A 238,663-nucleotide genomic window follows, 5' to 3' on the forward strand; every position below is an offset into this window, starting at 1 on the left:
AAATAAGTTTGTAGCTACCATCTAAAGGTGTTCTTCATAAAGTACTTTCCTGAGTGCGTATATATATACATATAAAAGACCACATTTTAACCCTGAGTTCATTTGGTTGCCTATTGCCTTGCTATGCAAAGTAGGGTCTAGGGGTCATCAGCATCCGTATAACTTGGGAGAGCATTAAAAATGCAGAACCTCTGGCTCCACCCCAGACCTACTGAGCCCGAAACTCCAGAAAGAGGGTAACAAGATTCTCCAAGTGATTCTCATGCACATTAAAGTTTAAGAAGCACTGCTCTAAGGGGTCTGCTAAGAGATTAAAGAATAAGACTAAATGTCTTGTTGTCACCTTCTTTTATAAAAAGTGCAGTTTCCACTCTAGGTTGATGGTTTGAAAATATAAACAAGATTCTATCATTTTTTAAAAATCCCCAAGAATATTTTTTTCAGAAGATGATCCTTATATTTTTATAACTCTATATCTATCTATCTAATTTATTCTATCTATCTATCTAATTTATAGATATAGATACTGACACATGGAATGCTGGAGTGGGAACAAATCTTGGAAATGATTAGTCTGACCTCCCACTCAAATGCACAGTCCCTTCTACAACATTCCTTTGTGACTCCAGCAATATTTCCAGGAGAGACAGCTCACTGTATCACAATGCACAATGACATCTCAATCGTTCCTTGCCAATTCCTGCCACTCAGTGTCTTAGTCTAGTTCTGACTATCTGTCACCACCAGGACCATTGCAACAGCATCCCAAACTTCTGTCTAAATCTTTCTGATTATCCTAGAAACAAAACTATCTTCCTAAAGTCATATACCAACATGTGTAGTGCTTGAAAAATGATGACTTCCTCATCAATTCACTACTCTCTGCTCTATACCTTCTGTTTTCTCTGGTATAATCAGGCTGCTAATTATCTTGAGAAAGACTTGAGTGACCCTGCCTTCCTAATTTTGCACAAGTCCAACTCCCTACTTTAATCCTGCTATCCTACCTCCAGCCTTGGCTGTGAAAATTCCATTGACTGCATCCCCCTATCCCTCTCACCTACCAGGTATTCACTGATTGTTGTTGTTGTTAGGTGCTGTCAAGTCAGTTTCAAAATCACAGCAACCCTATGCGTAACAGAAGGAAACGTTGCCTGGCCCTGTGCCATGTCACAATAGTAGATATGTTTGAGCCTGTTGTTGCGGTCACTGTGTCAACCCATCTTGTTGAGGGTCTTCTTCTTTTTCACTGACCCTTTACTTAACCAAGTGTGATGTCCTTCTCCAGAGGCTGGTCCCTTCTGATGACATGTGCAAAGTACATGAGACAAAGTACATTAGAAGTCTCGCCATCCTCGCTTTTAAGGAGCATTCTGGTTGTACTTCTTCCAAGGCAGATTGGTTCATTCTTCTGGCAGGCCATGCTATATTCAATACTTTTGTTTTTTTCTATGTTGAGGTGTAATCCATACTGAAGGCTAGTCTTTGATCTTTTTCAGTAAGTGCTTCAAGTCCTTTTCACTTTCAGCAACCAAGGTTGTGTCATCTGCGTATCGCAATTTGTTAATGAGTATTCCTCCAACCTTGATGCCTTGTTCTTCTTCAGCTTCTCAGATTATTTGCTCAGCATACATGTTGAATAAGTATGGTGAAAAGACAGCCCCTTGATGCACACCTTTTCAGATTTTAAACTAGTATCTCCTTTGTTATGGATTGAATTGTGGCCCCCAAAAATATGTGTATCAATTTGGTTAAACCATAATTTCCAGTATTGTATGATTGTCCACCATTTTGTCATCTGCTGTGATTTTCCTATGTGCTGTAAATCCTACCTCTATGATGTTAAAGAGGTAGGATAGGTGGCAGTTATGTTAATGAGGCAGGACTAAATCTATAAGACAGGGTTGTGTCTCAATCCAATCGCTTTTGAGATATAAAAGAAAGAAGCAAACAGAGAGACAGGGGGACCTCATACCACCAAGAAAGCAGCATAGGGAGCAGAATGCATCCTTTCAGACAGGGGTTCCTGTATGGAGAAGCTCCTAGTCCAGGGAAAGATTGATGAAAAGGACTTTCCTCCAGAGCCAACAGACAGAGAAAGCCTTCCCCTGGAGCTAACTTTAATTAAATTTCATAAACATCTATGGAACTCCTGCCATATTCAAAATTATTTTGCTAGGTGCTGGTATGGATACGGAGATGAATATGATAAGGCAAGTTCCAGTGTGTATGCTGTAGTGGTGGGAAAAAACGAAAACAAAGAACCTATGTCTTGTTGACAGCATCACACTATTTTAAGAGAGGCAACATTGTCCCCAAAATTAGTTATCTGATTATATAGCATCTCTATCTATCTATCATCTCAGGAAGACAATTTTCAGTACAGTCAGTGAGAAAGAGGCATAATACGCTGACCATGCTATCTAATTTTGATCTGGATTTCTAGACTAACAGCTATGTTTTTCCTGGTGGTCAAAACCAGGATGTGAAACCGTATGTCCCAGGGGGTCTTAACCATCTGCACCCCTCAAAATACACATACTCAGGAAGAGTGCTGTCTTGGTGCTGTTGCCAACAAGATATTTTTGCAAGATAGACAAAATACATGTAAGCATCTTGTGACCATTATTTAAGCATTCTGTGAAATTATCTGTAATCACTAACTATACTATTAGTAACCAGTAACCAAGCAGAGTGTGATTAGTACAAATTCACTGATTTTTCTGTAATTGTCTTCCCTTATAGTTTGGTTCCTCTTTTTACCCCATAAGAATACTTGTGTAGTGGAACTGCCCCCAGGACTACCTGATTCCATTTTCAAAGGGCTGCATACTTTCCCAGTTGTTATTGTTTTAAATCCTTAATAAACCTCTCTGTTTTAACTTGAAACAGTGTTCAAGTTTTTCTCTACACTACCATTTATCTGTTTATGTGTGCGGCTCGTGCAGTCAAGTTTCCCAAACTCCTTATACGCAACGTTATTAAAACCATAAAGACCCTAAGGACGATTTTTACGTATTTCCTTCCTCATTAGACTGTGCGCTTCTTGAGGGCAGAATTTACGACTTATTTCCAGTAAGCACCGGACTTGGCATTTAGCAATGATGAATTAACCATGAAGAGTATTAAGGTAATACTTATTGGAGTAACACTGCCGCTTGTTCTGCGGCAGACCTCTTACAAAAGCTTCAATTATATCAAATTATTTAATATATTTGTTCAAGTGAATGAAAAAATACTCCTCTCTTCACCTCCGTTTGACCCCAAACCACCCTCAACTGCGCTCTGCGTTCTTCCCCGCAGCTCCCCCTCTCATTTTACAGCCCCAACCCCAACCCCAATCTCAGACGGCTAGCGCCCCGCCTACTCGCTCCGTGTTACAGGAGCGAGTCGCACTTCACAGACGTCACTAGTACGCGCCCCCTTGCCGATCCGATCTGCCTGTCTGGCTACTCCCGCGATTCTGGTTTTTCCCCCCGCCCGGAGTAGAGTCGCCGCAGTCGTTCAGGTCCGAAAGCTCGCGGCGTAACGGACTCTCCGAGATGTCAATGCTGGCTGAGCGTGAGTGTTTGAAGCCAAGGCCCGACTAGGGCACGAGGGTGAAGATTCCTGGGTGACGCGCTCGGCGGGAATGTGTGGCCGGGAGCGCAGTCGTCGGCGTTCAGTGGGGTAGAGGCGTCAGATGCCTGGAGTTGGAGGCCTGGGAAGCCCAGTTCTGCTCGCCCCGCCTCAGAGCTTTTCAGCTCCAGCCTTCCCCGAATGTTAGCTACCAATATGCTAGTGAAAAAAACACTGCGAATGTGCCCTTGGGACTCTGGATCCTCACACTAACCTAGGGACGCGAGCGGTGTGTTCGAATGTGAGTCGGGACACGGGGTGCTAGGGCTGGCTCAGATACCAAAGGTCGTGGTAACCCGGAGTGGTTCTTTGACTTCCCAGGGCCTCAGCTTTCTCAGATTAAAAAGAGGAGGTTGGGCCAAAACGAACACTTCAGGCAGTGAAATCCCGCTTTTGAAAATACATTGTACTCAAAGAAAGGAGGCCCTGCGTTGTGCAAATGATTAGCACACTCGGCCGAAAAAGAAATGCGAAGGGGTTAAAAACATCAAACAGGAAGTTAGCCTTTTGAGGGGGTGCAGGGCTAATGAGTAATTCTAAGTAAAGCTGTAGCTATTTTGACTTGGTTAGTTGAAATTATCAACACTCTTCCATGATAAGAGTGTTGGCCTCAACGCCTGATGCATTCTACCTCAGTTGCTTCTGACATTTACTCTCACTTTAGGTACGGTATTGAAGTTTATGAATTCCTTCTCTCTGGAGGCTACTTGTCTGAACGGTACCTGTAGCTGAGGTCTTTTGCCACCAGATGGCAGTCTTGAAAAGCCAACCCATAACTTTTTGGGAGACGTTGTATAGTCGTCAAGGATCCCTAGGGGCGCAGTAGTTAAGTGCTCGCCAGCTAACCGACCCCCCGCTCTACGGAGGAAGATGTGGCCCTTCTCTTCGGTAGAGATTTACAGCCTTAGAAACCCTATGGGGCAGCTCTCCTCTGCCCTGTAGGGTCGCTCTGAGTCCGAATTGATTGGACGCAGCGAAATTGGTTTTTGGTTTGATCACTGAGCGTAAACAGCTTGTTTAAAAGACCATCAGCAACTGCAGAGGGATTTTGGGAAACAAGTGCTGTCAACATTATACTATCCAAGGGATGAAAGGAGGAATAGGAGCACAAAACGAAAAGGGTCCCACTGGGCAGAAATTGAGATTCAGAGGAATGTATTTTGCCCAAAGTCATTCAGCTAGAAATTGGCAAAATTTACTTAGTTATACCAGTGTCTTTAATTTCTTTCTGGGTTCTAGTGGTTTTCTATTATTTTTAAATTGGAACTCATAGAAAGCAGTATGTTTTAGGTGGTGACCGTTTAGGCTCTATTTCTTGATCCGTGAAAATGAGCAATCAAGACAAAAGCATAACTCCCACAGATCTCTTCTGGTTTTAATATTATTTTTTGTAAGCTCAGTTCAACATGCACTTGGGAACATTGGCCCTGGCTCTGCTATTCATTTTGGTTTGTTTCCATGATCAATTTCTGTGGAGTGTGTTAAAGACATCTCTTATTCTGTTCATTACTAGATTGCCGTAGAAGATAATCAACAAGGTGGTAAATGTGAAAATAGTTTTAAAGTATGAAATGATATACAGGTGTAAAACACTATTTGTAGACGTCAGTAGTGTAGATTGCATGATTTCAAGAGAGTATATTTTCACTTCTCCCTTTTTCACCATTAACTACAAATTTTGAAGGCTTTGTCGTGAAAATATGTAATATTATATGTTGTTTTTAAAGTAATTTTCTAAGTTATGTTTAAGGCATCCCCTGTGATTAGATATTTAGGGTTATTATTTTAGAGATAAGAAAATAGAAGCATAGAAAAGTCCCAGGAAGTGATCCTCAGTTTCACTGTTGTCAGTTGCTGTCTAGTCAGTTCCGACTAATGGCAACCCCACTACCCAGCAGTTATTCTTCTCTTAAAGTTCATAAAATTGGCATATTCTGTAGGTACAGTTTTGTGTCCTACTTTTTTTCCTATTTAACATCAGATAGTGAACATTTTCATATATTTTAAGTATGCTATTTCCTTTGTGTTCCCTTGCCATTTGGACTATACATAAATATATATGTAACCTTCACCACATGCACATATCCTATTTTTTAATCTACTAGTGGTTTTCTTTTTCTTTCTCAACAACATTCTTTATCCTGATTTCCCTCATTATCAAATGTTATTTTATTGAGTTTCCCCTATGTAAGACAAGAAATTTGGCTTGAAAAAGCCTCCCTGTGTAAGGCAAGAATTTTTTGTTTTTAAATAATTTTTATTGTGCTTTAAGTGAAAGTTTACAAATCAAGTCAGTCTCTCACACAAAAACCCATATACACCTTGCTACATACTCCCAGTTATTCTCCCCCTAATGAGACAACCTGCTCTCTCCCTCCACTCTGTTTTTTCGTGTCCATTTTGCCAGCATCTAACCCCCTCCACCCTCTCTCTCATCTCCTCACCAGCATCCCTCTCCAACCCATTGTCCAGTCCAATCCATGTCTGAAGAGTTGGCTTCGGGAATGGTTCCTGTCCTGGGCCAACAGAAGGTCTGGGGGCGTTGACCACCGGGGTCCTTCTAGTCTCAGGCAGACCATTAACTCTGGTCTTGTGAGAATTTGGGATCTGTATCCCACTGCTCTCCTGCTGCCTTAGGGGTTCTCTGTTGTGTTCCATGTCAGGGCAGTCATCGGTTGTAGCCGGGCACCATCTAGTTCTTCTGGTCGCAGGATGATGTAGTTGCTGGTTCATGTGGCCTTTTCTGTCTCTTGGGCTCGTAATTGTCTTGTGTCCTTGGTGTTCTTCATTCTCCTTTGATCCAGGTGAGTTGAGACTCATGGATGCATCTTAGATGGCTGCTTGCTAACGTTTAAGACCCCAGGGGCCACTCTTCAAAGTGGGATGCAGAATGTTTTCTTAATAGATTTTATTATGCCACATGATTTAGATGTCCCCTGAAACCATGGTCCCCAGACCGCTGCCCCGGCTATGCTGGCCTTCGAAGCATTCAGTTTATTCAGGAAACTTCTTTGCTTTTGGTTTAGTCCAATTGTGCTGCCCTCCCCTGTATTGTGTGCTGTCTTTCCCTTCACCTAAAGTAGTTCTTATCTACTGTCTAATTAGTGAATGCCCATCTCCCACCCTCCCTCCCTGCTCTCGTAACCACAAAAGAATGTTTTTTTCTTCTCAGTTTAAACTATTTCTCAAGTTCTTATAATAGTGGTCTTATACAATATTTGTCCTTTTGCAGCTGACTAATTTCACTCAGCATAATGCCTTCCAGGTTCCTCCATGTTATGAAATGTTTCACAGATTCCTCACTGTTCTTTATCGATGCGTAGTATTCCATTGTGTGAATATACCATAATTTATTTATCCATTCATCCGTTGATGGGCACCTTGGTTGCTTCCATCTTTTTGCTGTTATAAACAGTGCTGCAATAAACATGGGTGTGCATATATCTGTTCTCCTGAAGGCTCTTATCTCTCTAGGATATATTCCAAGGAGTGGGATTGCTAGATCGTGTGGTAGTTCTATTTCTAGCTTTTTAAGGAAGCGCCAAATTGATTTCCAAAGTGGTTGTACCATTTGGCATTCCCACCAGCAGTGTAGAAGTGTTCCAGTCTCTACACAGCCACTCCAACATTTGTTATTTTGTGTTTTTTGGATTAATGCCAGCCTTGTTGGAGTGAGATGAAATCTCATTGTAGTTTCGATCTGCATTTCTCTAATGGCTAATGATCGCGAACATTTCCTCATATATCTATCTGTTAGCTACCTGAATGTCTTTTTTAGTGAAGTGTCTATTCATATCTTTTGCCCATTTTCAATTGGGTTTATTGTCTTTTTGCAGTTGAGTTTTTGCAGTATCATGTAGATTTTAGAGATCAGGCGCTGATCAGAAATGTCATAGCTAAAAACTTTTTCCCAGTCTGTAGGTAGTCTTTTTACTCTTTTGGTGAACTCTTTGGATGAGCATAGGTGTTTGATTTTTAGGAGCTCCCAGTTATCTAGTTTTTCTTCTACATTCTTTATAATGTTTTGTATCCTGTTTAAGCCATGTATTACGGCTCCTAACGTTGTCCCTATATTTTCTTCCATGATCTTTACCGTTTTACACTTTATGTTTAGGTCTTTGATCCATTTTGAGTTCGTTTTTGTGCATGGAGTGAGGTATGGGTCTTGTTTCATTTTTTTGCAGGTGGATGTCCAGTTATGCCAGCACCACTTATTAAAAAGACTGTCTTTTCCCCATTTAACTGTTTTGGGGCCTTGTCAAATATCAAATGCTCATACGTGGATGGATTTATATCTGGATTCTCAATTCTGTCCCATTGGTCCATGTATCTGTTGCTGTACCAGTACCAGGGTGTTTTGACTGCTCAGGTAAAGTAAGGCCTCCCACTTTGTTCTTCTTTTTCAGTAATGCCTTATTTATCCGAGGCCTCTTTCACTTCCATATGAAGTTGGTGATTTGTTTCACCATCTCACTAAAGAATGTCGTTGGGATTTGGATCGAAATTGCATTAAATGTATAGATCTCTTTAGGTAGAATAGACATTTTTATAATGTTAAGTCTTCTTATCCATGAGCAAGGTATGTTCTTCCACTTATGTAAGTCTCTTTTGGTTTCTTGCAGAAGTGTACTGTAGTTTTCTTTGTATAAGTCTTTTACATCTCTGGTAAGATTTATTCCTGAGTATTTATCTTCTTGGGGGCTACTGTAAATGGCATTGGTTTGGTGATTTCCTCTTGGATGTTCTTTTTGTTGGTGTAGAGCAATGCAACTGATTTTTTTACATTTATCTTATATCCCGATACTCTGCTGAACTCTTCTATTAGTTTCACTAGTTTTCTGGAGGATTCCATAGGGTTTTCTGTATACAAGATCACCTCATCTGCAAATAGACATACTTTTACTTCTTTCTTGCCAATCTGGATGCCCTTTATTTCCTTATCTAGCCTAATTGCTCTGGCTAGGACTTCCAGCACAATGTTGAATGAGTGGTGATAAAGGGCATCCTTGTCTGGTTCCCGATCTCAGTGGGAATGTTTTCAGGCTCTCTCCATTTAGGGTGACGTTGGCTGTTGGCTTTGTATAAATGCCGTTTATTATGTTGAGGAATTTTCCTTCTATTCCTATTTTGCTGAGAGTTTTTATCATGAATGAGTGTTGAACTTTGTCACATGGTAAGGCAAGAGTTTTATCTATCATCCTCACTTTCCAATCTTTATATAAATTTGGAGTTTTAGACCAGGTTGTTATTAAGATATTAATTTTTTCTTAGAATCTTTACTTTTATAGACCAATTTTTGATACCTGAAATTATTACATTTTGTAACCAAATTACAACACTATAGTTAATGGATTTTAATGCTCACTGCATTAGTATTTTATACTACAGCTTCTTCAGTGTTGAATGTCTTGAATAATTTTTTAAAATTAGAATACATGGTTGTATATCTTGAGCTCTTGAATGTCTGAAAGTCTCTTTGAAGAAAAAAAGATAAACTCTGTCCCTGGCTCTTAGGACTCAATACACCCTGCAGAATTAGCTGACTCCTGGCATAAGCCATGTGGTATTACGCATGAAGTGACTGAAAAGTGAAGTCTGTCGTAGCTGCTGTCTGGAGGATAGTTTATTGGAGTTACCCTAGAAGGATCCTGACAGGAGAACCATTAACAGTTAGATCTCCAGTGGGGAGAGACATCCTGCTAGAGGATGGTTGAATGCATCATCCCAAGTAGAAATTGTGCAAATTCAGGGCACTCTACCCTGAGACCCAGCACTAGCCCTTACCCTGCTGTTCCAGGTTATGTTGGGGATCCCCAAGACCCCCCCCCCAAGTTTCAGCAATTCACTAGGAGGACCCACAGGACTCACGGCTAAGATATATAAAGTAAAAGAATGCAGAGCAAAATCAGTAAAGGGAAAAGGCTCATGGGGCAACGGGAAACCAAGTATAAGCTACAAGACTCCTTTTCCAGTGGAGTCAAGTGGATTCCAGCTTATAGTAACCCCATGTGTTACAGAGTCCATAGCAGTTACAGAACTGCTCCATAGGATTTTCGTTTCTGTAATCTTTATGGAAGCAAAGTGCCAGGTCTTTCTTCCACAGTGCTGCTGGATGGATTCAAACCACCAAACTTTAGGTTAGCAGTTGAATGCAAACCATTTATGTCACCCAGGGACCATAGTCACCCAAAACATGCTTCATTCTCCCAGCAGTGATCATGTAGGCAACCTCTGCTTAGCATATACCAAAATACCAGACTTCTAGAAGAAAAGCAGATGTTCAGCATAAACCATATTGTTTGTACAAACAGTCATAGTGAGCCACTCTTATTAGTCTGACAATAGTGAGAACCTCCCCAAAATCCAAGTTAACAGAGACCAGCCAAAAGCCAACCTTGTAAGCAGCCATTTGAAAGGCTGGCAGTCAGCCCTCCTATGTTAGCTGTTTTCTGGACAACATGACACCTGAGCACAGAACAGATGGTGGAATAAGAATAACAATGGACAGATAAAAGACGATCCAATCTGAACAGACCATAGACAGTCTGTTTTCCTTGACAGAATTTCCCAAATCTGGAAATTTCTATATATAGGTAGGAAATGTTCCAGGGAAAAGGGGCTATCTGTGGTCAAATAAGTTTGGGAAACACAGAATGCTTACCTCTACCCTCCTCTAATAAGATATACACATATCTAAGAAGATATTAACATTTGCATATTAAAGATTCTGGGAAATCCTTCCATATGGAACACTATTAAGTTTTGTTTAACCCAATGGTACTCTTTTATTTTAATGGGAGTCCTCCCTCCCCCTTTTTTTAACATCTTCATTTGAGAAAAATTGCTCTAGCCACATTGGTTGAGGATACCTGCCATTTTCCTGGGAAAGAACTGACCTTGGATATCCAATCTCTTGTGTAAGCATTATAGTCTATTGTAATCTGAACTGTATGAGGCTCTTATTGCAGAGGGTGTTTTAAGTCATTCTCAAAAATGTCTTCTTACATCATGCCTTAAATTAGCTGCCCATGGAATCATACTTAACCATTAGTGTGTTGAATATAAAGTGTGTTTATATTGAAAATATTGTTATTGTCATGGTTTTCATTCTACTTGGATCCACAATCAGTGCTCATGGACGTAGCAGTCAAATCAAACGACATATTGCATTGGGCAAATCTGCTGCAAAAGACATCTTTAAAGTGTTAAAAACCACTGGCAAGCACTACTATGTAGAGATGTAAACTCTGGGCACATACTGATAACCAGCCTCACATATAGAATACTAGCTAATAAGGTTTGATGTAGATCTTATGTATGTATATTTGTATATATTTCCAAATTTGAAGGATAAGTCGCCGATGAGTTACTTTTTTCATTTATAGGTCGGCAGAAGCAGAAGTGGACTGTGGATCCAAGAAACACTGCATGGAGTAATGATGGTTCCAAGTTTGGCCAGAAGATGTTAGAGAAAATGGGATGGTCTAAAGGAAAGGTATTTTGGAGAAAAGCGAAAGAAATCTTAGGAGTCTGGGAGAAGTTTATGTTTGGATCATCAATAAGTGATTTTGGAGAAATAACCAAATTGTAGTGAACTTGTGAGGATAAAATTAGAATTGTACATAAATGTCAACTCTTTATCATTTAATCTGCCATTGTTAGCTTGGTTTGTATATTGTTGTTGTTAGGTACTATCGAATTGGTTTTGAATCATAGTGACCCTGTTTACAACAGAATGAAATACCGCCTAGTCCTGTGCCTTCCTTGTCATCATTGTTATGTTTGAGCCAGTTGTTCCAGCCACTGTGTCATTCCATCTCATTGAGGGTCTTCCTTTTTTTTCACTGACTCTACCAAGGATGATGTCCTTCTCTAGGGACTGATCCCTCCTTATAACATGTCGAAAGTGTATGAGACCAAGTCTCGCCATTCTTGGCTTCTAAGGAGCATTCTGGCTATACTTCTTGCAAGACAGATTTGTTCATTCTTTTGGCACTCCATGGTATTTTCACCATACTTGAAAGGCGTCAATTCTTCCATCTTCCTTATTTATTGCCCAGCTTTTGCATGCATTTATGAGGTGATAGAAAACACCATGGCTTGGGTCAGGTGCACCTTAGCCCTTAAAGTGACATCTTTGCTTTTTAACGCTTTAAAGAGGTCTTCTGTGACAAATTTGCCCAATGCAGCACATCATTTGATTTCTTAAATGCTGTTTGTGGATCCAAGTAAAATGAAATCCTTGACAATTTCAATGTTTTCTCTGTTTATAGTGATGTTGCTTATTTGTCCAGTTGTGAGGATTTTTGTTTTCTTTATGTTGAGGTGTAATTCATATTGAAGGCTGTGATCTTTGATCTTCATCAGTTAGTGCTTCAAGTCCTCTTCACTTTCAGCAAGTAAGGTTGTATCATCTGCATAACAAGTTGTTAACGAGTCTTCCTCCAATCCCGATGCCCCGTTCTTCTTCATATAGTCCAGGTTTTCGGATTATTCACTCAGCATACAGATTGAGTAAGTATGGTGAAAAGATACAACCCTGACACACACCTTTCTGGACTTTAAACTGTCTGTTATCTCCTTGTTTGGTTCAAACGATTGCCTCTTGATCTATGTACAGGTTCCTCATGAACCCAATTAAGTGTTGTGAAATTCCCATTCTTCAAAATGTTATCTGTAATTTGTTAGGATCCACACAGTCAAATGCCTTTGTGTTGTCAGTAAAACACAGGTACATGTCTTTCTGGTATTCTCTGCTTTCAGTCATGATCCATCTGACATCAGCAATGATATCCCTCATTCCACATCCTCTTCTGAATCCAGCTTGAATTTTTGGCAGTTCCCTGTCAATGTATTGCTGCAGCCACTTTTGAGAGATCTTCAGCAAAATTTTACTTGTGTGTGATACTAATGGTATTGTTCAATAATTTCCACATTTGGTTAGATTACCTTTCTTTGGAATAATCATAAATATGGATCTCTTTCAGTTGACTGGTCAGATAACTGTCTTGCAAATTTCTTGGCATAGATAAGTGAGCATTTCCAGTGCTGCATCCATTTGTTGAAATATTTCAACTAGTATTCTGTTAATTCCTGGAGCCTTGTTTTTTGCCAATGTCTTCAGTGCATCTTGAAGTTCTTCCTTTATTATCATTTGTTCTTGATCATATGCTACCTCCTGACATGATTGAATGTCCACCAATTTTTTTTGGTACAGTAACTCTGTATCACTTCCATCTTCTTTTGATGCTTCCTTCGTTGTTCAGAATTTTGCCCATAGAATCCTTCATGAGGATTGAGGCTTGAATTTTTTCTTAAGTTAGTTGCCCACGGAATCATAGTTAACCATCAGTGTGTTTAATATAAAGTGTGTTTATATTGAATTTTTTTTTTTCAGTTCTTTCAGCTTGAGAAATGCTGAGCATGTTCTTCCCTTTTGGTTTTCTGACTCCAGATGTTTGCACATTTCATTATAATACTTTGTCTCCTGGAGTCGGCCTTTGAAGTCTTCTCTTCACTCCATCATTTCTTCTGTTCACTTTAGCAACTTTGAGAGTCTCTTCTGACATCCGTTTTGGTCTTTTCTTTTTTTCCTGTCTTTTTAGTGACCTCTTTCTTCATGTATGATGTCCTTGATGTCATTCCACAACTTGTCTGACCTTTGGTCATTAGTGTTCAATGCATCAAATCTATCCTTGAGGTGGTCTCAGGGCTCCTTCTAAAGTTCAGGTGGGATATACTCAAGGTCGTACTTTGGCTCTTGTGAACTTGTTCTGATTTTCTTCAGCTTCAGCTTGAACTTACATATGAGCAATTGATGGTCTGATCCGAAGTCAGTCCCATGCCTTGTTCTGACTGATGATATTGAGCTTTTCCCTTGCCTCTTTCCACAGATATGATTGATTTGATTCCTGTGTATTCCATCTAGTGAGGTCCACATGTATAGTCGCCATTTATGTTGTTGAAAAAACGTATTTGCAAAGAAGAAGTCTTTGGTCTTGTAAAATTCTATCATGTGATCTTTGGCTTCATTTCTATCACCAAGGGCATATTTTCCAACTACCACTCCTTCTCTGTTTCCAACTTTTGCATTCCAATCACCAGTAATTATCAATGCATCCTGATTGCATGTCTGATCAATTTCAGACTGCAGAAGTTGGTAAAAATCTTCAATTTCTTCATATTCGGCCTTAGAGGTTGGTGTGTAAATTTAAATAATAGTTGTATTAACTGGTTGTCCTTGTAGGGATATGGATATTGTCCTGTCACTGACAGCATTGTACTTCAGGATAGATCTTGAAATGTTCTCGGTTCATGTACAGTGCCTTAAATTAGTTGCCCATGGAATCATACTTAACCATCAGTGTGTTTAATATAAAGTGCGTTTATATGGAAAACATTGAAGTTGTCAAGGATTTCGTTTTACTTGGATCCACAATCAACACCCATGGAAGCAGCAGTCAAGAAATAAAAAGATGTCTTGCATTGGGCAAATCTACTGCAAATTGTGAAAAGCATAAATGTCTCTTTGAGGACTAAGGTATGCTCCACCCAAGCCATGGTATTTTCATTCACTTCATATGCATGTGAAAGCTGGACAACAAATAAGGAAGACTGAAGAAGAATTGATGCCCTTGAATTATGCTGTTGGTGAAAATACTGAATGTACCATGGACTGCCAGAAGAACAAACAAATCTGCCTTGGAAGAAGTACAGCCAGAATGCTCCTTAGAAGCGAGGATGGTGAGACTTTGTCTCGTGTACTTTGGACATGTTATCATGTCCCTGCAGAAGGACATCATCCTTGGTAAAGTAGAGGGCCAGTGAAAAAGAGGAAGGCCCTTGATATGATGGATTGATAACAGTGAGCTCAAACATAACAACAATTGTGAGGATGGTGCAGGACTGGGTAGTGTTTCGTTCTGTTGTACATAGGGTCACTGTGAGCTGGAGCCGACTCCATGGCACCTAACAACAACAACATATTCCTAAGAGTAATATTTTATTCCTCTTTATAGCTTGGCTACACGTTTTCTCCTTTTTCCTCACCTTCCATTATTCCTGACTCTAGCAGGGCCTCTGTTTATATCTCTACACTTAAATACCTCTTTTCAAGGTCTTTAGTGATCTCATTGCCAAATCTAATGGACCCTTTTTTGTTTTCACGTTACTTCACCCCTTAGATGTATTGGACAAAATTTATTTCTCCTTCCTTGAAATTCTTCTGTCTTGGCTTCTATAATGCTACCCCATCTCCTGCATTTTCCTTGTACCTCACCAGGCTGCTCAGAAATTTGCTGCCAGCTCTTCCCCTTGCAAATTTTAGAGCTTTGGAGCTCCTCAGGGTTCAATCTCAGCACTTGTTCTAATTTCTGTTCAGGTGATTTCAGTCATTCCCACACCATGGCTTTGAATTATCATCTAAAGTCTGAGAACTGTTAGTTTTCTGTATCTAGCCTCTGAGCTTCAAACTTGTAAATTCATCAGCCTACTTGACATTTTCATTTGAGTAAGCATCTCAAGTTTGGGTTTTATTATAAAACTCTGGACCCTTCCAACTGTTTTCCTTTCCAAGTTTTCCCCATTTTAAGCAGATGGCAACCTATCTACACAGTTACTCAAGCCTGAAACTTGAGGGTTGTGCTTAGTTCTTCTGCTTCTCTTATTTCCCACATCCTGCCATTATTCCTCTCTATTTTTTATTCAGGTATAGCCACTGTCATCACTTGCCATGATCACTGCAGTAACCTCTCAACTGCTTTCCAGCTTTGTTTGCTTCTTTTCCTCCTTTGATCACTCTCTTCCTTAGGTCACTTGCCATACAACAGCCAGAATGATATTTTAAAATATGAAAATTAGATCATATATTCCCTTAAAAGTTCACTGGTTTCCCATTGTTTTTCAAATAAAATCTAATTCCTACCATAACTTCCAGACCCTGTGAGGCCTAGTCCCGTTCATATCTTATTTCACTTCATTCACTCTGTTGCAGTCACCCTGGCTGCCTTTAGATTCTCCAGTACACCAAGCTCTTTCCCACCTTAGCGTGTTTGCACTTGCTGTTCCCTTTACCTGGAACATCTTATAATGGGTGCTAATTGATGCAGGTGACTTAGAGTCACCCTTCTGCTTTCCCCTCCCCTAGGGTTGCTTTGTAAAATTATTTCATGGAGAGAGCCATAGAATCTTAATACCTGTGGTGGGCTTCTAATACGTTTGTGGCAGTCCTCTTTGCTTCTGAGCATCTTAAAGAGGCATTTTTTACTCAGTGTTTACATAGGCTTTAAATTTGGTCTCTAATTGAAGAGTAGCAATTCACTATTAGAAGTGAATCCTTGGTATTATAGAAGATATTCTCTTGTAAGAATTCATTAGTTTGTATCCTGATTAATTGAATAGCTAATAAAGAAAGAAATAAGTAATCTCTTGTTTGTCCATGATAAGAATGCTAACTCTATTTGTGTCTGATATTCACAGGGTTTAGGAGCTCAAGAGCAAGGAGCCACAGAACATATTAAAGTTCAAGTTAAAAATAACCACCTGGGGCTTGGAGCTACAATCAATAATGAAGTGAGCAACAGTGTGTCTGCTGGATATTTTTATTGCATAATTGATTTGAATTTTGTAAATATCAAAATTATTATTAAGTCAAATTGATAAATTTTTAATTGTTCAAGCATGTATTATCCATGCTTTAGAAAACAAGAGAGTCCTTAACTAAGCTGGTTCTTCATCATGTAACATGTCTTCACCTTGTCTTATTGTCCATATGGGATCCTTTATTTGCTGATACCTAAGAAATCAAAACTTGTTTTATTGCTAAACTTTGGCCCCCCCAAAATAAAATACACACACACACACACACACACACACACACACACACACACATATATGTTTCTATAGAAATATTGGGATAGAAAAGAATCTTTACCTGTGTTCTAGTCAGTGTTCTAGTATTAGCATATATTATTAAGAGTTGGTGTCATTTAGTTTCAGATATACTTCACGAAAATAGTATCCCATTCCTTGTTTCTAACTGTTGGTATATAGCAGTTGAATTTATTCATATTTCTTCTTAAACATTTACACTTTGGAAATATGATGCTTTATTCTTGGATCAAGTAGACATATGAGACTGTGTAGGCATCGCCTGTCTGGAGGGGAAATGAGAGGGCAGAGGGGGCCAGAAGCTGCCCGAATGGACATGAGAAGAGATTGTCAGGGAAGGACTGTGCTATCTTATTAGGGGGAGAGCAATTAGGAGTATGTGGCAAGATGTATGTAAATTTTTGTATGAGAGAGAGACTGACCTGATTTGTAAACTTTCACTTAAAGCACAATAAAAATTAATTTTAAAAAGATACTGTAATTAAAAATTAGTGGCCTACTATACTTATCATTTTCAGCATCTTTGATTTAGAAAGTGTCTGAGCGGAAAGCTTTGTTCTTAAATTTTTATAGCCAACGGAATCTGGTAACGAATCTGGATAAATACCTTAGGTAAACCGAATTACTTTGATTAGTTCAATAGCTCTGTGTAGTGGACTGGGGCAGCTAAAATTTTCTGGACTAACAGCAAAAATTTTAAGTCATTAAAGAAAGAGTTTATATAAAGTTGATTTTGAATGTAGGTATAGGAGATAGATACACAGATTTACTTACTTTCTGAGGAGAAACGTTACCCAGTAACCTCATCACTATACCTTAACCTCGAGCATTCTTGGAAAAGTGCATAAGGCAAATTCTGACATTGAAATCCTGGTTCTCGCAGCTTTGTATTGTTTTGGAGATACTCATTATAAAGCCAGATTCTCTGTTATGATGAACCTATTAGCTAACCACTTTACAAACGGGTACTGATTGATATACCTTTCTCCCCTTCTGTAGAATTGTTTTATAAAATTGGGGTCATTGCAAGCAAATACAATTAGGCAAAATATGTTAAGCTCTAATGAGCAAAGAAAGATCCATAAACCAAGCCCGTTGCAGTGAAGTCGATTCTGACTCAGCAACCCAAAAGTCCCCCATTGCTTTTGTCCTTTGAACTACATAATTTCCCTTAGGGAAAAAAAAAAATACTAATTTTAAATATTAATTTAATATTTAGTGTGCAGGTTACTTGCTGGTTATTTGACTATAAGTTGACTATTGATAGGTTATTCACATTTGCAGTCAAGACTTAAGCTTCTGAGAAGCCCCTTTTTAATATTAATATGGGTAAACTACATTTCAAGTTTATATTAGTTCTTTTCCATTCAAATTTATAAAATAATATTTTTGATGAAACATTAAAATTTAACATTAGTTACTATATTTTCCTTGATTCCAAAATAGATCTTACTTCAGTCAAGATAGGTAAACTACAAGATTGCCTCTAATTCAGTTTTGGTATTTTTAGGACAACTGGATTGCTCATCAAGATGATTTTAACCAGCTTTTGGCTGAACTGAACACTTGCCATGGCCAGGAAGCAACAGGTAGGCAAAATTTTTGCTTTGTTACCCATTAGGTTTCAGTGGGTGGGTGGGTAGGTTTTTAGAAGACATAACATTTCAATATAAAATATTTTTATCAACTGTATTTACTATAAGCATTGTATATTTGAAAGTCAATTGGTTGAAACTATTACAAATATTAATTTCTGGTTACATTTTAATGGTACTTGCACTGAATGAACCTTTAGTCATAAAAGCTAACACTTTTCCCATAACAAGTTTTGGTTATGCAAGAAAAATGCGTTCAGCTCACACCTCACATAATAAAGTGATCTTTCTAGGAACGCTTGAGTTTAACTAAAATTATATTTTAAAAATACAAAGCAAGAAATATCAAGTGAGACCGTAAACTAGCAGACAGTGAAGGATTAATAGAAAAAAAACCTTTTCTGTGTTGATTCTCCCCAGTGAAATCTCTTACCTTTTCATTCGTGTTTCAGAGTATAAATTTTTCAGATATAGTAAAACTTGTCGCAAGGGGCTCAGTACTACAAATTTTATTCCCAACCTTAAGGAATGAAACAACTGAACCTTGGGCCTTTTATAGTAAATTAACAGAAAGGTGGTAGTGTTTGAGGAGGTTAAGGGCATGGATGGTATAACCATTTCTCCTCAAACCTGTGGGCCTTGAGTATGATTTTAGAGCTTAAGGATGTTTTTTCTCAGTTGCCTGTATAGAAGTCAAGGGTGTCATTTCAGTTAATTCTGGCTGGATATTCATAGTCTAGAGCCATTATTTTTTTTTTGCAAACGTTTTTATAAGTGTTTTTTTAATCCCCTGGGCACAGTTTTTGGCATGTAGTAAACAGTCAAAAGGTGTTTGTTAAACTGAAATAGAAAGAACTTTGTGAAATGAAATTAAAAGAGACTTGAATTAGGCAAACATTTATTGAGCTGTGTGCTGGGTACCAAGTTGGACTTGAGGATATGAAGATGTATAATACCCAATTCCTGCTTGGGAGGTAGCTAGCAGGATATGCTAGTAATTGGTAAAAATCACAGTGCATATCTAACTTTAGGAAGCTGTATTGCAGTGCTCTGTATAGAAGTGAGCCTTTCTTGTATTTTCCCTATTCAGCCTGGAGTTCTTGGTGGAATGCATAACTTGGGCAGTTTTCTTTATCCATGGGACACCTATTAGAAATATCCTAACAGTTCTATGTGTGGTCCTAAAACTGTTAGGGTATTTCTAATTGGTGTTGTATGGGTAAAGAAAACTGCTCAAGTTATAAATCCCACTAAGAATAGTGGAAGAGTAATAGGATAGTAATTTGTTAGCGAAGAAAAACATAAATGAAAGCATTGACTGGAGTAATAATAGAAAATGCAGGATATGTGCAGTAATAGAATTCAAGGCCGTCATTCCTTACCCATTATAAACAAAAGCCATCTTTATATTCATGACCACAGTTGAATTCAATAGAAATGCATGTATGAATGTAAACATGACCATATAAGACTTATAGTTTTTGGTTTAAGAAGTAATATAGTGGTTTTCAGATGGACACCTAGACTGCCTGGATTTGAATCCTGATTCTGACAATTACTACTCATATGACCTTGGGTAAATTACTGAAGCTCTCTGTACGTTGGTTTTCTTATTGATAAAAAAAGAAAATAGTACCATCAAGGTTTTTGTGAGAATTAGATAAGTTAATACATCTAAAGTACTATGAACACTGCTTAACCCATAAACCAAACCAAGCCAACTCATGATGACCCCATGTGTAGAGCTGTTCTCCATAAGGCTTTCAATGGCTGTGACCTTTGGGCACCAAGACACCTCTGGGTGAATTTGGGGCGCCAACCTTTCAGTTAATAGCCCTAGTGCTTAACCATTTGTGCCACCCAGGGACTCACTTAGCACATAGTAAATGTTTAATAAGCACTGACCGCTGTCAGTATTATTGTTATTATTCGCAAATATAGATCTCCAAAATATATTGTTACTTTTAGTAATTAGGACCCGCTGCCACCCAGCAAGGAGCGATACTTAGATGGATGAACTTGTGCGTTATGTGTAGGCTATTCCTAGGTATCATTAATGAAATCAGAGAAAAATAGTGTGTTTTCTCCCCCAAATAAGTCTATTTCCAAAAACATAGAGTGCTCTTCAGATAACCAATATCCTAAATAAATATACTTAATGACCGCAAGATATAAATAAATTTGAAATCTCTGTCCTACTGATGGATAATTTCCAATATTAAAAGTTTAAAAAGGAAGATGAAAAACTCTATGGCATGCATTTATAGAAGAAAAACTAGGGAAGAAATACACACGTGTGCTTGGCTTTGCATCTACTTCAGTGGTTCTCAGCTGGGAATGATTTTGCACTTTGGCAATGTCTGGAGACATTTTTGGTTGTCACACTTTGAGGTGAAAAACGGTTTGCTACTGGAATCTATTACTGGCATCTAATGGATAGAGGCCAGGGTTACTGCTTAAGATCCTACAAGGCATAGAACAGCCCCCCACAACAAAAGATTATCTATCCTAAATATCAATAGTGCAAGGTTGATGTATAAATTGAGTATCTATGGAATATCTGCACTAAATGTATTCTCTATACATAGACTATTTCTAGAGAAATGCTTAAGAAACTGGTAACAGTGATTACCTACAAGAAGAGGAGCTGGGTAATTGGGGAATAGAAATGAGAGGAAACTTACCTTTTTCTGTATTCTCTTTGTACCATTTAAATTTTGTACCATGTGTATTCTTATGTCTTAAATAAAATCGTTTAAAAGTGGATTTTAACCCATTGTCTTGATCCCATATGTACCATTTGCCACCTTCTGACATTTCTGCTCTCATTTGCTGCAAAACTTGAGTTTTTCTTACTCACTGATTTCAATTCTTACTTTCTCTTTAAAAATAAACGAACAGCTTTTAACTTTCCTTGAGTTTCAGAAGGCTGCTTAGTTTCTCAGCCTTTCCGATGCCTCTTTTCTAGTTGATAGACACGCAAAAGGAAAAACAGACTCAAATGTCTGCTTCCCCTTCTCCTTAATCATAGCTCTGCAGTTCTTCACTAGCTCCTCAATGCCTTTCAGCAGTTTTTTTTTTTCCCCCATAACAACAATTTGTTCAGGTTTTTTTTTTTCATTTTCTCAGCAAGAGAGATGGTCCAAATTAGCAGGTCTGCCATTACTGGAAGAAGAACTCTGCCTGGATTCTTCTTCTTCTTTTTTTCCCCATGCATTTTTTTTTTTTTTTTTTAAGTGAAAGTTTACAATTCACGTCAGTTTCTCATACAAAAACTTACCATAACTGGAAGAAGAACTCTGCCTGGATTCTTCTTCTTTTTTTCCCCATGCATTTTTTTTTTTTTTTAAGTGAAAGTTTACAATTCAAGTCAGTTTCTCGTACAAAAACTTATACACATTGTTATGTGACCCTAGTTGCTCTCCCTATAATGTGACAGCATACTCCTTCTTTCTACCCTGTATTTCCCGTGTCCATTCAACCAGCTCCTGTCCCCCTCTGCCTTCTCATCTTGCCTCCAGACAGGAGCTGCCCACATAGTCCCATGTGTCTATTTGAGCTAAGAAGCACACTCCTCACCAGTATCATTTTATGTCTTATGTCAAGCCTAATCTTTGTCTGAAGAGTTGGCTTCTGGAATGGTTTTAGTTTTGGGCTATCAGAGAGTCCGGGGGTCATGTACTCTGGGGTCCCTCCAGTCTCAGTCAGACCATTAAGTCTGGTCTTTTTACTAAAATTTAAGGTCTGCATCTCACTTTTCTCCTGCTCCATCAGGGATTCTCTGTTGTGTTCCCTGTCAGGGCAGTCATTGGTGGTAGCCGGGCACCATCTAGTTCTTCTGATCCCAGGCTGATGGAATCTCTGGCTTATGTGGCCCTTTCTATCTCTTGGGCTCATAATTACCTTGTGTCTTTGGTGTTCTTCATTCTCCTTTGCTCCAGGTGGGTTGAGGCCAATTGATGCATCTTAGATGGCTGCTTAAGACCCCAGATGCCAGTAACCAAAGTGGTCTGCAGAACATTTTCTTAATATACTTTGTTATGCCAACTGACCTAGATATCCCATGAAACCGTGGTCGCCAGACCCCTGCCTCTGCTACTTTGTCCCTCGAAGCATTTGGTTGTATTCAGGAGACTTCTTAGCTTTTGGTTTAGTCCAGTGGTGCTGACTTCCCCTGTATTCTGTGTTGCCCTTCCCTTCACCGAAAAAAAATCTTGTCTACTATCTAAATTGTGAATACCCCTCTCTCTCCCTCCCTACCCTCATAACCATCAAAGAATATTTTCTTCTGTGTTTAAACTTTTTCCTGAGTTCTTATAACAGTGGTCTCATACAATATTTGTCCTTTTGCAACTAATTTCACTCAGCATAATACCTTCCAGATTCCTCCATGTTATGAGGTGTTTCACAAATTCATTTTTTTTTATTGTTGCATAGTATTCCATTATATGAATATACTGTAATTTATTTATCCATTCATCCGTTGATGGGCATCTTGGTTGCTTCCGTCTTTTTGCTGTTGTAAACAGTGCTGCACTGTACATGGGTGTGCATATATCTGTTCTCCTGAAGGCTCTTATTTCTCTAGGATATATTCCAAGGAGTGGAATTACTGGATCATATGCTTTTTTTTTTTTTATGCTAGTTCTAGTTCTAGCTTTTAAAGGAAGCGCCAAATTGATTTTCAAAGTGGTTGTACCATTTTACATTCCTACCAGGAGTGTACAAGTGTTCCATTCTCTCCATGACCTCTCCAGCATTTATTATTTTGTGTTTTTTGGATTAATGACAGCCTTGTTGGGGTGAGAACCTTTCTCATTGTAGTCTTGATTTGCATTTCTCTAATGGCTAATGATTCTGAGCACTTCCTCATGTATCTGTTAGCCACGTAAATGTCTTCTTTGGTGAAGTACCTGTTCATATCCTTTGCTTATTTTTTAATTGGGTTATTTGTCTTTTTGTTGTTGACTTTTTGCAGTACCATGTAGATTTTAGAGATCAGAGGCTGATCAGAATTGTAGCCAAAAACTTTTTCAGTCTGTAGGTAATCTTTTTACTCTTTTGGTGAAGCCTTTGGATGAGCATAGGTGTTTGATTTTTTAGGAGCTCCCAGTTATCTAGTTTCTCTTCTGGTGTTGGTGTGTTGTTAGGATTGTTTTGTGTACTGTTTATGCCATGTATTAGGGCTCTTAGCCTTGTCCCTATTTTTTTCTTCCATGATTTTTACCGTTTTCGATTTCACATTTAGGTCTTTGATCCATTTTGAGTTACTTTTTGTGCATGGTGTAAGGGATGGATCTTGTTTCATTTTTTTGCAGATGAATATCCAGTTATGCCAGCAGTATTTGTTAAAGACACTGTCTTTTCCCCATTTAATGGATTTTGAGTTGTTGTCGAATATTGGCTGCTCACAGGTGGACGAATTTATGCCTGGATCCTCAATTCTGTTCCATTGGTCTATGTACCAGGGTGTTTTGACTGCTGTGGTGGTACAATTGGTTCTAAAATGAGGTAGTGTGAGACTTCCCACTTTGTTCTTCTTTTTCAGTAATGCTTTACTTATCTGGGGTCTCTTTGCTTTCCATGTGAAGTTGGTGATTTCTTTCTCCATCTCATTAAAAAATGCCATTGGAATTTGGATCAGGATTGCACTGGATCTGTAGATCGCTTTGGGTAGACTAGACATTTCAACAATGTTGAGTCTTCTGATCCATGAGCAGGGTATGTTTGTGCACTTAAATAGGTCTCTTTTGGTTTCTTGCAATAGTGTCTTGTAGTTTTCTTTGTATAGGTCCTTTATGTCTCTGATTAGATTTATTCCTGAGTATTTTATCTTCTTGGGGGCTATTGTAAATGGTATTGATTTGGCGATTTCCTCTTCGACGTTCTCTTCGTTGGTGTAGAGGAATCCAACTAATTTTTATGTGTTTATCTTGTATCCTGATACTTTGCTGAGCTCTGCTATTAGTTCCAGTAGTTTTCTTGTGGATTCTTGAGGGTTTTCTGTGTGTAAGATCATATCATCTGCAAATAGAGATACTTTCACTTCTTCATTACCAATCTGGATGCTCTTCCTTTCTTTATCTAGCCTAACTGCTCTGGGTGGAACCTCCAGCACAGTGTTGAATAAGAGTGATGATAAAGGATATCCTTGCTGTTTCTTGATGTCAAGGAGAATGCTTTTAGGCTCTCTCCATTTAGGATGATGTTGGCTGTTGGCTTTGTATAAATGCCCTTTATTATGTTGGGGAATTTTCCTTCTATTCCTGTTTTGCTGAGATTTTTAATCATGAATGGATGTTGGACTTTGTCCCTTTCTTCATCAGTTGGTGAGATCATGTGGTTCTTGTGTTTTATTTATGTGATGGATTACACTGGTTGTTTTTCTAATGTTGAACCACCCCTGAATACCTGGTATGAATCCTACTTGGTCACGGTGAATTACTTTTTTGATATGTTGTTGAATTCTGTTGGCTAGAATTTTGTTGAGGATGTTTGTGCCTAAGTTTGTGAGGGATATAGGTCTGTAATTTTCTTTTTTTGTGGTGTCTTTATCTGGTTTTTATCAGGGTTATGCTGGCTTCATAGAATGAGTTTAGGACTATTCCATCCTCTTCTATGCTCTGAAATGACATCATTAGTTGTAGTGGTGTTAACTCTTCTCTGAAAGTTTGGTAGAATTCTCCAGTGAAGCTGTCAGAGTCAGGGCTTTTGTTTTTTTGGACTTTTTAAAATTACCTTTCAATCTCTTCTTTTGTTTTAGGTTTATTTAGTTGTTCTATCTCTGTTTGTGTTAGTTTAGGTAGGTAATGTGTTTCTAGAAATTTGTCCATTTCCTCTAGGTTTTCAAATTTGTTGGATTACAGTTTTTCATAGTATTCTGTTAATTTCAGTTTGGCCTGTTGTGATATTGCCCATCTCATTTCTTATTTGGGGTATTTGCTTCCTCTCCTCTTTTTCTTTTGTAAGTTTGGCCAATGGTTTATCGATTTTGTTGATCTTTTCAAAGAACCAGCTTTTGGTCTTGTTAATCTTTCAATTGTTTTTCTGTTCTCTATTTCATTTAATTCTGCTGTAGTTTTTATTATTAGCCTTCTTCTGGTGCCCAAGGGCTTCTTTCACTGCTGTCTTTCTGTTTGATCAAGTTATAGAGATAATACTTTGATTTTGGCCCTTCTTTTTGGATGTGTGCATTTATTACTGTAAATTGACCTCTGAGCACTGCTTTTCCTGTGCCCTAAAAGTTCTGGTAGGAAGTGTTTTCACTGTCATTTGATTCTATGAATTTCTTTATTCTTTCCTTAATTTTTTTCTATAACCCAGTAGTTTTTGAGCAAGATGTACACTTTCCATGTGTTTGATTTTTTTTTCCTTCATTTTTCTGTTATTGATTTCTACTTTTATGGCATTATGGTCAGCAAAGATGCTTTTGTAGTAATTTGATGTTTTGGATTCTATTAAGGGTTGCTTTATGACCTAATATGTGGTATATTCTGGAGAATGTTCCATGTAAGTTGGAAAAGAAAGTATACTTGGCTGCTGTTGGGTGGAGTGTTCTGTGTATGTCTATGAGTTCAAGTTGCCTGATTGTGGCATTTAGATCTTCTGTGTCTTTACTGAGCGACTTTCTGAATGTCCTATCCTTCACCGAAAGTGTGTGTTGAAGTCTCCTACTATTATTGTGGAGCTGTCTATGTCTCATTCCAGTGCTGTTAGAGTTTGTTTTATGTATTTTGGAGCCCTGTTGTTGAGTGTGTAAATATTTATTATGATTATCTACTCCTGGTACATTGACCTGTTAATCATTATTTAGTGTCCTTCCTTATCCTTGTTGGCAGATTTTAAAGTCTGTTTTATCAGAAATTAATATTGCCATGGCTGTTTTTTTTGATTGTTGTTTGCTTGTTGGATTTTTTTCATCCTTTGAGTTTTAGTTTGTGTCTTTAAGTCTAGGATATGTCTCTTCTAGACAGAGTATAGATGGATCATGTTTTTTTAACCATTCTGCCGCTCTCTGTCTCTTTACTGGTGCATTTAGTCCATTTATATTCAGGATAATTATCGAAAGGTATGATTTTAGTGCTGACAGTTTGATTTTGTGTGTGTGTGTTGTTGACAGTTTCCTTTTTCCACTTCTGTGTTTGAGTAATTTTTCTTTAAAAATTGTCTTCTCTTTTTCATTGTTGTTGATTTTGTATTTGCTGAGTCTTTATATTTTTCGTGTTTTTTTATTTTGATGTATAGGATTGTCAGTTTCCTTTTTGGTTACCTTAATATTTATCCCTATTCTAAGTTTAACCCAAACTTTTATTTCTTTATATCGCCTTGACTTCCTCTCTATATGAAAGATCTACAACTATATTTTTTAGTCCCTTTTTTTTTGAGTTAACATTGTAATTTTTTACATAATGATGTCTCTGTTTCCCTGTTGTCAGCGTTTTAGCTTTGATTTATTTTTGTGATTTCTGTATGTAGGTTGATATCTGGTTGCTCTGTCCTGTGTTCTAGTCTTGGGTTGTTGTCTGATGTCATTGATTTTCTAATTGGAAGACTCCCTTTAGTATTTCTTGTAATTTTGGTTTGGTTTTTGCAAATTTCCTAAACATCTCTTGATCTGGATATGTCCTAATTTTGCCTTCATATTTGAGAGACAGTTTTGCTGGATATTTAATTCTTGGCTGGCAATTTTTTTCTTTCCAGGCTTTATATATGTCATCCCATTGCCTGTTTGCCTGCATGGTTTCTGCTGAGTGGTCCGAGCTTAGTGTTTTTGACTCTCCTTTGTAGGTGACTTTTCATTTATCCCTAGCCACTCTTTAAAATTCCCTCTTTACCTTTGGTTTTGGCAGGCTTGATTATCATATGTCTTGGTGACTTTCTTTTGGGATCTACCTTGTATGGGGTTCAATGAGCATCTTGGATAGATATCTTCTCATCTTCAATGATATCAGAGAGGTTTTCTGCCAACACATCTTCAACAATTCTCTGAATTTTCTGTTATCCCCCCCATTCTGGTATTCCAGTTACAGGTAGGTTATTTTTCTCTTGATAGAGTCCCACATAATTCTTAGGATTTCTTTATTTTTTTTTTAATTCTATTATCTGATTTTTCCTCAAATATGTTTGTGTCAAGTGCTTTATCTTCAATCTCACTAATTCTGACTTCCCATTCCTCAATTCTGCTCCTATGACTTCCTGTCGAGTTGTCTAATTCTGAAATTTTATTGTTAATCTTCTGAATTTCTGTTTGCTGTCTCTCTGTGGATTCTTGCAGCCTATTAAATTTGTCTTTATGCACTTCTCTAATCTTATTAAGTTCCTCTAATGCTATGTCTCTTTGTTGCTTGGCTTGTTCTATATTTTGCATGACCTCCTTCCTGATCTCTTGAAGAGTTCTGTATATTAATCTTTTGTACTGTACTTCTGGTAGTTCCAGGAAAGTCTCTTCCTTCAGAAGATTTCTTGGTTCTTTGTTTTGGTAGCTTGCTGAAGCCATCATGGTCTGCCTGTTTATGTTATTTGATATTGACTGTTGTCTTCGAGCCATCAGTAAGTTATTCTACTTATCTTATGTTTGCTTACTGTGTCCTAGCTTCTTGTTTTGTTTTGTATGCTCTAATAGGCTGCCCAAGTGAACTAGTTTGATTATTGGTGCCTTTATAGCTCTAATGTCTTGTCACCAGGTAGTTAGAGCTGTTACTAGGTTTGTGAGCCCAGGAGTCCATTTACATTTTTTGTATGGATTCAGCTTGGGTGTCTGGGTAGTCGGTCACCAACTGTGTGGTGCAGGCTCTCACCTATAGCCTTAGATGATCAGGGGTGATTGGTGTAGGCACGCGTATCAGGCTGCATTAGGGAGTCACATGCTGAGCGAGGCAGGGAACTGACAACTGCCCCTGAGTGTCTGTGGGGAAAGTGTGTCCCTGTTCCCTAGAGTGCCTAGGTGGGTGGGTTTTGCATCTGGACTATGGGGACCCAGTGCTGTTGGCTGTAAGGGCTGGGAGGCACCACTTATCCTTGGACCCCTGTCGAGGGTGGCTAGGTGGTGTGGTGGAGCCACCAGTCCTCAGGCCCCTGATGTGGGTAGGCAAGGACCCTGCTTAATAGGCAGAGCAGTGTCAGACATCATGAACCTGCCTATCCGCCCTATAGCTAAAACTGTTGAAGTTAGACTTCAGGTATGTACCCTGTTGTAGTGTGCTAATGAGGGCCTACGCTGTTGAAATGGGCCCACACGGATCTATGCAGGGGTGAAAGGCATTCAGAATCTGTGGACTGCTTATGCCTGTGCCTTGGCAAAGGACCTGTTTCTGCCCTGAGTTTCCAGCTTAGGGGAGCCAGCAGATTATTTTCTTCCCCTGTTTGTTAATTTGTTCCTTCCCCAAGGCCAGGATGATGGCTCAGGGCACGTGACAGGTCTTAATTCTAGCCTAGGGAAAGTAGCTATCACTGATACTGGCTCAGGACCCAGTGTAAATGTGAGAGAGTTTTTTTCAAATGGGTATTTTTTGGTCTGTGCGGTAAATTAGACGCAAGTACGTATCTTATGCCAAGAGTGCCTCTTTTCACTAATTCTGGAGGCATGAGTGAACTCTCCGCTGCTCGGTCTCTCCCGATGTGGAAAACGCATCCTGAACGCCACTGCTTGTCTCACTGTGCTCACACCAGTGGATCTGGCCTGCAGGGTGCCAGTTCCCGCCAGACCACTCCTCGCTGCTTCTGAACCATCTCTCCCTCCCCCTGCTGCTCAGTCCGATTCCTAGATTGTCATGTATAATCGATTCACTTGTTTTTTGGGGTCTTTGTTGTGAGAGGGACCCCTGGAAGCATCTGACTACTCTGCCATCTTGGCCCCATCCTCTTCTTTTTTTTTTTTAAACAAAGTTTCTTGAGGTATAATTTATATACAGTACAATGTACCTATTTTGAGTCTACAGCTTGATGAGGTTTTGACAAATGTATAAACCTTTGTAACAAGAACAGTCATGATAAAGAATTTTTCATCACTTCAGAATTTCCTTTGACTCAACTTCCCAGTCAGCTTCCCTTCCCCCAGTTACCTGGCCCCAGAGAACAACTGATTTATCACTATAGATTAAATATGTATTTTCTATAGTTTCAAGAAATGGAAGCACACAATATATATTTTTTTGTATCTGGCTTCTTTTTCTCAGCATAGTTTTGAGATTTACCTATGTTCCTGTATTTATCAGAGTTAATTTCTTTTTATTGCTCAATATGTTCCACTGGAAACACTGGTGGCATAGTGGTTAAGTGCTACGGCTGTTAACCAAGAGGTCGGCAGTTCGAATCTGCGAGGCGCTCTTTGGAAACTATTGGGCAGTTCTACTCTGTCCTATGGGGTCACTATGAGTCGGAATCGACTCTAAGGCAGTAGGTTTATGTTCCATTGTATGAATATACCACAATTTGCTTATGCATTTACCTGTTGATGAACATTGGATTGTTTTCAGTTTTTTACTGTTGTGAGTAAAGCTGCTGTGAATGTTTACATATAAGTCTGTGTGTGCATAACGTTTTTATTTCTGTTAGGTAAATACTTAGGAGCAGAATTGCTGGGTTTTATGATAATTGTATATTTTACTTATAAGAAACTATCAGTTTTCCAAAGTGGTTGTATCACACAGCAAGGTATGAGAGTTCCAGGTACTCTACATTCTAACTAATTCTTGGTATTTATTGTCTTTTAATTTTAGCCATTCTAATAAGTATGTAGTGTTACCTCATTGTGATTTTAATTTACATTTCTCCAAAAGCTAATGACATTGAACATCTTTCCATGTGCTTATTGGCTTCCTATATCTTCTTCTGTTATCTTGCACACTTTTTAAATTGGATTTGTTTCTTACTGAGTTGTATGATTTTTTAAATATATTCTTGATACAAATCCTTTGTCAGATACACATATTGTGAATATTTCCTTCCAGTCTTTGACATACCTTTTCATTTTTTTTTATTAGTGCCATTTTGAAATCCATTTTATAATTATTTTTCTTTTATGGTTCACACTTTTGGTGTCCTAGCTAATGAATTTTTGCCTAGCCCAAGATTACATCATTTTCCCCTATATTTTCTTTTAGAGGTTTTATAGTTTTAGAATTTACATTTAAGCTTATGGTATGAGGTAAGGGGGTTGAATTTAAACTTTTTTTCCACATGGATACCTGTCTTCTCTAGAGAAACAAAACCAGTAAAGCATACTAATACATACAGAGAGAAAGATTTATATCAAGGAAATAGCTCATGCAGTTGTAGAGACTGGAATGCCCCAAGTCCGTGGATCAAGCTTCTCCTGATGCGTGTAGCCACAGGGGCTGGCAAACCCAAGATTGGCAAGTTAGAGAGCCGGGGTCTTGCTCAGAGGCTGTGAAGATCGACAAATCCCAAAGATGGCAGACAAGATCACAGGTAAGCTGCTAGCTCAAGTTGCAAGAACTGAACTGAAGATCAGATGAACAGGAACCAGTTGCAGGATCCAGAACATGCAAAAGCCCCAAGCCATGCCAGAATATCCACTTATATTCAATGCAGGCCACACGCCCAAGGGAACTCCCTTTTAACTGATGGGCTACTCATAGCAGACCCCATCATGGAGGTATACCACATAATATCAGATCGCATCATAGAAGTGATTACACCATCATGCAACTATCAGATCACTGAGGATCATGACCCAGCCAACTTGACACACAGCCTTAACCATTACAATATCCAGTTGTAGGAAGGATCTTCCTTTTTCAATTACTTTAGCACATTACAAAAAAAATCAATTCACTTTTAAAAAAAATGTTTAAAAAACTCGTTGACCATATACATGTGTGTTTCTGTATTCTGTTCTCTTATCCATCATTGTGCCAATACCAAACTATCTTGATTACTGTAGCTTTACAGTAAGTCTTGAAATGAGTTAGAGTGGGTCCTGCAGCTTTGTTCTGTTTATTTTTTAAAGATAGGTTTGGCTATTCTAGTAGGCCCTTTACATTTCCATAGAAATTTATACATTTTTGAATCAATTTGCCAGTTCTAGTCTTTAGACCAGTCTTTTTCAATCTAGGTTTTGTGAGAGGAACATTTCATAATGATAAGAAACATTTTTTTATATTTTATTATTGAATTAACCCCTTTATCGTTATGTCATTCTTTATCCTGTTAATACCCCCGTTGTAAAGTCTACTTTTTCTTGTATTATAGTATTTACAAGTCATATTTTTACATCCTTTCACTTTTCACCTATCTGCATTTTTGTACTTAAAGTGAATTTCTCATAGGCTGATCTTGCTTTTTTTTTTTTTTTTTTTAAATCCAGGCTGACAATCTCTGCCTTTTAATTAGAAATCAAATGTCCATTTTTTTCCTATTGGATATTTTGTCCTTTTCCCATGGATTTTTAAAAAGTTCTTTACAAACTAAGGATGTTCTCTCTTTATCTGTTATGTATGTTGTAGTTTGTCATTTATTGTTTTATTTTATCATGTTTTTTGCCATGTAAAAAGTTTTCGTTTTTTATGAAGTCAAATTATCAATGTTTTCTTTTGTTGCCTCTGGATTTTGAGTCACAGAAAGACTTTCCTTATACTGTGTTAAAAGAGAAATTTACACGTTTTCTTCTAATGTTTTGAATGGTTTTCATTTTTTACACTAAGAAACATGATCCATTTGGAAATTATTCTTTTGTATGGCATGAGATTGCAGCTAAATTTATGTTTTTCCATTTGGCTACTCAGTTGTCCTAGCAGCATTTGTCAAAACCCCATCTTTCTTCTTTCCAAAGAGAACAATATGGAAGGGGAGAAAAAGAGTAACTTTACAGTAGAAAAACTGACAACTACTACTTCAGCCAGAGGATCAGACTTAACAGAGTCATGTTGATAGTATATATCCTTGATGTGTTGTGATAGGAATGACACTTTACCTCTGTGTTTTTCCTCCTCAAACCCCATAACCTTAGTCTAATCATGAGAAGAACATGAGACAAAAGATCCTACGATATACCTGACCAATACTCTTCAAAACTGTCAAGGTCATCAAAAACAAGGAAAGTATGAGGAATTGTTAGCTATAATAGTAAATCCATAAAGTAAAAAAATATGTTGCTTAGAAAAGTCTTTTTCCCATGAGTCCTTATAACAAGCACACTAATATAGAGTAGAATCTATATTTTAAAAATCCCATTGTCCACAATATCATCTATATACTGTATACTCTATACTATTCCAAATATGCCCAATCAAAGAAAAGTCATCTTTGCCCCAGTGATTTGATATAACACCTTTATCATATACAAAGTTGCTATGTGTACTTGGGTCTCCTTCTGAATTTTCTGTTCCATTCCACTGGTCTGGTTGTCTGTTTATGTGCCAGTACCAAATTTTTTTTAATTATAGAGGCTTTATAGTTTATTAAATGCCCAGTAGGGTTAGTCTCCCCTCAAAGCTTTTCTTTTTTAGTGTTTCCTGTTTTCTCTTGCATGTTTCTTTTTCTTTATGAATGTTAGTATCACCTCTTCTTGGACTATAAAAAAGCTTGTTCATGTTTTATTGGAATTGCATTAGATTTATTAATTAATTTAGGGAAAACTGACATCTTTATGATGTCAAGTTATTCGTCTCTATAATCCTGAATAGCCATTTGGAAAAAAGATAAAATTAGATCCAACCTCACACAATACACAAAATATAAACTCTAAATGAATCAGGGATCTTAGTGTAAAAAATGAAACCATACAAAATCCTAGAAAAAAAAAGTATGAATTTCTCTTTTATCTCATTACAGGGAAGGTCTTTCTATGACTCAGAATCCAGAGGCAGTAAAAGAAAATATTGTTAAAGTCTCTTATTATTACTGTGTATTACATCTCTTTGCATCTCCTCTGTTTTTTGCTTCAGTAGAAGTGATTGCTATGTTATTTGATGCATAGCTATTCAGAATTGTCATATCTTCGTTGTGAATGTGGCTTTAACCATTGAAAAGCACCCTTCTTTGTTAACGTTCAGTATTTTTTGGCTTAAATTCTACTTTGTGTCAGGTGCTACCACAACTTTCTTATTGTTTCCATTTGCCTGATACCTCTTTACCTATTCTTTGATCTTAGGCCTTTTAGAATCATTTTGTTTTAGGTGTGTCTCTTGTATGTAGCATGTAACTGAGTCTTTTGTGATCCAAATTGATTTTTTTTTCTTTTAATAGGTGATTTAAGCCCTATGTGAGTTTTGGGAATTGCTTGCTTTACAGTTACCCTGTAATCATTGTTTCCTCAGCAATTGTCCTTTGCCTGACCAACCTTGTAGAGTTTCACCCTACACATACACTGCTGGTATTCTGCCAAACATGTGCAGCTTTCTGAAGCTCCTTGTCTATATACCTGTCCCCTCTCTGGTACTTTGCTCGGCAAATTATGGACACCTTAGCCTTCCCAAAATCTGCTGTCTGTTTACTCAACTCAGTGAAACTGCCAAGCTCTGTTTGAGCTCCCTTCCCTGTGTCATGGTCCAGAAATTGCCTCTCAATAGAAAGCTGGGGTCATAGGACTTATGTCATTTGTGTCCCGTCGCTCAGGGATCACAGTCCTGTGCTGCCTATTGTGCACTGGAGCATAATAGTTCTTTATATGTTTTGTTTTCTTATTTATGGTGGAAGGGTACGTTCATGGCAGTTACTCTTTCACAGGCAGAAACAGAATCCTCCCCCATGCTCTTTTTAAACCCCTTTCTGACAGGTTTTCACCTTTACCACATTACAGCAACTGCTCCTACCAAGGTCGCCAGTGGTGCCCACATTGCTGAATCTAGTGGTCATTTTTTAATCCTTACCTTACTTGATTTGTCAGTAGCATATGAAACAGATGTTCACTCCTTCTTGAATCACTTTTTTCACCTGCTTCCTGGACACCTCAATCTCCTGGTTTCTTTCCTGCCTTGCTGTCTACTCCTTCTCAGTCTCCGTGGTTGATTCCCCTCATTCCAAGCCTTGTAATGTCAGGGGCCTTGGAGTTCAGTCCTTGGCCCTCAATCTGTCATCTACACTAAGTCTTTTATTGATATCATCCAGCCTCATGGCTGGATGTACAGTGACAACTTCCGAATTTATATGTCCTGCTTCACCCCCTCTTGTAAACTCCAGACTTGTGTGAAACTGCCTACTCAGTATCTTCATAGGATGTGTCAAAACATTCTTACACTTAACATGTCTAAACTGAACTCTCTGCCTATTCTCCCTCAGCCTCCACCCTATAAGCTGTTTTACCCACACTCTTCACAACCTGTTTAATCGAATGTCTTCCCCTTATAAAAACAAAAACCCACTGCTTTTCCCCTTATAGATGATGTCAATTCAAGCCTTTCAATTGTTCAAGCAAAAAACCTGTGTCCACTAGAAATTTTGTTGGTTCTACCTTAAAAATACATCCAGACTCTTGACTTCTTCTTGTCACTTGCACTCTTATCATAATGATCTGAGCCATAATTATTTATTGTCTGGATTACCTTGATAACCTCTAAACCAGGGTCTCTCAGCCTTGGCATTACTGACAGTTTGGGCTGGATACTTCTTTGTTGTGTGGCGATGTCCCGTGCATTTCAGGATGATTAGCAACATCTCTAACCCCTACTCACTATATGCCACTATGGACCCTTTCCTCTGAGTTGTGACAGCCCAAAATATCTCCAGACATTGTTAAATATCTCCTGAGCAGAATCTCACCTGGCTATGAACCATGCTATATACACTGATGTTTCTCTATCTGTCTACAGGCTTCTTCAGTATGTTCTTAGTGTAATAGCCAGGGTGCTTCTTTTAAAATTGAAGTTAGTCTGTGCTGCTCATCTGTTCAGAATCCTCCACTGGTTCTTCTTTTCACTCATAATAAAAGCCAAAATCTCTTCAGTGGACTTGAGGCCTTATATAATATGGATACTCTTTACCTTTTTGACTTCATCTCCTGCGTCTCTCCTTGCCCATTCTGTTTTAACCGCAATGACCCCTTTGCTGTTTCTTGACTACATCAGGCATGCTCCTGCCTTGGGGTTTTTATACTAGCTTCTCTCTCTGTGGAACACTCTTCCCCAGATATTTTCAGTTTACCTTCTGAATAAAGTCCACACTTCTCCCAATTTAAAATTGCATCCTATTCCTCAATTCCATTTTCGGAAGTCAATCTAAAATTGATAAATTAAGAAATAGTAGCATAAGTGTATTATTTAGAAATATGGAAGTAGAACTTAGAGGAACTAGCTTCCCTAGAAGAGTCTAGGGAAGGATGGAGCAGGGGCATGCTATATATATTTTTTAACAGCTTTATTGAGATATAATTCACATACCATACAATTTACCCATTTATAGCGTATAATTCAGTGGTTCTTTATATATTCAGGAGTTGTCACCACTATCGATTTTAGAATGTTTTCATCACCCCTAGAAAATCCCCATGCCCATTAGCAGTCATCCCTCATAACCCCCCAAACCTTCTAGATCCTAAGCAACCACTAATCCATTTTCTGTCTCTAAAGATGTGCCAGTTCTAAGACAGAAAGTTCATCAATATGATTAATGGCATTTATGAAAAACCAACAGCTAACATTATACTCAGTGGAAGAAGTTTGAGGATGAGAACCAAACAAGGATGCCTGCTCTCACCTCTCCTATTCAATGTTGTACTAGCCGAAGCAGTAAGGCAAGAAAAGAAAAGATAACCAAATTGGAGAAGAAGTATAATTATCTTCATTCAAAAATGACATGATCCTATATATAGAAAATTCCAGAGAATACACAAGAAAGCTTCTAGAGCTAATAGAGGAATTTAGCAAAGTTGCAGTGTACAAAGGTCAGCATACAAAAATCAGTTGGATTTCTATACACCAGCAATGAAAAATCTGAAAAGGAAATTAAGAAAACATTTCCATCTATAATAACATCTTAAGGAATAAAATACCTAAGAATAAATTTAACCAGGGGTGTGAAAGACTTATGCAATGACAACTGTGAAACACTGCTGAAAGAGATAAACCCTCAACCTCAGTGCTGTCGAGTTGAAAGAGATAAAAGGAGACCTAAACAAATGAAAATAACATACCATGTTTACCAGTTGAGTGAGTTAATATTGTTAAGATGTCAGTACTACCCAAAATGGTCTATGGATTCAACACAATCCCAACCAAAATTCCAACAGCTTTCTTTACAGAAGTGGAAAAAAAACAATCCTCAGTTTTATATGGAATGACAAACCAAAAACCGGACCCATTGCTGTGGAATCGATTCCCACTTATGGTCACCCCTTGTGTTACAGAGTAGAACTTCTCCAGAGGGTTTTCTTGGCTGTAATCTTTATGGAAGCAGATAGCCAGGCCTTTCTTCTGTTGTGCTACTGGGTGGGTTTGAACTGCCAAACTTTAGGTTAGTAGTTGAACACAAACTTTAGCTCTAAACCGGTTGCCATCCAGTTGATTGTGACTCACAGTGACTGTACAGGACAGAGTAGAACTGCCCATAGTTTCCAAGGCTATAATCTTTACAGAAGCAGGTTTCCACATTTTTTCGAACCACAGACCTTTTGGTTAGCAGCTGAGCACTTAACTGCTGTGCCACCAGGGCTCCTTTCTCTTTCTCTAGTCCAGTTCAAGCCAGTCCTTTTAAACTGCCAATGCCAGTACTGAAAAGACTTTACAATATTCCCTTTAAGTGAAAACCTGTTCCAAAGAATGGACCTGGAGAGCTAATAGATTACTTTTCTGTCATGTCATCTTTGTAAATATAGGATCTTCGTCCAGGTGAATTTTTGGTCACAGTCACACGCAGTTACACATTCAATACATTACTTGTATTAAAGCTGAAACATAGATGACACAATAATCTTGTGACATATTTTCCTACCATAATAATATTTTTAATTCCTTAAGATGGCTTACCAAACTTGCACAGTTCACCTTTTAACTAATCAGAGATTCATGCTGTCCCCGTTATAGTATTGTGCAAAGATTCTAGAAATAACCTTTATACCATTGTGCGACACAAACATTAATTTTGAAAAATGACCCTATCTCAGCCAGTTACTTGCTATCAGATTTAACTTAGCTTTTTTATGGATTTATTGCTTTAGGAAACGCTTGTTCTACCAGGTATTATATCACTCATGATTTTAAATATTTTTGGAATTAAATTGAGTTGCTGGTAACCTGTTATCCACAAAGTGTGGCTTAGGGCTTGGATCTTTAAACTCCCATGCTAACATATCTCCTAAGAGAATTTTGAAAAACATTTGGTACCCTGTCTCACATATATGTATTGACATCTGTAATTTTCTTGATTGTAGGTTTAAGTAGTTGCAAAGAGTGTAATTTCTTGTCTATCTGAAAATAGTGATATTTAAAAAATGAAACCATCATACCACTCTTAAATGTGTCCAGTGAACAATAAGTGGCATTTGAAAATAAAGTCATTATATCAGTCCTAAATGTGTCCAATGAGCAGTCCATACCGTAACGGTTTTAATACCCATTGTCATCTATTTGAAAATACATGAACAAGTCCTTCTCTAATATTGAGAAATATATTTCATTCTTCCTTTTGTCTTTGGGAATAGTATTTCCATTTCACATAATCTGTATAATTTTATGTTAATATATTTTTATGCTGAAAAGTTTTTTTTTAATTGGTCACGCTGTTATAAATTTTGATATTTAATTATTAAACAAAACAGTGAAATCTTTTTGAAAACGTATTTCTTAATAAGATAGAATGGGCTGGTTTAGATGCTTTGATTAAAGGATGCTTCCCTGGTGCCAGTATTTTGGCTTGTCCTTGATGATCCATGGCAAGAGGAGAGTTGTCTTTCTTTTGTAAAGTGGGAGGAGGACATTTGTGGAAGAAGAACCAGATTGAGGCATCCACTCAAACTCATTGGTTTTAGGGAAGAATGCTTATGGAAATGTAGATAGAAATTGATTCCCTTAGGAATTATCCATGTTGGATAGCCCTTGGAGGTCGTGTACTCCCACGCCAGAGAAGCTGCCCAGGTGATTCTTACATACTCTCAAGTTTAGGAGCAACTCTGCTGGGGACTCAGTGTAGTAGATAAGAATTGAATCATGTCTGCCTGGGTTTGGATGCCATCGTAGCCACCTACTCGATGTGCCTTTATTTAATCCCTCTGTGCTTCAATGTCCTTATCTGTAGTAATAATAATAATAGCAGCTACCTTATAGAATAGTTTTAAGAATTAAATAAGATTGTGCATATAAAGTTCTTAATCTGCTGCTTAGCACTTAATAAACCTTCAATTGATAACAACTACTTTTAAGCTGATAACTTCCTAGATGATTCGTGTTTGGAACATCAAAATTGAGAATGTTATGTGCCATACAAAGTATTTGACCACAAAAAGAGAAGAAAAATTTATTATTGGGATGTCTTGGAAAAAAATTCCAAGCTACTCCTGGGAAGTGGCTGCAGAGGTGGCTGTTTCAGATTGTTGATATAATTAAGCCATGGTAGACATTTTCTGAAAGCTTGGAACAGCTATCTTTGTATTGTTCAGTGCCTTATTATATAAGTCACACATTTTTTGTTTTTGAAATAAGTAACTAATGCCTAGAAGGGATTGTAGTTAATTTGACTCAGTGACACCTAACAGCAACATGTTGCACAATGGACATTTGCTCGTTTTGCTCTAGTACTAAAGGGAAATTTTCCTTTTTTTCATTTCTCTAATCTTTTATCTAAATTTCCTTATAACATAAGTATAGGAAAATTCAGTCTTTTTCTACTTTTCTACCTATTAGTTCAGTTTCTGTGGTACCGTGCTATCTAAACTTGAAAAATAAATGTGAGGGAAGAACACGGAGCTGATTGATATCCTATAATTAGCGCTAACCCAGGATCTACTTGTTCTGGTGTTTCAGACAAGTAAATACTTTCTGGCTCATGTTTTCCTCTTTTGTCAAAGGGATACCCACATGAATATATCCGTCTGTGATTTCATTTTGCTATTGTTTTTTCTGACCTTTATAAGTAAGCCTCTCATGAAAGCCGGTGTTTGCAGCATTGCTCAGTGCCAGCTCTGCTCCTGCATACTTTACCTGATGATCATCTCTAATCTGTTTTTTGTTTATTATTTAACCTGTCTATGAGTCAGAATCGACTCAACGGCAACAGGTTTTTTTTTTTTTAAAACCTTTATTTACTTTCTTAAAAAAACTTTTTGTTTTGAAACAATTACAAAGAGTCCTAAGTGTCTGTGATGGTTAAGATTGTGTGTCAACTTGGCTAAGCCATGATTTTCAGTGGTTTGGCAGTTATATAGTGATGTAATTTGGAAGTTATGTAATAATGTAGTCATCCTCCATGATGTGATCTGATGTGATCAGCCGATCATTGGTAAGGGGTGTTTCTTTGGGAGTGTGGCTTGCATCCGATATGCGTATGGACGTTCTGGCAAAGCTTACTTGCTTGCTCTGGATCCTTCATCCGACTTGTCATCCTCTGACCTCTGTTTCATGGGACGTGAGCCAGCAGCCTTCCTCCTGACCTGCAGATCTTGGGATTGATTGGTTTCTGTAGTCCTGTGAGCCAGCAGTCTGCCATCTGACTGCTGATTCTGGGATTCATCAGCTTCTGTAGCCCCGTGGGCCAACAGCCTGTCATCTGACCTGCCAATCTTGGGTTCATCATCCCCTGCAACACACATGAATCAAGAGAAGCCTTCAGCCTGATGCTTTACCCACAGATTTGAATCTTGCCAGCCTCCACAGCCACGTGAGGCATTTTCTTGAGATAAACCTCTCTATATATATTTATGTATACACTTCACTGGTTTTGCTTCTCTAGAGAACCCAGCCTAAGGTAGTGCCGTTCACTCAGCTTCCCTCAATGGTGACATCTTACATAATATCAAAACCAAGAAATTGACATTGGTATGTTAGTGTTAGCTTTAGAGGAAGTACACAGAATGCTCCTTAGAAGCGAGGATGGTGAGACTTTATCTTGCTTAGTTTGGACAAGTCATCAGGAAAGATCAATTGCTAGCAAAGGACGTCATGGTTGGTAAAGTTAGAGACTCAGTGAAAGCAAGGGAAATCCTCCGTGAGGTGGATTGACATAATAGCTGTAACAATGGGCTCAAATATTCCAGCAGTTTTGGGGATGGCACAGGACTAGGCAACATTTCATTCTGTTATACATAAGGTTGCCATGAGTTGGCACCGACTCAGTGGCAACTAACAACAACAGTATGTTACTGTTAACTAGATTACAGACCATATTCACTATTTTTTAAATCTTCATTCATTTGTGTGCATACATCTATTATTCTATGCAGTGTTTATCACATGTGTAGATTCATGTAATCACCACCATCATCAAGCTACAGAATTGTTCCGTCACCACAAAAGAATTGCCTCATACTACCCCTTTGTATTCATACCCACCTTATACCCCCCTGGAGCCCTGGTGGCACAGTGGTTAAGAGCTTGGCTGCTAACCAAAAGGTCAGCAGTTTGAATCCACTAGCTGCTCCTTGAAAACTCTTTGGGGCAGTTCTGTTCTGTCCTGTAGGGTCGCTATGAGTCATAATTGACTTGACGGCAACAGGTTTCGTTTTTTTGGCTTTTACGATTCTCTGCCTCCCAATACCACACGCTTGTCCTTGTCCCCTAGAATCCATTAATCTGTTCTCCATCTGTCTTAGTCACCTAGTGTTGCTATAGCAGAAATACCACAAGTAGATGGCTTTAACAAAGAGAAGTTTACCCTCTCATAGTCCAGTAAGCTAGAAGTTTGAATTCAGGGTGCTGACTCCAGGGGAAGGCTTCCTGTCTCTGTTGGCTGTGGTGGAAGGTCCTTGTCATCAGTCTTGCCTTGGTCTAGGAGCATCTCAGCACAGAAACCTCAGGTCCAAAGGATGCACTCTGCTCCCTGCACTGCTGTCTTGGTGGTATGAGGTTCCCAACTCTTTGCTTGCTTCCCTTTCCTTTGATCTCTTTTAAGATTAAAAGTGGTACAGGCCATACCCCAGGGAAACTCCCTTTACATTGGATCAGGGATGTGACCTTTGTAAAGGTGCTAAAATTCCACTCTAATCTTCTTTGACATAAAATTGTAATCACAAAATGGAGGACAACCACGCAGTACTGGGAATGATGGCCCAGCCAAGTTGATACACACATTTTTTGGAGGACATAATTCAATCTATGACACCATCACTGTTTTTGTCATTTTGAGACTGTTAGGTAAGTGGACTTATATAGTATATAACCTTTTCAGATTGACTTTTTTTTCCCCACTAAACATAATGCCTTTGAGGTCCCTCAAGGTTGTATGTGTCAATGTATCAATACTACATCCCTTTTTATTGCAGAGCAGTATTCCATTGTATAGGTATACCAGAGTTTGTTCAACCCTTTGTCCATTGAAGGACAGTTGGGCTGTTTCTCCTGTTTTGCTATCAAGAATAAAGCTGCTATGAACGTTTGTGTACAGATTTTTGTGTGAACACAAGTTTTTATTACTCTTTCTCAAGGGTTTTATACATTTCTGGAGAATATCTTTGTCTGATCTGTAGTACACATTTTAAGAAAAATATTCCTAATCATTTTGATTAGAGGTTAGTAAGTGATAAGTCTCCTAAAATTTTTATTTGATTAAGACTGTGTCACTATAAGAGAATAATAGAGAATGGGTTTACATAGATTTTAATGTAATACTTTTCATCATTTTTTAGACTTCTCGGACAACAAAGAGAAGAAATCTTTTAACCTTGAAGAAAAGTCCAAAATTTCAAAAAACCGTGTTCATTATATGAAATTTACAAAAGGTAGGATATAGCATTTCTTTAATGGTTGTTGAAATATATATGTTCATACTGAGTTTCTGAAAGCATTTTTAGCTGTGAATTCTCATTTTATGCGCAAAGCGGGGTAAGGATGCACATCCTGACTGGATTGACCTAAAAAGCTGTGCTGAATGTCTAAAATGTACTGTGAATCACCTGGGGATCTTGTTAAAATGCAGATTCAGATTCAGCAGAGCTGAGGTGGAGCCCATGATTAGGTTTTACAAAGCTGAAAATGGAAGTCAACTTGCTGTTTTGATGACGAAAGGGACTTTATGTAGATAGATAGGAAAATAAAGAAAAAAATTGCTCAACATTTTTATTTACATTCCCGTTACTCGTAGCTTAATATTGATGTTGAATAGGTCCTCATCTACCAATTTAGAGAACTATACTCTACGTTAAGGTCTCCAATATGATAGTTATCACTACTGAGTTGGCCCTTGTATTATTATCCCACACAATTTCTCCTTTTCATGGAGTATTAACTTAGGTTTTCCGTGGTTATTGCCAAGATAGTGTTAGAAAACATGTTTGAGAAATGGTAAATTCAATGTTTATTTTCCCCAATACTGGAAACCCTGGTGGCGTAGTTGTTAAGAGTTTGACTGCTAACCAAAAGGTTGGCAGTTCGAATCCACCAGGCGCTCTTTGGAAACCCTATGGTCTTGTAGGGTCGCTGTGAGTGGGGATCCGCTCCACAGCAATGGGTTTCAGTGTGGTTTTCTTCCCAATATAGTTATTTGTGAGTGCAGTTGTTCTCTCTGACCGCTAGGTGGTGGTCTTGCATTGGTAAGGAAGAAACAACTAAACAGCAATTCCTGAAATGTTTTCTGTAGAACAGCATAGTGAATTAAGTGTACTTTCCATCCACAAAAGCCTGTTTATTATATAATATATTTAAAGTGTAGTATTATGATAAGTGTGCTATGATACCTAATCATCATTTGATGTTTCTTCTATGGGAGATTAGATATACATTTTTATCTCAATATTCCAGGAAAACACATCTCTTAACATATCTTGTTAACATGATTGAGGATTCCCTGACTCCTAGTACCCACTTAAATAGTAGTGGGAGCTGGACCTCTTGTTGCTCTAAATATTGATAGTGGTTCTCATGATTTTGGACCAGGACTCCAACAAGATAGGTCTGGGTTTGGTTTAAGTGAGAGGCCATGGCAGAACTGAATGGATTCAGAAGCTTCTGGAATGTGTGCAAGGAGAGATTGGTATTTTCCCCTTTACCTTTCTCAACACCTGTGTTTTATATGGCTCTTTCATGTCATCCTCTTCTTTCTCTTAGGTTGGAACCTTGTATTATGTTATATGGCTTATGACCAGGGTTTCTCTCCAGCCCAGCCTGCTGCAGAACAGAAAACAGTCCTTGTTAGCCCCTCAGTCTAACAAGTCCTCCATTTTGAGGAGATGGTAGTCACTTCACACCCATTGCTTTAAACATCCCTCCTTTTTTTTGTTAGACCCTATTTATAGAAAAAAATAGAGATAAGTGGGGGTGGGAAGGAGGAAGCAAATTAATGAAATTAAGAGTAGCCTGTAACTTTTGGTAAGGCAGCCTTTTATACTTTCACTTTTGTAAGTAGAATCTTCAATTTTCCTTCAGTATCTAACTCCAAGCATGATTTCATCTGAAGCATTTGATCTAATAGATAGCTGGAGTATCTGCTTTCTATTTCTAGTTAAGCCATTCCTTGTTGAGTGACCCTGTCAAACTGCTTGGTGTATTGTGCCTTCATTTTCTCTCCTTTCCAGTTAGGTTTGCTTATTTATTAGCCTTCCTTGGGGAAGAAGGGGGGAGATGTGGAGAAGACAGTGTAAAGATATATTGTCTGAAATTGAAAATAAGTAGAAAAAATGAAAGACAAAAAATCCAGGTAATGAGGAAAATATTTACCTTCCAACTTTATAATCTACAGTAAATATTTATTTTACTTAAAATTCTTTTATTACTAAAAGTAATATTTTAGAGGAGATACTTTTTTTTTTTTTATGTCATTGGGTATGAATGACAAACTAAGTTTCCTCTAAGATGGACTATAGATCATGGGAAACTTGATCTCTGGTCATTATTCTCATTAACAGCTATTGACTTCAGACAAATCATTTATTAGTCATGTAACTTCTTTCAGACTCAGTTTCCTCTTTTGTAAAATGAGGAAAAAATAAGTCCCTACTTCCTTCTAAAACAGGTACTATTTTGTGATTGATCAGAAATGACCCTTTCATGGAACTTTTAACTTTCAACATTATGGATAATAAGGATTTTAGCCCGTGGGTAGACTCATAACATGAGATTAACTAATTCACTTAGTTCATGAGAATGATTCATATTTTAACTCTGTATATGATTCAGGAAACTAAAGCACAGAAAGATGGCATTTTATAGAACTTGGTGATGAGTGAAGATAAAAATATTTTACTTTAGTGAGATTACAGTAGCAAATATACAGCGAGACATTGGCAAGAGATTATTGTTTTTTTTCCCACTGGTGCAATGGATAGGTGAAAAGTTGCATAAGCTGTAGTTGTGCAACTTCATCGTGGTAATTTACCCGGACTTCTTATCCCTGTGACAATTTATAATACTTTGCTTCTTAAATAAAGAAACTACATGCAAAACGCATTTTTCACATAGTTGGCTTGCTAGTCTAGAAATACAGAATTGTAGTATTCATAGTTAGATTCTGGTGGTGGATGTTAGAGGAGCATTAAGTTTCCTCTTCTGATTCTTCTGGCATTTACCCATTGCCATTGTGTTGATTCTGACTGATGCCAACCCCATGTGTATCAGAGTAGAACTACACTCCATAGGGTTTTCATGGTTATGACCTTTTGGAAGCAGACCACCACTCCTTTTTTCCAAGGCACCTCTGGGTGAGTTCAAACTGCCAACCTTTCAGCTAGTACTTGAGCACTTAACCATTTATGCCACCCAGGGACTCCTCTTTTAGCATTTAAGTGTAAAGAGGTACCATCACAGCCTTTTTGAAAATTTACATTGTCTTGTTACTTGTGACTAGGATGGCACAGTGGTTAAACTGCTCAGCTACTAACCAAAAGGCCGGCAGTTTGAGCCCACCAGCGGTCGTTCCACAGGAAAAAGATGTGGCAGTCTGCTTCTGTAAATATTTACAGCCTTCAAAACCCTATGGGGCAGTTCTACTCAGTGCTGTGGAGTTGCTATGAGTTGGAATCAACTTGATGGCAACAGGTTTAGGGTGTCACTTATTTAGTATCACACTCTGATTTTTTTTCAGTTTTTCTAACATTATCATTTTAATGAATTTTTCATTATCTCTGTGCTAGGCTTATTATCAGTCCCATTTGTTCCCCCCCCCCAAAAAAGAATATTGTTATATTTATCCTTCTTGATTGAGAAATGCAGACTAATTTTCTAGGCAATTGAAGCTACCTACATAAACCTTAAACATTTTTAAAAATTTTTATTGTGCTTTAAGTGAAAGTTTACAAATCAAGTCAGTCTCTCATGTAAAAATTTATATACACCTTGCTATACACTCCTAATTGCTCTCCCCCTAATGAGACAGCACACTCCTTCCCTCCACTCTCTCTTTTCGTGTCCATTCAGCCAGCTTCTGACCCCCTCTACCCTCTCATCTCCCCTTGAGACAAGAGATGCCAACATAGTCTCATCCGTCTACTTGATCCAAGAAGCCCATTCTTCACCGGTATCATCATCCATCCCATAGTCCAGTTCAATCCTGTCTGAAGAGTTAGCGTTAGGAATGGTTCCTGTCTTGGGCTAACAGAAGGTCTGTGGACCATGACCTCTGGGGCCATTCTAGTCTCAATCAGACCATTAAGTCTTTTTATGAGAATTTGGAGTCTAGTCTGTGTCCCACTGCTCTCCTGCTCCCTCAGGGGTTCTCTGTTGTGTTCCCTGTCAGGGCAGTCATGGGTTGTAGCTGGGCACCATCTGATTCTTCTGGTCTCAGGCTAACATAGGCTCTGCTTTATGTAGCTCTTTCTGCTTCTTGGGCTCATAATTACCTTCTGTCTTTGGTGTTCTTCATTCTCCTTTGCTCCAGGTGGGTTGAGACCAATTTATGCATCGTAGACGGTTGCTTGCTAGCGTTTAAGACCCCAGATGCCACGCTCCAAAGTGGGATGCAGCATGTTTTCTTAATAGATTTTATTATGCCAATTGACTTAGATGTCCCCTGAAAGCATGGTCCCCAAGCCTCTGCACCTGCTACTCTGGCCTTTGAAGCATTCAGTTTATTCAGGAAAGTTCTTTGCTTTTGGTTTAGTCCAGTTGTGCTGACCTCTCCTGTATTGTGTGTTGTATTTCCCTTCACCTAAAATAGTTATCTACTATCTAATTAGTTGAAAACCCCTCTCCTTCCCCACTCTTGAAACCATCAAAGAATCTTCTCTTCTCTGTTTAAACTATTTCTCGGGTTCTTATAACAGTGGTCTTATACAATATTTGTCCTTTTGCAATTGACTTATTTCACTCAGCATAATGCCTTCCAGATTCCTCCATGTTATAAAATGTTTCACAGATTCATTGATGCGTAGTATTCCATTGTGTGAATATACCGTAATTTATTTATCCATTCGTCTGTTGATGGGCACGTTGGTTGCTTCCATCTTTTTGCAATTCTAAGCAGTGATGCTACGAACGTGGGTGTGCATATATCTGTTCGTATAAAGGCACTTATTTCTCGAGGATATATTCCAAGGAGTGGGATTGCTGGATCCTATGGTAGTTCTATTTCTAGTTTTTTAAGGGAGCACCAAATCGGTTTCCAAAGTGTTTGTACCATTTTACATCACCACCAGCAGTGTATAAGTGTTCCAGTCTCTCCACACCCTCTCCAACATTTATTATTTTGCATTTTTTGTATTAATGCCAGCCTTGTTAGAGTGAGATGGAATCTCATTGTATCCTTTTGATTTGCATTTCTCTAATGGCTAATGATCGTGAGCATTTCCTCATGTATCTGGTAGCTACCTGAATGTCTTTTTTAGTGAAGTGCCTGTTCATATCCTTTGCCCATTTTTCAATTGGGTTATTTGTCTCTTTATAGTTGAGTTTTTGCAGTATCATGTAGATTTTAGAGATTAGACACTGATTGGAAATGTCATAGCTAAAAACTTTTTCTCAGTCTGAAGGTAATGCTTTTACTCTTTTGGTGAAATCTTTGGATGAGCATAAGTGTTTGATTTTTAGGAGCTCCTAGTTCTCTGGTTTCTCTTCTGCATTGTTAGTAATGTTTTGTATACTGTTTATGCTATGTATTAGGGCTCCTAACGTTGTCCCTATTTTTCCTTCAATAATTTTTATTGTTTTAGATTTTATGTTTAGGTCTTTAATCCATTTTGAATTTGTTTTTTTGCATGGTGAGAGGTATGGATCTTGTTTCATTTTTTTGCAGATGGGTATCCAGTTATGCCAGCACCATTTGTTAAACAGATTATCTTTTCCCTGTTTAACAGACTTGGGGCCTTTGTCAAATATCCGCTGCTCATATGTAGATGGATTTATGCCTGGATTCTAAACTCTGTTCCATTGGTCTATGTATCTGTTGTTGTACCGGTACTAGGCTATTTTGACTACTGTGGCTGTATAAAAAGGTTCTAAAATCAGGTAGAGCGAGTCTTCCCACTTTGTTCTTCTTTTTCAGTAATGCTTTACTTCTCTGGGGCCTCTTTCACTTCCGTATGAAGTTGGTGATTTGTTTCTCCATCTCATTAAAAAAATGTGGCTGGAATTTGGATCGGGATTACATTGTATCTATGAATCGCTTTTGGTAGAATAGACATTTTTACAATGTTAAGTCTTCCTATCAATGAGCAAGGTATATTTTTCCACTTGTGTAGGTCTCTCTTGGTTTCTTGCAGTAGTATCTTGTAGTTTTCTATGTATAGGTCTTTTACATTTCTGGTAAGATTTATTCCTAAGTATTTTATCTTCTTGGGGGCTATTGTAAGGGGTACTGATTTGGTGATTTCCTCTTGGATGTTCTTTTTGTTGGTGTAGAGGAATCCAACTGATTTTTGTATGTTTATCTTGTATCCTGATACTCTGCTGAATTCTTCTGTTAGTTTCAGTAGGTGTCTTGAGGATTCTTTAGGGTTTTCTGGGTATAAGATCTTGTCATCTGCAAATAGAGATATTTTACTTCTTCTTTACCAATCTGGATGCCCTTTATTTCTTTATCTAGCCTAATTGCTCTGAGTAGGACCTCCAGCACAATGTTGAATAAGAGTGGTGAAAAAGGGCATCCTTGTCTGCTTCCTTATCTCAGGGGGAATGCTTTTAGACTCTCTCCATTTAGAGAGATGTTGGCTGTTGGCTTTGTATAAATGCCCTTTATTATGTTGAGGAATTTTCCTTCTATCCCTATTTTGCTGAGAGTTTTTATCATGAATGAGTGTTGAACTTTGTCAAATGCCTTTTCTGCATCAATTAATAAAATCCTGTGATTCTTGTCTTTTGTTTTATTTATATGATGGATAACATTGATAGTTTTTCTAATGGTGAAGCATCCCTGCATACCTGGTATGAATCCCACTTGGTCATGCTTGAATTATTTTTTTGATATGTTGTTGAATTCTATTGGCCAGCCTTTTTTTTTTTTTTGTAATTTTTATTGTCCTTTAAGTGAAAGTTTACAAATCAAGTCAATCTCTCAGATAAAAACTTATATACACCTTGCTACATACTCCCAATTACTCTCCTGCTAATTAGACAGCCCGCTCCCTCCCTCCACTCTCTCTTTGTGTGTCCATTTTGTCAGCCTCTAACCCCCTCTACCTTCTCATCTCCCCCCCAGGCAGGAGATACCAACATAGTCTCAAGTGTCCACCTGAACCAAGAAGCTCACTCCTCACCAGCATCCCTCTCCAACCCATTGTCCAGTCCAATCCATGTCTGACAAGTTGGCTTCGGGAATGGTTCCTGTCCTGGGCCAACAGAAGGTCTGGGGCCATGACCACTGGGGTCCTTCTAGCCTCAGTCAGATGATTAAATCTGGTCTTTTTATGAGAATTTGGGGTTTGCATCCCACTGTTCTCCTGCTCCCTCAGGGGTCCTCTGTTGTGTTCCCTGTCAGGGCAGTCATCAGTTGTGGCCGGGCACCATCTAGTTCTTCTGGTCTCAGTATGATGTAGTCTCTGGTTCATGTGGCATTTTCTGTCTCTTGGGCTCGTAATTACCTTGTGTCCTTGGTGTTCTTCATTCTCCTTTGATCCAGGTGGGTTGAGACTCACGGATGCATCTTAGATGGCTGCTTGCTAGCGTTTAAGACCCCAGACGCCACTCTTCAAAGTGGGATGCAGAATGTTTTCTTAATAGATTTTATTATGCCAATTGACTTAGATGTCCCCTGAAATCATGGTCCCCAGACCCCTGTATTGGCTAGACTTTTGTTGAGAATTTTTACATCTAAGTTCATGAGGGATATAGGTCTTTACTTTTCTTTTTTTGTGGAGTCTTTACCTGGTTTTGATATCAGGGATGTAGGTGCTGGCTTCATACAATGAGTTTGGGGGTAGTCTGTCCTTTTATATTCTCTGAAATATCTTTAGTAGTAGTGGTTTTAACTCTTCTCTAAAAGTTTAGTAGAACTCTGCCGTGTAGCCGTGCAAGCCAGAGCTTTTTTGTTGTTGTCATTGGGAGTTTTTTGATCACCTTTTCAATGTCTTTTTTTGTTATGGGTCTATTTAGTTGTTCTACCTCTGTTTGTGTTAGTTTAGGTAGGTAGTGTGTTTCTAGGGATTCATCCATTTCTTCTAGGTTTTCAAATTTGTTAGAGTACAGTTTTTCATAGTAATCTGATATGATCCTTTGATTTCAGTTCCGTCTGTTGTAGTATCACCCATCTCATTTCTTATTTGGGTTATTTGCTTCCTCTCCTGTTTTTTTTGTCAGTTTGGCCGATGGGTTATCAATTTTGTTAATTTTTTTCAAAGAATTAGCTTTTGGTCTTGTTAACTCAATTGTTCTTCTGTTTTCTATTTCCTTAAGTTCTCCCCTAATTATTATTATTTGCTTTCTTCTGGTGCCCGAGGGTTTCTTTTGTTGCTCTCTTTCTATTTGTTCAAATTGTAGGGATAATTTGATTTTGGCCCTTTCTTCTTTTTGTATGTGTGCGTTTATTGATATAAATTGACCTCTGAGCGCTGCTTTCGCTGTGTGCCAAAGGTTCTGATAGGAAGTGTTTTCATTCTCATTGGATACTATGAATTTTTTTATTCCATCCTTAATGTCTTCTGCAACCCAGTGTTTTTTGAGCAGGGTATTGTTCAGTTTCCTAGTGTTTGATTTCTTTTCCTTGCTTTTTCTGTTATTGATTTCTATTTTTATGGCCTTATGGTCCAAGAGGATGCTTTGTAATATTTTGATGTTTTGGATTATGCCAAGGCTTGCTTTATGACCTAATATGTGGTGTATTCTAGAGAATGTTCCGTGTGTACTAGAAAAGAAAGTAAACTTGGCTGCTGTTGGGTGGAGTGTTCTTTATATATCTATGAGGCCGAGTTGGTTGATTGTGGCATTTAGATCTTCCATGTCTTTACTGAGCTCCTTTCTGGATGTCTCGTCCTTTACCGAAAGTGGTATGTTGAAGTCTCCTACTATAATTGTGGAGCTGCCTATCTCCGTTTCCAGTGTTGTTAGAGTTTGTTTTATGTATCTTGCAGCCCTGTCATTGGGTGTATAAATATTTCATGTAGTTATATTCTCCTGGTCTATTGTCCCTTTTATCATTATACAGTGTCCTTCCTTATCCTTTGTGGTGGATTTAAGTTTAAATTCTGTTTTCTCAGAAATTAATATTACCACTCCTGCTCTTTTTTGATTGTTGTTTGCTTGATATGTTTTTTCCATCCTTTGAGTTTTAGTTTGTTTGTGGCTCTAAGTCTAAGGTGTATCTCTTGTAGGCAGTATGTAGACGGATCGTGTTTTTTTAATCCATTCTGCCGCTGTCTCTTTATCGGTGCATTTAGTCCATTAACATTCAGCCTAATTGTGGATAGGTTTCATGAATTTAGTGCTTTTATTTTAATGTCTTTTTTTGTGTGTTGTTGACAGTTTCTTTTTCCCACTTAATTTTTTTTTCTAAGTAGTTTATGTTTATATATTGTCTTTTCCTCTTTGTTGTTGTTGATTTTGTTTCTGCTGAGTCTCTATTTTTTTCTCGTATTCTGTTTTGATGAGTAGGATAGTTAGTCTCCTTTGTGGTTGCCTTAATATTTACCCCTACTTTTCTAAGCTTAGACCTAAGTTTTATTTCTTTATATCGCCCTGTCTTCCTCTGCATATGAAAGATCTATGACTACATTTTCTAGTCCCTCATTATTTTAATGTGGTCTTCTTGTACATGATGACATCGCTGTTTCCCTGTTGTGAGCGTTTTTTATCTTGATTTATTTTTGTGATTTCCATGTCTGGGTTGACATCTGATTGCTTTGTCCAGTGCTCTAGTCTTGGGTTGATACCTGATATTATTGATTTTCTAACCAAAGAACGCCCTGTAGAATTTCTTGTATTTTTGGTTTGGTTTTTACAAAATGCCTAAACTTCTGTTTATCTGGAAATATCCTAATTTCACCTTTATATTTGAGAAACCGTTATACTGGATATATGAGTCTTGGGTGGCAATTTTTTTCCTTCAATGCTTTATTTAAGTCATCCCATTGCCTTCCTGCCTGCATAATTTCTGCTGAGTAGTCGAAGCTTATTTTTATTGACTCTCCTTTGTAGGTGACTTTTCGTTTATCTCTAGCTGCCATTAAAATTCGCTCTTTATCTTTCTTTTTGGCAAATTTGATTATAATATGTCTTGGTGACTTTCTTTTAAAATCTACCTTATGTGGAGTTCGATGAGCATCTTGGCTTGATATCTTCTCATCTTCCACGATATCAGGGAAGTTTTCTGCCATCAAATCTTCAACAATTCTCTGTGTGTTTTCTGTTATCCCTCCCTGTTCTGGTACTTCAGTCACTCATAGGTTATTTCTCTTGATAGAGTCCCACATGATTCTTAAAGTGTCTTCATTTTTTTAAATTCTTTTATCTGATATTTCTTCAAATATATCGGTGCCAAGTGCTTTATCTTCAAGGTCACCAATTCTGCCTTCCACTTGCTCAATTCTGCTCCTCTGACTTTCTGTTGAGTTGTCCAATTCTGTAATTTTATCGTTTATCTTCTGAATTTCTGATTGCTGTTTCTCTGTGGATTCTTGCAAGTTAAATTTTTCATTATGTTCTTGAAGAATCTTTTTAATTTCTTCAGCTGTTTTATCTGTGTGTTCCTTTGCTTGTTCTGTGTATTGCCTGATTTCCTTCCTGAAGTCTTGAAGAGTTCTGTAAATTAATCTTTTGAAATCTGCATCTGGTAATTCCAGGAATGCACCTTCATCCAGAAGATCCCTTGATTCTCTGTTTTGAGAGCTTGTTGAAGCGATTATGGTCTGTTTCTTTATGTGGTTTGATATCGTGTGTTGTCACGGTGCCATTTATAAGTTATTATATTAGTTTATTTTGTGTTTGCTTACTGTATGCTAGTTTCTTGCTTTATTTTGTTTCGATATGCCAAAATGAGTTGCTTGAGTGAGCTAGCTTGATTATTTTCATCTTTGGAGCTCTGATGTCCTGTCACCAGATGGCTAGAGCAATTATCAGGTATGTGAGTCCATTCACTTTTCTTGTGTAGATTCAGCTCAGGTGTCCAGGTAGGTGGTCATCAAGTGTATGGGCACAGCCTCTGTCCTATAGTCTTATAGGGGCATGAGTGTTTGGTGTAGGTACTGGTATCTGGTTGCAGCAGGGGGTCACGCTCTGAACAAGGCAGGCAGCTAAGAACCATCCCCCGAGTGTTTCTGAGGAAATCGCATCCCTGTTCCCTAAAGCGTACAGGTGGGTGGGTTCTGCAGATGGACCACAGGCACCCAGTGCTTTCGGTTGTAAGGACTGGGAGGTACCAGTTATCCTTGGACCACTGTCGCCAGTGGCTGGGTGATCTGAGTGGAGCCACCAGTCTTTAGCCCCCTGATGTGGGTAGGTGAGGACCCTGTTTAATAGGCAAAACAATGTCAAATATCAAACACGCACCATACAGGTGAAGTAGTTGCAGTCTGCCAGCAAGGACCTATTCTCCTGAAATAGGCCCGCACAAGTCCATACAGGGAAAGGTATTGAAAGTCCACGGACCATTTATGCCTGGACAGGAACCGCTTCTGTCCTGAGCTCCCCAGGTTAGTGGAGCTGCCAATTATCTCTTCCCCCTGTTGTGAATTTATTCCTTCTCCAGTTCTGGGAGCATGGCTCAGGGTACTCAAATGGGCTTATCTCCGGCCCAGGGAAATCAATAGCCACTGAGTTTGGCTTGGGAGCGGGGGCGGGGGAGGGGGCGGGGGAAAATATACGCAAGTAATTAACTTTTGCTGAGAGCACCGTTCTCTGGTTCCGGAGATGTGAGTAGGCTGTGCAGCTGGCTGGTTTTTCTGAGAAAACTGTGGCCAAATGCTACCAACAGCTTACTGCAACCACTTCCAGGAATGGTGCCTGAGAGATCCCAGCGATTCCGGTCTGGCAACTCCTTTCCGCTTCTGAAGGGTGTCTCTCTCCCCCCGCCGCTCAGTCTGTTTTCTGACTTTGCCGTTGATGTTCAGGGCTCCTAGCTTGTTATAAATATAATCGTTTCACTTGATTTTTCGGATCTTTGTTGTAAGAGGGATCACTGGAAGCTTCTGGCTATTTCACCATCTTGGCCCTGCCTTGAACCATTTTATTTTTACAAATATATTTCTAAAGCCTATATTTTTTTGCCCTTCCTCCTTTAATCTGAGTAGATAAACTATAATTTCCACAGGTTTTGTGTGTGTATGAGCCTCAGTTATAATACAGTTTTCTCCTTAGAACTTGTTAGGTGATATATGGTTTTTTGTCCTTAAATTAAGTGGCTCTAAGTCACCATGATTCTTAAGTTCTTGCGCCTATTTTTATAGTTTTGGTTGCTTCTGTTTTGGACTTCTTTGTGTTGTGTGTCTGACTATAGCAATAACATTCTTCCCTTTCAATTTTCTACTCTAGTAGACTGGAAAACCTGATAATCATGATGATTAGAAGGAAAAAAGCCAAACCCCTTGCCGTCGAGCCGATTTCTACTCATAGCCACCCTATGGGACAGGGTAAAACTGCCCCATAGGGCTCCCAAGGGTGTAATCTTTCCGGAAGCAGACTTCCACATCTTTCTCTGGTGAACCAGTGGGTAGGTTTAAATCACTGACCATTTGGTTAGCAGCCAAGAGATTAACCACTGTGCCACCAGGGTGCCATCACAATTAGAAAAACATCTAAAATAATTATAAATAAAGGACTCTTACATGAAAATACCTGTTCCTCCTCTCATGGACCTTGTTATATGAATCTGGGCACGGGGAGCCTTTTTTCTTGGTTCTTAAAAATGCTCTGGCCAATTAAGACTAATAGATAAGTCAAATCCATATTGACAACATGTCTTTCCTGTCCTTTTTATTTATTGTCAGTTTATCAGCAGTATTTGTTCAGATTTGATCATAATTCAGAACTGAAACCAATAATCTTCTAAACTCATTTTGAATATATATATTTTATTTAGAAGTGAGCATAACTTTATAATATTCATAAATTATTAGGCCAGGGCAGTTAACAAATAAGTATTTCCAAATTGCTTCTATCTTCACATTTTGATCTACCTTTAAGCTCCTGTCCATTGGTCTCTGACTCTTTTTTCTTCTCTGTGTTCTTGTGTTCCAGATCAAGTCCAGTGTAAGACCTGTAGCAATGCTAGTTTCTACATTTGCTTAAGGGAACTTTGCTAAAGCATAAAAATTTCTGATACAAGAACCCATCACCAAAACTTTAGAAACATTTGCACCTTCATTGGTACATCTTCCTGTCTCTACCAGCTTTGCATTTTCCCTTTGATTTTTAGATTTGTTTTTTATCTCAGTGTGTTTGCATTTTGACTCCTGTTTTAGAATAGTGACCTCCCATGTATTCTCCCTTCCTTAATCCCTCCAGCAGTCCTTTTAGTTGACTTGCTGTAAAATATGTCTGTATTTGCATTTCTTTTAGGGTATTTCTTCCATTCCAGAATCTTGGTTAGGGGTAAATGGCCAATACATATTTTGAACTAAGCACAACTCCTTTTTATGAAATAGGAACAGCCATCCTTAACATGCCCTGCAGTGGAAAATGAATTATGTTGATGATAAAGCTGTTGATGACTCTAGACCTCCTAAGTGTTGGTCCATTTCTCCCCACCATGATAAATTTTATTCCCACTTTTCTGGTTCATTTTCTGAGTTCCTGTCTATAATAGGCTTCATTTTGTGCTTTTGTTGGGGGAGGGGGGTCTTTTTTTAATGGGTTCTACTTAATAATAAGATAAAAAGAAAAAAACCCAGTGCCGTTCAGTCGATTCCATTCCAGTAAAGGCTTGGTTTCTACCTGAGGTAAAAAAAAAAAAAAAGAGAGAGCAGCCTATAGTGCCCCAAAGGAGCACTCCCTTCCTGAAAGGAACAGGTCATACTGAGTGGATCATTTAATCTGGTACTGTGCCTATGAAACTCGTTTTGACAATTGGTTTAGAAATAAATCAAAGGATGTTTTGTTTTTTAATTTCATGGACACTGAGCAGTACCATATTTGAATGCCCCAGTGATAGTCAGTGAACTAGCACCTTCAGGGTCATGATATTACTTTGCCAAGTCAGTTTGCTATAGGAAGCCAAGAAGACAAGTGAGTCAGTGGCAGGTGGAACTTGGGCTACCAACTCAAATCAAAAGTGCCTGTGTCTAACCTCGTGCCTCACTTCCCCAGACACTAAGTTTTTATTTCTAATAGTTATGTTTTAAAGACATTTTACACTGAAGCTGACTAATGGGAATAGAGTTGGCTAACTGCTTACAGAGTGTAATAGGTAGAAGTGGATATTCCAAAGAAGTAATTTTAATTTAGTTGGTTTGTGGGTTTGAAATTAAGGTTAAAGAATTCAGGTTGTTTTTATCCTTTGGACATTATTTTTACCAGAAGCCATTTAATTTCCTGCTCTTATTGCATATTTTTTTGTTTTGTGATGATATAGCTATAATAGCAAAGAACATTTTAAAAAGAAAAAGTTGAAATCCCTTCGCTCTTATACAGTAAATTTTATATGCATTTGTTATTTTTTTAATAATTTTTATTGTGCTTTAAGTGAAAGTTTACAAATCAAGTCAGTCTCACACAAAAACCCATATACACCTTGCTACACGCTCCCAAATACTCTCCCCCTAATGAGACAGCCCGCTCTCTCCCTCCACTCTCTCTTTTCATGTCCATTTCGCCAGCTTCTAACCCCCTCCACCCTCTCATCTCCCCTCCAGGCAGGAGATGCCAACATAGTCTCAAGTGTTCACCTGACCCAAGAAGCTCACTCCTCACCAGCATCCCTCTCCAACCCATTGTCCAGTCCAATACATGTCTGACGAGTTGGCTTCGGGAATGGTTCCTGTCCTGGGCTAACAGAAGGTCTAGGGGCCATGACCACCACAGTCCTTCTAGTCTCAGTCAGACCATTAAGTCTGGTCTTATGAGAATTTGGGGTCTGCATCCCACTGTTCTCCTGCTCCTTCAGGGGTTCTCTGTTGTGTTCCCTGTCAGGGCAGTCACCGGTTGTAGCTGGGCATCATCTAGTTCTTCTGGTCTCAGTATGATGTAGTCTCTGGTTCATGTGGCCCTTTCTGTCTCTTGGGCTCGTAATCGCCTTGAGTCCTTGGTGTTTGTCATTCTCCTTTGATCCAGGTGGTTTGAGACCAATTGATGCATCTTAGATGGCTGCTTGCTAGTGTTTACGACCCCAGATGCCATTCTTCAAAGTGGGGTGCAGAATGTTTTCTTAATAGATTTTATTATGCCAATTGACTTAGATGTCCCCTGAAACCATGGTCCCCAGACCCCTGCCCCTGCTATGCTGGCCTTCGAAGTATTCAGTTTATTCAGGAAACTTCTGTGCTTTTGGTTTAGTCCAATTGTGCTGCCCTCCCCTGTATTGTGTGCTGTCTTTCCCTTCACCTAAAATAGTTCTTATCTACTGTCTAATTAGTGAATGCCCGTCTCCCACCCTCCCTCTCTCCCCGCTCTCGTAACCACAAAAGAATGTTTTCTCAGTTTAAACTATTTCTCAAGTTCTTATAATAGTGGTCTTATGCAATATTTGTCCTTTTGCAGCTGACTAATTTCACTCAGCATAATGCCTTCCAGGTTCCTCCATGTTATGAAATGTTTCACAGATTCCTCACTGTTCTCTATCAATGCATAGTATTCCATTGTGTGAATATACCATAATTTATCCATTCATCCGTTGATGGGCACCTTGGTTGCTTCCATGTTTTTGCTATTGTAAACAGTGCTGCAATAAATGTGGGTGTGCATATATCTGTTCCTGTAAAGGCTCTTATTTCTCTAGCATATATTCCAAGGAGTGGGGTTGCTGGATCATATAGTAGTTCTAGTTCTAGCTTTTAAAGGAAGCGTGAAATCGATTTCCAAAGTGGTTGTACCATCTGACATTCGCACCAGCAGTGTAGAAGTGTTCCAATCTCTCCACAGCCTCTCCAACATTTATTATTTTGTGTTTTTTGGATTAATGCCAGCCTTGTTGGAGTGAGATGAAATCTCATTGTAGTTTTGATCTGCATTTCTCCAATGGCTAATGATTGTGAACATTTCCTCATGTATCTGTTAGCTACTTGAATGTCTTCTTTAATGAAGTGTCTATTCATATCTTTTGCCCATTTTTTAATTGGGCTATTTCTCTTTTTGTAGTTGAGTTTTTGCAGTATCGTGTAGATTTTAGAGTTCAGGCGCTGATCAGAAATGTCATAGGTAAAAACTTTTTCCCAGTCTGTAGTTAGTCTTTTTACTCTTTTGGTGACGTCTTTGGATGAGCTTAGGTGTTTGATTTTTAGGAGCTCCCAGTTATCTAGTTTTTCTTCTACATTCTTTATAATGTTTTGTATACTGTTTATGCCATGTACTAGGGCTCCTAACGTTGTCCCTATTTTTTCTTCCAAGATCTTTATCATTTTAGACTTTATATTTAGGTCTTTGATCCATTTTGAGTTAGTTTTTGTGCATGGAGTGAGGTATGGGTCTTGTTTCATTTTTTTGCAGATGGATATCCAGTTATGCCAGCACCATTTGTTAAAAAGACTGTCTGGAATTTCCCGTTTCACTGTTTTGGCGCCTTGTCAAATATCAACTGCTCATATGTGGATGGATTTATGTCTGGATTCTCAATTCTGTTACATTGGTCCATGTATCTGTTGTTGTACGAGTACCAGGCTGTTTTGACTACTGTGGCAGTATAATGGGTTCTAAACTGAGGTAAAGTAAGGCCTCCAACTTTGTTCTTCTTTTTCAGTAATGCCTTATTTATCCAGGGCCTCTTTCCCTTCCATATGAAATTGGCGATTTGTTTCTCCATCTCATTAAAGAATGTCCTTGGGATTTTGCTCGGAAGTTCATTAAATGTATAGATCGCTTTTAGTAGAATAGACATTTTTATAATGTTAAGTCTTCCTATCCACAAGCAAGATATGTTCTTCCACTTATGTAAGTCTCTTTTGGTTTCTTGCAGAAGTGTACTGTAGTTTTCTTTGTATAAGTCTTTTACATGAATAAATCTGGTAAGATTTATTTGTAAGTATTTTATCTTCTTGGGGGCTACTGTAAATGGCATTGATTTGGTGATTTCCTTTTAGATGTTCTTTTTGTTGGTGTAGAGGAATCCAACTGATTTTTGTATGTTTATCTTGTATCCTGATAATCTGCTGAGCTCTTGTATTAGTTTCAGTAGTTTTCTGGAGGATTGCTTAGGATTTTCTGTTTATAAGATCATGTCATCTGCAAATAGAGATACTTTTACTTCTTCCTTTCCAATCTGGATACCCTTTATTTCTTTATCTAGCCTAATTGCTCTGGCTAGGACTTCCAGCACAATGTTGAATAAGATAAAGGCCATCCTTGTCTGCTTCCTGATCTCAGTGGGAATGTTTTCAGGCTCTCTCCATTTAAGGTGATGTTGGCTGTTGGCTTTGTATAAATGCCCTTTATTATGTTGAAGAATTTTCCTTCTATTCCTATTTTGCTGAGAGTTTTTATCATGAATGGGTCTTGAACTTTGTCAAATGCCTTTTCTGCATCAATTGATAAAATCACGTGATTCTTGTCTTTTGTTTTATTTATGTGATGTATTACATTAATTGTTTTTCTAATGTTGAACCATCCCTGCATCCACTGCCGTCGAGTCGATTCCAACTCATAGCGACCCTATAGGACACAGTATAACTGCCCAATAGAATTTCCAAGGAGCGCCTGGCGGATTTGAACTGCTGACCTCTTGGTTAGCAGCCATAACACTTAACCACTGTGCCACCAGGGTCACTGTGAGTCAGAACCAACTCAAAGGCATTGGCCATCCCGGCATACCTGGTATGTATCCCACTTGGTCATGGTGAATTATTTTTTTGATATGTTGTTGAATTCTATTGGCTAGAATTTTGTTGAGGATTTTCGCATCTACATTCATGAGGAATATAGGTCTGTAATTTTCTTTTCTTGTGGTGTCTTTACCTGGTTTTGGTATCAGGGATATGGTGGCTTCATAGAATGAGTTTGGTAGTATTCCATCCTTTTCTATGCTCTGAAATACCTTCAGTAGTAGTGTTGTTAACTGTTCTCTGAAAGTTTGGTAGAACTCTGCAGTGAAGCTGTCCGGACCAGGGCTTTTTTTTGTTGGGAGTTTTTTGATTACCTTTTCAATCTCTTCTTTTGTTATGGGTCTATTTAGTTGTTCTATTTATGTATTTAGTTTAGGTAGGTAGTGTGTTTCTAGGAATTCATCCATTTCTTCTAGGTTTTCAAATTTGGGTATAGTTTTTCTTAGTAATCTGATATGATTCTTTTAATTTCAGTTAGGTCTGTTGTAATATCGCCCATCTCATTTCTTATTCGGGTTGTTTGCATCAGCTCCTGTTTTTCTTTTGTCAGCTTGACCAATGGTTTATCAATTTTGTTGATTTTTTTCAAAAAACCAGCTTTTGGTCTCGTTAATTCTTATCAGTTGTTTTTCTGTTTTCTATCTCATTTACTTCAGCTCTAATTTTTATTATTTGTTTTTTTCTGGTGCCTCTGGGTTTCTTTTGTTGCTCTCTTTCTTTTTGTTCAAGTGGCAGGGATAATTCTTTGATTTTGGCCCTGTGTTCTTTTTGGATGTGTGCATTTATTGATGTAAATTGGCCTCTGAGCACCGCTTTTGCTGTGTCCCAAAGGTTCTGATAGGAAGTGTTTTCATTCTTATTGGATTCTCTGAATTTCTATTCCATCCTTAATGTCGTCTGTACTCCAGTCTTTTTTGGGCTGCGTATTGTTCAGTTTCCAAGTGTTTGATTTCTTCTCCCTGCTTTTCCTGTTATTGATTTCCACTTTTATGGCCTTATGGTCAGAGAAGATGCTTTGTAATATTTCAGTGTTTTGGATTCTGCTAAGGCTTGCTTTATGACCTAATATGTGGTCTATTCCAGAGGATGTTCCATATGCACTAGAAAAGAAAGTATAGTTGGTTGCTGTTGGGTAGAGTGTTCTGTATATGTCTGCAAGGTCAAGTTGGTTGATTGTGACACTTAGATCTTCCCTGTCTTTATTGAGCTTTTTTTCTGGATATCCTGTCCTTCACTGAAAGTGGTGTGTTGAAGTCTCCTACTATTATTGTGGAGGTGTATATCTCACTTTTCAATGCTGATAGAGTTTGTTTTATGTATCTTGCAGCCCTGTCATTGGGTGCATAAATATTCAATATGGTTATATCTTCTTGGTGTATTGTCCCCTTAATCATTATATAGTGTCCTTCCTTATCCTTTCTGATGGATTTATCTCTGAAGTCTATTTTGTCAGAAATTAATTTTGCCACTCCTGCTCTTTTTTGATTATTGTTTGCTTGATATATTTTTTTCCATCCTTTGAGTTTTAGTTTGTGTTTCTAAGTCTAAGGTGTGTCTCTTTTAGGCAGCATATAGATGGATCTTGTTTTTTAATCCATTCTGCCACTATCTGTCTCTTTATTGGTGCATTTAGTCCATTAACGGTAATTATGGATAGGTATGAGTGTTTTTTTTTTTTATGTCTTTTTTTGTGTGTTGACAGTTTCTTTTTCCCACTTGATTTTATGTGCTGAGTAGATTTTCTTTATATATTGTCCTTTCCTCCTGTTTGTTGTTGTTGATTTCGTTTCTGCTGAGTCTGTATTTTTTCCTTCTATTTTATTTTGATGAGTAGGATAGTTTGTCTCCTTTGTGGTTACCTTATTATTTACCCCTATTTTTCTAAGTTTAAAACTAACTTTTATTTCTTTTTATCACCGTATCTTCCTCTCCAGATGGAAGGTGTATGATTACATTATTAGTCCCTCTTTATTATTTTAATGTTGTCTTCTTTTATATAATAACATTGCTGTTACCCTGTGTTGGGCTTTTTTTTTTTTTTTTTTAAATCTAGCTTTGTTTTTTTGGATTTTCCTGTCTGAGTTGACTTGTGGTTGCTCTGCCCAGTGTTCTAGTCTTGGGTCGATACCTGATATTATTGATTTTCTAGCGAAAGAACTCCCTTTAGTATTTCTTGTAGTTTTGGTTTGGTTTTTACGAATTCTCTCAAGTTGTGTTTATCTGGGAATGTCTTAATTTCACCTTCATATTTAAGAGACAGTTTTGATGGATATATGATTCTTGGCAGACAGTTTTTTTCCTTCAATTTTTTAAATATCTCGTCCCATTACCTTCTTGCCTGCATGGTTTCTGCAGAGTAGTCCGAGCTTATTCTTATTCTCTTTCCTTGTAGGTGACTTTTTGTTTATTCCTCGCTGCTCTTATAATTCTCTCTTTATCTTTGGTTTTGGCAAGCTTGATTATGTCTTGGTGACTTTCTTTTAAGATCTATGTTATGTGAAGTTCGATTAGCATCTTGGATAGATATCTTCTCATCTTTCACAATATCATTGAAGTTTTCTGCCAACAAATATTCAACAATTTTCTCTGTGTTTTCTGTTATCCCTCCCTGTTCTGGTACTCCAGTCACTCAGAGGTGATTTCTCTTGATAGAGCCCCACGTGGTTCTTAAGGCTTCTGCATTTTTAAAAAATTTTTTATCTGGTTTTTCTTCAAATATGTTAGTGCCAAGTGATTTATCTTCGAGTTCAGAAATTCTAGCTTCTACTTGCTCAATCCTGCTCCTCTGACTTTCTATTGAATTATCTAATTCTGTAATTTTATTGTTAATCTTCTGAATTTCTGATTGCTATCTGTCTATGGATTTTTCCAGCTTATTAAACTTTTCATTATGTTCCTGAATAATCTTTCTAATTTCTTCAGTTGCTTTATCTGTGTGTTCCTTGGCTTGTTCTGCATATTGCCTCATTTCCTTCCTGATGTCTTGAAGGGTTCTGTATATTAAACTTTTGTATTCTGCATCTGGTAATTCCAGGAATGCACTTTCATCTAGAAGATCCCTGGATTCTTTGTTTTGAGAGCCTGTTGAGATGATCATGGTCTGTTTCTTAATGTGACTTGATATTGACTGTTGTCTCCAAGCCATCTATAAGTTATTGTATTAGTTTATGCTTGCTTACTGTTGTAGGTGCTTGCTTTGTTTTGTTTTAGTATACCCCTATGGGTTGTTTGAGTGAGTTAGCTTGATTATTTTCGCCTTTGGAGCTCTGGTGTCCTATCCCCAGCTGGCTAGAGCTGTTATCAGGTACATCAGTCTAGGAGTCCATTCAGTTTTCTTATATGAATTCAGCTCAGTTGTCCAGGTAGCTGACCATCAAGTGTGTGGTACAGGCTCTGTCCTATAGTCTTAGAGGGGCAGGGGTGATTGACATATATACCAGTATCTGATTGCAGCAGGGGGTCATGCTCTGAACAAGGCAGGGAGCTGAGAACCAACCCCCAACTGTCTCTGATGAAAATGCGTCTCTGTGTCCTAGAGCGTGCTGGTGGGTAGGTTCTGAAGAGGGACCATGGGTACCCAATGTTTTTGGTTGTAAGGACTGGGAGGTACCAGTTATCTTTGGACCCCTGTCGTGGGTGGCTGGGTTACCTGAGTGGAGCTACCAGTCCTTAGGTCCCTGATGTGGATAGGTGAGGACCTTGTTTAATAGGGAACCCCAAAAAAACCAATGTCAAACGTCTAATACCTGCCTCTCCACAGCACAGGTGAAATGGTTGGAGTTTGCCAGGAAGGGCCTGTTCTTCAAAAATAGGCCCACACAGGTCCATGCAGAAGGGAAAGGTGCTCAAGGTCCACGGATGGTTTACGCCTAGATAGGAGTCGCTTCTGTCCTGAGCTCCCCTGGTTAATGGAGCTAGCAAATTATCTTTTCCCCCCAGTTGCAAATTTTTTCCTTCCCCGAGGCCGGGAGGATGGCTCTAGGTGCTCACCAGGGTCTATCTCAGGCCCAGGGATTCAGCCACTTGGGGGTTGGGGGGGGCACAGTAAAATATACAGAAGTACTTAGCTTTTGACGAGAGCGCGCCGTTCTCCTTAGGTTCCGGAGGTGTGAGTGGGCTGTGTGGCTGGCTGCTTCTCCCTGAGGAAACTGCGGCTGAAAGCTAGTACCAGCCTGCCACCTCCACTGCCACTGCTGCTCCGGGAATGGTGCCTGAGGGCTTCCCATGATTCAGGTCCGGTAACTCCTCTCCACTTCTGAATGGCCTCTTCTTCCCCCTGCCCGTTGGTTCATTGTCTAAGCTTGCCTTGGATGCTCAGGGCTCCCAGGTTGTCACAAATATACTCGTTTCACTTGTTTTTTTGGGTCTTTGTTGTAAAGAGGGCTCAACGGAAGCATCTGTCTATTCCGCCATCTTCTGCATTTGTTATTTTTGAATTTCCACTCATTCAGTTGATGAGCTCCTATTTTCAGATATGGTATGTTCTTTTTCATGTGCATATATGTGGGGTTTTGAAGCTACATATCTAGCAGCATTTATTTTATCCAATATTGTGTAATCTGAGTAAGTAGCCCATGTCTCTTGGAAGTAAATAAGATCCGGTTTATAAATGGGGAACCCAGAAAGCCAGAAGTCACAACCTGATGGCATACCAATAGTAGAGCTAGCTTTAGAACTTAGTTTTCCTCATGTTCTAGTTGTTTCTACAATTAAGAGAAAATGTCAAGGATCTTGATTCTAAAACACGTATTTGATTTTTAAATGATTTTAAATTCAATTTTATTTATTAATTAAAAATAACAGATAATTTATTTATTGAATGTACATCTGGTGGCACAAAAGCTTAAGTGCTTGGCTGCTAAACAAAATATTGGTTTGAACTCACCCAGCAGCTCCAAGGGAGAAAGACCTTGTGATCTGTTTCAGTGAAGATTACAGCCAAGAAAACCCTATGGAGCAGTTCTACTCTGTCACGTGGGGTTGCTATGAGTTGGAAATGACGGCAGCCACCACCATTAAGAAGAATCGGTGAAAGGGGGGCTGGCTGAAAGTCAATAATTTACAAGATTGTATCTTCTCCAAGAAACATATTCCTTTCAAGAGTTTCTTAATTTATATTTGTGTTCTTTATTTTTAAAAGAATGTTATTAATGAAAGGCATGATTTTTTTTTAGGGAAGGATCTATCTTCTCGGAGCAAAATGGATCTTGACTGCATTTTTGGGAAAAGGCAGAATAAGAAGACTCCTGAGGTATTAAGCCACATATATTTTGTTTTAACACAGTTTGATTTTCAACTGTGTATAGGACTGTTTATTACTAGTAGTACTTTTCAGACAAAGTCTACCCAAGAAATCTTTTAGAGGTTTCATACAAAGTGCAAATATGAACCTCATGATAACAATAGTTGGTAGATAATACATTTTATAATGAATCTAAAAAAGGATATGCATCATCTGTTGGTTTTTGTTTGTTTTCTGGTGTGAGAACCGAATTCAACTCAGGGAAGAATACCTATTGCTGATTTGTTCAAAGAGAAAATATTTATCTCATTACCATGAGGAGAGGGAGGTTGCTCGCAGTGTTTTTGTTTATTTTGCACAGACTGCATTAACAATTTGGAATATGAATTGAGGAGGAAGAATATCAGTTGCATAGCCCAGTACTAGTCTATTCCATTTTAAAAGCATTTTGAGGCTGTTGTATCAGTATTGAAAATCTGGACTACTACATTTAGTATTTCCTCCATGTTACAATATTGTTTGTTTCAAAACCAGAAGGTAAGAATAGGGTGACTAAACTCCACCTTAAATATGATGAATCCGTAATTCATAATTCCATTTATTTAATACTTCCCAAACATAAAATTGGGCTGTGTAACATGGCAAAGAATTTTTATGCCACTTCTAAGCATAAGAGGCAGTCCTAGATGTAGTTTGGATATCAAAATACTAGGATTTTTGAAATGTGGATTTTTGGAGATAATGGGATAAAATATTTAAAATTGCTATTATCTAGGAAAGTCTAGAATATATGGTTGCTGTAATGATTAATCAGCTAATCTGGTATGTCATACTTATGTTCCTTTATTAATTCTTAGCCAAGGTCCTAAGCAACCAGAACAAAAAAGAGGACCTATCTCACTTATTTCTGGCATTTCTCCAGACTGACAGAAATATTTTTCCAGGGGATACGTATTTGTTACTTAATATTAAACATTTTTAACCCATTGCTTTGTAGTTGATTCTGACTCATAGTGGCCCTGTAGGTCAGAGTAGAACTGCCTCATAGGGTTTCTAAGGAGTGGCTGGTGAATTTGAACTGTGACCTTTTGGTTAGCAGCTGAGCTCTTAACCACTGTACCACCAAAGCTCCTAAACATTTTTTTAGAGTTATTAGACGTTGTGATTAGTGATTTCCTTTGCAGATTGGGACTAAATCCTTAGGTCTTCTGCCCCTACAACCTTTAGTAATAGTGAGGATAGTTTAAGTGCTTGCTTACAGAGGAAAGAGGCACTGTAAAGGAAAATTGGATTCCAGTGTCTTGCTAAGGTGGGGTGCCCTGTAAAATCTATGCTGAGTCATGTTAAAGGCAGCCCGATCATTAGGCAGAAAGTTTTCTGACATCAGGCCACAGTGAATGTTTCATCCACAAGAAGGTATTGGAAAGAGCCCTGGTCATCAGGAAACCCGGTTTCTGATCATATCTCTACCACTCAGTGATTAATGTGTGACCTTGACTAGGCCACTCTCCCTTGTTCACCAAGAACTTGGCACCTGGTTTATCTCAGTCTTCTCTCTAATCCCTCTCCTTTGGTTATCCTCAGTAATTTCAGCATCCTCAGGAAGAGCCAGCCTCACAATCCCTTACCCTCTTGTGTTCTGTCACCTCTACTCTGCTGTAACAACTCACTCCCACACCTCTATCTTTGCATATCTCACCTGGTACCCCTGACTGGAACCTCCTATCAGTTCTAGCTCTCCCAGTCTTTTATTCCCGCTGCCCTGGCCTTTCCAAATCTTTGCATTGCCTGTTTATCTTATCCTTGCTGCCAACCCCTTGTACCTCCAACCCCATCTTTTCCAGCACCCTCTTTGAAATTTTATAGTTCAATAGATCAGGGAAAGAAATGTTATTTATGGGCTTTTGGTAGAACTTTAAAAGAATTTATGTAGTTAGTGCAGGAAAGCTTTAGTTATAGAAGATTAGAGGTTTCTAATCCTCTGGCAAACATCCATTTGAGGACTTATTAGTGTTAGGTTGCATGAGGTTTTTCAACACTGTTCTGTGTTACTTGACTTTTTGGTGTTATAGCCATTCATAATCACGTTAAAGCTAGCAATTCATCTGTATTTGAGGGGCTTCAGAAACAGTTTCTTAGAGCTAGCCCAGGGAAACTCTATTTTTTGGTGTAATTGGTATAGAGAAGAACAGTCTTGATATAATACTGTGTTTCATGAAAGATTTATATCCAGCCACATCTTAACCTCTCTTTTTCTAGTTTAATGTTTTCTCCTGATGATACATTTAACTGTTGGTGAGGCTGCTTTATATTAATTTTCTGCTCTCAGTCTGTAGCAGTGGTGCACTCCAGTCACCTAAGGATCTTTGAAAAAAATGGTAATGCCAGAGACCCACCCGACACCAATTAAATCCAAATCTTGGCATAGGGTCTAGACATCAGTATTTTAGAAAAGAGGGGGGGGAAAAAAGCCTACCCAAATGTTTCAGGTGATTCTAATGTGTGTAAGGAGTAAGGATTGAGACCCGCTGGTAGAAGCCCTGATAAATACCTAGTATGTGGTAGAGAGGAGCCCTGGTGGCACAGAAGTTAAAGCACTCAACTGCTAACTGAAAGATCAGCAGTTGGAACCCACTAGCCGCTCAGTGGGAGAAACATTTGGCAGTCTGCTTCCGTAAACATTTATAGCCTCAGAAACTCTATGGGGCGGTTCTACTCTCTGTCCCACAGGGTCACAATGAGTTAAAATTGACTCAACGGCAATAGGGATGCTGGTAGAGCTTCTGGATTTAGTGTCATGTGTGTTGCCTAGGACAGTGCTTCTCAAATTTTAATGTGCATATGAATTCTTCTGGGGATCTTGTCAAAGTGCAGATTCTCGTCAATGAGGTTGAGATTCCACATTTCCAACAAGCTCTCCAATGCTGCTGCTGGTCCGTACACCCTACTTTGAGTAATAAGGGCCTATGCAATATTTTATGTTAGACTTATGCCTCTGTGTGTGTGTGTGTGTGCGTACACACATATAATAGAATTTATTTCAATCTAATCACATTTTAAGGCACCAAATAAGAAACTTTCTAGAAAGCAGAGTCACTTACATACATGTGGATTTTTATATATTAAGTTTGCTTTTATTGAGGTACACTTGTACTGCCTTGAATAAACTGTTGCTAAGAAGCCTTACTGTGTTAGTTACAACAGCTCTTATAGCCAAGGGCAAGAGGTCTTTGATCAGATTTGTTTGAAAATACAACCTCTTTTAGCTCCTATTCTCAGCTGGAAGGAATATTGCTTTGCTTTTACTCCCTTGACCCCCAAGGCAACATTGGTCTGGATTTATAGTTTGTGTTGCCACGGCAAAGGTGCTGCTGGGGGTCAAATACCTTAACGTCTCAGAAACCGTGCTAGTATTGAATGTTAAAACAGGAATACCTCTCTGGGTAAGGTGCTGATATTGATCTTGTCTTCTGCGTCTAGATTTGAAAAACCTGGGGCATTGACCACATTTCTGGGTTGGGCAACAGACCTAAGCCAAGTCTATTAATTTCTACAACCCCTGACTATTATAATAACAGAAATTATAATTTTATTAACATCTATGTGCCAGATACTGTGCTAAGTATTTACAATATTGTCTCATTTAATCCTCATAATAACCCTATGAAGTAGGCATTATTATCTCCTTTTAGCAATGTGGAAATTGAGGCTCTCACACAACTGAGAGATTTGTCACAAAGCTCCATAGTGGTCAAGTGGGATTTAAATCCCTCCAGCTCCAAAGTCAGTGTTCTTTCCCATATACCACATTACTGCCAATGTTAATGCGCTTTTTTGGATTTTTTTTTTTTTACATCTGCGTTTAAGTGATTTTGTTATGCTTCAGTAGTTTTCTTTGAGATTTTGTCGAAGTCAACAGTAGTTAATACTATGTCATAACTTTGGGGGACAAATATTGGCTGTTATTCCCATTTTGTTGGGAAAAAAAAAAAAAAAGGTCTACCTTGCCTTCAGTCAAAGTTGAATTATTTTGGGTTTAGAAACATACTACCAGTTGCCTGGGCCAGCTTTGTGAACAATTTTACATCCTCATTGGAGCTATAGGCTGTATTAAGAGCTAGCCTGAGATTCTGGAGCACAGATGCTGTGCTACTTGTGTATTTTCTGGTCTCTCAAATGAGTTGAATTTATATCCAGAAAACATTGGCAGCTATTAATTATTGGTCCCAAGGCCTTGAGTTGGTTGTTTTTTTTTGAATAATTATAGATTCTCTGAAAGTTGCAAAGTTGGTACAGAGGGGACCTGTGTTTCCCCCAGTGGTTACATCTTATATAACTATAGTACAAGATCAAAAACCAAGAAATTGAGATTGGTACATTCTGTGTGTATAATTCTATGTCACTTTACCACATCTGTGGATTCTGTAACCATTACCTCATTTAAGATACAGAGCTATTCCATCACCCACTTATGCTACCTTATGCTACACGCACTTCTAGTCACACCCCACCACCATCACCATTCCTAACCCCTGGCAACCACTGCTACTAAAAGTATTGTCTCATTTGAAATAGAATATAGTATGTACAGACCTTTGGTCTCACAGTTTGATGCTACATCTTCTCATATTGGTAGTGGTCAATACTCAGCTTAAGGGCTGATTGTATTTTTTGTGACCTATCTCTTGTGCTTATCCATGTTAGATTTTATGTCTTCTGTCTTAAGGGTCTTTAGAGAACAGCTTGTAGAAATCAGATCATTTGATGTCTTTAAAGTCCAAGTCTATTAAGTTATTTACTTTAGTAACTTCAGAAATATATCTAACTGTAAAGTGATATATAAATACAAAGTGGTATCATTATTATGTGACAGTTTATCATCTGTGACGTGTTGGTATAGGAGACCTTGGGCAGTGCCTTAGGGTATATTCATTATAGTGATGTTGGTGAATGCCTTTTTATTGCATGCAAAATTTGTGTGTGCACATGCATGAATGTATGGATGTATATGAAGTCCAGAGCTTTCAAAGACTTTCATAGGGGTTCTTGATCCAGAAAGAAGCTTTTGATCCATTACTTATGCATAAAAAACTTCTTCCCCATCAAAAACAAAAAAATTGCTTAAAATGAAATTTTCTTTGGGTGAGTCTTGTATTGTGTCATAGAGTAAACCATGGCAAGACAAGAATCTAATTTGTTAATTATTTGGAACATAATATAAAGAAAAAAAATAAAATGAAAGAACATCAGAACGAAACAATAACAACAGTACATGCTAAACTCAAACATGTAGGGTATGTTTCTGAAACTGAAAATCATTCCCTCTTCTATCCTCTCTCTGACCTTTATATATCCAACAAAAGGAATTTAAATGTGGACCATTTCAATCTGTTGCATACACTAGAATACTTTGTAACTTTTCAAGTGGTAGGAATATCAAGGAATTTTCTGCTCTAAGATTCCACAAAGAAAGGAGTTACGAGATTTTTGCAGATATGGAAAAAAGAAAGAATTTGACTATGATAGCTAGGAAGTTACCTTTTCCAGTTTGATGGTATCATGATTACTGTTTTCTAACTCTGAGAAATGCCATTGTGCTAGTTATGAAAACTTAAAGAGGACTAACGTTGCTCTCATCCCTGCGTTCCCAGTATGTGATTGATTCAGTGTTTGGCACATGGTAGGGATCCAAAAAAATAAAATAAAATTTCATTGTTTAAGATGTTAACTCATCTAAAAATTGTGGTTTATATATCTTCAGGGTTGATATTTGAAGTATCTTTTCCTTATGAAATGTTTTGATCAATAAATATCTCTTCTATGAGTGTAGGAAATATGCATCCATCCATTTTATGTTTTTGAAAGTCAATCCAATTTGCTATAAATTGGCTTTCAGACATTGCATTTCACTCTAGAATAGTTTTTCATAGGTTTGACTGTTTTTCAGTGCTATAGAATTTAAAGCATCTGCATCTCTTGGCGGGGGCTGTACTCTGACTCTATTGGCACTTAGTATTTCCTCAACCACAGAGGCTATCTAGAGGCACTGTTTCCCTAACCCAATCTGGCTGTTCAGGAGTACTTGCTTAAACAACGAATGATTCTCACAAACTACTGCTTATTCAAAAAAGAAAATTTAATTAAACTGCTCTGTTTGGGGATGGCTTGTTGTACATATCTAAGTCCTTCCTTTCCTCACAATCTCTGTACTATTAGTGGAAGGCATTGACTCTGGATTGGAGTGCACCTAAGCTGTAGATGTATGCACTTTCTACAGAGACAAAGAAATGATCGAATATATTGAATCAAAATTACTAAGGCCTCTTGAGCCATACAGCAGGTATTTCTGCTGACCGGTGCCTGCCAGGAGTTGTATATGAGAGAGAGACAGAGACAGAGAGACAGAGGCAGAGAGAGTGTGTGTGTGTGTGTGTGTGTGGCTTTTCCCATTTAGTTTGCAAGTTGGAGACGCTAAAAAAAAAATTCCACTAGTTCCTATCTAGTTGAACTTCCTGATATTTCTTTTTTTTTCTCTCTCTCTCTCTCTTTTTCTCATTTTTTTCCCTCCTCCACCTTCCCAGTTTCCTTCCTGTATCCACTTTGTTTCCTGATTCAGGCTTATCACTAGAGAAAATACTCCTAAACCAAGTTAAGGGTTGAGAATGTATTACCAGCGTTCCCGCTTTGTTTCTCTAAACAACATGCTTCTGGCATAGGCTCCTGGCAAAATAATTATCAGTGTCTTCACCTCTTTAACTTGATTAAATTAGAAACCTGACAGTATTTTTTATAGTCTCCCAGGATACCCAATTAATGATCATTTTCCTTAATTTCTTCAGATAGCTTTTGTCTTTTTAACTAAAGTATGACTTCTTTGCAGTTTGTATCACTTTCTTATCATTCATCTTGAATCCCTTTTCTTTCCCATTTCTCACTGATAGTGAGCAGACTCCTCTTTGCTGTTATTGATCGAAACTTCATGGAATATTTTGGGCCATTCTTTCTTCTAGTTCTATAAAAAAAAAACAAAACCAAACCCACTGCCATCGAGTCAATTCTGACTCTATAGGACAGAGTAGAACTGCCCCATAGAATTTTCAAGGAGCACCTGGCGGATTCAGACTGCTGACCTCTTGGTTAGCAGCTGTAGCACTTGACCAGTATGCCACCAGGGTTTCCTCTAGTTCTATAGAATGCCCTGAGTACCTCATGGCCCTCTCACTCCAGTTGCTGTCGAGTCGATTCCAACTCATGGGGACCCTATGTGTATCAAATAGTGCTGTGCTACATGGGGTTTTCAATAGCTGATTTTTTGGGAAGTAGATTGCCAGGCCTTTCTTCCGAGATACCTCTGGGTGGACTCAAACTGCTAAACTTTTGGTTAGCAGCCGAGCCGTTAACTGTTTGCACCACCCAGGGACGGCATATGAAAGATGATTTAGAAACAAGAATCCTTAATTCTTTTTATGTATACTTGAAATATCTTTGAATGGAAGGCTGTTTCTCCTTTAGTTCTTAATTTTCATGCCAATAACCTATATTCATGAATTAGGTTGAAGTTTTTAAATGGTTTACAGGATATGGGCTCTTAATCAGGCTGCCCACCTCTCCTCACTTCAGGTCTGGGCATCAACATTTGAAAATGGAGAGGTGTTCCCAGCATGGAATTGCTAACCTTGTAATGAAGAACCTTTTAGTTAGAGATAAATTTTGTATTTTGCCATGAGTCAGAGTCAACTCAATGGTGAATTTTTTTTTTTTTTTTAATTTATACTAAGCTCATGAACAAGCCAAATAATACACTTGGGTTCTAGAATTTAATATTTTCCAGCAGTTATGACATCTGAAATTCTTGTCATCATTTTGACCATTGATAACAGAATCAAGATTCCAAATAATCTCTCAAAGCTGGAACATTTGACCAAAACTAAATAGGTGAAATTTTATAAAAGATACATATTAGCTGATTTAATTATGGGAAGATCTGACTTAGTAGCAGTTAAATGAAAATTAAATTAGAGGGCAGGGCATATTATCCGAACACAAGTTTAACCTAAGCCAACATACATAGTATTGCAATTGTCCTGAGTGCAGTCTTGGTCTGTACGAGATTTGTTGCGTCTTGGTGCTGAAAACAGCAGGCTTTTTGCTTGTAAACTGTTCTATTCAAGCCAGGGTGCCATATTTTAAAAGAATGTGTTCAGAGAACAACATTAGGGTGTAAAGGTATCTGAAAAGCATGCTATGCTCAGAAACATATGAAAGAATTGGGTGTGTTCAGCAGACTAGCAGAAAATTCTGACTACACAGAGATAGTGACTTTGAATATGTGAATGGTTTCAGTGGTCCTATAGAAAAGGTAACAGGTTTGGTGAGTTTCATTAGAAGAACTAATATTGATGGATGAAATTTAGTAGAAACTTTGACTCAGGAAAAAAAAAAAAAAAGGCAACATAGGCTGACAGAGCTGGCCAGCTATAGGATGTACCTCATGGTAGTTTTCTGTAGGAATTCTTATAATAAGTAAGGAGGAAAAAAAAAGTGTACTCGAGTGTATTCCAATTCATGGTGGCCCCATGTGTTGCAGAGTAGAACTGCATTCTGTAGGGTTTATAAGGATGTTACCTTTTGGAAGTAGATTGCCAGACCTTTCTTCTGAGGCACCTCTGGGTAAGTTTGAACCACCAACCTTATAATTGGTAGTTGAGTCTTAACCATTTGAGCCACCAAGGTAAGAACTGAACTAAATGTATATGGCCCCTTCCAATCCTAAGGTTCTCTGATCCTAAGTAAAGAGAACACATGAAATAAGCATGGTGCATTCGAGCTTTGGTATGTTCAAATAAGAAATCATACAATCTTGAGGTAACATAACAAGCTGTCTGTCTTAACAGATTCAAGACTTAAATTAGAAATGTCAAATGGTAAGTCAGAGTTAGCTATCTTAGATTTCCTATTTTATATATAAACTCAGTGAGCGTTGGATTATATGTTCTTGTAGTAGATTATATTTTCTAAAGATGACCTCAACAATATCTCCTATTTCACATGTTCTTCTGAATTGAACTGTGCCATTCCCTCACCAGGGAGTAAAGTCTAATTTAATTTCCCTCCCCTTCAATCTGGTGACTTGCTTGTGCCCAATATAATCTAGCAGTAAGGAAGCAGTGTGACTTCTGAGACCTTGTTAGCTGTGATACTGTTCTTGAAATCTTCAGTCTTTATATAAGCAGTAAACCTGCCCTGAAACCTCCCTGCCATGAGAAACTATCAGGTGGAGGGTGTCATGGATTGAATTGTGTCCCCCAAAATATCCATCAACTTGGTCAGGTCATGATTCCCTTGTATGATTGTATGATTATCTACCATTTTATCTTCTGATGTGATTTCCCTATGTGTTGTAAATCCTATCACTATGATATAATAAGATGGATTAGTGGCAATTATATTGAGAGGTCTATAGAATTAGGTATGTCTTAAGCCAATCTCTTTTGAGATCTAAAAGAGAGAAGCAAGCAGAGTGGCATGGGGACCTCATACCACCAAGAAAGCAGCAATTCAAATCCACCAGCCACTCCTTGGAAACCCTATGAGGCAGTTCTACTCTGTCCTATAGGGCTGCTATAAGCCAAAATTGACTCGATGGCAACAGGTACTGACTAAACTCACTTATTGCTGATAAATCCTTCCTTTCTCAAAGTCCTCTAGCAAAGCGGCTCTTGGTTGTCATTTTGTCATTTCAGCAACTATAGAGGACTTTATAGGATGTCAATTTTGTTTTAATTAATGAATAAGGCAATAATCTTCTAATATGATGCCGGGACAATCTTGGGTAGAATTATAGTTTGTTTAGAGGGCAGAGAACTTGTTGCTTAAAAAAATTGAAAGAAACTCTTTTTTTCTACAGTGTAGTTTCTCCACAGCAGCTAGGGAGATTTTTTAAAAGTGTAATTGAGATCGTGCAACTACTGTGTTGAAAACCCTCCCAAGTTTTCCTTTCACTCTGAGAGTAAAAGCCAAATCCTTCCAATGGTGAGATCCCTATCCTCACCTCCCAACCCCACACGCAAATAATCCCTTCTCTAACCTCATCTTCTACTTTTCCCTTGCTCACTCTGTTGTAGTCACACTGACTTTTTTGCTTTTCTTCCAAGAAATGCTCTGCCTCAAGTCTATGTGGAAGCCCTGGTGGCTTAGTGGTTAACAGCTACAGCTGCTAACCAAAAGGTTGGCAGTTTGAATCCACCAAGCGCTCCTTGGAAATCCTGTGGGGCAGTTCTACTCAGTCCTATATGGTCGCTATGAGTTGGAATTGACTGGATGGCAACAAGTTTTGTTTTGTTTTTCAAGTCTATGTAGTTCAAGTTTTTTCTTTGTGGAATGTCTTACTCACATGTCATTTCAATCGCTCTTCCTTTATTACCCTATTTATTATTAAAAAACAAAGCACTGTAGCACTCTTGTACCCTCTCCTTTGCTCTGTTTTTCTCCATAGTACTTACCACCACATGACATACTAAGTATCGTATTTGTATGCGCATAACACACGTGTTATACAGTGTTTGCAGACTGCGCCCTTCCCCTCATGAGGTTTTTTGTAAGCATGCTATACTGATTTTTTTCTACATGTTGCTATAAAGAAAAAAATTAGCATAGCACACTTACAAAAATACCTCATGTGGAGGAGAGCGTGATTGGCAAAAAACCTGTAACGTGCACTTTATTTGCGTAAAATATGGATAATTTGCTTGTTTATTGTCTGTCTCCCTCAATAGATTGGAACCTTCACGAGGGCAAGAATTTTTTAAATTAAAAAAAAAAAAAAAACTTTTTTTTTTTTTTGGCATTTAGAGCCATGCCTGGCATGTGGTAGTTTCTCAATAAATTTTCTTTGAGCTGAATTCAGTTGTTATAGTATGCTTTAAGCATTGTGGAAACACAGACAAAAAAATAGAAAAAAAAAAATTTTTTTTTTTCTTTTTTTTTGGAGCTGTTAATTCTTACCGGGGGGTGTCAGGGAAAACTACAGAGAATTAATAATTGAGCGAGTCTTGAAGGGCAGGAGTTCTCTGGGTAGGCAGGGCATAGAAAAAGCAGGACAACAAGAGCAACGACTTACCCCGGGTCTCAACCTCAAATGCCAGTGGGGCCCAGGCAGGTAACTGTAAATGTGTGAAGTAGTCTGATTTTAAGACAATGGAGAATGAAGGAAACACCATTGGACTAGAAAACACATGTCCTGTCTGAAGGCATTCAGAAGTTATAAAATAATAATAGTGGTGATGATGATGAATATTCTTTAGGACAAGTGAAACATGTTTCACTGACACACTCTGCTAGTTTGTAATCTTTAGCTTATTTGGAGGCAAGAAAGCAGGATAGTTTCATGTCTTAAAGTATGGGATTACATAGCAGCAAAGACGAGCTACTTAGCACCATCTTGTTGCATATGCTAGGCAGTATACTGCACATATTTAAGATCTGCCTCCAGCCTACTGAATTTGTGGATATTACATCTGTCCTCTGTAAGAACTTGTATTCCTCTGTTATTTGCACTTCTACTTTCTGTTTTAGTGCCTGTCAAAGACATAAGCGCAGAGAAGAAGCTTAGAGAACTTACAGAACAATGGCAGCTTTCTGCTTGGAGTGAAACTGGTGTGATAGTGCATGAGATTGGCTTACTCACTGGCCTTGTCTAATTCAGAGAGCTTTTGAAATCATTCCAAGTGAATAAGAAGCATTACAGAGCTAGATTTTCTACTGAGCACAGCTTTTGATAAAAGGAAGAGGAGCTAGTTATTGACTTTTTGTTGCCTATTCTATCAGTGGTCTGTTAATCAACAGAGGATAAACTATTGCTTTCAGAAACAGGAAAGGATACCTCTTGGCTTAAAGGCATTTGTGCCTTTCTTTCATTTGTTTTTTTTTTCCTTTTATTGGTAGAGGATCTCTCCTCCAGCCATTTGCTCCTTGGGGGTTTTGTTAAGGACTGAAGGGAAACTGAAGGGGGCTGTTTTGATTTATCTTCTATCCTTTCCTTTTGGTCACTCCACAGGGCTAAAATAGCCGAGTTGGCTTTAATAAGTTGCCATTAGAGAACAAACATTAGCTGAAATAAAGTGATGCCTCACAATGAAAAATGTCCTGTGATTGGCTAATTAATCAGTCAAAGGGGTATGACATGGCTCATGGCTTGAGGGACTCTGCTAGAGACAAACAGGCTGTTGATAAATGGTTTTCCAACAAATTCATATATCAGGGAAAGTTAGTCATTTTTTAACTACAGTTTGTGTGACTGCAGTTTTTTCCAACTTTTTCTTTTCTGCTGCTCTTGCTTTTTAGGCTGCATTTTTTTCTGATTAGTAGAAAACTATAAGATTTTAGATATGAGAAATTATGTGCTTTCTACCTAGTCGTGTCTGTTATGCTGATTGGTTTTCACTGTCTCCATTTATCAATAGGTGAAAATCAGATAGATTTTTCCAAATTGATTTATGAAATTATCTTTCCTTGGCTGCCGTCAAAGTGAAGACATCTAGATTCTGGTCTGTGCTACCTGAGTTCAAATTCTGGCTCCATTATCTGTGAGCAGTTTGATACTGGGAGTTTACTTCACCTTTCTGTACTTTCCTTAATGGAGACAATGGTAATAATAGGGTCACATAATAGGATTGTTGTGACAATTAGATAGGATCATCTGTGAAGCTTTTGGAATCATGACTAGCACATGGTAAATACTCATTAATGTTAGTGTTTTGTTTTGTTTTTTTCTAATTGTGCTTTAAGTGAAAGTTCACAATTCAAGTCAGCTTCTCATACAAAAACATACACAGGTTGTTATGTGACCCTAGTTGCCCTCACTGTAATGTGACAGCACACGCATCCTCTTCACCTTGTATTTCCCCTGTCCATTCAGCCAGCTCCTGTTCCCTTCTGCCCTCTCATCTCACCTCCAGTCAGGAGCTGCCCACTTAGTCTCATGTGTCTACTTGAGCTAAGAAGCACAGTCCTCACCAGTATCATTTTATGTCTTATGGTCCAGTCTAACCTTTGTCTGAAGAGTTGGCTTCAGGAATGGTTTTAGTTTTGGGCTAACAGAGTCCAGGGGCCATGTCCTCTGGGGTCCCTCCAGTCTCAGTCAGACCATTAAGTCTGGTCTTTTTATGAGAATTTGAGGTCTGCATCCCATTGCTCTCCAGCTCCCTCAGGGATTCTCTGTTTTGTTCCCTGTCAGGGCAGTCATCGGTTGTAGCCGGGCACCATCTAGTTCTTCTGGTCTCAGGCTGATGGAGTCTCTGGTTCATGTGGTCCTTTCTGTCTCTTGGGCTCATAATTTCCTTGTGTCTTTGGTATTCTTCATTCTTCTTTGCTCCAGCTGGGTTGGCATCAATTGGTGCATCTTAGATGGCCACTCGCTAGCTTTTAAGACCCCAAAAGCCACTCACCAAAGTGAGATGCGGAACATTTTCGTAATAAACTTTGTTATGCCAGTTGACCTACATGTCCCCTGAAACCAAGCCCCTGCTGCTGCTACTCTGTCCCTCAAAGTGTTTGGTTGTATTCAGGAAACTTCTTTGCTTTTGGTTTAGTCCAGTTGTGCTGACTTCCCCTGTATTCTGTGTTGTCCGTCTCTTCACCTAAAATAATTCTTGTCTACTAGCTACTTAGTGAATACCGCTCTTCCTCCCTTCCCATCCCCGTAGCCATCAAGAATGTTTTCTTCTGTGTTTAAACCTTTTCTTGAGTTCTTATAATAGTGGTCTCATATTTGTCCTTTTGTGACTAATTTCACTCAACATATTCCAGATTCCTCCATGTCATAAGATGTTTCACAGATTCATCTTTGTTCTTTATCATTGTGTAGTATTCCATTATGTGAATATACCATAATTTGTTTATCCATTTATCCGTTGGTGGGCACCTAGGTTGTTTCCACCTTTTTGCTGTTGTAAACAGTGTTACAATGAACATGTGTGTGCATATATCAATTTTTATGAGGGCTCATATTTCTGCAGGATATATTCCAAGGAGCAGGATTGCTGGATTGTACGGTAGTTCTCTTTCTAGCCTTTTAGGGAAGCGCCAAATTGATTTCCAAAGTGGTTGTACCTTTTTTCATTCCCACCAACAATATGTAAGTGTACCAGTCTTTCTTCAACCTCTCCAACATTTATTATTATTATTATTATTTTTAATTAATGCTAGCCTTGTTGGAGTGAGATGCTATCTCAGTGTAGTTTTGGTTTGCATTTCTCTAATGGCTAATGATGGTGAGCATTTCTTCATGTATCTGTTAGCTGCCTGAATGTCTTCTTTGGTGCAGTGCCTATTCATTTCCTTTGCCCATTTTTTCACTGGGTTGTTTCTCTTTTTGTTGCTGAGGTGTTGCAGTATCTTGTGGATTTTAGAGATTTGGTGCTGATTGGATTTGAGGTAGCCAAAAAATTTTCTCAGTCTGTAGGTTGTCTTTTTACTCTTTTGGTGAAGTCTTTTTTTTTTCCTTTTTTTGTACTCTAGATGAAGGTTTACAGAACAAACTAGTTTCTCATTAAACAATTAGTACACACATTGTTTTATGACATTTGTTAATAACCCCACGACATGTCAACACTCTCCCTTCTCAACCCTGGGTTCCCTATTACCAGGTTTCCTGTTCCCCTCTGCCGTCTAGTCCTTGCCACTGGGCTGGTGTGCCCCATTAGTCTCGTTTTAAGGGATTATCTGATCTTTGGCTGAAGGGTGAACCCCAGTAGTGACATCATTACTCAGCTGAAAGGGTATCTGGGTGCCATACTTTCAGGGTTTCTCCTGTCTTTGTCAGGCCAGCAAATCTAGTCTTTCTTTTTGAGTTAGAATTTTGTTCTACATTTTTTTCCAGCTAGGTCTAGGACCCTCTGTTGTGATCCCTGTCAGAGCAGTCAGTGGTGGTAGCTGGACACCGTCTAGTTGTACTGCACTCAGACTTGTGGAGGCCATGGTACATGCGGTCCATTAGTCCTTTGAACTAATCTGACCCTTGTATCTTTAGTTTTCTTCATTCTTTGGTGAAGTTTTTAGATGAGCATATGTGTTTGATTTTTAGGAGCTCCCAGTTATCTAGTTTCTCTTCTGGTGTTTGTGCATTGTTACTAATGTTTTGTATACTGTTTTTGCCATCTATTAGGGCTCCTAGCATTGTCCCTGTTTTTTCTTCCATGATCTTTATCATTTTAGATTTTATGTTTAGGTCTTTGATCCATTTTGAGTTAGTTTTTGTGCATGGTGTGAGCTATGGGTCTTTTTTTTTTTTTGCAGATGGATATCCAGAAAGAGACTGTCTTCCTCATTTGACAGACTTTTGAGCCTTTGTCAAATATCAGCTATTTATAACTGGATGAATTTACTTCTGAATTCTCAGTTCTTTTTCACTGGTCTATACATCTTTTGTTTTACCAGTACCAGGCTGTTTTGACTACCGTGGCCGTATAATAGGTTCTAAAATCAGGTAGTATGAGGCCTCTCATGTTGTTCTTCTTCAGTAATGCTTTACTTACTCAGGGCCTCTTCCCGTTCCACATGAAGTTGGTGATTTGTTTCTCCCCATGTTATTAAAAAATTCCATTGGAATTTGGATAGGGATTGCATTGTATCTATAGGTGGCTTCGGGTAGAATAGACATTTTTACAATGTTGAGTCTTCCTATCCATGAGCAAGGTATGTTTTTCCACTTACGTAGGTCTCTTTTGGTTTCTTGCAGTAGTGTCTTACAGTTTTCTTTGTATAGGTCTTTTTTTTTTTCTTGTGGATGTAATTCAGTATCTTTTTTCGTCTTTTCGTTTTTCTTTTTTAATTTTTATTGTGCTTTAAGTGAAAGTTTACAAATCAAGTCAGTTTCTCATACAAAAATTTATGTACACCTTGCTATATACTCCTAAATGCTCTCCCTGTAATAAACCAGCACACTCCTTCCCTGCACTCTCTCTTTGTGTCCATTCGGCCAGCTTCTGACTCCCTCTGCCCTCTCATCTCCCCTACAGACAGGAGATGCCAGCATAGTCTCAAGTGTCTACTTGATCCAAGAAGCTCATTGTTCACCAGCATCTTTTTCTATCCCATTGTACAGTTCAATCCTGTCTGAAGAGCTGGCTTTGGGAATGGTTCCTGTCTTGGGCTAAGAGAAGGTCTGGGGACCTTCTAGTCTCAGTCAGACCATTAAGTCTGAATTTGGGGTCTTACAAGAATTTGGGGTCTGTATCCTGCTGCTCTCCTGCTCCTTCAGGGGTTCTCTGTTGTGTTCCCTGTCAGGGCAGTCATCTGTTGTACCTGGGCACCATCTTGTTCTTCTGGTCTCAGGCTGATGTAGTCTCTGGTTTATGTGGCCCTTTCTGTCTCTCGGGCTCATAATTACCTTGTGTCTTTGGTGTTCTTCATTCTCCTTTGCTCCAGGTGGGTTGAGACCAATTGATGCATGTTACATGGCCACTTGCTAGCATTTAAGACCCCAGATGCCACTCCCCAAAATGGGATGCAGAATGATTTCTTAATAGATTTTATTATGCCAGTTGACTTAGATGTCCCCCAAAACCATGGTCCCCAAAGCCCTGCCCCTGCTACACTGGCCATTGAAGCGTTCAGTTTATTTGGGAAACTTATTTGCTATTGGTTTAGTCCAGTTGTGCTGACCTCTCCTGTACTGTGTGTTGTCTTTCCCTTCTCCTAAAATAGTTCTTATCTACTATCTAATTAGTGAATATCCCTCTCCCTCCTTCCCTCCCTCGCCCCTCTCATAACCATCAAAGAAGAGTTTCTTCTCTGTTTAAACTGTTTCTCAAGTTCTTATAATAGTGGTCTTATATGATATTTGTTCTTTTGCAGCTGACTAATTTCACTAAGCATATAATACCTTCCAGATTCCTCCACGTTATGAAATATTTCACAGATTCCTCACTGTTCTTTATCGATGCGTAGTATTCTGTTGTGCGAATATACCATAATTTATTTATCCATTCATCCGTTGTTGGGCACCTTGGTTGCTTCCGTCTTTTTCTGTTGTAAACAGTGCTGCAGTGAACGTGGCTGTGCATATATCTGTCTATATAAATGCTCTTATTTCTCTAGAATATATTCCAAGGAGTGGGATTGCTGGATCCTATGGTAGTCCTATCTCTAGCTTTTTAAGGAAGCACCAAATTGATTTCCAAAGTGGTTATACCATTTGATATTCCCACCAGCAGTGTATAAGTGTTCCAGTCTCTCCACAACTTCTCCAACATTTTTTTTGTGTGTGATTTTTGGATTAATGCCAGCCTTGTTGGATTGAGATAGAATTTCATTGTAGTTTTGATTTGCATTTCTCGAATGGCTGATGATCGTGACCATTTCCTCATGTATCTGTTAGCTACCTGAATGTCTTCTTTAGTGAAGTGTCTGTTCATATCTTTTGCCCATTTTTTAATTGGGCTATTTGTCTTTTTTATAGTTGAGTTTTTGCAGTATCATAGATTTTAGAGATCAGGCACTGATCGGAAATGTCATAGCTAAAAACTTTTTCCCAATCTGTAGGTAATCTTTTTTACTCTTTTGGTGAAATCTTTGGATGAGCATAGGTGTTTTGTTTTTAGGAGCTCCCAGTTATCTAGTTTTTCTTCTGCATTGTTAGTAATATTTTATATACTGTTTATACTGTGTATTAGGGCTCCTAACATTGTCCCTATTTTTTCTTCCATGGTCTTTATCATTTTAGATTTTATATTTAGGTCTTTGATCCATTTTGAGTTCGTTTTTGTGCATGGAGTGAGGTATGGGTCTTGTTTCATTTTTTTGCAGATGGATATCCAGTTATACCAGAACCATTTGTTAAAAAGACTATCTTTTCCCCATTTAACTGACTTTGAACCTTTGTCAAATATCAACTGCTCATATGTGCATGAATTTATGTCTGGATTCTCAATTCTGTTCCATTGGTCTATGTGCCCGTTGTTGTACCAGTACCAGGCTGTTTTGACTACTGTGGCTGTATAAATAGGTTGTAAAATCAGGTAGAGTGAGGCCTCCCACTTTGTTCTTCTTTTTCAGTAAAGCTTTATTTATCCGGGGCCTCTTTCCCTTCCATATGAAGTTGGTTATTTGTTTCTCCATCTCATTAAAAAGTGCTATTGGAATTTGGATCGGAATTGCATTCTATCTATAGATTGCTTTTGGTAGAATAGACATTTTTACAATGTTAAGTCTTCCTCTCCATGGGCAAGGTATGTTTTTCCACTTAGGTAGGTCTCTTTTGGTTTTTTGCGGTAGTGTTTTGTAGGTTTTTTTTTTGTGTAAGTCTTTTACATCTCTGGTAAGATTTATTCTTAAGTATTTTTTCTTCTCGGGGGCTACTGTAAATGGTATTGGTTTGTTGATTTCCTCTTTGATGTTCTTTTTGTTGGTGTAGAGGAATCCAACTGATTTTTGTATGTTTATCTTGTATCCTGATACTCTGCTGAACTCTTTTGTTAGTTTCAGTAGTTTTCTGGAGGATTCCTTAGGGTTTTCTGAGTATAAGATCATGTCATCTGCAAGTAGAGATACTTCTTCCTTACCAATCTGGATGCCCTTTATTTTTATCTAGCCGAATTGCTCTGGCTAGGACCTCCAGCACAATGTTGAATAAGAGTGGTGATAAAGGGCATCCTTGTCTGGTTCCTTATATTACAGGGAATGTTTTCAGACTCTCTCCATTTAGGGTGATGTTGGCTGTTGGGTTTGTGTAAGTGCCCTTTATTATGTTGAGGAATTTTCGCTGAGAGTTTTTATCATGAATGGGTGTTGAGCTTTGTCAAATGCCTTTTCTGCATCAATTGATAAAATCATGTGATTCTTGTCTTTTATTTTATTTACATGATGGATTATATTAATAGCTTTCCTAATGTTGAATCATCCCTGCATACCTGGTATGAATCCCACTTGGTCATGGTGGATCATTTTTTTGATATGTTGTTGAATTCTATTGGCTAGAAATTTGTTGAGGATTTTTGCATCTAAGTTCATGAGGGATATAGGTCTGTAATTTTCTTTTTTTGTGGTGCCTTTACCTGGTTTTGGTATTAGGGATCTGCTGGCTTCATAGAATAAGTTGGGGAGTATTCCATCCTTTGCTCTGCTCTGAAATACCTTTAGTAGTAGTGGTGTTAACTCTTCTCTGAACGTTTGGTAGAACTCTGCAGTGAAGCCATCTGGGCCAGAGCTTTTTTTTGTTGGGAGTTTTTTGATTACCTTTTCAGTCTCTTCTTTTGTTGCAGGTCTATTTAGTTGTTCTTTCCTACATGGTTTCTGTTGAGTAGTCCGAGCTTATTCTTATTGATTCTCCTTTGTAGGTGGCTTTTCATTTATCCCTAGCTGCCCTTAAAATTCTCTCTCTATCTTTGGTTTTGGCAAATTTGATTATAATATGTCTTGGTGACTTTCTTTTAAAATCTACCTTACGTGGAGTTTGTTGAGCATTGTGAATACACATCTTCTCATCTTTCATGATATCAGGGAAGTTTGCTACCAACAAATCTTCAACAATTCTCTCTTTATTTTCTGTTATCCCTCCCTGTTCTGGTACTCCAATCACCCACAGGTTATTTCTCTTGATAAAGTCCCACATGATTCTTAAGATTTCTTCACTAAAAAAAAAAAAATTTTTCTTATTTTTCTTTGAATATATTGGTGCCAAGTGCTTTATCTTCAAGTTCACAAATTCTGCCTTTGACTTGCTCATTCTTGCTCCTCTGACTTTCTACTGAGTTGTCTAATTCTGTAATTTTATTGTTAATCTTCTGAATTTTTGATTACTGTCTATGGATTTTTCCAGCTTATTATATTTTTCATTATGTTCCTGAATAACCTTTTTAATTTCTTCAGCTGGTTTGTCTGTGTGTTCCTTGGCTTGTTCTGCATGTTGCCTGATTTCCTTCCTGATATCTTGAAGGGTTCTGTATATTAATCTTTTTTATTCTGCATCTGGTCGTTCCAGGAAGGCACTTTCATCTAGCAGATCCCTTTATCCTTAGTTTTGAGAGCTTGTTGAGATGGTCATGATCTGTTTCTCTATGTAACTTGATATTGACTGTTGTCTCTGAGCCATGTATAAGTTACTGTATTAGTTTATGTTTGCTTACTGTATTGTAGCTTCTTGCTTTGTTTTGTTTTGATATGCCCAGATGGGTTGCTTGAGTGAGCTAGCTTGATTATTTTCACCTTTGGAGCTCTGACCTCCTGTTATCAGATGGCTAGAGCTGTTATCAGGTATATCAATCTAGGAGTCCATTCACTTTTCTTGTATGGATTCAGCTCAGGTGTCCAGGTAGCTGATCATCAAGTGTGTGGTACAGGCTCTGTCCTACAGTCTTAGAGAGGCAGATGTGATTGGTCTAGGTACCAGTATCTGGTTGCAGCAGGGGTTCACGCTCTGAACAAGCAGGGGGCTGAGAATCGTCCCCCAAGTGTCTCTGAGGAAAGCACGCCCGTCTTCCTAGAGCATACAGTTGGGTAGGTTGTGTAGATGGACCATGGGCACCCAAAAGTTTTGTTTATAAGGACCGGGTGGTATAAGTTATCCTTGGATCCCTGTCTCAGGTTGCTGTTGACCTGAGTGGAGCCACCAGTCCTTAGGCCCCTGATATGGGTAATTAAGGACCCTGTTCAATAGGCAAAGTAGTGTCAAACATCAAACACCTGGCTCTCCACCACACAGCTGGAACAGTTGTAGTCTGCCAACGAAGGCGTATTCTTCTGAAATAGGCCCACACAGGTCCATGCAGGGGGGAAAGGTACTCAAAGTCCACAGACTGTTTATGCCTGTACAGGAACCGCTTCTGCCCCGAGCTCCTGAGGTTACTGGAGCTGGCAAATTTTCTCTTCTCCCAACTGCGAATTTATTCCTTCTCCAAGGCCTTGAGGATGGCTCTAGGCCTCAACAGGGCCTATCTCAGATCCAGGGAAATCAACAGCCGCTGAAGCCGTCTTGGGGGCAGGGGGAGCTGTAAAATATATGCAAGTACTTAGCTTTTGCCAGAAGTGCCATTCCTCTCTCCTTCGGGAGGTGTGTGTAGGCTGTGTGGCTGGCTGTTTCTCCCTGAGGAAACTGTGGCTGAAGGCTCCCAGGAATGGTGCCTGAGAGCTCCTGGCAATTCAGATCTGTTAACTCCACCCCGCTTCTGAACAGTCTCTTTACCCTCAACACCCCCACACTGCTGAGTTCATTTTCTAACTTTGCCTTTGATGTTCAGGGTGCCTAGCTTGTCATAAATATACTCATTTCACTTGTTTTTTCGGGTCTTTGTTGTAAGAGGGCTTGCCGGAAGCGTCTGTCTTTCCCACCAACTTGGCCCCGCCTCCTATATAGGTCTTTTACGTCTCTGGTTAGATTTATTCCTAAGTATTTTATCTTCTTGGGGGCTATTATGGATGGTATTGATTCAGTGATTTCCTCTTCAATGTTCTCTTTGTTGGTGTAGAGGAATCCAACTGATTTTTGTATGTTGTATCCTGATACTTTGCTGAACTCTTCTATTAGTTTCAGTAGTTTTCTTGAGGATTCCTTAGGGTTTTCTGGGTATAAGATCATGTCATCTGCAAATAGAGATACTTTTACTCTTCCTTGCCAATCTGGATGCCCTTTATTTCTTTTTTCTAGCCTAATTGCTCTGGCTAGGACCTCCAGCACAATTTTGAATAAGAGTGGTAATAAAGGGCATTCTTGTCTGGTTCTTGATCTCAAGGGTAATGCTTTCATGCTCTCTGCATTTAGGATGATGTTGGCTGTTGGTTTTGTATAAATGTGCTTTTTTATGTTGAGGAATTTCCCTTCTATTCCTATTTTGCTGAGTTTTTATCATGAATGGGTGTTGGACTTCTTCAAATGCATTTTCTGCATCAATTCATAAGATCGTGTGGTTCTTGTCTTTTATTTTATTTATATGATGGATTAAATTGCTTGTTTTTCTAATGTTGAACCATCCCTGGATACCTGGTATGAATCCCACCTGGTAATTGTTGAATTATTTTTTTGACATGTCGTTGAATTCTATTGGCTAGAATTTTGTTGAGGATTTTTGTGTCTATGTTCATGAGGGATATTGGTCTGTAATTTTCCCTTTCGTATCTTTTCCTGGTTTAGGTATCAGGGTTATGCTGGCTTCATAGAATGAGTTTGGGAGTATTCCATCCTTTTCTGTGTTCTGAAATACCTTTAGTAGTAGTGGTGTTAACTCTTCTCTGAAGGTTTGGTAGAATTCTCCAGAGAAGCCGTCAGGGCCAGGGCTTTTTTTTGGCGGGGGGGGGGGGGTAGTTTTTAAGTTACCTTTTCGATATCTTCTTTTGTTATAGGTTTATTTAGTTGTTCTACCAGTTATTTTTTAATCAAAATAATATATTTTTAAAAAAATTAAGCAGCACTAAACAGCTTATCTGGGAGCTCTGATGACATAGAGGTTAACAGCTTAGCTGCTAACAAAAAGGTTGGCAGTTCAAATCCACGGAATCCCTGTGAGGTAGTTTTGCTCTGTCCTGTGGGGTTGCATTGAGTGGGAGTCAACTGGATGACAGCAGATTCTTTTGGTTTTTAAACAGCTTATAATGAAAAACAGCAGTTCTAATCACATTCCTCCTCTCTCCTCCTCCCAAGCCTGCTCCCTACAGCACTTACAATTCTTTTCAAGTTATGTGGTATTTGCTTTCCTGCTTTTAAATAATATGCTTGCATTGACATTACTTAATATATTAGTTTTTAATATTACCTGGACTTCTGATTTTATAGACTAGGATGTAAGTCTTTTTTACCAAACTACTACTGTATTATAATTATTAGTTAATTTGTTACTCAGTTTTTATATCTTAATGACTATGTAAATATTAGGAGCCCTGGTTCCTGCTAAGCCAAATAGTGCAGTATAATTGCACTTCCTTTCACAAATTTTATATTGTTTTCTAGTGGGTGAGAAGGTTTCTCTGTATCCATCTCTAATTTTTCCCATGCCCTCTAATACGCTCTCAATATGAGACTTTCTATAATTAAAAAAAAATCAGATGATCTGTCAACTCAGTTTTTCTTTCCAAGACAGGTCCCACCTAGGACCTTCTTCTTCTTGCACTACTCTGAACTGATTGCTAGGTTTGCTACACTCCTGTCATTCTGAAATTTCCCTTTACCTTGCTCCTATTAACACTTCTATCCTGAATTCTGTGTCCACTCACTTGTCTTCCAGAATTTTTTCAAGATTTTCATGACTGAACATCTCTGTTCTAATATGTCACATTGTCTGGATATAGAATTCTAGATTGAAAATAATTTTCTTTCATAATTTAAAGGTATTACTCCAGTGTCTTTTGTCCATTTTTGCTGTTCTTATTTCAGTCCTTTGTACTTGACCTGGTTTCTTTGTTTCATCTTTAGAAGTATTAGAATCTTCTTATCCTGGGCTTTTAAAAATCTCGTGGGATTATAATTCAGTTGGCTGTTTCTACTCATGGTACCAGACTCTTAATGAGCCTTTCAGTGTGAAGACTCGTGTCCTTCCATCAGTTCTGGAAAAAGTCCCTTTTATTCATCCATTGATAATTTCTTTTCTTCTCTGTTTTCTCTGGAAGTCATATTAATTGCGTGGTGGACATCTTGGATTATTTGATATTTCTTATCTTTTGCCTCCTATTTTTCTGTATCTTCTACTTTTTGGGAGATTTCCTTGATTTTTATTTTCCAAACTTTCTATTAAAATTTTAACTTTGCTCTCATATTTTTAGTTTTTACCAGCCATTTTTCATTATCTTATTGTTTCTTTATATTTACTTATTTTCGAATAACATTATCTTAGTCATCTAGTGCTGCTGTAACAGAAATGCCATAAGTGGATGGCTTCAACAAAAAGAAATTTATTCTCTGACAGTCTAGTAGGGTACAAGTCCAAATTCGGGGCATTAGCTCCAGGGGAACACTGTCTTTCTCTGTGAGTTCTGGAAGAAGGTGTTTGTCATCAATCTTTCCCTGGTCAAGGAGCTTCTCAGGCACAGGGACCCTGGGTCCAACAGATGCACTCTGCTCCTGGTGCTGCTTTCTTGGTGATATGAGGTCCCCAGTCTCTGCTTGCTTCCCTTTCTTGTAAGATATCCCTTATCTTATAAGATAAAAGGTGGTGCAGGCCACACTCCAGGGGTACTCCCTTTACATTGGATCAGGGCTATAACCTTAGTAAGAGTGTGACAATCCCACCCTAATCATCTTTAACATAAAATTACAATCACAAAATAAAAGACAATCACACAGTACTGGAAATCATGACCTAACCAAGTTGACACATATTTGTGGGGGTAATAATTCAATCCATGACAGCCTGTTTATTTTTCATGGCTACAACATGCACCCTTGCCTCTGAATGCATTGGGTTATGAAATTTACAAGGTTTTTATTTTTTTCTTTTGAACGTATCATGTCTTTTTTCCTCTAAGATGCTTTTTTCTTTTGTTTTGGTTTGTTTCGTTCATGTTGGAGGATTTCCCCACATAGTCTGGTGATCCTTTGCTTTCTGCTCTTATTTAAGAGTCAATTAATGAACAGTTGATGAGAAACTCTGTATAGCAGCATTTCTCAGCTGACAAGTTTTGTTATAGAGTGATAATGATGAATTGACTTTCTCTTTAGGTAACCCTCATATGTTAAGAGTTTGCAAGTCTTTTTTTTTTTTAGTGGAGTTCAGTTTCTCTAGGAAAGCGCTTTTGCTTGGGGAGCATTGGCCTGGGTTCTGGTAGGGGGAGGGAGTGGGAAGGTCATTACATAGATACTCTGATCTCCCTCTTGTCACTCTGGTGTCTAACCCTGCTGTCCTGCTGCAATTTGGATCCCTCTCAATTTCAGTTTTTCCGGAGATTAAACCTTTTGTTTCCTCATACATTTTTATTTTATTTAAAAGTGGCTGTTGTTCCCTCATTCTCTAATTGGATAGGACCTAATGCAGAGGGATATTTACTAAATAGTTGTTAAAGGAAAAGAGGTTAGAAATACTAAGAGAAAACCCCTTCAAATCAAAAGAAAATTTTATTTAAAAAAATTAACTACTCAGTTTATTTAAAAAAAAATTAATGTCTCATCCATCAGTTCCAAAAGGTAAACTATTTTATCTCAAAAGACTTGGGGGTACTTTTTTCAAATCCTGGCCCTGACGTTATTCCCATTTTAAAACAAAAAAAAAAACTTGCTCTGTTTCCTACTCAGATTTACTTCCATATAAGGTGTGTATAAGCAGGATTTGCCTAGAAATAATCTAAAATGAAACTTATTCATGGTCTCTCTCAAAGACTTCTTCTTCTGTTGTTGTTGTTAGTTGCCTGTTGTTGTTGTTGTTGTTGTTAGTTGCCCTCGAGTCAGCTCATACTCATGGCAACCTTATGTATAACAGAATGAAACATTGCCCAATGCTGGGCCATCTTCATGATTGTTGGTATGGTTGAATCCATTGTTGTGGCTACGGTGTCAATTCATCTCATTGAGGGTGTTATGGATTGAATTGTGTCCCCCCGAAATACGTGTTTCAATACTAACCCCTATACCTGTGAATATAATCACATCTGGGGATAAAGTTTTCTTTGTTATGTTGATGAGGCTATATCAGCGTAGGGTGTGTCTTCGACCCAATCACTTTTGAGATATAAAAAGAGCAGATTAGGAACAGAAGCAAGGAAGCACAGATGGGAGAAGATAGACGACAAACACGATAAAGATCACCAAGGAGCTAATGCACAAAGACCTTCTCCCAGAGCCAACAGAGAGAAAGACTTCTCCTAGAGCCGGCGCCCTGAATCCAGACTTCTATCCTCCTGAACTGTGAGAAAATAAATTTATTTCCTTAAAGCCACCCACTTTTGGTATTTCTGTTAGAGCAGCACTAGATAACTAAAAGACAGTTTCCCTCATTTTCAATGGTCTTACTTTACCAAACATGATGTCCTTTTCTAGTAACTGGTCTTTCTTGATGATGTATCCAAAGTAAGTGAGTCAAAGGTTCACCACCCTCTCTTCTAAGGAACATTCTGGCTGTTTTTCTTCTAAGATTGATTTGTTCATTCTTTTGGCAATCCAGGGTATATTCAGTATTCTTTGCCAACTCCTCCTCTACACATACATAATTCCATCTCCTTTCCCTCCTCCACCTACCTCCTTCTTTTCCGCCTCCCCCTTTTCTCCTCATGACTGTCTCCTACCCAGCCTAGAAAAGACTCAAAGGCCCTTTTTGAAGTGAAGAAAATGGTGCTGCTGCTATTACTGTATTTCCATCAGTACCAGTATTGATTCTTCCCATGAGTTAAGCACAAGTAATTGGCTGTGTGCCTCAGTTGTCTCAAATATAGCATGAAAATATGCAATTCCTAATTTATTTTACAGAAGTGTGTGAATGGATTGCAGAAAGCTCTCTGTTGTTGTTTTTAGATGCCATCAAGTTGGTTCCGACTCATAGTGACCCTGTGTACAACAGAACAAAACACTGCCCAGTCCTGCACCATCCTCACAGTCGTTGTTATTTGAGCCCATTGTTGCAGCCACTGTGTCAGTCCATCTCATTGGGTCTTCCTCTTCTTCACTGACTGTCTGCTTTACCAAGCATGATGTCTTTCTCCAGGGACTGATCCCTCCTGACAATGTAGTTTCACTGTCCTTGCTTCTAAGGAGCATTTTGGTTGTACTTCTTCCAAGACAGATGTGTTCATTTTTTTGGCAGTCCGTGGTATATTCAATGTTCTTCTCCAACACCACAATTCAAAGGCGTCAATTATTCTTTGGTCTTATTTATTTTCCAGCTTTCACATACATATGAGACGATTGAAAACACCATAGTTTGGGTCAGATGCACCTTGGTCTTCAAGGTGACATCTTTGCTTTCCAACACTTTAAAGAGGTCTTTTGCAGCAGAAATACATTGCTATTGTTGTTAACCTCACTTCAAAGTCTTTTGTTGGTGATACCTAGAGCCCACAAGTTGTATCTGTGATGTATTTTTTTCAGACACATACTGCAGGAGGCTATAGGGAGTGTTTCTTTTCTTCATATATTTTGCCCCTGGCTCCCATTTTCCTCTCCCACAGGAAGAATGCAAGGTGTTCTGCCAGGAGAGAGAGGCCTCACCTAGTGCAGTTTTGCCTTTCTAAGAAACTGTAATCGCACTGTTGGAAAAGATTGATGGAAAATACAGTTATAGTGTTGAAGTGGGAAGAGCAATGAACTGAGTGACAGGAGTATCTAACTTTCGGTCTTAGATGTATGGGTAACTACCTTGGTGACCTTGAGCCAAGTCTTTTAACTTCTCTGGTCCTCAGTTGTAGATTAAAGCACTGGTAGGGTAATTTCATGTGAGAATGATGAGTAGATTAAACACATACCCAGGGTTGTGGGGAAAAGAAGTAAAAGCACTAAGCACTTTTTAAAATCATATTTTATTTATCCAGTGTTGTTGGATAATGAACTTGAGTATGTGAACTTTGATTTCTTTCTTTTGACCTTCATATTCAATCAGACCATCAACAACTCCTGTTGATTTTTTCTTTTTAATACTTTGGCATTCATCCTACTTCTCCATTCCTACCGATAAAGCCATTCCTAGTCATTATTACCCCTGAATTACACTCCTAACTGACCCCTCTAACCCCAATTTTTTCCTTTTTCAGGGCACCCTGTTATCACCTATTTTCTCAAAATATCTCTTTTCTAGTGTTACTTTCTTGCGTCAGTAGTCTCCTAAGTAAAATACAAACTTATTTAACCCCATAAACTAGGTAGACCCTTTACCAACTCACTCTAATCTATGTTTCAAATGCTAATGCCCACTGATCCATAATACAAATCATTTCTACTCGGCACTACTCTCAACCGTCTCCAGATATACATTGTCCTTTCTTTTCTTTGTTCTTTTACCCACACCATTGCCTTCACTTTAAATGCCCTTGCCTTGCCTCGCCTATCCCAAGTCCTTTATATGCAGCTCAGGTCCTGCTTCCTGCCACTGAGGAATGAAGAAAAAGGAATGCACAATTATTCAGTCAAATAAACATTAGTAATTAATGTCCTGGTTCATTAATTTATTCAGCAGATTTTTACGAAGTACCCTATGCTAGACACTGTTCTAGGCACTAGTGATGCAGCAGTGAACAAAACAGAAAAGAATCTCTGCCTTCAGGAAACTTACATTGTAGTAACATCTTCATGAAAGGTTTCTTAACCTCCATCTTTCCTTTCACTGAACTCTGCATTTGTCTGAATTTGCAGATCACTCTCTGCTGCTTTAGGTTTTCACCTCTTTTATTATCCTTTTAAATGGTGCATGTCTTACCATCCCACCCATACTTTAGGTTCCCTTAGGACAGAGGTCATGTCTTTGTATCCCTTCCCAGGCCCTGGCTCAGTGTCTTTAGGAGTTACTCTCTAGGTGACTAAGTAACTGTGAGTTAGTTGATATAATTAGAAATTGATAGATTGAGCTTTTATAAAAAATTCATGAGAATCAAATATATTGTTTTAATTGCTGGTTAATTTCCCTGTTTCAAAAACATTGATAACCATGTATGAGAATTGTTAAGTTTGTGGTTACTACTAAAAACCATAGGTATATTATCTACTTTATTAAGAATTACTCAAAAATTCACTTTCATAGTAAATCTGTTTTCAACAAGAAGGAGAAGAGTATATTTCAGTGCTAATAAAGAACCTATAATCTCAGTGATCAATCTTTTTTTTTAATTGTGCTTTACGTGAAAGTTTACAGCTCAAGTTAATTTCTCACTCAAAAATTTATACACATATTGTTTTGCGACCTTAGTTGCAATCCCCACAATGTGACAGCATGTTCCCATTCAACCAGTTCCTGTCCCTTTCTGGCTTCTTATCCTGCTTTTGGACAGGAGCTGCCCATTTGGTCCCGTGTATCTGATTGAACTAAGAAGCACGTTCCTCACATGTACTCTTTTTGTTTTGTAGTTCTGTCTAATCTTTGTCTGAAGAGTGGGCTTCAGGAATAGTTTCAGTTCTGGATTAACAGTCCATCTGGGGGGCATAGTTTCGGGGGTTCCTTCAGTCTCAATCACACTATTAAGTCTGGCGTTTTTACGTGAATTTGGATTCTGTTCTACATTTTCCTCCTGCTCTGTCTGGGACTCTCTGTTGTGTTCCTTGTCAGGGTGGTCATTGGTGGTAGCTGGGTACCATCTAGTTCTTCTGGTCTCAGGTTGGTGGGGTCTCTAGTTCATTTGGTCCTTTAGTCCTTTGGGTTAGTATTTTTCCTTGTTTTCTTTGCTCCGAGTAAGATGGGACCAATTGATGTATTTTAGATGGCCGCTTACAAGCTTTTAAGACACCAGATGCCACTCACCAAAGGGGGATGTAGAATATTTTCTTAATAAACTATGTCATGCCAGTTAACCTAGATATCCCTGGAAACTATAGTCCCCAGGCCCCAGCCCCAGCTACTCCGTTCCTCAAAATGATTGGAAGTGTCCAGGAAACTTCTTTGTTTTGGTTTTGGTCCAGTTGTGCTGATTTCCCCAGTATAGTGTGTAGTCCTTCCTTTTCACCAGAGTTGATCCTTATCTACTATCCAATTAGTGATTTCCCCCCACCCTCCCTCCCCACCCTTGTAACCATCAAAGAATGTTTTTTTCTGTGTTTAAACCTTTTCTTGAGTTCTTATAATAGTGGTCTCATGGGATATTTGTCCTTTTGTGACTGAGTAATTTCATTCAGCATAATGCCCTCCAGATTCATCCATGTTGTGAGATGTTCCTCGGATTCGTCGTTCTTTGTTGTCGTGTAGTATTCCAGTGTGTGTTATGTGCCATAATTTGTTTATCCATTTGACTGTTGATGAGTATTTAGGTTGTTTCCATCTTTTTGCTACTGTGAACAGTGCTGCAGTAAACATGGATGTGCATATATCTATTCATGTAAAGGCTCTTATTTCTCTCGGGTGTGTTCCTAGGAGTGGGAATGCTGGATTGTATGGTATTTCTATTTCTAAATTTTTAAGGAAGCACGGTGTCATTTTCCAAAGTGATCATACCATTTTACATTCCCACCAGCAGTGCATAAGAGTTGCAATCTCTCCATAAATTCTCCATCATTTGTTATTTTGTGTTTTTTTGGATTAGTACCAGCCTTGTTGGAGTGAGACGGTATCTCATTATAGTTTTGATTTGCATTTCTCTAATGGCTAATGATTGTGAGCATTTCCTCATGTGCCTGTTAGCTGCCTGAATGTCTTCTTTGGTGAGGTGTTGGTCATATCCTTTGCCCATTTTTTAATTGGATTATTTGTTTGTTTTTTTGTTGGTAAGGAGTTGCAGAATCTTATATATTTTAGAGATTAGACCCTTATTGGATTTGTGGTAGCCAGAAATTTTTCCCCAGTCTATAGGTTGTCTTTTTACTCTTTTGGTAAAATCTTTTGATGAGCGTAAGTGTTTGATTTTTAGGCGCTCCCAGTTATCTAGTTTCCTTTCTGGTGTTTGCATTGTTAGTTACGGTTTGTATACTATTTATACCATGTATTAGGGCCCCTAGCATTGTCCAATTTTTTTTCTATGATCTTTGTCACTTTAGATTTTATATTTAGGTCTTTGATCCATTTTGAGTTTGTTTGTGTGGCACCAATCAATCTTAGTAACACTAAAAGTGGAACAATCAGACCTGGTGTGCATCTGACATCGTGCAATATAAAGTGCACACCACCGCCTGTGAAGTAAAAGTTGAACCTAAATCTAATCAGGTCTCTAGAAGTAACTTCATTCACAGAAAATGCAGAGTATGGAGATACAAGCTTAAATGAACTCACAAGGACAAGCCAACTAAAATCCAAAATGTGGGACATTGTTTCAAGACAACTGACCCAGCTTTTGAAATAAGTCAGTGGGATGAAAAAAAAAATGTGAGGCTAAGGAGTGGCTATGTATATATGTGTATGTGTGTATAGATAGATAGATAGTAGATTAGGTAGGTAGATTAGAGTAGGTAGGTAGGTAGATTAGGTAGATAGATAGATAGAGGCTCCATATAGATACAGAGCCCTGGTGGCTCAGTGGTTAAGACCTTGGCTGCTAACCAAAAGGTCAGCAGTTAGAATCCACCAACTGCTCCTTGGAAATCCTACGGGACAATTCTACTCTGTCCTGTAGGGTTGCTATGAGTCAGAATCGACTTTTTTTTTAATAGCTAGAAAGATCATAAGAGATATAAATAACCAGGTGTTGTAATGTGGGCTTCGTTTCGAACCTGGTTTGAACCATAAAAAGACATGTATGAGGCAGCTGAGAAAATTTGATTATGGATTGTATATTAGATGGTGAGAAGGAATGATTGTTAATTAGGTGTGCTAATAGTGTTGTGATTGCGTGAGACAATTTCCACATTTTTTAGAGATCTTTATTGAAGGATGTAGGGGTAAAATGACTTACTGTCTGGAATTTGCTTTAAATACTTTAGCAAAGAAGAAAGGAATGAGGTAACAACGTGGCAAAACCCTGTTTATTATTGATAGGAATCTTGGGAATTCACTAATTTTGTGAATAATTTGAAATTTTTCATAATAAAATTTTTTTTTTAAGAATCTGCTAATTATATGTTCTTAAACATTTATTTAGTTGTGCTCCAACAATGGTTTAATTATTTTGTGTGGTAAATACATAACATCATGGTCATCCTTCAAGTGCGAAGTTGTTAGTGCCCAGTTTATTTTTGTCCTGATATGTCCTAGTTTAGTCGTTCCTGAAATCCTTTCAATAAGTCATCTTGTCATGAATATTAATATTAATAGAAATCAGGGATGGAAGCAAGTAGAGAGAATAAACGTGGAAGATAATTGTCATAAGAGAAAAATACTTGGTTCTTTTCATTGAATATAATCCCTCTGTTTTTTGAGCAATTCCATCCCCCCATATATAAAGATCTGCCACATTCCTTACTTAAAATTGATCACTCTGATCACATGAGACAGAAATGAGGTGTAGAAATAGTAGAGTACTTTATTCTCCTGGCTTGTTCCCTGTCTACTATGACTGAGAAGTCGAGGCCTTGGGAATAGCATACAGTTAGAAAGATTTAGGAGTGCAAAGTAACTACAGGCAGCCCTGATTTACGATGTATTCAAGTTACGAGGAACAACCGCATTTAGCACCAACTTCGTTTTTTTTTTTTTTTTACATCTTATTGTAAGTAATATATACTACATACAGTGTTACAGTGCATAATTTGCTGATGTTATCATTCTCATGCCAATCCCCAAAGACAAATAAAAGATTGGATTTATAAAGATACCGATAATAAAAGGCAATAATAGTAAAAACTAAAAAAAAGTATTCAACTTACGTCAAAACTGACTTAGCACGGAGCCATCGGAACGGAACCCGGTCATAAGTCACGGACTACCTGTAATAGGTTTTTGTCATCATTTGGGGCTGTCAAAGACCCAGAATGGAAGCAAGTTGAGAAACTGGTTGTTTTATCAGGGGAAGGAATGAAATGCAAAGCTTTTCCAGGTCTGGAATACCCAAGTTTGAGTAGTGTTCAAGGAATAAAAGTTGTTTTCATAAAGGTAAAGCTTACCCTTGTATGTGGATTGTTCTGAAGGAATTGTCTTTAATGCATGAAAAAACTCACTGTGTGTAATTCACAAGGGCCAAAACCAGATGTTTTTAAACCTGTGAGATTACTCCTGAAGTTATTCTGTATGTTTCAGAGAAGGGAGTTCCATGGAAATGTATATTGAGGGATTTATGACTTGTTCTAAGGAGTTTCTTGATTATTCTAAATTTTGTCCCTCTTTTTCTCCATCCTCCAAGCTGCCTTTTTTATTTGTTAATTTCTTTGAAATCTTTGAGTTCTTTTCTTTTTCTTCACTGTACTTTTTTCAGTTTATCAAAAGGACACAGGTGTGACTCATAAGGTATAGTACATCTTTTACTTGCCTTTTACATTGAAGGAGCAATAATACTGTGCCACGTTTCAGTGGCTTGTTTGCATGATTGGTGTCTACCGCTTTCTTTCTATGACGAGTAGAGTCTCTCATGATGTTATGATATTCATGATTAATGCTATAAATGCTTTTATCTTTCTAGGCAAACTTGTTCTTCTGGTAATTAAGATTCTTGAAATACTGATCCCAGGCTCAAAGCACCAGGAGTCGGTTAGAGTGGTAGATGTTCTGTTCTATTAGAGGTCATTTGCTGTGGTGCAATATTGATTATTCTACAAGTCAGAAAATTGAGATTCCCAGTTCTGTCACTTAACTATCACTGTGACTTTGGGCACATTATAGTATTTTAGAATTGTAAAAGACCATCTAGTTCTTTACTTTCAGAAAAGGAAACTGAGATCCATAAAGGTTAAGCTTGTCCACCACAGAGCTAAGCCAAGAGAATTCCAGTCTTTTAACTTCTGGATGAGGGCACTATGCCAGTTCTCTGGCCATTTACTTGCTCCGAGGTTCTGTTTCCTCACCTGGAAAATATGGATTACAACCTATGCTTACCTCACAAATTGAGGCCATAATGTATGTAAAGGCACTTTGAGAGTCTTTAAGGTATGAACATAGTTGTCATTATCTTTGAAGAAGTAAGTCTAAACAAATACCTAGATCATATTCATTTTCTCCTACTTAAGTATATGAGAAATAGTTTGAGGTGTAATTTTGTAAGACATGAGTGGAAACCCATCTTATTCCACTATTTACTCTCACCTTACTTTCCTCTCTGCAATCATGAGTAATCTGTGATACTAGGAAGAATTCACTTAACTTTTTATGTGTTCTAGGATTTTTTTTTTAATTAAAAAACAAAACCCATTGTTGTCGAGTTGATTCTGACTCACAGTGACCCTACAGGAAAAAGTAGAACCGTCCCATAGGGTTCCCAAGGCTGTAAATCTTTATGGAAGTAGACTGTCACATCCATCTCCCGTGGAGCAGCTGGTGGGTTTGAACCACTGACCTTCTGGTTAGCAGCTGAGCACTTGACCACTGTACCATCAGGACTCCTAATACCAATATACAGAAATAATATCTTACTAAAGTTGTGATAAAAAAATATAGAGCTGAAGAGGACTGAGGAGACCTATGCCAAAGACACAGCAAAGTGGTTATACTAACTTAAAAAGTCCACCTATGCAGGAAGGAGGGTTGAGCCAGATTTGTAGTCCATATAATTAAGTGGGTCCAGCCTTGACCAAGTGCTATGGCTTGAGGCTACGGGAAACCAAAGAGAAGAGAGTGGTATAATAACATTAAGAATTTGTATTTTATTCTTAATCAGATCATGTAGATAAACTCCATTCTATTTTTTTAATTAACCATGACCAAGAGAAAACCAATTCACTCATAACAGCACCTTCAGTAAAAGAATTATAAAATAAATATTGCGGACATTGTATAAAACCCTGAGGTAACATCTGAGTTAGTGCAGTTTAGCAGCAGGGTCACTGTTTTAGACAGACTCATTTATACATATGTAGTATTAAAGCTTTCACTAAACCCTAAGTAGTATAACAAATTCTATATATCAGACTCTTATTAGGTAACATACCTATATCCAAGGTCTCAGTCTGTGGAAGTGACAAGGTACATACAAAAATGTAATTTAAATCAAAACTGAGAAGGAAAAAATCTTAAGGAACAGTAGTGAAAAATGTAAAAACAGCATAAAATCAAAATACCAAACCCATTGCCTTGGTGTCAGTTCCAACTCATAATGACTTATAGTGCAGACCTGGTGCTTGATCTTGACTGTGCCCTCATGAGTCATTTGACCGCAAGCAAGAATTGAACCTTTCTCAGCCTCAGTAATCAGCTAGTGACAAATAGTCCATCAAAGACTAACCCAGACCCTAGTTCGGAACAAGTTCCCTGTTCAGCTTCATAAGAAGTCACCCTAACTTGCAAAAAAGCTGCTTTGCCCAGTAAAATTCTTAAGATCTATGTTCAAATCCACTGTCATTGAATATCGCTTTCCTTTATCCTCTGCCAGCTGACCCTTTTCATCTAAGGACCCAGGCAGAGATCATGTCCTTGTCCACTGTATCCCAGCTGAGAGGGAGGGAGAAAATAAGTGGTATTAAACAACTGTGGGTCTGAGTGCCTGTGTGGTTCCCTAGATGCCTTCTCCTGGATAGGCCGCTCTCCTGTACATTTCAGACCCTATCAAAGATGGGCTTCCATAAGCCAAGCAGGTGATGGTGCAGAGTGAAGTGGAATTTTTTATGGCAGATGTATAATGTAGAGCAAGGTGAACAGCAGGGCCAGGCAGAAGAAAGATGAAAACAGGAGCAAACATGTCTGTTCGGGCATCTACCCAGCAATTGTTAGGCCTCTGGGGCCTTAAGGGGGACCTCTTCCCCTTCAAATGTAAAAGCAACAGCAACAAAACACTTCAAGCATGAAAACATCTTTTAAAATCTTGTCAGTTTTTTTAAGACCATGTTATATCGATATCATATTCAAATGTAGTTAGTAATAGCATAAGACATTAGTGCAGGCTTCTAATAGAACATTTTTTGTTGTTATTTCTTCTGTCCCAGTGTAGTGGAATGGATTCCAAATGCACTGGGTGAAATTAAAAAAAAAACAGAAAACCTCTTTCTAAGTATGAAATTTAAGTATCATGAAGCAGCTTATCAGTTTTCTAAATGCAATGCTACTAGAGCCCACTTTCTAAGAAATTAGGAAGGATCTTCATCTCTAATTTCCTTTCTGAAAAAGTATGTTTGGCTACAAGCTCTCACTTTATTACAATGTATGTGATGAAAGGGGACAGCCTTTCTTACACAGACAGAGAAAGAGCGTGCACGTGCAGACATGCAGGCAAAATATGTTTACCTTTGTGTCATAAATAATTCCCAACCATATAGCTAAGAACAGGGTGGGGGATGTTTTCCCTTGTAGGGCAAGCTGATAGGCTTTCCCTGACCACTGTTACTGAAAATTTGGGCGATTGTTGTTCTAATATTAAATAATTGCTTCTTAAGCACACTTGGGAAAATTGACTATTTCTGAAAAGCTGACGCTAGTAGGAGCTAGAGAGCAATGTAATTATTCACTGTCTCCAGAACCTTTAACAGGCAGAAGAATCACTTGCTGAGTTTATTTTAAAAATGTGTATTGTAGACTCTGGCTGGACTCCAGAAATTGTCATTTTTCAAAAGCCCCTAGGTAATTCTGTTGTGTAATTTTGGAAACACTGTGTCATGGATTGAATTATGTCACACAAAAAATGTGTGTATCAATTTGGCTGGACCATGATTCCCAGTATGGTGTGGTTGTCCTCCATTTTATGATTGTAATTTTATGTTAAAGAGGATTAGAGTGGGATTGTTAACACCCTTACTAAGGTCACATCCCTGATCCAATGTAAAGGTAGTTTCCCTGGGGTGTGGCCTTACAAGAGATGAAAGGGAAGCAAACAAAGAGTTGGGGACCTCATACCACCAAGAAGGCAGTGCCGGGAGTGCATCCTTTGGACCAGAGGTCCCTGCACTGAGATGCTCCCAGACCAAGGGAAGACTGATGCATCACAAGGACCTTCCTTCAGAGCCAACAGAGAGAGAAAGCCTTTCCTTGGAGCCAGTGCCCTGAATTTGGACTTCTGGCTTACTGGACTGTAAGAAAATTAATTTCTCTCTGTTGAAGGCATCCACTTGTGTTTTTTCTGTTATAGCAGCATGATAACCAAGACACACTGACTAAGCCATTAGACTCAAAAGTATTCACCTCTCCTGAAGTTAGAGAGGGTGGCTTTTCCCTTTTAAGAGAATTGCAAAAGCAATTGATGAGATATGGAAAGATTTTAGTTTCAAACCCAGCTTACTGCCAAGGCTTTTGAATTACCTTGTTAAATTTTATTAATAGGAGTCCTAGCTGCAAACTTGATTGATAACAAAATAATACATTTTCTCCATTCTTTAATAATTTCTATTGTTACATTTTTATTTCTATGGATCAAGTAAAAGTATACTTTAATATTCTCTTCAATTTCCGTGCTTGTTAAAAACTGGTAGAAGTGGGAGGCGGGGCCAAGATGGCAGAGTAGTCAGATGCTTCCTGTGGTCCCTCTAAAAACAAAGACCCCAAAAAACAAGTGAATTGATTATATATGACAATCTAGGAGCCCAGAACATCAAAGACAAAGTTGAGGAATCAGACTGAGTGGCCGGGGGAGGGAGAGACAGTTCAGAAGCAGCAAGGATTTGCCAGACCTCACCTGGCTGGCACGCTGCAGGATGGATTGGCTGGTGCACAGGGGCTGAGGCAAGCCATCTTGCTCAGGATGCATTTTCCACACTGGGAGAAACCGAGTGGCAGAGAGTCTGCACAAGCCTGCAGAACCAGGGGAAAGTGGCGCTGAATCTGTGAAACTCAGGGGCAAGCGTCTAACCTACTGCGTGGGATCAAAAAAACCCTTCCCCTCTGGGAAGTACCTCATTCCCATTTACCTGCCTCTCCCCGCCCTGCTCCGGGCACACCCCCTGCGCCAGAAGTAGGATCCATCGCACTGTTCTCCCACCTTTGAAGACGGAACAAATTAACAAACAGTCTACCAGCTCCCCTAAGCTGGAAACTCAGGGCAGACACAGCCCTTTGCCTAGGCAGAGGTATAAAGGGTCCATGGACTTTGAATGCCTTTCACCCCTGCCAAGACCTTTGTGAGCCCATTTCAACACCATAACCCTCATTAGCACAGTACAACAGGGCATATATTTGAAGCCTGTTTTCAGCTGCACCAGCTAAGGGGGAGTGGCAGATTCTTGACATCTGACACTGCCATGCCCATTAAACAAGGTCCTTACCCACCCACATCAGGGGCCTGAGGACTGGTGGCTACACCCACTCCACCTAGCCTGAGAGTAAGTGGTGCCACCCAGTCCTTACAGCCAACAGCATTGGGCGCCCAAAGCCTGGCTGCAAAACCCGCCCACCTACTCGCTCTGGGAAACAGGGAAACACCTTCTACCCAGGCACTCAGGTAGCCATCAGCCCCCTACCTGGCTCAGCACATAACCCCCTACTGCAGCCAGATATCGGTGCTTACTCCAATCACCCCTATGTAGCCCTGCTCATCTAGGGCTGTAGGTGAGAGCCTACACTATACCCTCAGTGACTGATGACCTGGACACCTGAGCTTAATCCAAACAAGAAAAGTAAGTGGACTCCTGGACTCACATACCTAGTATCAGCTCTAACCACCTGGTGACAGGATGTGAGAGCTTCAAAGACCCCAGTAATCAAAGCAACTCACACGACTAGCCTATTTGGGCATATCGAAACAAAGCAAAACGAGAAGTTAGGATGCAGTAAGTAAACATAAATAAATGTAATAACTTATCGATGGCTCGGAGACAAAAGTCGTTATCAAATCACATGAAGAGGCAGACAGTGATGGCTTCTGCAAGTGACCAAAACAAAGAATCAACAAACCTCCCAGAAGAAGAGAAGGTCTTGGAATTACAGAAAGTAGAATTCAAAAATTTAATATTTAGAGCTCTTCAAGACATCAGGGAGGAGATCAGGCAATATGAAGACCAAGCCAAGAAACACACAGACAAAGCAACAGGGAGACTTAAGAAGGTTATCAAGAGCATAATGACAAATTTAACAGGCTGCAAGAATCCATAGAGAGACAGCAAACAGAAATCCAAAAGATTATTTCAAATGAACTTTCAGAATTAAACAACTCAATAGAAAGTCATAGGAGCAGAATTGAAGCAATGGAAGTCAGAATTACTGAGATTGAAGATAAAGCACTTAATACCACCATATTTTAGGAAAAATCAGATAAAAGAATTAAAAACAATAAAGAAACCCTAAGAATTATATGGGACTCTATTAAGAGGAATAACCTATGAGTGATTGGAGTACCAGAAGGGGGAGGGATAATAGAAAATACAGAGAGAATTGTTGAAGATTTGTAGGCAGAAAACTTCCCTGATATTATGAAAGATGAGAAGTATCTACCCAAGAAGCTCATTGAACCCACACAGGGTAGATCCCAAAAGAAAGTTACCAAGACATATTGTAATCAAACTTTCCAAAACCAAAGACACTGAAGAGAGAATTTTAAGAGTGGCTAGGGAGTCATCTACAAAGGAGAGTCAATAAGACTAAGCTCGGACTACTCAACAGAAACTATGCAGGAAAGAAGGCAATAGGAAGACCTATATGAAGCTTTGAAGGAAAAAAAACTGCCAGCCAAAATTATGTAGCCAGCAAAACTGTCTCAAATATGAAGGCAAAATCCAAACCAAAATTACAAGAAATACTAAAGGGAGTCTTCCAGTTAGAAAATCAATAACATCAGACAACAACCCAAGACTATAACACAAGACAGAACAAGCAGATACCAACCCAGATAGGGAAGTCACAAAAACAAATCAAAGCTAAAACACTGAAAATAGGAAAACAGAGATGTCAATATGTAAAAGATAACATTAAAACAAAAAAGAGGGACTACAAAATGTAGTCATAGATATTTCATATGGAGAGGAAGTCAAGGTGATATCAAGAAATAAAAGATTGGTTTAAACTTAGAAAAATAGAGGTAAATATTAACGTAACCACAAAGGAAACTAACAATCCTACACATCAAAATAAAGAACAAGAAAAACATAAAGACTCAGCAAATACAAAATCAAAACAGTGAAAAGCATGAAACAAAAATACATAAAGAAAAATGACTGAGCACAGAAAAATAAGTGGAACAAAGAAACTGTCAACAACACAAAAAAATACATCAAAATGACGACGTAATTACGCTGAATGTAAACAGACTAAATGCACCAATAAAGAGAAGGTGGCTGAATGAATAAAAAGACAGGATCCATCTATATGCTGCCTACAAGAGACACACTTTAGACTCAAAGACAAACTAAAACTCAAAGGATGGAAAAAAATATATCACGCAAACAACAATCAGAAAAGAGCAGGTGTGGCAATATTAAAAAAAAAAAAATTTTTTTTTTTTTTTTAATATTAGTCTCTGACAAAATACAGTTTAAAATAAAATCCACCACAAAGGATAAGGAAGGACACTATATAGTGATTAAAGGGTCAATACGCTGGGAGGACATAATCATAATACATATTTATGCACCCAGTGACAGGGCTCCAAAATATATAAAACAAACTCTAACAGCATTGAAAAGAGAAATAGACAGCTCCACAATAATAGTAGGAGACTTCAACACACCACTTTCGGTAAAGGACAGAACATCCAGAAAGAAGCTCAATAAAGACACGGAAGATCTAAATTCCACAGTCAACCAACTTGATCTCATAGACATATATAGAACACTGCACCCAACAGCAACCAAGTATACTTTCTTTTCCAACACACATGGAACATTCTCCGGAATAGACCACGTATTAGGCCATAAAGTAAGCCTTATCAAAATCCAGAACATCAAAATGTTACACAGCATCTTTTCTGATCATAAAGTCATAAAAGTAGAAATCAATAACAGAAGAAGTAAGGAAAAACAATCAAATACGTGGAAACTGAACTACACCTTGCTCAAAAACTACTGGGTTATAGAAGAAATCAAGGACGGAATAAAGAAATTCACAGAATCAAATGAGAATGAAAACACATCCTACTGGGACTTTTGGGACACAGCAAAAGCAGTGCTCAGAGGTCAACTTATAGCAATAAATGCACACATCCAAAAAGAAGAAAGGGCTAAAATCAAAACATTAACCCTACAATTCAAACAAACAGAGAGCAGCAAAAGAATCCCACAGGCACCAGAAGAAAGGAAATAATAAAAATTAGAGCAGAAATAAATGAAACACAGAATAGGAAAACAATTGAGTTAACAAGACCAAAACCTGGTTCTTTGAAAAGATCAAGAAAATTGATAAACCATTGGCCAAACTTACAGAAGAAAAGCAGAAGAGAAAGCAAATAACCCGAATAAGAAATGAGATGGCTGGTATCACAACAGACCCAACTGAAATTAAAAGAATCATAACAGCATACTATGAAAAACTGTACTCCAACAAATTTGAAAACCTAGAGGAAACGGACAAATTTCTAGGAACACACTACCTACCTAAACTAACACAAACAGAGACAGAACGGCTAAATAAACCTATAACAAAAGAAGATATTGAAGAGGTCATTTAAAAACTCCCCACACAAAAAAAGCCCCAGCCCTGACAGCTTCACTGGAGAATTCTACCAAACTTTCAGAGAAGAGTTAACACCACAACTACTAAACGTATTTCAGGGGATAGAGAAGGATGGAATACTCCCGAACTTAATTCTATGAAGCCAGCATAACCCTGATACCAAAACCAGGTAAAGACACCAATATCCCTCATGAACATAGATTCAAAAATCCTCAACAAAATTCTAACCAGTCGAATTCAACAACATATCAAAAAAATAATTCACCATGACCAAGTGGGATTCATACCAGTTATGCAGGTATGGTTTAACATTAGGAAAACAATCAATGTAATCCATCACATAAATAAAACAAAAGATAAGAACCACTTGATCTCATCAACTGATGCAGAAAAGGCGTTTGACAAAGACCAACACCCATTCATGATTAAAAAAAAAAAAAAAAACAGCAAAATAGGAATAAAAGGGAAACTCCTCAGCATAATAAAGGGCATTTATACAAAGCCAAGAGCCAACATCATCTTAAATGGAGTCTGAAAGCATTCCTCTTGACAAAGGTAACCAAACAAGAATGCCCTTTATCACCACTCTTATTCAACATTGTGCTGGAGGACTTAGCCAGAAAAATTAGGCGAGAAAAAGAAATAGAGGGCATCCAAATTGGCTAAGGAAGAAGTAAATATATCCCGATTTGCAGATGATATGATCTTATACACAGAAAACCCCAAAGAATCCACAAGAAAACTAATGGAACTAATAGAGGAGTTCAGCAAAGTATCAAGTTATAAGATAAACGTATGAAAATCAGTTGGATTCCTCTACACCAACAAAGAGAACATCAGAGAGGAGACCACCAAATCAATGCCATTTACAATAGCCCCCAAGAAGATAAAATACTTAGGAATAAATCTAACCAGAGGTGTAAAAGACCTTTACAAAGAAAACTACAGGACACCACTGCAAGAAATCAAAGAGACCTACGTAAGTGGAAAAATGTACCTTGCTCGTGAATAGGAAGACTAAACATTGTGAAGATGTCTATTATACCCAAAGCGATCTACAGATACAGCGCAATCCCGATCCAAATTCCAATGACAGTTTTTAGCGAGATAGAGAAACAAATCACTAACTTCATATGGAAAGGGAAGAGGTCCGGCGTAAGTAAAGCATTACTAAAAAAGAACAAAATGAGAGGCCTCGTACTATCTGATTTTAGAACCTATTATACTGCCACAGTAGTCAAAACACCTGGTACTGGTACAACAGTAGAACAATGGAACAGAACTGAAAATCCAGACATAAATTTATCCACCTGTGAGGAGCTTATATTTGACAAAGGCCCAAAGTCTGTTAAATGGGGAAAAGACAGTCTCTTTAACAAATGGTACTGGCATAACTGGATATCCATCTGCAAAAAAATGAAACAAGACCTCACACCATGCACAAAAACAAACTCAAAATGGATCAAAGACCTAAATATAAAATCTAAAATGGTAAAGATCATGGAAGAAAAAATAGGGATAATGCTAGGAGCCCTTCTACATGACATAAACAGTATGCAAAACATTACTAACAATGTACAAACACCAGAAGAGAAACTAGGTAACTGCGAGCTCCTAAAAATCAAACACTTAAGCTCATCAAAAGAAACATCTCACAGCATGGATGAATCTGGAAGGCAGATTCTCAGTGAAATTAGTCAGCTGCAAAAAGACAAATATTGTATGAGACCACTATTATAACAACTCAAGAAAATGTTTAGACACAGAAGAAAACATTCTTTAATGGTTATGAGGGTTGGGAGGGAGCATGAGGGAAATTCACTAACTAGTAGACAAGAATTACCTTAGGTGAAGAGAAGGACAACATTCGATACAGGGGAAGTCAGCACCACTAGACTAAAGCAAAAGCTAAGAAGTTTCCTGAACACAAGTAAACACTTCAGGGGACAGAATAGCAGGGACAGGGGTCTGTGGACCATGGTTTCAGGGAACATCTAGATCAACTGGCATAACAAAGTTTAAGAAAATGCCTTGCATCCCACTTTGGGAGTGCCATCTGGGGCCTTAAAAGCTAGCAAGCGGCCATCTAAGATGCATCAATTTGTCCCAACCCACCTGGAGCAAAGGATAATGAACACCAAAGACACAAGGAAAATGTAAGCCCAAGAGACAAAAGGGCCACATAAACCAGAGACCTCATCAGCCTGAGACCAGAAGAATTCAAATGCTGCCTGGCTACCACCAACAACTGCCCTGACAGGGATCACAACAGAGAGTCCCTAATGGAGCAGGAGAAAAGTGTGGTGCAGACACCAAATTCTAGTAAAAAGACCAGACTTAATGGCCTGACTGAGGCTAGAGGAACCTCAGAAGACATGGCCCCCAGACTCTCTGTTAACCCAGAACTAAAACCATTCCTGAAGCCAGTTCTTCAAAGATTAGACTGGACTATATATAAAACATAAAATAATACCTGTGAAGAGTGTGCTTCTTAGTTCAAGTAGATACAAGAAACTAAATGGGCAGCTCCTTTCTTGAGGCAGGATGAGATGGCAGAAAGGAATAGGAGCCGGTTGAATGGACATGGGAAACGAGGGGTAGAAAGGGGACATGTGCTGTTACATTATAGGGATTGCAGCTAGGGTCAGATATGTGCATAAGTTTTTGTATGAGAAATTAATATGATCTATAAACTTTCACCAAAAGCAGAAAAAAATAAACTCATAAAAGTGGGTGGAAGTCAACTTTAAGTGACAATTTCTTGAGCCTGAGGTTTGTGCTTTTCTTAGTATTTCACTGGCATACCCATGTGTGCATGCACTCATATGCACATGCATATAAACATGTTAATGTGCTTTTAACAAGCTTTACACAGGTCAGATGTACTCGAGGAGATGTTTGGTTAGATTTTACCAAGTTTTGGCTGATCAATTTATTTAAAGAAGATACGCCTGTCTTAAAACACATCTCAGAAGCACACCTGTGATAGGGCACATCCTGCATGGAATCTGTGTTGTCGTCTGCTCTTCATTTCTAGGCGTAGCTCTTACTTCTGAAAAATACAATTAAATAACTTTACATTTTCTCTACTGTAGAACGTTTGATTTTATTTCTGATTAAGTAAGATAACGGTTGTTGTTTTGACTTAATTCATTATTTAAAACTTTATACTTTTAACACATTAGTAGGATAACAGATATTTCTGACATTGCTATGTTAATGCAGATTTCTTCTCCCCATCAGAAAATGAAAAGGTATCCTATTGTACTATTTCCTAATTACCAAATGTTTAAAGAAATTATTATGAATTTCTTTCTGTGACTGAAAGTATGCTCTTTTCTTTTTCTTCAAATTTTTTGGAAGTAACAAGGCATTATTATTATTGTTGTTAAGTCACTGTCATGTTTAGAGAGCTGTCTTTTTCATGATGATGAAACACTAGAATTAAAAGTGAATTTCAGGTACCCCTGCTGTTCTCCCACCTCCCCTCTCCCCACATCAGTATGATCACTTAGGTTTCTTCTAAATCTTTGATTCAAGGGCTCTGTTTTTATTTTGAATAAAATAATGGTCTACTAATATTTCCCAAACTGCAGTATTCTACATGACTTAGACCCTTTTTTTGTTGAGAAATATTTTTTTTCTACAACTACATTGCCTCCTTTAGCCATATGTTCAAAACTTTAATTGAGATCAATAGCACTGCTATTGACTGGTTCAAGTTCTACTTAATAGGTTTGCACTAAATGTAGCAGGCTTCTTAGGGACGATCCATTGTGTTAAACCTGAACCTTTTTAACAGACAGTGGCTCAACCATAATAATACCTTATTTTTTGTGGTCCCTTTGGTTTACAGAGTATAGTCCCAACATTATTTCATTCTAGATCCATTAGATACTCCAGCCCTGAGAGGTGTGCAAACCCATATAGGACTGGGGTTCGATGGATAGATAGATATCTTCTTGTCTTTCACAGTATCAGGGAAGTTTTCTGCCAACAAATCTTCAACAATTCTCTCTGTATTTTCTGTGATTTCCGCCCCCCCCCCAACCCTGTTCTGGCACTCCAATCACCCGTGGGTTACTCCTCTTAATAACCCAACCGACTTGATCCTGACTTATAGTGACCCTATAGGACAGAGTAGAACTGCGCCATAGGGTTTCCAAGGAATGGCTGGTGGATTCGAACTGCCAGCCCTTTGATTAGCAGCCATAGCTGTTAACTACTGAGCCACCAGGGCTCTGAGAAGTAGGCAAGGCATGTATTAAATATGAGGAAACAATCTCAGAGGTTAAAGTAACTTGGCTGAAGACTCAAGTAAGTGTCAAGACCTGTGCTTGAAAAGCAGACCTTTTACTCCAGCTATAAAGCATTCTTTCTGTCATTCTACTGTACAATACCGCAGATCAATACAGTGCTGTATCAAGGTAGGGGGAGTCAAGGACTTGGAGAAGAGCTTCAGCTCAAACTGTGGTTCTCTGTTTCCTCAGGTTGGTTCTTACTGTTGGAACTGGTTTGCTATAGAGCAGGGTTTCCCAAAATGTGTTCCCTGGAACAACAGATGTTGTTAATAGATATTGGGGGAGAGGGGAGAGGCTGATGGCTGTCATGTCAAGTGTTCAAATACATTTCAGAAACACTAGATTAAACATATAATAGGTTTTTTTTTTTTTTTACCGCATGCTTCTTAGAGCCTTTTTGTGGTAATGAACATGGTAATCTACAGAGCTCCTATTATTTGACTGTGGGACCGTCTTTAAAAACGCATATTTACATCTCTTAGAACAAATTGAGGAAAGTTGCTCTAAGTCACTGCTTAGTGAAGAAATCATTGATTAAAAATGTAGGCAGAGTAATGGATTTTTATCACCTATGTGAAGTCAACAAGTTGGTTTGTGGGACTCTCTATGTCCTAAACATTGTATGTTTTAAGGAAAGTATATTACCAAAATAGAAATAAATACAGTGGCAACCAGGAAGCAACTAGCATCCTGGAAGGCATGCCACGCTAGCTGGGTCATCAACATAATAGAGAATTATCATTCCTTTTCCCAGTCTACCCTCCAGAAGGTGATCTGATGGCCAAGTGAATATTATGAGGCTTTAATACAAGGTAGAAAATATATAACTCATTAGGTTCTTGCAGGTTATCTGATTGAGATTAACCAAACTGAAATATCTTTACGATCCATTTCGCCCAAAGGAACTGTCTTTTGTATGTCAGAGATCTTTAATTTCAGATTGAAGATAGTCTTTCCAGCCTGCCCTGCCACCTGCTTTTTGTCCACAATTCCTTAGAATAGCCTCTGTTATTTGAGCAAACAAGCTACTTCCATGCATTCAGCAGTTATTGGCTGTTCATTTCTAATCACCACAGAAATCTTTCTATCTCATTCTCATTTGAGTCCACTGGTTCTCCAAATCTCTAAGCTGTTTGACTACCTGGCATCCCAAAGTCATCAACCAAACACCCTTTATTAAATACCTTTACCCTTCTTTGAGGATAATAGTTTTTCTCAAACTGCCTTAGGAAGTTAAAAGCAATAGTTCCATTTTATTCATCCGTACAAATTCTATATTGAAAGGGAAGGAAGCTTGGGCTGCATGAAAAAGGGTCAAGTGATATTTGTGAAAAAGTATCTTTTTGTTTTTTCTTGGAGACTGTCATAATATTTGGGCATCAAGATTGGAAGAGGACTCATTAACAGTCTGCAATATGCGGGTGACACAACATTGCTTGCTGAAATCAAAGAGGGCTTGAAGCATTTACTGATGAAGATCAAAGACTACAGCCTCCAGTATGGATTACAAAACCTCACAACTGGATCAATAAGCAACATTATGATAAATGGAGAAAATACTGAAATTATCAAGGATTTCATTTTGCTTGGATCCACAATCAATGCCCATGGGAGCAGCAGTCAAGAAATCAAATGATGTATTGTATTAGGCAAATCTGCTGCAAAAGACCTCTTTCAAGTGTTAAAAAGTGAAGATGTCACTTTGAGGACTAAGGTGTGCCTGACCGAAGCTATGGTATTTTTCAGTAGCTTCATATGTTTTTTTTTTTTTCATACGTATGGGAAAGTTGGAGAATGAATAAGGAAGACTAAAGAATTGATGCCTTTGAATTATGTTGTTGGTGAAGAATATTGAATATACCATGGACTGCCAAAAGAACGATCAAATCTGCCTTGGAAGAAGGACAGCCAGAATACTCCCTTGGAAGCGAGGATGCCTAGACTTTGTCTCATATAACTTGGACTTATTACCAGGAGGGACCAGTCCCTGGAAAAGGGCATCATGCTTGGTAAGGTAGGTCAGCGAAAGAGAGGAAGACCTTCAACAAGATGGATTGACACAGTGGCTGCAGCGATGGGCTTAAGCATAGCAAAAACTATGAGGACGTCACGGGACTGGGGAGTGTTTTGTTTTGTTATGCATTGGGTCACTGTGAGTCAGAACCAACTTGACAGCACTTAACAACAATATAGAGTAGATTTTAATAAGATAAAAAATGAGATCTTTTTAATTCTCACTTTACCTCTTTAGATAATCCAGTATACTTTGAGAATCTTGGTTTTTCTTACAAACAGTGAATATGAAGTAATGACATTGATTGTTGAAACTTTTTGTTGGCAGCTTTAGAAAGGACTCCATGCCTCACTGATTATGGCATCTAAGAAAGACAGCATGGAAATGAGTCAAGCCCTCTATTTTTGGCCAGGTCAGAGAAACTTGTGTGGAATTATTTGACTGAGGTGGAGGCATGATAACCTTTAGTTATGTGGGCTCGATGAATTTTCTTGCTTTGATATTTGCATTTTCACCTAGCCAAGTGATTCTATGTTGAGTGAATTAGTCTTAGAATTTTCAGTTTATAATGTTGAGAAGCTTTTGGATTTTATTTTCTTATTCTCAGAATAAATGCTCCTTTTCTAAATGGGCATAAAATTCACCTCCCTTAAATATTTGGAAACTTGTGATGTATTTATTTCTAACTTCTTATATCTCCTTTATCAGCATCTTCAGTGATGTTACATTTTCCAATCTGACATGAACAAGGAAGCTTGCCCTTAATAAATGCAGTAGATAAATGGTCTTTCTGTTCCTGAGAAGAATTTAGAGCACTTTTTATATTTGATGTCACTAAAAACAAAATGCCACATTAGAACCGTTTATGCCCTCAAGTTTTAGTTTAAAATTCTAAAACTCTAATTTGAAGTCATAGATTATCTTCCCATTCACCTAAAATTAGTAACAGGCAAAGAGTTTGGTTCTTTTTACTTCGTAATACTGTTTTATCCTTAAGTAAATATATAATAAAACTACTTTTTGTGAGAAAACAAAAGTTGTTTTTCTATTTTAAAGGATGTATTTGTGTGAATGATACTTATCGGATCTATATATTTTAATGTATATTTATAACTGAAAATTTTAATTGGTGATAAATTACCAATCGGTAGGATTAATACTTTGGTTCTTATGAGCTCATTTCTAGAAATACCCTTTCATTGCTTTCCCATAGCATTCTCAGTTTTTAAAGAGAAAAAGCAAGGAAGAGAGCTATTGTGCTAATAAAAACAACTAATAAGCAATTAGCAAGTCTATTTTTTGAACAGTTTGTATTCGCTCGAATTTAACACTATTCCTAAATCTTTGAATAATTATCTTAATAAATGCTGTGCTGAGCAGCATAGTTTTCACATACCCCAGTTGAATTATTTTGCCTCCTGTTTGAATCTGTTAATAGATATTCTTTGCAATAATGTTTGTTTTAAGCTTATATTATGTTAAATCTGTACAGGTAATAAGGAGTCCACTAAAATGCTCATAAGATACTCATTATGATTTGTTAATCATAATGCATTAACTATTCATTTCGCTGCTTTGACAGAGATCCCTGAAGCTAAATGACTCGTAAACTCACTATCCTTTATTTTTAAAAGTAGGAAGATAGGTCTTTTTTTTCCTTGACTATTGAAATTAATGTCCTTTCGTATTTAAAATTAAAAACAAGTACCTACAATTCAGTAGACATGTGTGTTCTTCCTTTAGTTCGTTTACAAAGCTTTTTTGCTTTTTGTGTGTGTGCGTGCGCTTTAGGTGAAAGTTTACAGCTCAAGTCAATTTCTCATACAAAAATTTATACAAGTATTGTTATGTAACATTAGATGCAGCCCCCACAATGTGACAGCACACTCCCCTTCTACCCTGGGTTTCTTGTGTCCACTCAACCAGTTCCTGTCCCTTGCTGCCTTCTCATCCTGCCACCAGACAGGAGCCACCATTTGGTCTTGTATACCTGCTTGAACTAAGAAGCACACTCTTCACAAGTATTATTTCATGTTTTATAGTCCAGTCTAATCTTTGTCTCAAAGGTGGGCTTTTGAGAACGGTTTTAGTTCTGGGTTAACAGAGCATCCACGGGCCCTGGCTTCGGGGGTTCCTCCTGTCTCAGACCATTACGTCTGGTCTTTTTACGTGAATTTGAGTTCTGCTCCGTACTTTTCTCCTGCTCCATCAGGGACTCTGTGTTGTGTTCCCTGTCAGGGCAATCATTGATGGTAACCAGGAACCATCTACTTCCTATAGTCTCAGGCTGATGAAGTCTCTGGTTTATGTGGTCCTTTTATCCCTTGGGCTAATATTTTCCTTAAGTCTTTGGTGTTCTTCATTCTCCATTATTCCAAGTGAGTTGTGGGACCAACTGATGCATCTTTCTTTCTTTTTTTTTTTGATTCTACTTTAACTGAAAGTTTATAATTCAAGTCAGTTTCTCATTAAAAAAAAAAACTTATACGTACATTGTTATGTGACCCTAGTTACTGTCCCTGTAATGTGACATCACAGTCTCCTCTCCACGTTGTATTTTCTGAGTCCGTTCAACCAGTTCCTGTCCCGCTCTGCCTTCTCATCTTGCCTCTGGACGGGAGCTGCCCACTTAGGCTCATGTGTCTACTTGAGCTAACAAGCGCACTCCTCACCATTATCATTTTATGTCTTATACTCCAGTCTAATCTTTGAAGGCTTGGCTTCGGGAATGGTTTTGGTTTTGGACTAACAGAGAGTCCAGGGGCCATGTCCTCTGGGGTCCCTCCAGTCTCAGTCAGATATTTAAGTTTGGTCTTTTTACTAGAATTTGGGCTTTGCACCCCACTTGTCTCCTACTCCATCAGGGACTCCCTTTTGTGTTCCTTGTTAGGGCAGCCATTGGTGGTAGCTGGGCACCGTCTGGTTCTTCTGCTCTCAGTCTGATGGAGTCTCTGGCTTATGTGGCCCTTTCTGTCTCTTGGGCTCATATTTATCTTGTGCCTTTGGTGTTCTTCATTCTCCTTTGCTCCAGGTGGGTTGGGACCAATTGATGCATCTTAGATGGCTGCTTGCTAGCTTTTAAGATGCCAGATGCCACTCAGCACAGTGGGATGCAGAACATCTTCTTAATAAGCTTTGTTATACCAGTTGACCTAGATGTTTCCTGAAACCATGGTACCTAGACTGCCACCCCTGCTACTCTGTCCCTCAAAGTATTTGGTTGGGTTCAGGAAACTTCTTAGCTTTTGGTTTAGTCCAGTTATACTGACCTCTTCTGTATTGTGTGTTGTCCTTCCCTTCACCTAAAATAGTTCTTGTAGATAGTAAAAAAAAAAAAAAATTTTTTTTTTTTTTTTACTATCTAGTTAGCAAATACCCCTCTCCCTCCCTCCCCACCCTTGTAACCATGAAAGAATATTTTCTTCTGTGTTTAAATCTTTTCTTGAGTTCTTGTAATAGTGGCCTCATACAATATTTGTCCTTTTGTGACTAATTTCACTCAGCATAATGCCTTCCAGATTTCTCCATGTTATGAGATGTTTCATTGATTAATCATTGTTCTTTATTGTTGCATAGTATTCCATTGTGTGAATATACCATAATTTGTTTATCCATTCATCCGTTGATGGGCATGTAGGTTGTCTCCATCTTTTTGCTATTGTAAATACCACTGCAGTGAACATGGAATAAGCAATTGGAAAGTCTGGTTTTTATATCTATTCCTGTGAGGACTCTTATTTTTCTAGGATATATTCCAAGGAGTGGGATTGCTGGATCATATTGTAGTTCTATTTCTAGCTTTTTAAGAGAGCACCAAATCGATTTCCAAAGTGGTTGTACCATTCTGCATTCCCACCAGCACTGTATAAGTGTTCCAATCTCTCCACAACCTCTCCAACATTTATTATTCTGTATTTTTTTGTATTAATGCCAGCCTTGTTGGGGTGAGATGGTATTTCATTATAGTTTTGATTTGCATTTCTCTAGTGGCTAATGATTCTGAGCATTTCCTCATGTATCTGTTAGCCACCTAAATGTCTTCTTTGGTAAAGTGCCTGTTCATATCCTTTGCTCATTTTTTGATTACATTATTTGTCTTTTTGTTGTTGAGGTTTTTCAGTATCTTGTAGATTTTAGAGATTAGATGCCAGTTGGATCCGTCATAGCCAAAATTTTTTTCCCAGTCTGTAGGTTTTCCTTTTACTCTTTTGGCAAAGTCTCGGGATGAGCATAAGTGTTTGACTTTTAGGAGCTCCCAGTTATCTAGTTTCTGTTCTGGTGTTTGTGCATTTTTAGTAATGTTTTGTATACCATTTATGCCATGTATTAGGGCTCCTAGCATTGTCCCTATTTTTTCTTCCATGATCTTTATCATTTTAGATTTTATATTTAGGTCTTCGATCCATTTTGTTAGTTTAGTTTTTGTGCATGGTTTCATTTTTTTGCAGATGGATATCCAGTTATGCCAGCACCATTTGTTAAAGAGACTGTCTTTTCCTCATTTAACAGACTTTGGGCCTTTGTCAAATATCAGCTGCTCATAAGTATATGAATTTACATCTGGTTTCTCAATTCTGTTCAATTGGTCTATGTTGTACCAGTACCAGGCTGCTTTGACCACCATGGCAGTATAATAGGTTCTAAAATCAGGTAGTGTGAGGCCTCCCACTTTGTTCTCCTTCAGTAGTGTTTTACTTATCCGAGGCCTCTTCCCTTTCCATATGAAGTTGGTGATTTGTTTCTCCATCTCACATTAAAAAATGCCATTGGAATTTGGATCAGGATTGCATTGTATCTGTAGATTGCTTTGGGTAGAATAGACATTTTCAAAATGTTGAGTCTTCCTATCCATGAGCAAGGTATGTTTTTACACTTATATAGGTCTCTTTTGGTTTCTTGCAGTAGGGTATTGTAGTTTTTTTCTGTATAGGTCTTTTACGTGTCTGGTTAGATTTATTCCTAAGTATTTTATCTTTCTGGGGGCTATCATAAAGGATATTGATTTGGTGATATCCTCTTCAACGTTCTTTTTGTTGGTGTAGACGAATCTAACTGATTTTTGTATGTTTATCTTGTATCCTGATACTTTGCTGAACTCTTCTATTAGTTCCAGTAGTTTCCTTGAGGATTCTTTAATGTTTTCTGTGTATAAGATCATGTCATCTGCAAATAGAGATACTTTTACTTCTTCCTTACCAATTTGGATGCCCTTTATTTCTTTTTCTAACCTAATTGGTCCAGTTGAGACCTCCAGCATAATGTTGAATAACAGTGATGATAACAGGCATTCTTGTCTGGTTCCCGATCTCAAGGGGAATGCTTTCGAACTCTCTGCATTTAGGATGATGTTGGCTGTTGGCTTTGTATAAATGCCCTTTGTTATGTTAAAAAACTTCCTTTCTATTCCTATTTTGCTGAGAGTTTTTATCATGAATGGGTGTTGAACATTGTCAAATGCCTTTTCTGCATCAATTGATAAAATCATGTGATTCTTGTCTTTTGTTTTATTTATGTGGTAGATTACATTAATTGTTTTTCTAGTGTTGAACCATCCGTGCATACCTGGTATGAATCCCGCTTGGTCATGGTGAATTAATTTTTTGATATGTTGTTGAATTCTATTGGCTAGAATTTTGTTGAGGTTGTTTGTGTCTAAGTTCATGAGGGATATTGGTCTGTAATTTTCTCTTTTTGTGGTATCTTTACCTGGTTTGGGTATCAGGGTTATGCTGGCTTCATAGAGTGAGTTTGGGAGTATTCTCTCCTTTTCTATGCTCTGAAATACCTTTAGGAGTAGTGATGTTAACTCTCCTCTGAACATTTGGTAGGATTCTCCAGTAACGCCATCAGGGCCAGGGCTTTTTTTGGGGGTAGGGGGGTTAAATTACCTTTTCAGTCTCTTCTTTTCTTACAGCTTTCTTTTAGCTGTTTTACTTCTGTTTGTGTTAGTTTTGGTATGTAGTGTGTTTCTAGAATTTTGTCCATTTCTTCTAGGTTTTCAAATTTGTTAGAATATAATTTTTCATCATATTCTGTTATGCTTCTTTTAATTTCAGTGGGTCTGTTGTGCTATCACCCCTGTCGGTTCTTATTTGGGTTATTTGTTTCCTGTTCTGTTTTTGTTTTGTCAGTTTGGCCAGTGGTTTATCAATTTTGTTGATCTTTTCAAAGAACCAGCTTTTGGTCTTGTTAACTCTTTCAATTGTTTCTCTGTTCTCTATTTCATTTAATTTCTGCTCTAATTTTTATTATTTGCTTTCTTCTGGTGCCTGAGGGCTTCTTTTGCTGCTCTCTATTTGTTCAAGTTGTAGGGTAGTACTTTGATTTGGGCCCTTTCTTCTTTTTGGTTGTGTGCATTTATTGTTATAAATTGACCTCTGAGCGCTGCTTTTGCTATGTCCCAAAGGTTCTGGCAGGAAGTGTTTTCATTCTCGTTTGATTCTCTGAATTTTTTTATTCCGTCCCTAAATTCCTTCTGTAGCCAGTACTTTTTGAGCAAGCTGTTGTTCATTTTCCATGTGTTTGATTTTTTTTTTTTTCCCCTTGCTTTTTCTGTTATTGCTTTCTACTTCTATGGCTTTATGGTTAGAACAGATGCTTTGTAATATTTTGATGTTTTGGATTTTGTGAAGGCTTGCTTTATAGGCTTAATATGTGGTCTGTTCTGGAAAATGTTCCATGTGTGTTGGAAAAGAAAGCATACTTGGCAGCTGTTGGGTGGAATGTCTTGTATATGCCTGCGAGGTCAAATTGGTTGATTGTCACATTTAGATCTTCCGTGTCTTTTTTGAGCTTCTCTCTGGATGTTCTGTCCTTCACCAAAAGTGGTGTGTTGAAGTCTCCTACTGTTATTGTGGAGCTGTCTATCTCTCTTTTCAGTGCTGTTACAGTTTGTTTTATGTATTTTGGAGCCCCATCATTGGGTGCATAAGTATTTATTATGGTTATATCCTCTTGGTATATTGACCTTTTAATCATTATATAGTGTCCTTCCTTATCCTTCATGGTGGATTTAACTTTAAAGTCTGTTATGTCGGAAATTAATATTGCCACTCCTGCTGTTTTTTGATCATTGTGTACTTGATATATTTTTTTCTATCCTTTGAGTTTTAGTTTGTTTGTGTCTTTAAGTCTAAGATATGTCTCTTATAGGCAGCATATAGACAGATCGGGTTTTTTATCCATTCAGCCACTCTCTCTCTCTTTACTGGTGCATTTTGTCTATTAACATTCAGCATAATTGTTGGTAGATACGAGTTTAGTGATCCCATTTTGATGCCTTTTTGTGTGTGTGTTGTTAACAGTTTCTTTGTTCTATGCCAAGCCGTTCTTCTTTATATATTTTCTTTTCCCCTTTTTCATTTTTGTAGATTTTGTATTTGACTTTTCGTTTATCCCTCGCTGTTCTTAAAATTCTCCCTTTATGTTGGTTTTGGCAAGTTTGATTTTAATATGTCTTGGGTGATTTTCTTCTGGGATCTACCTTTTGTGGGGTTCAGTGAGCTTCTTGGATAGATATCTTTTCATCTTTCACAATATCATGGAAGTTTTCTGTCAACAAATCTTCAACTATTATCTCTGTGTTTTCTATTATTCCCCATTCCCCCCCGAGTTGTGCCACTCCAGTTACTCATAGGTTATTCCTCTTGATAGAGTCCCGCATAATTCTTAGGGTTTCTTCATTTTTTTAAATGCTTTTATCTGATTTTTCCTCTAACATGTTGGTCTCAAGTGCTGTATCTTCAATCTCACTAATCCTGACTTCCATTTCCTCAGTTCTGCTTCTATGACTTTCTATTGAGTTGTCTAATTCTGAAATTTTATTGTTAATCTTCTGGATTTCTGTTTGCTGTCTGTCCATGGATTCTTGCAGCCATTATGCTCTTCTCTAATCTTCTTAAGTTCCGCTATTGCTGTGTCTGTGTGGTTCCTGTTCTGCATTTTGCCTGATCTCTTGAGGAATTCTGTATATTAATCTTTTGTTTTCTACCTGCGGTAATTCCAGGAAGTTCTCTTCATCTGGGAGATTTCTTCATTCTTTATTCTGTGAGCTTGCTGAACCCATCATGGTCTGCCTCTTTATGTGATTTGATATTGGCTATTTTTTATTGTCTCTGAGCCATCAGTAAGTTATTGATTTATTTACTTTTATGTTTGCTTACTGTGTCCTAGCTGCTTGTTTTGTTTTGATATACCCAAATAGGCTGCCTGAGTAAGCTAGTTTGATTATTGGTGCCTTTGAAGCTCTAACGTCCTGTCACCAGGCGATTAGAGATGTTGTTCGGTATTTGAGCCCAGGAGTCTGTTTACTTTTCTTGTATGGATTCAGCTCAGGTGTCCAGGTGTTCGGTTACCAAGTGTGTGGTACAGGCTCTCACCTACAGTCTTAGGTGAGCTGGGGTGATTGGTGTATGTACAGGTATCTGGCTGCAGTAGGGGGTCACGTGCTGAGCAAGGGATGGGGCTGACAACTGCCCCGAGTGTTTATGAGGAAAGTGTGTCCCTGTTCCCTAGAATGCATAGGTGGGTAGTTTTTGCAACTGGACTATGGGGATCCAGTGCTGTTGGGTGTAAGGACTGGAAGGCATCACTTATTCTTGGACCCCTGTCATGGGTGGCTAGGTGGCATAGGTGGAGCCATCAGTCCTCAGGCCCCTGATATGTATAGGTAAAAAAAAAAAAAATTTTTTTTTTTTTTTTTTTAAGGACGCCGCTTAATAGAGAGGTGTCAAACATCATGAACCTGCCTCTCCACCATATAGCTGAAACCATTGAAGTTAGACTTCAGGTATATACCCTTTTGTACTGTGCTAATGCGGGTGTACACTGTTGAAATGGGCCCACACAGGTCTGTCCAGGGGTGAAAGGCATTCAAAGTCCTTGGACCCCTTGTGCCTGTGCCTAGGCAAAGGAGCTGTTTTTGTCCTGAGTTCCTGGCTTAGGGGAGCCGGCAGATTATTTTCTTCCCTGGTTGTTAATTTGTTCCCTCTCCTATGCTGGGAGAATGACTCAGGGCACACAACGGGTCCTACTTCTGGCCCAGGGAACAAAGCTATCACTGAAACCAGCTGGGGACCTGGTGCAGAGTGGGGAGGGGTCAGCCAAATGAGAGAGTTTTTTCCCAAAAGGGTGTTTTTTTGATCCTCGCGGTAGGTTAGACGCATGTACTTTTGCTGATTGAGTGCCACTTTTCACTGATTCTGGAGGCATGAGTGGAATCTCCGCCACTCAGTCTGTACTGATGTAAAAAACACGTCCTGAACGCCACTGCTTGCGTCACTTATGGCTCCAGCTGATCCTGGCCTGCAGGGTGACAGTTCCCATCGGGTCAGGTCTGGCAACTCCTTGCTGCTTCTGAACTGACTCTCCCTCCACTTTCCACTCATTCCAATCCCTCCACTTTACCTTTGATGTTCGGGGCTCCTACATTGTCATATATAATCAGTTCACTTGTTTTTTAGGGTCTTTGTTGTAAGAGGTACCACAGGAAGAGTCTGACTACTCTGCCATCTTGGCACCACCTCCAGCTGATGCATCTTAGATGCCTGCTCAAAGGCTTTTAGGACCCCAGACGCCACTCATCAAAGTGGGATGCAGAACATTTTCTTAATAAGCTTTGTTATGCCAATTGACCTAGATGTTCTCCAAAACCATGGTTCCCAGACCCCAGCCCTAGCTACTCTGTCTCTCAAAGTATTTGGCTGTGTTCAGGAAACTTCTTAGCTTTTGCTTTAGTCCAGTTTTGCTGACTTACCCCATATCGTGTGTTGTCCTTCCCTTCACCCAAGACAATTCTTGTCTAGTATCTACTTAGTGAATCCCCCTCTCCTTCCCTCCCCACTTTGGTAACCATCAAAAAATGTTTTCTTCTGTGTTTAACCTTTTCTTCAGTCCTTATAATAGTGGTCTGTGTTTAACCTTTTCTTCAGTCCTTATAATAGTGGTCTCACACAATATTTATCCTCATTTGCAAAGGTTTTTGGTGGGACAGAAATGTTTTGACCTAATCGTCTAGGTCAAAACCTTTGAACAAACTGAGCTTAGGAACACAACTCTTGACTCTGAAAACTCTCCTGCCATAAATAATAATTTTGATTTGAAGTTTTTTTGTAGACCAAGGTAGGATTATGTAGATAATATGCTCATTAAAATAGTTTTGGAAATTCAGATGCTAGGAGATACAGATTTGATGGCAGGAGCTGCACAAGCTTATACTTTTAGAAGCTCCTCAAGGTGAGGACCATGCTTTAGTTATCATTGTTTGTATCCCCACCCCTAGCAAAATGCCTGGCTCATAGTAGGAACTCAAGTGTTAACAAGGGTTGGAGTAATGCACTGAAAAGATCATCTAGAAGGGAGCATGGTAGAAATACATAGAAGTGGGAATAAGACAATGTGGAACAGGGCTGGGAGTTGTGGCATGGAAAGTTCCCTTTTGCATGTGAGTGAGGGATACTTAATTGAGGAAAAGGTTGCACAATAAACTAGAATAGATTGTAAGATGGGAATCTCAAGTAATAACATGATTTGTTTTTTATAATTGTACATATTATAATTACAATTACATATAATAGTATGATATAAGTAATTAACCCAGGTTGTAGCTATATTATGTGCAATACAACTTAGAATGTCATTTGTTAGTAATACAGAGTCATGCACAGTACAGGCCATAAAGCATCACGTTAAAACTGTACTGTCCCTTAATAGCATCATTAGTTCTCTTTTTTTTTTTTTTCTGTTACATCACCTATACAACCTTTAGTCTGAGCATCCTAAAAATATTATTAAACTTCACGTGAGTCCCTACGGTCTCTACGTATGGCATGCCATTTGCAAATCTCTCATGAATGGAATGGAATGAAGCATACTTCCATTTATTATAAATCTACAGTCTTCAAAGCCGTGGGCTACAAAGACAAGGCTCCCAGGGAGCTCACAATGCAATGGCAGGGAGAAATGATCAGTAATTTCAGTACAGTTTGATGGCTTTTATTCCAGTTCAATGCCCCAGATGAGGGCACCTGGCCCTGATATGTGCTCCTGCCTCCCTGAAAGAAGCCATGTCCTAGGTAATCTGTAAAGAGAAAGGGTTAGTAAGTAAAGAAGCAGGGGAGGGTTTTTCAAGCAGAAGTAACAGTGTGTGCAAACATGAAGTCAGAAGAGAGCATGGAGAAGAAACTGCAAGTACTTAGGTTGGTATAGCTAAAGTTAAGTACGGAGTACCAGGAAAGGAGTCTTAGGAGATGAGTGGGAGCCAGGTTGTGAAGGACCTAAACAAGCCTGATTAGAGACTGATTTTCTAGGACTAGCAGATTCTTTAAATAACTGAACCTTTCTCCAAAGACTCAGACTCAAAAGAGTATGATAAAAATATGTTACCTCTTATTCCTCCTGAGTGCTAAAAAAAAAAGAGAGAGAGAGAGAAAGAAAGAGGAAAAGTGAGGGCAGAAAAGGGAGTTTCACATCATACCAGGCAGGGTATAAAGGGCACATCAGTGGTGAAGGCCCTGTGTAGTACTGCCTAAGACAAAAGGACTTATACTTGATCTATGGTGCTGCGACTGTACTGCCTGATACCCATGATGGAAGTCTTGCCCCTCTTCTAGCTTGGTCAGAAGAAATCTAGCTTTTGGAGGACCTGTATCTTTCTTCCAGCACTTACAATGTATAGTCAAATGCTTACTACAAAGGTATATGGGGGCCAGGAGGTTCCCTAAACACATCCGGTAGCCACAAAGACAGGGGCTTGGGGCTCCCCAAACAACAACAATAAAAATCTGCCAGTTCTTTTAAATCAACAAATGTGTTTCACACTTTGTACTGAAACCTAAATTCTGATTATAGTTTAAGTTTCATCAGCCAACTTTATTTGTAAGGCAGTTTACCAGCTGGTGTGCCATGAATGGACTGTAGGTATGCCAAGGTATTGATCCCTTTAGCCCTTAGAGTGGCTGGGTGAGGCCTGGAGCAACTGAAGTCCCTAGGCTGGTCACCTCCAGCTACCACCAGCAAGAAACCATAATCATTTGCCCCAGAATGCTGTATAAGTATTAGTTACTATGTGTGCCTCAACTGAAAAGGGTTGGCAGAAAGCTTCAGATACTTTAGGGGCAGTTTAGTGTTGAAAGAAAAAAGTCTTGTTACAAATTAGTTTTGGCTTTTGGAATGAGTAGTGAGACTGTGGTTAACCCTTCAGTTGCTAACTGAAAGGTCAGAGGTTTGAGCGCACCAGCCACTCTGCAGAATAAAGATATGGCAGTCTGCTTCTGTATAGGTTACAGCTTTGGAAACCCTATGCGTCAGTTCTACTCTGTTCTGTAGGGGAGCTATGAGTTGGAATAGACTTAATGACAACAGGTGAGCCTAGACTCCAAAGAAGGGCAGATTTTCCCAGAAAGCCCTATTAGGACAAGTTCTAGGAGCTTATATTCTGTACGTACACTTGGGAGTTACTGAGGGATTTTCAGCAGAGAAGGGACATGATTATTTTTGCATCTTAGAAAGGTCATTTTGGCAGCAGGAGATTAAAATATGAATGAGGGAAAGAGGCAGGAAAGACTTAAAGGTAGGCAGTCCAGTTAAGAGGCTGTTATTCCAGAAAGGCATTAAAATGCCCGAGCCAGGGTTGTGGCAGAAAGCTGGAGGGAAAGAAACAGATTCAAGTGATACTACAGAGGTAAATGCCGTAGGCCTTGGGCCTGACTGAACATGGAAGAGTTGAGGCTCTGGCTCAGCTTATGAAGCTGTGGGAGTGGGTAGTGGCACCTATTCATTGGTATGAGGAATGCGAGGGAAGTAGCAAATTTGTGAATACTGTTTAATAATGAGATATTAGCTAGCAAAATATTTGTCATCATGGGTCTTCCATGCATTCTCACTTGTCTACCACTCATTCATTGCATTTATTGTTAACTTTTTTTTTGTATATATATACAGTATGTGTATGTGCGCACGTATACACACGTGTGCGTTTGTTTTAATTTGAAATTACTTTTATTATGAAAGTAGTAAATGTTCACTGTAGAAGAATTATTACCTGTAGATATGCATTAATAAAAAGAAAAATCCATGATAAAAACACCCAGAGATAACCATAATTAAAACTTTGACGTGTGGAGATATGTGTAGGGTGAGTGTATATTCCTTTTCCTGTCTCTCTCAAAAGCAAGAGCTTAATGTACGTACTGTATTGTAATTTTTTAAAAATTAACAGTTTTTGTGCTTCTTTGGGAGCTTACATTTTTAGATCTGCCACTTAGCCTGTGAAGTTTGTTGCTTATGGGCCTTGTGCTTACTGAAAGTATTCCTGAAATGCCACACGTTTGACCCCTGCTGTCTCTAGAATGAAGGAGAGCTCTTCCAGCCTGCTTTCCCCCTCTTGTTGCCCCGTTTCTTCTCTTTACCTAGGATCCCCTTCTGATACACTTGTTAGCTATGTAGAAGTTGTAATTATGCTCCTGAAGGTAAGATTTTTCATTCCCTCTTTATGCTCTGAGTGCCTAAAGTTGCAGGGTAATCAAGGGCAAGAAGAATGAACAGGCCGGAGGGAATGAGACAAGTAGGAAACTGGTCCTAGGCTTTGTCCCTTTAATGGTCCCACTAATGGCTCTGCTTTTCCATTCCCCGCCTCCACCTTCATCCTGTCGCTTTTCTCTGCTCCTCATCCTGCTTTTCCTGATCTCCTCAGTTCCCTGGTATTACATAATATTCCTGTTTTGATCAGTTCCTGTTTTGCCATGGAGAGGAATTGTGACTCTTTCAGGGGAAAACCCTGTTCTAACATTAGTAGTGGTTGCTGGCATCAAATACATGATCTCATATGGGAAACACACCACTTCTTGCTGGCTTCTCTGTTCCTGCCTGAGCCCACTCACAGATGGGACTACCCTCTGCCTTGGTTGAGATCTTCTCAGTCTTGTGTCTTCTATGTGAGTCCAAGATTATTTTTCTTGTGATGATAGAAGTGTCAGTCTTCAGTTAGACCAATAATTTAGCAATAGCTTTCACTTATACACTGATTCCTAGGGTTACTTATTACACTCCAGGAAAAGTTCTTAGAATATCATATTAGCATATGTACATTCATTTTTTATTATGGATAGCATTAAATGTATATAAAAGTAAACAATAATAAAATAACCCCTATTTATCCATCCCCCAACTTAACAGTTATCAATTTTTGGTCAGTCTTGCTTCAACTATACTCTAGTCCACTCTTCCCCCCATTATTGAAGCAAGTCATAGACATCATGTCTGTAAGTATTTGATAACATACCTCTAAAAGATAAGGACTCTTAAACACACAATCACAGTACCGTTATCACACCTAAAAAAATTAACCACGGTTCCTTAATTATCATCAAATCCAGTCAGTATTCACACTTCCCCAGTTGACTCTTAATTTTTTTCCATGTTTTGAATCGGGATCCTAATCAGGTCTGTATATTGCAATTACTAGATAATGTCTCTTAAGTCTTTTAACTTATCTGTTCCCATTTTCTCTCTTCATTCCTTGCAATGTATTAAGAAACTTTGTGCACCCTCTCTGAGAGAACGTCCAACACTCTGGGGTTTTTCTGTCAAATATATAAATATAATAAAATGTCAAATATAGGTGTTTCTGCTATAACACAAGATACATGCTCATGAAGAATGTGAAATTTTGCAAAATTGCTCATTAAAAACAAAAAAGCTTATGGGAAAAATTGGGTAAAGAAACAGACTGCGAAAATCTATGCAGATTTGTAACTAGATTGAACACACACACACACAAACACTGACTGTTTCCTCAGGAGATAATTCACACTTCTTAAAAACGTTCAAAATCAATAGAATGGAAATGTTGGCGTGGAAGTGCTGAGATAATGCAGATGGAAATGGAGCTCTGAGCCAGTGGGCTTGCCATGAAGGTAGATACAGGTGAAAGCGCAATCTTTCACTAGCTAAGAACTGTGTGAAGCTGGGCATGATGTGCCTCTTTGGGGAAGAAACTTTGGGTGCAAGTACTGTTTCAGGTTGAGTTCCCAGAAGCGGACTCTGAGACAGATTAATTAGTGTGCACAAAGTTTGTTGGGGGGTGTTTCAGGATTAATAGTTGGAGGTGGGGACATGATTAGGCAGGGAGAGAAGTTGGGCTGCAGTGTAATCACAGGTCTTAAGCTGACTCCACAGGGAGTTCTGAAGTAGACCAGATCTGCAGCTGTCTACAGATCTTTTGAACAGGCTGGACCTTTATACTCCTGCATTGACCAGTCACTGGGTTCAGCCTCTTCTTTACCCCCAGGCTGCTACCTATTCCCAGGAGAACTGTCAGCTGAGAGTTGTCAGCTGCTGAGAGAATCAGTCCTTCAGTTCTGAGGGTGGATCTGGTGGTGCAGTGGAGCATTCACTGCAGGTGCTCATTTTTGTTTTTCTTAAAATAGAGCTGAAGGGGTCCTGGCTGTATAGCAGTCAAACTGAAGGCTTGTTGGTTGGTTGGTTTGGTTTTGGTTGGTGTTTTCTTTCCTTCTGCTGGCTAGAATTCTGCTCACACTGTCCTGGCTCCTGTGGCCTAGGACAAAATCGCATGTGAACCCTGCAACTTCCACATTGTACTGACACCGTCCCCCTATTTACCAAAGGTGGATGAGCTACTGTTGTCACAGAACACGCTGCAAGAGAAGAGTAAGGCATAACATCATGGTCTCTTCACTTTTTCATTGACTTCAGAAAGTATTGATGTCATCACAGACTTAGCCTTGGCGTTTACTTTTTAGGTTTAATTGCCCCAAGAAATGTACCTAAAACTGAAGGCTCTTCCCCTGGTGGCATATGGTAGATTGTACCTAATTTATTCATCCTATCTCACACCAACTTAAGTGGTTAGTTACTACAACATAACATAGAAACTGATACTATAATAAGTTTCTGGGCATCAAAAATTGCAGCTGGCTAAATTATTTTTAATGGCTTTAAATATACTGATAAGGCAATAAACAATGGTTAAGGATAATTCTGTAGGATTAAAAGAATTTTCAATCTGTGAAAAAAATTATGAGGATTATGAGCTGAAGACACTAATGGAACCACATACAATCTTACACTTTCAAAGATAAAATGGACTGCCTGTCCTTGCTACTGGCCACATCGTAGTTCTGCCACGTTACCCATCACCCAAAATAAAATTTCCTAATGTGATAGTGGTACATTCTTCCCAGTATCTACTTAGGTAGCTAATCCTGCCATTTTTAATTGCATGGCAGTTTGTCACAGTATATTATTTTTGTTCCCGTATAGCAGGTATCGCTTCATCCTTACGTAGATGTGTGTGTACACGTACATATAGATATACATACATAAACAATATACATTACAAATTGGGTACTTAAAAATTGAGTACTAACAATAGTTCAGTATTGGGAAAAGTATGTGCATTGAAGATTTTCTTTCATTTTAATTTGGGGTTTAAGAATTTTTTAATTGTGCTTTAGGTGAAAGTTTACAGCTCAAGTCAATTTCTCATACAAAAATTTATACGCACATTGTTAAGTGACCCTAGTTGCCATCCCTCTAAAGTAACCGCACATTCCTCCTTTTCACCCCGGATTTTCCCTAGCCATTCAACAAGCTCCTATCCCTTTCTGCCTTCTCACCTCGCCTCCGGATAGGAGCTGCCCGTTCAGTGTAATGTGTCTACTTGAACTAACAAGCACACTCGTCACAAGTATCATTTTATGTCTTACGGCCCAATCTATTCTTTGTCTGAAGAGTTGGCTTTGGGAATGGTTTTAGTTCTGGGTTAACAGAGAGTCAAGGGGCCATGTCTTCTGGGGTTCCTCCAGTCTCAGACCATTAAGTCTGGTCTTTTTACTAGAATTTGAGTTCTGCTCCACACTTTTCTCCCATTCTGTCTGGGACTGTCTGTTATGTTCCCTGTCAGGGTGGTCATTGATGGTAGCTGGGCACCATATGGTTCTTCTGGTCTCAGGCTGATGGAGTCTCTGGTTTATGTGGCTCTTTTGTCTCTTGGGCTAATATTTTCCTCGTATGTTTGGTGTTCTTCATTCTCCTTTGCTCCAGGTGGGTTGGGACCAATTGATGCATCTTAGATGGCCGCTTGCTAGCTTTTAAGACCCCAGACACCACTCAACAAAGTGGGATGCAGAACATTTTCTTAATAAGCTTTGTTGTGCCAGTTGACCTAGATGTCCCCTGAAACCACGATCTCCAGACCCCCCGCCCCTGCGTCCCTAAATGTGTTTGGTTGTGTTCACGAAACTTCTTAGCTTTTGCTTTAGTCTAGTGGTACTGACTTCCCCTGTACTGTGTTTTGTTCTTCCCTTCACCTAGGATAATTTTTGTCTACTGTCTAGTTAGTGGAAACCCTGGTGGCGTAGTGGCTAAGTGGGTACGGCTGCTAACCAAAGGATGGGCAGTTCGAGTTTGCCAGGTGCTCCTTGGAAACTCTATGGGGCAGTTCTGTTCTGTCCTGTTCAAAAAAAAAAACCAAACCCAGTGCTGTCGAGTCGATTCTGATTCATAGCGATCCTATAGGACAGAGTAGGACTGCCCCATAGAGTTTCCAAGGAGCGCCTGGCGAATTCAAACTGCCGACCTCTTGGTTAGCAGCCGTAGCACTTAACCACTACGCCACCAGGGTTTCCATATAGGGTCACTGTGAGTCAGAAATGACTCAATGGCAATGGGTTTGGTTGGTTGGTTTTTTTTTGTTTTTTTTTTTTAAATCTTGTTAGTGAATTCCCCTCTTCCTCCCTCTCATAGCCATCAAAGAATGTTTTCTTCTGTGTTTAAACCTTTTCTTGAGTTTGGGGTTTAAGAACTTTTAATCCAGAGGAAAAAACAGCTTCAACCCCAGCTTATTGTTTAAACTATTCCAATGGAACTACTTTGATAAGAATTAATTGTAATTAGTACAACGAATGTTTGTATATAAATGAGTTATTACTAAAGTGCTTGGAGTTATCTGAAAGCGGCTCACTTAAGTTATTTAAACATTTCCCTTAGCCTTAGGAGTTCTTTGTAATTCAAACTATTGTGTAATAAAATCATTTGGATAATTTATCACCTAAACACCATTTAATGGGGCCTGATAATCATGTCTTTTGTAGACTTTGCCTTTAAAGTACTAAAGGAAAATTCTGACTTGTTAATTTGCTAGGCTATTTCTTCTATAGAGATAATGCAAGAAGGAACTTAAACCCAGCCCTAAAGAAGTAGGATTTCACTAATAACTAAGTGTAGCTTGTAGCTTGGGATATTTCTTGATGGGTATCAGTCATTAATGGAAACCCTCGTGGTGTAATGGTTAAGTGCTACTGCTGCTAACGAAAGGTTTGTGGTTTGAATCCACCAGGCACTCCTTGGAAACTCTATGGGGCAGTTCTGCTGTGTCCTGTAGGGTTGCTATGAGTCGGAAACAACTTGACGGCAATGGGCTTTTTATCAGTCATTAAATTGTAATCTTACGTAATTCCACTGGAATTAGTTTATAAAAAAAAAAAAAAAATAGCGACCAAAAATTTCTGCTAAGAACTCAATCTTTAACCTGAAACTTTATGGAAGTTTTCCAAATAATTATTTTTGTTCCCTATAAGATTTAAATTACAAGTTCTTTATGCTCATCAGAAATCAGAGTGCTGGTAGATCTTTCTGTCTGCCAAGGTTCTGTTAATTCTTATCTGAAGCAGACTGGTTCTCTAGGAAGTTCACTCAGTTTTTCTTCCTTCCAACAGCAGTTGTCAGTGTCTGCCAAAGAGCACAAGGCTGAAATGGTTTGGTCTTTGATTTGTGTTCTGTTGTTTTTTGACAAGTTTATCTTTTCTGCATCAAAAAGAGTTGTTTTGAGCAAAGTAGTGGTAGTGATGACATCCAGCCTCCAGTTACTTCTACCCCCTGACATTTGTCCAGGGCTCCTTTTGTAATTCATTCTCATTTTGACTCATAAAATCATATGGAGTTTCTAAGTTTTACTTGACTGGTTTTGAAGCTTTTCGTGAGCCTAAACTCCAGAAAGCTTTTTAACAAGTGCTTAAACTTAATTTGTCTTGACTTCAATAAATTAGATTTGGTGGACTTCCTATTTTTTGAAGTAGAAAATCTGACCGAGGGAAGCTACTTTCATTTATATGTATCATTGAAACTTGTAAATGGCGTATCAGTTTTATTTACCTAATTCTCATTCCAAAACTGTTAAAATTTCAAGTTGGAATTTTTGATTGCCTGCTTATTTTGTGACCCTAAGGCAGTCCACCTGTAAATCTTTTTAAAAAATTTTAAGTTAAATAGTAACATTATAAGCAGTTATTTAATTTTAGGGTATCATCACTCTCATCCCATCTCCCCTTCCCTGTTAAGGAGATAAATACATTATTAGGGAGACAAAAGCATAATGTTCTTTTTTTTTTTTTTTTAATGGATTTTAGTAACTCAAACTTGGATTATCATGATACATGAGTCACTATCATCATTGGTCACAGTTTATTTTAGATTTCTTTTTAGGGATCCTTATAAATAGGATCTAGAAATATTAGGTTGACTACTTTGGGGAAATGTTCTTAAAGTTAATGGATTACAAGTGAGCCATAAACAGAGCCTGTCTAGTTATTTGTGCTTTAAAACTATAGAACCAGGCTTAAGCTGACTCAGTATCTTTAGACAAAGCTTTATTCTTAGTAGTGACTTCGTTCAGTTTAAACCCTCATTATTTCATCACTCTTCCTTCCAAGTATTCTAATCATTTTCTTCCTATCCAGTACCCCCCCCCCAAAAAAAAAAGCCCACCAGTTACTGTCAAGTCGATTCCAACGCAAGGCAACTTCATGTGTTTCAGAGTAGAGCTGCCCACCATGGGGTTTTCAATGGCTACAATCTTTCAGAAATAGCTCTCCAGTCCTTTCTTCTGAGGTGCCTCTGGGTAGATTTGAACTGCCAATCTCTTGGTTAGTAGCTGGGCACTTAATGATTTTTACCACCCAGGGACTCCTTCTCCCACCTCCCAAGACCCTTCTATAATTCCCTTTTCTACTTAACTTGATGTTTTTCTTTATCATCCAATAGTATTGTTGTGTGATGCAATGATTAAATGAATGAGACACAAGCCCTATTTACATTCTAGTTTGGGAGTCAGAGACATATACCATCAACTGTAGCAAAGGCCTCAAGAGCTATGGCAGAGGTATGGGAACGTATATGATGTAGTGGCAAATTCAGCTCGTAGATATCGAAGAAGTTAGCATTCGTGTGGTATCTTAAAGGAGTAGCAATTTACTAGATTGAAAGGCCTTCTGGGGAGAAAAGAAAACCAGATCTTTGAAAAAGTGAATAGTTTTTTGGGAGCAGCAAACATCTCTAGCCCTTCTTCTGCCATCCTTCCTTCTATCCCTCTCTTCCTCTCTGTCTCCCTCCTTCCCTCTCTGTTTTCTCTTTACAGTGTATTTGTTGAGGAAAATGAGTGGTTTGTACTATAAAGTTTTTCCACAGTTTAGATTTTACTGATTGCTTCCCCATGGTATAGTTTAGTATGTTCCTTTGTCCTTTCTGTTTTCTATAAATTGGTAATTGAATATAAAGACTTGATCATACTCAGGTTTGAGAGGGGGCAGACTGCTTCCATCAGCAGATATATAACGTCTGGTTGCCTCAATTCCTAGATCCACTGGGCTGAGTAATGATGATAAATTCTAATTCTCTCATTTCTTCTTAGATTATAGCTAGAATAGTTCTATAAATAGAGGCTTATCTTTATCTACTACTTGATTGCCCTGGGTAGAGTTGGAAAGGCAGAAAACATATTTTATTAGTTTTTTTTGTTTGTTTGTTTCCCAGTTTTCAAAATACTGAGGAGGTTCTCTAGCATTCTCTAAAGGTAACCAATGAGTTGTTTTATTTTTTCATTTTATCACTCCTAGATTGAAATATATTTTATGTTTTACTCTGTGCAGTTTTTGTCTTTGTTGATGATCATATTTTCCATCTTTGGCTAGTAGGAGCCTCTTCAAGTTGGTTCCTGAGTTCTTTTGACACAACCCTAAATGATATTGGGTAGCTTCCTTCCTACCTGGTATGATAAGATTTTCTAGGCTTACCTTGTATGTTTGCTGCCCCAGGCTTGGAATCATCCATTTCTCCCTGGCTCCTTCTGGTGGTAAAAGATATTTAGAGACCACAATATGGGCACTCCCAGTGCCGTAGAGGCACTAGGGGTACTTATTGCCACTAAGATGGTCTTCGTTTCTAGGCCTTTACAATAGACAGGCCTATGATTTTGTGTGTGTGTGTGTGAGATAAAATATATCATGTTTATTCTGATATTGCCAGTTATCAGTGGTCAAATTCAGAACACGGACTTAACCTCATTAATCTTATATCTTTATCTACCCATAACAAGAATTCTTGGAATTAATATATTCCTGAAATAAAAGCATTAAAATATCATATTACTTATTTATTTCCCATTATACATACAACAGTCACCACCAATAAAATGATTTATCAAAAAAAAAATAGATTCAGAAGGTTTGTTTGTTTGTCCTTGGACTGCACAGTCAAATTACTGTGTTTTAAAGTAATTTGAAATACTCCTTTCTGTATGATTATTTGACCAACTGCTTGTAAAATTAGGTTTGTTTCATTTATTTTTTGGATTTGCTTTTTTAAAATTTAATTTTGTCATATATCCATTGACTCCTGTTTATGCTCTCCGTTTTTATTCTCTTGATTACAATATAAATATATTCATTATTCTGTAGTTTGAACTTTTACTTTAAGTGGAATCCAACTTCAAGATCTTTTCTTCTTCATTCTGGTTATCCCACTGGTCAGACTGTGTAGCAATTACTGCTTATGCGTGATCTTAAAAAGAAAATACGTATTCCAAAATGAACCCCTTGGTTAGATTATACACAGTCTTAAAAATACTTGACATGATTTTTTGTTATCAGGTGCCGTCAAGTCAACTCTAACTCATAGCAACTCTATGTGCAATAGAACAAAACACTGCCCAGTCCTGCGCCACTCTCGCAACCGTTGCTATGTTTGAGCCCATTGTTGCGCCTCCATTTCATTCCATTTCATCAAGGATCTTCCTCTTTTTCACTGACCCTTTTCCTTAGCAAACATGATGTCCTTTCCAGGCACTGGTCCCTACTGATAACATGTCCAAAGTATGTGAGATGAAGTCTCGCTATCCTCGCTACGCAGCAACAGTCTAGCTGTTTTCCTTCCAAGACAAACTTGTTTGTTCTTCTGGCAGTTCATGGTATGTTCAGTATTCTTTGCCAACACCATAATTCAGAGGCATCAATTCTTCTTCAGTCTTCCTCATTCATTATCTAGCTTCCACAAGCATACGAGATGATTGAAAATGCTATGGCTTGAGTCAGGTGCACCTTAGTCCTCAAAGTGACAATTTTGCTTTTTAACACTTTAAAGAGGTCTTTGACAGCAGAATTGCCCAATGTAAATCTTGATTTCTTGATTGTTGCTCCCATGGGCATTGATTGTAGATCCAAGTAAAACAAGATCCTTGACAATTTCAATGTTTTCTCTGTTTATCACGATGTTGCTTATTGGTCCATTTGTGGGGATTTTTGTTTTCTTTGTGTTGAGGTGTAATCCATACTGAAGGCCGCAGTCTTTGATTTTTATCAGTAAGTACTTCAAGTCCTCTTCGCTTTTGGCAAGCAGTGTTGTGTTATCTGCACATTGCAGGTTGTTAATAAGTCTTCCTCCAATCCTGATGCCATGTTCTTCTTTGTATAGTCCAGCGTCTCGAATTATTTGGTCAGCACACAGATTTCCTAATTTTAAACCATGAAGTATCCCCTTGTTCTGTTTGAATGACTGCCTCTTGGTCTATGTACAGATACCTCATGAACACAATGAAGTATTATGGAATTTCCCATTTTTCACAATGTTATCCATAGTTTGTTATGATCCACACAGTTGAATGCCTTTGCATAGTCAATAAAACACAGGTAAACATCTCTCTGATATTCTCTGCTTTCAGCCAAGATCCATATGACAAAAAAAATTATACCCCTCAATCTATGTACTCTTCTGAATCTGGCTTGAATTTCTGACAGTTCCCTGTTGATGCACTGCTGCAGCCATTTTGAATTATCTTCAACAGAATGTTACTTGCATGTGATATTAATGATATCATTCAATAATTTCTGCATTCTGTTGGATCACATTTCTTTGACATGGGCAACGATCTCTTCTGGTCAGTTAGCCAGGTAGCTGTCTTGCAAATTTCTTGGCATTGACCAGTGAGCACCTCCAGCACTGCATCCATTTGTTGAAACATCTGAGTTGTTTCAACTCCTGGAGGCTTGTTTTTCACCAATACCTTCCATGCAACTTGGACTTCTTCCTTCAATACCATCTGTTCTTGATCATGATTTAGGACATATTATTTCTCTATCTTCTTTCATTCCAAAATGAAAGGGTGTTTCTCCCATTTTTGCATGAAATGTATTGTCCATTGGTAAAAGCCTCCTTAGACAGACCAAGGTAAATCAATGATTTATCTACAAGTTTTAATCAGGAGGACTACTCATTTTATCCAGATGGCAATATCTCTTTGACAGCTTTCTTAAAGTAGGTTCAGCAGAATGCTAATTCCATAGGACTTCAGTGGGTGTATAACAAAATGAATTCCAGGAAGAAATAAGTTTGGGAAATTTTGAAGTTAAACAACTGCTGGACTTCTCAGATGATAATGTGTATTATGAACCAAAGGGAGGAATATCATAGGTTGCTTCCCAAACTTATTTAGCAATCAGTCTTAGTTCCCTAGTGCTGTTTTAACAAAAATACCACAAGTAGGTGGCTTTAAGACCCCTCAATTTATTTTCTCACAACTTGGGAGGCCAGAGGTCTAAATCAGGGCCCCAGCCATGTCAATTCCTTCTGTGAACCTATTTCCTAGCTTCTGGTGTCTGCTGATGACCCTTGGTTGTTCCCTTGCTTGTAAACAATCCTCACATGTTGTCTTTCTTCCCTTATATGTGTATTTGTGTGTGTGTACATGTCTGTATCCATTTTGGTCTTTTTATAACTCAGAAGTAATTAGGTTTAGGATCCACCCTACACTGGTATGATCTTAACTAACTGATAACATTACATTAGATTGCATTACAGAAGGTAATAGTGTTACATTACATTACATAAGTTAATATGCTCTACCCAAGGCCAACTGATTTAATCACATGTAACTACTCCATGACAGCAACTAGACCAGCATTTGGCCAAGCCACTGGGAATGATAGCCTAGCTAAGTTGACACATAAAATTAACCATCACAGAATCCTTTCCACTTTTTCATAAAGCAACACGCTGCATTGGAAAAGTGCTACATTAGAAAATAAGGCTGCGTACTATTCGTAACAGGAAAATATTAGAAACAACCTAAGTGTCTCAGTGGGGACAGGTTTAATAAATTGTGGCTCATTCATGCAGTAGAGTCTTACACAGCTATAAAAAGAATGATAATATCTACATACTGCTGTAGACTGATCTGCAGGATATATTTTTAAATGAAAAAAATCAAAGTGAAAAAATATGTGACTAGCTTGGCATTATTTATCTAAGAAAGGAAAAGTATATAATTGCTTTTTTTTTAATGGAAGGATGAAACAGTTTAATGGTTATGATAGAGGGAAGGATTGAAGTGGAGGAGATAGGATATATGTGACTTATCATTTGACTTTGGAATTCTAAATATTGGAAATTATAGAGATTATTCCATAATTAGAAAATAAAATAAAACTTAAAAACAGTTTGAAAAATTGAAAGTGAAACACATTGAACCTTCATGTTCAGTTATTACAACAAGCACATTATTGTATGTGACTTTAAAACAAATAATTTTACTATAAAGCCAAGAATAAAAAGAACTCCAAAAAATATTTGCTGTGGTATCGATACAACTATTCTGACACTGTTGTGTGTATATTATGAGAAAAGTAAATAAGTAATTGTGTTGATATCATTGAAAAATGGAAATTTTTCAGCATGAATAAAAGGAAATAGATTTAAGATTGATGAGGCTAAGTAATAACCCTGTAGTCTTGAATTTGAATCGGAAGTGTGTTTTCTTACTAGCTTTACCCACTGAAAAGACCTAAAAACAAAGACCAACCCAGTAGCAATGAGCATACCTTCTACTCAGATAGTGGTGATTCTGGGCCTGGAGTATGAAATGTACAGACTAAGCCTGGACTATCTTGTCACACCAGATAGAGAGGAAGCTATCAAATATTAATTAGGCCAATGTCAAAAGATTTCCAGAGCCAAACTGAAGAGCTCACACTGGCCAAGGATGGAAAATTTAATCATCAATAAGGCCAGTAACTGCAATAAATTAAAACGTATCAAATGTATTTCAATCTATGAGTTCCTAATCATCAAAAGAAAACAGGGAGGGAGGAAAGAAGAAAGGAAAGGGGAAAGAGAATAAGGAAACAATGAAGTAAAACTATAATTGGTCATTTGTAACCCTTCTGAGATACTAGTAAGTCATGTCATTACTTTGGACACTAGTAAATAGAGGGAAAAAAATCAAGCCTTTATCCTGCTTTTCCTGTACCAAGTAGTAGATGAGAAGAAACAATGGATCTGGACAATGATCTCAATGGCTTCTAATGTCACAAAATGAGAAACACCAGATACTATGTACCTTTTTATGGAAGTGCACATTACCACCTATGAAGTCACCACCCCACCCCCAAAATAATAAACCTGAATCTAATCAAGCAGATTTAACTTTACAGAAAATACATGGAACAGACAAAAATGTTTACCTGTATACCATAAGAATACAGTCAGCAAATTTGAGATTATGGGAGAACCCTATAGGACAAATGGCTTGGTTTTCTCAACACAAAATTGCAAAAACAAAAGAGAAGGGATGCAAACCAAGAGCTAAAGAGATACTTAAGAGACATATTGACTAATCACAATATGTGGACTTTATTTGAAAACTGATTCAAACAAATTGTAATAAATTCTAAGAAAAATGAAGGAAATAGATATTTAGTGATACTAAGGAATTTTTGTTCATCTTTTTATGTGATAGTAGTATTATAGTTATATATTTTTCTTAGAACTGTTTTCTTTTAGAGATGCATACTGAAAAATTTATAAATGAAGAGATAGGGTGTATATGATTTACTTTGAATTAATGGGGGACAATAAGATAATATGGTTGTCTATCTGTTGATAATTGTTGAAACTGGGTCGTGGGTGCATTGACTTCATTATACTATTTTCTCTACGTTTGAAATTTTCCATATTAAAAAAAAATTTTTTTAAGGTGCCAAATTTGTATTACTTTCACATGAGCTTATTAGAGATAACTGAGTCCATTAAAAAAAAATTTTAAATATTTTTTTCCCCACTCTGGGTTCTTCTCCAGCAGCTATATTTGTACCGCCCCACCCCCCCAAAAAAGGCCAGGATTTCTAAAGTATAATCCTTCTTAGATTTGCAGGTTTGATTTGTTGCAGAACAAAGTAGGTAGGTCATTAAGGACATCCATCTACATTTGGAGGAGCATCCTATAGCCTTCCTTGTTCCTTTGCAATATGGAAATGAAATTATGCTCTGTGAACAAGCATGCCCTGGCCCCCAGAAAACATCGGTTGTCTAAATGGGGGATTGTATGCCCATGGAAAGCATTTGCTCTGCAGCTTGTTGTTCGTAGGCACCCTGTTGAAGCACTGGGCACCAGGTAGGTCTTATGCTACGTGCACAAGGCCTTTAGAAGCAGGGCTCAAAGCAAGAAAAAGGTGATACATTCCAACCAGAAAGGAAGCTCTTATAAAAACTTCTATCCCTGTTGCTGCAGTTTTAACAAACAGATGCAAAAAATGTGTGTGTGCGTGCGTGTGTGCGTGTGTAAAGCAGTTTTATTCAGGCCAAACTATTTTAAGATATATTTAAAACCTATTTTCCTCATTCTACACCACTCCCTACCGCACTCTCCCCAGCCCCAAGCCACTCACACAGCCAGCCCCCCCTTAAGCTAGTTTAGTTTATTGCCAATCATGGTGCTGTCGGCTCTGGAAAGTAGCAGGAAAAGCTGATAAGATGTTGAGGACAGAAATCTCTGGCCTTATCGCTTCATAGCACATGGTGCTGCTGAGAGTGCATCCTTTTCCTGTCTTAGAACAAGAGGCATAAACTGACCATCTCCTGGAAGCAAGGACTTCAAACAGGGTTTGGGGGCGTGCTTCTACTTTCTGTGAGAGCCAGAAAGGAGAAAGTGGGTCATTGCTTTTTTTGAAAGTTGTTTTAGTACCAGTAAAAAATTACATTGTCTGCTGGATTGGCAAACATAACTTCATGATAAGACACTACTTAAAAAGAGAAGACGAAGGAAAGGAAAGAGAAGGGGAAGGAAAGGAGAAGGAAAGGAAAGAGAAGGGGAAGGAAAGGAGAAGGAAAGGAAAAAGAAGGGGAAGGAAAGGAGAAGGAAAAACAAAAAGGAGAGATGGGGAGACATTGAGACACGACCAAAACGACTCAATGGTTGTAAGTCACTGGGCTGTTTTGTTTGGTTAGAATATTGCCAGGACACAGGCTTGGCCTGTAAGGATTAGATTTGGTTATTCATTTGTTGACATATTGAAGAGATTTTGGGAGAATAAATTGACACACGGATGGCCTAGCATTAGAGGAGAAGAATGAAATATTGGGTCATTTTTTCCTCTATCCTTATATTCTGCCAGGAAAACAGAAGTAATATTCTCTCCCAGATTTTTCATCCTGTGTAATGTTGAAAATAGGATTAAGGGGAATATTCCTTTGCGTTAGAACATGGGGAACGGCTAACTGAAAAGATGATGGCTTTGCTTCTGATTTTATATTCTGAAGGGAATATAGTGGGAACACTGTGTATTACCATTTCTCCTCTTAGTCCTCCTCCTGGCCCAACCAAGCAAAGCCCTGAAGAGTCAGATAATCTTGAAATCATCTGTCATCTTTGCCCTTGAAGGGATAAATTTGCAACTAGAAACTTTACAGTTTGGGAGAGACCAGGCTTAAAACTTTCTTACCCTTTTTGGAAGAAAATGGTTTGCTGGGCAATTTGGTAAGACAGTAAATTGCTGAAATTGAATTACCAGTTGAAATAGCAAAAGCTAAGGAGCTCTGGTGGCACAATTGTTAAGCACTCAGCTGCTAACAAGTTTGGCGGTTCAAACCCACCCAGCAGCTCCATGGCAGAAAGACCTAGAGACCTGCTTTCATGACGATTACAGCCAAGAAAGCCCTATGGGGCAGTTCTACTCCGTCACATGAGGCCACTGTAAGTTGGAATCAACTCAATTGCACCCACCACCACCACCAAGAACAACTTTAAGAATTGTGTATATTATATAATATCAAAAGGACAATTTTATTCTTGAAAACTTGTTAGCCTCCTGTTGCTGAGTGCTATGAAATTATCCAGGCTATAATGAATGTTAGAAACGTATTAGACCTTAAAAATCATTGCACTGTTTTTCAAACTGTATTCCATAGAGTTCTAAGTTCCTCAAAGATGGCTATGGCTTTGGCTAGGGCAGAGGAGGGTAAGAACATGAGCTCTGCCCAACCTCACTTCAGCCAAAACTCCCCTGATGGCATTACACATATTGTTCTTATGTTTAAGATTTCATTTGAAGGAAAGGCACACAATCCTAAAACTATGTTGAAAAAAATCACTGAATAGCCCTACTTCCTTATTTTGCGTATGATCCTGTTTAAGGTCCACAGAGGCCAGTGATCACATGTTCTGTCATTGAGTGAATCAGACACGTAGATTAATACCACTTCTTACTAAAACTGCACTGAATTCACCTTTTTTTTTTTTTCTTTCCTTCAGTAGCTAATATTTTATAGCAGTGCTACTCAAAAGTATGGTCCACAGTCCAGCCCATGATAAGATAAAGACAGAAATTGAGAATAAGCATATAGAAACTTTTATAGTAATTTGATAATAATTTTCTAAATTTGGGCTTTTATTTTATATGTCTTTTCTAGATTTTGTTTTCCAAGAAATTTATTTATTTAGTTTTACAAACATATTGGCTCAAGAAGAGCCCTGGTGGTACCGTGGTTAAGAGCTATGGCTGGTAACCAAAAGGTCAGCAGTTTGAATGCACCAGCCACTCCTTGGAAACCCTGTGGAGCAGTTCTACTCTGCCCTATAGGGTCACTTTGAGTCAGAATCAGCTCGAGGGCAACGGGTTTTTTTGTTTTGTTTTGTTTTGTTTAGCCCAAGATAGATTGCAGATTTAAAAAAAAAAAAAAAAAAACTGGTCCTTTACCTCTGATAGTTTGAGAAGCACTGTTCATAGGGCATTGAATTTTCACAGAGGTCAGCCAGTTAGCGACCACATACATGCAACTGGCCCTTGTATGGCATGGAGCACCAGTCTTGCTTTGCTACAAATAGGCAGGTCTTACTTTAAGTAACGTTTTTGGATTCTGAGCAGGTAGGGAAATAGAATTTTTGTTCTTTTGCCCTTAAACTCTTATTATTTTATCTTTCTTGTTTACAAAATAAATTATTATAGCTTGCGTAAAATATAGGGTTATGTTTAGCAAAAACAATGTTTATTCTTTGTGAGCTCTTTGAAATTGTAATCTCAATTTAATTCGTTAGGGTTTTTCTTGAATGGAGTTGTTTCATAGTTGTTGTTTATTTAGCTTTTGTCTATTCTAAAATAAATTCTCCTAGTGTATTATTTTTGGATCATTTACCATTATTACATGACTCATTGAGTTCAGAATTTTATTTAATTTACTTATTTCAGTATCCTTTAAACAGAATTATTTTGCCAAATTTACTTCTAAAAGCATTTTAAAAATATTGACAGTCTGGTTTTTTTTTTGCTTCTGTAAAGGTTACAGCCTTGGAAACCCTATGGGTTAGTTCTACTCTGTCCCATAGGGCCACTGTGAGTCGGAATCAACTCAACAGCATATAACACCACCACCACATTGATTTTTGGGGCTCACATGGGACCATGAATCATCGTTGACCCGACGGTATCTGGTTTGGTGGATGAAAGCAGCCTTATAATAGTATATAAGAACTTAGATAGGGGACATGTTTTTTTCTTAATGAACTTTATTAATATAAATTAACTTACCTTTCTCTTAAAAATAATCTTGATCTTTTATTCCTATTTTTAAAATACAAGATACTCTAAAATATTCCAAAAGTGTTACGTGTTCTATAATAAGGAACAGAAATTTGGATTGCCATGATTCTTAAGTAATTTTCAAATCGTCCTGTGGAGTAAAGATGGAACACACAACCCTTTCCAGATCTCTGCTTCTGCTCTTTGAGTTTCAAGTACTAGCCTTTAAACTACTTAAAAAGGCTGTTCATCCTGCCTCTAGAGAGCAAGGAAGAGAACCAGCTCTCCTAGAATTATAAAATACAGTCAATTTGGATTATTTTTAGACTTCATTCAGAGAAGTTGGTGCCTATGTCACATTGATCATTTTTGGCTTTGGAGGAGCCTCGTTTATCTTATAATGGCCAGTGTGTTATAAAATGTCAAATAAGTCACTGCAGCTTTCCAAGCCTTAGGACCTTTCAGGGAGGCAGGAAGCCTGCTGTTCTTTTTCTTTCCCCTCTTTTTTCCTAGAGGCTGTATGACTCTTGGTCAGTAATTCTGATGTCAGTTACTTCAGAAATTTTTGCCCTAGAGAACCATCCTTTTAAAACATGTTTACGTTGGCTTTTCTTAATGAGTGGCAACTTGAGCAGCTGACTATGCAAATAGAAAATAAATAAATAAAGTGAACAGCTTTGTTAGCATTGGCCTTCATGTGAAGAATTTGGCATTATTTTTATTTCTCTACTATAGTCGGGTGAAAAGCAAAATATGCTCTACCACACCCCCACCCCACCTCTCAGCTCCCCATTACCTTCTCAGTTGTTTGAGTTTAAATTTCAAGCAAAGTTCTAATGCCTAATTACTAGAATGGTTATCTCTGCATACTTGTAGTGTTGTTGAGAGTTCTCTCTGTTGTCAAGTCACTTCATAACCAAACTTTTTCCATGTTTACCCTCCTTTGCTGTTCAAAAATAGACAGCAGTTAGCAGCCTCTCTACTATTTACTGGACCCCATAGATGGTACAAATGATTAACATACGCAGCTGCTAACTGAGAGGTTGGAAGTTCCAGTCTACCCAGAGAGGACTCGGAAGAAGGCCTAGCAATCTACTTCTGCAAAACCAGTGATTGAAAACTTGACTGAGCAGGGTTCTACTCTGACACATGGGGTCTCCATAAATCACAATCAGCTCGATGACAACTGGTTTTTTTCTACTACTTACTAGCATTATTTAGTAAGATAGACTTTCTATCTCTGTCAGGAGGCTAACACTAAGGACTTCATCTAGGCCCAGGACCCTCCAAATCCAAGAAACAATTTCTTTTTCCTCAGAAATCTCGAACATTTCCAAAGATAGCAGTGCTCAAAGCCCTCTAAATCCAAAAAAAAACAAAACTTTTTTTTTCCTCAAAAGTCCCTAACACTTCCAAAGTTCCGTAGTATAATACAAAAGCAGGTCACATTTTATAATAAATTTTTTCATTCATCCATTCGTTCAGAAAATGTTTACTGAGTACCTACTATGTACCAGGCATTGTTCTAATATTAAAGTATAGTGATATTTAAAACAAAATTCTACTTAACTGGAGCTTTCATTTGAGTAGTTGAGGGAAGCAGATAAAAAAAATGTCAAGTGGTAATATGTGCTATGTATAAAAATAAATCAAAGTAGTGGAATTGAACATGATGGGAGGAGGAAGCTGCATTATATAGAATGGTCAGGAAAGGCCTTTCCGATAAAGCAGCCTTTGAGCAAAGGCCTAAAACAAAGTAAGGGAGTGGGCCACATTGATATCTGGCGGCAGAGCATTTTAGGCAGAGGACAAAGTAATGAGCAAAGGTCCTGAGCCATGAAGATTCTTGGCATGTTCAAAGAATAGTAGGGAGGCCAGCTTGGCTGTTGCTGAGTGCAAAGGAGAGAAAATGATTCAGGGAGGCATCAGGAAGTCAAAACATTTAGGGCTTTGAAGGCCATTGTAAGAACTTCTAGTAAAAAAGGAAAGCACTGGAAGATTTTGAGCAGAAGGGTAACATGATCCCACGTAGTTTAAAATGATCTCCTTGGATGCTGTGTAGATTAGACTGTAGAGGGACAAGGATGGAAGCAAAGGGAACAGTTAGGAGGCTTTTGAAATAGTTCAGTTGAGAGATTAGGATTGTGGTGAGCATTTTAATTAGCCTGTATGGTCTTGTCTCCAACAAAAGTATGGGTCTGGTGACTCCATCTGGACAACCACTGCTCAGTGTACAGGGTTTGTAGAAGCAATAGCTATGTAGTTCACAATATATTTTGAATAATATTTATTACAGCCACGATGTCGTTGTTGTTAGTTGCCATTGAGTCAATTCCAACTCATGGTGCAGAGTAGAACTGCTCCATAGGATTTTCAATGCTATGACCTTTTGGAAGCAGATCACCAGGCCTATCTTCCAGGCACCTCTGGGTGGGCTTGAACCACCAACCTTTCAACTAGTAGTAAAGTACGTCACAATTTGCACCACCCAGGGACTCCTCATAGCCACAGTAGCATTTATTAGTAGTCTTTATTAGTTGGGACATGAAAACAACCTTACGTTCAATTGAGTGTCAGTGTGATATTTGTCAAAATCAGACTTTACAAATATGTTTTTTCCAGTGAATCAGTCTTAATTGTGCTCGAGATGCCATGTCATGTCCCAGTTATAAGAAATCAGTGAGCTCAAACTTCCATATAAGGGAAGTTTATTTTAAATTGTTGTTGTTGTTAGGTGCCATCTAGCTGGTTTCAGCTCATAGCAACCCCATGCACAACAGAACGAAACACTGCCCAGTCCTGTGCCATCCTCAAAATTGTTGCTATGCTTGAGCCCATTGCTGTAGCCACTGTGTCAGTCCATCTCGTTGAGGATCCTCCTCTTTTTTGCTGACCCTCTACTTTACCAAGCATGATGTCCTTCTCCAAGGATGATCCCTCCTGATAACATGTCCCAGGTATGTGAGACGTAGTCTCACCATCCTTGCTTCTAAGGAGCATTCTGGTTGTACTTCTTCCAAGACACATTTGTTCGTTCTTTTCGGCAGTCCATGATAGATTCAATGTTCTTTGCCAACACCTCAATTCAAATACGTCGATTCTTCTTCTTCCGGTTTTCATTGTCCCGCTTTCGCATGCATATAAGGCAATTGAAAACACCATGAGTTGGGTCAGGCACACCTTAGTCCTCAAGGTGATGTCTTTGCTTTTCAATACTTTAAAGAGGTCTTTTGCAGCAGATTTGCCCAATGGAGTGCGTCTTTTGATTTCTCGACTGCTGTTTCCATGGGTGTTGATTGTGGATTCAAGTAAAATGAAATCCTTGACAACCTCAGTCTTTTCCCTGCTTATCATGATGTTTCTTATTGGTCTAGTTGTGAGGATTTTTGTTTTCTTTATGTTGAGGTGTAATTCATACTGAAGGCTGTGGTCTTTGATCTTCATCAGTAAGTGCTTCAAGTTCTCTTCACTTTCTGCAAGCAAGGTTGTGTCATAAAAAATTGATTTAGTTACTGTTTTCTACAAAACATTTACTTTAATTATTTGATGGAATCTTAATGCATACATTGACAATTTAGGAATAGATTATGCAATTTTAAAGTAGAAAGGTTTTAGGCCAACTTTCTTTTTTTCCTCATGGTTGAAGAAACCGAACATTATATGACTAGATAGTGACAGTGTCAGAGTTGGATTATTTCTGTTTTCCGTGGATTGGTAAAAATAGGTCATGTGGCTCACGGGAGATCACAAGTATGTCTGAAGAAGTTGAAAATAAGAACTGTGAGCTAACATTGGACTGGAGTCAGTGTTGTAGTTCCTGCTTCACCAAATACTGTGTATTTTAAAGATAGTAGCATGCTGATTTGGTGGTTTTATTTGCCAACACTGACTAGCAGATATTTGCAAAGTCAGTGGAAGGTGAACCATCTATGGGAGTAGTTTAATTCTGAGTGAGGAGATTTGAAACAAACAAAAACCCAAGCCGATGGCCTGTTTTATCTAACAAAAGTTCAAATCTAGTTTGAGGATAGACCAAATATCTCTTAGTATAAACATACCAGTTACCAGTTGCTACCGAGTCAGCTTCAACTTACGGTGACTCCATGTGTGCCAGAATAGAGCTGTACTCCATAGGAATTCAACGGCTGATTTTTCAGAAGTAGATTACCAAGCCTTTCTTTGAGGCATCTCTGGGTGGAGTTGAACCTCCAGCCTTTTGGTTAGCAGCTGAGTGGGTTAATCGTTTGCACTGCCCAGGTACTAAATAAATACATGTTGACTAATTAATAATATCTCCTAGACTAGTCATTTTCAATTTTCATTTGCATGCAAATCACTTGGGGATCTTGTTAAAGGGCAGATTCTGATTTGTAGGTCTGGGGTGGGGCCTGAGAACCTGCATTTCTTACAAGCCGCCAGGTGATGATGTTTGTACTGCCAGTGCTGTTTCTCAGGCCCTCACCTAGAATAGTAAGGTTCTATTAAAAAACCCTGGCGTAGTGGTTAAGTGCTACGACCACTAACCAAAGGGTCAGCAGCTCAAATCCGCCAGGGGCTCCTTGGAAACTCTGTGGGGCAGTTCTACTCTGTCCTATATGATTGCTATGAGTCAGACTCGCTCGACAGCACTGGGTTTGATTTTTTGGTTTTATTAGCTGAATGAGCCCTGGTGGTACAGTGGTTAAGAGCTTGGCTGCTAACCAAAATGTTGGCAGTTTGAATCCACCAGCGGTTCCTTGGAAACCCGATGAGGCAGTTCTACTCTGTCTTTTAGGGTCGCTATGAGGTGAAATCTACTCAACAGCAACAGGCTTATTAGCTGAATATAGCTATCCCTTAGGTAGGTAAAGGAAAGACATTCTCGAATCTTTGCAAACACATTCCAGATAAGAGGTTGGCAAACAGTCAGATAGTAAATATCTTAGGCTTTGCAGGCCAAGAGGCAAAATTGAGGATATTACGTGTACTCACATAAAGAGAAAACAAATTTCCACAATTTTTTTACTGATGAAATTCAAAACCGTATTTGTGAACACTTATATTCGAATTTCATATCATTTTCATATGTCATGAGATATTCTTCTGATTTTTTTTTTCAGTCATTTAAAAAACATTCTTGGCTTGCAGCCTGTGCAAAAAGAAGCAGCAGGCCGCTTGCCGTCTCCTGTTCTGGAGAAAACCCTCCTGAAACCCGTGCAGAGTGGGCTTCTAATACATCCTATGAGTTCCTATAACCTGTTTGTGTGCACACACACACACGTATATAATTTGTATAAGTATTTTCCAATTGAGTTGCTATGTAATTCTAGTTCTATTATTATATCTTTGATTATTAATACTACTGCAAATCAAAATTTCTTTTCAATCAGGGGAGTTTTTAACTCTTCTGATACTAATACTGAAAATGATTGCATCTATAAGGCAAATTCCCTAAGATTGGTATTATTGAGTGTTTAGCCTAACTGCAGATGTGAGTGATGGATATCTTGAATAAGGTACAGGGTTTCACACTTGAATAAACTTTATTGCAAGTGCAAAAATACCTGTTTTGCAGCAAAACATTGAATGTTTTTAACTACTTACAAAGAAATGTATATGACCATGGAGGTGCCGTAGAAAACAAGAAAAGAAATGTCAACATTGTGGCACAAGTGTATGCTTTCTAACGGTTCTTATAATCACTGCTTAGTTCACCTTCGATGGCAAACCCGTTTTGATTACTCCCGAGATCCGAAGCTTTCCCAGGTTGTGTTTGCAGCTCAAGATACAATGTAGGCTGCACCTTAACAGCTTGCCATCAGGGGCTTCAGGTGGAGCTTTTAACCAGCTGTTTGTCTTATCAGATGGCTGAATAAGATAGCTTTTACCTCTGATACACCCTACAACTAACTTCACTTTCCAACTTTTTCTATTGGTGGCAAGAACGTTTCAACCTATGCAGACTATTTTAGTGTTTTGGTGTTTAGCTAAGTCACACAGAAAGGATGTGACAGTTCCCATACAAAACAATGCATTTTTTTTTCCTGATTTATTTGTCTCCTGAAAGGTGAATATGGTAACATGTGAAATAATAGACCAGAAGGAGAAATTAATGGACCATTTGAGTTCCTGTGCATCACTAAGGGTTATAGGGCTGGCTGATGGCACCAAAAGGCACTGACATGTACCTCATGATAGTTAACAATTTGCATAATGAGGCAAGGTGTTCTGTGTAGAAGGGAATGATTTCATCTGTGGATAGGAAGAAGATATAATACAAAATACTGATTCTCTCTTTCCTTCCTGCCTTTACAAGCATTTGCTAGTCGACAGCACTGGGTTTTCTGGGTAGAGTTGCCTGAAGTGCAGACAAATACATGGTGACAAATACAAAGAAATATGATTCAGTTGGTGATAGTGGCAGTGCTTAACAACCTTTATCCAGTTGTATTTGTTGTCCTTTGTGCTTTCATTGAGTACTTGTCATATGTTTGTTCCTCATTATAGATGTTGTGCTGAATATAAATGAAAGAGAGATGATCCCTGTCCTCAAGGAACTTAAAATTTCCTTGGGAAAATTCTGCAAAACAAATTCTACACAAAAAAGTAGAAGCAATTAATTGCTAGTTATAGATAATAAACTAGAAGGAATGTTCTACAAGGAACCAAGCTTGTTGAAGGAGGCAATCTTGCACATGATATTTAAGAAAGTGATTCACATGACTAGGTATAAGGGATGTGGAAGAAAATTCTAGGCCAGAGTATTGAGTGACTGAAGTAAGTGCACTCTGCCCTCTTTAACTTTTCTCAGGCTAATCCAACACAAGCTAATGACAGACAGTCTGTAGTAGAAGTGAACATTTGTCCATTACAAGCAATAGCCATTACAACTAATAACTCTAATTGCTGCATCCATTACCTTGAGCTCTGGGTGTCTATTTTCTTTCAGTGAGAAAAGTTCATTGAAGGATTACTGTTGCAACATGGTCTCTGTGTCTTAACATAAAAGTCAAAAAAGCTTCTATCAACTTGGCACTTACGATAGCAGTAATGTGTGATGAAGGCTAGTGAGCTGAAGAGCTTTGTCTTTGAAACCCCACACCTTGACTGGTATGTTTATCATAAGGAGTAAGATTTCACAGTTATGGTGCATCTGCCCTGAACACCTCACTAAACTCTCTGTCCAAATGACTTCATTTCCCTGTCCCCAAAAGATGCTAACAACATTCTTCTGAGACTAATAAAAAGAATGCTCCTTACTTGGGGCATTTTACTGTTAATCCATCTCAGTGTACATATTTAAATGAAACAAGAATGAAGTCCTCTGTGAACCCAGAAGAGCTTGCACAGATAGTTCATTGAGCTGCAAAACCTCTAAATGGAATATCTAAGAGAAAGAACAAATTCATAATTCTGTAGACATTTGGGAATAGTTGACAAGCGTAGTTTTGGGTATCTTTCAGGCACCTGAGAGGGCTGTGGTATATTAGTTGATATCTTAAGGGTCTCTGCAAGGCCTTCTTTCCTTTTGCATTCAACTGGTTTTGTTACTTATGGTAATTTAGAATTGCCAGAGATAGGTTTAGCCTTTAAGATGCTCTAGCTCTAATCATGGTAAAAAAAAAAAAAAAAAAAAAAATCATGGTACACAGTATATATCCATGAACCACTGAATCTACCTTTTGCTGATGAGAAAATTAAGATAAAGGGAGTTGACAGTGAAGTGGACTGCCACACAAAGTAATCAACTCTGTACTGAAAGTGTCTGAGTGGAAGTAGTTCAAATATCTGTCTAAGAGGGATTCTTGCTTTAGGTGGAAGGTTGGAGTGGGTTTTTACTTCATGCTTTAAAATAGTCACACTTTGTGAAGTGAATTTTTAGGCTAATTTGCAGCGGGAATATAAAATTTTTATGCCTAGTTTCAGGCTACTTTTTATTTATATGAATTGCACACTAGACAATGCATTTTTTCCTGTTTAAAAAGTAATTTCTATTTCTGTTGACATTTCTTCTAAATGAAACTTTTGGGGAGTCTTTTTATTTACTAAGTTTTCAGTCATTGATTTTCTAGATTACATATTAAGACATATTTTCCCTATTTCTTTTCTGTTCCTTTATCTGAACTCTACGGTCTTATATTTGGATGTTGAAATGTCTCCAGATCTGCCTATTTCTGCTTATTCTAATGTGAATCCAATTTAAACTCTTTTCTATAAAACTCTAGTACTTTCCTTAGTAAATGCTGTTTAATCAGGAAACTTCGTCACAGACGTGAATTATGTAACTACATGTACATACTTGATTACGCCTAAAATGAAAAGTTCTGTGTGGAATCTTTATTCTTTATGAGCATCAGTTAACTTCTGCCTTCATTAAAGTGGAGCATGGACCTTACTTAGTACTTGTAATATAAGGGATCCCTGGTGGTGCAGTGGTTAAGAGCTACAGCTGCTAACCAAAAGGTCAGCAGTTCAAATCCACCAGCCGCTCCTTGGAAACCGTATGGGCAAGTTCTCCTCTGTCCTATAGGGTCACCATGAGTCAGAGTCAACTCAGTGGCAATGGGTTTGGTTTTTTGTTTTTTGTAATATATGATCTACTGATATATACTTAGTGTTAAGATGACTTTGGGAGAAAGAAAAAAAGGTGTTAATTGAGCCTATGTGATGTCGAGAAAAGTACCAGACTAGAAGTCAGGATGCATAGTGGAGGGAGTAAGGGCTTTGGAGCCTGGCTGCCTTGGAACCAAACCATTTACCAGCCATGAGATCTTCTGCAATTTTTTTTTTTTTCTCTTTATTGTGTTTTAGGTGAAAGTTTCCAGAGCAAATTAGTTTCTCATTGAAGTTTCTGATTGATACACAAATCGTTTTGTGACATTGGTTGTCAACCATGCGATGTGTCAACACTCTCCCGTTTTCCACCCCAGGTTCCCTGTTTCCTTTTGTCCAGTTTTCCTTTCCGTTCCTGCCTTCTCAACTTTGCTTTTGGGCTAGTGTGCACATTAGTCTTTTATACATGATTGAACTATGAAGCACTTCTCTCACGTGTTGTTGTATGCCCTGTAGACCTGTCTAATCTTTGGGTGAAGAGTGAACCTTGGGAGTGACTTCAGTACTGAGTTAAAAAGGGGTTCAGGGGCCATACTCGTAGGGTTTCTCTAGTTTCTGTCAGACCAGCAAGTCTGGTCTTTTTTTTTTTTTTTTTTCTGTGAATTTGAATTTTGTTCTATATTTTTCTCCAGCTCTGTCCGGGACCCTCTATTATGATCCCTGTCAAAGCAGTCGGTGGTGATAGCTGGACATCATCTAGTTGTTCTGGGCTCAGTCCCGGTGGAGGTTGTGGTAGTTGTGGTTCATTAGTCCTCTGGACTAATCTTTCCCTGGCTTCTTTGGCTTCTTTGGTTTTCTTCATCCTGCAACTGAGATGGGACCAGTAGATGTATCTTAGATGGCCCCTCACAGGCTTTTAAGACCCCAGATGCTATTCACCACAGTCAGATGTAAAGTACTTTTTTTTATACACTACGTTATGCCAATTAAGCTAGATGTCCCCTGAGACCGTGATCCCCAGCTCTCAGTCCCTCAGGGAGTTTGGATGTGTCTGTGAAGCTTCTATGACTTTGCCTTGGACCAGTTGTGCTGGCTTCCCCAGCATTGTGTACTGTGTTACTCTTCACCAAAGTTACCGCTTATCTAATCTCTAGTTAGTGTTTTTTCCTCCCTACCCCTCCCCTCCCTCATAACCATCAAAGATTGTTTCTTTCTGTGTCTAAACCTTTTCAGGAGTTTTTATAATAGTGGTCTCATACAGTATCTGTCCTTTCGTGATTGACTTATTTTACTCACCATAATGCCATCCAGATTCATCCATGTTGTGAGATGTTTTGCAGATCATCATTGTTCTTTATTGTTTTGTAGTATTCCATTGTATGTATGTACCATAGTTTGTTTATTCATTCATCTATTGATGGGCAATTAGGTTGTTTCCGTCTTTTTGCTATTGTGAATAATTCTGCAATGAACATGGGTATGCATGTGTCTATTCGTATGATGGCTCTTATATCTCTAGGGTGTATTCCTAGAAGTGGAATTGCTGGATCTTTTTTTTTTTTATATATATAGTATTTCTTCTTCTAGCTTTTTAAGGAAGCATCATATCGTTTTCCAAAGTGATTATACCATTATGCATTCCCACCAGCAATGCATAAGAATTCTCATCTCCCTGCAACCTCTCCAACATTCGTTATTTTCTGTATTTTGGATCAGTGTCAGTAATGTCGGGGTGAGATGATATCTCATTGTGTTTTGATTTGTATTTCTCTAATTTTTAATGGCTAGTGATCGCAAGCATTTCCTCATGTGTCTGTTAGCCACCTGAGTGTCATCTTTGGTGAAGTGCCTGTTCTCTGTTCATATGCTTTGCTCATTTGTAAATTGGATTATTTGTCTTTTTGTTGTAGTTATTGTTGCTGTTAAGTACCATCGAGTCGGTTCCGACTCATAGTGACTCTGTGCACAACAGAATGAAACACCGCCCGGTCCTGCGCCATCCTTACAATCATTGTTATGCTTGAGCTCATTGTTGCAGCCACTGTCAGTCCACCTCGTTGAGGGTCTTTCTCTTTTTTGCTGACCCAGTACTTTGCCAATCTCCAGGGACTGATCCCTCCTGACAACACGTCCAAAGTACGTAAGACGCAGTCTTGCCATTCTTGCTTCTAAGGAGCATTCTGGTTGTACTTCTTCCAAGACAGATTGGTGCGTTCTTTTGGCAGTCCATGGTATATTCAGTATTCTTTGCCAACACCACAATTCAAGGGCGTCAGTTCTTCTTCGGTCTTCCTTATTCATCGTCCAGGTTTCACATGCATATGATGCAGTTGAAAATACCATGGCTTGGGTCAGGCACACCTTAGTCTTCAAGGTGACATCTTTGCTCTTCAACACTTTAAAAAGGTCCTTTGCAGCAGATTTACCCAGTGCAGTGCGTCTTTTGATTTCTTGACTGCTGCTTCCATGGCTGTTGATTGTGGATCCAAGTCAAATGAAATCCTTGACAACTTCAATCATTTCTCCGTTTATCATGATGTTGCTCATTGGTCCAGTTGTGAGGATTTTTTGTTTTCTTTATGTTGAGGTGCAATCCATACTGAAGGCTGTGGTCTTTGATCTTCATCAGTAAGTGCTTCAAGTCCTTCTCCCTTTCAGCAAGCAAGGTTGTGTCATCGGCATAATGCAGGTTGTTAATGAGTCTTCCTCCAATCCAGATGCCCTGTTCTTCCTCATTTAGTCCAGCTTCTCTTATTATTTGCTCAGCATACAGATTGAATAAGTGTGGTGAAAGGATACAACCCTGACGCACACCTTTCCTGACTTTAAACCAATCAGCATTCCCTTGTTCTGTCCAAAAAACTGCCTCTTGATCTATGTAAAGGTTCCTCATGAGCACAGTTAAGTGTTCTGGAATTCCCATTCTTCGCAATGTTATCCATAATTTGTTATGATCCACACAGTCGAATGCCTTTGCATAGTCAATAAAACACAGGTAAACATCCTTCTGGTATTCTCTGCTTTCAGCCAGGATCCATCTGACATCAGCAGTGATATCCCTGGTTCCATGTCCTCTTCTGAAGCCAGACTGAATTTCTGGCAGTTCTCTGTCAATGTACTGCTGCAGCCATTTTTGAATGATCTTCAGCAAAATTTTGCTTGCATGTGACATTAATGAGTTTGTTCTATAATTTCCATATTTGGTTGGATCACTTTTCTTGGGAATAGGCATTAATATGGATCTCTTCCAGTCAGTTTGCCAGGAAGCTGTCTTCCATATTTCTTGGCATGGATGAGTGAGCATCTCCAGCGCTGCATCTGTTTGTTGAAACATCTCAGTTGATATCCCATCACTTCCTGGAGCTTTGTTTTTTACCAGTGCCTTCAGAACAGCTTGGACTTCTTCCTTCAGTACCATCGGTTCCTGATCATATGCTACCTCTTAAAATGGTTGAACACGGACTACTTCTTTTTGGTATAATGACTCTGTGTGTTCCTTCCATCTTCTTTTGATACTTCCTGTGTCATTTAATATTTTCCCCGTAGAATCCTTCACTATTGCAACTTGAGGCTTGAAATTTTTCTTCAGTTCTTTCAGCTTGAGAAATGCCAAGCATGTTCTTTCCTTTGGGTTTTCCATCTCCAGCTCTTTGCACATGTCATTATAATACTTTACTTTGTCTTTTCGAGCCGCCCTTTGAAATCTTCTGTTCGATTCTTTTACTTCATCAGTTCTTCCTTTTGCTTTAGCTGCTGGACACTGGAGAGCAAGTTTCAGAGTCTCCTCTAACATCCATCTTGGTCTTTGCTTTCTTTCCTGCCTTTTCAGTGACCTCTTGCTTTCTTAATGTGTGATGTCGTTGATGTCATTCCACAACTCTTCTGGTCTTCGGTCACTAGTGTTCAAATCTATTCTTCAGATGGTCCCTGAATTCGGGTGGGATATACTCAAGGTCATATTTTGGCTCTCGTGGACTTGCTCTGATCTTCTTCAGTTTCAGCTTGGACTTGTGTATGAGCAATTGATGGTCTGTTCCACAGTCAGTCAGGCCCTGGCCGCCTTCTGACTGATATTGAGGTTTTCCATTGTCTCTTTCTATAGATGTAGTCAATTTGATTTGTTTGTGTTCCGTCTGGCAAGGTCCGTGTGTATAATAAAAAAAAAAAAATTATTTATTGTTATTTTTTTTTTTATATAGTCGCCGTTTATGTTGGTGAAAGAAGGTATTTGCAATGAAGAGGTCACTGGTCTTGCAAAATTCTGTCATTTGATCTCTGGCACTGTTTCTGTCACCAAGGCCATATTTTCCAACTACTGATCCTTCTTCTTTGTTTCCAACTTTTGCATTCCAATCACCAGTAATTATCAATGCATCTTGTTTGCATGTTAGATCAATTTCAGACTGCAGCAGCTGATAAAAATCTTCTATTTCTTCATCTTTGGCCCTAGTGGTTGGTGTATAAATTTGAATAATAGTTGTATTAACAGGTCTTCCTTGTAGACGTATGGATATTATCCCATCATGGACAGCATTGTACTTCAGGATAGATCTTGAAATGTTCTTTTTGACAATGAATGCAACACCATTCCTCTTCAAGTTGTCATTCCCAGCATAGTAGACTATATGATTGTCCAATTCAGAAAATGACCAATACCAGTCCATTTCAGCTCACTAATGCCTAGGATATCGATGTTTATGCGTTCCATTTCATTTTTGGCGATTTCCAATTTTCCTAGATTCATACTTCATACATTCCAGGTTCCAATTATTAATGGGTGTTTGTAACTGTTTCTACTCATTTTGAGTCATGCCACATCAGCAAATAAAGGTCCTGAAAGCTTTACTCCATCCACATCATTAAGGTCGACTCTACACTGAGGAGGCAGCTCTTCCCCAGTGATTTTTTGAGTGCCTTCCAACCTGGGGGGCTCATCTTCCAGCACCATATCAGACAGTGTTCTGCTGCTATTCATAAGGTTTTCCCTGGCTAATGCTTTTCAGAAGTAGACTGCCGGGTCCTTCTTCCTGGTCTTAGTTTGGAAGCTCAGCTGAAACTTGTCCTCCATGGGTGGCCCTGCTGGTTTCTGAATACTGGTGGCATAGCTTCCAGCATCACAGCAACACGCAAGCCCCCATAGTACTACACACTGACAGACACGTGGGGGTTTTGTTGTAGAGGTGTTGGATTTTCCAATAGATTTTAGAGATTGGGCCTTTGTCAGTAGCCAAAAAATTTTTCCCAGTCTGTAGGTTCTCTTTTTACTCTTTTGGTGAAGTCTTTTGTTGAGCATAAATGTTTAATTTTTAGAAGATCATAGCTATCTAGCTTATCTTCTGGCATTTGTGGATTGTTAATTAGTTGGAATCGACTCGATGGCAGTGGGTTTGGTTTTTAGATATATCCTATTTATGCCATATATTGCAGCCCCTAGGATTGACCCTTTTTTTTCTGCCCCATGATCTTTATAGGTTTTGGTTTTATAGTTAGGTCATGATCTATTTTTTTTTTTTTTTATTAACTTTTATTAAGCTTCAAGTGAACGTTTACAAATCCTATCAGTCTGTCACGTATAAGTTTACATACATCTCACTCCCTACTCCCACTTGCTCTCCCCCTCTTGAGTCAGCCCTTTCAGTCTCTCCTTTCGTGACAATTTTACCAGCTTCCCTCTCTCTCTATCCTCCCATCCCCCCTCCAGACAAGAGTTACCAACACAATCTCAAGTGTCCACCTGATATAATTAGCTCACTCTTCATCAGCGTCTCTCTCCCACCCGTTGACCAGTCCCTTTCATGTCTGATGAGTTGTCTTCGGGGATGGTTCCTGTCCTGTGTCAACAGAAGGTCTGGGGACCGTGGCCGCCGGGATTCCTCTAGTCTCAGTCAGACCATTAAGTTTGGTCCTTTTATGAGAATTTGGGGTCTGTATCCCACTGATCTCCTGCTCCCTCAGGGGTCCTCTGTTGTGCTCCCTGTCAGGGCAGTCATCGATTGTGGCCGGACACCAACTAGTTCTTCTGGTCTCAGGATGATGTAGGTCTCTGGTTCATGTGGCCCTTTCTGTCTCTTGGGCTCTTAGTTGTCGTGTGACCTTGGTGTTCTTCATTCTCCTTTGCTCCAGGTGGGTTGAGACCAATTGATGCATCTTAGATGGCCGCTTGTTAGCATTTAAGACCCCAGACGCCACATTTCAAAGTGGGATGCAGAATGATTTCATAATAGAATTATTTTGCCAATTGACTTAGAAGTCCCCGCAAACCATGTTCCCCAGACCCCCGCGCTTGCTCTGCTGACCTTTGAAGCCTTCATTTTATCCCGGAAACTTCTTTGCTTTTGGTCCAGTCCAATTGAGCTGACCTTCCATGTATTGAGTGTTGTCTTTCCCTTCACCTAAAGCATTTCTTATCTACTGATTAATCAATAAAAAACCCTCTCCCACCCTCCCTCCCTTCCCCCCTTGTAACCACAAAAGTATGTGTTCTTCTCAGGTTTACTATTTCTCAAGATCTTATGATAGTGGTCTTATACAATATTTGTCCTTTTGCCTCTGACTAATTTCGCTCAGCATAATGCCTTCCAGGTTCCTCCATGTTATGAAATGTTTCACAGATTCGTCACTGTCCTTTATCGATGCGTAGTATTCCATTGTGTGAATATACCACAATTTATTTACCCATTCATCTGTTGATGGACACCTTGGTTGCTTCCAACTTTTTGCTATTGTAAACAGAGCTGCAATAAACATGGGTGTGCATATATCTGTTTGTATGAAGGCTCTTGTTTCTCTAGGGTATATTCCCAGGAGTGGGATTTCTGGGTTGTATGGTAATTCTATTTCTAACTGTTTAAGATAATGCCAGATAGATTTCCAAAGTGGTTGTACCATTTTACATTCCCACCAGCAGTGTCATGATCTATTTTGACTTAGTTTTTGTGAATGGTGTGAGGTATGGGTCCTGTTTCAATTTTTTTTGCAGATGGACATCCAGTTTTGCCAGAACCATTTGTTTAAAAACAATCTTTTCCCCATTTAATGTATTTGGAGCGTTTGTGATAGATCAGGTGACTGTAGCTAGCTGGATTTACTTCTGGGGTCTCCATTCTGTTCCACCGGTCAATGTGTCTGTCATTGTGTCAGTACCAGGCTGTTTTGACTACCATAGCTGTATAATAGGTTATGAGATCAGGTAGTGCAAGGCCTCCTACGTTGTTCTTATTCTTCAGTAATGCTTTACTTATCTTGGCCTCTCTCCTTTCCATATAAAGTTTGTGATTATTTTTCCATCTCATTAAATAATGCTGTTGGTATTTGTATCAGGATTGCATTGTATTTGTAGATTGTTTTGGGTAGAATTGACATTTTCACAATGTTGAATCTACCTATCCATGAGCATGGTATGTTTTTCCATCTATGTAGGTGTCATGGATTGAATTATGTCCCCCCGAAAATGTGTGTATCAACTTGATTAGGCCATGACTCCCAGTGTTCTGTGGTTGTCCTCCATTTTGTGATTGTAATTTTATGTTAAAGAGGATTAGGGTGGGATTATAACACCCTTACCAGGTCGAATCCCTGATCCAATGTAAAGGGAGTTTGCCTGGGGTATTTTTTTTTTTTTATGGCCTGCACCACCTTTCGTCTTACAAGACATAAAAGAAAAGGGAAGGAAGCAGAGAGTTGGGGACCTCATACCACCAAGAAAGCCGTGCCAGGAGCCGAGCGTGTTCTTGGGAAGTGGGGTTCCTGCACAGAGAAGCTCCTAGTCCAGGGGAAGATTGATGATAAGGCCGACAGAGAGAAAAGCCTTCCCCTGAAGCTGACAGCCTGAATTTGGACTTTTAACCTTCTTTACTGTGAGAAAATAAACTTCTCTTTGTTAAAGCCATCCACTTGTGGTATTTCTGTTATAGCAGCACTAGATAACTAAGATAGTAGGTCTTTTTTGGTTTCTTGCAGTAGTGTTTTGTAGTTATCTTTGTAGAGGTCTTTTACATCCCTGGTTAGATATATTCCCAAGTATTTTGTTTTTATAAAAGGGGCTATTATAAGTGGTATTTTTTTCCTCATTTCCTTTTTGTTCCCTTTATTGGTGTGTAGGAATCCAACTGATTTTTGTATGTTTACCTTGTATCCTGCTACTGTGCTGAATCTATTAGTTCCAGTAGTTTTCTTGTGGAGTCTTTAGGGTTTTCTGTGTCTAGTAGCATATCATCCAGGAATAGGGATAGTTTTAGTTCTTTCTTACCAATTTGGATGCCTTTTATTTCTTTTTCTTGCCTTATGACTCTAGCTAGGACTTCTAGCACAATATCAAATAGAAGTAGTCATAAAGGTCATCCTTGTCTTGTTCCTGTTCTCAGATGGAACATTTTCAGCCTCTCTCTGTAGAGAATGATGTTGGCTGTTGGTTTTGTATAAAAAGATGCCCTTTATTATGTTGAAGGAATTTCCCTACTATTCCTATTTTATTGAGAGTTTTTATCAGGAATGAGTATTGGACTTCATCAAATGCCTTTTCTGTGTTGATCGAGGTGATCATGTGATTTTTTCTTTTGTTTTATTTATGTGGTGGATTACACTGATTGATTTTCTAATGTTGAACCATCCTTGCATACCTCTTATGAATTCCACGTGGTCGTGGTATATTATTTTTTGATATGATGCTGAATTCTATTGGCTAGAATTTTGTTGAGAATTTTTACATCTATATTCATGAGCAATTTTGGTCTGTAATTTTCTTTCTTTGTAGTGTTTTTGCCTGGTTTTGGTATCAGGGTTATGAAGATTTCATAGAATGAATTCAGAAGTATCCCTTCCTTTTCTGTATTCTGAAATAGTTTTGAGTGGCACTCTTAGTAGTCTGTTATGATCCTTTTTATTTCAGTTGGGTCTGTTGTAATGTCCCACATTTCATTTCTTATTTGGGTTATTTGCTTCCTCTTCTGTTTTTCTTTTGTCATTTGGCCAGTCGTTTGTCAACTTTGTTGATACTTTGAAAGAACCAACTTTGGTTTTGTTGATTCTTTCTATTTTTCTGTTCTCTATTTATTTCTGCTCTGATTTTCACCACTTACTTTCTTCTGGTGGCTGTAGGCTTCTTTTGGTGTCTTATTCTATTTGTTCAAGTTGTATGGCCAATGTTTTGACTTTGTCCCTTTTTTTTTTTTTTAATGTGTGCGTCCGTTGCTTTAAATTGACCTCTGAGCACTGCCTTTGCTGTGTCCCAAAGGTTTTGGTATGATGTGTTTTCATTCTTATTTGATTCTAGAAATTTTTTGATTCCATCTCTGATTTCTTCTGTTAGTCAGTGGTTTTTAAGCAAGGTGTTATTCAGTTTCCCTGTTTTCAATTTTTTTTTTTTCCCTTTCTCTTCCTGTTATTAATTTCTACTTTCATGGAGTTGTGATTAGAGAAGATGTTTTGTATTATCTCAGTGTTTTGAATTTTGTTGAGGGTGGTTTTGTGGCCTAAGATGTGGTCTGTTCTGGAGAATGTTCCATGTGCATTGGAAAAGAATGTGTACTTTGCAGCTGTTGGGTAGAATGTTCAATATATGTCTGTAAGGTCAAGATGGTTCATTGTGGCCTTTAGCTCTTCTGTATCTTTGCTGAGTTTCTTTCTAAATGTTCTGTCCTTTACTGGGAGTGGTGTGTTGAAGTCTCCTATTATGGTGCAACTGTCATTTTCTCTTTTCAGTGCTGTTAGAGTTTATATATTTTGGACCCCTGTCGTTGGGTGCACAGATATATATTATGGTTATGTCATTATGCTGGATTGTCTCTTTAATCATAATGCCCTTCCTTGTCTTTTGTGGTGCATTTGGCCTTAAAGACTATTTTATCTGAGATTAGTATTGCTGCTCCTGCTCTGTTTTGGTTGCTCTTTGTGTGATATTTTTTTCCATTCTTTGATTTTTAATGTATTTATGTCTTTGTACCTAAGATGTGTCTGTTGTAGACAGCATATTGATGGATCATGGTTTGTTTTTTTCTTTTTTTTTAATCCATCTTGTCACTCTCTGTCTCTTTACAGGTGTATTTAAGCCATTTACATTCAGTGTGATTATAGATAGGTGTGAGTTTACTGCTGTCATTTTGTAGTGCTTTTTTTTTTTTGGTTGTATCTTAGTCATCTAGTGCTGCTATAACAGAAATACCACAAGTGGGTGGCTTTAACGAAGAGAATTTTATTCTCTCACAGTCTAGTAGGCTAGAAGTCCGAATTCAGGGTGCCAGCTCTAGGGGAAGGCTTTCTCTCTCTGTTGGCTCTGGAGGAAGGTCCTTGTCATCAATCTTCCCTTGGTGTGGGAGCATCTCAGCATAGGAACCTCAGGTCCAAAGGATGTGCTCTGCTCCCCACACTGCTTTCTTGGTGGTATGAGGTCCCCATGTCTCTCTGCTCACTTCTGTCTTTTATATCTCAGAAGAGATTGGCTTAAGACACTGTTTAATCTTGTAGATTTCATCAGTATAACTGCTATTAATCCATCTTATTAACATCATAGTGATAGGATTTATAACATACAGGAAAATCTCATCAAATGACAAAATGGTGGACAATTATATGATACTGGGAAGCATGGCCTTACCAAGTAGACTATATTTTGGGGGGAACACAATTCAATCCACGACAGTGGTGCTGAGGTTTTCTTTGTTCCTCTTACTCTCCTGTGCTGAATTTCTCTTGCTTGTGGAATTTCTTTTCATTTCTTTTGTTATTGTAGATTTTGTGTTTACTGAGACTTTGTTTTTCACTCTTATTTTGATAAGTAGGTTTGTTAACTTTCTTTGTGGTTACCTTGAAATTTTCCCTTATCATCCTAAGTTTAAATCAGTCTTTTATTACATGGTATTGCCTTGATTTCCTCTCCGGTTGAAAGTTCTGTGCCTACACTGTGTATCCCCCTTTTATTGTTCTGTCACCGTTGTTGTCATTTGCAGATTGATGTCTCTAGTTCCCTGTTTCAAGTCTTTTAGTTTTGTTTTATCCTTCAGAGTTCATTACCTAGGTTGGTATCTGGCTGATACTGGCCTGTGTCCTAGATTCAGGTTATTGTCTGATGTTGGTTCTCTAACCAAAGTACTCCCTTTAATAATTCTTATAAGTTTGGTTTGGTTTTTACAAATTACCTTAATTTCTGTTTATCTGGAAATGCCCTAATTTCACCATCATATTTGAGAGAGTTTTATAGGATATATTATTCTTATTGGAAACCCTGGTGGCATAGTAGTTAAGTGCTACGGCTGCTAACCAAAAGGTCAGCAGTTCAAATCTGCCAGGTGCTCCTTGGAAACTCTATAGGGCAGTTCTACTCTGCCCTATAGAGCCGCTATGAGTCGAAATCGACTCGACGGCAGCAGGTTTGGTTTTCTTTTTTTGTTTATTATTCTTGTTTGGCAGTTTTTTTTTTCTTTCAAGGTTTTATATATGTCATCCCATTGCCTTCCTGCATGCATGGTTTCTGCCGAGTAATCACAGCTTAGTCTTCAAATGCGAGGTTTACATTTTAATTTTAAATAAATACGTTTAGCTGCAAGGCTCATAAAGACAGAGAAAATCCCTAACATAAAAGGTTGAAATAAATAATGAATGCTGGTATCAACATATAGACTTTAGTTGGCTGGCAGTACAGTGATGAAAACATGTGTGAAAAAGAAAAAAAAACAACAAAAAAAAACCCAAACCCATTGTCATCTAGTCGATTCCAATTATGGTGACCCCATTTGACTCTGTAACACATTTTTTTTTTTTTTTTAAAAAAAAAAAAAAAAAAATGTGTTACAGAGTCAAACTGCTCCATAGGGTCTTCTTGGCTGTGAACTTTATGGAAGCAGTTCACCAGCCCTTTCTTCTGTGATGCTGCTAGGTCGCAGAAACTTTTTAAATAATCAAGTCAATAAACAATACAATAATGCTAAACCTAAGTTTTTATAACTTCACAGGTTCTTTCATATATACTTATTCTCACAGGAGGAGATAGTTGGTTTTATCCTTTTATGTTGGGAGCATGGAAAAGTGCGTTTCTGAATAAGTCAATTGCCAAATCAGGATTCTACAAACTATTTTGAACTTGGCTGGCAAAGGCTCTGCTTGTGTAGACAATTTAATTACAAATCATTACCTATAAATGGACCCTGTATACTCTTGACACGGTGGCACTCAAAAACCAGCTTGGTGGAATGAAAAGTAACATCACATTTGAAATTTCAACAGAATCAATATTACAGCAGTAGACAGTTGGGCCTTGAGTGGCAACTGCCACCTAAGGGTGCCTTATTAACAACATCAGTACTTATCAAATCAACACGAAGTTTTATACTAGGCTAAAAAAAACAAATCATGTAGTTAATTTTGAAATTTCAAAAATGCAAAATGTAGTGCATGTGGAATAAATTAACTGAGTTCTGGGAGGGAGTTCAAATTTTATCTATCAGCATTCAATTTTTGCTGGTGTCCATCAGGTAATTATGAGAAAAAGAAAAACAGCCACTCCAGGAGCCAAAAACCAGATCACTTTGTCTTTTTGTTTCTTAAATGTTGAAAAGAAAAAGGGCTTAAACTTTGCGTAGCAGAATAAAAAATCTTCTTAAGGCTTTCTTAGTACTAGCCAATTCTTGTTGAATGGATAGGAGAGGTCTTGCTTTCCATACACCCTTCAAGTGTTCCCACCCACAGCCATACACTCAAGCACCCTCTGTGTGAAGGTGGGCCACTTAGTAAAACAGGACTCATTCATAGTTTCACAGCATTAAAAGGAGCTTGTCTTATGTGGGCAAACTCTTTTGGAGTGTATTTGTGTGTTAAGAACTCAAATTCAAGTCATATCTTATGGCTCTTTACCTTAGTCACCTATTTATTATCTTCTACATTTGTCCTTTTAACAGTTTTCACAGGAATTGCTAATTTTAAATAAAATCTTAACTACTAGGAAATACCAGACCATTTTCGAGTAACTTGTTGAATTTAGTGGGTTTGCTAATCCTAGAACGTAACTATGCTCATAATCGACTCCTATGGTGGTAAGGATCTTAACCACGGGCCACTGTATGCCAAGCTTAGCTGGACATGGAGACATGCCAGCCCCAAATCCCATTTATCCCAAGGAAAGTGTAGGCAAAAGAATAGCTGGGGAAGGGCTATTTGATGCCAGGGGCAGCCACCCTCCAAAATTACAGGAATTGTATCTATTTAAAAAAAAAAAAAAAAAGGGATCCACAGAGGAGAATGCTGCAAATCTGATTTCTGCAGGATCAAAGCCTAGGATAAATATTTTATACACTTAAAATCCATAAACCCAGTTTTACTATAGAGATAACAATCCCTACTTCTGTAGTCTTGGCCATAAAATCATGTGAAAAATATATACCTTTTCAAGAAAACCAATACTTTTCATGTTTGGTCTTTATTTCAAAGTGAACAAGTACTGAAAAAGGCGTCATATACTTTTTAATGTTTCGAAATACAGATAATTTGAGTTTTTCTACATTTCCATTAAATGCACAATACAACCTCAAATAAAAATCAGTACTATTGAAATGTGACTTTTGCTATTACATAAACTTCTAGAATATCCCAATTTGCTTAGTGGTGTTCTAAAAACTAGTAAAATAAATTTACAAATAACTTGAAAACTTCCTGTTCCATACAGAATACTACCAAGGGAGGTGTGGTTTGCTAATCATTTTGCCAAACATTTGATTAAACTCAAAGATTCAGGAAAGCTTTTTTTTTTTTTTTAAATTCCAATTCCTGCTGTTAATTAATGGAGGTCCTTAGATAAATCTCATAACCTCTCTGGGCCTCAGTTACCTAACCAAATAAAATAAATAGGTAAAATTAGACTCATTCTAAGGTCCCTAACAGGGGTAAGATTTATTGATCTTTGAAAAGGTATTTGGGCTGGCCATTATCTTATGATGTAAGAGAGCAGAGAAGGAATAGTGAGGCAGTTTAAGTAGGCAACAGAGGTTATCTCAGTTTATAGAAAAATATCACCCTGACTGTCAAGCAAAAATGCAGAGGTAAAAACAATGCACTCATAGTCTACCCCTGAAAAAAAACAAAAAACAAGAAACTTTTTATATACTACCTTTAAGAAAGCATACAGCCAAAGATCAGACTCAATAATACCACTCAAGAGAGCCGAACAGTCAAATTCTATTTTGTATTCAGTAATTTTTAAGACTTATTTAGGGAGAGATTTTTAAGCTGTTTCATTGATTTCCTTACCATTTCTTCTCTTCACTCATTGAATTATTTCTTTGAAAAGCTTCTCCATTTTGACTATACTACTCACTCCTAGACGTACAAAGTTACATATGACACAGTGCCTACCTACTCCGCTTAGCTCAGCTGCATGAGAAAAAGACCTATGAATTCACACTACCGTGCACCATGGTCCACAGAAAGCTGTGGGATTCTCACGGGGCAGCCACTTGCTTACACACATAAGGACTCTCCCTCTTTTACCTGTCACTATATCCAAGTAAAAAGCTTTTATTCTTGCACGTGTCAAGACAAATCACAACTATAGAATTTCAATGTCTCTGTTTTTCATTATATAAAATAGCGTTGTTTCTAAGAAATTTTTTTTGTTTGTTTGTTTCTAAGGAGGTGTTTATTCAGAATTCCATCAAGGTAATATGCCAGCTAACTTCTGAAGTTAGATTCTGTATGTTCAACCTATAACCTCATATAGTACTCAACCAAAATATATGGTCACCTTGTTGAATACTTTGCAGTTCAGGTATGCCAGAGGGGAGAGAGAAAAGGGGAAAGTCGAGCTATCAGCCTTTTTCCTAACAGCTAATTTTGAGTGGCTAGTTTACATGTTTTTTTTAGTTTACATGTAGGCTTCTTGGAATACTTTGAGGAATAAACAGTTGATGTTTAACTGGCTTTAAACTTTTTTCCCCACTCTTTAGGATAATTCCAGCCCTACCACTCCAGAGGAGAATGAAACTTCTACTACAACAACCAGTGCCTTAACCATCCAGGAATATTTTGCCAAGCGGTTGGCAGAGCTAAAGAACAAGCCACAAATTACAGCTACAGATCCTGACCTTTCAGAGGCCCGAATTGAATGGAAAATGGGAAAGAAAAGAAATAAGGAAGCAAAAGATAAAAATTTGGAGAATAACACCCAGCCTAAAAAGGAAAAGCCTCAGGAACAAGAAGAGAGCCCCAGGTATGCGGCCAAGAAGAAAAGAGACCAAGTTGAACAACAGCACAGAGACCCTTGTTGTGACGAGAATTCTGAATATTCTGCCGAAAATGGAAAGGATTGTGTGTGGCCACCTGATGACAAGGACTTTACCCCAAAGTCAAAAAAAATGAAAGAAAAGAAAAAGTTGAAAAAGCAAGTAGAGGCATCAGTGGACCCTATGCTAGATGAAATGCCAGTGAAAAAGAAGAAGAAAACAAAGAAAAGTTCCAAATAAATTATCTCCAGCCAGGGCCTTCCGACCACTCTGATGTTGGTACGCGCCAGGGCAAAAACATTTGGCCTGAAGTCAGGGCATAGTTAACCTGCGATGGTTTGTTCACATCTTTTAACATGCCCGTCCATTGCTGAGTCTTGCCCTCTCACCACATACTTCCCAAATCATATTCCCAGAATAATTTTTTTAATGTTCCATTAAATGTTCACGGTTCTCGTCAGCAAATAAATTTCTGTTTAGACTCTGAGCCCTTCACCATGAGTGTTTATTTGTATTCATACGAATACACTGAGTCATGTATGTATGCACATGTGTGTGAATATATATCACAGTCTGTATTTTCTATTGATTTCCTTTAGTAACTTCTAAAGGACTTAGTCTAATTAAAGGATTAAGAGTCAATAGTTTGGATTCAGATAGTTCCTTTTGTTCTGTAGCCAACTGGTGCATTTTTGCCAAGTAGGAATTATATGATTACATTCCCAAATAAGAGGGTTTTTTTGTTTGTTTTGTTTTGGTTTTGATGGGGAAATTGTTTTAATACCCTCCCTTCCCCTAAGTAAGTCCCTGAGTGGCATGGCTGTTAAGCACTGGACTACTAGCCGAAAGGTTGGTGGTTGAAACCCACGCAGAGGCACCTCAGAAGACAAGGCTGGCAGTCTGCTTCTGAAAGATCACAGCCTTGAAAACCCTGTGGAGAAGTTCTACTCCTTGCACATGGGGTTACCATGAGTTGGCATTGACTCAACTGCAGCTAACAGCATCAACTTCCACTAAACAATAGCAGCCATGTGTTCTAAGGTCTCCCGAAGACTATAAAGCATCATGAAGGAATTCTTGGGGACAGTTTGATCTTTCAGCTTTCATAAGAGACCTTTTGTGGTTCCTACACTGAGTGTCAGTAGTCGGAAGCCTTTCCATTTGGTGGTGCCTGAGGACAAATCACCTATAGTGGGCTCTGCCTTATTTATAATGATCAGGAAAGAGGTCCTCAGAAGATTAAAAAAAATTGAGAGTCTAAGATCATGACATTAATTTCATCTTCAGTCAGTCTCTAGATTTGGGCTGCTTTATGAAAATTATTAAAAAAACAAATATTATATAAATATTAAGATACTTTTCAGCCTTGTTCACTGCACATGATGTGGCCTCGCTGTATTTACACTGCCTTCTCCTGTCACACCTTAGTATGCCTCCCTGTGTGTGGTTCAGCTTTCTCCTCTGTGGGTTTTCCAGATAACTTCAGAGACGTTCACACCCTCTGTGGGACACAGAATGAAAAAGAAAATGCATGCTTAAGATTTAGAAGTCTAGCCCTACTGTTTCCTCATCCTTGATTCCCCTCCTGTTTCTTTGTTCTCTTTATCACTTCCTTCTTTTCTTCTATTCGCTTATGATTTTATTCCTTTTTCATTCTCCATTTATTGTTTAGTTCCCAGTCTGTCCCTCCCCTCTCCCCTTTCTAGTTACTGACTTACCCATCCTTCTGTTGCAGCCTTGCTACTGATTGGTCCTGCTTCTGACAGACATGTCAGAGTAGCTGTGGGGGTGTGGCAGGGTGCAGGTGGGTGTTCTCCACTTGATTAATAGATTGTTACTGGCTAACAGGAACTAAAACACACACGATCAGATGAACTTTTGCTCTTGATTTTAACTCTTGGGGTCGTATGTTAGATATGAAACATGGTCCCCGAGATTCTAAAATTGAGCCATGTGTAAAAATAAATGAAGAATGTTTGGTTTTAGCCTCTAAGAATAACGAATGGTGCTGATTGTTTAAAAAGACACACACAGAGAGCGAAGATTCTAATGAATTCAGAGCCCAAGGACTAGTCTCTGAGCTTTGTCATATCCCCCTGAGTTTCAAATCCCAGCCTGTGTTCCAGTCTAATAAAGTACCAACGGTTTATAAAGTCACTTTTCCTCACAGAGGGCACATGCCCAAGTTATCTGCTTGTCCTGTCTTGTATATGAAACTAGAGTTCCACAAAGGAGTGGGCATGTGTGAAAACTAAAGGGAACTGTTTGTTTTTAAAAAAATATGTTGGCTGTACTTTTTTTATTTTTTGTTTTTCTTTTTTTTATTAACTTTAATTTCCTTTACCAATAAACATGAAAGTCAGGAGAATACACAGAATTATGTGCAGGCGGAAAGAAGCAAATGGTTATTTTGGAAGCAGAAAAAATATATCTGGGTCAGACACGGGGCTGAAGGGGCTGGGTTGGAAGACCAGAGGAAGGCGTTTCTGAAGTTGCTAATTCTTGGGGTTAGGAATTCCAAGAGAGTTATACTGCAAGATTGCTTAGCTGTAACTTATATAGAGAGATCCTATGGAATATGATTATTAATATTATTTTAATGGGCTGGAGAAAGGACTCCTGAATGATTTTAATCATTGAGTGGGTAACCTAAGAATGAGGTACATGCTCAATAAGAACTGGCTGTGTGCCCATTTGCTTTGAAGAGGATGGAGGCTTTTTATTTTTTTCTAGAAATTCTCAGCTTTTGTTCTTCTCCAATGTCTCTTTTTCACTTACTTTTCATTTACTTAGTTTTCTAGATCTAAGTAGAAATTCCAACAAATATGTTGAGAATTGCATATTGTAGGCTTGATATTTTTTAAATTGTTTATATATAGAGTACATGTTTTTTCTTAATTCACTGGGTAAAAATACATTAATTTTATATTCTTCAGTGCTTTCCTTGGCGTCCTTCAGTTTAAGATGGAAAGTAGATTTCAAGGAAAAAAACTGTCCAATGAAGATTCTTAAATATTGTCCTCTTATCAACCTTCTTTTCTCTGATACTAACTTTACTAGATGATAATTAGATAATTAATATGAGGTCTTATGTACCTGACCCTATTTCAAGTGCTTTAAATAAATAATTCAATTCGTTTAGTCCTCAGACAAACCAATGAGATCGCTATTATCATTAACCCATTTTACAGATAAAAGGGCCTCCGAGAGATCCAGCAATGCTTTAGCCCCCTCTCTACCATAACTACAGAACATGCTCGCTCTTTCTTAATCCTAGCCCTGGCACATCCAATCTCACTTGTCTTTTTTTTTTTTTCTACCATAACTACAAAACATGCTCGCTCGCTCTTAATCCTAGCCCTGGCACATCCAATCTCACTTGTCTTTAGCAATATTTTTTGGCACTGAAGCTCTCACTTCCCAAGTCATTATTTTTAAATGAGATTGTATTTGAAAGCAGCTGATAAACTGCAAAGGATTTTATAACTAATTCAAATTAGTATTGCTTATATGAGCTACAGAAAATATTTCCAGGTGCATTCCACATAGAAATGGATTTGTCTTTGCAACTTGGTCAAGAGGTCGGCAGGAAATTGGATAAGTAACTCAATTTCTTAGAACCTGTTCTCAAGCCTATAAAAAAGGACAGAGTTTCTTCTAATTTAAAGAAATTATTGATGCTTCTGAAAGGTGAAATGAAAATGAGCTTTCTCTACTTCACCTGTTCACAGACTCCAGCAGGAGCAAGCTGAGATCTGTTTTTGTTTTTTTAAATCACATCAGAGAAACGCCTCAGCACAATCTCTCCGAGTGATCTCAGCCTCTGGATTGGAAAGCAGCCGCTGTACTTAGATTTTAGTAAGAACTTTCCTATCACCACCCTGTTTATCTTGTGGGATTCTGCAGCCACTGCAATTTAGAGCCTGTTGTGCTGTCATATGGTGCTGGGGAGGTCAGACTGGGTGCTCTGATTTGTGATTTTATATGCTACATTATTAATGAGCAAATTAGCATCATGTCCTAATAAAGATGAAGATTAAACTCCTTGCAAAAAGTACACAAACTCTTTAGGAAATACTGAATATACTACAATTGCATGCACAAAGTTTTTATGGAACCATTAAGAGAAGGGAAAAGGAAAAAAAAAAAAAAGGTGAGAGAAAGATAACATGTGAAAAAAGGGTGGGTGGGAAGAGGGTTGCATTTGGGTTGCCAGAGTATTATGAATGGCTGCAGTACGGGGGCTAATGCAGGCATGCTCCACAAGCTATTTCCTCCCACCTAAGACTGCACAGCCATCAGTGAAGGTCCATAGATGTGCTTGCTTAGCTGCAAGCAAGTTAAATTTTGTTGCAAGTATTAGCAGTGAACTTTTAAGGAAAGCAGAAATGAGTTTTTTAACAGAAGAATTTTGTGATTCTATCAGTCACATCTTAAGTTTTCTTTTGGTATTTTCCATATTGGGTTTCCCTAGATAAAGGGACATGAACGCTGAAAAGCAGTTAATTCTAAAAGCATTTACTGAGAGTCAACTTCCAGCTAGATGCAGGCCAGTTCAGGATTGAGTGAGTAATCCATCACAGATATAGCCATACTCAGGATCTAAAGATCTTACCTTTGTATCTGAACGTTGGTATCATTTAGAATGGGCCACCATATCCTGGAATAATCTCTGTAAGGTGTACCCAGGACCTAGCTTCCTCTACACTGGCTAGATGATGTTTCATCCCCTTTATCACTCATGTGAATGTTAGTTAAGTTGGATAATAAGCAGTGAGAAACTCTTGACTAACTCATTATATGACTTTGGCCTGAGTAGTGACTTTCTACTAAAATCTCCTTTATTAACATCTTTATCTCTGTGACAAATAAGTAAATTTATATGCCCATTCCTCAACTTAGAGTGCATTAAAAATATTTTGCCAAAGTGGGGAGGTTCTAAGCTGAAAAGATCTGCCAGAAAGATAGAATCCAGCCCCCTTCCCTCCCCATCCTGTCACCAGCATATCTGCTAAGGGCTGGGGTGGGGATGCATTATCCTAGGAACAGTATGGAAGAAATGTGAGATAACCTTCAGGTAGCCTTACTTCACTTAGCAACCAGAGACACCCCTTGAACTTGGGTGGGGGTGGGATAAAAAAAGGTATTAAAAAAAAATTGTTCTCTGGTGAAGGGTAAGACAATACATATAATACTGGGGAAGTCAGCACAACTTGACCAAGGCAAAGGCATAGAAGCTTCATAGACACATCCAAACTCCCTGAGTGATCAAGTTACTGGGCTGAGGGCTGGGGACCATAGTTTGGGGGAGGGGAGGGGGTGTCTAGCTCAATTGGAATAACAGTTTATAAAGAAAATGTTCTATATCCTACTTTGGTGAGTAGTGTCTGGGGTCTTAGAAGCTTTTGAGCAGCCATCTAAGATACATGTACTGGTCCCACTCTTTCTGGAGCAAAGGAGAATGAAGAAAATGAAAGTCCAAAGGACTAATGGACTGCAGCTACCACAGCCTCCACCAGACTGAGTCCAGCACAACTAGATGGTGCTTGGCTACCACCTCGGACTGCTCTGACAGGGATCACAATACAGGGTCCCAGACAGAACGGGAGAAAAATGTAGAACAAAATTCGAACTCACAAAGAAAGACCAGACTTACTGGTCTGACAGAGACTGGAGAAACCCCGAGAGTGTGGCCCCTGGATACCCTTTTAACTCAGTATTGAAGTCACTCCTGAGGTTCACCTTTCAGCCAAAGATTAGACAGGCCCATAAAGCAAGCAATAATACACATAGCTCAACTATGTATATGAGACTAAGTGGGCACACCAGCCCAAAAGCAAAGACAAGAAGGCAGGAGGGGACAGGAGAACTGGACGAATGGAAATGGGGAACCCAAGGTCGAGAAGTGGAGAATGTTGACACACCACGGGGTTGGCAACCAATGTCACAAAACAATTTGTATATTAATTGTTTAATGAGAAACTAATTGCTCTTTAAACTTTCACCTAAAGCACAATTTAAAAAATTTTTTTTTCTTTTTGTTAAGTAAATGCAAAACTGCCCAAGGCAAACTCCAACTCCAGCCTTCAAAACTTGGAAAATGAGGTTGTGAGAAGTCCGGGGCTTAGTGGCATCCTGCCTTGCCTGACAGAAGCATCTTCATTGTCTCTTCCATCTTCATGAGTTGCATGGGTTCCCCAGATGAGAGACTTCATTCCAAGTTGTTTTAGTCTTTCTCCTTAAACTATCTGAGACCCCATACATAAAAATTCCTTTTCTGAATCTCCCTTCTCTGGATACTCCCTGAGCTTTTCTTCTCCCGGCGTCTCCTAAGTGTGAGAAGGAAATAGGAAGTTCTTGAATATTTTTGAGTCTCTGCTTCTCTTCATTCTCTCACTATATATGTTCATAGGAGCCCTGGTGACACAGTGATTAAGCCCTCGGCTGCTAACCAAAAGATCCAGGGTTTGAACCCACCAGCAATCCATGGGAGAAAGATGTGGCAATCTGCTTCCGTAAAGATTTACAGCCTTGGAAACCGTATGGGGCAGTCATAGTCTGTCCTATAGAGTCACTATGAGTCGGAATCAACTGACGGCAATGGGTTATGTATGCTCATGGTTTATGTTTCTGCTTTCTCTGCGGACAATTCCCAGATTCTGTTTTTACTAGCGTTAAGTTTTCTTCCTGCATTTTCAGTTCAGCATCCCAAACCAAAACCAAACCCATTGCTGTCGAGTGGAATACAACTCATAGCGACCCTCCAAAAAAAAAAAAAGCCAAGCCCGTTGCCGTCAGACCAGCTGGTGGGTTCCAACCACTGACTTCGGTTAGCAGCCTAACCACTGCACCACCAGGGCTCCTTATAAAAAAAAATATATATAGTGACCCTAAAAACAAAAACAAACCAATTGCCATCCAGTCAATTCCGACTCACAGCGACTCCATAGGACAGAATGGAACTGCCCCATAGGGTTTCCAAGGAGCAGCTGGTAGATTCGAACTGCCAACATCGGGTTAGCAGCAGAGATCTTAACCACTACACCACTAGGGCTCCATAGTGACCCTAAAAAAATGGCCCCTCAAATTCAGTGTGTCTGAAACTCTTGTTCGTTCTTTGCAGACCACCTTGTGTGCGCTGTTACTGTTATGGGTATGCCTATGCTCCCAGTCACTCTGGCTTTAACATCTAGAGTTGTTTACAACAGTTCATCCCACTGTCATCAGTGTACTAGGCAAATCCTTGCCTTCTTGAAACTCACAACTTAGCACTCCCTCCCTCTTGGCCTCTCTGCCTGGTTAGTCCTGCCCCCATCATCTCACAAATCTATCCATTCTCATTGCCACCCACCTAATTCACTCCTTAATACTTTTTCCCTGGACCATTGCACCCTCTGCTTAGCTAGTCTTCCTGTCTTCAGCCTTCTTCCCTCTAGACCATTACTGTGGCTCTTCTGTATAACCCCCTCTCTCCCTCATGCTGGACTTCCCGTCTCTACCTACTGGCCTTCAAGGACTGCCTCAGATGCCATCAACTCCTTCCCTAGCCTTTCCTAATCTGGGTCCCGAGAAACAATCTCTCTCTCTTCTGAATCTTCATAGTGCTTTCTGCTCTCATCTTCATAGTGCTTTCTGCTCTTATATTATTTTTTGGTTATATCATTTCCTGTTTAACTCTAGAACCTCTGAAGATGAAGTTAATCTTTGTATCCCTACAGCCTCCAGGACAACACCTTGTACATAGTAGGTACAGAGGACTCTCTTAAATGAATAAACAAAGGAATGGACCACACCTAGGCAAAAACAGTGCTCTGAAGGCAAGAAGTATATCCCAGGAGGAAGGTGTCTGACCAGGGATACACAGCTCCCTCTCTGGGGTTCCCTCAAATTCCCACACTGTAACCCATGTATGTACCTTCTCACCCAACTTGTTTAAGGACTGACTATGAATCCCCATTCCTCCCTTAGGGCCTTCCTAATAACCATCACCTTGCTATGGGAATCTCAAATGATACAACCACCCAGGGCTTTATTTTAAAGTCTACCTTCCTCTGGTTTTACAGGTCAAGTGAGAAAAGGACTCAATATATTTTCATTTTTGCCTCCATACCCACAAGAGGAGAAAATGCAGTCAGTGCTTACATAAACCTGGGGACCCTGTCACAGGAAGGTGGCTGCACATTCTCTCTCAGATGAGGAAGTAATGGCACCAGCAGTCCTAGTGCTCTAAAGAGCTATCGCCAGGGCTCCTTAACTGCTTTTTCATGTTTGCGACTATCACTCATGACTGACAGGCTGTAGGATGAGACACATGAAGGTGGGGTCAGGTCATCCTGAAGACATCGGAGTCCCAGGAAGGTTTAGGCCTCAACCCTGGAGGTGGTAACCTGTGAGCAGACCCTGGGGCAGAGGCGGGGTGTGGTTACATTGACTCAGACTTCTCAGGTGACAGGCTTCAGGATCCTGCCCTTGCCTGGAACTCCTAGGCAGCCCCAATTTGGGCCAGTTGTTGCAATTTAGCCTGGAGGGATTACAAAATCCTGCTGTGATGGGGCAAGGGCACTGTCAATCTGAGATGCACGAGTGACGTTAACTGAGCTGAAAGAAAGAGAATGGGTGTACGCTGGACAATTAAGCCAGCTAGTCTTCCCAGTCAGAGAGTCTTCCAAATGTTTGTCCATGAGACAAGAAATCATGCTCGCCTCAACCCTGTGACAGCCGAATTATTATATTCCTCATTTGATAGATGAAGAAATAAGCTCAGAGTTGTTAGCACCTTGACCAAGGTCACTGATTAATAAAGTGATAGATGGAATGTTTACCACCCAGGATGTCTCCCCAAGCTCCAACCTCTTTTGATCATAGAAAAGTTATGGATACTATATATATATATATATATTTAATAATTGAATTCATTCTACTCACAGTGTTATTTAGTAGTCCATTTTTAGATGTCAGGTGCCTTCATACCAACCACAATATAATTCATAAGCAAAAGGAGAGGTATACAAAATGGTGTGGAAAATTATCATCAGATGGACAGCACTTACGTTCATTTGGTCATTCATTCTACAACATTAAGTGGCTAATGTGTAGCAGGCTGTATGCTTGGGGCTAGGAATACAGATATGACAAAGACTTGGCCCCAGCCCTTAAGAGACACACCATTTAATTAGCTGGGTCATGAAATTTGGAAGAACTGAAGCCATTATGCTTCATTTGGGTATTCACAATTTTGTGTTTCCAAATTAAAAAGGAAGTTGTCAACCTTAAACGATTTTGCAAGCCAAGGAATGCTCATTTGAGCAGCAAAATTCCTGTGCATGGTGGAATCGTTATGCAAGTTTTGTCTCTAGTTAGCAGGAAGTAGTGCGAGACCTAATTTATGCTTCTCCGGGGAAGGTTACCCCTTGAAACCTGTTGCCATCAAGTCGATTCCATCTCATAGCGAGCCTAAAGGACAGATTAGAACTGCCCCATAGGGCTTCCAACGAGTGCCTGGTGGATTCAAACTGCTGACTTTTAGTTAGCAGCTCTTAACCACTATGCCACCAGGGTTTCCCAGAGAAAGGTAAAGAGTGATAATCTAAGGATCATTTTGTCTGAAATCCCTTTATCAGAGCTAGGCTTGTGCATTAATGAGTTTTGCTTTGTGGACCTTGGAGTTTTAGAACTGGAAAGAATCTTAGGAATTTCACCAAAAAAGTGCAACTCAGGGCAGTGACTTGGTGCAAAATGACCTGCAGCAGAAGGAAAAGGACTGGATGTTTTCCTATGACCTCTCCCAGCCCCCTGGGCTGGGCTTTCTCCTGGCTGGCTCCTGAGAGAGGCTCAGGCTGTGAAGACTACTATAGTCCAAACCCACTACGGCCGAACTCCACTGTCATTGTGAACTTATGTGAGCCTTGAATTTCTGGGGTTTTAGTCCCTTCCTTGAAACCCTGGTGGTATAGTGCTATGGCTGCTAACCAAAAGGTCAACTCCTTGGAAATTCTGTGGGGCAGTTCTACTCTGACCTACAGAGTCGCTATAAGTCAGAGTCCAATCAATGACAACAGGTTAGTCCCTTCCTTCCTCATTCCTAATTTAGTTTGACCATTATGGTAGAAAGAGAGACACTAGATCAATGGAACATAACAGAGAGCTCAGAAACAGACCAACACGAATATGCCCAACTAATTTTTTTTAAAGGAGCAAAAGCATTTAATGGAGGAAAGATAGTTTTTTTCAACAAATGGTGCTGAAACAATTGCACATCAGTAGATAAAAAAAAAATCTAAACCTTACTCCTTATGGAAAATTTAACACAAAATGGGTCAAAAATCCAAAAGTAAAATGTACAACTATAAAATTTTAGAAGAGAACAGAAGAAAATCTTCATGACCTAAGGTTAGCGAAGCATACTTAGACATGACGCCAAAAGCACAATCCTTAAGAGATAATTGAACAAATTGAACTTCATCAAAATTAAAGACCCTGTTATGAGAATAAAAAGATAAGCCACTGACTGACTAAGCACTTATGTCCAGAATATATAAAAAAAAAAAAAAGAACTCTCTAAATTCAACAGCAAAAAAAAAAAAATCCAATTATAAAATTGGCAAAAGATTTGAACAGATACTTCACTAAAGAAGATACATGGATGGCAAATAACCACATAAAAACATACGCAACATCACTAGCCATCAGAGGAATACAAACTAAAACCATGATGAGATACCACCACATATCTATTGTTGTTAGGTGCAGTTGAGTCAATTCCAACTCATAGCAACCCCATCCATGTACAACAGAATGAAGTGCTGCCGGGTCTTGCACCATGCTCACAATCATTGCCATGTTTAAGCCCATTGTTGTAGCTACTGTGTCAGACCATCTTGTTGAGGGTCTTCCTCTTTTTCACTCACTCTCCACTTTACCAAGCATGATGTCCTTCTTCATGTCCAAAGTAAGTGAGATGAAGCCTCACAATTCTCATCTCTAAGGAGCATTCTGACAGTACTTCTTCCAAGACAGATTTGTTCATTCTTCTGGCAGCCCATGTTATATTCAATATTCTTTGCCAACACCATAATTCAAATGCCTCAATTCTTCTTTGGTCTCCCTTATTCATTGTCCAGCTTTTGCATGCATATGAGACGAATGAAAAATACAATGGCTTGGGTCAGGTACACCTTAGTCCTCAAGGTGACATCTTTGCTTGTAACACTTTAAGGAGCTGTTTTGCAGCAGATTTGCCCAATGCAATACATCATTTGATTTCTTGACTGCTGCTTCCATGGGCATTGATTGTGGATCCAGGTAAAATGAAATCCTTGACAACTTCAATATTTTCTCCATGATGTTGTTTGTTGGTCCAGCTGTGAGCATTTTTGTTTCCTTTATGTTGATGTGTAATCCATATGTAAGGCTGTAGTCTTGGATCTTCATCAGTAAGTGCTTCAAGTCCTCTTCACTTTCAGCAGCTAAGATTGTGTCATTTGCATATGGCAGGTTGATAATGAATCTTCCTCCAGTCCTGATGCTGTGTTCTTCATATAGTCCAGTTTCTTGGATTATTTGTTCAGCATACTGATTGTATAAGTATGGTAAAAGGATACAACCCTAACATACACCTTTCCTGATTTTAAACCACACAGTATCCCCTTGTTATGTTTGAATGACTGCCTCTTGGTTTATGTATGCCTCTTGGTCTATGAGCAAAATTAAGTGCTCTGGAATTCCCATTCTTTGTAATGTTATCCAAAATTTGTTATGATACACACAATTGAATGCCTTTGCATAGTCAATAAAACAAAGACAAGTGGTGGGCATACCTATTAGAATGGCTAAAATGAAAATTACCCACAGCACCAAATGCTGGCAAGGATCTCTCATACTTTACTGAGGGTAGTTCAGAATGGTTCAGCCACTCGGGAAATCAGTTCGGCAATTTCTTAAAAAATGGGACATACACAAAAAGAGATAGTGGAGGGAGGGAGCGGGCTCTCTCATTAGGGGGAGAGCAATTGGGAGTATGTAGCAAGGTGTATATAAGTTTTTGTGTGAGAGACTGACTTGATTCATAAACTTTCACTTAAAGCACAATAAAAATTAAAAAAAAAAAAAATGAAACATGACATGCTCATACCATACCACCCAGTAGTCATACTCTTGAGCATTTACCTGAGAGAAATGAAAGCTTATGTTTACACAAAAACCTTTATACAAATGTTCATAGCAGCTTTATTTGCAATAGCCAAAAGCTAGAAAAAATCCAAATGGCCTTTAATGGGTCAATGGTTAAATACAATGTGGTACACCCATTCAATGAAATACTACACAGCAACAACAAGGAAGAAACAATTGATAAACACAGCAACTTGGATGAATCTTAAGGCATTACACTGAGAGAAAAAAAAAAAGCTAATCTCAGAAAATGACATACTGTGTGATTCCAGTTATATAACATTTTTTAATGACAAAATTATAGAGATGGAGATCAGATCAGTGATTGCCAGGTGTTCTTCGTAGTGATAGAACAATTCTGTGTGGTGACTGTTCTGGTGTTTATATAAACCTGTGAATTGGGAACTGACTTGACAGCAGCTAAAAACAACAATGCATGTGTGTTATAGAACTATACACAAAGGTATATATAAAAAAGAGTATATCAAAAACTGATGAAATCTGTAAAATCTTACTTTAGTTAATTGTATCGTGCCAATGTCAATCTCCTAGTTTTAATAATGTCCTATAGTTATGTAAGATGTTACCATTGGGGGAAGCTGCATGATGAATACATGAAAACTCTATTTTTACACTTCTTGTTAATGATTTTAAAGTTAAAAATAGATATTGAGTTGTGAAACTTAAAAATGAATATTGGTTAAATATAAGTCATTTATCAGATATACATATTGCAAATATTTTCTCCCAGTCAGTAGCTTATCTTTTCCTTTTAAAAAAGCAATGTGTTTTATTTTTGATGAAGACCAATTTATCATTTGTGATACCCAGGTCACAAAGATTTCCTCCTATATTTTCTTCTAGAAATTTTATCATTTTAACCTTTATGTTTAGATCAATGATCCATTTCGAATTAATGTTTGCATACATCATGAGATAATGGGACAATGTTCATTTTTTCTTGTGTGGCTATCCAGTTGTTCTAGCACCATTTGTTAAAAAGACTCTCCTTATTGAGTTACTGTTGTTGAAAATCAATTAACAGTATACATATTTCTACTTCTAGACTATTCCGTTCCATTGGTCTATGTGTTTATCTTAGCCGATAGTACACTGTCCTGATTACTATAGCCTTTTATTATAACTTATAGTAAGTCTTGAAATACTAACTTTGTTCTTTTTCAAAATTGTTTTGACTATTCTAGGTCCTTTGTTTTCCAGATACACTTTAGAATCAGCTTGTCAAATTTCTATTTTAAGAAAAAATGCCTGTTGGGATTTTGATTGGGGTTGCATTTAATTTGTGGATCAATTGTGGGAGTATCTTAACAACATTGAGTCTTCCAAATCATGAACAAGTTGGCTGATAGTGTTGTCTGTATCTTTTATATACTTACTGATTTTCTTTCTACTGGTGTATGCACATTTAGGTGTTTGCACAAATCTTGATGAATTGACCCACTTATCATTATGAAATGCCCTTATTTTATTCTTGGTAATATACATGCTCTCAAACCTACTTTGCCTAATATTAAAATAGCCACTCCAACTTTTGTTTTGATTAATGTTCTCATGGCATATCATTTTCCATCCTTTCACTCTTAACCTATCAGTGTCTTTTTGCTTAACTTAAAGTGGTTTTCTTATAAGCACCATGTAGTTGAGTCTTGCTTTTTTATCCAGTCTGACAATCTCTGCCTCATAAATGGAGTATTTAGACCATTAATATTTAATGTGACCATCAATATGGTTGAATTATCTAAACTTCTTACTATTTGTTTTATATTTGTTCTGTCTATTTTCTTTTCCTGACTTTTGTTGGGTTAATTGAATTTTTAATGATTCAGTTTTATCTCCATTAATGACTTATTACCTCCTTTTTTAAAAAAGTGGTTGTTCACACTAGGAGCACTAATACATGGCATAAACAGTATACAAAACATTATTAACAATGCACAAACACCAGAAGAAAAAATAGATAACTGGGAGCTCCTAAAAATCAAACACTTATGCTCATTCAGAGACTTCACCAAAACAGTAAAAAGATTACCTACAGACTGAGAAAAAGTTTTTGGCTGTGACAAATCCGATCAGTATGTGATCTCTAAATTCTACATGATACTGCAAAAACTCAACAACAAAAAGACAAATAACCCAATTTAAAAAATGGACAAAGGATATGAACAGGCACTTCACCAAAAAAGACAGAGGAAATGCTCACTATCTTTAACCATTAGAGAAATGTGGATAAAAACTAAAATGATATACCATCTCACCCCAACAAGGCTGGCATTAATCCAAAATACACAAAATAATAAATGTTGGAGAGGTTGTGGAGAGACTGGAACACTTATACAATGCTGGTGGGAATGTAAAATGGTACAACCACTTTGGAAATTGATTTGGTGCATCCTTTAAAAGCTAGAAATAGAACTACCATACGATCCAGTAATTTCACTCCTTGGAATATATCCTAGAGAAATAAGAGCCATCACACAAATAGATATATGCATACCCATGTTCATTGCAGCACTGTTCACAATAGCAAAAAGATGAAAACAGCCTGGGTGCCCATCAATGGATGAATGGGTAAACAATTATGGTATATTCACAGAATTGAATACTATACAATGATAAAGAACAATGATGAATTCTTGAAACAACTCATAACACGGATGAAGCTGGAAGGCATTATGCTGAGTGAAATTAGTCAGTTGCAAAAGGACAAATACCGTATGAGATCACTATTATAAGAACTCAACAAAAGGTTTAAATGAAGAAAACGTTCTTTGATGATTACGAGGGTAGGGAGGGAGGGAGAGAGGAATTCACTAACTAGATAAAAAAAAAAAATAGTAGACAAGAATTATCTTAGGTGAAGGGAAGGACAATACACAATACGGGGGAAGTCAGCATAACTGGACTAAACCAAAAGCTAAGAAATTTCCTGAACACAACCGAATACTTCAAGGGACAGAGTAGCGGGGGCGGGGATCTGGGGACCACGGTTTCAGGGAACATCTAGGTCAATTGGCATAACAAACTGTATTAAGAAAATGTTCTTCATCCCACTTTTGTGAGTGGTATCTGGGGTCTTAAATGTTAACAAGCAGCCATCTAAGATGTACCAGTTGGTCTCAATCCACCTGGAGCAAAGGAGAGTGAAGAACACCAAAGACACAAGGTAAATATGAGCCCAAGACACAGAAAGGGCCACATAAACCAGAGACTACATCAGCCTGATACCAGAACTAGATGGTGCCTGGCTACCGCTGATGACTGCCCTGACAGGAACACAACAGAGAATCCCTAATGGAGTAGGAGAAAAGTGGGATGCAGGCCTCAAATTCTCTTCAAAAGACCAGACTTAATTGTCTGACAGAGACTAGAGGGACCCCAGAGGCCATGGTCCCCAGACCCTCTGTTAGCCCAAGACTGGAGCCATTCCCAAAGCCAACTCTTCAGACAGGGATTGGACTGGACTATAAGACAGAAAATGATGCTGGTGAGGAGTGAGCTTCTTGGCTCAAGTGGACACATGAGACTTTGTGGGCAGCTCCTGTCTGGAGGCAAGACGAGAAGGCAGAGAGGGACAGGGGCTGGATGAATGGACAAGGGGAACACAGGGGTGAGAGGAGTGTGCTGTCTCATTAGAGGGAGAGCAGCTAGGAGTTATCCTTGGATCCCTGTCACGGGTGGCTAGGTGGCATGGATGGAGCCACCAGTCCTCAGGTCCTTGATATGGGTAAGCGAAGACCCTTCATAATAGGCAGAGCAGTGTCAAATGTCAAAAACCCGCTTCTCCACCGCACAGCTGAAACAGTCCAAGTCAGACCTCAGTTACATACACCATTGCACTGTGCCATCAAGAGCCTAAGCTGTTGAAATGGGCCCACACAGATCCATGCAGGAATGAAAGGCATTCAGAGTCCGTGGACCATTTGTGCCTGGACAAAAGCCACTTTTGCCCTGAGTTTCCAGTTTAGGAGAGCCAGCAGATTATTTTTTCCCCATTTGTTAATATATTCCCTCTCCAAGGCTGGAAGAATGGCTCAGGGCATGCATCAAGACCTATCTCAGGCCCAGGGAAATTGACTGCCACTGAAGCTGGCTTGGGGGCTGGGGCAGAGGGAGGAGGGATCAGATAAATGGGAAAGAGTTCTTTCACAGGGGGTGCTTTTTGATCTGCATAGTAAATTAGGTGCAAGTACTTAACTTTTGCCCTGCTCTTCACTGATCCCGGAGGCGTGAGTAGACTGTGTGCCACTTGCTCTCTCTCACTGTAGAAAACGTGTCCCAAATGCTACCGCCAGCTCTGCTGGGGTCTGTCACACCAGGGGTTAGGGCCTGAGGGGCGCTGGTTCCTACTGAGTCAAGTTTGGCAACTCCTTGCCGCTTCTGAACTGTCTTTCTCTCTCCCTGCAGCTCAGTCCGATTTCTTAACTTTGCCTTTGATGTTCAGGGCTCCTAACTTGTCCTATATTATTGATTCACTTGTATTTTTCGGGTCTGTTGTAAGAGGGACCACTGGGAGAGTCTGACTACTCTACCATCTTGACCCCGGCTCCTCAACATTTTTTATAGTGTTGGTCTGCTGATGATAATTTGCTCAGCTTCTGTATGTTTGAAATTTTTTTATTTTGCCTTCATTTTTAAAAATATTTTTGCTGGGCATAGAATTCTGGGTTGACAGGGTTTTATTTTGTGTTTTTGTTTTTTCCTTTCTGTATTTTAAAGATACTGCTCCATTATCTTCTGGATTGGACAGTTTTGTGCATGAAGTCTACTTTAATTCTCATCTTTATTCTTCTGTGTCTTTTTTTTCTCTGGTTGCTTTAAGATTTTCAGCAGTTTGATTATGATGTGCCTTAGTGTGCTTTCATGATGTTTCTTCTACTTGTGAATTGTGGAGATTTTTGAATCTATGGGTTTATGTTTCCATTAAATTTGGAAATTTTTCAGCCATTAGTTTTTCAAATATGTTTTCTCTTCCCTCTCTTTTTGTCTAGTACTTTGATTATTTTTATGTTAGGCCGTTTAATACTGTTACAGCTTTTTACTTCACTTTTTTTTGTTTGTTTTTCATTTTGAATACTTCGTATTGGCATCTGTCATGTTCATTAATATTTTTTCTGTAATATCTCATCTGCTGTTAATTCCATCTACTACATTTTGTATTTCAAATATTGTATTTTTCATCTTTAGAAGTTTGATTTGGGTCTTTTATTATTATTATTATCGTCTATGTCTGTCCTCATGATGTTCTTTTTTCTTTTACCTTCTTGAACATGTGGCACATATTTAAAATAGCTCTTTTAACATCCTTTTCTGCTAGTGCCATCATCCCTATTATTTATGGTTCTGTTCCATTGATTGATTTTTATCCTGGTTGTGTATTGTGTTTTTCTGTTTCTTTCCATGAGGCAATACTCTTCTGAGAACACTACCTGATGCTGCATGTATTAGGAGATCTTTCCACTCTTGCTGATGGAACAGAAACTCTCTTTGGCCCTTTGTGAGCTCAGGAGGTTGATTTACTTATTTTTTTTTCAATGGTTCTTTTTACACAGCCTTAGTAGTTTTCTCATGTACATACAATTTTCAAAGTTCTCTTATATACCTCATTTACACAAGTAAGAACTCATTTGCAGATAAGTACTCAGCCAAAAATTTTAGGAGACCCCTCTGCAAATCTCTCAAGCTCTCCCTCTGTATAGTCACCTATTCTCTGAGTTCCTCTCTGAACTCAGAACCTTATATCCTCAACTCACCGACGCCATCGGGTTCTGGTTTGGTTCCCTATGCGATTTATGGTCCGGAAATCTTCTCCAGACAGTGAGCAGAGTTTACCTCATTGTTTCTCTCTTTCTAGGGTTACTGTCCTGTGCTGTTGTACAATGTCTGAAAACTCCTACTTCATGTTTTTTGCCCAGTTTTGTAGTTGTTTAAAGTGAGAGGGTAAATCTGGTCCCTGTTACTCCATCATGGGCAAAAGTGGAAATTTCTGTAATTTAAAGGTTACTTTCTTACATGTAATATTGTTTGTTGGGATCTGACCTCATTTTATTCAAGCCTACATCTTGTGTAGAATTAAAAAATGAACAGGTCTCCTGGAGAAAACCCTAGACTAAGTCATTTTACCAATTCTGCCACTCAATAGGTGTCATTTAATTTCTATGACCCACAGGTCCTCATCTATAAAATTAGAATAATAATAAAATCTTCCCTGCTTACCTTATAGGGTGTTTGAAAATGAAATGAGGTATATAAGAGCACTCTGAAAATTATATTTAGCTTGACTCTGATTAGTACTGCTGCAAACATTACTTTGACTAGATTCAGTATTGAATGGAGTATCTATACATGCTCCATGTATTTTTGGCTTACTTTTAGCATAGTGATCTCAAAGTAGATGGACTTCTTATATGGCAACTCAGAGCTGCAAGAATGAGTGTTCCCACAAACAAGGGGAAAGCTGCATGGCCTTTTATGATTTAAACTCAGAGGTCATATAGCATCACCTCTGACCTATACTCTGTTTGTTAAAGCAGTCACAAGCCTGGCCAGATTTAAGGATGATGAACATAGATTTCCAACTCTCAATTTAGTGAGTATCGAACAATTGTGGCCATGTTTTAAAACCACCACAAGGTGTGTGTATGTGTGAGATGGTGGTGGTGGTAAGAAAAGTAAGTAACTCATAAACAATACTCCTACCCACCCCAAGGCCAACGTCGAGGCAAAGAGCATTTCGGCTTCTTCTTCATACCATCCTTCTACACACCTTTAAGAGGTTTTTCAATGTTCCCCCAAAGGAATTAATGGAGCTAGAGTAATAGTAATTTCATTTTTAAGATGGGGAATGCTGAGGTACAAGCTGTGTTTAGGGCTATAAGGCAATTTAAAGGATGGAGCTGGGGCTGGACTTTGAAGTTCATTTAAAAAGAATGCTTAATGGGTTATGGGTCCACATTTGGAACTGGAGTTTGTAAGGTTTTATTAGAGGGTGTTGTTGAGGATATTTTGACAATAATGTCAGCCAGGTAAGAAAAAATGATTTCTAAGACCTTTCCTGACTGGCTTTTTAACAGCAGTGATCCCTGCACTTGTCCCAGCATAGCCCAGCCTTTGAGTCATCCGAGCCCTAGTGCCAGACATGTGGGTAAAGAAGCCACCAGATGATTCCAGCTCCCAGCCATTCAAGTTACTTCCAGTCATTAATGTCTTTTCAGCGAGGCCTCAGACATCACGAAGCAGACACAAACCATCTTTCTATGCACCATCCAAATTTCTGAACCATGGAATCAATGAGCATAATAATAATTGTTCATTTGTACCACTAAATCTGGGGTGGTTTATTACACAGCAGTAGATAACTGGAGCACCAAAAAACAAAACCAAACCTGTTGCCATCAAGTCGATTCTGACTCATAGCGACCCTATAACTACAGCACACCCCTTTCCAAATCACTGCCAGGTGCTAGCAGGATTGTGGGTTAAATGGTTCAAGAGCTAATTTAGCCAGGTCGTATAAATGGATATGTTGAAGGAGAGGCATATTTCCCAGTGAAATCTGGAAAAGAAGGGCAACTTTCTGAATATAAATTGAAGAGATACCAAATGGACTCTTCACATGAGCAAGTAGGGCAGAAATAAGAAGCCATGTTGATTTGACTCCTTTCTCTCCTATGGGCAACTCACTTCACAGCTTCTGTGAAGTGAGGATATTGAATGCAGCCCCTCATATAATTCAACAAGCTAGCCCATTGTACAGTGTTCCCTTCTCTCCTCCCTTCCTTCCAGCTTTCTTCCCCTTCTATTGATTGCCCACTATGTGCAAAACAGTATTTTAGGTTCTGGATGTCAAAGGTGAATGATACTCAGTCACTGGTCTCAAGGAAGTTACAATATAGTGGCAGTGGTGGTGGTGGGCGCGGGGGACCTTAAAATAACAGGGCTGGTAACACTGTATTTCAAGATCTCAGTGCAACTTATATAGATGTGTTCACTGTGTGCAAATTCAACCAAGAACTCATAATTTGTGAACTTTTCTTTAGGTGTGCTATACTTCAATAACCAATGTTATTTACAAAACAAAATAGTAGTATGAATCAAAGAAATCCATTCATTAGTTTCATAAGTGAAACAAAAGTATCCTCAGCTTCTCAGATCAAAATTGTTAGCTGATGACACAATTCTCCACGATGAGATCTCTATCACTGCTGTCTCATGACATTAGCCTGACACTGTTTATCCAGAAATTATACATGTATGTATATGTAAGCTAAAAGACTTATTTTCCATTTTGTGTTGTTTATAGGTGATTTCAGTCAGTTTCACGTTTTCCTCTTAGGCACTCGGAAAGAAGAGGCAACAGGATAAAGAGGTAGAACCATACTGCCTGGACCCAACACTTTTTTAAAAAATATGTCAATTTTTTCCACCTAATTTGTCTTAAAGTTTAGCTTCTGACCAAATAAATAAAGATCATTTCTGTGCAGTAATCCCACGTGTGCTCCCTTTAAAAAAAGAAACCTGATATTTACTTAGAGCAGAGTGGAATAAAATTTATGTAGAGAAGGTTTTGTTCTTGACTTGAAACTCTCCTGTCCCACAGTGCTAGGGAGAAGCAAGCAGGACAGGTGGAGCATCACTTATGTAGCACTGCCCTTGAGAGTGCACAAAGCCTGTCAAGTCCCTGGTCTCATTTGAGCCTCTGTAAGGCTCTAGATCCTGTGACTTGGTTAAGTGACTTGCTCAAATGTGCACAGGTAGCAGTGGTAGATAGGGCTGGACTTCATGTCTTCTTATTCCAAATCAGCTTTTCCTGCTGTGGAATCTCCAGGCATTCATTGGAAAACAGGATTAGTCAGAAAAATGTGTCAGGAGTGTGTGTGTGTGTGTGTGTGTGTGTAGAGAGAGAGCGAGAGGGGATTCTTTAGTAACTAGGGATGTCTGATCTGGGGAGCACCAAGAACACTTGGGTTTCTGTACCCCAATATTTTATTACTATTAAACCACTCCTTAAAAGAGTTTTGATGTTATAAGGGGGACTGTGATTGTGAGGATGGGATTGTGAGGACTATGATTGTGCAGGACTGGGCAGTGTTTCTTTCCGTTCTGCACAGGGTCGCTATGAGCTGGAACCAACTCCCTGCACCTGACAACAACATGCTACTCACAAGGACCCCTTTAGCCCCTCTAGCTGCTGCTATTTGACTTCCATATTAAAAAAAAAAAAAATTGCCATAGGGTCGATTCCAACTGATAGCGACCCTGTAGGACAGAGTAGAACCGCCACATACGGTTTCCAAGGAGCGGCTGGTGGATTCAAACTGCCAGCCTTTTGGTTAGCAGCTGAGCTATATTAACCACAGTGCCACCAGGGCTCCTGATTTCCATATATACCTAAGTTTAATGGGGAAACCCTGGTGGCGTAGTGGTTAAGTGCTACGGCTGCTAAGCGAAGGGTCGGCAGTTTGAATCCGCCAGGCACTCCTTGGAAACTCTATGGGGCCGTTCTATTCTGTCCTATAGGGTCGCTATGAGTCGGAATCAACTCGACGGCAGTGGGTTTGGTTTTGTTTTTTTTAGGTTTAATGCTGCAAAACTACCCTCAGTCAAGAACCTTGACGAATGTACTCCTAAATGACTATGAAGAGGTATCTGTGGGTTAAAAAAAGGGGGGGGGGGGCGGGGAACTCAAGAGTATTGCCAGGAAATCCCGGCTACTGATTGCTGAACCAGCACACCGGATGAAGGAAGGCCCAGTGGTGGGTCTGGCTGGAAAGGGAAAGAGACCTAGTGGCTGCTTGGGTGTTCTTCCCTCCCGACTGGGGCTCTGGCGAGGGGAGAAGCTGGAAGCCGACCTTGGGGCAAAGAAGGAATTTAAGAGCAAAGGCCTGAGGGGCAAGAGACAAGTATTTGGGCCTCTGCTCTTCAACTTGTACTTTAAGCCTCACCTTCTTCATCAGGAAACAGCAGAATAGGAAAACTTAGAGCCGCCTACTTTGTAGAGAGTTGTGTGGAGGCACAGATGAGAAAATACATGTTTTGCAAAGACTGGAAATCGAGTAGAGACAAATCAGTATGAGGAAAGATGATGGTGATGATGATAATTTCTATCTACAGCCCGGTGCGAAGGGGGGGGTGGGAACTTGCCCAAAACCATTGCAGAGAAGAGAGGCAGGCGCTGCTCCAGGCCTCCGGAGCGGGCGCCCGTGGCCCCAGCCCTGAAAGAGGGCATTTCCTCTGCCTCCCAGAACAGGCTGCCACGGCCTGGCCCTGCACAGCCGCAGCCCCGGCGGTGCCAGCGGTAAGGAGCCCGGCAGTGCTTTGTCCCCCGCTCAGACAGCTGGTGTCCAGGTCTGCAGCAGGTTTTCAACCAGTGCCAAGACTGTGGGGTCCAGGGGGTGGAGTGGGAAACCGGCGCCTGAGTCCCTCGTTCTCCCAGTCGTTCCTCTACCCACCCCTCCCGCCCCCGCAAACATATATGCCGAAATTCAACTGGACTAGAATAAGGAAAGCCCCGCCAGGGGGAAGTTTCGGAAGTCTAACCTTTTAAATTTTTGTAAAATTTTTTTATCCACTCATTATTTTATAACATTAATTGACATTTGCACAGTTCATGAAAGGATACCAGGGGCTTTCACAAACACTATGTTAGTGGAAAGAAAAAAAAAATTTTTTTCTTTCCACTAACATAGTTTAACATAGTAGGCCTGCATTATTCCTATTGTAAAAGGTGAAGAAACCGAGGCAGAGATCAGGTAGGTAAAGTATGGTCACACCGCTAGTAAGTGGGCTTTTTGGCTCCAAGTCCTGTGTTTTTGGAAATTGGCCTTCAAATAGTAAACTAAAAAAGGTAAGAGAAAGGGAACTGGAGAGGAAGTTAGCGGGAGTGAGAAGGGGGACAGATAAAGGCGGGAGGGAGGGAGGAAAGAAGGAAGGTCATTTAAGAGACTAGCAGAGAGCGCAATATACACCGAATGAAGAAGGCGCAAGTGTGTGCACAGACTGGTCCGCAGCGTAGTGCACACGCGGTGTTCAGTGTGCCCCCGGCGTCACACGCACACCCTCCACCCCGATTCTGCTCACCCACGTGTCTGGGAGACCCTGTCTAACCCCGCCGCAGGTCGGAGCCTGAGCCCGAACTCGCTCAACTGGTCTTGAGTCTCGGCCCTTATCTGTTCTGTTTACCAGGGCGCACGACTGAAGATTCGCCGCGCGGAGCGTCGACGAAATGAGCAGCTGGGTCAACAACTGGACGAGGTCCCGGGCCCAGCGCTGGCGAGAGCAGTGCGGTGGGGGTCTCCGAGGCTCTCAGCTCTAGCTTTGGGTCTTAGCCCTTGGAGCCGGGGACTTTGGGAGCGCTTGGAGTCTGTGCAAAGCTCAGCGTGGACTGAGGCTCGCGATGAAACCCCGCATCCCTTAGAGCCGCCGGCACTAGGACGCGTTAGCCCAAGATTGTCCAGAAGAATAAATATATGGATGCCAGTGAACAAAGGAATGATTGAATGGAGCGAGTGAGCGAGCCCCAGTATCCAAATGCAGACAGCTTTCCCGCCCTGGGCCGCGCCTGAGCTGGCGACGAAGCAGGCTCAGCTCCTGAACAGCCCAGGCGCACGCTTCCTCTCACATCTCACCAAATGCAAGCAATCAAACCATTCGAAACAACGGCACGTATTCTGCCACCCCCGCTGTTTTCTCCGTTTTAGCAGTCTTTTCTCCACCATCGCCCTCACCCCCCGCCCCAGCGAGCTCTGGAATCTTTATCGGATCTTTCTCTACTGCCCATTCTTTTTTCGCCTCCTCCCTATTCCCTTACAGGGCGTGCTCCTTGACCCCTTCCGCTTCCCTGAGTGAGTGCGTCTCTCTAAACCGGTGCCCCAGGCAGGACCCTTCGGCGTGTACGCTTTCAGCTCAGGGGCCACGCAAGGAGGGTGCCAGCGGCTGGGGACGCGAGTGGGAACGCCGGGTGCTAGGGAGGCCTCTAAACCCGCAGAGCATGGTGCAGGGCCTGGAGAGACTGCGGGGTCAGAAAAGGTGGGGATCGAGTTCCTTCTTCGGTCTGCGGCCACTGTGCAAGTCTGTCTGCGGCACCCACCGGAGCTGTCCTCCCCCGGCAGGGCACGGCATTTGCTCCCTGGGTTCCTGGAGCACTCTGGCCTGGAGCTTTTTCTGGAGGAATTTCTGGAAAAGGGGCCCGACACGGGAAATGGCCTCAGCTTTCCGGGGTGGGGAAGTCCACCCAGACTGCGGACACAATCTCTCCGCAACACCCCTCCTGCTCTCCCGCTCCCCTCCCCACCTTCCCCACCCCCGCCCTCCCCCACTCCCGGGCCGGGCTCCCGGCGCCAGTCGGCCCCGCTGCTCCGCCTCGGGTTCCTAAATGCGAGGCCCCACTGCGGGACACCCCCTTCCCGGCCAGCGCTGCACCGCGTCCCGCACTCTTTGCGGGTCAGGCCCTGGCCGGCAAAAGCATCAGATGGGGCGCACGGGCCTAGGGTGCTGCTACTGGATCCTGGCTGCAGGGGAGGGGGAAATCCAGCTATGTATTCTATAAAAAAGAGGTTAAAATTAGAACATTAAAACGGGAAAGTTGCATTTCTCCACCTGCTTGACCAGTCTTAAATCGGGGCTGGTGCGGGAGTGTATGTTTCGCACAAGGCATCTCTGAACTCAGTCACTGCCCGTTGGGGCACTGAAATCCGGACTTATGACTTACAGGGGTTATGTCTAGAGAGTATATTAGTACTAACCATCATGTTAGAGAGATTCAGCTCTCACATGTATTACTTCACAGTATCTTTACAGCAGCCCTGTGAGGTCAGTCTTATCATCGTCCCCATTTGGTGTTAAGAAAGGAGGTCTAGAGAGTTTTCTGACTTGCTCAGAGTTACGCAAGAGTAACCCAAACACAGAAGACAGGTCCTGTCTCCAGGCCCCACGACCCTCCCACAAAAATACTACCTCCTTTCAGGGTCACCTCCGCGCGTTCTGTTTCCAAGACCTTGTATAGAGGCCAGCACAGGGGTGGCACTCAGTAAATATTCGTGGATTGAATTCCAGGATCTGATTTAAAAAAAAAAAAAAACCTTATGGCTGCTGTGTTTTATACAGTAGGGTGTGTCTAAGCCATATTTGTTCATTCACTTATTCGACAGTTCCTGAGTGCCTACTGTGTGTACGCGCTAATGTTAGAGCCTCGGGAGTGAGAGTATTAGTGACAGTGAGGGACGGTCGTGAGCTCCCAGCCCATAGCCCCCGAGGAGCGGCTTCTGTCCCGAGTGTCGGAACAAGGGCATCTGGGGGAGCTCCCACTCGTGCTGAAGCCGTTGGGGACGCGGGAGCCCTGGTGGAAGCGACTCCAGTCTAAGGAAGGGGGAGACTGAGAAAAGAAAATATTACGAGAAGAGAATTCCGCGGGAAAAGAGCTAGAGGCGAGAGAAACTGAGACCCGGACAATAAAACTGGGGTAGGGGAGAGAATGAGGGTAACAAGAAAGAAATCAGACTGCCAGAGTGAATAAAAGGTAAATGAGAAAGACAGGATTCCCCCTCCCGCGGGGCAGGGAGGGGGGTGGGCGCCTAGAGGTCTTCTGTTGCACGCTGCTCGGCGAAACACTAAAGCCGGACGCAGGCCCTAGAAACCAGCCCCACCCCTTGCCAGCCTCCTTGGCTGCCCAAATTGGCTGGGGCGAGGCTGTCAAAGCGTCAGTCATTTTAGAAAAGCAGCAGGTGTGTTCTCTTACGAACGGTTCACTGGACGCTTGGGGAAACTCATGGTAAATGTTTCTCTTGTGCGCCCGGGCACTCCCAGAGAAACCTGTTTGGGGTCGGTTCTCCGTAGGATTCCGCGCTCAAAGAAGTTGGAGTCTGGCCCGGCGGAGGCCTCAGCAGGTTGGGCAGGGGCTTGCTCCCCGCGTCCATGCAAGGGAACTGCGAGGGGCCGCGCCCTACCTGCCGGCTCTAGGCTCTTGGCACCCAACGAGGCCGCGCGTTTGTCCCGGAAGCGCGAGCTGCACCTGCGGCCTGGGAGCGAGCGGGAGGCGGCCCTAAGTGCCTCCTCAGCGCGGATCCCCAGTCGGGACTCAGGGTGGCGGAGGGGCGGGCCGAGTGCAGGCGCGCCGAGACCGAAGGAGGAGCCGCGCCACCTTCGAGAGTCATTGGAGGACGCGGCGGATCGAAGCTGATAAATAAAGGACCGCAGCTGCTGGCCAAGTCGGACGCCCCCGACCCGTGTGAAGGCCAGGTCACCCCCGGCTCAGCGAAGCCAAGCGAGGCGACACCCCTACGGCCATGGCCTCGCTGCTGGGAGCCTACCCGTGGCCTGAGGGGCTCGAGTGCCCGGCCCTGGAAGCCGAGCTGTCGGATGGGCTGTCCCCGCCGGCCGCCCCGCGCCCCCCGGGGGACAAGGGCTCCGAGAGCCGTATCCGGCGGCCCATGAACGCCTTCATGGTGTGGGCCAAGGACGAGAGGAAACGGCTGGCGGTGCAGAACCCAGACCTGCACAATGCCGAACTCAGCAAGATGCTGGGTGAGTGACTAACTGAGGGTTGGCGGGCAGGGCTCCGCAGGGCTCGAGGCGTGGGTGCGGGCAGAGACTGGGTGTGGTGCTCAGGCTTGGGAACGTCGAGAAGGGGGCCATTCGGGCGCGCGAGTCAGGGGAGAGCGAGAATCTTTGGAAGCTCTGAGTATGCCGGGAGTGCATGTGCGCGCGCCTTAGCGCCCTGGGCGCTCACTTTGTTGGCGAGATTGCGCATAAATTGAATATGGATGTGTGTGCTGGATGTCGGAGTTTCAGAGTCGGAAGCAATCAGCGAGGCCGAAAATGAATCCGCGCAGAGGTTTTGGGTTGCAGGAAGGTTCCCTTGGCGGGAACAGGAGCAGAGCAGTGGCAGCCCTTCGAAGCGGAGTTCGCGGCTACTGGAATAGTCTAGCAGAGTGTGGAGCGCCCGCTTCATTCCCGGGTCCGCGCAAACCCGCGCGCAAAGAAGCGGCGGGTAATGGGATTGCAAAGGCCGAGCACAAAACCGACGTTTGCTAGGAATATTGAAGAGGTAAAACCTATTGTTCCCTGTACTTTACGATTGGCACAACCACAGAAGTTGTTTGTCGCAGATAAAAAAAAAAAAAAATTAACGAATATTCGTGAAGAAAAACACTGCAGAAACGTACCCCTGCTTTAATTATTAAAACAACACCAAAAAAAGTCTACGGAGATAGACTCCATTCCTTAGATTTCTCAGTCATAGGGGTGTGGGTAATTTAATTCGGATTGTTATCGAGGGTCTGTTCTGGAACCAGGCCGCTTCTGGCTTTCTCCGCGGACTTGGGCTGGGGTGGCAGAGGCGGTAGGGCTGGGGAGGAGCCAGGCCCAAAGACCCCAGGGCTGTCTGCTAGGGCGCGGATAAAGTTTGGTCGCGTCCGAAAAAACCGATGTTCCTATGGATTCTCTTCTTTCTCCAATGTCTGGAGCTGAGCACCTTCCCAACCCCTTTTTTTACCCTCCGACGTGGTTTTTATTAGTTTTAACTGCAGGAAACTTTTAAATCATTTTGTGTACCCAGCGGGCTCCAGGCCCTGTGAGAAAGGACGTGCTTCCTAATCTGAGACTGGCCCTGTCCTCCCTAACCCCACCCGGGTCTGGAACGGAGCCCTTCCTTTTCCCGTAGGAGCTGAGGGCTCTTTCCCTGCATGGAACCATGGGATGAGGACTTGATACCCACCCAGCTGCTGCCTAAAGTCACAGGACCACAGAGGGGGTCCCCAGAGCCCTTCTGCAGTTTAGATGCCCATTTATCTCAAAGGGCCTACTGCCCATGACACAGCCTGCTGGCTAGCTGTACCCGAGGCAGCATTATGACTTTCTTGGATCCTAAGCACTTTTGCAAAGTGGACCCAATCCTCAATGAAAAATATTTAAAATTATATTCTATATTGTGCTGATAAAAAATAAATATATGAATATTATATGTTAAAGCATTTTCTTCTATCTAAAAGCTTATATTTTTCTCACGATTTTAAAAGAAATTAAAAGCATATTTAGGGAACCCTAAATGTTTTGTGGGTCCTAGACATTGTGCCTTATTGCCCAGGCCCAGGTCAGGAAAGAAAGCACCAGGATTCAGACCAGAATCAGAGAGGAGGGCAGATTGGGGAGCCTGCCTCTGCCAGTGAGGCTGCCTGCTCCCAGGGAAAGGAACTTAGGAGACAAATACCTCTGTGTGAGTGCACGCCTGTTAGGCACTTTTGCACAGGCTTCCAGAGTTACAGCTCATTTTGCAGGAGAGACCCTGATTCCTTCCCAGTTAACAACACCTGGCACTGGGCTAGGGAAACAAACGTGGTGTTACTTTTTAAAAGATGGTATCTGTATCCTTGTTAATAGGGAGGCAGTAGGATGACCTGCTTCCAACTCCATAATCTCATCCAGCCCTTCTCTTTCTGACCTATGAAAGGGAAGGCTCCATGTGAGAGTCCCAGCTTGACTATGAGCTTTCCAAACTTTAAAGACAACTAATTGTCTTCTTCTCCCAGCATCTTCCCCCAGTATTTTTAGTATATTATGAATGAGAAAATGTAAAGACAATTATACATTTAGTAACATGTGAAAATGAACCTGTGCTTTATCAATACTAGATACATTTAGAAACTAGTTTCACATTATGTATTCAGTCCATAGACAGTGTGGAGTGTGCACCTGGATCTTGGGCCTTTTGCAGCGCCACGGGCTTGGGATCACTGACCTTCAGAATCCCTTCCGGCCCCAAATCTGGAGTTCCTAGCACTTTTCAAATTATCATTTTAAGTGACAGCTAGTTATATTAGTGACTCCATCAAAATAGTTATAAACTTTCACCCAAATGGTAGAATAATAATGCCACCCCTTGAACCCTTTGAGGGCCTTGGCTCATGGAGCCAGCCAGTGCCTGACCCTGAGCATACAGCTCTGTACTCTGTCCTTAGCACTGTGGGGAGTGCTGCTGGATATGTGGCCGCTTTTCTTACAGGGCTTAGCCAGGGGCATTAAGCTCCGGTTTAGTGGTTCTCAAACTTCAGGATACATTAGCATTATTGGGGAACTTATTAAAATTGTAGAATCCTGGGCTCACTTGAGGAGATAATTCAAGTGTCTGGAAGCTACCTTCAGAAAACACTGCAGCTAGAGGGATGCACAATGTACATGCACAAAGGAAAGACAAACATGAAAGTAATTTATAAAACAACAGACTAGTGATAACAATGAAAGTAACTTACACGTGGACCTAGCCTTTTAGCATCAATGGGGTAGGGGCATGGAATGCTTTTAAAGAGGAGAGTTCTGAGATGAATGGTATCACAGTGTCTTTATTTTATAGCGAGGAAAATAGAGGCACGGGCAAATTAAAGAATTGGCTTCTGCATGGAGAGTCAGTGGCTGAGCAGGTGCCCCCTGCCACAATTGAAGGGTCGAAGGTACATGGGCTATAAGCAGTACCCTGTGTGTGTGTTGTACACATGTGTTTGTGTGTGTACATGTGTGCGTATGTGTGTGTGCACCTTAGTGTAAAGGTGTGTATGCATGCATATGTGTGTGTGCATGTGTGTATGTTGCAGGCAGATGCTTACATCCTGCCCAAGTCTTCTACAGCAGGGTCCTGTTCGACCTTCAGATGTAAGGGGTAATCATTTGTGAGATTTTATAATTTACTTACATCTGTGCAACTATTTACTGAGCCTGAGTTCCCCCACAGGAAGGCCTGTGAGTTACAGTATCACTTCCTGAGAGCCACCAATAATCAACAAAGGCACACATTTTAATTAAAACTCACAAATGATTTGAATTGACAGTCAAAGGATAAGAAGAGCCTCAATCAATGTTTGGTGGTTATATATTTTTCCCTTCACTGACACTGGGTCAGGCAGACCATTGGCTGCTGATCTTTCCTTTTTTATAGTGTTCACTTTATCTGGTGGCTTTTATATGAGAGGTGATGTGTCTTTATGTACAGTTTGTGGGATGCAAGCAGGAAAAGGTGGTGTGCAGGATCTATGGTGGGAAGAGAATGCAAGGCTGTCATCTGTCTGTGGCTATGAGATGGAGGTGGGAGTGAGGCATGGAGGGGCAGCCCTGTGTGTAAGATGGTCAGAGGCATGAGTCTCATAGACAGGTGAGCCAGCGGCTCAAAGTAGCCTAGATACTGAAGGTGGCCTTCTCTGGCTTGTGTGAGCAGGAAAGTCGTGGAAGGCTCTGACGCTGTCCCAGAAGAGGCCCTACGTGGACGAGGCTGAGCGGCTGCGAGTTCAGCACATGCAGGACTATCCCAACTACAAGTACCGCCCCCGAAGGAAGAAGCAGGTCAAACGCCTCTGCAAGCGAATGGACCCTGGCTTCTTGCTGAGCCCTCTCTCCCGTGACCAGAATGCCCTGCCTGAGAAGAGGAGTGGGAGCCGGGGGGCTCTGGGTGAGAAGGAGAGGGGTGAGTACTCCCCAGGTGCCACCGTGCCCAGCCTCAGGGGCTGCTACCGCGAGGGGTCAGCTGGCGGCAGTGGCAGCACCGCAGGCGGTGTGGACACCTATCCCTACGGGCTGCCCACACCCCCAGAAATGTCTCCCCTGGATGTACTGGAGCCGGAGCAGACCTTCTTCTCCCCGCCCTGCCAGGAGGAGCATGCTCACTCCCACTGCATCCCACACCTGCCTGGGCCCCCATACTCCCCTGAGTATGCCCCCAGCCCCCTCCACTGCAGTCACCCCCTGGGCTCCCTGGCCCTCGGCCAGTCCCCAGGTGTCTCTATGATGTCCACTGTACCTGGCTGTCCCCCATCTCCTGCCTATTACTCCCCTGCCACCTACCACCCTCTCCACTCCAACCTCCATGCCCAGCTGGGCCAGCTCTCCCCTCCTCCTGAGCACCCCGGCTTTGATGCCCTGGATCAGCTGAGCCAGGTGGAACTCCTGGGGGACATGGATCGCAATGAGTTTGACCAGTATTTGAACACTCCTGGCCGCCCAGACTCTTCCGCAGGGGCCGTGGCCCTCAGTGGACATGCCCCGGTATCCCAGGTGCCAGCAGCTGGCCCCACAGAGACCAGCCTCATCTCAGTCTTGGCTGACGCCACAGCAACGTATTACAACAGCTACAGTGTGTCATAGAGCCCCAGGGCACCATGTGCCGCCCTGCCCATGCTGCCCTCTCCTTCCTGAGCACCACAGGGAGCTGAGAGAAGATGCAGTATTACCAACTTTCCTTGAACCACCCTCAGGGCATGGAGAGGCATGAACTCCAGGCCCCAAAGCCTTTGTCCTAAAGCTGAAGGGGGTCTTGCTGATCTAAGTGCCCCTCTGCCCCCTTGCCTGCCAGTTCCACACCCTTCAGCCTGCATTTTGAGTATATTCCTTTAAACGAATTTTCATTGGTTTTTACACCCTGGGAATAAGGCGTTGTAGCTGCTGAAAGATGCTGTTTAACAGTAGAATTTTTACTGATCTCTTCCCAGTACCACTTGTTGAGACAAATGTGTGCAAAGCCCAGCATTTGCATCTCTCCTGCTTCCAACAGAGCCACTCTGAGCACAGCAGACTTGGTCTATTAGGTCCTTCACCTGAGAAGAGCACTGGATGAGAAGTTGGGACCTGGGAGCTAGTCCCAGATCTGCCACAGACGATTGGAATGACACCCTGATGTGCTTGCACCTGCCCCCCTACCAAGCCTGTTTTCCCATCAGTAAAAAGAGGGGCAGACTTGGTGTCTAAGGTCCTCTTTGCTCCATGCTTTTCTGATTTAACATTCTCTCAAGACTTACTGAAAGGAAAATGGGAAATTTGACTCCTTAATAAGCTCATTAATGTGCAACTTGATGATAATTCGGTGTTTGTAATCCAAGGACGTGAAACTTTCTGCACTTCCACTCCTTTCCACAATTATTACAGTCTTCCAAAAGGGCTATTTTTTAATTTGAAAGAAAACACTCATCTTGATTTGGGAAATTAACTGCTGTGGTTGAAGTTTTTTTTTTTAAGATAAGTTCTCTTTTATTACAGATAAACCTCACGAGAATATACACAGTCTGAATATATACAGTGAATGTGAGACACACAAGCCTTCATGCACACTCTTGAATATGTGTCTGTGCATAAGAAATAAGATGTTCTTGTTAACGATGGTAACTTCACATCAACTCCCTGTTACTAATGGCCAAACAAGCCATAATACCTAAAAGGAACTTGGAACAAAGCATTACTTTCTTCAAATCTTGATGTGTTATTTCTTGAGCAAAACTTCAGCCACACATCTCCTCAGTGGATGCAAAAGGAGCTTCCTTCCTGGCTTTCTCCATCTCCCTTTCCTGGGTTTTCTGTTTTTCTTCCTTTCTCTTCTCCCACTCTTGAATTAGATACTAATTCATAGAGTACCTGATTTACAATCCCAAAGATAATTCCCATGAATTTGATGGGAATTTTTTTCCTTACAAGCCAGCTGGTTCTTAAGGCCATTTCGCAGCCAAGGTTTTAGAACACCTTTCCTGCCCCCACTTTGATTTTACTTCATTTCTGAAGAGCAAAAATGCACTGTGATTCAGAAAATGTTTCTGAGCCCTGACCCTGGCCCGAAAATATTTCCATTCTTCCCCCAAGCCTCATTTGAAGGAACATACCAAAAGTGAGTAAAAGAAAACAGTTTGTCTTCTGATTTCAGCCTATTATTGCTTGTATGAACAATGTAAGTGTTTTATATATTCTCCTGTTATTCCCCCTTATGTTTTGTATTGTTAAACAATCCTTTTTTTCCTTCCAAGAAGTCTCATTGTAAAATTGCTTACAAGATATGATTAATCTTTATGCTATTGTTGTATATGACATTTGGTAATAAATAGTAAATCCTTGAGGTTGTGATTGACTGGTGCACATTCCAGAATGTGTATTAATAATCTTGTAAAACATTATCACAGACATTAAGCTAAACTGTTCCATTTTTTTTCTTGTAACAACTACACATGCCTTGGAACAGTTGTGGATATTGATTTGTCTAAAATATTTAATTTAAATAAACATTTTTGTACCGTGATCGTTCTATCATTTAAAATACAGTTTTACAAAAAGATTTCAAGAGAAACAGATATTATGTCCAGTGCTGCTTGTATTATTGGTCAAATTATTTTCTACATCAACTTTTTTTACTTTAAAAAGTTGATATCTTGTAGGGGTAGTGTATTTTATTTTATGAGTTATGGTAAAGAGATAAATCACAATTCTACACATTGGAAACAGTGTTGTTACCAATGACATGGGAAGAAAAGACTGACTCATAACCTACATAAAGAACAGTTTTCTTCTCAAGATGAGTTTACATTTGGAAAGTGAGATGAGGTAATTATCATGCTATTTCAAGATAGAAAGTAAGTTTTCCCCCACGACTTGCTTCCTTAAGGCTACCACATTTTTTCCTTTCTTTTTTGAAATAATCTTGAGAAATACCTAAATTGCCTACTTTGCTATGTATCTATACCCGACCCATTGTCGTTGAGTCAATTCCAACTCAGCGACCTTATAGGACAGAGTAGAACTGCCCCTTAGAGTTTCCAAGGCTGTAAAACTTTACTGAACAGACTGCCCCATCTTTCTTCCGCATGTCTCCATGGATGTGGTATAATAACAAATAGCAAACTCTCAAAGCTCTATAGAATGCTGTGGAAGAAGCAGGAGAACACATGAATTGGCAGTTAAAGAATGAAACATCTTGCAAGGCTTAGGATTATAATGCCAGCCAAAAAGTACCTGGAAAAAATTGGTGATTACTCAGTGCCTGTGCAGGTCACCTGTGTCTGGCTTTTCCCTGTGGTGCAGCAGTTGTAACATGTTCAAATCAAGGGCAACCTTGTGTTTTCCCAGGCCCTCTGGACCAAGGAGTAGGTTTTGGGAGGGCTAAACTGGTCATACATTCATCCTTCAATTAGGACCCTAATCTGTATTCATTACTTTAATAGCCCTTTACAGGTGTATGGAGTTTTACAGAAAGTTTTATGGGCTATTTCTCACCCATGGTGTCAGGTGGGGCTCTGTCATTCATCCACGCCATTGCACAGCCAGGGACACTGAGGCCCAGGTGGGAGCTAGTGATGTATGGCTCACATTACTTAGTCAGGGGAGGTTGGTATTTCAGTGCATAGCCAGACTTGTTTGTTGGCCGCCTCAGCCAAACAGTTTCACAGCTAGAGGCTTGATCCTTTTTTTTAATACTTTACCATGGTGTGGAATCACATGCCGTGCACTTCATACTTATCACAGCCCAGGAAAGGAAAGAAAGAGCAAAAGGAAATTATAGGGCCAGAGCTAGATGATACCTGAAGACATTGCCACTCATGCCCCATCCCTGTGGGTCGCTAACAGTGGCTGCCTGCAGTGTCATCGGCTGGCAGAGGATATGGGCAGCCCTTGTCTGGCAGTGTCTGCCCGTAACATCATCCTGACACTGCCAAAAGGGGTGTATTCCATTCCAGGACATACCGTGGGGGGTGGAGGCATTGTCCCTACCCCTGGGAAGGCAGGAAACAGGCAGGCAACAGGACAGCTCTTTCACTTTTGTTCGACTATGAGTAAAACAGTACTTCCCAGAAAATCAGGCATATTTTAGAGTTTCAGCTGCTCGTTCTGGGCACACAACTGCCTCCAGTGACGAGAATGCTTTTTCCTTTCGCTGATGAGAATTTATGAGTATGCACAGTGATGTTACTTTTTCTAACACATAAAAAAAAAAACACATAGATATTACTATTTCATGCTTTTTTTACCCTCTCCCCCAGCGCCTGTTCCTCACCGGCACTGGCAGTATACTGCAGAGGTGGGTTCACCTTGACGCTAATGAGGATCAAGCTTCTGGCCTCTCACTTGCGCAGGCTGTTTCCGATGTCCCAAGAGGGAACCTACCCATGTGTTCACGTGCCACTCATTTTTAGAAATTTTGCAATAGGGAAGTTATTTTTGTATTATTTTCTTTAGGAGAGCCCCCAAATTATATAATCTTCAGGTCCCCTAACACTCAGCTAGCCCTGTGTGGGTACCCTCTTTACAGTGCCCTCTCTCAGGGCTCCCTATGGTGTACCTTGCCACTCTTGGAAAGCCTCATTTTTCTCTGAAAGTAGTCTTCTTTCCCATGCTTCAGAGTTTTTACCAGTGCTTAGTCCCTGTGTGGGGACAACCCACCCATTGTTGAAGTCCAGCTCAGACATCCCCACCCCCGCTCGACAGAGGGACTGTAACTCTCCTACCACAGAGCTAAGGTGGATCTCCTTACATCATCATCCAGCGTGGGACTTATCCACCAATGTGCATCCTCCCCAACAGGGCAGACACATAGTAGCTATTCAACAAATAAATAAATAAACAAATGAATAAAAATCTGAGATGTCCTGAGATGTTTTCTAGTTAATCTTGGTGGCATTAGGGACGCTGGTGGTTAAAGAATTGGACACTTCTTGGTCCTTAATTTTCTGGCCCATTTCTCTGAAAGCAAAGGCTATGGGGGCATTTGTGTGTATAGTTTTCACAGCCCTGAGGCTGGGTCCGACAGGGCAATGGCTATTTGTCTGCTCCTTTTTTTTTTTCCTAGACTATAGCTGCCTGGAGTAAGAAGGTCAGGAGATGAGCATGAGGATGGGGAGGAAAACCTCTCCTGTCCTGTCCTGTGGCAGCAGAACAAAGATGAGGGCAGACAGCTTGTAACATACTCCCTGTCCATCTGCAGTGGTTGTGAAGTGCTTTCCTTCTGGGAAGGCTGTGCTCTTGGTTTTATCCCAGTGAAAGAAGGGAAAATAGAGAGAGAGAGAATTTTAAAAGAGATGTATTTATCTTCTGATGGCACTGGGTTGGTTTCTTTATAGATAGATAGATAGACAGACAGACAGACAGACAGATAGATAGATGGATGACAGGCTGTTGTTGTTGTTAGGTGCCATAACAACCCCACGTGACAGAGCAGAACTGCCCCATAGGGTTTTCTAGGCTATAATTTTTACAGAAGCAGATCACCAGGTCTTTTTCCCATACAGCTGCTGGGTAGGTTCAACCTAGCAGATGAGCGCTTAACTGTTGCACCACCAAGGCCTCTAGATGATAGATATTTTAAATTTCAAATGAGACATAGTTGTAGAAAGTTTAGGGGGAAGAAAATAGCAGATTGTAAAGAAAGAAGTTCTCTATTGTCCTACCACTTACAGACATTTTGCCATACATCCATCCTTTTTCTTGTCTGAATATACGTAAATATACATATAAATATACATATCTTTTATAAAAGGATAATACCATACAGATGTTTTATTTATTAATATTAAATATTTTCCTAAGTCATTAAACTTTTTTTCTGCAAAAGGTGTTTTCCTTCTAGTTTGAAAATCAATATGAAAAAGATTTTGGAGTAAAAGAAAAATTACTTACCGTACAGCCTCAACACTAGTATTTTCAATATCTTAATTTTTGTATACTGAACTCCCTAGTCCATGTAGGCAACATTGTATGTGGTGTAATCATAGTATAGCTACAGATACCATTTGGTATTTGGCTTTATCCTTTCAACATCATATTACAGAAGTTTTACCAGGTTGGTAAGCTATTTTCATATTTATCATTTTTGATGACTGCACAGTACTTCTGTAAATTAATGTACCTTAATTTATCTGGCCATTCCCTTGCAACTGGATAACTAAATTGTAATTGTTTCTCTCTCTCTTTTTGCCACTGTAAATAACACTGCAATGAACATTTACTTGTTTATGTCCTGAGATAAATTTCAATCAGGATATCTTAGGCTGGGTTCTCCAGAGAAGCAAAACCAGTAAAGCATATAAATATGTATACAGAGAGATTTGTATTAAGGAAATGGCTGGAACATCCCAAGTCGGTTGGTCAGCCTGGAAATTTCTCCAGGTTCATGCAGGCACAGGGGCTGACAAACCATCAGCAAGTCAGACAACAGGGCTCTAGCTCACAGGCTTTGAAGACCAATGAATCCCAAAATCAGTGGGCAAGATGGCAGGTAAGCTACTACCTGAAGTCCCAGGAACCGGAGGTCAGATGAACAGGAACCAGCTGCAGGATCCAGAACCAGCAAAAGCTCGAGAGCCTTGCCAGAGAGTCCACCTGTACTGGATGCTGGCCACACCCCCAAGGAAACTCCCTTCCAACTTATTGGCTACTCACAACAGACCCCATCATGGAGGTGATCACATTATACCAAATCTCATCATGGAGGTGATCACATCATCATATGACTGCCAAACTACATCATAACTGCCAAACAACTAAGAATCATGGCCCAGCCAAATTGATACATAATCTTAACTACACACAGGGTATTGCTGAGTCGAAGCATATGAACATGTTTAGAGCTTCTGCTTCAAATTGCTTGTTTGCTTTCCCACAGGATCTCAATTAATAGTTGAGACACAAAATGACTCCTTTTCTTTTGTTTTGCAGCAAACTACTGTATCTTATCTTTAGGTAGATCTTTCATATCTAACGTGTTGTAATTAAAAAACATTTCCATTCTTTGCTCATACACATTCTTCAATTATTTCATTATAATTAAGCTGCCGAACAATATCTATTTCCATTCATAATAAAGATAATGAATTGAGTCTTTCTTGAATCATTGTTGTATGCTGAGGATTTTTTAGTCCTCTTTAGGGATGAAGATGAGTGTTCTATTTTGCAGTTTGTGATCATTAAAGTTAGGAATACACTTAAAGCAATTTCAGCATGGAGAAATACGCATTGTATTTTATCATCTGTTATGGAATCATGCATGCCTACATGAGTAGGCTGGAGTTCCTGGATCTGCAGACATGGATATACAAAGATGGTTCTCTCAAAATGGATCAAGCCCTGTTATCTATTAACATAATCTGTTCTTGCAGAGTAACCGCTCATGTTGGATCCAGTTGCATATTGGGTGAATGTAGCAAGAATTAGGCTCCACAGCCCACTCCCACCTCTTGTTTATTAGAAAGAAATAGTATACTCCTGAGACCCCCTGAGATAAGGAGTTTCAATTACTCAGGAGGGGACCTTAGGAGATAAATGTCAATGAAGGTGTTGAAGTGGTAGGCCCTCATAGTTTAAACAACTTTGCATGTGGGCACCCTCGTATCTTTATTTCTGGCCAGCACATTCACCCACACTGGAAACTCAAAAAAAAAGAAAAAAAACCAAACCCACTGCCATTGAGTCAATTCTGACTCATAGCGACCCTATAGGACAGAGTAGAAATGCCCCATAGAGTTTCCAAGGAGCATCTGCCGGATTCGAATTGCTGACCTCTTGATTAGCAGCTGTAGCACTTAGCCACTATGCCACCAGGGTTTCCACCCATACTGGAGGTGGTATCAATTTCATTTAGTGCCCTGCCCGTTCCCTTCCACTGCAGTGCTCCCTTTTCCTTCTGTCCTGTCTGCTTGGCATCTATGGGTCATTGCTTTGGACAACTGGTGCCCCTGTTTTGTTGATGCCCTAAGCACATGCTTACCTTGCTTATTGGATGATCCTTCCCTGTGTCTGTAAAATAAAAGTTAGTTTATTTTGGAGACTGGAGTGGGTTGGTTTTATGGGTGCTTTTCTACTGTTAGTTAAGAATTTTTATACTTAAAGATAGACCTAGTTATGAAAAAGGAAGCATGTTTAAATGCCAATTTTTTTCCAGTTTCCATGAATTTGGGCTTTTGTTTTCCTTTCTTTTGATAGAAAGATGAATTATTGAAGTCAAACAGGAAGTGAGTGAGGGAAATCTTTGTACATGTCCATCTGTCTCTATGTCTCTCCCTTTCTCCTTCTGTCTTTCTCTCTCCACCACCTCTTTTCCTCAACCGCTCGCTCCCTCTCTCCCGCTCTCTCTTTCTGTTTCTTTCCTTATTCCCTTCCTCTTTTCACATCTTTTGGTTTCATTCTCTTTCACTTAGAAATATGTCTACAAAAACTTAAGCAAATGATAAATGTTTTATCTTTGGTTTAAAACAAAAACTTAAGCAAATGATGAAAGTTTTATATTTGGTTTAAAACGACGTCACTCTGAGTGCAGTGCTTTATTTATTTATTGTGTTTTAAGTGAAAGTTTACAAATCAAGTCAGTCTCTCATACAAAACTGATATACACCTTGCTAAAAAAAAAAAATTTTTTTTTTTGTATGTACTCCTAGCTGCTCTCCCCCTAATGAGACGGCACATCCTCCTCTCCTCCCTGTATTTCCCATGTCTATTCAACCAACTCCTGTCCCCCCGCACCTTCTCTTCTCACCTCCAGATAGGAGCTTGGTTGCCAAGGCAGTCTCATGTGTCTCCTTGAGCCAGGAAGCTTACTCCTCACTGGTATCATTTTCTGTCTTATAGCCCAGTCCAATCCCTGTCTGAAGAGTTGGCTTCCGGAATGATTCCAAGCCTGGGCTAACAATGGGTCCGGGGACCAAGACCTCCAGGGTCCCTCTTGTCTCTGTCAGACCATTAAGTCTGGTCTTTTTACAAGAATTTGAGATCTGCATCCCACTCTTCTCCTGCTCCATCAGGGATTCTCTGTTGTGTTCCCTGTCAGGGCAGTGATCGGTGGTAGCCAGGTACCATCTAGTTCTTCCAGTATCAGGCCGATGTAATGATTCCTTTCTTAACAAGAAGAATTAAAGCCACTGAAGACTATTTAAAGTGACTTGACTCTGAGTGGAAACCCTGGTAGCGTAGCAGTTAAGAGTTTGTCTGCTAACCAAAAGGCTGGCAGTTGGAATCCACCAGGCACTCCCTGGAAACCCTATGGGGCATTTCTACTTTGTCTACTATGAGTTGGAATTGACTCGATGGCAACAGGTTAGGTTTTTTTCATTTTGAATCTAAGTAGGCTCGGCTGGCTGTGTTTTACTTGTCATGGTGCCTTTGTCTTCCTAAGAATTGTTAAAGCTCGCTGCTGGCTTCCATCAGTAAATGAGGAGTGTTCCTTTCCTCAGTGGGTGAATAATACAAGAGTGGATACACACTCTTCCTTGGCCTCTAGCCTACTGCTGCTACCCTTAGCCTGAGATGTGTGAAGATAGTTTTTACTTTATGGTTTAGCATCAACTTAGTTTGGGAGAGGTACTATATAAAGGACAGCATTCTCCTATTGGTTGCCAAGGCAGTCAGACAGAATCCTTAATGCCCCAGGAGCATACCATTAGTGCTGCTGGCCACATTTACAGCGTGCTGTCAACTCTAGAGACAGTGGGAGACTATCGAGAAGAGTTGGGGCCTAGGGGTGGGAGTCTGACCTTGCTCCATCACCAGGTTTTGATTGGGATTTGGCTACATCCCTGAACCTGTTCTCGCATCTAACCAGTAACTAGTTGCTATCAAGCCAACTCCGGCTCTTTGTGACCTCGTGTGCGTCAGAGTAGAACTGTGCTTCATAGGGTTTTCAATGGCTGACTTTTCAGAAGTAGATCACCAAAACTTTTTTTCTGAGGCACCTCTGGGTGCAGCCAAAAGTGTTAACTGTTTACTCCCTACCCAGGGACTCCTCTTTCATCTAAGGAGGTAGTAATTTGTAAATATTTTAGGAATTATAAAGCTTTATATGAAACTAAAGAGTAAATATTGTATGTTTTATGATCCAATGTAGATTTCTTTTAGGCCTTAAGGATGGAACTAGTTAGAAAAATCTGGAGCCATGTGTTCAATGACTGGTTTATTGTGTGGGAGAAATAAGAGAAAAGGACACCTAAAAGATGACAAAAAGGGATTATAGAGGTACTCTATCAGTTTTCTTCTTTGGGCAATAAACTAAGTTGAAAGAGACTGCTTAGGTCATTCAACCCATTCTTCTGCCTCTACTGAGGATGGCTTCTTAGGCAGATGAGTTTCCATTTGATTTGAGGAAACTAGTCTAAGCTTAACAAATTCCATCATCAAAAAGTTCTTCCTTATACTTCACCTACTTTCTTTCTGCTTCAGTCTAAATCTATTTCCTCTTGATGTCATCCATGGAGATGTAGAAAAATTTGTTCCAATCTTGATCAGGTGATCCTCATCCCCGAAGGCTGATGGTCATGCCTTTTTCCTTTTTGTTATGGGTACCGTGTTTGAAAGGAGCTCTGGTGGTGCAATGGTTAAATGCTTTGGTGCTAACCAAAATGTTGGTGGTTCAAAGCCACCCAGTGGCTCCAAGGGAGAAAAAAGCTGGAGATCCACTCCCATAAAGATTACAGCCTAGAAAACTCTATAGGGCAGTTCTAATCTGTCACATACGGTTACTATGAATCAAAATCGACTGGACGGCACGACAGTAGCCGTGTCTGAGGCTTGGGTAGGGGTTGTGGCTTTCCTTCAGACTTCTTAGGTCTGTATTTCCCCCTTAATTAGAGAATGAATGTTGTATGGGCATGGAGGGGAGGGTTGGGGAGCCTCATTATGAAAATAGTGGGAGAGGAAGGCAGGGGATGTTACCAGGGAGTAGAAGCATGTATTCCATAAATACTTTTGTAATGTTCTGTGCCATTGGCATAGGGTGTAGTCATTTCCTAGAGGTTTGTGCAGAGGTTCACATTGTTGGGTCAGATGATGGGCACCTTAGCCCTGCTCACTGTGTTTTGTATGGTCAATCATCGTCAATCAGAGGGGTTGTGGGGTGGTGCAGTTCTGGAACAAGTGGAAGGACTTCAAAAAAGAAAATTATTCAACCTAGAAGGGCTGCTGGACTCTGATTAATAAAAGGTCTTTGCAGTCTCCAGGGGCATCAGGGAGGCTGGCTATTATGTCTTAGCAGTTGTGACAATGAGACCTGGAAGGTAAAGGCTGTGATTTCCACCAGTGAGAGGTTGTGCAGGGAGGGTTGGTGGCCATAGGTGTCTGCTTGCTCTGTCTGTGTGTCTTCACATTGCTTTGTTCTTATCCTATCAGAGACACTGAGAGAACTTGGTAGCTCCTCAGTTCCGGTCCCAAGGAATCATGTAGCTTCTTTTCCTTTATTCCCTTCCCTGAAGAAGAGGAGCACCAGCTCCCACATCTCCGAGTGCTGAAAAGGTCAGGGGAAGTGTGTTTGCCACATTTGTAAAATCTCTAAAGGAGAGCATGAGATAAGGTGGTTGGTTTGATGACCTCACCAGCCCATCAGGTAGTGTAAATAAAGGGGCTACATTTTTACTGAAAAGAACATGGAACTGGAAATTTGGAGAACAGCCTTCCCTTTCTAGCTCTGTGACCTTGAGAATATTACTGACTGAAAGAGCTGGAAGGAGTCTCATTATCATTCTGTCAGCCCCCAGGTTTGATGACAAAGGAAATGGAGGCCCAGAGAGGTAGAGTGATTCGCCCACAGACAGGCAGCTGAGAACAGAACCTGGTGAGGGGTTCCTAAGTGCGTGAAGAGCTTCTAGGGAGAGGTAGGGGTAGGGCTACCTCACCTCTCTGGGCTATGGAGGTCTTTGCAGAGTCAGCAAAGTTGGGGAATTGGGAGTAGGACTGCTGACAGAAGCCGCATACCAGCTGGCTCTCTTTGCTTGGGTTCACCTGAGATCCCAGGACTGTGAGGCCTCAGCAATGCACAGGGGCTGGGAGCTCATGTCTAGGGAAGTTGGGTGATGGCGACAGGGCCCTGGGATTGGAGTGCAGATGAGAGGGAAGACAAGGGCCCAGTGAGTTAGAATGTCTTCTCAATTACCTCCCAAGTGGTGTCTTCTTGTGCCTCTTGAAACCCAGCTTGTCTTGGTGGGTGGTGGCGCAGGAGAGCCAGGTGGGAGCGAGCTCCCTTGAGGAGGGTGGGTCTGAGTGTGCACCCCCATGCTCACTGATGTGAGGCAGACACACAGTCCTGGGAATGGCTGGTGGCTCCTGAGGGTCAGTGGCTGGCACAGAACGGCCCAAGTTTCCCGCCCTGAGCATACCTGGCAACCAGTGCTCCTTTGTCATGTTGCTGCTGTCCTTGCTTGCCCTGCCCTACCTTGGGGTGCCCTGTGACCAGGCTGAAGGAGCACAGAAAGGAAGCCTCCAGTCCAGGGGCAGCAGAGGGGCTGGGGAGGCTGGGGCACCTGGGCAGAGCTTCTGGAGGGCAGCAGAATAGAACAACACTCAGGAGCTGGCCCTCAGCCTTCAGCTGCCTCCCCAGTGCCCTGGGAGATTTAGAGGAGGGAGAAGTTGCAGTGGGGGCCTTGAGAGGGTGGAGGCAGTTGGGCTGCTGAGTGTTTTCCTGCCCTGGAAGCTGCTGTGAGCAGGAGGAGGAGGATGTGGCCGGAGCCCAGTGTTTCCTGCCTGATAAGCTGACCCCTCCCTGTGGAGCCCTGGCTGGGCTACCTTCTCTGGAGAGCCCTGCCCAGGGAAGGGCTGGCAGAGGAGGAAAATCACTTCTCCAGATTAGCTCTCAGAGGCTGAGCATTCCTCCCCCTGCCACTGTCCTCCACAGCAGCCACAGGAAATGGGGTTGGGGCCCAGTGTGGCCAGAGGCCCCACCTTCAAACTCTCCAGCTCCAGGCCCACAGACTCCAGTCTGTCTCAAGTTCCCACCATGCAAGTCCCTGCAGTGGAAGACTTCTGGCTCCAAAGTCAATGATTTTCCAGGATGGCATTGACTGCATGCCTTCTACATATTTGTCCAATCTCATGTCTAGATTTTGGGGCTAGAAAATTGATCACTTGATTCATGGTCAGTCTCTGTGCCAGCCCTCTCCCACCAGGTCCATGGCCCTTTCTGTGGCAGCCTTGGAGGTACTGTAGAGCACCCACAGGCATGGAGGGGGATGGCCTGGGCTTTGGAGGCAAGGTGTGTCAGCGGGGCAACTTCAGCTTTGCTCTGGCAGGTTGTGTGACCTAGGCAACTTCCCACCCTTCTCTGAGCCTCACTTGTGGAGGTGCAATGTCCTGATCAGCAGGGAAGAAGTCATGGTGCCAGAAGGAAGCCTCCTACTTCTCAGTGTCATCTGGGCTGACCCCAGCTCCCTCTCTCCCCTCTCCTCTTCCCACAGAGAAAGTTCTTCTCTGAGTTTTCCACCCATTGCCCCTCCCCCTGGTGACTCCAAGTAGGGGGTGTGCATAGGAAGGAGAGGATGGTCAGCATGGGTCTGCAACGGAGTATCCTGGGTAGCACCACTGAGCATCCTCCTTGTGAAAGGAAGGGCAGAGGCCAGAGAGGGAAGGTGGACTGTTCACAGGCACGTCAGTAGCTCACCAGGGCTGTGGGGCCACCCAGACAAGTCTCCTGCCACAGCACCACTCTCCTGCAGGCCCCATCGCTGACAGACCACCCGTAGACTATTGGTACCACCTCCTTTCCTGCCTCCTCACTCTCATCTCTCTCTTTCCCACTGCAGAAACCCACTCTTGGTAATCAAAGGTGTGCAGAGAGAACGTGTAATGCCGAGGACAGAGGGACGCATACTTGTCTTAGAGAAAACATTTGCCTGTGTGTTGACAGGTACCTGAGCACACACAGTCACTTAGATGAGCAGGAACTGACTCTACCCTTCCTATTTGTGAGGTGGATTGTCATTTTCAAAGCTCTCTCACACTGAGAATTTAATGTGATCATCACAGCAATCCTGGCATAGACGTGATTATGCCCTTTTGCAGATGATGAAACTGATGCTCAGGGAGGGAAATGGGGATGACCCCAGCCAAGTGGAAAGTGTGTGGAGAGCCAGACTGGGCCCATGTTTTCCACTTCTAGAGGCTATGTCCACTGAGCAGCAGGCAGACTTGTCCTTCCGGGGGAGCAGGGAGGTAGAGAGTTGTCTCCATACTCTTGGGGGACTTCACAGCTGGGTGGTGAGAAAAGTGACCCTTGCTTCCCTTCCCAGATTTCTGCCCAGGAGGACCATCTGTCTGTCTTTCTGTCGGCCTGCTCCTGGGGGTGGGCATCCACACAAGTGACAGCCAAACCTTGGGCTCTGAAACAACTGGTGGGAGGCTGAGAGGAAGGTGGGGAATTCCCTGGGCCTGGGCTGACTGCTCAGGGTACCTGGGCCTGGCAGTAGTCCCTGACCCCAGTGTCTCTGGCCCTTGGGGGAAGGGTTGTAGAGAAGCGAGAGGGTAGGAGCATGGGAGAGGTAGGTGAAGAAGAAAGACCAGGGTCTGGAGCTTTTCATCTAAAACCTGCAGGTCTGGCCTAGCCACTCACCCTCTGTGTGACCTTGGCCAAGTCACTTCCCCTTTCTGGGCCTCAGTAAATTAAGAAGGCAGACTTGATTGTTTCCAAGGGGAATCAATACCCTGATTTTCTGAGCCTGCAACTGGGATCAGAGAGCAAGGGAAAGAGGAGAATTCACTTCCTCTCTACTCCTGACCTCAGCACAGGCATGGTCTCTAGGGGGTTGGCAGTGGTGGGGCAACCCCAGGTAGGAGTCCCACTGAACAGACCCCTGGCCAGGGTGAGTCCCAGGAGCTGCACACATCTGTGCCTGAAGCTGTGGGTGGCACCTGCAGCCAGGCTGCGAACACCTCCCACCCCATCTTACCCTCCTGCCCTGGCTGCCCTGGGCTTCTGCCCAACCTTCTGTCATCATTCCCATGTGGCCCCAACCCATTTCCCTGGAACTCTGCCCTACCTTGCCCACGTCACCCGATTTCTCCACCTTTCCAAATGGGGTGTTGCAAGGATGGGGCAAGAGGCCTCTGTTGTCTGAGCTTAGCCTTGTCGATCCTCATGTAACTCTGGCACCCAGGGACACTCTCCTTGCCAGGCAAGACCTACCTGACTGCAAGCTGGTCTTCTGAGCATAGCCAGGCCTCTGCACCAAGTGGAGGACTCCTCCTCCCCATCCCTGTGACGACTACCCACTCTAGGCCCTCACCACATTGCTCACTGGCTATTGCCCTGAGCCTCTCCCCTTCTAATCCAGTTACACCAATGTCACCAAAAGCAAAAGGGTGACTTTTTTCAGCAAAAAGTCACCCTTTTGCTGAAAAACGTTTGCCTACCCAAGATTGCCAAAAAGATGAATCTCAAACTTTTCAGAGGGACATTCAGGGCCCTTGACACTCTGATCACAACTTACTTGGCCAGCCTCTTTTCACCTGACTTACTCCCTACTGCACGTTCTGTGCCCTGTGTCCTGGGCACATCACATTTCCAAATAGGACACTTTTCCTCATATCCCAGTGCCTTTGCACAGGCTGTTCCCTTCTCTGGAACACTCTTCCTCACATCTTCACTCGGTGGATTCCTACTCATCTCTTGGGAACCAGATCAAATGTTCCCCTTTCAGAAAGCCTTTCTGACACACCCTCTACCCACCCTACCCTCCCCTCCCCAGTCCCCAGCCCAAGCAGTTAGTGGCCCCATTTTCTACATATTCCCACAGTCCTCTCACACAGCACTTACGTGTTATGATGCAACCTGTTTGTAAGCCTCTCTCCTCCCACTAGTCGGGGTATGTGTTTATCTGGGAAAGCCATCTTATTTATCTTTGACTCCATGGGGCCTATTCCACACCAGGCACACAGTAGGTGTCTAGTGAATGTTTGTTGGATGATTGAATAGCTACTTAGGGCTCACACACTTACTGGTCTGCCTTCTGCTCAGTGTTTGATTTTAGACCAGTTGCTGTATTTCTGTGTGACTCGGTTTTTCTATCTCTGAATTGGTCCTGGCTTATGTCAAGAGGTTTCAGATTATAGTAATAAATAGAAGCAATGGGATTAGCTCAGTAGATCATCAATGGTGAGACACTAATTCCTCGTACAATCACTTTTTAATGATCCCTGAAACAATGTAATTTTATACTGGGTCTCTGCCGTCCCTAGCCTATATCCGCACCCCACCCTTGGCCATCAGTCAGGAGTGAAAACTATTTGTAATATTGTCTTCACTCATGCATGATTAGGAAGAAAAATTGTGCTGTACGTGTGGAAGTATATGTATACGTATATATATATATATATGGCATAGTTTTCCAAGGCCTGTTATAAAAGGGATTGGGATAGCTTACTCTCCTGCTGACCCCATTGGGATGGATACTGGGAGACTGATACTGATAACCAATATCTGACTTGATCATAGTAAGGAGTTAACTGCTAGTTACATAGTAATAAGAATGGTAAATTTCGTTTAGAAGTACATATAGCCCTTTGGTAAGTTATCTTTTCCAGGTTCAATTAAAAAATCTTTTATTGTTTACTTTATCAGACAGGTTATACAGATGTTGTTGTTGTTAGTAGTCATTGAATTGGTGCTGACTCATGGCGACCCCATATATAACAGAATGAAACGTTGCCTGGTCCTGTTCTATCTCATGATCATTGGCATGCTCAAACCCATTGTTGTGACCACAGTGGATTTTGAGTGCCTTCCAACATAAGGGGCTCATCTTCCAGGACTATATTGAACAATATTCTGTTGTGATCCATAGTGTTTCATTGGCTAATTTTTGGAAGTAGATTGCCAGGCCTTTCTTCCTAGTCTTTCTTAGTATGTAAGCTCTGCTGAAACCAGTCTGCCATGGATGACCCTGCTGGTATTTGAAATACCAGTGGCATAGCTTACAGCATCACAGTAACATGCAAGCCACCACAGTATGACAAAATAACAGACAGGATTATATAGACATATTTAGATACATGTAGAAAACTTGGAAAATACCGAAAACAATGGAGAGCGAGAGTGGGCAAGGGAGAAAGAGAGAGAGTGAGAGAGAGAAAGGATCACCTATAAATTCACCTTCAGGGATACCTTCTGTTAATACTTTATTATATCTCCTTCCAGAATTTTTTTTTGATGTGTGTTCTCACCGAAATATTTTTAATTTATTTTAGAGTACTAGGATGGCAGTTTTGTACTTTCAGCTTGTTAGAAAATGACAGTGAACATCTTTCTGCATCATCACATGCATTTTAATGTTGCTGATTGTTCTATTGTGTTCTATCATGGTATTGTCTATCAGCTACTTCTCTGCCCTCCATGTTACTAGACCCTATGAGTGCCATCCACCTAGCTGAAGAGCCTCAGTTGCCCTAAATGAGGACCTACCCTTCTGCTACAGAACAATTTACCTGTGAGCCAAACCTGCTGTGCAAAGTAGAGAATCCTAGCCCTTCAGGGTTTCTCAACCTCAAGCTGTTCCACCTTTTAAGAAACACAACCCCCTACCAGGACTTCTGCTCCATGCCAAAGATTCTCTCCTGTGCATGTTCCTACAACCCAAGAAAATTGTTTTCAGTGGCATGTGTTAGAAAAATAAATAGGCATTTTTTTTCCATTTTCTAAATTTGTTGTATTATTCCATTGAATATTAGTTTTCAAATGACATGCTCCCCACTGTTTCCATGGTCATTGGACCTCCACCTCCACCTAACCAGCTCACAGTCGGCTTTGGTTGGAAAGGTCTCTCTGGCACAGGGAGCCAGGCTTCGACCACGGGTGGCAAGGGACACAGGAATGCCCACTTTCAGTTCCACATCAAGTGCCCAAGAGGGAAGTGATTTGTCTGAGGGCTACATGGTGAGTCAGCACCTTGGCCCAGCTACCATGAGAGTGCTGGGAATAGGCCCTGAGCCCAGGGCTTCCAGGCTTCCATGCTGACGTGCACTGTCTTGCTCAGGGCGGAAACCACTCTTCCTATGAAGGAGGGGCAAAGGCCCTGGGGTGCCCCTGGGCCTGGGGATGTGTCCTTTTTCTAGAAACTGCAGAGGGGCTTCAGGGTGGGTTTGTTGCTGAGTGTACACCTTCTATCTCCTACCAGACGGTGACTGAGCAGGATGTAGTCTTCCTGCCTCCTGTGCCTCCCTAAATGGAATCCTTTCCAACTCCCTGCTGAAGGGGCAAATGTGGCATGGAGGGAAAGGAGCACAAGTTCTGCTGCAGACAGATGTGAGCCTGGCCCTCCACTCCTTCACTTACTGTCTGTGAGACCTATGGGACTAACTTCATTTCCCTAAGCCTCAGCTTTCTCAGTAAGAATGGGGGTAACGAGACCTTCTAAGAGGTGCTGTAGTATGTGCTGTCACCAAATGACTCAAAGCAGACTCTCAGTGAAAAAGAGCTTTCCTTTGGCCCCAGCCTGTCACTGTCCATCTCAGGAATTACAGTGGCTTCCTACCACCTTGAACACAGCTCAAAAATTTCAGCCTCACATTTAGAGCCCTTTTCCATATTCCTTTCCCACCTGGAGTCTGCACCAAGGCAGACTTGGTGGAGGGGATGTGGCTGCTTGGTAAACAACTTAAAAAGCAATGCAAATGCAGCATCAAGACAGATCCCCTAGTGCCCCTTTAGATTTCGAGTAGAGGAGCCCCTTAGCTTCTCAAGTAAGATTCTAGAGCCACTGGACACACCAGCCAGTCTTCACTCCAACCACTTCCCCTAACTCTTGTTCTATTTGCCATTGAGCCCCCAACTCATGGCAATCCCATGCACAACAAAATGAAATGCTGCCTGGTTCTGTGCCATCACCATGATTGGTTGAAGATCAGCTGATTTTTAGAAGTAGATTGCCAAGCCTTTCTTCCTAGTCTGTCTTAGTCTGGAAGCTCTGCTGAAAGAGCATAGCAACATGCAAGCCTCCACTGACAGAGGGATGGTTGCTGTGCATGAGGTGCCTTGGCCCCGAATCAAACTTGAGTCTCCTGCATGGAAGGTGAGAATTTCACCACTGAACCACCACTGCCTTTCCCAATTCTGTTGTTATTGTGAGCTGCCATCAAGTAGGCCCCTGACTCATGGTGACCTGATATGTTACAGAGTAGAATTGTTCCATAGGGTTTTCTTAGCTGTAATCTTCACAGAAGATTGCCAAGCCTTTCCTCCATGGAGTCCTGGGTGGGTTCTGAACTGCCAACCTTTAGGTTAGCAGCTGATCGCAAACCACTTGCACCATCCAGGCTCCTTCCTGCCAACTCAAACCATCCCATATTTATTCCCAACAACAAACTTTTGCTCAGGATCCTGCTCTCCTGGCTCCAATGCCTTTCCCTGCTGTCTATCTCTATTCTGGAGGCCTAGCCCGAATCTGCTCGGTCTGTGTGGGTTCCTTTACCACGCTTGGACACATGCTGGCCTGTGGAGGGATGGGCTGTTTTTTGGTCTTTCATCTGTATTGGAATCGCCTATAGAGAGGGATCACATCAGTGTGATGGCTGATTTAGTTAAAGGAGTGAATAGGTGGAGTCAGACAGACCAACAGGTTATTGATTAGCCACGGAACAGCAGGTAAGTTACCGAACTTGTCTGAACCTCAATTTCCTTATCTACAAATGAGGATAATTAATTAAAGTGCTTGGCACTTGGCAGGTTCTCAATATTGTTGTTGTTAGGTGCAATTGAGTCGGTTCCAATTCATAACGACCTTATATACAACAGTACGAAACACTGCCCGGTCCTGCGCCGTTGTCACAATCATTGTTATGCTTAAGCCCACTGTTGCGGCCACCGTGTCAGTCCATCTCTTTGAGGGTCTTCTTCTTTTTTGCTGACCCTCTACTCTGCCAAACATGATGTCCTTCTCCAGGGACTGATCCCTCCTGACAACAAGTCCAAAGTATGTGAGATGTAGTGTCGTCATCCTTGCTTCTAAGGAGCATTCTGGCTGTACTTCTTCCAAGACAGATTTGTTCATTCTTTTGGCAGCCCATGGTATATTTACTATTCTTCTCCGACACCACAATTCAAAGGCATCAATTCTTCTTCTGTCTTCCTTATTTATCATCCAGCTTTTGCATGCATAGGAGATGATTGAAAACAAAAATATTGTTAGAGATTATTTTTATCATATTATCTTTAGATTATGCTTACCATGTACGAGGGGTCCCACAAATGCTCGAGGAGTGGGAGAGCAGCATGCTGTCCATGGGGCCGTGGTCAGTGTCAGCTGACTGGGTGAGTGGACATGACTGGCGGTCAGGGCACGGCTTGTCTTTGTCACAAACGTGAGGCAGGCAAATCGCACAAAGAGGCCTCGTTAGTTCCCAGTCCTGAGCTCCTTCCGCATTTGATACCCTCAGCCCTCTCATAGGGTTCCTCCCTGACCAGGTTTTAAGAGTTTTCAATAACTGCTTGCAATAGTTTGGAGCGTGACATTTTCAGGGGATAAAAATTTCAAAAGGGGTCTGGAAGGGAGAGTTTCATGTGGGGTAGGCAGCCATTACAGTCCTTAGCCAGCATCATGGGGTAGTGGAAAGAGCCTGAGGTGAGAATCTGGAGCCTGGCATTGGTGCTGCTCTGGCAATGAGCATGACTGTGGCCTTGGGCACATCTCTTCACTTTCCTGGACTCATTTTCTATACTGGACTATGAGGTGGTTGAAGTGGGTTACCTCCAGGATCCCTTCAGCTCTAATTTTCTATGACTCTGAGGACAAAAAGCCTTCAAGTCCTATGGAAGTTAACACCAAATTAATAGCTTATTCTGAAATTCCAGATAGAGCGATAGTGGCTGAGGGGAACAGGTTACTGCTGAGTAACGGCAGGCACCCTGACTGGTAGGATTAATTCATTACTGTGCTTACTTAGCTAACCATTTTTAACTCTTCATTTATATAGTGTTCTGTGCTAGTGTGCCAGGTCAAAATGATTGAAAATGTTTTGTCACTCCACTCACTGAGAGGTATGTATATTTCCCCAACCGCTTGAACCTGGGCTGGGCTTAAGACTATTTTGAACAGAATATAGTGAAGGTGATGCTCTGCGTATCCCTATCCTTTAAAGAGGACTGTTAGCTTCTCCTCCCTCCTGCTTGGAATGCAGCCGCCATGTTGTGAGGAAGCCCAAACAGCTGTTTGGAGAGGCCCGTTTGGAGGAGAATTGAAGACCCTAGGCAACAGTACCAGCTGGGCTCTCTACCAACAACCAATACTAACTTGCCAGTCATGTAGGTCAACCATCTTGGAAGTGAATCCTCTAGCCCCTGTTGAGCTGCCCCAGTTGATGCCATGTGGAGCAGAGATAAGGTGTCTACCTGAGCCTGTCTAAATTGAAAAATCATGTTTGTCGTTGCTTTACTTTACTAAGTTTTGTCATAGTTACGCAGCAATAGGTAACTGAAACAGATAGGGTATCTGGCAGTATGTGGGGACATAAAGATAGAGATGTCTTTTAGCCTAGGCTCCTCTCAAAAACAGAACCCAAAGCAAGGGCTTGCTTGTAGCAGATAGTTTCTTTGGGAAGTGTGTAGGCGTCAGGAGATAATGGTAGCCAAAGCAAAGAGGGGCTAGATACAGGGTTCCAGAGTTGCAGGGTATCAAGAGTCAGCTATGCCAGTTTCCCCATCCCAGCTTCATAATCTTGGATGCCAGCTCAAAGGAAGTGTTCTTGAACTCTGGAATTACAGTAGTATCAAGCAGAGGTAGCAGCTTATTGCAGGATACTGGAAAACATTTCTGCAGGCCCAGCTAGAGTTACCTTCTCCAGCTTTCCAAGGATTTGGTCGCTGTGAATTGGACTTGACTGGACAGCGATGGTTTTGGTTGTTTTGGTTTAATGCCCTGTATTAAATTGCTTTCTGCTTAAGGTACCTCAAGTAATGTCTGTTTCCCTCACTGAACTCTCACTGAAATAGGTTGTTAAGAGGACTGGATAAGAAAACAATGCAAAGGGTGCAAAACACAGCACCTGGCACTTAGTGTTCCCTAAATGGTCACTAAAAGTTTGAGTAAAAATCGCTTGTTTGATTAACTAATTTAATGTTACCACTCTCCAAAAACCAAACCCGTTGCCATCCAGTCAATTCCAACTCACAGGGTTTCCAAGGTTGTAATCTTTACAAAAGCAGGCTGCCACATCTTTCTCTTGCGGAGTGACTGGTGGGTTCAAACCACCAACCTTTCAGTTAGCAGCCAAGCACTTAACCACTGCACCACCAGGGCTCCTTGTTGCCACTGTAGTCAACTTTAATTCATAGCAAGGTAATCAATTATCTCTTTTTAACGAATAATCCCCCATTCCATTTGTATGGGTTAAATTGTGTCCTCCCAAATGATATGTCCAAGTACTAATCTTGGCACCTGTGAATGTGACGTTATTTGGAAGCAGCATCTTTGCAGATGTAAATAGTTAACAGGAGGTCATACTGAAGGAGGGTGGGCCCTAATCTAATATGACTGGTGTCTTTATAAAAAGAAAAAAGACAGATAGGCTTAGTGGGAGATACCCATGTGAAGATGGAGGCAGAGATTGGAGTTACACTGTTACAAGCCAAGGAACCCCCAGAGCTACCAAAAGCTGGAAGAGAGACAAGACAGGGGCTTATCCTCGAGCCTTTGGAGAGAGCATGACCTTACTGACACCCTGAATTTGGACTCCTAGCCTGCAGAACTATGAGAGAATAAATTTCTATTTTTTTAAGCCAACCAGTTTGTGGTACTTTGTTTTAGCAGCCCTCGGAAAGTAAGAAAGTGATCCTAGAGAGCAGGAATGAGTGAGTACCAGGGAGAGAAAGATGGGAAGGAGGAAAAGCCAACATAAGGTTTGTCCATCACTGTGAGTGACTGGTGCTTAATCCCACTGGGACCTTTGGAGGAGCCATATAGAGTGTGTCTTAGAATTGTCCACATGAAGGATGAAAGGGAGAAGCATTCAGCCATTGGTTCTCATCCCCCATGGATTGGGTTGCTCCATGGATGTGCTTCTAGGATGTGTATGTGCTAGTGCCATGTGGGCTTCTGAAGGTGTCTGTCCCATGACACGATGTTAGAGAAGTCCCAGGGCCGGAAAAGGGAGACATTTAGCATTTGCTTGAGATGAGGTGCTGTCAGTGTGAAGTGGGATAAAACCTATGTGAAAGAGTTTTCTGTAATCATGGCTGGAATGCAAGGAGAGGCCAAGATAATGGGAGGTGGTGCACAAGGGCTGTCCAGTATGACATCAATCTTTGAGCAGCTTGCAGTCTAGTGCCCCTTCTCAGCATGTGGACTGTGGCTACTCCATGAAACTGTTGGGCTGTCCCTGGCTGCGCCTAAAGGCTGGGCTTCATTCTGAGTTGTGACTCCGTACCACCCAGTCAATTTGGACACCAGCAACCTTCTGGTTCAGAGTTTGAGAGTGAGTCTTCTCAGGACACCAAAAATGTCCAACTGGTAATGTCCTCAAAACAGTACTTGCTGGCCTAAATTAGTATTTTTTGCAAAGACACTTGAGCAGCACAGCCAGCTTCAACCAACAGCTTTAGCTTTTTACTAAAAAAGTTACAATGTCTTTGTCCATCTGTTTGGCCTAGACACATTTGCAAAAACACCAGGGGTATTTGGGGTCCTCAAGAAGACAACTTTTTATTTATTTAAGTGAAAGTTTACAAATCAAGTCAGTCTCTCATACGAAAACTTAAACACACCTTGCTATGTAACCCTAGCTGCTCTCCCCCTAATGTGACAGCACTCTCCTCCTCTCTACCCTGTATTTCCCACGTCCATTCAACCAGCTCCTGCCCCCTCTGCCTTCTCATCTCACCTCCAGACTGAAGCTGCCTACATAGCCTCATGTGCCTACTTGAGCCAAGAAGCTCACTCCTCATCGGTATCATTTTCTGTCTTTAGTCCAGTCCAATCTCTGTCTGAAGAGTTGGCTTCGGGAATGGTTCCAGTCCTTAGGCTAACAGAGGGTTAGGGGCCATGACCTCTGGGGTCCCTCCAGTCTCAGTCAGACCATTAAGTCTGGTCTTTTTACAAGAATTTGAGGTTTGCATCCCACTTTTCTCCTGCTCCATCAGGGATTCTCTGTTGTGTTTCCTGTCAGGGAAACACATTGGTGGTAGCTGGGCCCCATCTAGTTCTTCTGGTCGCAGGCCGATGTAGTCTCTGGTTTATGTGGCCCTTTCTGTATCTTGAGTTCATATTTACCTTGTGTCTTTGGTGTTCTTCATTCTTCCTTGCTCCAGCTGGGTTGAGACTAATTGGTGCATCTTAGAGGGCTGATTGCTAGCATTTAAGACCCTAGACACCACTCACCAAAGTGGGATGCAGAATGTTTTCTTAATACATTTTGTGATGCCAATTGACCTAGGTGTTCCCTGAAAGCATGGTCCCCAGACCCCTGTCCCTGATACTCTGTTCTTCAAAGTGTTTGGCTGTATTCAGGAAACTTCTTTGCTTTTGGTTTAGTCCAATTGTGTTGACATCCCCTTATTGTATGTTAGAAAGACAACCCTTGAGGCCTGTTTACATGACAGAGTCTGAGCAACTTCACTCTACGCCTCTTTCTCAGCTGCTGGGGTCCATGAAGGCAGCATTTTCAGGTTCCTCTGGAAATCTGACACCCATAGGAAGAACAGCCTCCTGAGAAGCCATTCTGGAGTAATGGAGCTTAGATGACATTAGTCTTATTGAATCAGAAGCCTGGATCAGATTCAGTAAACCTATGTTCCAGTTCTCACTCTGGCCCAGGTGTCTTGGAACTTTTGCTGAGATCTATGTTCTTAGAATTTGGATTGGGAAGAGCCTTAGAAAGTAAGCAAGGGGAGGCGGAGCCAAGATGGGGGAATAGACAGATGCTTTCGTCAAGCCCTCTTTACAACAAAGACCAAAAAAAAAAAAGTGAAATGAGTATATTTGTGACAAGCTGGGAGCCCTGAGCATCAAAGGCAAGCTTAGACAATGAACTGACGGGCGGGGGAAGGAAGAGGCCGTTCAGAAGTGGAGAGGAGTTACCGGACCTGAATCGCAGGGAGCCCTCAGGCACCATTCCTGGAGTGGTGGCAGTGGTGGAGGGCTGGTACTAGCCTTTGGCCGCAGTATTCTCAGGGAGAAGCAGCCAGCCACACAGCCCACTCACACCTCTGGAACCTGAGGAGAAGCGTGCTCTCGGAGAAAGCTAAGTACTTGCGTAAATTTTACCGCACCCCCTCCCCAAGCTGGCTTCAGCGGCTGAATCTCTGGGCCTGAGATAGACCCTGGTGAGCACCTAGAGCCATCCTCCCGGCCTTGGGGAAGGAAAAATTTGCAACTGGGGGGAAAAGATAATTTGCTAGCTCCATTAACCAGGGGAGCTCAGGACAGAAGTGGCTCCTGTCGAGGCATAAACCATCCGTGGACCTTGAGCACCTTTCCTTTCTGCATGGACCTGTGTGGGCCTATTTTGGGAGAATAGGCCCTGCTGGCAAACTCCAACCACTTAAGCTGTGTGGTGGAGAGGTGGGAGTTTGATGTTTGACACTGCTTTGCCTATTGAACAAGGTCCTCACCTACCCACAACAGGGACCTAAGGACTGGTAGCTCCACTCAGGTCACCCAGCCACCCGTGACAGGGGTCCAAAGATAACTGGTACCTCCCAGTCCTTACAACCAAAAATTTTGGGTGCCCATGGTCCCTCTGAAGAACCCACCCACCAGCACACTCTAGGGAACAGAAATGCACTTTCATCAGAGACACCTGGGGGTCGGTTCTCAGCTCCCTGTCTTTTTCAGAGCGTGACCCCCTGCTGCAATCTGATACCAGTATATACGCCAATCACCCCTGCCCCTCTAAGACTGTAGGACAGAGCCTGTACCACACACTTGATATCAGCTACCTGGAAATGTGAGCTGAATTCATACAAGAAAACTGAATGGACTCATAGACTAATATACCTGATAACAGCTCTAGCCAGCTGGGGACAAGACACCAGAGCTCCAAAGGTGAAAATAATCAAGCCATCTCACTCAAGCAACCCATAGGGGTATACCAAAACAAAACAAAGTAGCTATGACACAGTAAGGAAGCATAAACTAATACAATAACTTATAGATGGCTCGGAGACAACAGTCAATATCAAGTCACATAAAGAAACAGACCATGATCACCCCAACAGGCTCTCAAAACAAAGAATCCAGGGATCTTCTAGATGAAAGTGCATTCCTGGAATTACCAGATGCAGAATACAAAAGTTTAATATACAGAACCCTTCAAGACATCAGGAAGGAAATCAGGCAATATGTAGAACAAGCCAAGGAACACACAGATAAAGCAACTGAATAAATTAGAAAGATTATTCACGAACACAATGAAAAGTTTAATAAGCTGGAAAAATCCATAGACAGATAGCAATCAGAAATTCAGAAGATTAACAATAAAATTACAGACTTACATAACTCAATAGAAAGTCAGAGGAGCAGAATTGAGCAAGCAGAAGCTAGAATTTCTGAACTCGAAGATAAATCACTTGGCACTAATATATTTGAAGAAAAATCAGATAAAAGAATTAAAAAAAAAAAAGAAGAAACCTTATCATGTGGGACCCTGTCAAGAGAAATAACCTACGAGTGATTGGAGTACCAGAACAGGGAGGGATAACAGAAAATACAGAGAAAATTGTTGAAGATTTGTTGGCAGAAAACTTCCCTGATATTGTGAAAAATGAGAAGATATCTATCCAAGATGCTCATCAAACTCCACATAAGGTAGATCTGAAAAGAAAGGTACCAACACATATTATAATCAAGCTTGCCAAAACCAAAGATAAAGAGACAACTATAAGAGCAGTGAGGGATAAAAGAAAAGTCACCTACAAAGGAGAGCCAATAAGAATAAGCTCAAACAAAAGAAACCCACAGGCACCAGAAGAAAACAAATAATAAAAATTAGAGCTGAACTAAATGAAATAGAAAACAGAAAAACAACTGATAAGAATTAACAAGACCAAAAGCTGTTTTTTGAAAAAATCAACAAAATTTATAAACCATTGGCCAAGCTGACAAAAGAAACACAGGAGAGGAAGCAAATAACCCAAATAAGAAATGAGATGGGCGATATTACAACAGACCCAACTGAAATTAAAAGAATCATATCAGATTACTATCAAAAACTATACTCAAACAAATTTGAAAACCTAGAAGAAATGGATGAATTCCTAGAAATGCACTACCTACCTAAACTAACACAAACAGAGGTAGAACAAGTAAATAGACCCATAACAAAAGAAGAGATTGAAAAGGTAATCAAAAAACTCCCAACAAAAAAAAGCCCTGGTCTGGATGGCTTCACTGCAGAGTTCTACCAAACTTTCAGAGAAGAGTTAACACCACTACTACTAAAGGTATTTCAGAGCACAGAAAAGGATGGAATACTCCCAAACTCATTCTATGAAGCCACCATATCCCTGTTACCGAAACCAGGTAAAGACACCACAAGAAAAGAAAATTATAGACCTATATCCCTCATGAATGTAGATGCAAAAATCCTCCACAAAATTCTAGCCAATAGAATTCAACAACACATCAAAAAAAAAAAAAAAAAACTCACCATGACCAAATGGGGTTCATACCAGGTATGCAGGGATGGTTCAACATTAGAAAAACAATTGATGTAATCTGCCACATAAATAAAACAAAAGACAAAAATCACATGATTTTATCAATTGATGTAGAAAAGGCATTTGACAAAGTTCAACACTCATTCATGATAAAATCTCTCAGCAAAATAGGAATAGAAGGAAAATTTCTCAACATAATGAAGGGTATTTATACAGAGCCAACAGCCAACATCACCCTAAATGGAGAGAGCCTGAAAACATTCCCACTGAGATTGGGAACCAGACAAGGATGCCCTTTATCACCACTCTTATTCAACATTGTGCTGGAAGTCCTAGCCAGAGCAATTAGGCTAGATAAAGAAATGAAGGGCATCCAGATTGGCAAGGAAGAAGTAAAAGTACCTCTATTTGCAGATGACATGATCTTATACACAGAAAACTCTAAGGAACCCTCCAGAAAACTACTGAAACTAATAGAAGAGTTCAGCAGAGTATTGGAATACAAGATAAACATACAAAAATCAGTTGGATTCCTCTACACCAACAAAAAGAACATCCAAGAGGAAATCACCAATTCAATGCCACTTACGGTAGCCCCCAAGAAGATAAAATACTTAGGAATAAAACTTACCAGAGATGTAAAAGACTTATATAAAGACAACTACAGTACACTTCTGCAAGAAACCAAAAGAGACTTACATAAGTGGAAGAATATGCCTTGCTCATGGATAGGAAGACTTAACATTATAAAAATGCCTATTCTACCAAAAGCGATCTATACATTTAATGCAATTCTGATCCAAATCCCAAGGACATTCTTCAATAAGATGGAGAAAGAAATCACCATTTTCATATGGAAGGGAAAGAGGCCCCAGACAAATGAGACATTACTGAAGAAGAAGAACAAAGTGGGAGGCCTTACTTTACCTGATTTTAGAACCTATTATACCACCGGCGGTCAAAACAGCCTGGTACTGGTACAATAACAGATACATGGACCAAAGGAACCGAATTGAGAATCCAGACATAAATTCATCCACATATGAGCAGATGATATTTGACAAAGGCCCCAAAACAGTTAAATGGGGAAGAGACAGTCTTTTTTAAAAAATGGTGCTGGCATAACTGGATATCCATCTGCAAAAAAATGAAACAAGACCCATACCTCACTCCATGCACAAAAATGAACTCAAAATGGATCAAAGATCTAAATATAAAATCTGAAGCGATAAAGATCATGGAAGAAAAAATAGGGACAATGTTGTAGAGAACGTAGAAGAAAAACTAGATAACTGGGAGCTCCTAAAAATCAAACACTTATGCTCATCCATGGAAACCCTGGTGGCGTAGTGGTTAAGTGCTACGGCTGCTAACCAAATGGTCAGCAGTTCGAATCCACCAGATGCTTCTTGGAAACTCTATGGGGCAGTTCTACTCTGTTCTATAGGGTCTCTCTGAGTCGGAATCAACTCGACGGCACTGGGTTTGTTTTTTTGGTTTATGCTCATCCAAAGACTTCACCAAAAGAGTAAAAAGACTATCTACAGACTGGGAAAAAGTTTTTAGCTATGACATTTCTGATCAGCACCTGATCTCTAAAATCCACATGATACTGCAAAAACTCAACTGCAAAAAGACAAATAACCCAATTAAAAAATGGGCAAGAGATATGAATAGACACTTCAGTAAAGAAGATATTCAGGTAGCTAACAGATACATGAGGAAATGCTCATGGTCATTAGCCATTAGAGAAATGCAGATCAAAACTACAATGAGATTTCATCTCACTCCAACAAGGCTGGCATTAATCCAAAAAACACAAAATAATAAATGTTGGAGTGGCTGTGGAGAGATTGGAACACTTCTACACTGCTGGTGGGAATGTCAAATGGTACAACCACTTTGGAAATCGATTTCGCACTTCCTTAAAAAGTTAGAAATAGAACTACCATATGATCCAGCAACCCCACCTCTTGGAATATATGCTAGAGAAATAAGAACCTTTACAGGAACAGATATATGCAGACCCATGTTTATTGCAGCACTGTTTACAATAGCAAAAAGATGGAAGCAACCAAGGTGCCCATCAACGGATGAACGGGTAAATAAATTATGGTATATTCACGCAATGGAATAGAACACATCGATAAAGAACAGTGAGAAATCTGTGAAACATTTCATAATATGGAGGAAACTGGAAGGCATTATGCTGAGTGAAATTAGTCAGTTGCAAAAGGACAAATATTGCATAAGACCACTATTAGAAGAACTTGAGAAATAGTTTAAACTGAGAAGAAAACATTTTTTCGTGGTTACGAGAAGGGGGATGGAGGGAGGGTGGGAGAGGGACATTCACTAATTAGATAGTAGATAAGAACTACTTTAGGTGAAGGGAAAGACAGCACACATACAGGGGAGGTCAGCACAATTGGAATAAACCAAAAGCAAAGAAGTTTCCTGAATAAGCTGAATGCTTTGAAGGCCAGCGTAGCAGGGGCAGGGGTCTGGGGACCATGGTTTCAGGGGACATCTAAGTCAACTGGCATAATAAAATCTATTAAGAAAACATTCTGCATCCCACTTTGAAGAGTGGCATCTGTGGTCTTTAACGGTAGCAAGCAGCCATGTAAGATGCATCAGTTGGTCTCAACCCACCTGGATCAAAGGAGAATGAAGAACACCAAGGACACAAGGCGATTATGAACCCAAGAGACAGAAAGGGCCACATGAACCAAGGACTACAACATCCTGAGACCAGAAGAGCTAGATGGTACCTGGCTACAACCGATGACTGCCCTGACAGGGAACACAACAGAGAACCCCTGAGGGAGTAGGAGAGCAGTGCGATGCAGACCCCAAATTCTCATAAGACCAGAGTTAATGGTCTGCCTGAGACTAGAAGGACCCCGGTGGTCAATGCCCCCAGACCTTCTGTTGGCCCAGGACAGGAACCATTCTCAAAGCCAACTCTTCAGACATGGATTGGACTGGACAATGGGTTGGAGAGGGATGCTGGTGAGGAGTGAGCTTCTTGGATCAGGGGTACACTCGAGACTATGTTGGCATCTCCTGCCCGGAGGGGAGATAAGAGGGTGGAGGGGTTTAGAGGCTGGTGAAATGGACATGAAAAGAGCGAGTGGAGGGAGAGAGCGGGCTGTCTCATTAGGGGGAGAGTAATTGGGAGTGTGTAGCAAGGTGTATACGGGTTTTTGTGTGAAAGACTGACTTGATTTTTAAACTTTCTCTTAAAGCACAATAAAAATTATAAAAAAAAAAAAAGTAAACAAGGGTCACCTAGCTCCTCTTTTAAAGTGTTGATCTGTTAAAAAGTGAGAATGGCCTGTTTTCTCAGAACCCAGAAAATGCTGGGTTCTTTAAGGACATTTTACAAGTAGTATAGTGAGGACCTATAAGAAAACATTAATGGTTGCTACAAGTTTGGACTCAATGCATTTTATGGTAAATACCCTATTGAACAAATGTGTTATGATAACCTTGTTGTTGGGGTAGACATCTGAAGAAGGAGTAATGATGATTGTTGGTAAATAGTAAAGCCCCCATTTGACTTTGTGTGTCCAAGTTCCCAGAGAAGAGGCTCTCCCTCCCATGGCCTGTATTGTTTTCTATCTGAGCAGACACTGTGGTTTCAGGGTCCAGAGCAGAAAGGTAGTGGTGGGTATCCAGGAGCCATTACACATGTGGTCAGAGGGATGTCTTGACTACAGAGGCCGTGCCATTTGAGGTAGCAAGTGACACAAGAGCTTTCATTTAGGGGTTAGAAGATCTGGTTTCTTTTGTCATAGCTTCACCCCCATTAGTCAAGTGAACTTGAGCAATCATTTCACCTGTCTGAGCCTCAGTGTCCTCGTCTGTCATAGGTGAAGTATTCCCTGCCCTGCTATCACACTGACCTCAGTCAGATCATGGGTGTGTGTACATTGACTCATATAGTCAAATCACTTGATGACAGAGGTGGAGCTGCCTCCAGGGTGATCGAATTAAGGGAGCAGCCTCCATTTCTCTTCGTGTTCTCTTCATCTCTCCTGCTGGAACCACAGCTTCAGGCTGCTCTGGCTTCCTAGGATCCTTACAGCCTCAAAGCGAAGAGGAAGAGAACTCTGCAAGCTTTAGGTAGAAAAATCCCTGAATCAATCGCCATTGATGGGGGATGGGAGTGGGGTGAGGACGGGGTATTTTGATTGGTCTAGTCTGGGTTATGTGCCCATGCCTGGTTCAATCACTGTGGCCAAGGTCAATGAAGTACTATGTTTGGTTCACTTTGGGAATGAGTTCACCCTTTGGCCCAGGAGGTAGGCACTGTGTTTGGAGTCCCCATCAGAACCACCAGGGTGAGGCAGGAGGTGGAGAACAGATCTTTAAAAGAAGGGGCTGTTGATCTGAGCAGTCAAAACTATAAATATCCACTGAGGGGTAGGGCTTCTTTGTAAGCCTGTAGGTGCCAGGCTTCCGTAAGATGCCATCAATATTTCTGTTGTTAGCCCTATACCTGAGTTTCTGTGGGAGGTACCAGGGACTGGGACCCTCCCTCAGCTTGAGCATCCTGGCCAAGGAGGGTGGGGGTGTGATTTCTTACCCACCAGTGAAAATTCCATCTTCTTAAAACAGGGAACCTGGGATGGATGCACTTGAAGTGTTTTCCCCCATCATGGTTCCCCTTTTCTACTCCACTCTTTGCTGCACAGAAGGGCTTTGGCAATGAGCTCAGGTTTTGGTATGTCTGATGTGTCCAGCCCTGTGTGTGGCTCTAAAGATACAGCAGAGGTTAGAGACTGGCTCCTGGCTTTCAAGGAACTTGGGGGCTAGGGCAGCTGGCAAACAAGTGACAGCAGTGTGAAGGGATATGTGTGGAGCTGGCAGGAGACAGGAGAGAATAGAGAGGCTGGGGGCTCAGTATGCCTGGCCTGGGGAGAGGAAGACTCCTGCTCTGGTGGGCTTTTCCTCCCCAGCCCTGCCACTGCCAGATCACTTGCCCTTGAAAGGCAGAAAATTGTGGGGCTAAGAGTGGGAGTGCTATAAAGTCTGGTGTTATTTAACCCCCATCCATCAGTTTTCTCATAAAAGGGGATGACAATAATGGTACTGACTTCATAGAATTGTCATGAAGATTAAATATCTTTAGTACATATAAAGTGCTTAAAGAGTGCCTAATACACGGTAAGTGCTCAGCCCATACAACTTGTCACCACCTGTTACACCAAATTAAAGAGATCACTGCTAACCAAAAGGTCAACGGTTCAGAACCACCAGCAATATTGTGGGAAAAAGACATGGCAGTCTGCTTCTGTGGAGACTTACAGCCTTGGAGATCTTATGGCGTAGTTATGAGTCGGAATTGACTTGACAGCAGTGGGTTTGGTTTTTGGTTGGGTTACACCAAATAATCACTTTTTCATCTGTAACTCTCTCCCCACTAGAAATATAAAGTTCATGAGTGGACCTTTCTTTTTTTTTTTTTTGACAGTATCCTCAAGGCTTAGAATAGTTTCTAGCACACACTAGGCACTTACTAAATATCCGCATATTGAATAAATGTTAGCTATAGGGTCGCTATGAGTCAGATTCGACACAACCACAATGGGTTTGGGTTTTGTTTTGTTTTGTTTTTTTTTGTATTAGTTTACTTGATTTCTTGATTTGAACAATTTTAATAGACTCCTTCCTGGTCTCCCTTCTTGCAGCTTCTATTTCAATCATTTTGCTCTGCTCTCTAAAACCTTTTAATGGTTCTCTTTTCCACAAGGGTGAAAACAGCTCAGCGCGTTAGACCCTCTATGATCAACCCCACTCTGTGTGGATAGCCTTGTCGTCTGCCATTCTTGCTCTGCCCTAGCCTCCACAACCCGCTAGCGCCCATGGCTCCTGGAGTCTGCTTTTCTCTGCTCCATCTCCAGATCTTTGCTTATGCCTTTATTTTATTTTATTTTATTTTATTTTATTTTATTTTATTTTATTTTATTTTATTTTATTTTATTTTATTTTATTTTATTTTATTTTATTTTATTTTATTTTATTTTATTTTATTTTATTTTATTTTATTTTATTTTATTTTATTTTATTTTATTTTTCTGTTTAATGTCCTTTCCCTTACATCCTCATCTATTAGAATCCTAATTCTCTTTCAAAGTTCACTTCACATGAGTTTTCATTCAAGCATCTTTCCCAGATCTCTCCTGTAATACTAAATTTGTCCCTTCTGTGCCTCTGAGTTGGAATCAACTCAACGGCAACGGATTTGTTTTTTGTTTTTTTTTATTTGTCTGTTAGCATTTGTCTCCTTCATTGATGTATTATTAACATTAGCTGTACACATAGCTGTCTTGCTTTAGACTGTAAGTTCATTTAGGGTGCTAGATGTGTCTTTTTATCTTTACATACAGAACCTATTCCAGTGTCTATCATATGACGGGCACTTATTATATGCCTGTTGAATAGCCTTGGTGATGAATTTATGATACCCCATAGTTACTTAAGTTATGTAACACTGTTTAGCCCTTCCAATAGCTTGTCCTGATCAGTTCATTTGTTATTTGTTTAATTGCTTGTCAGCTTCCCCATTAGAATGTAAGCTTCTAAAGGCGGGACCTTAACTGTCTCGTTTATTGTTGAATCCCCAGTGCTAACACAGTGTCTGATTAAAAAAAAAAAAAATTAGTCAATTAATATCTGTTAAATGAAAAGAATGTATCCCGAATGTTTCCAAATCACAGTGTCTTCATCGAAGGAGTCTGGTTTGTTATTCCAATTTGCTTATCACCTTCTCCCATTCCCCTTATTTTTACTTTGTGGTCCTCTTGGGGCCATCCTTGACAGACAGCTGGGTTAAGGCAGCAGCTACATGAAAATAATTAATTCACTAATGTATTCCAAAAACTTATAGCTATACATACTGACGTATACGTGTGTGTATCTCGAGTACTTACGCACTAGGCCTTGAGGTAATAAGATAAATTACACACCTGGTTTCTACCTTCTAAGAGCACACAGCCTATTGGGAAAGCAGACAGGCTTCTTGGCTTCATCAGCTTATAAATTTTCATCTTTTTTTCTTTTCTGATATATGCATTTGAAATTATAAAATATCCCTAAGTACTACTTTAGTTGCAATGCAAATTTTATTAGTACTTTCCTTGTCAAAGTACTAATGATTTTGTAATTTGTGTTGAATTTTTTCTTTAACCGTTAATTATTTAGAAGTGTTTTAGTTTGAGGTGTGTTTGTGTACAGTTGGGAGTTGGCTACATTTTCTTATTGATTTTTAATTCTATAGTATGGGACTGGGGAACATGGCCTTTGATGTTAATTGTCAGAACTGAGATTTCCTTTGTGACCCACAAACATGAGTTTTTATAAATATTCCACATGAGCTTGAACAGAATGTCTTCTCTATTTAAAGTATGCAGAATTCTATGAGTATCTACATATGCAGTATATTAGTTTTTGCTTTATATATTTTGAGATTATATTTTCTTTGTGGATTTTCCTTTATCATTAAGTAATGACACTTTTTATACTAATTAATGCATTTTGCCTCAAAATGACTTTTTGCCTAACATGCCATTTTCTATTTCTTTCTTTACAGTTACAGATAATTTTTTCAATTCAATCTTTACCTCTGATAATATTTCAATCTTTACCTCTGATAAATATTTAAAAAAATATTTTATTGTGCTTTTGGTGACAGTTTGCACAGCAAATTAGGTTCTCATTTAACCATTTCTACACATATTATTCAGTGACATTGGCTACACTTTTCACAATGTGTCTGCATTCTCATTATTTCCATTCTGGTTGTTCTGTTTCCATTAATCAAACTTCCTTGTCCCCCCCCTTACCTTCTTATCTTTGGTCTAGGGTAAACGTTGACCAAAAAACCCATTGCTGTTGAGTTGATTCTGACTCACAGAGACCCTTTAGGACAGAGCAGAACTGCCCCAAAGAGTGCCTGGTGGATTTGAACTGCCACCTTTTGGTTAGCAGCCATAACACTTAACCACTATGCCACCAGGGTTTTCAAACATTGACTGTTAGGTCTCATTTAAATGATTGTTTAGAGGAGCACAGTACTCTCTCTTTTGGTTAATAGGTGACCATTGGGAGTGGTTAGAGGTCCAAGTTTAAAGGGTATCCCAGGGCAATAGTCTTGAGGGTTCCTGTAGTCTCTAATCAGTCCAGTAAGTCTAACCTTTTTTAGGAATCGGAGTTTTGTTCTCTATTTTTCTCCCATCCTATCCAGAACCATCTATTAGTTCCTTGGTCAGAACAGTCAGTAGTGATAGCCAGGAACTACCGTTCTTCTGGTCTCAAGGTAGGTGAGGCTGTAGTTGCCTCTGCCTTTTAATACCAAAAACCAAAACCCGTTGATTCCAACTCATAACGACCCTATAAAAAATAAAAAAAAAAAATTTTTATAGGTGTGTTTAATTCTTTTACATTTATTATGATATATTTGGACTTATTTCTACCAACTTATTTTGTGTTTTCATTAAGCATTTTTCTTTGCTTATTTTTCCCCCTTTTCCTAACTTCTATCATATTGAGATTCCTTTAATCCATCTTTGTTTCTCTACTAATTCACGTTATTCATTTTATGTGTATTCTTTTAGAGTTTGCTCAAGAATTTTTAGCATGCCAGTTAAGATTATTTTTATCAAAGTTTCCAGTTAATATTTTTATTTTTATGCAAAATTAAATAAGGACTTGTAACAGTTTAACTTTCCTTTGAACTCTTCTCTTTTGTATCCTGCTCTTCACTGTTGTTAGGTATAGGGTCAGTTCTGACTCATAGCGACCTTAAGTACAACAGAACGAAATGTTGTCCAGTCCTGTGCCATCCTCACGGTGGTTGCTATGTTTGAGCCCACTGTTGCAGCTGCTGTCTCAATTCATCTTGTTGTGGGCCTTCCTCTTTTTCGCTAACACTCTACATTACCAAACATGATGCCCTTCTCTAGGGATTGATCCCTCCATGTAACAAGTCCAAAGTAAGCCAAAGTCTCACCATCCTCGCTTCTAAGGAGCATTCTGTCTCTCCTTCTTCAAAGATGAATTTATTCATTCTTCTGGCAGTCCTATTGTTTATAACTATCATTTCCTTCAGTGTTAGTTATTATTTGCAGGTAATATTTACTTGTATTTACACACATTTTAGAAAATCAATTTATTTACTATTACTTCTTGCATCTCACTTCCTTTGAGTTTATGCTCTGTCTTGCTGAAGGATCTCTTTAAGTGGTTCCTTTAGTGAGGATCCCAAGTAGACAACTATATTAGTTTTCTTTTTTTAATTTATATCTGAACATATCTTTCTTTGATCTTTATAACTGAATGATAATTTGAATGGGAATAGAATTTTAAGTTGTTTTCCTTTGATGCTTTAAAGATTGTATTCCATTGTTTTCTCACATATTTAAGCCATCAATCTAATATTGATACATATAAAAAACAGAATAGATATTTTTTCTCCCTGGCATCTTTTGTCGTTTTCCTTGATTGTCTGACGTTTCACTAGAAGTGTTTCAATGTGGACTTATTTTTATTTATTCTACTCTATACTTGAGTGAATTTTCTATCTGAATACTCAATTCTGGAAATTTCTAAGCCTTGTTCTCTTCTAATTGTACCTCTCTCTTGCACTGTAATGGCTACAACAATGGGTTCAAATATACCAGTGATCACAAGAATGGCACAGGACCTGGAACATTTCTTTTTGTATATGTAAGGTAGAGATGAGATAGAAGAATCTCAATGGCAACTAACAACAACAACTTGTATTATGTTCTTGGAAACTCCTATTAGAGATGTTTTAGAGCCTCTTAGGTCTATTTGCAAAATTGTTCTTCAAAGATTCAAACACTTCTAAAATTCATTTAACAGCTGGAAACAAAAATATAAAGCAGGTATTGCTATGCTGAATTATTTTTAAAGTTTCTTCCCAGCATCAGCTTCATTAAAATAATTTGCAGTTCAGTTACTTCAACTATGTATGTAATTTTTTTATTTGGCAAATTTTGACAACTATGACTTCTATTAGGTTGAGTTATCTGAAATTATCACTCTTATAGGTAAAAATTCATATGACCATATGGTTCAACCTAGCATTTTAGTTGGTGGACTATTTCTGTCCCTCTGGATGCAGTTATGACTTATATATGACTTATGTAAGCATTCCTAAGTATATTTCTGCTCTATAGGTTTAGTGAGAACAGTTTTTTTTCTTTTTTACCAAGGTGCTGAGATTTACCAAAATTTATATTTGCATTATCACCTTAAAAACAAGTAGTTTTATCTTTAATGTTGAACTTTTTAAGTAAATTTCCAATAGTATTTGCAGTATTGCAAGATATTTCACCTTGGAGAGGGTGAATTTCCAAAACTTTACTTTGATTGCCAGAATTGGATGAAAAAATTGAACCATTGTCAGAATTAACAGATATTTCTGTTTTTTTTTTTTTTTAATTGTACTTTAGATAAAGGTTTACGGAACAAACTAGTTTCTCATCAAACAGTACACACATTGTTTTGTGACATTGGTTAACAACCCCACGACATGTCAACACTCTCCCTTCTCAACCTTGGGTTCCCTATTACCAAGCCTTCCTGTTCCCTCCTGCCTTCCAGTCTCTGCCCCAGGGCTGGTGTGCTCCTTTAGTCTTGTTTTGTTCCATGCGCCTGTTCAATCTTTCGCTGAACGGTGAGCCTCAGGAGTGACCTCATTACTGAGCTGAAAGAGTGTCCAGGCGCCACACTCTCTGGGTTTCTCCAGTCTCTGTCAGGCCAGCAAGTCTGGTCTTTCTTTTTGAGTTAGAATTTTGTTCTACATTTTTCTCCAGCTCTGTCTGGGACCCTCTATTGTGATCACTGTCAGAGCAGTCAGTAGTGGTAGCTTGGCACCATCTAGTTGTACCGGACTCAGTCTGGTGGAGGCCATGGTAGATGTGGTCCATTAGTCCTCTGGACTAATCTTTCGCTTGTATCTTTAGTTTTCTTCATTATTCCTTGCTCCGGAAGGGGTGAGACCAGTGAAGTATCCTAGACGGCTGCTCACAGGCTTTTAAGACCCCAGGCGCTGCTCACCAAAGTAGAATGTAGAACATATTCTTTACAACCTATATTATGCCAATTGAGCTAGATGTTCCCCGAGATCATGGTCCCCACAGCCCTTAGCTCAGCAGTTTGGTTCCTCAGGGAGTTTGGATGTGTTTATGGAGCTATCATGACCTTGCCTTGTACAGGTTGTGCTGGCCTTCCCAGTATTGTGTACTGTCTTACCCTTCACCAAAGTTACCACTTATCTATTGTCTATTAAGCGTTTTTCCATCCCCACCCTCGTAACCATCAAAGATTATTTCTTTCTGTATGTAAACCCTTTCATGAGTTTTTACAGTAATGGTCTCATACATATTTTTCCTTTGATATTTCTGTTTATGCTCCTGATTACTAATAAGAAGCTGGCAGCATTTAACCATGTTGAAGTTATTCTACTAGTGGTACTATCAAACTAACAGCTATCATTTCATTTTTAAAATGTGGACGTGCAAACTTAGACTTGACAAAGAACAAAATGAATTTAGAACTGTCACTTGACCATCTGCACCTGCGTGTGTAAATAGCTTTTAGACAGTCTTCTTAATGTTACTACGAAGTTTTAAAGTAGATGTTGCTTCTTGATCAGACCTGGATCTTGCTTTTTAGGTAGTAAGGTGCAAATGGTTAAGTGCTTGGCTGCTAACCAAAAGGCTGGTGGTTCATGTCCATCTAGAAGTACCTCAGAAGAAAGGCCTGGTAATCTATTTCCGAAGAGTCAGCCATTGAAAACCCTATGAAGCTCAGTTCTACTCTGACACACATGGGTCATCATGAGTCAGAAATGACCCCACAGAAACTGCTTTAATATCACTATGGCTTCGTGGTGGGTGATAAATGCAAGGAAAAACGTTGTGCACATTAGTTTCATCATTAACTTTCTTGAAAAAGAATTTCAAGATACTTAAATTTTGATTACTTGTGTACTTTCCTTTTTTGTTGAACTCATTGCTGCTAAAAGTGAAAATGCAACAGTAAACAATAAGATTTAAAAAAAAGTTGTAGATTTATACCTTACGGTAACTGACAAGTCACTGCAGAGAGAATGTTTTGACTACTGTCCATAAGCTCTTCAGTAGGACTGCCAGCCTCCTATTTCCTGCACATGTTGCATATATACCTAGCCTGTCACTTCCCACTTATCCCACTAACCCCACAACCTGGTGGCTTGATGGCTTCACACATCTCCCAGGCGGCACCTCTGGGTGTGGCATAGCTGGCTGGTGTACTGAGTGGCCTTCTCTTATCAGCACTCCAGATGGAAGGAGTTTGCTCTCCTTAGTTGTGTCTGGGTGTACTTCATTGAACAAGTCAGGGACCCACACACTGTCCTTGAGAGGGCTACACTGAGCAGGGAAAGGGCTGATATTTGGATTGAATTGTGTCACCCTAAAATATGTATTATAAATCCTAAACCCCTGTGAGGAAGTAAATTTCTATTCATTAAAGCCACCCACTTGTGGTATTTCTGTTATAGCAGCACTAGGAAACTAAGACTGTTGGGAAGGAGGGACAGGACGTCCCTCCTCGTCTTTCAAATTTAACCACACATTTATGTGAGAATTCAGTTCACTGCACATGTGACTTACACACTAAGAAACACAATCATGGCAGAAGCTGGAAGTATGAAGTGGAAGACTACCAACCCTATTTTGGCTCCTTTTAAAGCAACTATCAACGGTACTCCACTAAACAATGAGAGATTGCAGACAAACACAATGAGAGATTCAGACATCAGGAAAAACCGTGACCATCTTGGGCAAACCAGAATGTACGGTTGCCTCACCTAGGGACACTTTACCCTTGGGCTGATGGGTGGTTTTCCAATCTCAGACCAGTTTTAGGACAATTTCTCAGTTTGGGATTTCTGCCATCTGGGGAGTGTAAGAGTTCAGGCCTGGCACCAGTGTGGGGCACAAACGAGGATTCTGCCATCAGTGTATGTGGTTTCCACCCATAATCTAGAGACAAAGGCTGCCTCAGTGCTGCTTCCTCAGCCTGGTGGGAGGGGTTTTCACAATGCGACCATCCATTCTGTGCTCCATTCTTGATGTAGAAAGCTCAGTTTTAGCTCCTATGGTATATGGGGTCTGAAGCCTCAAGTCCTGTCCTTAAGGATGCCTTGAAACTCCAGCACCTACAGCATAGCATTAGTCCAGTTTTCCTCATTGGGCCACTCCTTTCCACTGGCACTCATTGCTGTGGTTCCCACTTCATTACTGGCCTCTTGTGGTTCCCCACTTCACTTTCTTTATAGGTACAATTCAGCTACATATAAAATATATATATTAAAAATAATTGTATCCAGTATTTCTACATGTTTAGAGTAGGGGCTAAGGGAAACCCTGGGTGGCAAAAGGTTAACGTATTCAGCTGCTGAGAGGTTGGAGGTTTGAGTCCATCCAGAGGTGCCTCAGAAGAAAGGCCTGGTGATCTACTTCTGAAAAATCAGCCATTGAAAACCCTATGGAGCACAGTTCTCCTCTGACACACACGGGGTTGCCATGAGTCAGAATTGACTCCATGACAACTAGTTTTTGGTTTTGAGGGAAGAAGGTGGCTTCCCAAGCTGGCTCAGGGCACATTGCCTGCAATTCAACACTTCAAAGGACGCTTAGTTTGCTCTTGAGTTTGGAAGGTCCCATGTGAGTCTGGGCCTCAGAATTCTGCAGGGTGTCCCTCCTCCCCTTTTGGTTTGCCTCTCAGACACTAAGCCCCAGGCCTCCTCTGCTTGTCAGTGATAGGAAGCCCCTTGAGCAGATGACACCAAATAATTGTGGGAGGAAGTCATGGGTATGGTGTTTGTCTCTCTTGCTAAATCGGGAACTTTTGAGAGCAGAACGCTCTAGCATGGTGCTGAGCCCAGCAGAGGTGCTAGGATAAATGTTCCACAGAGAGGGGACAGGTTGGGACAGACTCAGACTTCCAGAAGCATGGTAGAACCTACAACATTTTTTTCTCCATTGGCAGGTTAAATGCAATAGTGAGGTATTTTATATGTGAGAAGTTTGATATGCTTCACAATACCTCTTTGCATAGGAGAAGGGATTTCCAGTTTTTTCTTAAATTCTCCATCCCTTTATTCATTCACTCCTTCATTCTTCCTTCACTTCACAAATATTTTTTAATATTCACATTTACTTCATGGCCAAAGCCCTTAGCCCCAACCCTAACCCCCCAGGTTAGGCAGAAGAGGAGCCCTGAGGATGAAGGTGGGGCCCCTGAGGGCTAACTGC

The 238,663-nt window shown here is 40.0% G+C and overlaps 2 protein-coding genes across 4 annotated transcripts; both read left to right on the top strand.

Moving 5' to 3' along the window:
- Positions 1-3,413: 3,413 nt before the first annotated feature.
- PINX1 (PIN2 (TERF1) interacting telomerase inhibitor 1) lies at positions 3,414-166,514 on the top strand. 3 transcript variants are annotated; one of them, XM_049865210.1, is made up of 7 exons: positions 3,414-3,561; positions 11,004-11,113; positions 16,096-16,188; positions 18,017-18,095; positions 41,830-41,922; positions 64,635-64,711; positions 165,752-166,514. In XM_049865210.1, the coding sequence occupies exons 1-7, from the start codon at positions 3,543-3,545 to the stop codon at positions 166,265-166,267; spliced, it is 987 nt and encodes a 328-aa protein (XP_049721167.1). In that variant the 5' UTR covers positions 3,414-3,542; the 3' UTR covers positions 166,268-166,514. The 3 variants fall into 3 exon arrangements, with proteins under 3 accessions (XP_049721167.1, XP_049721169.1, XP_049721168.1); XM_049865212.1 differs by having other exon boundaries at positions 3,424-3,508; XM_049865211.1 differs by lacking the exon at positions 3,414-3,561 and adding an exon at positions 3,568-3,859.
- A 25,884-nt stretch (positions 166,515-192,398) lies between these two features.
- Positions 192,399-197,766, top strand: SOX7 (SRY-box transcription factor 7). The gene is made up of 2 exons (XM_049866605.1): positions 192,399-192,733; positions 196,413-197,766. The coding sequence occupies exons 1-2, from the start codon at positions 192,496-192,498 to the stop codon at positions 197,333-197,335; spliced, it is 1,161 nt and encodes a 386-aa protein (XP_049722562.1). The 5' UTR covers positions 192,399-192,495; the 3' UTR covers positions 197,336-197,766.
- Positions 197,767-238,663: the final 40,897 nt, after the last annotated feature.

Source organism: Elephas maximus, chromosome 22 (genome assembly GCF_024166365.1).
Source record: "Elephas maximus indicus isolate mEleMax1 chromosome 22, mEleMax1 primary haplotype, whole genome shotgun sequence".
Classification (NCBI taxonomy): domain Eukaryota; kingdom Metazoa; phylum Chordata; class Mammalia; order Proboscidea; family Elephantidae; genus Elephas; species Elephas maximus.

Coding starts and splice junctions, on each gene's coding strand:
- PINX1 (XM_049865210.1), top strand. Junction 11,114..16,095: donor TGGGATGGTCTAAAGGAAAG/GTATTTTGGAGA, acceptor TGATATTCACAG/GGTTTAGGAGCTCAAGAGCA. Junction 41,923..64,634: donor TTATATGAAATTTACAAAAG/GTAGGATATAGC, acceptor ATTTTTTTTTAG/GGAAGGATCTATCTTCTCGG.
- SOX7 (XM_049866605.1), top strand. CDS start 192,496: ATGGCCTCGCTGCTGGGAGCCTACCCGTGGCCTGAGGGGCTCGAGTGC. Junction 192,734..196,412: donor CGAACTCAGCAAGATGCTGG/GTGAGTGACTAA, acceptor TTGTGTGAGCAG/GAAAGTCGTGGAAGGCTCTG.